Genomic DNA, 288,358 nt, shown 5'->3' on the forward strand with positions numbered 1-288,358 from the left:
GCTCCGCCCCCCAATCCCTGCCGGGACATTTAAATTTGGCTGCTCGGGGCAGAGAAACCATCTAGCAGCCGTTGCTGCTGCTCCTTTAAAACAGCCCTCGCGACCCCGATCCAGCCCGACAAGATTCCTCACTGAAGAGGCTGTCAGCCTAATTGAAACACCGACGCTGATCTTACTGCTGGGCGTGCGAGCTTGCTCCGCCCCCCAATCCCTGCCGGGACATTTAAATTTGGCTGCTCAACGGCGCACAGCCATTCGGCGCGCCGGCTAAGGCGCACGGCAAAGGCGCGTGCGCCTTAGCTCGCGCCTTTGCGAAGAGACTGAGCGAAGCATAAACAATCCACCTATAATCTAACCACAAGACCTGATCCTTCAAAACTTCACAACAAATGAGAAAACCCCCTACAAACAACAAACTTAAACCAAATTTAAATCAACACCTCAATCAATCCAAACCAACATCACTTAGGGGCGTGGCCTGACCGCCACAGAGACCACACACATGAAATAACTACTCCTCTTCACTCACACTCGAAGTTGATTAAAAAGTGCTTAACAAAAATAAATAATTAAATAATAATAATAATAATAATAATTTTTACAACTTCACCAAAATATAACTGCCTAAGTCCATATGTCACCTCCAAAATCGGCGAAAAATGAAAATGCTCCATCCGCGTCAACCGGAGGGAAAAAGCCGAAACCTGATCTGAATACGCCAGAAAAAATGGCACCGAAAAACGATGAGGCTTCACTAGACCTGCTCCTGAAAGAAATAAGATCAAATAGGGGAATAATTCAGGAGCAAGTTGAAGAAATCAAACTTTTAAGAGGTGAAATTGAGGCAATTAATTCCCAGTTTGTAGATGCCCGACACCGTTTAGACGCCCTGGAGGAAAAAACATCTGTCATATCATCACTACAAGAAACGGTAACTAAACATGATAAACTTATTATCAATTTACAAAGAAACTTTGAAGACCTTTCTAATCGCAGCAGAAGATCCAATTTAAGAATCATTGGACTACCTGAATCATCGGAGGGATCTGATATGATTTCCTTTCTTTCTACTCTTTTGCCTGCTACCCTGGGTCTTATCTTTTCACCTCCTCTGGAAATAGAGCGAGCTCACCGTGTACCGTCTCACCTTTCTTCATATGCCTCATCTCCCAGACCCATAGTGGCTAAACTGCTCAGATCTCAACAAACGCTCCAAATTCTAACAGCAGCTAAATCTAAACCTCAACTGCTACATCAAGGCAAGAAGTTCTTCATTGTTCCAGATCTAGCTAAAACTACAGCTTTAAAGAGAAAAGCATTTCTCTCACACCGACAAAAACTTAAAGATATCGGAGCCAAATACGGTCTTATGTACCCAGCCAGGATGAAAGTAACTTATAACAACCATACTACATCTTACACTGATCCTGAAGAGCTGGCCGTATTCCTAGATTCTTTGAAAATACACTGACACATTGAACTCTCATTATCTTGATTTGCCTTTATGTTCTCTTGCTATAATCTATATGACTATATAATTTATTATTTCATAAATAAGCACACCACTTTTAGGTTCCCTAAATTTTAACGAGTGTGAATTAAGTAAGTTGTTCCATACGAACTATTTCTACGTGCTCATAGAAGCACTCTTATACTGTATTATTTTAAACATGATAGTAAGGTCACATCTCTTTCTGACCTTACATTATGCTGTTACTAATAGTATATTTGCTCTTATTTTTATGTTTTCTTTCTTTCTTTCACTTCCTTCTGGCAGAAAATGTATAGATGTGAGATTTGTTAGTTGTTCACCTATGTATACCTCCGTGCTCATAGGAGCACCCTTGAACTGTTATACTATAAACATAGCAATAAGGTCCCTTTTGACTACATTGCATGCTGATATTTCTTGCTTTTACTCTTTCTTCTCGTATCTCTCTCTGTTCTTCTTCTTTCTGCTTTCTGACAGGAGTGTCCTTTATATTTTGATATATTATGTTGATTCTCCGATTTCTCTGAAAATGGGCGGATTCTACTGCATTGTAGTAATACTTATTATGACTTATGACTGACTTACACATTTTTTCTTTTAATGTGAATGGTTTGAATCACCCTATTAAAAGGAAAAAGATAGCCAACTATATCATTAATAAACATCCTGATGTGGTTTTTCTACAGGAAACTCATCTCACGCCTGCTACCACTTTGAAATTCCAACTTAAAGGATATTCCACTCACCTATATTCTCCTGCAACTCTACGTAAAAAAAATGGGGTATCAATATTGCTTAATGATAAACTTTCTCCTGTTATTCATTCCTCTAAAACGGATACAGAAGGTAGATGGTGTTTGGTACATGCTGCGTTACACTCGGTGGATTTTGTTTTTCTTAATATTTACGCTCCAATTCTAGACCATCCAGAATTTTTTCATGAGCTTCAGACGGTATTGATGGAATATGGATCTTGTCCTCTAATATTAGGTGGCGACTTCAATCAAGTTCAGGATATATATATTGATAGATCATCATCCTGTAGATATTCGAAGTCCAAGTCCTTCGCAGCCTTACATGCCCTTAAAGATGCCTTTTCACTAGTCGATCCCTGGCGGTTATTTAATCCAAAGGGTAGGGAGTACTCTCACTTTTCACCACCACACAATACATACACCAGAATAGACTTCTTTCTTTTATCCTCTTCCCTAACTCATGACCTTACAAACACCATTATTCATCCGATCTCTCTTACGGATCATGCGGCTATTTCTCTGCATCTACTTCTCTCTGAGCCTCGTAAAGAATCTCCATCTTGGAGACTGAATAATACTTTACTCTTAGATACTGAAATAGCTGAAAAAATAAGATCCTTCACCACTGAATTCTTTGAATTTAATTCCAATGACCCTGCAGTTTGCCCTTCCATTGTTTGGGAGGCTTACAAAGCTACCATTAGAGGTGAATTAATTAAGCTCGCCTCCTGGAAAAATAAACAATCCATACAAAAAGAGAAAGAATTAGAATCTTCTATCAAAATGTTAGAATTACAACACATGTCTGCTCATTTGTATGACCCGTCCATACATCAACGTATACAAAATCTTAAATACGAATATAATACTTTGGTTTCGTGCACAGCCAGGAGGGATATTTTTATTTCATCCTCTGGTCACTATATGGGTGACAACCTCATGGGCCGTCCTTTGGCTAGATACCTTAAAACTAAATCTAAACGTTTGCACATCGCAGCTGTTCAAGACCCGTCAGGACAGATGGTTAAGACTAGGTCCCTGATTTCTTCTCAATTTGAACAATTCTATACCTCCTTATATAAATCCGAACACTCAGCCTCTGACTTTGAGATAGACTCTTTTCTTGCTCCCTTGATTCCCTCATCCTTATCAGATTCTGTAAAAATGGAACTTGATTCCCCTATCACTATATCTGAAATAGAAGCTGCAATTACTTCCCTGCCCAATAGTAAAGCACCGGGTCCAGATGGCTTCACTAATGAGTTTTTCAAACAATTTCGAACTCTTTTGGCCCCTCATCTTCATACTTATTATGAATTTCTACATTCTACTCCAGATAAACAATTTAATTTTACTGAGGCTACTATTGTAGTTATTCCTAAACCTGACAGAGATCCCACCTTGGTTAAAAATTTCCGCCCCATTTCTCTTCTTAATCTAGATTATAAAATTATGGCAAAACTTCTTTCTCTGAGACTCAATAGAGTGATCCCCTCTCTAATTCACAAAGATCAAGTAGGATTTATTAAACACAGATACATAGGTGATAACTTACGCCTCTTTCATCATGTTAATGCCCATGCTAAAACTCTTTCAGATTCTGTAATCGGCCTGGCTGTTGATGCTGAAAAGGCCTTCGATCGCGTCGAATGGCTCTTTCTTTTCCGAATCCTGAAATGGTATAATTTTGGTTCGTTCTTTATAAAATGGGTTGAAACCCTGTACAAACAACCCACAGCTCGAATCTTGATCAACAATTCCCTTTCCAACAAATTTTCACTTCACAGAGGCACTCGCCAAGGCTGTCCACTCTCCCCTTTATTATTCAACCTAGCTCTAGAACCTCTCCTTTCGGCCATTCGTCAATGTCCCTCAATTAAAGGCATTTCCACTTCCTCTCGACAGATTAAATTAGCGGCATATGCTGATGATGTTCTTCTCTTTATCCGAGATCCTACTAATTCCCTTCCAGCTCTCATTAACATCGTCTCTCGATATTCCTTGCTCTCTGGATACTCAGTTAATTGGGAAAAATCGGAGATTTTCCCCCTTAATGATCATATTTCTCCCTCAGACCTCACTCAATTTTCTTTCCCATGGTCGCGTGGGGCTGTGAAATACCTAGGTGTCTTGATACATAAAGATCCAATTCACGCTCAAGATCTTAACCTGTCTAAAATCAAAAACGTAGTCCTGAACACTATATCTCGTTGGTCTCCACTATATTTATCTTGGTGGGGCAGGATTGCTTCCATCAAAATGACTCTTGCCCCCCAAATAAACTATATCCTCTCAATGCTCCCATCTTTATGTAAGAAAACATTTTTTCAGTGGCTGGATAAAAAAATTTCTGAATTTGTTTGGAATAAGAAAAAGCCTCGAATTGCTCTTACCAAATTGAAAGCCTCCAAAGTTCATGGCGGTTTAAATTTACCAGATTTCTACTTTTACTATATTGCATCATTGGCCAAATATGGAGCTTATTGGATCACGGACCCCTGTTCCCAGGACCCTCCAGCTTGGTTCGAGATGGAACGATTTATATGTACACCACTACATGTCTCTTGTATGGCAACAATTCCAATCCCTAGACATTTGAGAAGATACTCTCTGTTGAGTGCGACGCAGCATGCCCTTCATCTATTAGATGCGATAGCAGAAATTTCAATCAAAGATAGCCCATTTGTGTCTATTTGGAACAACCCCAAACTCCAACACAACGGAAAGTCACTTTCATGGAAAAGATGGCAGCAGGCTGGGCTATGGTTTCCTCATCAAATAACTACTCAGACCTCTATTGTGCCTTTCAACACACTCTGCTCTACATACTCATTACCTCCTTCCACATTTTCTCAATGGCTTTCCCTCACTGAAGCAATATCCTCTCAGTCCCTACGATTTGACTTTGAGTTATCCATTCACACTATACGCCATTGGTCTTTACTGGCTATATCGAAGGGCAAAGCAATCTCTTTATTTTACAGCATACTAAGGGACAACTCCTTTATCTTTTCTCCTCATTCCATGAAACACTGGGAATCCATACTAACAACCCCTCTTACTGATGTTGACTGGGATCTTTTTTGGTCCTCGACAAATCGTCCTCTCTTATCTTCCAGAGTTTCACAGTCAATGTTCTTCGTCATGTGGAATGCGGTATGGACTCCTTTTCGGATGTGGAAAGCCAACCTTAAACAAAACTCTATATGCTGGAATTGTATGAAGGAGGCCGGAACCCTTGATCATATGCTCTTCCACTGCACTCCAGTTCGCTCCTTCTGGTCTCGCATTTGGGACACTATAAAGCATGTTACTAACTGTTCGGATGAACTTTCTTTGGATATTATAATTCTCAGATCTCAGCACCCCTGCTTTATTCTTTCGAATTGTCCTCCTAAACTTATTGACACTATGTTTGTGACTGCCCTTATGCATATATTGAAGAATTGGAAATCCTCTTCATCATTGGATTATACTTTTTGGTGGAAATCTTTGTGCATGTATCATAAATTTGAATCATATGCTTATGAGAAGAAAAATATTGCTCGACTATCCATGAACATGACACTATGCAACTCACCTTGGAAATTCTTAGACTCCTATGTTAGATCTATTTCATAGACACTCCTGTCCTTCTCTCTTTCTCTTTCTCTCCTTCTCTTTCTTTTATCTTTTCTCTCCTTCTTTCTTTCTTTCTGTTTTCTTATAAACAGTCCAAGTACTTTGGATCTCTTAGAAGGTTTCAAACCCAATTACAATTGATTGTAGTTACTGCTGTGTTACACTAAGTGTTATTAGTTTCGAGATCCCGGTGTCGTACATGTATCTGAATGCATTTTTGGACTGTATCTTTTCATAAAGCTTAATAAAAATATTGAACTGAGCAGCCGCGCATGCGCGGCTCTCTGATAGCGTGCGGGTCGCCGAAAAAGAAAATCTACAAACTAAGGTGAGGAGAAGGGAGAGAGCTGGCTAAACACTAGAATCGATTGGGCAGGCGGTTGTGAGCTGCGGGGACCGCGCGATCCTTCATGCCTCACTGCGGGGACAAGACCATTCACCGCCCCTAGTTTTCTTCCCCGTTTTCGGCGGGTGACCCGCGGCTAAAATGCGGTGGCCGCGGGTAAACCGCCACCGTGTCATTCTCTACTCTGTACCTTAAAAGGACCCCTAAATGATTTGCCTAGGATTACAAGGAACCATAGAGGGAGTCAATCCCAGGTCCTCAGGCTCTTAGTCCACTGTGCTTGCCATTAATCTATTCCAGTCGACTAGAAGATACATTAAAATTATAAGGGCATATTGACTCCATCTCAGAGAACAAATTAGCTGATTCATTAGCGGCACCTATTTGGCATAATCCCAAACTTAAAATTGACAATTCCGTGGTACTTTGGAAATCTTGGCAACAGCAAGGTCTCTGTACTATTGCGCATCTTATCAACGCGAATAAATGGATTACCTTCTCGGACATTATGGCAAAATTCCATATCCCTCCCACCCAATATTTTAATTGGATTCAGCTGCATCATTGTCTTACTGCGAGGTTCTCATCTCCCGCATCCTTGCATACTACTCCTGACCTCCACTCAAAGATACAACTTTTCTCTGCTTCCAAAGGTCAATCTTCAAATTGGTACAAGTATATGCAGGCAAAATCATATCCTTTCCTCATCGAATCCATCTCTAAATGGGATCTGATGTTGCAATCCCCTATTACCGAGCAATTATGGTTGGCGTTATGGCCCAGATTATTTAAATCCCTTCACTCAGCCTCTCATAGACAAACAGCTCTTTTCCTCTATCATAGAGCCTTCTGGACTCCTATTAAATCAGCCAAAATAATGAAATCCTCAGTTAACTCTTGCTGGTCTTGCAAAGCATCTGAAGGCTCCTTGCGGCATATGCTCTATGATTGCCCCCATTTGCAGATTTTCTGGAATTCGATCTGGCACACGATTTCTAAAATTTTCTCTATCACTGATCCTTTCTCATTTGATATTTTGATTCTGGGTTCCTCGGCACTCACTGCCCATCTATCTGTGTATCATGACCGCCTTTTTACCCTTTTATTAATTCTAGCCATTCAACTTATTTTACATAATTGGAAAGATTTTACAAAATTAGATTATAACCAATGGTGGAATTCAATGTGCCTCCACAATAAATTTGAACGACATATGGCTGACCGCCATAAATCTAGAGCGACTTTTGATAAAACTTGGTCGATTCTGGCAAACATCAGCACTTAGACCCTTGACCATAAACCGGATCATTTACCTATAGTATTCTGGTGTGATCTTTTCTTTATTTTCTCTTTATTTTATTTCATACTATTTTGTCATTGTCTGCTGACGATATACAGTCACATGTGTACTGTTTTAGCATGGACTATATTGTATCTTATCTCTCTCGATTTACTCCCTTCACTATCCCATACGAAGCTTGTTCCTCGTTCTTATAGGCTTTTATGATGTGCATACTAACATGATTGATATACTGTTTACTGTTCATTTATCTTGTTATTGCCACTTCTTATTATGTAATTGGATATACTGGATGGGTGTCATCACCCGGTTTATAACCTGTGTTTCCTTGGAAGCTCTTCTTTTTGTACTTCAGTTTTTTTTTTATGTTTTCCAAAAACCAATAAAAAATTTTTTTTTGAACTGAAAAAAAAAAAAAATTATAAGGGCAGAGACAAGAGGAAAACCAAAACCGAAAGGAGTCCCAAGGCATTGTGTGAGCGATTTGCTAGAATGCCTTTATACTTTAACAAATGTTCAACCATCTGTTTAATACACGGGCCTAAACGATTGTGTTATCTCAATAGCGTGAGAAAAATAAACAGAACAGCGTGCTTTTAAAAGACAGTAAAATCCCCTGAAGCAGTTTGATGGAGTTTGTCTTAGTAGAATCATTGAAATGTTCTGCATTTTTCCCCACCAAATCTAGACTATCTGAGCTAGAGAGGAAGATAGTTTTAAAGTTAGCCTAACTTCCACTAAACGCGGCCAGACTATTTCGGTTCTACGTTTTCCCTTTTCCCCCCGGCATGAAAGTGGAGGGCAAAGTTGTCATTAACTGTTTATAACGAATCAATTATCTACAACAGCTGTTTTCCAGCTCAAGCTGATGGCAGGTCACAGCTGTTCCGATGTGCCACACCGGCCCAGCCGACTCTTTGCTCCTCTTTGGTACAAAGAAAAGAGCGCGCATATATCACACATTGAGGACATTATTTATTCTTAATTATATAACAATTGTTTCCTGTAAATCTGCTGCGCATAAAGTTTAGCCCTGCCTTGGGAATGTTACATAACGGACTGGGTATTTGCTCCTGCCTGCGACCGATTTGGAAAAAGGATTCCAGCTTCAGCCGCGGCATCCTTAAACAGTTTCAGGGAAAGCAGCACGCACCTCTTAATGAAATGAAAGCTATCGCCAGCTCACACTTTACTAGTCTTCAGTGGTAAGAAAAGGCCGGTGACCTAGCCAGTGATAATGCTCAAGTAACAGGTGCAGCTGTCCCATCAAGGGACATTGCTCTGTCAATTTTATTTACTGAATCAATCCACCAACGTCTAGCAAGAGAACAACAGTTAAATGGCCGTTAATTGTAAGCTGATGTGCCAATAAAATAAATTTCCACAGAGGCAGGAAGCATTTGTTCAAGGGCCTCCTCCAGCTTCCACTATGGGGCTGGTGGAAAAAAATCATTTTGGTCTGCACGCCATTACCAAACAGTAAGGCCCAGACGAGCTTTGTCCATGCAGCTCCCTTTAACTCTCTCTCCATTCCACCTGTTCTAGTTAAACGTACGATAAAGTAAAACATCGCTCAGTTTTCCAACCCAATTCCAGATCCGGGTCCTCTCAGACAGTAGCATTTTTCATTCAAGATGAATATAAATTACAGGAATATGATTTGCTTGAACATTTGAAACCACACAGGTCTCTTTCTGATGTGTAATCCCCCCAAATCCAGATTTCTCTAGAACAGGGATCTCAAAGTCCCTCCTTGAGGGCCGCAATCCAGTCGAGTTTTCAGGATTTCCCCAATGAATATGCATGAGATCTATGTGCATGCACTGCTTTCAATGCATATTCATTGGGGAAATCCTGAAAACCCGACTGGATTGCGGCCCTCAAGGAGGGACTTTGAGATCCTGCTCTAGAACTAGTATGGCAAGATGTCCAGATTTCCACGGACATGTCATCCTTTTGAGGACATGTCTGGGGGTCCGGACGGCTTTTCAAAACCCGGGTTTTGAAAGCCTCCTCTAAATCGCGTCGGGCAGGAGGAAATCCACGCATTGTGTGGGTTTCCTCCTGCCCGACAAGAGCAGGCAGCGAGGGGCGGGGCTGGGGCGGGGCTAGGATGGGATTGGGGGCGGAGCAGGATTGAGTGGAACTGGATGGGCCTGGTGGGCGGGCCTAGGGGATACGGATTTTACAGCCTACACTTCACCTTCCGGACGACTTCTATTTTCCGTAGACATAGATGGGGCAGTTTTATAAGCTAGGAGCCAGAATCTGTAATTGGTGACTAAAAAACGAAAGGCGCCTAAAGTTTAAACACCTATCGCATATCAATTACACTTACCCCCTCTTTTACTAAGGTGCGCTAACCCATTAGCGCGCTAAACGCTAATGCGTCCATAGACTAACATGCACGCGTTAGTGTTTAGCGTACGTTAAATAGATTAGCGCGCGCTAATTAGGAAAAGAGGGCCTCAGGTGCCCATTACAGAATCACGCTTAGCAGTGTCTAGCTTAGGACAGGAGCCTATCTTCCAATTCATTTTTCTTTTTTTCAACTCTAAGCTTATCAAAGCTCATAAATTAAGCCAATATATGAGGTCTGTTCAAAAACTTCCTGGACAGTTTTTTTTTTTATTGTTTTACCCACCCACCCTACTTATCTATATATATAAAATCGGATGTATGTATGAATGTGCCGCGATCACGCAAAAACGGCTTGACCGATTTGAACGAAATTTGGTATGCAGATCCCTCACTACCCGGGATGATATGTTCTGGAGGTCTCGCGGCCCACCTGCACACGTGGGCGGAGCTACAAACAGATAATCGGATTTCACCCATTCATGTCAATGGAAAAAATGTAAAGAGCTGCCAACGCAAAAACAGCTTGCCCGATTTGAACGAAACTTGGTATGCCGATCCCTCACTACCTGGGGTGATATGTTCTGGGGGTCTCACGGCCCACCTGCACATGTGGGCGGAGCTACAAACATAAAATCAGATTTCACCCATTCATGTCAATGGAAAAAATGTAAAACAGCTGCCAACGCAAAAACGGCTTGCCCGATTTGAACGAAACTTGGTATGCAGATCCCTCACTACCTGGGGTGATATGTTCTGGGGGTATTGCGGCCAACCTGCACACCTGGGCGGAGCTACAAACAGAAAATCAGATTTCACCCATTCATGTCAATGGAAAAAATGTAAAAACTGCCTCCGCAAAACCGGCTTGCCCGATTTGAACGAAACTTGGTATGCGGATCCCTCACTATCCGGGATGATATGTTCTGGGGGTCTCGCGGCCCAACTGCACACGTGGGTGGAGCTACAAACATAACTTCAGATTTCACCCATTCAAGTCAATGGGAAAAATGTAAAAAGCTGTGGGACCGATTTGAACTAAACTTGGTATGCTGATCCCTCACTACCTGGGGTGATATGTTCTGGGGGTCTCGCGGCCCACCTGCACACATGGGCGGAGCTACAAACAGAAAATCAGATTTCACCCATTCAAGTCAATGGAAAAAATGTAAAAAGCTGCGAGACCGATTTGAACGAAACTTGGTATGCAGATCCCTCACTACCTGGGGTGATATGTTCTGGGGGTCTCGCGGCCCACCTGCACACGTGGGAAGGGTGGGTTCACCCAATAATGTATATGTTCTTGCTCCTGGAGTTGAAACTAAAAATGTTGTTTATAATCAAGTTTTGTGTTAGTTGTATTGTATTCATTTTGTCAAATATTTCACATTATAATTTGAATATTGTACTTTTTATAAAGTAAAAAATTATTTTCATTCACCACTATAAAGTATCTTTATTTGAATCCATTTACAGTGTTATTGCTATAATTAAATACCCGTGCAACGCCGGGCCATCAGCTAGTCAAATAATAATAACATTCAGTAACTTATTATTATATAAATTAGAATAGTGTAATAGATGTAATATAAACAATTATTAGAAAAGTACATCAATTCATGTGTATGAAATAATAATAAAAGTTAAATATTCAAATAAAATAATTTTTGATATGCAAGTATATTTTATAAATATCTCCCACCCTCCCACCCTCCCGGATGTGAAAAAAATCACAAAATGAGGAGATTTCTTACTGAGAATCAACAAATAAAGCCAATGGACCCCATACTTTATTTAAAAAAAAAAAAATAATAATAATAACAAAAGCTTATATACCGCAATACCGTGAAGTTCTATGCGGTTTATAAAGATTAAGCAAAGGTACAAATTGATTGACTTTAAGAGGGGAGGAAGAAAGAGGGTTAAAAACACCAGGACAGTTTGAATTGCGCATCAATGGGAAGTTTCTTTGAGACACGCTAGGTGGCACTGAGTAGCTTGAAACCTCACGAGGAATCTCCTTTTTTCCGTTTGTTGCTATCTGTTTTCGTCTCTGAGCTACAACAGTTGTTGTGAAAATGTGTTTTCGGGACCGGCTATTTTTCATCATACGCGAGCTCCATGAGCAGCACTATGGCGTGAAGCTCTGTTTTAAATTGGGTAAGACCGCTACAGAAGCTTATGAAACGTTGAAAGTGGCTTCTCCACTCCTTTCTCGTTGCCATATCCCCCCCCCCCGCAAACTTTACTTTTATGACCAGGATATTGATATTTTGAAATTTACCCTTTTTTTAAAAATAACATTCCAGATTGATTCTTAGCTGAGTAAACTTAGGGGTCCTTTTACTAAGGCACAAATGTCCGGCAGATATATTTTGCTATATTTGCGACCAATATTTCAAGATAAGAGGAAAGAAGTAAAAAAACATTTCCTGATATTATGGAAATTAAAAACCATCAAAAAATACTTTGACCCATTATCGTTCAGATTACTAGTGCAATCACTAGTGCTTTCTACTCTGGACTATTGCAATATCGTTTATATGGGTATACCTAAAAAAACAGTGAGAAAACTCAAAACTATTCGGAACACAGCGGTTTGCTTGATATTTGGATTAAAAAAGTGCGACCATGTCACCCCCTACTACAAATTACTGCACTGGCTGTCAGTGGAGGCACGAATAATTTTCAAGTTCTCCTGCACATGTTTTAAACTAATTTGGGGACTAACTCCCACGTACTTGCTACCTCACTTCATATTCTACAGCCCTATCAGACAAACCAGAAACCGCTACCTTTTTGCACACCCAAGCATTACCAATTGTAAATACAAAACTTTTCTGGACAGAACTTTCGCATACCAAGCAAACAAACAACAACACTGGCTAGACAACTACCTTAATAAAGCTAGACTGACCTACAAAGCTTTTAGAAAACTCATAAAAACTGCCTTATTCGACAAATATATCACCTAAATAATTTCCTCACCGAACACTTCTCTCTTTTCTCGTTCCCAATTCCCCCCCCCCTCTCTGACATCCTAATCAAACCGTACTTTGCAATTCGAGACATATAAGAACATAAGAAGTTGCCTCCGCTGAGGCAGACCAAAGGTCCATCCTGCCCAGCGGTCCGCTCCCGCGGCGGCCCATTGCCTGAGTAGTGGTCTATACCTATCTATACCCTTCAATCCCTTTTTCTTCTAGGAATCTATCCAAACCTTCTTTGAAACCATTTAATGTTTTCTTGTCTACAACAGCCTCTGGAAGCGCGTTCCATGTATCCACCACCCTCTGAGTGAAAAAGAACTTCCTAGCGTTTGTTCTAAACCTGTCCCCTTTTAATTTCTCCGAGTGCCCCCTTGTACTTGTGGTGCCCCATAATTTGAAAAATCTGTCCCTGTCTACTTTTTCTATGCCCTTCAGGATCTTGAAGGTTTCTATCATGTCTCCTCTAAGTCTCCGCTTTTCCAGGGAGAAAAGTCCCAACTGCTTCATCTAATATGCCCCTCTGAAAATTCCTAAACTGTATATTGTAATTTTTCGATGTATGTTTGTAATTCGCGACCTTTCCCTTAAAGGTCCTCTCGAAAATATCTTAGCGTACAGTACACTTTATACTTTCGCACTCTTAAAGTTGATGTACTCTGTATTTCCTCTAACTATCTGCATACTGCATATCATCACTGACGCTGAAACCGTGGATTGAAGACAAAGTTTTATTTTATTTTTCTTTCCAGCTTATGATTTATCTTTAATCTTATCTATTGTTTTGCCTTTTGTCTTTGTTTTGTTCTATTTCTATCATTTAAATTTCTCCAGAATTCTACTGTTCAACGGCTCCCCCTTCTGCTTCTATTCCTTTCTCTCCTCTCTTCTACCTTCCAAAGTATTTAGATCAATGCTGTCTTGTTAAAATGTTTATTTTATTTTTATTTTTCCTCTAACTCTACTTTTCACTTCTCTATTACCCTCCAGGTACTTTAGTTAGATTGTGAGCCTTCGGGACAGTAAGGGAATTTTTCAAGTACCTTTCTTATTTCTAATCTTAATGTATATTTTCTGTAAACCGCTTAGAACCTAACGGATGTAGCGGTATATAAGAAATAAATTACATTACATTACATACTGTAACTCGCTGAATGTCCAGCTCTCTTGAATGTAAACCGCCTAGAAGTCGCAAGATTGTGGCGGTATAGAAAAATAAAGTTATTATTATTATTATTATAGAAGCATCTGCTAAGATGTGATGTCTACAAGGCATATTTTGGTATGCCTACTGGGGATTAAAACCTTGGGCACCTCACTTCACTGCCAAAACCCTCTGGAAGATAAGACAATTTTGTTTCTCACTAGAATGTGGCATTTTCTGTTATAAAATTTCTTAGAATTCTTAATATTAAACAAATATTTAAATTTTAAAAATGCCAATGCTATTTGAAAATATATCATATATGAAATATATTGCAAGAATATCATACACATTAATCATAGGTGAAATACATTTATTTGTTTCATTACCATAATTTCATTTTGTTCTTCTACAGGATGGTATAGGGGGAAAAGAGAGTCATGAAGTTTGCTATCCCAAGAATTTGATGGGAACCCAATGAACACTCAAGCAATTGCTATTTTTGAATGGTGGACCCTTCAAAACGTCGAACTGGCAAGCATGCTTCTGCAAGCACATATCCAACATTTCTTCATCCATAACCATGGTGCCACATTGCCGTGAGATCCCCATACCTACTCCCCCAGAGAAAGAGCAGCTGTTTTCAGAAGAAGCAGCAATTCAGAATTTGAGGGAGATGTTTTTGAACCAATTTACAATATTAATGGTGGAGCTGATGAGAGAAATCCATACTATCCCAACCAAAAACACCTCATTGACGTGATCAGAGATCCTGGTCTCACCAAGTCCAATGCTGAACTTTTGTCATCTAGGCTCAAGCAGTGGAACTTGTTGGAGGAAAGTGTGCAAGTCACAGATCAGAGGAAGCGTCTCTAAGCTTTTTCCATCTTCTTCACCCATCAAGATGGGCTCTGCTTGTGCCACAATCTGACCAGTCTGATTTAGGGAATTGGCATCATCTGTAACCTGAAAGAGTGGCATCTCTTCATTAACAGCTCATCTAGGAGCATCAAAGCCGAGCTACTCCATAATGGGAACAAGTACTTGTCTCTTCCGCTGGCTCACTCAATGCACTTGAAGACCTTACTAGGCTCTTTAACGTTATGATAAGTATGGTTGGAAGGTCATTGGAGACTTCAAAATAGTGGCATCCCTAATGGATCTCCAAGGTGATTTTAATAAGTTTCCCTGCTATTTCTGCCTTTGAGACAGCAGGGACACAAGAGGTGCACTAATAAAGGCAGGACTGGTCAGTGGACCAAGATCTCTGTGAGGAGAAACAATGTCAAATGGGAACCACTAATGGACTCCCGGAAGATGCTAATGCCACCACTGCACATCAATTGGGCCTAATGAAACAATTTGTCAGAGCTCTAGACAAGAACCTTCCGCTTTTTCCTCTATAATATTACCAAAATCCAAGCCTTCCTCTCTGAGCACACTACCAAAACACTTAGCCACACCCTCATCACCTCGCACTTGCTACTCTCAGGCCTTCCACTTAGCCATCTCGCTCCCCTACAATCCATCCAGAATTTGGCTGCATGACTCATAGTCCGGAAGAGTCACTTTACTTACGTTACCCTTCTCTCAAAGTCACTTCATTGGCTTCCCATCCATTTCTGAATTCAATTCAAACTCCTCACTCAGCTCCCCTCACTATCTCTCTTCACTTATCTCCACCTTTGATCCCCCTCATGAGCTCCGCTCTGCTGGTAAGTACCTCCTTTCTGTGACCTTCTCTTCAACTGCCAACTCCTGACTCTGATCCTTCTGCCTTGCTGTGCAATATGCTTGAAACAAGCTGCCCAAATCCCTATGGTGGGCTCCATCTCTGGCAGTGTTCAAGGTTCAGTTAAAAGCTCACCTCTTTGAGAGTGCTTTCGACTCCTAACTCCTCTGCATCCCCAATCCTATATGTCATGTCTGTCTGTCTAAGTTAGATTGTAAGCTCTTTTGAGCAGGGACCTTCTATAAATGTCAAAATGTACAGTGCTGTGTATGCCTTTCAGTGCTATATAAGTGACTAGCTGATGACCCGGCGTTGCACGGGTATTTGATTATAGCAATAACGCAGTAAATGGATTCAAATAAAGATACTTTATAGTGGTGAATGAAATTATATTTTTACAGCTTTATAAAAAGTACAATAATCAAATTATAATGCGAAATATTTGACAAAATGAATACAATACAACAAACACAAAACTTGATTATAAACAACATTTTTAGTTTCACCTCCAGGAGCAAGAACATATAAATTCTTGGGTGAAGAGACCCCCGGAACATATCACCCCAGGTCGTGAGGGATCTGCATACCAAGTTTCGATCAAATCGGTCAAGCCGTTTATTATTTACTGTGAGAATGGCAGCTGTGTACAATTTTTCCATTGACATGAATGGGTGAAAACTGATTTTCAGTTTGTAGCTCCGCCCACGTGTGCAGGTGGGCCACGAGACCCCCAGAACATATCACCCCAGGTAGTGAGGGATCTGCATACCAAGTTTCGTTCAAATCGGTCAAGCCGTTTTTGAAGTACTGTGAGAATGGCAGCTTTTTACATTTTTTCCATTGACATGAATGGGTGAAATCTGATGCTCTGTTTGTAGCTCCGCCCACGTGTGCAGGTGGGCTGAGAGACTCCCAGAACATATCACCCCAGGTAGTTGGAATTACTGTGAGAATGGCAGCTTTTTACATTTTTTCCATTGACATGAATGGGTGAAATCTGATTTTATGTATGTAGCTCCGCCCACGTGTGCAGGTGGGCCGCGAGACCCCCAGAACATATCACCCCAGGTAGTGAGGGATCTGCATACCAAGTTACGTTCAAATCGGTCAAGTCGTTTTTGAATTACTGTGAGAATGGCAGCTTTTTACATTTTTTCCATTGACATGAATGGGTGAAATCCGATTTTATGTTTGTAGCTCTGCCCACGTGAGCAGGTGGGCCGCGAGACCCCCAGAACATATCACCCCAGGTAGTGAGGGATCTGCATACCAAGTTTCGTTCAAATCGGTCAAGCCGTTTTTGCGTGATCGCGGCACATACACACACACACACATACATACACACATAAATACCTCTGATTTTATATATATAGATTAGTAGAAGTAGTAAGTCGGCAGCCTTCAAGTACCTTCAAGACATCTTCTCTAATCTATCTGAGGCAAAGGTCAAAGCTGATGTCTTCATCAGACCAAAGATAAAGAAGATCCTGGAGTAACTAGAAAGGAGAAAGCGGCTTAGAATATGGAACCGAGAAGTACTCAAAACTTCCTTTATCCTGAGTGGAGGATTAATGCAGCAGCCTGAGAACCTGGAGGATGGGGTTCAATTCCGCTTCAGCTCCTTGTGATTCTGGGCAAGTCACTTAATAACCCTTTGCCTCATCAGGTACAAATTAAGTACCTATATATAATATGTAAACCGCTTGTGTAGACAAAAGCCTTACGAAAGAAGCAAAATGGTCACCAACATAAAGTGAAGGATAAACGTTTCAAAGATCATGGTTAAATATGTCAACGGCGGCCATTTTGGAGCAGTGAGATTGTTTGAAAAAACGTTCAGTTTCAGAATGACGTGAAACGGAATTGCTTTTCAACAATAGCCCCTCTCCTGCAAGACTCTATTCAAACCAAGACTAGTGAAAGAACGCTTTTCCTCGTAGGCTTACATTTTGTTTTATTTTTTCCCCCCTGCATTTAAATGCATGCATTTAGTAGTCAATAAAGTAATTGAGTGAAGAAAGAAGAAAAAGTTGTGAATAACGATCATTGATTTTTAGTGCTCTCAGGAGAGATGTTAACAGCGGCTTTAAAAAAAAAAAAAAATCTATAAGAGTTTTAAAGAACATTGAAGTAGAGACAGTAACACACAAACACCTTGCTGAGGAGACAGCTCGGGTGAATCACCTTACTATTCAAGTTCAACGACTCCTATCTGCTTTCAAGCCACACCTGCTGTATTCAATGTGTAGTGGTGCTGCAAAACAAGAGGAGAGCGAACTGAAAACCTTAAGAAGAGGGTTGATATTGAGATCAATCTAATCTCTTAATTATCTACTACTACTCATTTCTATAGCACTGCTGTTCATTAACCATGAAGAGACAATCCCTGCTCCATAGAGCTTATAATCTAATCAAAACAGACAAACAGGACAAATAGGGGTTAGGGAATTTCTAACAAAGGGAATGGTCCAATCCAATCCAAACCTCGGTTTTATATACCGATTCATCCCTTACAAAAAGGGCTCAACTCGATTGACAACATTTCCTAAGTTCAGCTACGGCAGTGTCTCTCAAACTTTCTCGAGCCGGGGCACACTAAAGGTGGTGGCCACGGCTTGAGGCATCCAGAAGTGCACGGATGTCACCAGGATGACATCACACATATGCATGACATAATCATGTCGACGTCCGGGCATGTGCAAAGGCCCTCCAGATGGGCCCTGAGATGCCAGTAGGGGGTGCCAGCAGGGAAGAGGGCCGGAGAGAAGGAGAGGCACTGGCGCCAGCTGATTGCCTACAGCAGTGTTTCTCAACTGCTTCAAGCTAAGTACCCCCTAAGTCTAACAAATATCAACCGAGTACCCCAACCACAACCCTCCCTAGGCCCACCCAAGCTCTGCCCCAGATCCCATCCCCTTTACCAATTGTAATGCAATTTTTTCCATTCATTTTTCATATACACGCAATATACACAGCAGATATAAATTCTCAAAACTGACACATTTCAATCACTATATTGAAAATAAAATCATTTTACCTACCGATGATCCTCTGCAGGCTGCTGAAATTAGCTTTAAAGATGAGACCAGGAGGTCAGGGGGGAAGCCGAAGGATGCTAGGGAGAAGGGGGAAACATGCAGGTCTTAGGCAAATCAGGCAGCGCTGTACCATTTAGGGAAGTCAGCTGGCAGGCGCCTCTCTTCCTCCTCAGTGTGCTGCGGCACACTTGGAATCTCAGGAGGCACACAGTTTGAGATACACTGAGCTAAGGAATGAGATAATTCTACTCCAAACTACCTTAGAACAGAAGAATCAACCAGAAATTTTTGAAATAGATAAGTTTTTAACATTTTCCGACAAGTTGTTAAAAGGGGAAGTAACCTGATCTCCGAAGGAAGCTCATTCCACATTTTTGCAGATAGAAAAGTAAAAGATTTGCAAAACTTGGATATAGTTTTAATACTCTTAACTGATGGAAAGCCAAGTTTATATTTCTGGGTATTTCTTGAATGAGATGGCAAACAAGGGAGAGAGATTGAAAGAAAAAAAAATAACAGACAACGGCCAAGGAGAGAGAGACAGAAAGAAAGAAAGAAAGAAAGACAGACAGACAGACAGAAAGCGGCCAAGGAGACAGACTGCAAAAAATGAAAGACAGACAGCGGCCAAGGAGAGAGAGACAGAAAGAAAGAAAGACAGACAGAAAGAGGCCAAGGAGAGAGAGAGAAAGAAAGATAGACAGAGAGTGGCCAAGGAGAGACAGAAAGAAAGAAAGACAGACAGAAAGCAGCCAAGGAGAGAGAGAGAAAGAAAGAAAGAGAGACAGACAGTGGCCAAGGAGAGACAGAGTGAAAGACAGACAGGCAGAAAGCGGCCAAAGAGAGAGAGAGAGAGAGAGAGAGAGAGAGAGAAAGTAAGAAAGAAAGATAGCCAGAAAGCGGCCAAGGAGAGAGAGACACAGAAAAAAAGACAGACAGACAGTGGCCAAGGAGAGAGACAGCAAAAAAAGACAGACAGACATATAGCGGCCAAGGAGACAGACAGCAAAAAATGAAAGACAGACAGACAGCGGCCAAGGAGAGAGAGACAGAAAGAAAGACAGACAGACAGAAAGTGGACAAGGAGAGAGAGAGAGAAAGAAAGACAGACAGACAGAAAGCGGCCAAGGAGAGAGAGAGAAAGAAAGAAAGATAGACAGACAGTGCCCAAGGAGAGTCAGAAAGACAGACAGACAGAAAGCGGCCAAGGAGAGAGAGAAAAAGTAAGAAAGAAAGACAGACAGAAAGCAGCCAAGGAGAGAGAGAGAAAGAAAGAAAGACAGACAGACAGAAAGCGGCCAAGGAGGAGAGAGAGAGAAAGAAAGAAAGACAGGCACACACATCTATTCTAGCACCCGTTAATGTAACGGGCTCAAAGACTAGTCCATATATAAATTTAAATGCCAAGGTTAGCATATGAAGTCAATGCTGACCACGATGTTCTAAAATCAGGCGGCCATGAATGCTGTTTTTAAACTGTACTTGGCCATAGCCAACCCAGGAAACATGGGACATGACTTAGGAATTTAACGTAGTTCTGGGCATGGGAGGAGACAGCTCTGTCACTGAGTGAACAATCGTCAGATCATTATCTCAGGGGTTCTCAACCCAATCCTCAGGACAAACCTGGTTAGTCAAGTTTTCAGGATATCCCCAATGAATATGCATAAGATGGATTTGCATATAATGAAGGCAGTACATGAAAATCTCTCATATACGCTGCTGCACGGTTAATTTGTGGTGTAAGAAAGTCCGAACACATAGCACCTTGGTTGAAGAAACTCCATTGGCTACCTGTGCGCCTATGTATTATTTTCAAGTATTGGTGCTCAAAGTAATTTACCAAGGGATTCCCTGGTATTTATCGCAGGCTAGGGCAATCTACCGGCCACTTAGAACTCTGCAGTCTGAAGGTGCGATACGTTTGTCGATGAACTTCTCAAAAGTGCGCTATTTGAACATGAGATCTTCTGCTATTTCCATCATAGAAGTAACTCTGTGGAACAAATTAACTGGACCACAAAGAGCTCTTCCTGATATTCAGAAGTTCAAGAAAATGCTTAAGACCACACTTTTTGAAGAAGCATTTTGATGAATGATGATTCTGGTTTTTTGGATTGCCATATAATTGAGCGCTGTACATTAATTGTTCTTATTGAATGATTTGAAATGTTTATTGTTTGTATAATTTTTTTTTTTTTTTGGTATGCTTTTATTTTATGTACATTGCTATTTGTAAAGCCGCCTAGGAATAGGCAGTTGAGAAATATTAATATTGTGTCACAAGGCGAAAAACACACCTTAATATTCATCTTATTCAATTCAAAGAAAAAGCTATTCACTACAAAACTACTATTCAACAAACAAAAAAAGAATATTATTCAAAACTTATCTCCTCTACTCGTAACTCTTCTACTCTTTTCAATATCGCCCATTCTCTTTCAAAATATTCCAAAAATAAAAAACAAAACTCTCATACTTTAACTTCTCCTTCTGCAGACGAACTATCTCTATTCTTCGATACAAAAATTAAAGACATTAGATCTCACCTCGGATCATCTATACTTACCCCCCCCACTCAAACTATCAACCCTTCTACCCAACTTTCTTTTAGCTCTCTCAGTCATTTCAAGATGCCCTCACTATCACAACTTTTTCTTACACTACAATCTTTAAACTCTCCTAATAATCTCTTAGAGAGCATTCCCCCGTTCTTACTTAAAAAATTCTATTCCTTCTTCGGCCCTTTCATCTGGGAAATGATTTCAAAATCTCTTTCAGAAAGCATAGTACCCAACACTTGGAAATCTGCACTCGTCTTCCCAAAACTTAAACAATACAACTCAGATCCTTCTCTCCCTAAAAACTATCGCCCTATCGCTAATCTTCCCTTACTCTCCAAAATTACGGAAAAAATCATTCACTCCCAATTAACCGACTTTCTCGAAAAAACTCATGCATTACACCCTTGTCAAACAGGCTTTCGCTCTTCACATTCCACAGAACTATCTTTACTTGGCCTTATTTCAACCATACAATACTACCATGAACACCAAAAATCTGTCATTCTAATCTCTCTAGACCTCTCCTCAGCTTTTGACACTATCGATCATTCTCTTCTTATCTCAAGATTAAAAGATTGCCGCATTTCAGGTTCAGCACTTTCCTGGTTCATATCTTACTTTCAGAAACGCAGCTCTAAAGTCTGGGTAAAAAACGAAATTTCTTCAACTATATTTCAAACTTTCGGAGTGCCACAAGGTTCAATATTATCACCATTATTATTCAATGTATTCCTCTCTCCTCTCCTTACATTAGCCCAATCGATAGGATTCACCATTTTTGCCTATGCAGACGATATTCAACTTCTTCACCCTATTAATATCACTAACACCTCTGACATAAAAGACATAAATAATAAACTGGATAACATAAACGAATGGCTATACACAAATAAACTTTCACTTAACATTGACAAATCTTGTGGGCTACTACTCCCGATCAAAAAATCTGAATCACTACCAGGAACTATCTCTATCAAATCTGTCCCACTACACATGGAAACTAAAATTAAACTACTTGGCGTTATCATTGATAGAGATCTCTCTTTTCACGAACATATTAGCTCCGTAGTAAAAGTCTGCTTCTATAAACTTCGCATCATCAGATCATTAATATCCATTCTAAATACTGACTCTATTACCATATTAACCCACTCTTTAGTAATTTCTCACTTAGACTACTGCAACTCGCTCCTCAATGGCCTTCCACAAAAAGAATTACGACGCCTTCAACTGATACAAAATACCGCAATAAAACTTATCTACAAAAAAACCAAATACGATCATGTCACTCCTCTCTTAAAGGAAGCCCACTGGCTTCCAATTTCTTATCGTATCACTTACAAAATTATTCTACTCACTTTCAAAATCAGACTCTTACATCAACCTACATTCCTCGATAAACTTCTTATTCCTCAAAGTTCCACTCGTACATTACGATCATCCGACCAAAAACTTCTCTATATTCCATCTCTCAAAGATTTTTATTATACACGCAAAACAAACTTCGCTATAACAGCCCCTACCTTATGGAACTCACTTCCAAAATACCTCCGCGACGAACAACAACTAGTCAAATTCAAGATCAATCTAAAGACTTTCTTGTTTCGAGATGCTTTTAATCAAACCTAAAAGCATCTTCTCTCTCTTCCTTCGGTCAGCAAACTTCCATTATCTTAATGTTTCCCTCCCTTTTGTTCAATCCTCCCCCCCACTCTCTCCTTTTCATCTATACAATGTAACTTTTTCCCCTTCCGCTGTTACTGCCCTCACACTCCAGTTCGTCAAGTCTTTGTCATTTATGTTTAACTTAAGACATCTTTTTGCACATACTGCTACTTTTAATGCTTTTTTTTTTTTTTTTTTAATAATTTTATTGTAAACCGGCCAGACAATTGTTTGATGGTCGGGATATTAAAAACCAATAAACTTGGAAACTTGGAAAACTTGGTCAGAAATGTATCCTGCAACATTGGTCAGATGAAAATCCACCCTCTTTTTGGCAATGGAGGGCAGCATTTCATGCTCTTATGCTTATGGAAGCTAGGGCGACCTCCCCTTCAAATAAACAACAACGTAGGTTTTAGATGACCTGGGAACCCTTTATCCAGCAGCTATCGGCCAGAGCACGTAGTTTTGTTGTGAACTCATTGCATTTGTAAGAACATAAGAAGTTGCCTCCACTGGGTCAGATCAGAGGTCCATCGCGCCCAGCGGTCTGCTCCCGCGGCGGCCCATCAGGTCTGTGACCTGTGAAGTGGTTTCTGACTATATCTATAACCTACCTCTAGTTCTATCTATAAGAACATAAGAACTGCCATCTCCGGATCATACCCATGGTCCATCGAGTCCGGCGATCCGCACAAGCGGAGGCCCAGTCAGGTATACACCTGATGTAGTTTTAATCACCCATATCCCTCTATGCCTCTCGAAAGGAGATGTGCATCTAATTTGCCTTTGAATCCTAGCACAGTGGATTCCTTAATAACCTCCTCTGGAAGAGCATTCCAGGCGTCCACCACTCGCTGCGTGAAGCAGAACTTCCTGACATTTGTCCTGGACTTGTCCCCCCTTAGCTTCAAACCATGTCCTCTTGTCCGTGTCACGTTGGACAATGTAAATAATTTGTTTTTCTGCTCTATTTTATCGATGTCTTTCAGTATTTTGAACGTCTCTATCATGTCCCCTCGCAGCCTCCTCTTCTCAAGGGAGAACAGTCCCAGTTTCTTGAGTCGTTCCTCATATTCCAAGTTCTCCATACCTCTTATAAGCTTCGTTGCTCGTCTCTGCACCCTCTCCAGCAGTTTTATTTCCTTCTTTAGGTTGGGAGACCAATGTTGGACACAGTATTCCAAGTGTGGTCTGACCATTGCTCTATAAAGCGGCATTATGACTTTCTTCGATCTACTCATGATTCCTTTCTTTATCATGCCTAATATTCTGTTTGCTTTCTTTGCCGCTGCCGCTACCACTAATTCTATCTGTACCCCTCAATCCCCTTATCCTTTAGGAACCTATCCAGGAAGTGAAGCATACTTGATTAGTAGCATTTGGGAATAGAGGGGTGGGGGGATTGGAGAGATGGGATGGGGGGTGGATGTAATGGGAGGTTGTTGGTAGCTATATTAATGTTATTTAAGTCTCTTTTCTTATTTTCAAGTAGTTATTGTCTGTTATTGTTAACTTTAACATTGTACTTATCTTAATTACTGATTTTTGTTCCTATTCTGTACATAAGAGAAGCTCACACTTGAACTTTGTTTCCCCTCCAGTTAGAGGATGTAAACTTAAAAGACATCATCAACACCTTCTCTCACATCAGGCAGCATTATGGGGTAAAGATCTAGATCAATTGCTTACACTTACTACATATGGGGAATTTAGGAAACGCCTAAAAACATATCTCTTCCGGAAGTATTTAGGCAGCTGACCTGTACAATTTTTACTCCAAAATAACTGTTAATCAATAGCTGTTAATCACTAGCACTTAACTCTGTTTATTCCACTCAAGTTGTACCATCTTTTAATCATTGTAAGCTGCATAGAACTTCACGGTCCTGCGGTATATAAACTACTAGCTGATGACCCGGCGTTGCACGGGTATTTAATTATAGCAATAACACAGTAAATGGATTCAAATAAAGATACTTTATAGTGGTGAATGAAATTATATTTCTACAGCTTTATAAAAGTACAATAATCAAATTATAATGTGAAATATTTGACAAAATGAATACAATACAACAAACACAAAACTTGATTATAAACAACATTTTTAGTTTCACCTCCAGGAGCAAGAACATATAAATTCTTGGGTGAAGAGACCCCCAGAACATATCACCCCAGGTAGTGAGGGATCTGCATACCAAGTTTCGATCAAATGGGTCAAGCCGTTTATTATTTACTGTGAGAATGGCAGCTGTGTACAATTTTTCCATTGACATGAATGGGTGAAATCTGATTTTCTGTTTGTAGCTCCGCCCACGTGTGCAGGTGGGCCGCGAGACCCCAGAACATATCACCCCAGGTAGTTGGAATTACTGTGAGAATGGCAGCTTTTTACATTTTTTCCATTGACATGAATGGGTGAAATCTGATTTTATGTTTGTAGCTCCGCCCACGTGTGCAGGTGGGCCGCGAGACCCCCAGAACATATCACCCCAGGTAGTGAGGGATCTGCATACCAAGTTTCGTTCAAATCGGTCAAGCCGTTTTTGAAGTACTGTGAGAATGGCAGCTTTTTACTTTTTTTTCCATTGACATGAATGGGTGAAATCTGATGTTCTGTTTGTAGCTCCGCCCACGTGTGCAGGTGGGCCGCGAGACCCCCAGAACATATCACCCCAGGTAGTGAGGGATCTGCATACCAAGTTTCGTTCAAATCGGTAAAGCCGGTTTTGATTTACTGTGAGAATGGCAGCTGTTTACATTTTTTCCATTGACATGAATGGGTGAAATCTGATTTTCTGTTTGCAGCTCCGCCCACGTGTGCAGGTGGGCCGCGAGACCCCCAGAACATATCACCCCAGGTAGTGAGGGATATGCATACCAATTTTCATTTTTTTTTTTTTCCATTATTTTTTATTTTCAAATTTTACATAAAGTGTACAAAATATTAAAATACAATTGATAAATATATAGTATCACTTTTATATCTAATACATTATACATCTAAATTTAATTTTCCCCCTCCCCCTCCCCCCACCCTTTTATTACTTTAATATAATATTTTAAATTTTCAAATTTTACAGAAAGTATACAACATGTTAGAATACAATTGATGAATATTCAATAACATTTTATATCTAATGTATTATGTTCTAATAAATTTTATCCCCTCTCCCTCCCCCCACCCTTCTATTACTTTTCATTCATACATTACATATTGTATAATATATTATATCATATTATATAGAAATTATTTTCCTTACCCCCCCTCTATGTGTGTCATAAAAAAAAAATCCTGAAAAGAAGAAAAGAAGAAAAATCCTACTATTTATTCATTACAGTATTTTGTCAATGGCCCCCATATTTTTATAAATTTAGTATATGTCCCCTTTTGTATTGCTATTGTTCTTTCCATTTTAAATATATGACATATTGTATTCCACCAAAATGTATAATTTAGGTTGTTATAATTCTTCCAGTTGTTAGTTATATGCTGAATGGCAACCCCTGTCATAATTAATAAAAGCTTGTTATTTTCTGGTGAAATTTGACTTTTTTTTCTCATCATCATTCCAAATAATATTGTATCATATGATATTGCAATATGATTTTCCATCAATTTATTAATTTGTGGCCAAATTGAATTCCAAAAAGTTTTAATATAGGGACAATGATACAATAAATGATCTAATGTCCCTGGTTCTAGATTACAGTGCCAGCATTTATTGGACTTAGAACTGTCTAATTTTTGCAAACGTGTAGGGGTCCAAAAAGCTCTATGTAATAAAAAGAACCAAGTTTGTCTCATAGATGCTGACACTGTACATCCCATTCTCCAAGACCAAATTAGTGGCCATTGAGATGCATTAATCTGATGTCCAATCTCAATGCTCCAAATTTCTTTTAGACCATTTTTTGGTTTTTTATTCAAGTATCCAGATATTAATTTATACCATCGGTCAAGCAGTTTTTGAAGTACGGTGAGAATGGCAGCTTTTTACTATTTTTCCATTGACATGAATGGGTGAAATGTGAATTTCTGTTTGTAGCGACGCCCATGTGCGCAGGTGGGCTGCGAGACCACCAGAACATATCATCCCAGGAAGTGAGGGATCTGCATACCAAGTTTCGTTCAAATCGGTCAAGCCGTTTTTGCGTGATCGCGGCACATACACACACACACATACACACATACATACCTCCGATTTTATATATATAGATTACTAGCTGATGACCCGGCGTTGCACGGGTATTTAATTATAGCAATAACACAGTAAATGGATTCAAATAAAGATACTTTATAGTGGTGAATGAAATTATATTTTTACAGCTTTATAAAAAGTACAATAATCAAATTATAATGCGAAATATTTGACAAAATGAATACAATACAACAAACACAAAACTTGATTATAAACAACATTTTTAGTTTCACCTCCAGGAGCAAGAACATATAAATTCTTGGGTGAAGAGACCCCCAGAACATATCACCCCAGGTCGTGACGGATCTGCATACCAAGTTTCGATCAAATCGGTCAAGCCGTTTATTATTTACTGTGAGAATGGCAGCTGTGTACAATTTTTCCATTGACATGAATGGGTGAAAACTGATTTTCTGTTTGTAGCTCCGCCCACGTGTGCAGGTGGGCCACGAGACCCCCAGAACATATCACCCCAGGTAGTGAGAGATCTGCATACCAAGTTTCGTTCAAATCGGTCAAGCCATTTTTGAAGTACTGTGAGAAAGGCAGCTTTTTACTTTTTTTCCATTGACATGAATGGGTGAAATCTGATGCTCTGTTTGTAGCTCCGCCCATCTGTGCAGGTGGGCCGAGAGACTCCCAGAACATATCACCCCAGGTAGTTGGAATTACTGTGAGAATGGCAGCTTTTTACATTTTTTCCATTGACATGAATGGGTGAAATCTGAATTTATGTTTGTAGCTCCGCCCACGTGTGCAGGTGGGCCGCGAGACGCCCAGAACATATCACCCCAGGTAGTGAGGGATCTGCATACCAAGTTTCGTTCAAATCGGTGAAGCCGTTTTTGAAGTACTGTGAGAATGGCAGCTTTTTACTTTTTTTCCATTGACATGAATGGGTGAAATCTGATGTTCTGTTTGTAGCTCCGCCCACGTGTGCAGGTGGGCCGAGAGACACCCAGAACATATCACCCCAGGTAGTTGGAATTAATGTGAGAATGGCAGCTTTTTACATTTTTTCCATTGACATGAATGGGTGAAATCTGATTTTATGTTTGTAGCTCCGCCCACATGTGCAGGTGGGCCGCGAGACCCCCAGAACATATCACCCCAGGTAGTGAGGGATCTGCATACCAAGTTACGTTCAAATCGGTAAAGCCGTTTTTGATTTACTGTGAGAATGGCAGATGTTTACATTTTTTCCATTGATATGAATGGGTGAAATCTGATTTTCTGTTTGTAGCTCTGCCCACGTGTGCAGGTGGGCCGAGAGAACCCCAGAACATATCACCCCAGGTAGTGAGGGATCTGCATAACAAGTTACGTTCAAATTGGTCAAGTCGTTTTTGAATTACTGCGAGAATGGCAGCTTTTTACATTTTTTCCATTGACATGAATGGGTGAAATCCGATTTTATGTTTGTAGCTCCGCCCACGTGAGCAGGTGGGCCGCGAGACCCCCAGAACATATCACCGTAGGTAGTGAGTGATCTGCATACCAAGTTTCGTTCAAATCGGTCAAGCCGTTTTTGAATTACTGTGAGAATGGCAGATTTTTACATTTTTTCCATTGACATGAATGGGTGAAATCTGATTTTCTGTTTGTAGCTCCGCCCACGTGTGCAGGTGGGCCGCGAGACCCCCAGAACATATCATCCCAGGTAGTGAGGGATCAGCATACCAAGTTTCATTCAAATCGGTCAAGCCGCTTTTGCGTGATCGCGGCACATACACACACACACACATACATACACACATACATACCTCCGATTTTATATATATAGATTATTTATATTAATTATGTTGGCATAATATACTTTGTAAGATTTATTATATGTATGGTTTTTATTATAATTCAATAACAATTATTGAAGAAAAAAATAATAAATATACATATTCATTGGGGATATCCTGAAAACCAGATTGACCAGGTGTGTCGTAGAGATTTATTTATTTAAAAAATGTCTTACTCGCTTACATCCTGCAGTTCTGAGCGAGTCACAAGAAAACACTCATTATTTAAAACATAGAATTCTCATTAACAAACAAGTACCTGAACAGACATAATATATAGTGTTCCACTGTGAATTTGTGGTTCGCGGACTCAATCATTTGCGGTCTGCTCAGATTGCCTTTTCCTGTAGTAAAGTCGGGTTACACCAATCAGGAGCTGCAAGTCAAAGCAGCTCCTGTTGTGTGTAGCCTAACTTTACCACAGGAAGAGGCGGTCGGAGCAGACTGTGAGTGATTTTCTTCATCCGCCGGCGCTCTAGCTGCCCTCTTCTGCCTCCCCTGCCTTTTGACAGGCAAAAAAAAAACGCATTTGTGGTTTTTCAAAATTCGCCGGGGTTCCTAGAATGGAACTCCCGTGAATTTTGGGGGAGTACTGCACTGAAAAACATCAAATACTATCAAATCAGCAGATAGACCTTGCTCCCTCCCATATTAACAGCATACTATTACAGTACAACTAGATATTATATACTACCTTTATAGCTTTTGCAGCCTAATCAGAGACAGGAATTGTTGAAAATAATGTTGTGTTTTTAAAGCTGAATATTGTCCCAGGGCTGCCCCTGTTCCTAGCAAGGAAGCCTTGCCAGAAGAGGGAAATGGGGTTAAAACCCTTGAAAGTATCCCTAAACCTGCTAAGGAGAGTCCCAAAGCAGCTCCTAGGAATACTTACAAGCCAGCAATGAAACCTCCTAAAGCCCTGCCTAAAGCAGACAGTTCTGGTTTAGCTTTACCTAAGCCAGTTATAGGAAAAACAGACTACATCTCCCAGCAGGCATAGAGCCATGGAAAGGGACGAACAGGACTGGAATACAAGTCACTCACAATCAGGATCAAATTGTTTTAAGCCAGGTGAGAAGCTTTCTGAGAGCAGGCTACTCTAACACACCTGCAGGGAGGACTAATCAGCTTCCTGCAGTGAAAGAAAAGGGAGTATTTGCCTCAAAGGAGGGGAACTACTCCAGAAGTAGTTGAAGCACCAGCCTCAGAGTACATACAGGCTCCCAACCCAGCAAGCCCGAGCTAGTCAGCCAGGTGCAGCCCAGGGAATCCGGAAGCCACAGTCTACCTCCTGGCTACCAGACCAGGCAGAGGTGGGTGATATAGAAGTAACAGAGATTGGTGAGACTGGGTTTGGGCAGGACATTGAGTTGGCTGATGAAGACTTTGCATATGATTTGGAGATAGAGGAAATAAGCTAATCTTTTTCCTGTTTGGGAAGCTGGGAGGAAAACGTGGAATGTGTACTACCCTAAGAGAAGGTTGGAAGTTTTGTGTTACATTAGGAACAAGTTTTTTCTTTGCTCTTTTGAGATATTAGGCTTTGAGTTCTAAATGCTGCCAGGATACCAGGTGACACAAACCTGAAGTAAGCCTCTTACTTTGGTTGTTTTTTTTTTTCATTATTCCAATAGCAAGCTACCATTAGAACCTGGCGGAATCGCTCGGCTGAGGTTTATGAGCTCCGGGTAAGGCCGCTTGCTGAGCCCAGCTTGGCGGCGCCCGGTCGCAATATTCATTTTGCATCTTTTAGATATCGAGATTACACTTTGCTTTGTTGATCAAGTAAATCATTCTCCAAATGTATTGAAAGCTCTATATACAACTTGATAATGGAAATGCATCATTGTTCCCACAGCACGAGAAGCTTTTCTAGCTGTAACTCTGTCTCCCATGGTCTGATGTGAGATTGAAATAGTTGGGTTTCAAGCATGGAAGATGACATTTAAAAAAAAAAAAAATCATTTTCCAGTGTTCCTCCCTCCAACATGAAATCAATTTTCTTGAGATTGTGCTTGCTTATGATCAGAGCCTTGCATATGTAACACAACGTACAATACTTTCTTAAACTTATTGTCTCCATGGCTACTAAAAAAAAGAATCCAGGACACCGGAGGTGTGATTCTGCTAATTTGTTGGTCATGGAGAAAAAACTGATTAGTCATGCTAAGCCTCACATTACTTTAAGATAAAATAAAGCAATTATGCATTTAAAATTGAGTTTAAATTTAATCAGCTTAGTTTTTAAGATTGATTTATTTATTTCAATTTATATCCCCTTCTCCCAGTAGCTCAGAACGGCCTACAAGCAAACATTCACAGTGGTGTATATTTGGATAGTACAACGATTATACAGTAGTTCAAGTACGGGAATTATTCAGCAATTTAGGTACAGGTTAAGAGAGGACTATAGAGTAATTTAAGTAGAGGTTCAGGATGGAGGGGGGAGGGGAGAAGGACGGGGGAGTTTAAGGGGTAGATCGCAGTTGTCATTTTAGTTGGAGAGGAGGGTCTTTACCGCGTTCCGGAAGGTTATCAATGAGTTCTGTAATTTGATTTGCGGGGGGAGTTTGTTCCAGAGTTGGGGGATGAAGTGGTTGTAGGAGCGTTTTGCGGGCGGTTTCTGACAGGAGAGATCTTCCTGGGGGGATACATAGGCGTTTCACCATTTCCGAGCGGAGGGGGGCGGGTGGGATCTTAATGGGGTATGTTCTAAATAACTTTTCTCTCAAGTACAGATGTATACACTTCCCCCTCCCCATTCGCGGTTTCTGCACTCGCGATTTCACATAATTACGATTTTTTTTCTGGGGAGGGAAAAAATAAAAAAAAAACATTTTTTACCTCCCTGCTGCCTTCCCGGCCTTACCTGGTAGTCTAGCGGGCTTTCGGGGCAGGAACGATCTTCCTACGCTCCTGCCCTGTGCAGATCGCCATGAGGATAAAGCTGTAGGGAGTTCCCGTCGTAGTCTCGAGAGACTACGGGAACTCACAGCAGCCATTTCCTGATGGCGATCTGCACGGGGCAGGAGCGTAGGAAGATCGCTCCTGCCCCGAAAGACCTCTAGACCACCAGGTAAGGCTGGGAAGGCGGCAGGGAAGTGGAGGTGGGTCAGAGCCAGATAATCGTGTTTTTTTGCCGTTCGCGGTCCGGCTCTGCCCGTATCCCCGTGAATAACGAGGGAGAAGTGTACTTCAGATCAGGTATTGTATTGTACAAAAATGTGTCCTGCTGGTTTCAAAGTATGAATTTTGGGGCGCAGGGATCGCGGTGGAGTAGCCTAATGATTAGAGTTACCAGATTTCTGGACTTCCCCGGATGCGTCCTCCTTTTGAGGACATGTCCAGGGGTCCGGATGGCTTTTCAAAACCCAGCACTTCATCCGGGTTTTGAAAAGCTGTGTCAGGCAAGGACGTCCGCGTAACATCACCCCCTAGTGTCCATGCATGCACAGATGTTCTCCCTGCCCGATAAGAGCAGGGAGTGGGGGGCGGGGTTAAGGTGAGTTTGGGGGGACGGGATTAGGGCAGAGATGGGCGGAACTAGGCGGGCCAGGGGCGGACTAAGGGGGCGGTCCAAGTTTTCCAAAAGGAAAATCTGGCAACCCTACTAATGGTTACTGCAGCAGACTGAAATCCTAGGGAACTGAGTTCAATTCCCGCTGTGGCTCCATGTGACCCTGGGATTGTCATTTAACCTTCTATTGCCCCAGGTACCAAAGCTTAGATTGTGAGCTCACAAGGGACAGAGAAAGTATGCCTATGATGTACACACTCTAAAAATTTATAGTAGCACTATTGAAATGATTAGTGGCAACCAGGGCAGGATTAAAGCATAGGCAAACTAGGCACGGGCCTAGGGCCCAAATATTTAGGAGGGGCCCTCTCAAATCACAGGGCAGAATTTTGCCCTGGTACATTAGATGCTGCCACAGAGAAAAGACTCGGGAGGGCGCAGAGCCATTGTTCACCACAGAGGTCTATCTGTTCTTCCTCACTTCCTGTGTACTGCCTTCTAGTCAGCATGGGGAGCCAGCGAGCAAGGCCTCTTATCTGCCAGTTTTCCTCTGCAGTCAGAATCATGCAAGGCTCCATTTGTGGGAGCTTTCAGATATATTTAAATTATAATGAGGGGCCCCAACAAACCTGTTTGCCTAGGGCCCAACAAAGAGTTAATCCTGCCCTGGTGGCAACTTTGTGGAGATCTACTGCATGCTGGCTTTTTGAATTGCCTATCTTTGTATATTCATGCAGAGAGTTTTTATCTGAGGTTATGAAAGAATTGAAAAGTTGGGGATCAAATTACTGCATCTCAATGGCCACGAATTTGGGCTTGGAGTCCTGCGTCAGCATCTATGAGACAAACATGGTATTTCTTGTTACATAGAGCATTTTGGACCCCTGTATGTTTACAGAAGATAGATGGCTCTAAGTCTAATAGATGTTGGCACTGTCATCTTGCAGCTGGGACATTAGATCATCTTCTATTCTATTGTCCTTCGATACTTAATTTTTGGAAATCCATATCGGACCAAGTGGAAAATCCGGTTAATAATAAACTTTTACTCATTATGACGGGAGTTGCCATACAGCATATTACGAAAAATTGGAATCGGCCAAGTTATAGTTTTTGGTGGAATTCTTTGTGTCATATTTTTAAAATGGAGCGTGTAATGGCCATACAGCAGGGGCATTTAAAGAAATTTAGGACTCCTTTTACAAAGCCGCGCTAGCGGTTTAACGCCTGTAATAGTGCGCACTAAACCGCTAGCTGCTGCCGCCTCCTCTTGAGCAGGTGGTAGTTTATCGGCCAGCGCGGGGGTTAGCGCGTGATGAAAAGTCGCGCGCGTTAAACCCGCTAGTGCGGCTTCGTAAAAGGAGCCCTTAGGGATGTATGGGAGCCATTAACAAAATACTGTGAAGAATGAATAATATTTTTTCCTTTTGAATATACACATCCAGGGTGGGGGGAGGGGGGGTTCTTTCTGGTTTCTTATGTGGAGATAAATGTCGGATAGGGAGGGGGGTGGGGTATTTGTTTTGAATGAATCCTATAAGAATATTAAGTGATGTTAAAATGTAAAATGAATGTATATCGTATCGCACTTATTGAAAACTTTAAAATTAATAAAGATTTTTTTTTTTTTTAAAAAGAAAACTTGGGGATCAGCATTCAGCCACTAGTAGTCACCATTTCCTTAAACACTAGCTAGGAATGGCTGTTTTTCAGTACTGTACCCACATACCTAACTGGGCAAAGTTAGGACTGATATTCACCTACCGCAACCACCAAGAGCCCACAGACCCGATCCTGCCAGGAGTGTGAACTCCTCCCCCTGCAGTCCATTGGAGAGATCAATCTGCCTGCTTTTAAATATCAGCAGCAGTGGAGATCAACTGCTTTTACACCTAAGCAGCAACGAGACCAGCCACAACCACCGAGAGCACACAGACCCGATCCTACCAAGAGTGTGAACTCTTCCCCCCCATGCAATCCGCTAAGAAGATCGACTGTCGGCTCCAGGCGGCTTTCCCGCAGAGGAGAGAATCCTGCATTCACCGTGGGCCTCATCTGGGGCAGCCTCCTTGGAGCGGCTGGGGCATGGGCAGTGTGTCTGGGAGGGGATGCATGGATGGGAGAACATCGCAGGGGAGGAGACATAGGCATCCTGGGACTGTCTGCCAAGTCTCTTCCCTGAAGAAGCCCTTTCTGGAAACGGCAATCGCTCCTCCTAAACTTACTTGCTCCACTTCATCACTGACGCTGAAACCGTGGATTGAAGACAAAGTTTTATTTTATTTTTCTTTCCAGCTTATGATTTATCTTTAATCTTATCTATTGTTTTGCCTTTTGTCTTTGTTTTGTTCTATTTCTATCATTTAAATTTCTCCAGAATTCTACTGTTCAACGGCTCCCCCTTCTGCTTCTATTCCTTTCTCTCCTCTCTTCTACCTTCCAAAGTATTTAGATCAATGCTGTCTTGTTAAAATGTTTATTTTATTTTTATTTTTCCTCTAACTCTACTTTTCACTTCTCTATTACCCTCCAGGTACTTTAGTTAGATTGTGAGCCTTCGGGACAGTAAGGGAATTTTTCAAGTACCTTTCTTATTTCTAATCTTAATGTATATTTTCTGTAAACCGCTTAGAACCTAACGGATGTAGCGGTATATAAGAAATAAATTACATTACATTACATTCATGAAGTCCAACATACCTGGTTAGATATTTGGACATATACTTTAGGTACACATTGATAGAATAGGGCACAAGACAGATCTCCTGCATAAACCAAAATGCTATTGATTGCTATTGACTCATTCACTATAGGGGTAATAATTAAAAAAAAAAAACCCGTCTAAAAAGTATCCTAAATGGCTACTTGGACGATCAAAAAGCCTGATCGTCCAAGTACCCATAACCAAAGCTGTTTTTTTAGACGTATCTAAAAACAGCTTAGGCCTTTCCCCTGCCTCTAGATGCACAGAGAAAAAAGAGGTGTGTTTAGAGGAGGGGAAAGGGCGGGCAGTGAATGGGAGGTAGGCCAACCTACACCTAGGCGTACAACAGGTATAACCAAAACATTTACAGGTTGCCTAGTCGGCACTTAGACCTTTTTGACTTAGACGTAGACAAACCAGATCTAAGTGCCGAAAAAGGGACTTCTGAGCTGATGGCCGCTGGCGCTATCAGTTCAGCAGCCCAGCAACCTACCCACTGCAAGCATCGCGGCAGGAGAGATGCCTCATCTCCCCTACCGTGATGCCATCACTCCTCTACCCGAACTGCCGCGACCCGCGGCAGGAGAGATGCCCTATCTCTCCTGCCGCGGGTCGCAGAAGTTCCGGTAGAGGAGTGATGGCATCGCGGTAGGGGAGATGAGGCATCTCTCCTGCCGCGATCCATCACCCCTCCTCGCAATTAACATCGGGCCAGGAGAGAGCCCAAGCTCTCCTGGCCCACGGCGACCCCCGAATCGAGTGGGCCAGGAGAGAGCCCAGGCTCTCCTGGCCCGCGGCGACCCCCGAGTACGATCGGGCCAGGAGGGAGCCCAAACCCTCCTGGCCCCGGTGACCCCCCTATCTCCACCCTGCACTACATTATTGGCAGGAGGGATCCCAGGCCCTCCTGCCCTCGATGCAACCCCTCCTCCCCCCCAACGACCGCCCCCCAGAACCCCTGATCGCCCCCACCCCCAACCCCCCTTCCCCGTATCTTTGTTCAAGTTGGCCGGACAGATGGGTGCCAAACCCGCCTGTCCGGCAGGCAGCCAACAGCAGAATGGGGCCGGATTGGCCCAGCTGTCCCAAAGCCCCGCCCACAGGTGGGGGCCTAAGGCACCTGGGCCAATCAGAATAGGTCCGGGAGCCTTAGGCCCCTCTTGGGGGCGGGGCCTGAGGCACATGGGCCGGCTTCGTAAAAGGAGCCCTTAGGCAATTGCAAAGAGGATCAGATCAGAGCAGTGGTCTCAAACTAAAACCCTTTGTGAGGCCACATTTTGGATTTGTAGTTACTTGGAGGGCCTTGGAAAAAATAGTTGATGTCTTATTAAAGAAATGGCAATTTTGCATGAAGTAAAACTCTTTATAGTTTATAAATCTTTCCTTTTGGCTAAATCTTAATAATAATATTGTCATTTATAGCTAAAGAGACGTATGATCAAGAAACTGTTTTATTTTACTTTTGTGATTATGATAAACATACCGTGGACCTCAAAATAGTATCTTGCGGGTCACATGTGGCCCCCGGGCCACGAGTTTGAGACACCTAGATCAGAGCAATTCCTTGTTGGAGCCATTCAGCATGACAGTGTTTAATAAATATATCCAATGTTGCTCCCTGTAATTTCAAATACAGTCATAGTTCAAAAGTGAGATCTGTCTTTAATTACTAGCAAATATTGGATTTTTGCCAGGTATAGTAAACCAGAATCATAGCAGCTTCAACAAGAGAGTCAGAACATTTTTTTTTTCTCCATTATATATTCATATACTTTCAACAACCGAGGGGCTAGTATTTCTGATAGAATTTCTGATAGAACTCCACAGTAAATCCATCACTGCCTGATGCCTTCTGGGGTTTAAAAGAAGCAATAGCTTTTAAAAGTTATTTACATGATATTCTTTGATCCAGACATGAAAGGTCAAGCTCAGGAGGGACAGACCTCTTCAAAGCTCCAAGAAATGACTGCGCTTGTTCCACTGTAATAGATTTTCCAGACTGATATAGCTTTCTATAGAACTGAACAAAATGTTCATCTATCTCGGCCTCTTTCATTAAAATAGTCCTATTATTATTATTAAAAGCATGAATAATAGCTACATGTTGCGAGCCCTTAAGGTAATTAGCCAAAACTCTGCCAGCTCTATTCATTCCAGCATAATAAACTGACTGCGGAGATAACAATTGAATACTAGCTTTGAGACTTGAAGTTTTATGAAGTTTCAGTTTTTTTGAAGGCTCAACAAATCGCCCCTCTGCCCATTTGTCTCCAGCCGTGTGATATCTCAAGAAAACTGCTCCCTGCTTTTTCATTTCGAGGGCTGAGAAAACAATAATCTCGCCACATAAATATGCCATATATGCATCCCGTACAGTTTGCAAAAATCCATCATCCATCATTGTATAGAAAATATTCCCAAGTTCAATGAGTCATTTTTATCAAGAAATGTTTCATCTTGCAGCAGCAAAGCTCCGGTATGTCAAAGCGATTATGATTTTTGATGGGGGGGGGAAAAAATGTCAGGGAAATTCTAAAACCCTACCAACACCTAAGTTAATTGAAGAACATAAGAAACGCCTTCACCGGATCAGACCAAGGTCCATCTAGTCCGGCGATCCGCACATGCGGAGGCCCATTTAGGTGCTCCTTGTTGGACACCCGGATTTCCCGTATCCCTCAATATGATTTGCAAAAAGGTGTGCATCCAACTTGCGTTTGAAACCCTGAACACTAGTCTCTGCCACCACCTCCTCCGGGAGAGCATTCCAAGCGCCCACCACTCGTTGTGTGAAACAGAACTTCCTGACATTTGTCCTGAACCTGCTGCCATTCAGTTTCAGGCTATGACCTCTTGTCCGTGTCACATCTGAAAATGTCAGTAATGCTGCTTCCTGGTCAATTTGGTCAAATCCTTTTAATATTTTAAAAGTCTCTATCAGATCCCCACACAGTCTTCTCTTTTCGAGGGTGAACAGTCCCAGTTTTCCGAGGCGTTCCTTGTAGCTTAAATTCTCTATGCCTTTGACTAGTTTCGTGGCTCGCCTCTGCACCCTCTCCAACAGAATTTTATCCTTCATTAGGTATGGAGACCAGTGTTGGACACGCTGTTAAAAATGGCATGGTTGAAACACCTACTGGTGCCTAAAAAAAAGATGCCAGAATCACGCCTATGTAGGCGCCTTAGGCTGTCGCATGCCAACGTAGGCGCGATTTACGCAAAGATAGGCGCCAGAAATGTGGGCCCAGGGAGTCCTGCTGGCTCAGCTGATTGGAGATTCCCCTGCTACGATTAGCTGAACCGGGTTCGGGGGAATAGTGGCAGGATGGAGTGGGCACCTCTCCTGCTGGGCTACATTCCGTGGTGGGCGGAGGAGTGGCAGGGGTTTGGGGGGTGGCAGCAGAAGGGAGTGGTCATCCCTCCTGACAATTATGGGGGCACTTGTCAGGGGGCCTCTTCCGCATCTAAGAACATAAGAACTGCTGCTGCTGGGTCAGACCAGTAATCCATCGTGCCCAGCAGACCGCTCACGCGGCGGCCCTCTGGTCTAAGACCAGCATCCTAACTGAGACTAGCCCTACCAGCGCACGTTCTTGTTCAGCAGAAACTTGTCTAACTTTTCTTGAATCCCTGGAGGGTGTTTTCCCCTATGACAGACTCCGGAAGAGCGTTCCAGTTTTCTACCACTCTCTGGGTGAAGAAGAACTTCCTTACGTTTGTACGGAATCTATCCCCTTTCAACTTTAGAGAGTGCCCTCTCGTTCTTCCTATCTTGGAGAAGGTGAACAACCTGTCCTTATCTACTAAGTCTATTCCCTTCAGTACCTTGAATGTTTCGATCATGTCCCCTCTAAATCTCCTCTGTTCGAGGGAGAAGAGGCCCAGTTTCTCTAATCTTTCACTGTACGGCAGCTTCTCCAGCCCCTTAACAATCTTAGTCGCTCTTCTCTGGACCCTTTCAAGTAGTACCGTGTCCTTCTTCATGTACGGCGACCAGTGCTGGACGCAGTACTCCAGGTGAGGGCGTACCATGGCCCGGTACAGTGGCATGATAACCTTCTCTGATCTGTTCGTGATCCCCTTCTTTATCATTCCTAGCATTCTGTTTGCCCTTTTTGCTGCCACCACACATTGTGTGGACGGTTTCATCGACTTGTCGATCAGAACTCCCAAGTCCCTTTCCTGGGAGGTCTCTCCAAGTACCGCCCCGCACATCCTGTATTCGTGCATGAAATTTTTGTTACAGACATGCATCACTTTACACTTATCCACGTTGAACCTCATCTGCCATGTCGATGCCCATTCCTCGAGCTTGATTATGTCACGTTGCAGATCTTCGCAATCCCCCTGCGTCTTTACTACATCTGCTGAGATGATCATGGCAGGGGCATTTTCCCTCGATCAGCTGAGTCGGCAGGACTCCCTGACACCATGGCTTCGGGGAAGCCTGCCATCTCGGCTGATCGGGGAATCCCTTGCCTCGTTCAGCTGATGGCAAGGGATCCCTCAATCAGGCAGGCGCGATTCTGTAACCAGCACCGGTGACATGGGTGCTGTTTGGAGAATCGGTGGGGTTAGGCATCTGTCCGTTAGGGCAGACATGATTCTGTCTAGGATGCTGGTGTGGGATTCTCAGCCGCTTCTTAGGTATCCACTGAGACCCGCATCCTATGCAGCAGTGTTTCTCAGCTCGGTCCTGGAGTACCCCCTTTGCCAGTCAGGTTTTCAGGATATCCACAATGAATATGTAGGAAAGACATTTGCGTAGAATGGAGGCAGTCTATGCAAATCAAGTTTGTGCTTATTCGCTGTGGATATCCCAAAAACCTGATTGGCAACGGGGTACTTTAGGACCGAGCTGAGAAACACTGCTGTACAGAAACAGCCCCAAAGTGTCTTTCTGATTTTTTTATGCACCATATACAGAATTTGGGGGAACCAGGGCAGATGATTTTTGGAAGTTCCTCTCCTCCTTTTAGCCAGATGCACAGATAGCTGTTTCTTTTTCTTGCATGTGTATCAGGAACATAAATAAAGAACTGCCATGTTTTCCACAGATGAATTATCCAATGAATATTAAGTAAAACCATTTGAAAGAAAGGTATTATATTGCCCATGAGAAAACAGATTTAGGGGTATATTTAAAACAGGTTCGTACAGCTGACCTGCACACTAAATGCATTTGCCAATATTTTCATAGTGTTCTTTTTTTAAAACTATGTTCATTCTTTTGGGGAGACGGACTTTACACTCCAAAGAGAAAATGAAAAATATGCATTAGAAACCATATACGAGCAAATATGATAAGCACATTGTCATTTTAAGAGATTCTATATACAAGTTTTCCAATTATTACAAGACTATCTTCCAAACGGTGTCAGTCAAAGGCGCAAGCAGACAACTGAGCGCAGCGCGGAGGCGCGCGCCGAAGGAAAAGACTGTTTTTAGGGGCTACGACGGGGGTGTGGGGGGAGAACCCCCCCCACTTTACTTAATACAGATCGCGCCGCATTGTGGGGGCATTGTGGGGGGTTTGGAGGGTTGTAACCCCCCACATTTTACTGAAAACTTCACTTTTTCCCTGTTTTTAGGGAAAAAGTTACGTTTTCACTAAAATGTGGGGGGTTACAACCCCCCAAGCCCCCCACAACGCCGCCGCGATATGTATTAAGTAAAGTGGGGGGGGGGGCTCCCCAACAAAAACCCCCATCGCAGCCCCTAAAAACAGTCTTTTTCTTCGGCGCGCGCCTCCGTCTTACGCTCAGTTGTCGGCGCGCGCCTTTGTCTTCCGCGTTACTGTCTATGAACCCTTCCAAACAAAGCATGAGTCCCTCTCTCTTACATTGTAATATTAGCAGATCTTAGGAAACTGGAAGACTGGGCAACCAAATGGCAGATAAAATTTAATGCGGACAATTGCAAAGTGATTCGTATTGGGAAGAATAACCCAAATCATAGTTACTAGATGCTAGGGTCCACCTTGGGGGGTTTGCGCCCAAGAAAAAGATCCGAGTGTCATTATAGACAATACGACGAAACCTTCCGCCCAATGTGCGGCGGCAGCCAAAGACGGGAAACAATATGATAGGAATTATTCAAAAAGAGGGATGGTAAACAAGACTAAGGGATCCTTTTACGAAGCTGCGTTAGGGCATTAACGCACGGAATAGCCTACGCTACATTGCCGCGTGCACTAGATGCTAACGCCAGCATTGAGCTGGCGTTAGTTCTAGCCGCGTAGCGCGCGGTAATATCCTGATGCTCTAAAAACGCTAGCACACCTTAGTGAAAGGAACCCTAAGAATGGTATAATGCCTTTACATTGCTCCATGGTGCAACCTCACCTTGAGTATTGTATTCAATTCTGGTCGCCTTATCTCAAAAAAGACATAGCAAAACTAGAAAAGGTTCAAAGAAGAACGACCAAGATGGTAAAGGGGATGGAACTCCTCTCATATGAGGAAAGACTAAAGAGGTTAGGGCTCTTACATAGAAACATAGTAAATGACGGCAGAAAAGGGCCATGGCCCATCAAGTCTGCCCACTCTAATGACCCACCCCCCTGACTTTACTCCCCTAAAGATCCCACGTGAATGTCCCATTTTCTTTTAAAGTCCGACACGCTGTTGGAAAAGAGATAGGTGAGGGGAGATATGATTGTAGTCTACAAAATCCTGACTGGTATAGAAAGGGGACAAGTGGATTGATTTTTACTCCATCAAAAATTACAAAGATCAGGGGCACTCGATGAAGTTACAGGGAAATACTTTTAAAACTGATAGGAGGAAATATTATTTTAACTCGGTGAATAGTTAAGCTCTGGAATGCTTTGCTCGAGGATGTGGTATGAGCAGTTAATGTAGCTGGTTTTATAAAGTGTTTGGATGTGTTCCTGGAGGAAAAGTCCATAGCCTACTATTGAGACAAATAAGGGGGAAGCCGCTGCTTGCCCTGGATTAGTAGCATGGACTGTTGCTACTATAGATTCTGTATGAACATAAAGGAAGTTCTTCTTCACCCAGAGAGTGGTAGAAAACTGGAACGCTCTTCCGGAGTCTGTCATAGGGGAAAACACCCTCCAGGGATTCAAGACAAAGTTAGACAAGTTCCTGCTGAACAAGAACGTGTGCTGGTAGGGCTAATCTCAGGGCGCTGGTCTTTGACCAGAGGGCTGCCGCATGAGCAGAGTGCTGGGCACGATGGACCACGGGTCTGACCCAGCAGTGGCAATTCTTATGTTCTTATATGTTGGGGGATTTTTGCCAGGTACCTGTGACATGGATTGGCCACCATGAACACGGCCTACTGGGTTAGATGGACCATTGTTCTGACCCAGTAAGGCCATTGTTATGTTCCATGATATCCTGCATTGATGAGACACATGTTATATGTCTACCCTGGAGGAAAGGAGAGACAGGGGAGATATGATTCAGACGTTCAAATACTTGAAGGGTATTTAACGTACAACAAAATCTTTTCCAGAGAAAGGAAAATGGTAAAACCAGAGGACATAATTTGAGGTTGAGGGGTGGTAGATTCAGGGGCAATGTTAGGAAATTCTACTTTACGGAAAGGGTGGTGGATGCCTGGAATGCGCTCCCGAGAGAGGTGGTGGAGAGTAAAACTGTGACTGAGTTAAAAGAAGCGTGGGATGAACACAGAAGATTTAGAATCAGAAAATAATATTAAATATTGAACTAGGCCAGTTACTGGGCAGACTTGCACGGTCTGTGTCTGTGTATGGCCGTTTGGTGGAGGATGGGCAGGGGAGGGCTTCAATGGCTGGGAGGGTGTAGATGGGCTGGAGTAAATATTAACAGAGATTTTGGCAGTTGGAACCCAAGCACAGTACCGGGTAAAGCTTTGGATTCTTGCCCAGAAATAGCTAAGAAGAAAAAATTTAAAAATTTAAATTGAATCAGGTTGGGCAGACTGGATGGACCATTTGGGTCTTTATCTGCCGTCATCTACTAAACTAAACTAAACTAAGCCTTAAGTTTATATACCGCATTATCTCCACGGAAGTTACTATGTTATATTAGTTACATTTTTAATTATATGAATCTCTGATCAGTACAGTGTACAGAGACACCTTTACAGTAGATTGAATGTGTTCCGAGTTAGCCAGAGAGGAAACTAGATTAATGCCAGATATGATGGTAAAAGAGAATATTTAATTTTAGTCTTTTTTTTTTTTTTTTTTTTTTTCAATATACTGATCAGGATTTCTGAATGGTCCAGAACATCTGTGCTGGTATCATCTGTGTTGCTTCTAATTTCGTATTCATCTTGAAGGGCTCTTCGTTCTGGCAACCAAAACCTGTTCAACCATCCATTTGATACAAGAGCTCTTCTATGACACTACCTGCAAATCCATTTTCTCTCTTACAGCTCCCACTTTGAGGAATGCTTTTCCTACCAACCTTCGATTAGAAAATGCTGTAGATACTGTAAATTTAAACTCAAACGTAAAACCTTTCTCTTTAAAGACACTTATACTCTTCAACCCTTGACTTCTTTGACAATCATCCTCTTTTGCAGAACCTGTTTGATTATCAAAATGCTTCTTTCGAAGCGACCCTTACCTACATGCATTTCCCTTTCCCACTTACCTCCTTTTATTTTTTTTTCTCATCTCGATGAATTTAATAACTTCCCTCTCCCCATTCTCCCTCTCGTATCGTGTATGTTAGTGCTTTCTTTGTTTGTGCCTTGACTCTGATCCAAATGTCTAGCCTGCATTCAAACTTCTAACCATCAGATCCTATTGGCTGACTGGAATTTACTTTATTTTTTAATTCTAATTTTTTTAATTTTAATTTACTCACTGAATACTTGTTGGGATATACATCTCTTGTCTCTATCTCTATCTTTCCTATCTGAATATGTTTAATGGATTTTATTTTATTATTTGAATTATTATATCTTTACTATTTAATAATTGTTTTCTCAGGTACTTTAGCTAGATTGTGAGCCTTTGGGACAGTTAGGGAACTTCCAAGTACCTAATTTTAATTTTAATTATTTTAATTTTATTGTAACCCGTTCCGAGCTTCTGGGGAGGACGAGCTATAAAAATGAACAAATAAAGTTTCAAGTTAGTTTTTAATATCCCGATCATAAAACGAATATCTGACCGGTTAACAATAAAATTTAAAATAGGTAGAAGGGAGAATAGTTAGGTGTATAGAATATTTAGAGTAAACGTATATAACATATACAGACAAACTAGAAAGTGAGGATAAGTGGGGAGGTGAGGAGAAGTTACATAATATTAGAAGAAATGAGATAGAGGGAAAGGGGTAGAACATGAGGGATGAGGGTATATGGTAAAAGTGATATGCGCTGAAGAGACGTTAGATTTATGAATTGCAGGTAAACTGACCATAAAAGAGAGAAAAAATAAAAAAAATTAAAAAAAAATAAAAATTAATAATTGGAGATTAAAATTTGTCAAAAGCGTCTTGAAATAGGAAGGTTTTGAGATTGGTCTTGAATTTTGGTAAATGAAGTTCATCGCAGAGAAATTGAGGGAGAGAATTCCATAAGGTGGGGGCAGTTATAGCGAAATTAGTTTTCCTAGTATAGTAGGATTCTTTTAAGGATGGAATGAAAAGAAGTTTTTGGTCAGTAGATCTTAAGGAACGGGGAGAACTTTTGGGTATTAATAATTTATCAAGAAATAAGGGCAAGTGGGAGTGTTTGATTTTAAAAGAAAGCAGAATAATTTTATAAATTATACGGTGGGTGACAGGGAGCCAATGAGCTTCTTTAAGAAGAGGGGTGACGTGTTCGAATTTACCTGTTTTGTAAATGAGTTTAATTGCTGTATTTTGTATGAGTTGTAAACGTCTAAGTTCTTTTTGGGGTAGTCCATTTAAAAGAGAGTTACAGTAATCTAAGTGGGAAATGACTAAGGAGTGAATTAGGATAGTAATCGAGTCGGTATTTAAAATTGAACTGAGTGAACGGATAATACGTAATTTGAAGAAACAGGTTTTAACTACTGAACTTATGTGGTCATGAAAGCTAAGCTCTCTGTCTAAAGTAACGCCTAGTAATTTTATTTTAGTATCCATAAGTAATGGTGCAGATTTAATGTAAATTGTTCCTAGTAATGTTTCAGATTTTTTAATGGGGAGAAGAAGACCACAGGATTTATCAACGTTGAGTGAAAGTTTATTTGAAAAGAGCCAATCGCTTATAATATCTAATTTGGTGTTTAGGTCATTAATATCTGAAGGGTTTGAAGTGTTAATCGGATAAAGCAGCTGTATATCGTCAGCGTAAGCGAAAATTGAGAATCCTAATGATTGAGCAAGAGAAAGAAGAGGGGGAAAGAAAGATATTGAATAATAGCGGAGATAAAATAGAGCCTTGAGGCTCCCCTCCTTTTTAGGTTAGATGTGATTTTACTTTTTATTTTTGTTAACCATTTAGATGCCTGTATGATCAACGGCACATAAAAAATAAAGAAACTTGGAAACTTACTTCTCATTCTGCTCTTTGGCAGAAGACCTATACATCAGCATAAGGCAGATCACATAAATATCAGTTCTAAATAATGTCCTTAAGTCTTTCATTACCACCCGATTCCTGCTTTCTGCTTATAGGAAGGTAAAATGACCTTTTGTAAAAAAAAAATAATCTTTTACGAGATGTTGCTGTTCATCTGGGAAAACTCTATCAGTTAATGACATGAAGATGACACCAGGAAACTGAACAAAATGTGAAAAGCCAGGATTTTTGAAAGACATAATCATTCGTTCTAGAAAGTCAAATCAATGATAATGGCATAAAGATGAAGATAAAGGTGTCTGTGTTTAAGAAAGATGTGTACTTAGGATTCTCTTCAGACCTCAGCAATAGAGCCAAATGAAGTGAAATGGCTGAGAAAGGGGATATTGTATTGGCTTTCCATATTCGATGGGATTAATAAGAAATGCATGAACTGCCCTTAATGTATTCGCCCTCTCTGAATTTTCTCACTCAGCTTCACGGTGGAGAGCAGTCACCACGGTAAACGTATCTCTCCCTCCATGCTCTTGATTTATATAACGTAAAAGGGAGAGTATAGGAGTCATTATGGGCCTGATTTATAAAGGTATTTTTCCACATAGACACAGAAATGGGAAAAGAAATCTTAGTGAATCAAAACCTAAACCGCTTCTTTGCGGTCATACCTCGATCACCCCTTACAGAAACAGTAGCTGTTTCTGGAGATGGTGTAAGCCAAAGTCCAAGGCATAGAGGGCTTTATTTCTTTCATTAAAGCTACAGCCATTTTTAACCAGGGTTTCTCCCTTTCCTAATCACTATACGCATGCAAAAAAAAAACCTGCAGTGTTTTTAAGTTTGATATCTGTTTATTTATCTTATTTGGCAACACGTCTTACTGGTTTATTCAAACCAAGACATATGAACAGGGAGAGTCTATATGTTTCAGGTTTCAAGTTTTTATTAAAATTTTGATTTGATTTCTTATCATGTTTTACTAAGCGAAATCCAATTGATAAAAGAAGGCATAAAAAGATATACAATTTAAGAATTAAACATAAAATAAACCAGACAAACTGGAAGGGAAAGAAAAGAAAGGCCCCCCTCCCCCCACATGAAGAGCTATCTATTTAAGAGCAATTAAAGATTGAATGCATTTTTAAATTTAAAAAAAAAAAACTTTTCAGGTTATTTTTGAAGTGTGTCAAATTATCTTCCTCTCTTAAATGGGTACATGTTAAAACGTATCTTGCATGTGGAAGTGGCATCTTAACTGATATTTATATATGCAAGTGTACTCCCTGTTACTCTATAAGGTACTGCCTAAGAGCTATAGGCCCCGATTCTATAAATGGCGCCTAAAACATGGAGGGGCATAATCAAAAGACATGTCTAAGTCCCCTTTTGGCCTAAGTCCCTAGGTGCAGAAAGTAGGCAGCAGGGAAATGTCCATTCTAAAAAAAAACCCCGTCCAAAATGAGATTTTATTTTTTTCAGAATGGCTTACCTCTACGTTCAGCAATGTAATCACTCAGACTGACACTATGGGCTCCTTTTATTAAGCTGCACTAGCGGTTTTAGCGTGCGAATAGCGCGTGCAAAATTGCCGCGCACGCTAGATGCTAATGCCACCATTGAGCTGGCGTTAGTTCTTGGCGCGTAGTGCGGGGGGCAGTGCTTGCTAAAAACGCTACCGCAGCTAGTAAAAGAGTGGGTATGTCTATCCTTACCGCACATTCCTGACCAAAACATCGCCCAAGTCCCAAACGCCTGAAACAAGACCTGTTAAGCAAAGGAAGGGCCAGTCCTTCGCCTAAAAGCAGGATTCTCTAACCAGCATCTGTCACACAATGCCAATTACAGAATCCTGGAACCATCGTGTCGCTCCCCCCTCCTCCCCCCCAACGATCGCATCAGGAGAGATGCATAATCTCTCCTGCTGAAGAACACACCCCCCCGGCACTGATCATCGGCAGGAGGGGGCCCCTTCCCCTGACCGTGTACCCAACCCCCTCGGACCCCCCTCCACTCTCTGCCGGACCTCCTACCCCCCCTGGATCCCTCTCTAACCTTAATAGATGGCTAGCTGGATGTTCCTCCCTATATCTGGCTGGCAGGCCTGCCTTCCTCTGAATGGCGGGCCTGCCCCTTCCCGGTGCACTGTGGGATGCACCAGGCAGGGGCCTCTGGTCTGAATGGCCCAGTCACCTAAGGCCCCACTCATAGGAGGGGCATTAGGCAACTGGCCCAATTCTGGTGATAGCTCCATACACTTCATCCACTTTTTCTGCACTCGGGTCTCTTCTGCACCCTCCTGGCAACAGACTTGGAATGTAAAGTCCCCACTATTTTCCTGGTGAGCTAATCTGGGTCTCTCCCTTGTCCTTCAGCCCAGGGCCACCTTTTCATTCCCATCAAGCTGAGACACTCCACTGCTTGCTTTTCTGGCAAGCTCACTCGCACTCTTACCCCACAGTCTGTTAGTACTTCCAGGAGACTCCCTTAGTCCTTGGCCTCTGGTGGGAGATCAAGATAACCAAAACCCCCGCTTCTGCTCCATGCCTCCCTTTTTATTCACTACTCCCTCCTCCCTCTCAGGTCAGGGTCTTCCAAATCCACCCAGGGCTACTTAGGAATGGTCCTTGAGGTCCAGAGGCAGTCCAGGTTTTCAGGATATCCACAATGAATGTGCTTGAGAAAATTGCATACCAAGGAGGCAGTGAGTGCCGATCTCTCTCATGCATATTCATTTTAGATATCCTGAAAACCTGACCTGCCTGTGGACCTCGAGCACTGGAATTGAGCAGCCCTGCTTTACAAAATAGGTTCTTTTCACACACACTTTCTCCTATCTCCCCCCTCCTCAGCCAATCAAACTTAAGAGGCTTGTACAATTCCCACTTTCTAGACACGGCAGAGATAGAATTAATGCAGGCTAAATGAGGTGCCAAATTCATAAATTCTTCCCAATCGAGCTGAAACACTCCACTTCTTAGTCAGTTCTGCTTAGTCAATTCCCACTAGCATGTTAAGTGTGATTGAATTGTTTGGTCTCTGAAGGAGAGTAGCAAAATGTCCATCAGACCGGGATTTTGTTCACTACTGCTACGAGGGGCCACTGAAAAGTTCTCAGCCCAACCAAGAAGAGAATGATGTGGCGCCATGAAACCTATAAGTTATTCCAGACTTTTCTTGACACCTTTCAATTTTGTGATATGAAATGAAACAAAACATGGCAAGAAAAGTGTGGCATAATGTGTAGATTTCATGGCTCCACATCATTCTCTTCTTGGTTGGGCTGAGAACCTTTCAGCGGCCCCTCCTAATGTGATGTCATAATGCCGCATTCCACCAATGCCTAAGAGTCATCCTCATCGGTGATGTCACAATGGCTTGGTTTCCCCTAGACTTGTACCCATTTACTAGATGCATTTGCCTCATTGAAACAAAGTGTGAAGAAAAGTGGGGAATAACTTGCAAGTTTCATGGCTCCACATCATTCTCTTCTTGGTTGGGCTGAGGACTTTTCATCGGCCCCTGGGACTAGTATTTATCACTTTCCATAACACTACTAGATGTATGCAGCGCTATACATAGTATATTTCTGTTTAGGAGCATTTTTATGCCGGAGATGGTAAATTGAGATGCATTGTTTTATACTTAAATAAATCAACCCGAGTGGTATATATGATCAAAATCACACCTCGATATTTAAATTCCACTCATCTTGGAGAAGTACATTGGATATAGAAAAAAAAATCTATGATATTATGACTGTGCGTAGGCTCCATTTCTGAGGCCTTTTCCTGTATAAACTTGAATACCGTATTTGCCGGCGTATAAGACGACTTTTCAGTACCTTAAAATCCTCCCCAAAGTCAGGGGTCATCTTATACGCCGGGTACTGTTTACATGCCCTTACTTTACATGCCCTAACATCTCCTTCCTTACCTCCTTACGGTGCTTACGGTACTAGTAAACCTGCCGGGACATCAGCGGGGCCATGGCGGGACATCAGTGTGACAAGGGTGCCAGCTCCTTCATCCTGCGCAGCGGGAAGCAGCGGCGCTCTGGCCCCACCCCTTTTCTCTTGACTACGTCTCTCGCACATGCGGCCGTGTGTGGAGTCTAGCCCTTAAGGAAGTTGCGGGGGCGAACAGGAGACTTTTGAAGGCTTTTAAAGGGAAACTGTCATGCCAGCAAACTTGCTAGGGACTTGCCCGGCACTTGCTCTCTCCCTCTATGTGTTATCTTCCTTCTATCATTGACAGTTTCAGTTGGGTTAACAGTGTAGAAAACAAATAGCATGGCAGCTCCCATGGGTTTATTGTTCTATTCAGCTTTAGAGAATTAATTAAAATTGTTGAAATAAATTCTGATGTTCTTTTAAGTTTTATTTGTTGTGCAGAAGGTGTGCGGAAGAAGGGGTAGTCTTATATGGCGAGTATATAACAAACTCTATATTTTAACTGTAAAAGTTGGGGGGTCGTCTTATACGCCCAGTCGTCTTATACGCCGGCAAATACGGTAGATTTTTTCTATATACAATGTACTTCTCCAAGATGAGTGGAATTTAAATATCACATTGTTTTATACACCATTTAAAGACTTTTTTATATATACGTTTTTTTTTAAAAAATTTAATTCTATAGATTCATGGCCCCTTTTATCAAGCTGCACTAGCTATTTTTAACGCAGACTGGTGCAGTAAACTATGTGATGCTTATGGAATTCATGTGAGCATTGGAGCACTTACCTCATTGGCCTATGCTAAAACCTCTAGCGTTTGATTGATTAAAGGAAGGGGGGGGGATCATTGCAATGGAAAGACCTACAGCCTGGCTGCCTTGCATAGACCTGCTCTTCCTATCTGAAGTTAAGCAGAGTCGAGCCTGGCTAGTACCTGGTTGGGAGAACACATGCAAATACCAGGTGCTGTAGGCTAAGAGGCAGCAAACACAACAAAGTTGACCAATTGGTGTTCAGTCTCTTTCATTGTGATGGAGTCGACACGATCGTGTTTCGGCCCACGAAGGGCCTGCCTCAGGAGTCTTTTTTTTTTTTTTTTTTTTAAATGAAATTGTACAAAATCCACAAAATTCACCACATTCTATAGAAAACTGCAGCTGAAGCAACTAGCCCGCGGTTAATAGAAAAAGGCTGAGAGGCCCCACATTGGACAGCAGTGACAAAGTAGAGCCGCACACTGCATGGGAGAAGGCCAATGGCAAACCACTCCTGTACTCACTGTATGTGTTGCCATGAGTTGGTGGCCAGCCCAGAGGAATGATCCATCCATTGTGGTGAAATATATTTTTGATACAATTTTTTTTTTTTTTGTGCCTATTACTTAGGACATGTGTTTGCTGCAATCCAGTGTTCTGAGGATTTTCCTATTTTTGTTTTTATTTAAATTGTAGATTTAACATTTAATCATGACAAAAAGACACTAATGGCTCCCATATTTTAATAAAATTATTATAATTTCCATTTTTTCCTATTAGTCAGACATCATATAATAATAGGAGGGGGGAGGGATACAAAGATAGGTTTCGTTACATGAATGAAGGGTTTTGAGGGAGGGTGGGGAGAGGGTTACATTTATATGTTTAGATTATAATGTAAGATATGCAAGTGCCTTGTTTCATTGTGTTGATTATGAATATTGTACACTTGATGAAAGATTTTTAAAATGAATAAAGAATTAAAAAAGAAAATTGTAGATTTAAGTTTTTTCTGTGTTTATGATTTTATAAAGCAGCCACATGCTCATTGTAAAAAAAAAAAAAAAAAAAAAAGTTAATAAAATGAATGTGTGGAATGGCATAAAAAAGTCCTAAAACTGGGGTATTTGAAAATGATCCAAACAAGAAATGACAATATTTTCGTTGCGCATCCAAACTTTTCATTTGATCCAGTTTGCAATTTTTTTCAGGAAATGCTTTTTTAACAATTTACATTTATACCGTATATATTTCACAAAGATGAAATGCAAAGAAATGTATAGTCCACCTCAATGAAAGGAAACAAAACTGAAATATTATACAGGCAATAAATACAAAAAGAAAAAGAAAAAAAGACCCTTTTTCAAACCTGTTTGTTTTTAAATTTCCCTATATCCACTATCATTACCCCTCAAATGGAAATTTCTTTTTCAATAAATCATTTTTCAAGCTGAGTAGGTTCAAAGTAAATATATCTAATAGAGCCCAATGTTGTCACACATTTACAGGGACACCGGTGGAGAAAATGTTCTTTCAATTTCAGAAATTATTTTCAACGTAGTCGTGTGGTCCAAGCCACATCCGGAAAAATCTGAATAGGACAGCCATTCGGTAGAGAAGGTCACTGAAAGAGTAGCCCTTGTCGAAATTGCCTCCTAAGAGGATTCTGAAAAAATTGTCAAATTGAAAGATTCTAAATTGGGTTCCTCTTTTGTGCCCTAATCTACCTCAGTAACCCCTCCCCCCCCTTTTTTACAAAACCGTAGCATGGTTTATAGCACCGGCCATGGTAGTAACAGCTGCGACACTCATAGAAATTTAGATTAGCGTTGGAGCTGTTACCGCCGTGATCGGCAATAAAAACCTTGCAACGGTTTTGTAAAATTGGTGGGATGGGGGGAGCTTAATGATTTGAATCATTTTTTAGGATTTATCTGAAAACAAATTGGGACTCGCTGCAAAAGCTTTTACTTTTCCATACAGAATATATTATCTTTTCATCCTTTACTGTGATTCAGTAAATTTTAATGAGCCTTTCAGCTCTTAACACAGAGCATTTTTTTTTTTCCATTGAAGACTAAAGAATGCTTTCCTTTTATTTACTTGACTAGTGGGAATTTTCTCTTCATCCAGAGTAGAAAAGTCAAGAAAAATAGCTACGAATGCTTAAAGTGTGACTCTTCATTAGTATTCACAAACATCAGGCAATGTAGTCCAATACTACCATGTTCCAATGCAAAAATACTCATAAAGAATTAGCACCATTGATTGTGTACAGCTGTAAAGCTTTTAAATTTTCAATGAGGTTCCAGCTCGAAAGCCAATAATTTTCTCTAAAACATAGTAATTTAATTGTAAGGCAGCTGAGCAGGAACTACCCACCTGTCTGATTTCACTGTAATCCTTTCACAAATACAAATCCCTATACTTAGCTTTGCTTCTCTTTTGCTAGGGTTACCGGAGGTCCGGATTTTCCCGGACATGTCCGAAGGTCCGTACGGCATGCAAAACTTTGTCCGGGTTTTAAACATCTTCCCGATAAAATCACGTCGGGTAGGGAGGATACTATCTGGGGGGGGGGGGGGGGCAGAACAGGGCATGACAGAGGTGGAACTGGGCAGTCCTAGGGGCATGGCCATGGGCCCAGATGTTCCCAAAAGAAAATCTGCAGTGTTCCCTCTAAGCGGGCGGGTGTTGTGAGCAAACTTTTTTCACTGTGAGCTAAAAATATCGGGCGCCAGCAAGTTATGAGCCAAATAAATATGTTGCTTTCTACCACAGAACTTCCTTACGTTTGTATGGAATCTATCCCCTTTCAACTTTAGAGAGTGCCCTCTCGTTCTCCCTGCCTTAGCTACTAAGTCTATTCCCTTCAGTACCTTGAATGTTTCTATCATGTCCCCTCTCAATCTCCTCTGCTCAAGGGAGAAGAGGCCCAGTTTCTCTAATCTTTCGCTGTACGGCAACTCCTCCAGCCCCTTAACCATTTTAGTTGCTCTTCTCTGGATCCTTTCGAGTAGTACCGTGTCCTTCTTAAAGTACCAGTGCTGGACGCAGTACTCCAGGTGAGGGCGTACCATGGCCCGGTACAGCAGCATGATAACCTTCTCTGTCTCTTCAGTCCAGCATCTGCCCCTTCCATTCACTGTCTGTCTTTCCCTGCCATCTCTCCTCCTGCCCCCCCCCACCCCCCAATTTGGTCTAGCATCCATCATCTTCCTTCTGTTCCCCTCATGGTCTGGCATCTCTATCCTTCCCTCCCCCCTGTGGTTTTTAGCATATCTCTCTTCTCATTTCCTCCACTCAGATCTGATCATTCTCTGCTCTCTCTTCCCTTTTCTTCTCTGGTCTTCCTTCTCTATTTTCTGCCTCCATCTAAATTAAATTCTTTCTTACTATTTAGTCCCGTTTCCCTCTTTTCACTGTGTCTACACACAGCTTGTCACCCCTTTCCCTCACCCCTCCATTATCTTACTATTTTCTTCCCCCTTTATTTATCTCCTCCTTCCATCCAGTATGTGTTCTTTCCCCACTTCCATTCAGCATCTGCTCTCCCTTCTCAACTGACATCCATCTGCCTTCTGCTCTCTCTCCCTTCTTCTCACTTCCATCATCTGTCCCCTTCTCTCTCATCTCCTCCATTCCATCATCTGCCCCTTCTCTCTCTCTCTCCCCCCCCCCCAACTTCCATCATCTGCCCCCCTTCCCCTCACCTTTGTGGGTCACTTTCTTTCCCCTGAGGGTGGCTCATGTCACAGGGGAAGCTTTGGCCGAGCAGAACCGCTTGATTGACAGTGGAACTTACTTGATTGATGTCGATGCTGGGGCCCGTTGCCGTTTGAAGGAAAAAAAAAAAAGGTGGAAAAAAGGAACCTGTAAAGGCGAGAGGAAGGGAAACCTCCAGGACAGCTGCTTTTTGCCCTCCTTCAGCGGCCCAAGAGTTCAGACCAGCAGCGGCAGCTCTGTATGCTTTTAACTTCGGCACAGAGCTGCCCCTAATCAATAGTTTAGCGCGGTTTCATGAGGCAGCCTCGGGGCCTTTGATAGCCGGCCCGCTTCGATGATGCGATGTGGGCCGGCCTAGCAAAGGCCCCGAGGCTGCCTTATGAAACCGCGCTAAACTATTGATTAGGGGCAGCTCTGTGCCGAAGTTAAAAGCATACACAGCTGCCGCTGCTGGTCTGGAGGTGCGGAGACAAGGCAGGAGGCAAACGCGATGGAAGGCAGGAGTCCCGGCGAAGGCAGGAGTCCCGGCACAGCGACTGCAACAGGAAGTTGCAAGTCAGCTGACGCCGGCCTTTCGTTGCGGCGGGGACCGAATCCTTCGCGGACCGGCAAGATTTTGTTTGCGGACCGGCGGTTGAAGAACTGTGCTCTACACTGTGTGCGCTGTGACGAGAAACTTGTGCGCTGCGAGGTAATATTTTGTGCGCCAGCGCACCCCAGCGCAGCTTAGCGGGACCCTATCTTTTGTACTATACAAATATCAGTGTTTGTGAAAGCAAACTATGCTCTCGGGGGCCAGATTCTATAAATGGTATCTAAATTGGCAACCGCCTACAAAAACGGCTGTCAATCACGCAGAGCTTCTGTTTAAAGGACCACGGCTAACGGTGCCTACCAGAAAAACTTACTCTGGCTTTCACAAAGCTGCGGTAGAGGTTTCTGCTGCGGTCCGGCGAGGTAAATGCTCTGACATTCATAGAATTCCTATAAGCGTCGGAGCATTTACCTATTCTATGAGCGATAGAGCATTTAACACATTGGCCCGCTGTAGAAACCTCTCCCGCGGCTTTGCGGAAGGAGCATCTGCAACGTAGGCCAGGGTTTTACTGGCCTACATGGCAGACACCAAAGTTCTTTAGTGAATCGCGCCTCGTAGTGACTAAGTCCCACTCCGTCCCTAACCATGCCCGCTTAGGCAGAAGGTTCCGTTAGGCGATCAGCTGTTGGCACAATTTCAGCACCTATATTCAGCACCGCAGAATCCAGCTGTTCGTCTTCCCCTCCCTAAAATTATGTCAGCTCAAAAGATTCCTCAACAAAACCTTTGCTTTCCAGGTGGCTAAGCTGAACCCTTGGCTATCCCAAATGGTACTCGAGGCCCGCACCTACCTCAGCTTCAGAAAGCTACTCAAAACGTACCTTTTAACCCCTTTCCCCCCGCAATAACCCCTCTCCCACACTCACCCCGTTCCTACTGCTCTCCCCTTTCCCCCTCCCCCTACTTGGTTTCTCTCTCGCTATCTCTTACCTTCCAACCCAACCTTCGACGTTGCTTGTACTTCTGTTAAAGCGTTCCCTCTCTCCCTTCTTCATTGCTTGTAACTTTGACAAAATTTTGTAAATCCGTGTGTCATCGCGGATCTTAATTAACTGATGTGGACCACCTAGAACTTCTTGGGTATGGCGGTATACAAGAATAAATTATTATTATTACTAGTCTTTAAGCCCGTTACATTAATGGGTGCTAGAACATATGTGTGTCTGTCTTTCTTTCTCTCTCTCTCCTTAGCCGCTTTCTTTCTTTCTGCCTTTCATTTTCCTTGGCTGTCCATCACCACCCCTTGCCTGCTCCCCCTGTCCATTTTCCCTTCCTTTTACCTCCACTGTGTCCACCACCACCCCTTCACTGCTCTCCTTATGCAGCAGCAGCCCTTCTCCCTTTGTTTTACCTCCTCCCTGTCCAGTAGCACCTCTTTCCTTCTCCCTCTGTCAAACATTAGTCCTCCGTTCCTTTTTCTTTACCTCCCCTGTCCATCAGCATCTCTTTCCTTCTCCCCCTGTCCAGCAGTAGGCATCCCTTCCTTTTTTATCCTCCCTCCTCCTTCTTATCCCTATGATACTCTTACCTTGCTCTGCCCCTGATCAGAGGTTCCCAACAGCTGCCCAGTTGCACCCATTGGAAAAGTTCCCACTGCCGCATCCCGCACCCCTCCCGACGCGGCTCCCGCTGTCCTTTCTGTCTGTTTCTGTCCCGGCCCCCTTTGCCTGTCTGTCTTTCTGTGTATCTCCCTGACCCTGTGTCTTTCTTCTTTCCTTTCTGTCTCCCTTCCTCCCTCTGTCTGTCTGTCCAAAGCAGCATTCCATCCCCCTCCATTTCCCTCCCCCCACACCAGTTCCCTGTGCACCTGCCCCTATGTCTTTCTTATTTTCTTTGTGTTTCCCTTCCTCTCTCTGTCTGTCTGTCCAAAGCAGCATTCCCTTCCCCTCCATTTCCCTCCCCCCCAAAGCAGCATTCCATCCCCCTCCATTTCCCTCCCCCCACACCGGTTCCCTGTGCACCTGCCCCTGTGTCTTTCTTATTTTCTTTGTGTTTCCCTTCCTCTCTCTGTCTGTCTGTCCAAAGCAGCATTCCCTTCCCCTCCATTTCCCTCCCCCCACACCAGTTCCCTGTGCACCTGCCCCTGTGTCTTTATTATTTTCTTTGTGTTTCCCTTCCTCTCTCTGTCTGTCTGTCTGTCCAAAGCAGCATTCCCTTCCCCTCCCCCCCCCCCCCCCAGTTCCCTGTGCAGCAGCATTAGCGTTTCCTCTACCCCCTCCCCCTTTCCCTTCCCGCGGTCCGGACTACAAAGGTGGTGATTCCAGCAGCGCTTGCATCAGTCTCCACACGCTGCTTCGGGCCCTTCTACTGCCCTGATTTACTCTGGCACGTCCCTGATGACATCATCAGAGACGCGGCAGAGCAAATCAGGGCAGTAGAAGGGCCCGAAGCAGCGTGTGAAGACTGATGCACACGTTGTTGGAATCGCCATTCGGGCCCGCGGGAAGAGAAGGGGGTGGGCGGCAAAGGAGAAACGGAGATCGGCGGCAGGAGGAACGGACATCGTCATCTGGCTGCGGTCCAGCTTGTGGAGATGACGTATTAGCGCGCATGCGCACTCCTTCGGCCACAGACCTACAGCGCACAGAACACGCAAATAGGAGTGCGCATGCGCGGCTAGCTCTTTATTATATTAGATTACATTGTAGAAGCCTCCTGGTGCCTACATTTTTTTAAATGAGTTTTTAATCGGTTTCAAAGGATGTGGTTAATTACCGCACTGAATAAAGCCAATTAAAACAATTAAGTTAGGCAGCGGTAGGTTGCCATCACTGCCTAGCTTATGGCGCTGATTATAGAATATGGCTTGCACTCTACTCTTCAATATTTCATAATTAAACAGTATATGGAGAATAGTAACACTCTTTTGAGAATTGTATTGATGAATTGATAGTCCTGGTTATTCCTGATAGTACCACTGAATTCCTGGAGGCAGCCAGTAAGGGAACAATCATAAATGTCTCGTACGAAATGAGATGTTTCTGGGTGGTTGTTCTTTTTTGCAGTGTGTGTCGTCATTTTGAATGTAAAATTGATACTGGCAAAAAGACAAATCAGGAGGGTTGTTGGGCAAAATTTGCCTCTTTGCAAATGATGTCAAATTTTGCAATAGGATCGACACCCTGGAAAGTGTGCGTAAAATGAAAAGGAATCTATCAAAACCTGAAGAATGATCTAGAACAGTGGTTCCCAACCCTGTCCTGGAGGACCACTAGGCCAGTCGGGTTTTCAGGATAGCCCTAATGAATATGCATGGAGCAGATTTGCCTGCCTTGCACCTCCATTAAATGCTGATCTCTCTCATGCATATTCATTAGGGCTATCCTGAAAACCCGACTGGCCTGGTGGTCCTCCAGGACAGGGTTGGGAACCACTGATCTAGAATTTTGCAGCTAAGATGTAATTCTAACACCAAAAACAACAACAAAAAAATTGCAGGTTAATGTATTTGGGATGTAAGAACCTGAGGAATCGTTATAGTATACTGTAGTGCAGGAGTAGGCAATTCCGGTCCTCGAGAGCCACAGGCAGGTCGGGTTTTCAGGATATCCACAATGAATATGTATGAGATAGATTTGCATGCACTGCCTCCTTGAGATGCAAATCTATCTCTTATATATTTATTGTGGATATCCTGAAAACCTGACCTGCCTGTGGCTCTCGAGGACCGGAATTATCTACCCCTGGTATAGTGGATGAAGCACTTATGTGCATAAAAGAAGAACAGAGCCTGGGAGTAATTAATATGATCACATCTGATGACTTTAATGTGGCCAAGCAGGTAGAAAAGGCAGTGACAAAAGCCAGAAGGATGCTTGAGTTCAAAAGGAAGAATGGCCAGCAGGAAAAGAGGAGGGGATAATACCCCAAATATCTACTATTTAATTATTTCTAGAATTCTACCAGACGTACACAGTGCTCTACAGAGTCACAAAGAAGCTCAAAAGAGCTTACAATATAAACAGGCAAGACAGTCAAACAAGATGTCATGGATACAGTTAAGGGGAACGGTTAATCTGCTGGCTGGGTTGGAGGGCAGAGGGGAGTACAGGACAATCAAGCTATTGTGACATCACTGATGAGGTTGGCTCTTATTGGTGGAATGAGGCATTATGACATCACAGTCTCAGCTCTGCTTTCCAAAGACTGAAACAGGATGTCATGGATACAGTTAAGGGGAACGGTTAATCAGCTGGCTGGGTTTGGAGGGCAAAGGGGAGTAATCTAATCTAATCTAAGGCTTGGCTTTATATACCGAGCCATCATTCTAAGAAAGATCGACTTGGTTTACAATAGTTAACAGAAAAAACCCATAAGGAATAATGACAAAATTTCAAGAAAATTCATTTTCAAAATGTTTAGCAAATAAAGTAGTTTTTAAAAATTTACAAAAAAATTGAAGTGAACCAGAACTCCTTAAAAGAAACGGAAGATCATTCCGAAGTTGAGAAAATTTAAAAATCAAAGATTGACTAAAAATCTTGACTCGTTTAGTCCCTTTCCTGGAAGAAAGAGATAACTTAAATTGTTGGATGCCTCTTGCAAAAGAGAATCTGTAGACATTCCAAGATAAAGGAATAGGAAGAGTAAAGATACCATATAGGATCTTGAAAGCCACACAAGCACATTTAAATTGAATTCTAAAATAAACCGGGAGCCAATGAAGACTCTGGAGCAACGGAGTCACATGGTCAAATTTACGTTTCCCAAAAATCAATTTCACAGCAGTATTTTGAATCAATTGCAATCTATAAAAGGCAGAGTTTTGTAATGCTGAGGTAAATAAAGTTACAGTAATCAAGGCGAGATAGTATAATTGACTGAACTAAAATAGAAAAATGACAATGATGAAAAAGATGTCTAACCTTCCTCAGCATACTTAGATTAAAAAAAAAAAAAAAATTTCTTGACCACAGAGTTCAGAATAATCAAGCCATTGTGATATCACTGATGAAGTTAGCTCTTATTGGTGGAATGAGGCATTATGACATCACATTGTCAGCTCTGCTTCCCAAAGACTGAAACACTTCCCACTACTGCTACTACTATTATTAATTATTTCTAGAGTGCTACCTGACGTACACAGTGCTGTACAGAGTCACAAAGAAGACAGTCCCTGCTCGAATGAGCTTACAATCTAAACAATCAAGCAGGATGCCAGGATAGGGGTTACAGTCAGAGGGGATGATCAAATTGCTGGCTAGGGTGGTGAGCAGAGGGTAGAGGGGAGTAGGGGTTATGAGTTGAAAGCTGTCTCAAGAAAGGTGGGCTTTCAGCCTACTTTTGAATAAGAGAAGGGAAGAGGCATGGCAGATGGACTCCAGTAGTTTATTTCAGGCACACGGGGCAACGAGCTGAAAGGAACCATACCATACCATACACGTTCTTATATACCGCAAATTTCAACAAGGATGCAATGCAATTTATAACAAGATTTCTAATCCATGGACACGAGCAATGAGTTGCAGGATCGAAAACAGTCTTTGCATTTTAAATTATCAATGTAGAAATATCTCTACAGCTGGAGTTATAGGCCAGAAGAGAGAGGCCTTCAGCATTTTTTCTAAAGTTGCGATATGTGTCCGGTTGATGCAGATGTTGTGGGAGGCCATTCCGAATTCTCTGGTGAAATTTTATTTGGAGTTCTGTATAGAGTTCTGAAGCCAGCACCTTCATAAGAAATTGGTCAACATTCAGCCCACAGCAGAGGGTTTTTTTTTTGTTTGTTTTGTTTTTAACACTGGCTTCTCTGGGCTGATTAATCTCAGATATTCTCCATTGGGTCATACTTGTATACTAGCACTGAATATCCTGTTTATTAGCAACCACCACAGGTTTTTTAGGTACTGTCAATGTTTGGGGGGGGATTCATCGATGAATACCATATTTTTCGTTCCATAAGATGCACTCTTTTTCCACCCAAAAATGGGTGGAAATAAGGGTGCGTCTTATGGAACGAATACCCCTGTACCTTTTTTTAAAATCCTGCTGTCCATCGCTGTGTGGCAGGAGCTTTCAACGATCCTGCTCTTCGCTAAGCTGACTCCCGAGCTGAACTCCGAGCATCAGAGCGGAGCACGAGTCAGGCGCGAGCTTATTGCGTTCCTGCCTGGTCCCGCTCTGCTCTGTGAATGGCTGCAGAGAGAAATGACTACAGCCATTCACGGAGCAGAGCCGGACCAGGGAGGAACGCGATAAGCTCGCGTTTGCCTCGTGTTCCGCTCTGATGCTCGGAGTTCAGCTCACTGAAAGCTCCTGCCATACAGCACTGGTCAGGTGCGTCTGTCTTATGGAGCAAAAAATACGGTACTTCTAAAACCAATAGGAGAAAATATTTTTTCACTCGGAGAATAGTTAAGCTCTGGAACGCGTTGCCAGAGATTGTGGTAAAAGTGGATAGCGTAGCTGGTTTTAAGAAAGGTTTGGACAAATTCCTGGAGGAGAATTCCATAGTCGGTTATTGAGAAAGACATGGGGGAAGCCACTGCTTACTCTGGATCGGTAGCATGGAATGGTGCTACTGTTTGGGGTTCCAGAATCTTTTGTTACTCTTTGGGATTCCAGAATCTTGCTATTCTTTAGGATTCTGAATGGAATGTTGCTACTCTTTGGGGTTCCGGAATCTTTTGTTACTCTTTGGATTCCAGAATCTTGCTATTCTTTAGGATTCTGAATGGAATGTTGCTGCTCTTTGGGGTTCTGGAACCTTTTGTTACTCTTTGGGATTCCAGAATCTTGCTGTTCTTTAGGATTCTGAATGGAATGTTGCTACTCCTTGGGTTTTGGCCCTCGCTGCTCCTTGTGACCCTGGGCAAGTCACTTAATCCCCTCATTGCCCCAGGTACACTAGATAAAGTACCTGAATGTAAACCACTTAGGATATAAGTAGTATATAAATAATAAAATAAATTAAGTACTAGGGACCTGGATTGGCCATCGTGAGAAGGGGTTACTGGGCTTGATGGACTATTGGTCTGACCCAGGCACATATGACTTGGGGAGAAAAGCCCTATCCTAAAAACAGTAGAATAATCAAGTTATTACTCATGAAATGTTTTCATTCCTCATTAGATATTATTTACATGAGGAGAGTGATATTTTCATCCCAAATTTAAGTCTGGAGAAGTTGGCCTTGCCAACCCTATTTTGGATTATTATAATCGTGCAAGCTGTGTTGAATGGACTGACGTAGGAAACGCAAACCATTCTTATTATACAGCAACATAATTTAGGCCCAGCCTTTCACACATCATCTTTCATTCTGCCAAAAAAGAAAAACTTTCATTCAGGCCTCATTTGTGATACTTTTTTTTTTTTTTTTTTTTTTAATTCACCATCTTTCATTTTGACCTTGATGGAAAACTTTACTGCCAGACTTTGCAAAACTAAAACTCCTGTGCCTGCACTGTCAGTTCTTAGGTTAACAGCACATGTTGTACCGAAAGAGTGACATAAAATGCTCTAGCCATAAGCTAATGGCACGCTTTCCTGAATCTGGGCTGCATTCAAGCTCCTACCTTCAAAGATCACCGCCACATGCTACTGAGCTCTCCGGTCCCCCATCTACAAAAAAGCAATGCAAACGACATCATTTTGCAACTAATTTACTCGCTCACTTTTGGCCATTAGTCATTCCCAATATCCTCAATCTGCAGGTAATTTTCCACATTATTAGTTACCCACCTGTCTTATTAAGCTGGACTTTCTGAAAACCCTGCGTGTGTCTACAATTTCTGCACATTTAGATCGAGCCAATAATTGCTTGTACCTGGATGGGAGAATTTAATAGGAAGATTATAGCTGATTCCAAAACTTAATAACTCTAGCATCTGGTTTCCCCTTTTAACGCCGAAGTGATAAATTCAATGTTTGTGAAGAGAAAATAATGGGAGAACACTAGAGACGAAAACCTTTTTTTTTATCCATAGGCAGAGTTAAATATAGTTGGGCAGAAGGCAGCCTTTTACTCTCTTTCTCTAATGTAGCTCGACCTTGACCCAAAGGGACCAATCTTCATCGCATTAAGTTCTCTCTGTATACATGAAAGTTGGCTTCTTTTGCACAAAGAATGCCAAGTGTACCACGTTATGTAAAATCTTATGTATCTTTGGTTGTTCTTTATTACAGACTATAGCTGTTTGGAGATCCCCAAACTAATTTCATTTCAGACCTCTAAACAACCATCTGTAATGGTAAGAGCTAAAATATGGCTGGATAAGCTTGGGAACATTCTTTTCAACTGAGGTTCAAACTTTTCAGCTCTCTTATCGCATTAATTCCAAACTTTAACAGATGGTAGAGTTATATATAAGCACCAGTTAAATTTACTAGGTGTAAGATATAGAAAGAGACGTATTGATGAATGTGGCAGCCATTTTGATAGCTTAGCATGGGTTAAAATAGGCACTTTAGTTAAGACGTAATAGGTGCTTAAAATCATTACATAGACATGGATAGTAGGACTGACTAAATAGAATAAAATGAATACAAAATGTATGCCTTCATTATTAAATAAGCAAGTTAATCAATGCTGGATGAGTCCAAGCTCAGATCCCATTTAAGATGGCCTGTATAATTTATCAAAATATATACAAGCTGAATATCCAAAAAAATCAAAAAAATAACCAACAAATATTCAGAATAAAGCTGCTAATAGTGGAAGGAAACAAGCTGAAAGGCAAGTAACTAACATGGAGAAAAAGACCTCAGTGTTTCAAGGAAACAACCAAGAAACTATATGTTCAGTTATAAACTGCCATACAAAACACATCCCAGGTCAAAAAACTCCATGGAAAAGATTCATAAAGATACAGTTTAAAATACACAAGTTAAACTGCAAAAAAACAGCAAAAAACTGTAAAAACTTGCACTTATCTTTCATTCATCTCCCACAAGCAGTGGAAATAAATATCCGTTGCTCCAGTACGGAACCAGACACACTTTTCAAAGAATGAACTCAGTATTCCCGACAGGCCCTGTTTCGCCAAGTGGCTGCGTCAGGGGAATATCTTTAGAAAAAGAGCAACAGCTTCAAAAAATCTTCCATTATGAGGCATTACCCAAGTATAATTATTTAATTCTTTAAAAGTTCTGGCTTCTAAAGTCCTGTGCTTTGTGTACAGTACATTACACTTCTCCCTCCATATTTGTTGTGATAGGGGATTAACAGATCCGTGAATACAGAAAAACCGCAAATAACTTTTTCATGTGTCATTTGCCGTTTTCTATTTAAAAAAACATTGAATATGGTGAAACCGCGAATAACATGGTCATGGTGGGAGACCTGGCCTGTTCCTGAAGGAGAGGCAAAACATGGTGAAAGTGCCGAATCAGCCATTTTCTCTGTAAACGCTTGGAATCGGCGATTTCTCTATGCAAGCGGATGTAATTGTGGGGGAGGAGCCAGCAAGCTAAAAACAGTGAATAATCGAAACCGCGATTGCTGAAACCGCAAATACGGAGGGAGAAGTGTATGTTCTTCTTCTATCTGGGACATCTCTCAGAAATGAAGATTATACACTGGATTCAATAGAATTTTGGGACATTCTTTATTTGCAACATTTGATGAGAATTTGGAATGAGATTTGGCCTTGGGCAGGGTTTTGTTTTTTGGTTTGTTTTTTAAAAAAAAGAATAGCTGGGAAGTGTGAATTTTTCCAAATGTGACGAGAGCTACACATGGAGACAATTTGGCCCATATTCTATAAATGGTGCCATAAGTTAGACGCCATTAGGCATCCTACTGGCCCCTAACTTAAGCATCAAAGCCTTTTAAAACCCTCCTTAATATTGTTTATAGCAAAAAAAAATGTAGGCGCCTAAAAACCCAGCACCTAAATCACATTTACGGCAGTCCCTAAGGATGCCTAAGGTCGAAGTGTTAAATAAGATGCAAATGAACTTAGGTGTGCTTAGACGCCGCCGTAGACGTGATTCACCGGAAATGTAGGCCTTGAAAACCCTGGTCTACTTTTCCAGTGCCTATGTTTTGAGGCAGCTGCGATTTCACAAACAACGCTGTTGCGTGATTCGGTGGCTACCGAGACCGGCACTATTTGTAGAATCCGGTCTTCTTTGCTGCTTAAATTGAAGATCTTGTGAATTGGGGGTTAGGTATCATTTGAAGTTTCTGTGCAAATGTCGTATAGTATAATAATGCGAATTCTGTTGTTGTTGGTTTTTTGTTTTTTTTTAAAGAACTATCACAGTTAACTTTCTTATTGTCAAGATATAAACAAGAGACAGTTACTCAAATGATTTGTGGTCTTCATCATAATGCATATGATGACAGATTAAAAAAAGATTAAATATGTATATCCTATATAATAAAACCCTAAGCGCGCGTGCGCACTTAGGGTTTCGTGTTCCCTGCCGCCGTGTTATCTGATCCATGGCCGGATTCTATTTTAGAATGCGGCAGCAGGGAACACTCTGGCCACTCCCCTCCTCCTGCCCTCACTCGCAAACCGCTGGAGAAGCGCAGGCAAGCTCTCTCCCTGCATGTGTACTGGCCGCCCCGATTGCCCTCCGTGGCTGTATTCGGCGGCGGCTCTCAGTCCTTCCTGCCAGGCGTTGCCGGAGGAGCGTCTCTAATCTTCCCGCAGTGGACCCGGGGAGCCCGGGCACGAGCTGGCCATGGCTCTCGGCGCGGGCCCAAAGGCGAGTTGCTGAACACAAGAAAGCGCCCCGTGGCTGGAAGCCTTCATCAGCCCGCTGAACGAAGGTATGGTGCGCGGCCTCCTTTGCTTCTCACCTCGCTGTGAGGAGGGGGGAAGCCACAGGCCTTTAAATGCGCTGGGTTTGGAGGAGCTGGGACTGAAAATTTGGGGACATGTGAGGGAAGGAGGCTTTACTAGCACCCGTTAATGTAACAGGCTTAAACACTAGTTTTAGAAGAAAAGCCTGAAAGGGGAGATATGTTTTGCTACTTGGGATCTAGCTAGGTGCTTGGGACCTGGGTTGGCCACTGTTGCAAACAGAATACTAGGCTTGATGGACCTTTGGTCTGTCCTAGTAGGGCAATTTTTATGTTCTTATGCGAGTCAAGTATAGGACAATCATGCCATTGTGACATCACTGATGAGGCTGGCTCTTAGGCATTGGTGGAAAGAGGCATTTTGACATCACAGTCTCAGCTTTGGAATGTTGCTTCTCTTTGGGTTTCTGCCTGGTACTTGGGACCTGGGTTGGCCACTATTGGAAACAGATACTGGGCTTGATGGACCTTTGACATGTCACAATATGGCAATTCTTATGTTTTTACCTGACAGAGATGTTTAAAAACCCTCATAGTAACATAGTAACATAGTAGATGACGGCAGATAAAGACCCAAATGGTCCATCCAGTCTGCCCAACCTGATTCAATTTAAATTTTTTATTTTTTCTTCTTAGCTATTTCTGGGCAAGAATCCAAAGCTTTACCCTGTACTGTGCTTGGGTTCCAACTGCCGAAATCTCTGTTAAGACTTACACCAGCCCATCTACACCCTCCCAGCCATTGAAGCCCTCCCCAGCCCATTCTCCACCAAACGGCCATACACAGACACAGACCGTGCAAGTCTGCCCAGTACTGGCCTAGTTCAATATTTAATATTATTTTCTGTTTCTAGATCCTCTGTGTTCATTCCACGCTTCTTTAAACTCCGCCACCGTTTTCCTCTCCTCCATCTCTCTCGGGAGCGCATTCCAGGCATCCACCACCATCTCCGTAAAGTAGAATTTCCTAACATTGCCCCTGAATCTACCACCCCTCAACCTCAAATTATGTCCTCTGGTTTTACCATTTTCCTTTCTCTGAAGAAGATTTTGTTCTACGTTAATACCCTTCAAGTATTTGAATGTTTGAATCATAACTCCCCTGTCTCTCCTTTCCTCTAGAGTATACATATTCAGGGCTTCCAGTCTCTCCTCATACGTCTTCTGGCGCAAGCCTCCTATCATTTTCGTCGCCCTCCTCTAGACCGCCTCATGGCATACATAAACGTACATGAGGCAAATCTCTTTAAATTAAAAGAAAACTCTGGGATGAGGGGGTATAGGATGGAGGTAAAAGGGCATAAGACTAAGAAGTAACCTCAGTAGATATTTTATTTTTAGGGAAAGGGTGGTAAATCAGTGGAACGGTCTCCCGATGGAGATGGTGGAGCTGAAAAATGTATCTGAATTCAAGAAAGCTTGAGATAAGTACATTGGGTTGCTAAGGAAGGAGAAGGGATAGTAGATGTCGTAGGCCGATTCGATAGGCCTTTTTTGCCTTCATTTTTCTCTGTTTCTATGTCATGTAAAAGCCTCTTGGCTACCTCCTAGGTAGGGGTTATTCAGGTGTCTGCCTCAGTGGATGTCTAATTTAAATGTCTAGGTGGTATCATTAAATGTCAAATTTAAATGTCTAGGTGGTATCATTTAGCAGACTTTAAGTTCTTAATCTTTCTCCCTTATAAATTTGCTTTGCCCCAGTAGTGATGTAGAGAGTATTTAATTTCTTCTTTAGAAATAATGGAAATAATGAGGTTATAATTTAATTTTCTTAATTATACTCTCAATTTGCTTACACATTTCTATGCTTGAATGTGTAACTAAAAAAAAAAACAAACTTTCATAATATTGCTGAAAAGCTGTCTGGTAAGATTTGCCTCTTTGCAGATGATACCAAAATCTGCACTAGAGTAGACACTCCTGACTGTGTGGACAACATGAGGAAGGACCTAGTGAAGGTCGAGGAATGGTCTGAAACTTGTCAGATAAGATTTAATGCTGAGAAATGCAAGGTCATACACATTTGGGGCTGCTAAATTCACCTTTACAGAAGCTCATGTAAAATTCGGAGAGAAAAGTATAGTTTAGGGGGCAAAGAAATTTTGTGCACAAAAGAGGAGTGGGACTTGGGTGTGATGATCTTAAGGTGGCCATACTGGCTGAAAAGGTGACAGAGAAAGCTACAAGGATGCTTGGGTGCACAGGGAGAGGAATAGCCAGTAGGAAAAAGGAGGTATTGATACCCCCGTATAAGACTCTGGTGAGATCTCGTTTAGAACATTGTGTGCAATTCTGGAGACGGCACCTTCGAAAAGATAAAAACAGGATGGAGTCCAGAGAAAGGCTACTAAAATGGTCAGTGATCGACATCATAAGGCATATGGGGACAAATGTGAAGATCTCAGTATGTATACTTTGTAGGAAAGGCAGAAGAGAGCGCTACGATAGAGACGTTTAAATACCTATGTGGTATAAATATGCATGCAGTGAGTCCCATTCAATTGAAAGAAAACTCCAGAGCGAGAAGCAAAGGATTGAAGTTAAGAGGTGATAGGCTCAGGGGTAATCTAAGGAAAGGGTGGTAGATGCATGAAATAGTCTCCTGCTAGAGGTGGTGGAGACAGATTTTGAATTCAAGAACGCATGGGACAGATACATCTTTGGGAGAGGTGGAGATAGTGGATGCTACGGATGGGCAGACTGTGAACCTAAGAACAATTTTTCTCAGTGGGAAATGCTGACTGAGCACACAAATCCTCTCAGTCCATAAATTTGCATGCACAATTTTGTGACTAGCATGCAAAACGGTGTGCACATTTAAATGCCTAACTTAATTGCTAAATTAGGTCCTGATTCTACACGGTTGAGTCACATTATTATGACCACCTTCTAATATCCAGAATAACTGCCTCTGGCAGCGCGGACAGAAGCCAGATGTCATGGAAGTGACTCTATAACAGGGATCTCAAAGTCACTCCTTGAGGGCCGCAATCCAGTCGGGTTTTCATGATTTCCCTAATGAATATGCATTGAAAGCGGTGCATGCACATAGATCTCATGCATATTCATTGGGGAAATCCTGAAAATCCGACTGGATTGTGGCCTTCAAGGAGGGACTTAGAGACCCCTGATCTATAAGATGTTGGATGGTTGGCAGATGTATCTGTAGTCATGCAGGCTGCAGTGCATCCAACAGTTCCTAATGGGTACGTGGTAGTGGATCCAGTTTCAAATATGTCGATCAAGATGGTGCCAAATGTGCTTGATTGGGTTAAGGTCTGGGGAATTTAGAGGCAAGAGAGGTAGCCGGAAGTCATGGTCATGCTCTGTGAACCACTCGCAAACAATTCTAGACCAGAAATTGAGCTATCCTGATCAAATAAGTTCACTTGTTAGGAACTGTTTCTACAGGCTAAGGCTGATTAGATCATTATCCTCATTCCTGGATGAAGCATCTCTAAATCATCTTAATTCACTATTTAGTCATATCAAAAATTGACTACTGCAACGCTTTGTATAAGGCAATAAAAATAATTACTAAAAGGAAAAAATTCAACCATGTGACTTTCCTTCTGAAGGAAAAACACTGGTTACCTGTTAACCGTAGAATCACATATAAAATAGCATTACTCTCACACAAAATTTTAACGAACAAAGCTCCTGCATTTTTAGAAAGACTCTTAATCCCTTATATTCCTATAAAATCTTTAAGATTGGAAGAGAAATCGCTCCTCCTAGTCCCCTCATTAAGAGTCCTCTATTCTAGGAGAGACACTATCTTTTCCGTCATGGCCCCCCCCAAATCTGGAATTCGCTCCAACTTAATATAAGGGAAGAAAAATTACTTGGCTTTTTAAGGATGCTTTTAACTGAGTTATGCTTATTTTATATCCTCAGGATACTCATTAGAGTAATAGTAAGGTCGATAAGCGAAAATTGAGCGGGTAATCCTTTCCCCCATCCTTTTGTTTCATCACCTTGCCCTTTTTGATTTGATTTACAAATTGTATTTAATCCTTTTTTCATTTTTTTCCTTCTGTGTTTGTCTGGTACACAGGCTTAATTGTCATTTTGAGTAATGTGTGTGTTTCTTTTTTTACCCCAATTTTACTAGTACTTGTAAATCACATTGAATTAAGATTTTGCGATCAAAACCAAATTTTTATTAAACTTGGAATGACATGTCGCATTGTCCTGTTGAAAGATCCCATTAACCATAGGGAAGACCGTCAACATGTATGGGTGTACTTGATTGGCAAGGATTGAGAAATACCAATATCAATTGCCTTCCAGAGTTATCATAGGACCCAGACCATACCAAGAAAACATTTCCTAGACCACCCCAGCTTGTGTATGTTATCAGTTGTTTCATGCCTGATAAAGGGGAAGGAACTCCTCTCATATGAGGAAAGACTAAAGAGGTTAGGGCTCTTCAGCTTGGAAAAGAGATGGCTAAGGGGAGATATGATTGAAGTCTACAATATCCTGAGTGGTATAGAACGGGTACAAGTGGATCTTTTTTTTTTTACTGCATCAAGATTTACAAAGAGTAGAAATCATGTAATTTAAAAGAACATTGCTGAAGTATGCAGTTTATCATTGGGCCTTAATGAAGCAATTGTAAATTAAATGGAAGATGTTTTAACCATTATTATGTTTAATGATGAATTATTATGTTTAATAATGAATTAGGTGGTGATATGAATCCAACAAAATGGCCAGTCACTTGTAATTTAGGGAGATTCTTGGCTGATATCCTACCAGTTAGTAGGATGCCAAGAACTTGCAAGGCCTTGAATGTTTAAGCTATAAGTTTTTGTGTCTGAGAATTATTTCCTTGACCTCCTCCAGAGATGAAAGGAAGAGCTGAGGAGAATGAAACTTGTTCATGTAGTTATTCAGCCTGCAATGCTACCGTCTAGTCAGGCAATTCAAAGAGTTTACAATTTATATATTTGACTGGAAGGGCAAAAATTGTGTTTCTTATTCATAAATTGATATGTTTAAATCATATTAATAAAAGTACGGCCCTGTTGTTCCATTTTAACCTGTGTGTTCATCTTTTTCAAAGGAGAAAATGGTAGCGTTTGTGAATTGCACACGTTATGTATGTGCCTAAATGCAACACTTCAGGGAAGAACTTACACTATTCTGTAAATTGTATGTGTAAATGTTAGCCATACCCTAGAACATAAGAACATAAGAATTTCCATCCTGTTTCCAACAATGGCCAATCCAGGTCACAGGTACCTAGTATAATCCTAAGGAATAAAATAGATTTTATGCTACTTTTCCTAGGAATAAGCAGTGGATTTTCCCCAAGCCATCTCAATAACGACCTATGGACTTCTCTTTTAGGAAATTATCCAAATTTTTTATTTTTTTATTTTATTTTTTTTAAACCCTGCTAAGCTAACTGATTTTACCACATTCTCTGGCAACGAATTCCAGAGTTTAATTACACATTGAGTAAAGAAATATTTTCTCTGCCCATTATCTTCCCCCTTTGAAAGCCCTCTTGCATTTACTGTATGTGCTAAAGCAGTTTTGTGCATAAATAATAGAATACTGCAGAAGACACAGCTAGCTTATAACTGTAGTAGTCATATGTGCTAACTGCTAGTATGCTAATCTAACGGTATGCATCCAGTTATATAATGAGGGGCCTAATACAGTCGTCCCCAACCCATTTTGCACCACGGACTGGTTTAATGCAAGATAATTTTTTCCATAGACTGGGGGGGAGGGAGGGGTTCAAGCGCATAAAGTGCATAATATATAATTTAATTATTACATATATATATTGACTATTCCTTCTTTTAGGCAAATATTTTGGATGTAAACTGGGACTCTTGTTTTACGATAATGGCCCTTATTTTGTGGAATTCTCTACATTATGGTCTCCTTTTATTAAACCGTGCTAGTGGGTTTTTAGCGCAGGGAGCCACGCTGAATGCCTTGTGCTGCTCCTGACACTCAGAGTAAAAGGGGGGGAGGGCTATATTTAAGAGTTAAACCATCATTTAAAAATGTCAAGTCACAATTAAAGGCTTACAATGGCTTTTGCGTCAACATCGTCATAACTTAATTTTTACTTAATCCGGAGCAAGTTTTAGGGCTCCTTTTACTAAGGTGCACTAGTGTTTCCAGCGCACGCAAACTATGCGCTAAATGAAAAATACTAATGCAAGCTCTATGGAGGCGTTGGCATCTAGCGTGTGCTAAAACCGCTAGCGCACCTTAGTAAAAGGAGCCCTTAATCTTTCCTTTTGTTGTTTTCTTTCCCCTTCTTACCTTTAATATATTGTAAATATTTCCCTTTTCCCATTTAGATGTGTTTGCTTCATTTCTTATGTTTACTGTTTTTTTATTTTATTTTTTTAGTTCAAATGTTTTCATTAATTTTATAAGATAAATACAGCATAAAACAAACTACAAATTATGCATGTTATATATATATATATATATATATATATATATATATATATATATATATATATATATATATATATATATATATATATATATATATATACAATGCCATATACAATTTACATATACATGTCATATACAATGCCATATACAATTTATATATATATATTTTATTTTTTTTTTAATTGTTTAAATTGTTTAATTGTCTTTTAATTGTTCCCCTTTGATTTATGAATAAATTGTATATAGCATTGTGTGTGTGTAAGCATATATATATATAAATTGTATATGGCAGATATGTTTATTTTTTATTATTGTTCCCCTTTGATTTTATATTGTAAACCACATAGATGAATGTTTTTGTTAATATTTACGGTGAATATTCCGGAATTTGGCTGCAACACAAGATGCTGGGTGATTTTACTGCTCCTCCCTCATCAGCACAATTCAGCTAATTTGACAGCATAAGAGGTCAAATTCACACTCCAAAAGGAAATAATCTGATTTGTGAAATCTTCGGCAGCTGATATGGCATCAGGAAGACCGTCTAAATTGGAGTCAGCATTTGCTGCAGGAGCCTCAGCTAAAACAGCTAAACAAGACCTACCCACTCCTTCAAAAGTGCCATTACCTATGGATACATCAGAATTGTTGGAACAAGTTATATCTGAGCTGAAAGCTTTAAGAGAGATGATTCAGGTTAATATAACTGAACTAAAGACAATAAAACAAGTTCAAGAACTGGGACAGATTAAATTTTTATTTTTGCTGGGAAATGCTCTGTTTGGATTACAGATATGAAAGAATGAATGCAGAACAATTAGGTAATAATATATATATATATATATAGTCCATTAGAGACATTTGTCAAATAAAAGACTGATTGATTGATTAACCTTGATGATTTCTACACACATCCAGGGAAGGTGGGAGGGAGTAAAGTACTTTGGGCTCCTTTTATGAAGGTGCGCTAACAGTTTTAGCGTACGCACCGGATTAGCGTGCGCTAGCCGAAAATCTACCGCCTGCTCAAAAGAAGGCGGTAGCGGCAATTTAGAGCATGCTATTCCGCGCGTTAAGGCCCTAGCGTGCCTTTGTAAAAGGAGCCCTTTGTTTCATATTTGTTCAATGATAAGTGCTGTTATTTGTATTATTTGACTGTATACAGTGGTACCTCAGAATCCGAATGCCCCAGAACTTGAACGTTGTAGAATCCAAACCTTTTTTTTTGTAGTAAATTTTGCACCAGAATCCGAAGTCTACTTTGGAATCTGAACGCCCTGCACATTGTATGTGTGTGTTTCTGCCCCTAAAATCAAGTGTATTTACTGTTAAAATTTGAGTTTGTGGGACCCAGGAACGGATTAATCCAGTTTCCATTATTTTCAATGGGAAAAATTTTCTTGGAACTCAAACGTTTTGGAACTCGAACGAGGTTCTGGAACAGATTAAAGTTCGGATTCCAAGGCATCGCTGTATTTTGTTGGCACTTTGTATAGCTGGCTTACTCCCAAGAAAAGGCAGCATTAGGAACTTACGGTCCCTTATCAAAAGAGCTGACCAGGTCAGTAGCCATAGTCAGGAGTTAGCTGGCTACTCCCCAGGCAGTAAAGCTGAGCAAGTCAGGGACTGGTTACCTAGCCACACACAAAGGAGACCTTATGAAAGATTTATTGCTGAGCCAAGAAGGTTTACTGTTTTTAAAGAGAAGCCTGTTAGTTTGAGACAGTCCCTTAAAAAGCAGTATGGAGGAAGCCAGGCTCTTCAGCTTAGAGAATCAATTCCCCTCCTCCGCTCCAGGTGCAGCGGGCGTGGCTCTTCCAAGCATAAAATGCAGGGCTTGGAACAGCTAGAGGAGGAACCGGGGGAGAAGCAAAAGAAGCAGGTGAAACAGTCTCAGAAGCAGTGCTGGAGGCAGCAGAAGGAGCTGGTGGAAAGGACCAAGGGAGCAAAGCAGTACCTTGCTGAGCCATGGTAGGGACCAAGAGGTGGACATGCTTGAGGAAAGGACTGGGTTCACCCCAAACCTCCAGGGAACCACCAGATTGGGAAGCTATGGATATCTCCTGTGGGCCAGAGGAGGTCAGCTACCTTCCTGAAGTTATGGAGGTGGGTCCCTGAAAGGTTAAGCCTTTGAACCTTTGCCTGTTTGGTGTAAACTGGGGCTGGGAAGCCGAAGTTTCCATAGGAGGAGGCAGGAAGCTGACTTTGGGGGAGTTTTATCTCTTTTCCCCTGTCAGTGTTTTGGATTTTTCTTTTCCTGCATTTCTTTTTGGCTGTGAAGTTTGTTTTTTTTTCCTACTGCTTAGTTCGGCAGTAATTGCAGCCAGGTGTGGACTATTGGGAATGGGTTCCTGGGGAGAAGGCTCAAGAGCCCTGGAAGTCAGACCAAGAGGATTGGCATTGATTTTTCAGGGTGTTTAGCATTTATTTAAAAAAAAAAAAAATATATATATATTGTGAATTTCTTCTCCTTTCTGCAAGCCAGACCTCACTTACCACTCCAACCAGGAGGAAAAGGAACAACCTTCCTTTCTTTGAAGTACTTACCAGCATAAAGCCATTATAGGTCCTGATTAAACCTGTGAGACCACCTGTAGCAGAAGCCATTGCAAGCAGCTACAACTCTGTGGTGCAGTTTATGGTGTATCATCTTTCTGTTTGGCATTGCATGTTTAAGTTTTCTTTTTGAGTTTCATGAAAACTGTGGTGTGGATTGCCTTTGTGATTTACAATTGCCAGCCGGACTATTTTGCTTTAAGCCCAGTGAAAGGGCTAAATAAAGACTACTTTTTCTTTTCACTACTTGTTTTGAATGGTGGTGTTTTTGGCTAACACAGCCAGTATACCGGCTCGACCTGGGCAAGCTCCTGGGCCAGTGTTTATTCCTAAGGGTTATCCTAGTTCCAGAGGAACACGCCAGGGATCCGAATCTAGTCCTCACCAGCGCCCTCTGCTGTCCTGACTAAAAGCCTGGTGGACAACTATACATATATATATATATATATATATATATATATATATATATATATATATATATATATATATATATATATATATATATATATATATATATATGTATAGTTGTCCACCAGGCTTTTAGTCAGGACAGCAGAGGGCGCTGGTGAGGACTAGATTCGGATCGTGCGCTAAACACATGATAAACGCTAACACGTGCATGTTATCCTATGGATGCGTGCGTTGGCTTTGCACACAGTTGTAAAAGGAGCCCTAAGTGTCCTGACTAAAAGCCTGGTGGACAACTATATATATATATATATATATATATATATATATATATATATATATATATATATATATATATGTATATGTATATGTATATATATGTATATGTATATGTATATATATGTATATATATATATATATATATATATAGTATATATATATATGTATAGTTGTCCACCAGGCTTTTAGTCAGGACACTTAGGGCTCCTTTTACAACTGTGTGCAAAGCCAACGCACGCATCCATAGGATAACATGCACGTGTTAGCGTTTATCATGTGTTTAGCGCACGATAGTATCGCCAGCTAAAAAGCACAGCGCACCTTAGTAAGAGAGGGTTAGTCCCGCCATTTTCCACTTTTGTCATATCACTGGAAACATACAGAATTAAAAAAAAAGTGGAATATGGTTGGACTAACCCCCTCTTTTACTAAGGTGCGCTATGCTTTTTAGCATGTGCTAAATATTTGCGTGCACTAAACACGTAATGTAATGTAATTTATTTCTTATATACCGCTACATCCGTTAGGTTCTAAGCGGTTTACAGAAAATATACATTAAGATTAGAAATAAGAAAGGTACTTGAAAAATTCCCTTACTCTCCCGAAGGCTCACAATCTAACTAAAGTACCTGGAGGGTAATAGAGAAGTGAAAAGTAGAGTTAGAGGAAAAATAAAAATAAAATAAACATTTTAACAAGACAGCATTGATCTAAATACTTTGGAAGGTAGAAGAGAGGAGAGAAAGGAATAGAAGCAGAAGGGGGAGCCGTTGAACAGTAGAATTCTGGAGAAATTTAAATGATAGAAATTGAACAAAACAAAGGCAAAACAATAGATAAGATTAAAGATAAATCATAAGCTGGAAAGAAAAATAAAATAAAACTTTGTCTTCAATCCACGGTTTCAGCGTCAGTGATGAAGTGGAGCAAGTAAGTTTTTAGGAGGAGAGATTGACGTTTCCAGAAAGGGCTTCTTCAGGGAAGAGACTTGGCAGACAGTCCCAGGATGCCTATGTCTCCTCCCCTGCGATGTTCTCCCATCCATGCATTCCCTCCCAGACACACTGCCCATGCCCCAGCCGCTCCAAGGAGGCTGCCCCAGATGAGGCCCACGGTGAATGCAGGATTCTCTCCTCTGCGGGAAAGCCGCCCGGAGCCGACAGTCGATCTTCTTAGCGGATTGCATGGGGGGAAGAGTTCACACTCTTGGTAGGATCGGGTCTGTGTGCTCTCGGTGGTTGTGGCTGGTCTCGTTGCTGCTTAGGTGTAAAAGCAGTTGATCTCCACTGCTGCTGATATTTAAAAGCAGGCAGATTGATCTCTCCAATGGACTGCAGGGGGAGGAGTTCACACTCCTTGCAGGATCGGGTCTGTGGGCTCTTGGTGGTTGCGGTAGGTCTCGCTGCTGCTTGTATGTAAAAGCAGTTGTTTTTCTACTGCTGCTGATATTTAAAGCAGGTAGATTGATCTCTTAAACGGGATATAGGGGGAGGAGCTCACATGCCTGGTTGGATCGGGGCAAGGGCTCCTATTATAGGCAGCTGGTCTTGCTGCTACTTAGGTGTTAAAGCAGTTGATCTTCCTAGCGGACTGCAGGAGGTGTGGAGCTCACACTACTCTCATGATCTGGTCTATGGGCTCTTGGTAGTTGCGGTTGGTCCCAATGCTGCTTAGGTGTAAAAGCAGTTGTTCTCCCACTGCTGCTGATATTTAAAAGCAGGTAGATTGATCTATCCAATGGAATGCTGGGGGAAGATCTTATATATCTGGCTGGATCGTGGCAAAGGGTTCCCGGTAGTGGCGGCTGGTCCTATTGCTGCTTAGGTGTAAAAACAGTTGATCTTCTTATCGAATTGTAGGGGGGGCGGATCTCACATTCCTGGCAGGTTCGGGTCTGTGGGTTCTTGGTGGTTGCGGAAGGACCCGCTGCTGCTTAGGTGTAAAAGCAGTTGTTTTCCCAATGCTGCTGATATTTAAAAGCAGGCGAGATTGATCTCTCCAACAAATTGTATGGTGAAGAGCATACACGTCTGGCTGGATTGGGACAAAAGCTCTCGATAGTGGCGGCTGGTCTTGGTGCTGCTTAGGTGTAAAAGCAGTTGATCTCCTACTTCTGATAATATTTAAAAGCAAGCATATTGATTTTTCCAACGGAATGCTGGGGGAAGAGCTTACTTGTTTGGCTGGATCAGGGCAAAGGGCTCTCGGTAGTGGTGGCTGGTCCTGTTGCTGCTTAGGTGTAAAAAACAGTTGATCTTCCTAGTGGACTGCAGGGGGAGGTGGAGCTCACACTCTTGGCTGGATCAGGTCTGTGTGCTCTTGGTAGTTGCGGATAGTTCCGCTGCTGCTGAGGTGTAAAAGCAGTTGATTTCCCACTGTTGCTGATATTTAAAAGCAGGTAGATTGATCTCTCCAATGGACTGCAGAGGGAGGAGCTCACATGCCTGGCTGGATCGGGGCAGAGGGCTCTTGGTAGTGGTGGCTGGTCCTGCTGCTGCTTAGGTGTAAAAGCAGTTGATTTTCCTAGCGAACTGCAGGGAGGGTGGAGCTCATATTTTTGCAGGACCGGACTGTGGGTTTTTGGTGGGTTGGTCCCGTTGCTGCTGAGGTGTAAAAGCAATTGATCTCCCACTGCTGCTGATATTTAAAAGCAGGCAGATTGTCCAGGGAGAGGAGCTCTGCACTCAAACTGCCATCCTCCTCGCCTCCAAGTTCCGGAATGCTAATGTGTGCATGCTATCCTATGGACGCGCTAGTGTTTAGCACGTGCATTGATTTTAGTGCACGCTAATCACACACTAAAAACGCTTAGCGCACCTTTGTAAAAGAGGGCCTAAATGTATAGCCCTCGATGGAGACTCCCCAACTTGGTTGGTTTGAGAACTTTTCAGTGGCCCCTCATATATATATATTGAGATCTAATGATGTAGACCGCCAATCATTTTAGTAGCCTTCCTCTGGACCAACTCCATTCTGTTTAAGAACATAAGCCGTCCCTCTGCTGGGTCAGACCAGAGGTCCATCAGGCCCAGCAGTCCGCCCAAGCGGCGGCCCATCAGATCCAAGACCTGTATAGTGATCCTCTATCTATACCCTTCTATCCCCTTTTCCTTCAGGAAATCATCCAGCCCCTTCTTGAACCCCAATATCATGCTCTGTCGTATCACACCCTCTGGAAGCGCATTCCAGGTGTCCACCACCCTTTGGGTGAAGAAGAACTTCCTAGCATTGGTTCTGAATCTGTCCCCTCTTAACTTTTCCGAATGGCCTCTCGTTCTTGTAGTTTTCGAGAGTTTGAAGAATCTGTCCCTCTCCACTTTCTCTATGCCCATTCGTGATCTTGTAAGTCTCTATCATGTCCCCTCTAAGTCTCAGCTTTTCCAATGAAAAGAGCCCCAGTTTCTCCAATCTTTCTCTCTCTATTTGTCTCCCTTTCTGTTTCTCTTACTTTCTCTCTCTCTATATCTCTGTTTTTCTTTCTTTCTCTCTCTCTATATCTGTCTCTCTCCCTTTCTGTCTCTTTCTTTCTTTCTATCTCTCTCTCTCTTTCTGTCTCTTTCTTTCTTTCTTTCTTTCTATCTCTCTCTCTCTCTCTTTCTGTCTCTTTCTTTCTTTCTTTCTTTCTATCTCTCTCTCTCTCTCTTTCTGTCTCTTTCTTTCTTTCTATCTCTCTCTCTCTCTTTCTATCTCTCTCTTTCTTTCTTTCTTTCTTTCTATCTCTCTCTTTCTTTCTTTCTTTCTTTCTTTCTATCTCTCTCTTTCTTTCTTTCTTTCTTTCTTTCTATCTCTCTCTTTCTTTCTTTCTTTCTTTCTTTCTTTCTATCTCTCTCTTTCTGTCTCTTTCTTTCTTTCTTTCTTTCTTTCTGTCTCTTTCTTTCTTTCTTTCTTTCTTTCTATCTCTCTCTTTCTTTCTTTCTTTCTTTCTTTCTATCTCTCTCTTTCTGTCTCTTTCTTTCTTTCTTTCTATCTCTCTCTTTCTGTCTCTTTCTTTCTTTCTTTCTTTCTGTCTCTCTCTCTCTCTTTCTGTCTCTTTCTTTCTTTCTTTCTTTCTGTCTCTCTCTCTCTCTTTCTGTCTCTTTCTTTCTTTCTTTCTTTCTTTCTATCTCTCTCTTTCTTTCTTTCTTTCTTTCTTTCTTTCTATCTCTCTCTTTCTTTCTTTCTTTCTTTCTTTCTTTCTTTCTGTCTCTTTCTTTCTTTCTTTCTTTCTTTCTTTCTATCTCTCTCTTTCTTTCTTTCTTTCTTTCTTTCTATCTCTCTCTTTCTGTCTCTTTCTTTCTTTCTTTCTATCTCTCTCTTTCTGTCTCTTTCTTTCTTTCTTTCTTTCTGTCTCTCTCTCTCTCTTTCTGTCTCTTTCTTTCTTTCTTTCTTTCTGTCTCTCTCTCTCTCTTTCTGTCTCTTTCTTTCTTTCTTTCTTTCTTTCTATCTCTCTCTTTCTGTCTCTTTCTTTCTTTCTTTCTATCTCTCTCTTTCTGTCTCTTTCTTTCTTTCTTTCTTTCTGTCTCTCTCTCTCTCTTTCTGTCTCTTTCTTTCTTTCTTTCTTTCTGTCTCTCTCTCTCTCTTTCTGTCTCTTTCTTTCTTTCTTTCTTTCTTTCTGTCTCTCTCTCTCTCTCTCTTTCTGTCTCTTTCTTTCTTTCTTTCTTTCTTTCTGTCTCTCTCTCTCTCTCTCTTTCTGTCTCTTTCTTTCTTTCTTTCTTTCTTTCTTTCTCTCTCTCTCTTTCTGTCTCTTTCTTTCTTTCTTTCTTTCTGTCTCTCTCTCTCTCTTTCTGTCTCTTTCTTTCTTTCTTTCTTTCTTTCTGTCTCTCTCTCTCTCTCTCTTTCTGTCTCTTTCTTTCTTTCTTTCTTTCTTTCTGTCTCTCTCTCTCTCTCTCTTTCTGTCTCTTTCTTTCTTTCTTTCTTTCTTTCTGTCTCTCTCTCTCTCTCTCTTTCTGTCTCTTTCTTTCTTTCTTTCTTTCTTTCTGTCTCTCTCTCTCTCTCTCTTTCTGTCTCTTTCTTTCTTTCTTTCTTTCTTTCTTTCTTTCTGTCTCTCTCTCTCTCTCTCTTTCTGTCTCTTTCTTTCTTTCTTTCTTTCTTTCTGTCTCTCTCTCTCTCTCTCTTTCTGTCTCTTTCTTTCTTTCTTTCTGTCTCTCTCTCTCTCTCTCTTTCTGTCTCTTTCTTTCTTTCTTTCTGTCTCTCTCTCTCTCTCTCTTTCTGTCTCTTTCTTTCTTTCTTTCTGTCTCTCTGTCTCTCTCTCTTTCTGTCTCTTTCTTTCTTTCTTTCTTTCTTTCTGTCTCCGCTTTTCCAGTGAAAAGCGCCTCAGTTTCTCTAGTCTTTTTGAAGGTGCGTTTTTCCAAATTGTTAGAAAATGTCTAAAAGGAGCAGTTGCAAAGTTTAAGGGCTCCTTTTACTAAAGTGCGCTAGCATTTATAGTGCACGTGCTATAGCGCGTGCTAGCTGAAAAATTACCGCCTGCTTTAAAGGAGCTGGTAGCGGCTAGTGCGCGTGGCATTTTAGCGCACGCTAAGCGTGCGCTAAAACCCCTAGCGCACCTTTGTAAAATAAGCCCTAAGAGTTCACATCCAGCATGGACATTATTTAAAAATACCATATTGGATGCACAGCCAAATACTGTACAGTATATTTCATGCGTTTTTAAAAAAAAGGCAACATCTGCTGGCACGGTTAAAAGTAAAGTGGATTGTAGTCAATAGAACATCTTTCTAAAATGGAAATGAGGTCTAAATGAAGAAAATAGGGACAAACATAACCACTGGCAAACAAGATACAAATAATTAATAAGGCAGGCAAAAAGAGATTGGAAGCTTGCCACAGAGATCGACTCGTAATAAAGCTTTTCAGGTATATTCATAGCAAGAAGCCTGTGAGTGAGTTAAGCTAAACTAAAGCTTAACTTTATATACCTAAGGAAGCTCGACTCGGTTTACAACGATTAAATTAAAACTATATATATATAAAATTATATATATATATATATATAAAATTATATATATATAAAAAACGCTTAGCACACCTTAGTTAAAGAGGCCTTTGTTTTTACTTTCTTTAGTTTTAATTTAATCGTTGTAAACCGAGTCGAGCTTCCTTAGGTATATAAAGTTAAGCTTTAGTTTAGCTTAACTCACTCACAGGCTTCTTGCTATGAATATACCTGAAAAGCTTTATTACGAGTCGATCTCTGTGGCAAGCTTCCAATCTCTTTTTGCCTGCCTTATTAATTATTTGTATCTTGTTTGCCAGTGGTTATGTTTGTCCCTATTTTCTTCATTTAGACCTCATTTCCATTTTAGAAAGATGTTCTATTGACTACAATCCACTTTACTTTTAACCGTGCCAGCAGATGTTGCCTTTTTTTTAAAAACGCATGAAATATACTGTACAGTATTTGGCTGTGCATCCAATATGGTATTTTTAAATAATGTCCATGCTGGATGTGAACTCTTAGGGCTTATTTTACAAAGCCGCGCGCACTAGCCGCTACCAGCTCCTTTAAAGCAGGCGGTAATTTTTCAGCTAGCACGCGCTATAGCACGTGCACGTCCTTCGTCTAAAAGCTGGATTCTGTAACCGGTGTCTATTAAAAACAACACCGGTTACAGAATCCCCCCCCCCCCCACGACATCGGGGCAAGAGGGAGTCCAAGTCCTCTTACCCCGCGGCCCCCCCGAGTATGTTTGGGGCAGGAGGGAGCCCAAGCCCTCCTGCCCCGCGATCTCTAATCCCCCCCTGAGTCCGATGGGGCCAGGAGGGAGCCCAAGCCCTCCTGGCCTCTCGCCCCCCACCCCCTACAAGATCAGGCAGGAGGGAGCCCAACCTCTCCTGCCCAGATGGACCCCCTACCCCCCACCCCCCACTACAATACGGGCAGGAGGGATCCCAGGCCATCCTTCCCTTGACACAACCCCCCCCATGAACCGTGACTCCCCCACCGACCCCACGACCCCCACCACCCCCAATCCCACCCCCCATACCTGTTAAATGTTGGCCGGACGGACGGGTGCCAAGCCCGCCCGTCCGGCAGGCCAGCCGGCTCTGGAATGGGGCCAAATTGGCCCAGGCGGCTGAAACCCCGCCCACAGGTGGGGCCTAAGGTTCCTGGGCTAACCAGAATAGGCCCGGGAGCCTTAGGCCCCTCCTGTGGGCGGGGCCTTAGGCACATGGACCCTTTATACACTAGTATGTATGTGTATACTAGTAACATAGTAACATAGTAGATGACGGCAGATAAAGACCCGAATGGTCCATCCAGTCTGCCCAACCTGATTCAATTTAAATTTTTTTTTAATTTTTCTTCTTAGCTATTTCTGGGCAAGAATCCAAAGCTTTACCCGGTACTATGCTTGGGTTCCACCTGCCGAAATCTCTGTTAAGACTTACTCCAGCCCATCTACACCCTCCCAGCCATTGAAGCCCTCCCCTGCCCATCCTCTACCAAACGGCCATACACAGACACAGACCGTGCAAGTCTGCCCAGTAACTGGCCTTAGTTCAATATTTAATATTATTTTCTGATTCTAAATCTTCTGTGTTCATTCCACGCTTCTTTGAACTCAGTCACAGTTTTACTCTCCACCACCTCTCTCGGGAGCGCATTCCAGGCATCCACTACCCTCTCCGTAAAGTAGAATTTCCTAACATTGCCCCTGAATCTACCACCCCTCAACCTCAAATTATGTCCTCTGGTTTTACCATTTTCCTTTCTCTGGAAAAGATTTTGTTCTACGTTAATACCCTTTAAGTATTTGAACGTCTGAATCATATCTCCCCTGTCTCTCCTTTCCTCTAGGGCGGGGGTCGGCAACCTGCGGCTCCAGAGCCGCATGCGGCTCTTTTCCACCTTTGCTGCGGCTCCGGTAGTGTGTCACGCAGGCATGCAGTTACAAGTCCGGCGTCGCGGCGGGAAATAGCCACGCTGAGCAGTGAGCTCAGCACATACACAGATGAAAGCCTTGCTTGCTGATTGGTCCGGCGGCCCCGTCCCGCCGTGCCGCCGGACCAATCAGCAAGCAAGGCTTTCATCTGTGTACGTGCTGAGCTCACTCACCATGGCTATTTCCCGCCGCGACGCCGGACTTGTAAGATGCACGCCTGAAAAAGAAATCATCCTGGCCGGGGTCGATGTCATGCTCCGGAGATCTACAGCCTTCCTATCTCCCTCTCCCTTCTACCTGCTTCCGGCCACATCCCCTGCTCCGCGGCTCTCTTCGGCAACTCAGCAGCAGCTTCTGACGTCGGGGCCTACCCTCTGCGAGTCCCGCTTGTTTCAACTTCCTTTTTCCACAAAGGCGGGACTCGTAGAGGGAAGGCCTCGATGTCGGCAGCTTGTCTTGATCACCGCTGCTGACGAGTTGCTGAAGAGAGCCGCGGAGCAGGGGGGTGTTGCCAGGTGCAGGTAGAAGGGAGAGGGCCAGATGCAGGACTCGTGGGTGAGGGAGGAGAAGAGAGAGGGGAGGGAAACAAAAGGAAATATTTCATACTGGGCTGGGCCGGAGTGGAGGGAGGGTAGAAAGATTCTGGCTACAGGGTGCATTAACAAAGGAAAAGGGGGGAAAGCTGAAAATGGAGATAGTGACACAAAGAAGAGAAAGGGTAAGCAGGACCTACTGAATAAGGATAGAGATACAGAGGGGACATGAAGAGGAGGTGAAATAGAGACAGAAGTAATGCTGAAAAAGTGTGTGGGGGGAGATAAAGACATTGAAAGGGCAAATGGTGAACATGGCGTAAAGATAAGGACAGAGACAAATGAAGATTCTGAAAAAGTGGTGAGATAGGGATATAGGTGAGATGGACACAAAGAAGGGTGATGCTGGAAAATAGGTGGAATGGTAATTCTGACAGACACAGAAGGGAAATGCTGGATCAAGGAGAGATGGGGCTCAGGCTGGATGGAATGAGGAGAAATGCCTTGTTGGCCCGGAACTTCCTCTCCTACGTCAGAATTGACGTCAGGGAGCGGAATGCTGGTCAGCGCAACACTTCTGCAGGGAAAGCTTGGGACGGTGGTTGCTTGGGGGCTGTTCCCCGATTGCGGTGGCAGCAAACCGAGTGGCTTGGGGGAGGGCACGGAGACAGAAAGAAGGGGGAACAGGGAGACAGAAAGAAAAAGTTGGGGAGAGAATGAGGTCTGGAGGAGAGGAAACATACAGGAGGCTGAAAGAAAGGAAGAAAGATTGGATGCACAGTCAGAAGAAGAAAGTGCAACCAGAGACTCATGAAATCACCAAATAGCAAAGGTAGGAAAAATGATTTTATTTTCAATTTAGTGATCCTGTATATAGCATTAAGATAAGAAACAATATATGCAGTGTTAGATTTGTTTTATAATGGTTTTGCGGCTCCAAGTTTTTTTTTCTTTTCGAAAACGGGTCCAAGTGGCTCTTTATGTCTTAAAGGTTGCAGACCCCTGCTCTAGGGTATACATATTCAGGGCTTCCAGTCTCTCCTCATACGTCTTCTGGCGCAAGCCTCCTATCATTTTCGTTGCCCTCCTCTGGACCGCCTCAAGTCTTCTTACGTCTTTCGCCAGATACGGTCTCCAAAACTGAACACAATACTCCAAGTGGGGCCTCACCAATGACCTGTACAGGGGCATCAACACCTTCTTCCTTCTACTGACTACGCCTCTCTTTATACAGCCCAGAATCCTTCTGGCAGCAGCCACTGCCTTGTCACACTAGTTTTTTGCCTTTAGATCTTCGGACACTATCACCCCAAGGTCCCTCTCCCCGTCCGTGCATATCAGCTTCTCTCCTCCCAGCATATACGGTTCCTTCCTATTATTAATCCCCAAATGCATTACTCTGCATTTCTTTGCATTGAATTTTAGTTGCCAGGACATTAGACCATTCCTCTAACTTTTGCAGATCCTTTTTCATATTTTCCACTCCCTCTTCAGGTGTCTACTCTGTTACAAATCTTGGTATCATCTGCAAAAAGGCACACTTTTCCTTCTAACCCTTCAGCAATGTCACTCACATACATATTGAACAGGATTGGCCCCAGCACCGAACCCTGAGGGACTCCACTAGTCACCTTTCCTTCCTTCGAGCGACTTCCATTAACCACCACCCTCTGGCGTCTGTCCGACAGCCAGTTTCTGACCCAGTTCACCACTTTGGGTCCTAACTTCAGCCCTTCAAGTTTGTTCAACAGCCTCCTATGAGGAACTGTATCAAAGGCTTTGCTGAAATCCAAGTAAATTACATCTAGCATATGTCCTCGATCCAGCTCTCTGGTCACTCAATCAAAAAATTCAATCAGGTTCGTTTGGCACGATTTACCTTTTGTAAAGCCATGTTGCCTCTGATCCTGTAACCCATTAGATTCAAGGAAGTACACTATCCTTTCTTTCAGCAACACTTCCATTATTTATCCAACAACTGAAGTGAGGCTCACCGGCCTGTAGTTTCCTGCTTCATCCCTATGACCACTTTTATGAATAGGGACCACATCCGCTCTCCTCCAATCCCCAGGAATCACTCCCGTCTCCAGAGATTTGTTGAACAAGTCTTTAATAGGACTCGCCAGAACCTCTCTGAGCTCCCTTAGTATCCTGGGATGGATCCCGTCTGGTTCCATCGCTTTGTCCACCTTCAGTTTTTCAAGTTGCTCATAAACACCCTCCTCCGTGAACGGCGCAGAATCTACTCCATTTTCTCGTGTAACTCGTGTTTACTAGTATGTGTATGTATGTTTATACTAGTGTTTAAGTCCGTTACATTAACGGGTGCTAGAGTCAGTCAGTTTGTTTTTTTTCTTCGTCTCTCTCTCTTTGGACGCTGTCTGTCTGTCTGTCATTCTTTCTGTCTATCTCTCTGGCCCCCTGCCTGCCTGTAATTCTCTGTTGCGCCATGCCTGCCTAATCCGTGGCCCACTTCTGTTCCCCCCCTCCTAGAACAAAGCATGATTGCTGTCTGCCCCCCAGCACACCTCTCCCCTTGCCCCCTGTTGTGCATGCCTTTTCTTACCCTCCCTCTATCCTGGCTTACTGGTGTCTTCTGGCCCACCGGCACGAACCACTGCCGCCGTTGCTGCTCCTCTTCAAAGGAGCCTGCTGAGGTTCGCCGACCAGCTGTAGCGAACCTCGCAGGCCACTCTCTACCTCGGTAGCACGTTCCCGCTGTAGCATGTTCCATGGGTTAAAACCATAGGCTTGCACTGAGGGGAAGGGCAGGAGAGTTGGGTACAGAGCAGGAGATTGGGGCTGAGAGGAGGACAGCAAGAGCAGGAGAATCGTGGCAGAGAGCTGAGTGGCCAGAGCAGGAGAATTGGGGAAGAGAGCAGAATTTTTACACAAGCGACTGTGCCTGCATTTGTTTAGTGAATCACGTCCTTCCTACTTTGCATGCCATTTCCCCTAATTTGCATGTGCGGATCTGATCTTATTGGAGGATGATCGGCCACGAGGTTAGTGAATCAGGTTGAAGGAAAATCGGGTCGAAAAGGGGTTGCTAAGTGGCGGGACTTGATCAGTGGGCTTAGTGAATCTAGCCCTTAAAGAGAGAAGAAGGCAGATCGGAATAAGAAGGAGGGGCAGGGGAGGAGAGTCGAGATTAAAGTAGGGAGGTGATAGTGTGGGATTCTTTTAGTGTTCAAGTATCAAAGAGAAAGGTTTTCAATTTCTTCCGGAATGAGATGTAGCTGTGCTCTGTTCTATGGACCATTCTATGCTATTGATCCCAGGGCTAGCAATGGCTTCCTCCATGTCTGTCTCAGACTATGGACTTTTCCTCCAGGAACTTGCCCAAACCTTTTTTAAACTCAACTACATTGATCACTATTAGCACATCCTCTGGTAACGAGTTCCAAAACCTAACTATTCTTTGAGTGAAAAAATTAAAAAGATTTCCTCCTAGATGTTTTAAAGGTATTTCCATGAGTAAAAAAAAAAAAAAAAATAAGATTCACTTGGACACATACTATATCACTTAGGATTTTGTAGACATCAATCATATCTCAGAATCTGGAAATGGGAATAATAAATGAGGTGATGAAATTTACTGATGGCAAGAAATTCTTCAAAGTTTATAAATCTTGAGCTGATTGTAAGTAGTTGGCAGATGAAACGTAATATGGACAAATGTAAAGTGATACATGGAGGGCTAAATAATCCAAAACTAACCCCCCTCTTTTGCTAAGGTGTGTTAACCGATTAGCGTGCGCTAATCGAATTAGCGCACGCTAAACACTAACGCGTTCATAGACTAACATGCACGCGTTAGCGTTTTGCATGTGCTAATTCGATTAGTGCATGCTAATCGTTTAGTTCACCTTAGTAAAAGGGGGCCTAAAGCTGTACTATTCTAAGTACACTACAATATTAAGAGCTACCACTCAGGAAAAGAATCTAGACCAGTGGTTTTCAACTCAGTCCTCAAAGGCTACCAGGCCAGTTAATAGTAATAATAGTACATGATGGAAGATAAAGCCCTGAATGGTTCATCCAATCTGCCCAACCATATATGCTCCATAAATTAATCATTTAGGGCTCCTTTTACTAACCCCCCTTCTTTTACTAAGGTGCGCTAACTGATTAGCGCGCACTAATTGAACTAGCACGCGCTAAATGCTTATCGCGTCCATAGACTAACATGCACGCGCTAGCATTTAGTGCACGCTAAATCGATTAGCGCACCTTTGTAAAAGAGGGCCTAAAGGTGCGCTAACCGATGTAGCGCGCGTTAATCAATTTAGCGTGCACAAACGATTAGCCTGCGCTAAATCAATTAGCGCATGCTAAAAATCAGTTTGGGTGCGGTAAATTGGCTAACGCACCTTGGGGCTCCTTTTGCTAAGGTGCGCTAGGGCTTTAACGCACGGAATAACACGCGCTAAATTGCCGCGTGCGCTAGACCTTAACGCCAGCATTGAGCTGGCGTTAGTCCTAGAAGCGTAGCGTGCGGTAATGTCCTGCGTGTGCTAAAAACGCTGGCGCACCTTAGTAAAAGGAGCCCTTAGTAAAAGAGTTGCTTAATTTAAATCAGGGGTGTCAAAGTCCCTCCTCGAGGGCCGGAATCCAGTCGGGTTTTCTGGATTTCCCCAATGAATATGCATTGAAAGCAGTGCATGCAAATAGATCTCATGCAGATTCATTGGGGAAATCCTGAAAACCCGACTGGATTCCGGCCCTCGAGGACCGACTTTGACACCTGTGATTTAAATAGTCCGTTTTCGTAGATATTTCTGGGCTAGAAACCCGGTAGTTGGCTGCTTTTCTGTGCACTTAAGTACAACTGATATTTTAATATTCGCAGTGGAGGCTCCAAACACTACTCCTTGCGGTCTGCATTACGTTTTAAAATCGGAACATATAACTTTAAAACATAATGAATCAAGCATGGAAAGCGATTCTTTGTCTCTGCTTTTCTTCGCTTTGTCTCTGTTATTGCAGCCACATGCAATAAGGGGCTGCTCTGCATTATTTAAAAAAAAAAAAAAAAACAACTTGCCCTATTTGGTATGGACTTTTCCATCTCATTTATTCTGCAATTTATGTCCCCCTGCAGGTGGCGAGACTTGTTTGGACATTATCATACAGTAAATGCAACGCCATTTATCATGCTTTAGTACATAGCAGCAGAATGCCCAATCAGCTCATTAGTCTTCACTTGCTTTCCCATTATTATATTTACATAGACAACTTGGTTAAATGTTACCGTGGCCGTGATAACCTCATAAATTTTCTTATGGATGGTGAGAAATGGTTGCTATCTCGAGGCTTATCCTTTTAATGCTCTCGAGTACATCTATCCTTTATTTTTATAGGGTTTTTTTTTTTTTTAAGCCACATCATCTTTATAAGTTTTGCAAAAGCTACTTCAGTTAAAGCGCACATCATGGAAAAAAAAGGGCTTCTTTTTTACATGTCGGTTTATGTACACGATGAAGAAAAATTGCCCAGAATTATGTTTTTCTTTCTGTTAGTATTTTAAAGGGCAACAGCAACCCGCAGGTTATTTTTGACAAACCTATTTCTTTTCTTTTACTAATGTTCTTGCTTTTGCAGCCAGGGTTTTCTGTATTTCTTTCCTTCTTTTATCTAAAAAAAAGAAAACTTAACTAATGAGAATCAGCCCAAATGTCAACATTTGCAATTCCAGAACTTCATTTAAGCAATAAAATAATAATTAACAGGGTGAAACCTTAGAGAGATTTTTTCATCTTATCTGGTGCGCCAGAGATGATACACATTCAAAAAGTCAGTAAAAGAATTAATTAGAAACAGCTAAAGCCCAACAAGCTATGCAAGTTAATGAAGCAGAGCGGGAAATGTCATCTTTGAGACCCAAAGCTGCATGGTCTTGGATAATGTATACTCTGTCTTAAACTCCTAACTAAATCTCTTTTAATCTCTGCTTTAAAAAAATCAATGCCAATAGCACTTGTTTACCGAAGAAATGACAGCGGCAGAGTTGGTACGAGATGTGTTGGTTTTTTTTGTCCAATGGCAGCTTCTCACTGAGAAAAAAAGCCATATAGCCTCAGCTAAGAATTTTGGGGAAAAGAGGGAAAAAAGTACAAAAGATTGCGTTGTAATTCAGTTTGCTAGCACAGTTCAAAAAAAAAAAAAAAATAAAGATTCCTTTTTGCCTAAAATTCAACTGATCAGATCTCTTTCTAGCTTCCTGGAATCCTCTTCGTTAAATATTCTAATTCACTCGTTAGTTATCGCTCCAATTGATTATTGCAACTCCCTCTCTAAAGGAATTACACTTCCCCCCTCCCCATTTGCGGTTTCATATAATCGCGATTTTTTGCTGGGGAGGGAGAAAATAAAAAAAACAGTCTTAATATTAAAAAATCTATCTTTTTTTCCTCCCTGCCGCCTTCCCAGCCTTACCTGGTGGTCTAGAGGGCTTTCGGGGCAGGAGCGATCTTCCTACGCTCCTGCCCTGTGCAGATCACCATGAAGATATGGCTGCTGGGAGTTCCCGTAGTCTCTCGAGACTACGTCGGGAACTCCCTAAAGCCATTTCCTGATGGCGATCTGCACGGGGCAGGAGCGTAGGAAGATTGCTCCTGCCCCGAAAGCCCTCTAGACCACCAGGTAAGGCAGGGAGATGGGGGTGGGTCAGAGCCGGATAATCGCGGTTTTTCGGCATTCGCGGTCCGGCTCTGCCTGTATCCCCCGCGAATGACAAGGGAAAAGTGTATGCAATAGGAAATCGGACGGCTACAACTCATTCAAAACATCGCTATTAAAATGATTAACGCCAAAAAAAAAAATGACCATGTAACTCCGTTATTAAAAAAAAATGCAAACTGGTTTCTCATTCCACATCGTATCACTTTCAAAATTGCGCTTCTCATTTTCAAAGCGCTCAAATCCAGACTACCAGCTTTTATTGATAAGCTACTGATTCTGCACACTCCAGCTAGATTTCTAAGATCATCTTCTCGGAATTTAATTTTTATTCCCTCCCCCAAAACTTTTCATATGCGACGTACCACTTCATTTGCCGTCACAGCACCCCAAATCTAGAACTCCCTGCTCTCTTATCTAAAGGAAGAATCAAATATTGATAAATTTAAAGGGGCATTAAAAAGCTTCCTCTACAGAGATGCTTTTACTCCATAATCCAGCACTCTTTTTATGAAAAGTCAGCGCTCAACTAACTTTCCCCTTCCCCTCTGTGTTATCCTTAAGTATTTTCTTTTCTAAAATATTGTATTTCACCCTCTTGTTTTCGGTTTGTCTTTGGGTCTTGTCCGCAGTGCAGGGATTAATTTGTCGAAGGCCCCTAGGCACACAAGTACACTAGGCCCCCTGCCCCGCCCCACCCCACCATGCGCCCAGGCGGAAACAGGAAGCTGCGTCAGAGGGAAGCTTTGCGCAAGCAGCACCTCTTGCACAATTAAAATTCCCATTGCCTTTCTTACCCGCGTTGCTTGCTTGTCTTACTTTCCGTCAATGGGGGGTGTTGCAGATCGGGATGGGGCCCGTGTTGCCGTTCGGGGGGGGGGGGCCCATGTTGCCGATTGATGATGGAGGGGAATATCGCCGCTTGGAAAAAACAATGTTGATGCCCTCCTTCATCAGGCCCCCCCCCCCGACCATTTTGGGCCCTAGGCACGTGCCTACTTGGCCTATTGGTTTATCCTGCCCTGCTTGTCCATGTTTTGGTTCTCGTTAATTTTTTTTTCTTCATTTTGATCCCCTCAATTTAATTGTATTGTATATCGCCTAGAATGTTAATAAGTGAGTAATCAAATTTTAATAAACCTTGAAACCTTGAAAACATTGTAACAAAACAGTGGCACATGTTGTTGCACCACAAGGATCAAAGCTCTATCAATGTTTTGGAACCACACAGAATCAGCAACCTGGGAGTGTGTAGAAAGGGAGGTTGGCTCTTGGGGCAGTGGCGTCCAGCATCGTTGCGCAGCCCCCACTCCTCCCCGCCTGCTCCTTGCGCCCCCTGCACTTCCCCACCATACCATGAGCTCCCTCCCCCCCCCACCTACCCTTTGAAATGTTTGCTGCCGTGAGCAGCATCTTCAATCTGTTGCTTGTGCCAAGCCTCGCTACCCTTCTGACGTCACATCCTGGTCCCACCACCGTGAAGCCACATCAGAAGGGAGCTAAGGCCGGTGTGAGCAACAAGGGGAAAATGCCGCCCAAGCTGGCAAACTTTTAAAGAGTTGTGCAGTGGGGCAGAGAGAGGAGAGATGCCAGCCGCCCCTCCTTCCCCCCCCTGAAGATGGCACCTAGAATGGTCCACTTCCCTCCTTACTATGCCACTGGGGAGTGGGCAGGGAGAGAGCTTGATTTGCTTGGCTCTCCCAAGCAAAAAGATGTCCCATTGCCACTGAATAACAGACTTTCATACTTCATTCTGCCACTTAATCCCACCCACATGACAATACCAACTTAATGCAAGGTTGTGTTGAGGCTTGGCCATAGCTTTATTTAACTCATACTAATACCAAACATTTATTTATATCCCGCAGTACCTTGCAGTTCAAAGCGGTTTACATCATGAGAAGCAGAAAAAACAATGGCAAAAATACATACATTAACAACATGCCTGAAATATGTCACAAAAATAGTTTAGAAAAATTTATCATATAAGTAGGTTTTCAAAGATCTTCTGAATGATTGATATGCAGGAGAAATTATTAACAGTTCACTTATAGTTTTACCCCAAATACCAGCCTGATAAGATAAAGTTCTGTCCAGGAATCTTTTATAAACACATCCTTACAGCATAGGAATGAGAACAGAAGTTCCATAAGTATGTCGTAAATTACTGTAAAATATGTGGAGGGGAATAATTTAAAAAAATGTCTAAGTCCTCTTTTGGCCTAAGGCCTTAAACGTTGAAAGTAGAAGCAGGGAAAATGTTCATTATCAAAAAAAACGTCCAAAAGGAGGGTTTTTTTTTTTGATAATGGCCTGCCTCTACATTCAGCTGTTTAAACGCCCAGACCCCCACTACATCTACACTAACAACATATAATCAACCTAAAAAAAGCCTAAGCCCCAAACGTCCAAAACAAGGACTTTTAGGCGAAGGAGGAGCCAGTCCTTCGCCTAAAATCTGGATTCTGTAACCGGTGTCTATCAAAAACAACATCGGTTACAGAATCCACACCCCCTCCCCCCCCACAACATCGGGGCAAGTGGGAGCCCAAGCCCTCTTGCCCCGCAATCCCCAACCCCCACCGACGACATCGGGATCGGAGGGAGCCCATGCCCTCTTGCCCCGCGGCACCCCCGACCTCCCCGACACCATCGGGCAGGAGGAAGCCCAAGCCCTCTGGCCCCGCCCACAGGAGGAGCCTAAGGCTCTTGGGCCTATTCTGGTTGGCCCAGGCGCCTCAGGCCCCACCTGTGGGTGGGGTTTGAGCTGCCTGGGCCAATCTGGTCCCATTCCTGCGCTTGCTGGCCTGCTAGATGGGCGGGCTTGCACCCGTCCATCCGGCCAATGATGTCCAGGTATGGGGGGGGGATTGGGGGGTGGGGGGTCGTAGGGTGCGGTCGTGGGGGGGGTTGAGTTGCGGGCAGGAGGGCATGGGCTCCCAACTAGGCAACCTGTCAAATATTTTGGTTATACCTGTTGTACGCCTAGGTGTAGGTCGGCCCACCTCCCGCCCACTGCCCGCCCTTTCCCCTCCTCTAAAAACGCCTCTTTTCTCTCTGAGGCAGGGGAAAGGCCTAAGCTGGTTTAGATAAGTCTAAAACCAGCTTTGATTATGGGTACTTGGACGATCAGGCTTTTTGATCGTCCAAGTAGCCATTTAGGCCACGTTTTAGAAGTGGGGGTTTTTTTTTTGTTTTTTTTTTATTATGAGCCCTAAAATGTTTAGAGAGGTAAATAGGTGCAAAACCTGTCAACGTCTTATAACATGCAAACTTAAATATTATCCTGGCTTCCACTGGTAACCAGTGTAATTTTACTGCAGCCCATGCAGCATATGTTCTTCATTCCCTTCCCAACTCCAGCCTCCCAGCAGGATCGTGTGGCGTGACCTCTACCTCCAGCTCCCGACTCCCTCGCCTACCTCCTCCCTGGCCGCTGAAATTTTAAATCTTTGGGCAGTTGGCAGCGGCAATGAGATGAGCCTGCTGCCATCGGCCTGCCCTGAAAGTCTTCATTCTGCAGCGTCCCGCCTATGTTGGAACAGGAAGTCGCTGCAGAATGAAGACTTTCAGGGCAGGCTGACGGCAGCAGGCTCACCTCAATGCTGCTGCCGGCAGCTCAAAATATTTAAAATTACAGCGGCCAGGGAAGAGGCAGGTAGGGAAGTCAGGAGAGCCATAACTGACTCTTATGACCTCTGCCAATTTTTTTAATTAATTTATTTTTTTTGGGTGGGGGGAGCTATGGTTCCTGTGGTCACCCCCACTCTGACACCTATGGCTATAACTAAATGCTAAATATTAATCTATTCAACACTGGATTAAATTACCACAACAACTCCACCCTGCCCCCCAAAACAAAAATACTTAGAAAACTTGAGCATGGCAACCCAGCAACTGTCCTTTGGAACTAGGGCCCAGATTCACTAAGGGCACGGATCGGATCCGATCCATGAGCGATCCGGTCTGTGTCCGGGGGGCTGATTCATGAATCGCCCTCATGCAAATGAGGGCGATCGGAATCACACCCGCAACCGACCGCTTGGATCGCTCTATAGCGATCCCCACGCATGCGCAGACCACCAACTTTTTATTTTTATTTTTTTACTTTTTTAAACTTTTTAGAGAGCCCAGCGAGCCTGTGGTTTTAAGCCGCTTTAAACCCGCGGGTTAAAACCATGGGCTCGCACTGCGGGGGAAGGCCGGAGCAGGGCAGCGCTCGGGGCAGAGAGTAGGAGAGTCCGGGGCAGAGAGCCGGAAAGTCGGGGCAGAGAGCTGCAAAGTTGGGGCAGAGAGCAGGAGATGCAGTCGGAAACAACGTGAGCGACTGGTCCCCAGCAGTCGCTTGTTTGTTGAAGGGCCAGCCCAGTCGGCGTTGCAGTTTTGTTTTTTTTTCTGAATCGCTGCCTACCTACATTTGAATGCCCCAAGTGCAGGGAGCTTTGGGGGGGGGGGGGGGTTCTGGAGCAATCATGGGTCTGTGGTCTTCTGCCCCTCCCCCCCACTTCATCTGAGATCAAATTCCTGTACAGGGCAGGGGACCAGCTGACAACTACGCATGCATACCCTTTCTATGATAATAATCTATAACAGAATAAAAAACAAATTGGGGACACTCAATGAAGTTACAGGAAAATATATTTAAAACCAATATGAGGAAATTTTTTTCACTCAGAGAATAGTTAAGCTCTAGTCTGGAACGCATTGCCAGAGGATATGGTAAGAGCGGATAGCGTAGCTGGTTTTAAGAAAGGTTTGGACAAATTCCTGGAGGAAAAGTCCATAGCCTGTTATTAAGACATGGGGGAAGCCTCTGCTTGCCCTAGATTGGTAGTATGGAATGTTGCTACTGTCTGGGGTTCCGGAATCTTTTGTTACTCTTTGGGATTCTGGAATCTTGCTATTCTTTAGCATCCTGAATGGAATGTTGTTATTCCTTGGGTTTTGACCAGGTACTAGGGACCTGGATTGGCCACCGTGAGAACGGGCTACTGGACTTGATGGACCATTGGTCTGACCCAGTAAGGCTAGTCTTATGTTCTTATGTTAATACTGCCTAAATTATTACCAACTATTGTAATTTTTTTGTATTATTTATTAATTTATTATTTTAAGCTTATTAATGTTATTTTATAAGTGCTCAGTCTTGTATATCTTACATGGAGGAGCAACACAGCACTATTGCACTTTTAAGTTGATGACACACCTTCACCTATATCTCACTAGTCAAGAAAAATATCGATGTTGGAAAAATTAGTTCGTGGTACCAAAGTCAAGTAAAACGAGGCAAAGACCATCTTATATGATAAGTGCTTCTTTTTTTGTTTGATTGAACATTGTTGATTCATCAGCTATAGTGAATTACAGCACATATTTATAGTTATGTCAATCATACTGATACCATCAATGTATTTGACAAAGGACAAATAAGCGCAATGATGGTCCTGTAATAACTTGCTTTGGTTTCCATGGTTCATAGACAACGGCGCAAAAGACAAAAGCGCGCGCCGACAATTGAGCGCAGCGCACGCTGCCGCGTCGCTCTAAATTACAGTTTTTAGGGGCTCCGACGAGGGGTTTTGTTGGGGACCCCCCCCCCCAGTTTACTTAATAGACATCGCGCCGGCGTTATGGGGGGGGGTTTGGGGGGTTGTAACCCTCCACATTTTACTGTAAACTGAACTTTTTCCCCTAAAAACAGGGAAAAAGTGAAGTTTTCAGTAAAATGTGGGGGGTTACAACCCCTCACACCCCCTACAACGCACCCACAATGCGGCGCGATGTCTATTAAGTAAAGTGGGGGGGGTTCCCCCCCATGCCCCCCCCGTCAGACCGCTAAAAACAGTAATTTAGAGCGGCATGGCGGCGCGCGCTGCGCTCAATTGTCTGGGCACGCCTTTGTCCCGGCGCGCTTTTGACCTGACACTGGTTTCCATGTAAGATATACAAGACTGAGCACTTATAAAATAACATTAATAAGCTTCAAATAATAAATTAATAAATAATACTAAAAATTACAATAGTTGGTAATAATTTAGGTAGTAGATGTATTGAAGAACCAACATAATATATTTTGAACTCCTATAATAATAGGCTTATGTTAATACTTACAAAGGTTCCTGCAGCTCCCAAGAAACTTCCTTTAAATATGTTCCTTCCCTTTGTGGTGAATCGTAGCAGAAAGAATATCGCTTTTCTAGTTATGCTCAGGTCCAGCCATCCCTCTTGGAGATCATTGTCACCTCTATCACACTATAATACTGTATTTGAAATATTTAAGCTGTGCTCACAGACTGCACTGAATTCCAAAGGGTAATCTGAGTGTTAAAAAGAAAAGTATTTCTTTCTCTGTGATCTCTAACATAGAGCATAGGGGAATCATTCCATTATGTGTGTTTCAGCACATTCAAAATTCAAAAATAAATATTGAATAAGCAAGCCTTCCTAAAGAGCACATATAATTATAATCATGTAAGGCATACAGCGTAGCATTTGGATTCAACTACTTATATTGGATTGGATTTATTATATGTGACTAGTGTTTAAGCCTGTTACATTAACGGGTGCTAGTAAAGCCTCCTTCCCTCACATGTCCCCTATTTTCAGTCCCAGCTCCAAACCCATTTTTACCCCCCCCCCTCAGCCCCCTTCTCCCATCTTTTCCCTTTCAGCTTCCAGTCCCAGCCCCCTTTTCTCACCAGCAGCATTTCCCTCCCACCCCCACTTCCCTGTGCTGCAGCAGCATTCCCTCCCCCTCCATTTCCCTGTGCAGCAGCATCATTTCCCTCCCCCCCCACCCCACTTCCCTGTGCAGCAGCATTTCTATTTGTTTTTAGCCGGCTCCCTTACAGTCCCTTACCGAAGTTATTTTTGAGTTTAAAGCTGCCGCGGCTGCTCCTCTCACGATCCGTGCCTGTGTCAGAAGCCTTTTCTATGACGTGACGTCAGAGAGGCTTCCGACGCAGGTACGGCTCATGAGAGGAGCCACGGCGGCGGCTATGAACTTAAAAATAACTCCGGCAAGGGACTGTAAGGAAGCCGGCCAGACTGCGGGCCGCGCTGTTAGATGGAGTGAGGGTGGGAGGGGGGAGTCGCCTCTGTGCGTCCCTGCTTAAGGTGCCTCCGCATGCACAGAAGAAACCACCGCTACTGCGCATGCGAAGCCACGGAGCTACAGAGCACCGATCACGCAGGTAGGAGTGCGCATGTGCGTTTAGGGTTTTATTATATGTGATATACCACTTGTACATGAGTATTAAGCAGTTTACATATTAATGCATTATTTATTTATTTATTTAATGAATTCGTTTTCTGGCCGTTGTCCCCAAAGAGCTCAGAACTGCTTACAGGTTAAACATACATATTATATAGTTCACAGGTTACAATTTGACACAATTATAGAACAAGTTTACTATACAAGGTTGTATTCCAACTTGATACAAACTAGGGATCTAGTACAAATACACTTCTCCCTCCGTATTCGCTGTGAAAGGGGATTAATGGATCCGCGAATACAGAAAAACCGCAAATAATTTTTTTCATATGTTATTCACCATTTTCTATTAAAAACTATCATGAATATGGTGAAACCATGAATAACCTGGTGGCAGACATGGCCTGTTCCTAAAAGAGAGGCAAAACCCGGTGAAGAAAGTGCCGGGAATCGGCGATTTTCTGTGTAAACACTTGGAATCAGCAATTTCTCTATGCAAGTTGACATAATTTTTTTTATTTTTTTTTGGGGTGGGGGGGAGCCAGTAAGCTTAAAAACCGCGAATAATCAAAACCATGATTGTTGAAACCGTGAATATGGAGGGAGAATTATAGAGTTTCCAGGTTACAATTTGCATAGTTATCCTCTTTGGCAGGGCATGTTTTTAATCAACGGAAGTTTGTAACCTAATGTGACACACATTGAGATCTGGTAGCAATATACATTTCTCTGCAATCCATTTGTCATTGGCAGGTGATGGCTGTTTTTCCTTTGTGTGCTACAATGTGATAGCGTAAGGGACACATACCTGATGTAACTATTATTGTCTTTAAGCCAGGTTTTAGTAGTCAGGAATATGTCCCAGTTTTTATCTGCAAGGTCTTTTAGTATATCTTTGTTATTTACTAGTCTGGCTTTTATGAAGGTGATAGATATGGTTTTTTTTTTTTGTTGTGGGGGTGGATGAGGAAAAGGAGATTCCTCTCTGGTTGTGGGGGCTGTGTTGGGAGGGATATTTTGGGTCAGCATATCTGCCCTGGTTGGTAACTGGGATAGGAAAGCATATGATGGGTAAGTTTAAGGTTGTTGAATTATATTTTCAATTTAGTTACTTTTTATTCTGTTTTGGTTGGATTTGGTTGGGTGGAGGGTAATTGGTGGGTGGCGCTCTATATGTAATGTGAGCCTAGGGGGGGAGTGGGTGGGTGGGTGGTTCTAGGCTGAGTTTACAGTATAGCTGTGCAGACTAGTGCTGCCCGATTCACTATTCAAATTGATTCACCAATTCAAATCAGGTGAATTGATTCAAATCGATTCAATTTTTTAAAAAAATGAGCCTCCCAATTCGATGACCAACCCTTCCCCCGTACCTTCCTAAAGCAGAAGCCTCTTGCTGGCCGTCCGTTGCCGCTCCTACTTGAGGGGGAGGGTCAGTCAGAAAGGCTTGCATGTTCCCCCAGCTTCCCCGCTCTTACCTTAAGTAGCTAATACGGCAGCCTGCAGGATTGCTGGTGCTATAGCGATCCTTGCAGCTGCCCGTTGTCCTCAGCGGCACATTCTCTCTGCTACAGTCCTGCCCCTGCTCTGACGTCAGGGGCAGGATCGCGGCAGAGAGAATGTACCATTGAGGATGATGGGCAGCTGCAGGGATCGCTATAGCACAAGGGATCCTGCAGGCGGATGTATTAGCTGCTTAAAGTAAGAGCGGGGAAGCAGGCCTGTGCAGAGGGAGGAGGAGAAAGGAGTAAGAGAGGGGAGATGCCAGACCTGAGGTGAAATGAAGGGAAGAGAGAGACCAAACCAAAAAGGAGGGGGAGGAAAGCAGAGGAGAGTTGCTGAACTAATAGAGAGAGGGAAAGAGAAATGCAAGACCACAAGGGGAAGGGTACAAGAGGGACAGATACTGCTCCAAAGTAGGTGTGCAGTGTGCAGGATGGTAGGAGAGATAGTAGGAGAAAGCCTGTACCTGGGGAATGGGTTATAGGAGGTAAGGAAGAAAGAAGAAGCTGGATATGGGGAGAGATAAGATGCTGGGCATGGAGGGAGCAAAGGAACAGGGACACAAGGGGAACACTGCTGGAGACGAAAATAGGGACAGGGACACAGAAGAGAGATGCTGTATGAAAGGGCAGTTGAGAAAAGGAGGGATGGTGGGGTCCATTGCTGCAGCTGCGGGGGATGGAGATGAAGAAAAGGAAAGATGCCCAGACCTCCGGAGGAGGACAGGGAAACAGAAGGGGAGGACAAAGATAGAAGATGGATGGTTAGCATGGAGAAGAAAGAAGGAGTGCCAGATCAGAAGACAACCAGACCAGCATGGGACCAACATGATTTGAAAAATAACCAGACAACAAAAGGTAGGAAAAATAATTTTATTTTCTGTTTTGTGATTACAATATGTCAGACTTGAAATGTGTATCCTGCCAGAGCTGGTGTTAGACCGGGAACGTGAGCTAGGATTTAACAGAGAGAGGAAAAGTATTTTTTGTTTGTTTATTTTGTTTACACCACAGGACCAGTGTGGGTAGGAGAGGGCAAAGGGAGTGAAGAGGCTATAAAATAAACCTACCAGGATGTGTGGGAAAAAACCACCCAATTGGGCAGGAAAATCAAATTGAATTGAAAAATCAATTCAATAGGCTGAATCGAATTGAATTTTTTTTTTCCTGAATCGAGCAGCACTAGTGGAGGCTATCTCCTAGAGGTAATTTATACTTTAATGGACATTTTTCAGAAGTGTCCCTGAAGAGAGTCAGAAGTAGCAAGAGATGAGAGGTACAGTCCAGGTGGAAATAGCTGTGTTTATATGAGTGCAAGAAAGTTGTAAAATAGTTTGGGTTCAAAGGCTTTTAGGTTGTTTCTTACGGTGAGCAGGGAAGGAAAGGAGTCACCTAGGCTGGAGTCTGGAAAGATAAAAGATACACAGGGTTTGAGAGAGATGGTTTTGGGGGGGGGACTTGGGGTACCAGGATGGGGAAATCAGGTCGGGGGGGGGTACCAGGATCATAGATTGGGGATCCTGCCTATCAAAGTTGAGAGGATTGTTTTGAGGGTTCTGGCAGGAGAGAGTGGGAATCCCTCCTGCTGGGGGACTTTGAGGCGGGCGTGGGGTGGCAGAGGAGGAATTGTGTATCCATCCTGCTGTGGACAGTGTCAGGTGGGGTTTCGGTGGTGGCGGCAAGAGGAATTGGGCATCTCTCTTTTCGCTGTTGCTCAGTCTATCGCAGCACGGATATTCCCTTGCCATGATCAGCTCAGCGGCAATGCGATTCTCTAACCAGTGCCTGTGACATGGGTTTCGGTTAGAGAATTGGGGGGGGGGGGGGGGGGGGGAGGGAGATTAAGCATCTGTCCCTTAGGGCGGACGCAGTTCAGTGTAGGACACCAGTGTACGATTCTCAGCCGCTTCTTAGGTGGCTGCAGAATCCGGCATTATAGAGAACTTCCCCAAAAATGTCCTTCCTTTCTGTGTTGACAAAACAACTTATGTATTTCATGGAAGTTGGTGGCCCACCAAGCCAAAAGAAACTCTTTCTGTGGAAGAGCTTCAAGGTAAAATAACACTATTCGCCGATGATGCCAAACTATGTAATATAGTAATATATAACCTGCTTACATTGGAAAGTTGGTCCTCAACCTGGCAGCTAGGCTTCAATGCTAAGAAATGTAAGGTCATGCACCTCGGAAGCGGAAATCCATGCAGGACGTACTTCTTGAAAGGAGAAACTTTAACTAGGACTTCAGCAGAACGAGATTTAGGAGTAATCATCAGTGCAGACATGAAAACTGCCAATCAAGTGGAGAAGGCTTCATCTAAGGCAAGGCAGATATTGGGTTGTATTAATAGAAGTTTCGTCAGCCGAAAGCCTGAAGTCATAATGCCATTGTACAGGGCCATGGTGAGACCTCATCTGGAGTACTGTGTGCAATTCTGGAGGCCACATTACAGTAAAGATGTGCGCAGAATTGAATCGGTTCAGCGGACGGCCACCAGGATGATCTCGGGGCTCAAGGGTCTCTCGTACGAAGAGAGACTGAACAAATTGCAGCTCTACACTCTCGAGGAATGTAGGGAGAGGGGAGACATGATCGAAACATTTAAGTACCTCACGGGACGTGTCGAAGTGGAAGATGATATTTTCTTTCTCAAGGGACCCTCGGCCACAAGAGGGCACCCGCTCAAACTCAGGGGCGGAAAATTTCATGGCGACACCAGAAAGTATTTCTTCACAGAGAGAGTGGTTGATCATTGGAACAAGCTTCCAGTGCAGGTGATCGAGACAGACTTTAAGAATAAATGGGATACCCATGTGGGATCCCTACGAGGGTCAAGATAAGGAAATTGGGTCATTAGAGCATAGACAGGGGGTGGGTAAGCAGAGTGGGCAGACTTGATGGGCTGTAGCCCTTTTCTGCCGTCATCTTCTATGTTTCTATGTAATACAGGAAACCCTCATTTAAAAAAAAAAGAGAGCAACAAACAAAGCACATGTTCATGATAGAAGTAATACGACACATGGAAAACCTGCCCGCGCATATTAAGAACATAAGAATTGCCGCTGCTGGGTCAGACCAATGGTCCATCCTTCCCAGCAGTCTGCTCACACAGCGTCCCAAGGTCAAGACCAGTGCTCCAAATGAGTCCAGTCTCACCAGTTTAGCATGAACTTGTCCAACTTTGTCTTGAAACCCTGGAGGGTGTTTTCCCCTATAACAGACTCCGGAAGAGCCTTCCAGTTTTCTACCACTCTGTGGAGTCTTATCTGAAATTTCCATCTAGGGAAGTGTTTGGGTGGAGCGAGAAAGTTCTCCATTCATCAGGGGTTGATACTCTTCTAAAGGTAATATTTAGCATAGACAAGGGCAGAGAATTTTATAGTGTGAAAAACCCTCTGTGTTTCTGTGTGCTTTAGAATCGCTCATGAAGAAAATAATTTCACATTGATTTGGTTAAAAATAGGACAACTTCAGCTATGCCAGCTAATACGTAGCTGTTAAGTTTAAAATCACCTTCTTGAAGATGTCCTAACTTTTCTGCCCTTTCACCTGAATGGGAACGCTGTGCTCCCCTTACTTCCCAAACTTGATTTAATGAAAACAAATGAAGATTTTGATTAAATAAGCACCATTAATCTGACAAGTTATGATCTGAACCTGTGCTTTAATTATCTAATTAAGGCTGAGGAATTCATTAAAGGATGCTGAATCAAATTACTCATGTTTACAAACCAGTGTAATTACAGAAAGCCGTAGGCTGTAGAGGGGGTAGGAACAACCTTTAACCCTGAAATGTCCTCCAAATCTAACCTCATTATAAACTGGGGCTGTATGAGCTAGGCTTGTTTTAAAAGCTAATAAGGGCAGGAATGATAGACAGAAGGTGAATGGAATAAAACTGCGATCGCAACTCGGTCTAATGTTGATTTTGTCACTATTATTATTATTTAGTGCTGAAGTTGTGGGTTGTTGCTTGACATCCTCTAAAATAAAAAAAAAAAAATATATATTTTTTTATCTGCTAAAAGGAGGTGCTGCTCAAAATGATCAGTGGTATTCTCTGAGTAAAAAAAAAAAAAAAATCCTCCTATTGGTTTTTAAAGTAACTTCATCGAGTGTACCCCTTAGTCTTTGTAATTTTTGATGGAGTGAAAAATTGATCTACTTCTACCCATTCTTTTCCACTCAGGATTTTGTAGGCTTCAATCATATCTCCCCTCAGCTGTCCCTTTTCCAAGCCGTCCCTTTTCCTAACCTTTTTAGTCTTTCCTCATACGAGAGGAGTTCCATCCCCTTTACCATCTTGGTCGCTCTTCTTTGAACCTTTGCTAGCACCACTATATCTTTCTTGAGATAAGGAGACCAGAATTTAACGCAATACTCCATATGTGTATGCTAAAAATAGTTTGTTATGTAGTAAGGTCAGAAATCGCATGTTGACTTTCTTCTATCACATTAAAATGCAAACAGTAAAAATACCTCATACCCATATGTAGTTTGGAAGCATCATATGTGGATAAGTCTTCATCAGGCCCACAAGAAATACCTTAGCATGATATCCAGTGATTTTTTTGAAGTAAAAAAAAAAAAAAGGTGCAGGTGTTCATTGGACAACCTTAGAGATGGGTCACTATCTATGGCTCTACCCCTACAGTAACGACACCCTCTCCCTCCTTCCTTCCCTTCTGCCCCCAACTCACCTTTTGTGCTCCCTAATCTGATATCTCCCCTTCCCCATCCCCACTGACATCTCTCCCTCCTTCACTGCCTTCTTTCTTGTCCTCCCCCGAGTCCAACTTTCCTTTCTGTCTCCTGTTCTCCTTATTTACTCATACACACTCAGCCTCTTTCTTTCACACTCCTCCACTGCCAGCTGCAGTCTAGCATCTCCCCCGTCTTTCCTCAACCCCCCTTCCTTGATGCTTGCTGTTCATTCAGGAAGCACTACATTTGATTGAATGTTATAATGCTCATTCTGGATTGATAATAAGGTTTGAGTCAACTCCTGATGCAGGCTTTCTAGCTGAAACACAGTTGTGTCGAGTCTTCCTTACTTAATATCCCTGCAAATAAAGATTGCTTTTGCTTTTAACACTTACTGGTAGCCTAATCATGTTCAATACCCCACTTCCTGTGTCCTTTTATGCATACCTTCGTTGGGGACCTTTCTCCTCATGTTTGCTTCATAACTAAGCAGGAGAGAGTACATGCGAGTCTGATTATTGATTTGATTCACCAATATTCCAAGATCACTCTTTTCAAACAATTCTATATCATTGCCCTGGAAGAGCAAATTACGCAATATAGGTATATGACCGATGTCTACTGTATTACACATTGTTTTCTTCTTAGAAATACTATTGAGTCTATTCTTATTCTTATCATTGTTACTACTAAATTCGCAATATGGTTTTGTTCTAATGATTCCCAGATTATCCACTATGAAGAACTAAGGAGCTATTTTGTTGATTTTAAACAGACATAAATAAATTGGGCTTTCAGCTGACAATATGGTGGTCAGAGCTTTATGTCTCTCTCTCCTTTGATGATCTAACTCTGTGCATTTAATAATCCATTAGGAGTTGTTGGAATTTAATGTCAATCTGTTACATGTTCATACGCAATTTCAATTTATTGACTTAGTATACCCAAAACAATAAAACATTACCAATAAAGAATGACTATCTCTATTACTTTATAGCTAAGTTAATCATTTAGAAAACAACGCAAGGTATTGCCTGGCCTGATACATTTGTGAAAGGTAACAAAGAGGAACCAGGGCCTTAAAAAGTTGACTGTTCCATTTCACAAGTTTTCACTTCACTTTTCATTTGCCCATGGCCACGTTTATTTTTATTCATCACCTTACTAAACAAATTACTTTGAGGCCTTTTTTCTAAAACTTAGAACATGTTAATTGATACTACGTGCCTGATTTTATAAATAAGGGCCTTAAGTTAGGCACCATAGGGCATCTACATTGAGGATATCTTGCAATGCTTAACTTAAATCCACGGTTCATAGACAGTAACGCGGAAGACAAAGGCGCGCGCCGACAACTGAGCGCAAGACGGAGGTGCGTGCCAAAGAAAAAGACTGTTTTTAGGGGCTGCGACGGGGGGGGGTTGTTTGGGAGCCCCCCCACTTTACTTAATACAGATCGCGGCGGCGTTGTGAGGGGTTTGGGGGGTTGTAACCCCCACATTTTAGTGAAAACGTAACTTTTTCCCTAAAAACAGGGAAAAAGTGGAGTTTTCAGTAAAATGTGGGGGGTTACAACCCCCCAAACCCCCCACAACGCCGCCGCGATCTGTATTAAGTAAAGTGGGGGGGCTCCCCAACAACCCCCCCCGTCGCAGCCCCTAAAAACAGTCTTTTTCTTTGGCGCGCGCCTCCGTCTTGCGCTCAGTTGTCGGCGCGCGCCTTTGTCTTCCGCGTTACTGTCTATGAACCGTGGATTTAAGTTAAGCATTGCAAGATATCCTATTGGAGCGCTGGTCTAGGATCTGGCAACTAGGTTTCAATGCCAAGAAATGCAAGGTCATGCACCTTGGCAGCCAAAACCCATGCAGAAATTACACCCTTAATGGCGAGATCCTAGCAAGGACTGTAGCAGAACGGGACTTAGGGGTGATCATCAGTGAAGACATGAAGACTGCCAATCAAGTGGAGCAGGCTTCATCTAAGGCTAGACAAATCATAGGGTGTATACGTAGGGGTTTCGTCAATCATAAGCCTGAAGTCATTATGCCATTGTATAGATCCATGGTGAGACCCCATCTGGAATACTGTGTACAATTCTGGAGGCCTCATTACCGCAAAGATGTGCTGAGACTGGAGTCGGTCCAGCGAATGGCCACCCGGATGGTCTCAGGACTCAAGGACCTCCCATACGAGGAACGGCTGGATAAGTTGCGGCTATACTCAATCGAGGAACGCAGAGAGAGGGGAGACATGATCGAGACGTTCAAATATCTCACGGGCCGCATCAAGGTGGAAGAAGATATCTTCTTTTTCAAAGGTCTCACGGCTACAAGAGGGCATCCGTGGAAAATCAGGGGAGGGAAGCTGCACGGTGACACCAGAAAATACTTTTTCACCGAGAGAGTGGTAGATCGCTGGAATGGTCTTCCACTTCAGGTGATTGAGGCCAGCAGCGTGCCCGATTTTAAGACAAAATGGGATCGTCACGTGGGTTCTCTTCACAGAGAAAGGTAGGGGTGGGTCATTAGGGTGGGCAGACTAGATGGGCCGTGGACCTTATCTGCCGTCTATTTCTATGTTTCTATGTTTCTATGGTAATTGACCATGCCATTAAAACCCCCCATTAAAAACCAATTATTTTAATTATTAATTTAGTCTGTATGTGGATATCCATCTGTCGGGTTACCAGATTTTACAACTGTAAAATCCAGACCCATGGCCCTGCCCCCAGTCCTGCCCAGTTCTACCCAAGCCCCGCCCCATTCTACCCAAGTCATGCCCCGTTCTTCCCCAGCCTTTATCTGTTCTCGTGCTCGGAGCCGTGTCGGGAGGGTATCTGTGCATGAGCAGGTGTGTCGCGATGACATCACACGCATGCGTGCATGCACATGATATCACCGTGTTGCATCCACACGTGCGCAGATGCCCTCTTTGCGCATGCGTGCGCAGAGCTGGAGGCTTTTCAAAACCCAGACAATGTGCCAGGTTTTGAAAAGCCATCCGAACCCCCAGACATGTCCTCTAAAAAGAGGATATGTCCGGGTAAATCTGGAGGTCTGGTATCCCTATCCATATGGCGCTTAGCAACACCTAAATCAAGGTGCCCTCTCAGGCCTAATGACACCAACCTGATAAGTAGGCGTAATTAGGGGTGGACAATAGGCGCGGTAGACTTAGGCATCGTTAGGTATCTGAGGTAGGCTAGGTAAAATGTTGTCTCAAATATTTGGACAGGATGCAGGACACTGTTGAAGGGAGTGTAGCCTAGTGGGGGATAAGTACCAAATATGGTGGACTTGACCCAAGATGCAACTATTCTGCATAGAAGATTAGCAGATTACCCAGCAGATGCTTCAGCTTTCATGTCCCTCTAAATTGGAACACTGAGCCTCCTGCTTTTGGCCTGCCCTGGAAGCCTTCATTCTGCAGTGACATCCTGTTCCTCCTTAGGTGGGATGCTGCAGAGGGGGGACTTCCGGGGTGGGCTGACAGCAGGGGGCTCACCTTGTTGCCACTGCCCGCTACCCAAGGATTTGGAGTTGCTGGGGGAGGAGGTAGGTGGGGGAGTTGAGAGCTGGATCCTGCTGGCGGCTGGGATGGGAAGGGAGGGAAGGACAGATACACAGGCTGGGGCATTGGGATGGGCAGGTGCTGCATGGACTGGGGGTTTGGGAAGGGAGGAAAGGGAGATGCTGCATGGATGGGGTGGTGTGAAGGGAGGGAGATTGATTGGACATAGGTGCATGGAATGGGAGGGAAAGAGAGATGGTGCACACAGGGAAAGGAAGAATGAGGGAGAATTGTTGGATATGATAGTGGTGGAGAGGAGGATGGGAGAAATATTGGATGTTGTTGTGGAGAGGGAAGGGTGGGGTGGGACAGATGAAAATGGATTCAAGAGGGAGGAATGTAGGAAATGGTGGTGGAGGGAAGGGAGGAAGAGATGCAGCATGATGTTGGAGGGTTGATAGAAGGAGAAATGTTGGGCATGGGGCTGTGGGGAGGGGCTAAAGATGTTGTATAGGAGCCAGGGGATGAGAGAGGGAAAAATATTGGAGTTGGCATTAGAGGGGTTGGGAGAGATGTGTCCTGGATCCTCTCTCTTTCTGTCTTTTCCCACTTCCTTTGCAGCAAGGGACAGAATGAGAGAGAGAGATGGTGAACAGTGAGAGAGAGAGGGGGAGATATGTTGCACATGGGGTTGGAGAAAAGAGAGGAAGAGTTGCAGAAGATAGGAACCGACTTTATAGAAAAATAAATCTTCAGACAACAAAGGTAAAAAACAAACAAACAATACTGTACTCCCCGATATTCGCAGGGGTTCCATTCCAGGAACCCCCGTGAATCTTGAAAAACCGCGAATACAGATTTTCATGGGGGAACCTGAAGTGAGCAGCGGGAGAGGGCAGCAGGAGAGCAACTGGAGCGCTGCGATTGCAGGAAATCACTCGCGGTATGCTCCGACCGCCTCTTTCCTGCGCTAAGTTGGGCTTATCCAATCAGGAGCTGTGTGTCAAAGGGAGTGGGAGTTCTGTGCTGTGATGGGCCTGGAAGCCATGTTGTTTCGGGTGGACACAGGAATGTTGTTCAATGTATTTATTGAGTTGTTTGCAGACTAGGGTTTCAGTCAGTTTGGATAGAATGGAATTCCTGCAATGGGTCTATAGTTGGATGGTGTAGAAACGTTTGTGTCTTGGATATTGGGGTCAAAGCTACGTGACCCATTTGAGACGGTAGGTGGCCTGAGTGTCGCCCCTACACTATGGAACGCTTTGCCATCCCACCTTCGTCAGGAACAACTTATTGATAAATTTAAGACTAATCTGAAAACCTTCTTATTTCAAGACGCATTTTATTGCTCGTGAATCTTCCATCACCAATTCACCCAACCGCTTTCAAGAAGCGAACTCATTCCCTTTTGTTCCTCCCCTTCCCCTCCCTTTCACGTTCAAGCCTCTCTCTCTCTCTCTCTTCTTTTACTCTCTTTTCACCACTAATAATGTAACTTCCCCCTCCTTCCCTTGTCAACCTCACTTTCATGTTTGTCATCGTCAAATGTCCTCAATGTCCACTTCCCCATTGCTTTTTTTTTAATTTTTATTAATTTTACTATCTAAAAGCATAATTTTACTTCTATTTTATCTTTTATTGTAAACCGGCTAGATACCTGTTGATGGTCGATATATTAAAAATCAATAAACTTGGAAACTTGGATTAAGAAGTGTTATTGGTCGGTCAATATGGTGAAATCAGTGAACTTAGCTGGGTTTAAAAAAGGTTTGGATAATTTCCTAAATGAGAAGTCCATAGGCCATTATAGACCAAACCGAGCACTGCGATCTGAGGGGGGGGGGGGCATGAGATTAGTAGCACGGACAAGCTGAGGATGTAAGATATGTGGCAATGAAACTGAAAATATTCTCGCATGTGGGCAGGCCTCTTTGGAACAAGCTTACTGGTCAACTGAGACTATCCCCATCTTTGACTAAGGTGCGGCAGCTGATTTAGCACGCGCTAAATGCCAACGTGCCCATAGAATATACAGGACGCGTTAGCATTTAACGCGTGCTAAATCAGCTACCGCACCTTAATAAAATGACCCCTATGTACTGATCATTACAGCTTTAAGAAGTTGCCGATAACTAAGCTGTTTGTAGATGCTTATTTTTAATCTACTTCTTTTGAATTTGCTCTGGCTCCTCTTATGTTTTTAGGTTGCATTTTTTTCCCCCTGTGGTTTTGAATGTGTAGAACTATTGATTTAGGATAATGTGTATCTGTCAACTGTATGATCCATGTTTATTATTATGCATGTTGTTACATGGAAATTGCTGAGACTCCAGGCAGTATATAAATTAAAAAAAAAAAAAAATTAAATAAATAATTCAGATGGCTTGGGGAAATCCACTGCTTATTCCTAGGATAAGCAGCTTGAATTCTGCTATGCTACTTCGGATCTAGCCAAGTATAGAACAATCGAGCCATTGTGACATCATTGATGAGGCTGGCTCTTAGGCATTGATGGAATGAGGCATTATGATGTCACAATCTCAGCTCTGGAATGTTGCTGCTCTCTGGGTTTCTGCCAAATACTTGGGTCATGGGTTGGAAACAGGATACTGGGCTTGGTGGACCTTCGATCTGTCCCAGTATGCCAGTTCTTATGTTCTTTCAGGTGATTTGGGGGCCAAAGTTTCACTTTTGATGCTGAAAGTGAGCTTTTATTGTGTACAGATTAGGAATGCATCAATGTTACAAAAAAAAAAAAAAATTGGTTTTTTGGAGCTTTTTGGTTTTAAAAATGTTGGCCTCTTTGAATTCAAGTCTTCTTTTTTTTTTTTTTCTTTCTTCAAGAAGCAGGCACAACCCTCGTTTTCTCAGCACAATATTTCAAGAAAACAACAACAAAAAGCCCAGGGTTGAGTCTGTTATTAGTCTGAATTGGCTACTCAAATGTGCCTTTTCAATTATTATTTTCCCTATGGCACCTGGCAATACCAAATCTTCTAGGAGCCATTTTTCACAAACTGACACTAGCTCACTGTCTTCCATGCGTTCCGGGATCCCTCGGGTTGTTTCAGATGCTCCTTTTTCCAGCATCTGCTTTTTTTTCCTCTCCCGCTTTGAACATTTATTTTTAGCTCCCTTTTCTTTTCCTGGCTTTGAGCACTATTCACAAGAGGAGATTCCTGCCTCCGTTTGTAACAACCTGCCCAAATGTGATGTAAATATCTGAATAAGTTTTTTATCATTGATATAGCTTTCATCTCTGCAGTTGGGTTTCCAGTGAAATCGTTCTCTGCTGGCGTCCTCTTCCACCTTCACCTTTTTGCACAAATTTCACTTTAAGAACATAAGAATTGCCACTGCTGGGTCAGACCAGTGGTCCATCGTGCCCAGCAGTCTGCTCCCGCAGCAGCTTTTAGGTCAAAGACTAGTGCCCTAACTGAGACTAGCCTTACCTGCGTACGCAGGGCAGGATTAGCCAATAGGCCAAGTAGGCACGTGCCTAGGGCCTGAAGTTGTCAGGGGGGGCCCGATGAAACAGAGGACTTGGGTTGTTTTGTTTTTTTCCCTTGGCAACTCGGGTCCCCTGGGAAAGATCGGCAGCGCTGGGACTCCCTCCCCGGGAGATCAACAACACTGCCCTCCCCCGGCATCTCCATCAACCAACCAGAATAAGTGATGTCGAAGGGGGTGGACCGGCAGATGTAGAGTTGTTGCAAGGTCCCGCGATGACTGCGTCTGCCGGCTCTGCTCAGGGAAGAGGTAAGTGACGTCGGAGGGGTTGGAACGGCAGACACAGTCATCGCAGGACCTTGCAGCAACTCTTTGCATCTGCCGATCCACCCTTCCGACATCACTTATTCAGGTTGGTTGATAGCGATGCCGGGGGAGGGCAGTGTTGTCGATCTCCCGGGAGAGGGGGCAGCACTGCCGATCTCTCCAGGTGTGCCCAGCGCTGCCGACCTTTCCCGGGGGGAGGGGGGGCAGCGCTGCCGATCTTTCCCGGGGGGCCCTCGTTGCCAAGGAAAAAAACACCAAGTCCTCTGTTTCTTCAGTGGGCCCTCTCTGACCTAGAAGGGTGGTGGAGGAAGAGAAAGGGGAAGATGCTGATGGAATTGGGGTACAGGGGAAGGAGAGAGATATAAGGGGAAGGATATTACATTACATTACATTACATTAATGACTTCTATTCCGCCTGTACCTTGCAGTTCTAAGCGGATTACAACAAAAAGATAACTGGACATTTCCAGGAATAGGAATACAATTAACGGCGTTGGGCCTAATACATCTAAACGATAGCTGGACGTTTTCAGGAAGAGGAATACAGTTAAAGGCGTTAGGTCTAAATCACATTTTGAAGGGAGGATCCTAAGAAGGGGAGAGAGGGGAGAAGAGTGGGGTTAGGAAATTAGGATAAATTTCTTGAATAGTATGGTTTTGATTTCTTTTCGAAAAGCTTTGAGGTCAGTTGAAGCTGTCAGTAGGTTGGTGATGGAGGGGTCCAATTTAGCTGCATGTGTTGCTAGTAGGTTGTCGTACATCTTTTTGCGCTTAGTTCCTTTATAAGGGGTGTAGGAGAAAGGGGACTGGGTTCTCCTTTGTCTGGAATAGAGGTTCCTATTTAGGCGGTTGTTTAAGTGAGAGGGTGCCGTTCCGTTTAATGTTTTGAATAATATGCAATATAGCTTAAATTGGATGCGGGCTTGTATTGGAAGCCAGTGTGAATCTAGGAAGGCGTTGGTGATGTGGTCAAATTTTCGAAGGGAATAGATCAGTCTGAGGGCAGTGTTCTGGACAGTCTGTAGTTGTTTTATTAGGTAGATGGGACAAGGAAGGTAGAGGATATTGCAATAGTCCAGTAGACTTAGGACTAGGGATTGAACTATGAGTCTGTATTGTTCTTTGCCGAAGAATTTTCTAATTTTGCGAAGGTTGCGCATGGTAAAGAATGCTTTTTGTGTGATTTTGTTGATTTGCACCTGAAGGGTGCAGCATCTATCTACTGTTACTCCAAGGAGTTTGAGAGTGGTCTGTATAGGATATTTGGTGGTTTTTATTTCTAGTTCAGTTATCGAAGGGGTTTTGTCTTTTTCAAGCAGTAGAAATTTAGTTTTGTCTGGATTGAGCTTCAGTTTGTGTTCTGTCATCCAGTTTTCCACTATTTCTAGGGTTTTTACCAGGTTATCTGTTGTAGTGGGGTCTTGTGAGTCAAAGGGAAGGAGTATGGTTATATCGTCTGCATAGCTGAATGAGGTTACTTCGAGTTTGTCTAATAGGGTACCAAGGGAGGCAATGAAGACATTGAAGAGCATGGGTGAGAGTGGTGAACCTTGAGGTACTCCGCAGGGATTGGTCCAGGTCCAGGATACTGGATGGAATTGGGTTGAAGGGAAAGAAAGAGGGCAGATGCTGATGGAATTTGGGTGCAGGGAAAGGGGGAAGGATACTGTATGGAATTGGGTTGGAGGGAAAGAAAGGGGGCTGATGCTTATGGAAGTGGGGGGAAGGGAGAGGAGAGAGTGAAATTCTAGACCATGGGGGTGTGGGTGTGGGAGAGGGAAGGGAAGGAGAGGAGAGAGATGCCAGACCATTGGAAGAGGGAATAGAAAAGATGGATTCCAGACCAATGGGAATGAAGGGAAAGATGGAAGGGGGAGGCATACAGTTTCTGGAAGTGTTACAGAAAGACAGAAGATGAAAGGAAGAGAGTGACAAGAAGATGAGGAGAGCTGAAACCAGACAAGACAAAAGGTAGAAAAATTTTTTATATTTGTTTTTTTGCTTTAGGGGACATGCATTGCTGTTTCTGTGGTGTTGCATTATATGCAGAGTCGAGCTTCTTGGTGGTTTTATTTAACCTTTGTCTACGTATTTCTATTTTATCCCCTCTTTTACAAAACTGTAGAGCATTTTTTAGTGCTGGCCGTGGCTAAAAACCATACTACAGTTTTGTAAAAGGGGAAGAGGTTAGTTTGTGATTACTTATTCCATACTAGGCAAAGGTGTTTTCTATGTTCTGTTTGTATGAAAGAGATGGCTTTTTGTTAGCGTTGACTAGCCTTGTTTGGTGAAATGCATCAGGCATGGTTCTTGGGAGCACCTTGAATTAACCTGATTTGAATCTCCTTATTTTCTGCCGATCTTCTTTTGTTTCATGTTGGGTTCTTTGGTGGACTGCTTGCCTTGTTGTTTTGTTGCAAATTAACATACATGGAGTGGAACGTACTAGAGGAGTTACAGATTTGGTTGTTTATACATACATATGGGTTACAGTTGGTTGATGTAGAGCAGGGGTGTCAAACCTGCGGCCTGAGGGCCACATGTGGCCTTGTAAAGTATTTTGTGCGGCTCCAATTGAGGGCAATGCAGTGTTTTCCTCTGCTGCCCCTGGGTGTTTACCGTCTTGTCGGCTCCCTCCTCTGTCTTGTCGCAGCGTTTGTGCGGTCCCCAGAAACATTTTTTGGGTCAATGCAGCCCAGGGAAGCCAAAAGGTTGGACACTCCTGATGTACAGTGAGACAGTTGAGAGGCGTAAACTTGGTTATTAATATAGACTTATATTTCGGATAGTACTACTGCTTTACAAATATTTGAACACTTTTATATATGCATGGAAAGGGTTCAGAGTTAAATTCCTGGGTAAGTAGGTGGGAAGGGAAGGAAGGGGGATTTGTTCAGAGATGTTTGGAGGTTGCACAGAAGAAAAACTGTGCACTGGTATGCTAATCTTTGTTTGTTTTGAATTTTTTAAAAAAAGAAATACAAGTGGAAATAAAGAAGTAAAGAAGAAAACAGATAAATGGGGGAGGGACATGGGCGGGGTGGGGGGCAGGGCAGGGCCAGGGGGTCCCAGTGTACTTGTGTATCTAGGGGCCCTGGAAGAATTAATCCTGCCCTGTGCGTACGTTCTGGTTCAGCAGGAACTTGTCTAGCCTTGTCTTGAATCCCTGGAGGGTGTTTTCCCCTATAACAGACTCTGGAAGAGCGTTCCAGTTTTCTACCACTCTCTGGGTGAAGAAGAACTTCCTTACGTTCGTACGGAATCTATAATAGCAACAGTCCATGCTACCAATCCAGGGCAAGCAGTGGCTGCCCCCATATTTGTCTCAATAGTAGGCTATGGACTTTTCTTCCACGAACTTGTCCAAACCTTTCTTAAAACCAACTACGCTCTCCGCTCTTACCACATCCTCTGGCAAACGCGTTCCAGAGCTTAACTATTCTCTGAGGGAAAAAAATATTTCCTCCTATTGGTTTTAAAAGTATTTCCCTGTAACTTCGAGTGTCCCCTAGTCTTTGTAATTTTTGATGGAGTGAAAATCGATCCACTTGTACCCGTTCTACTCCACTCAGGATTTTGTAGACTTCAGTCATATCTCCCCTCAACCATCTCTTTTCCAAGCTGAAGAGCCCTAACCTTTTTAGTCTTTCCTCATTCGAGAGGAGTTCCATCCCCTTTACCATCTTGGTCGCTCTTCTTTGAACCTTTTCTAGCGCCGCTATATCTTTCTTGAGATAGGGAGACCAGAATTGAACGCAATACTCCAGAAGAGGTCGCACCATGGAGCGACACAGGGGCATTATGACATTCTTAGTCTTGTTAACCATCCTTTTTTAAAATAATTCCTAGCATCCTGTTTGCTTTTTTGGCCGCTGCCGCACATTGGGCGGAATGTTTCATCATATTGTCTACAATGACACCCAGATCTTTTTCTTGGGCGCTAACCTCCAAGGTGGACCCTAGCATCCGGTAACTGTGATTCAGGTTATTCTTCCCCAATGTGCATTACTTTGCATTTGTCCACATTAAATTTTGTCTGCCACTCTCCATGTTCTTCCCCTAATCCTGAACTCTAGCTTCCTAATATTGATTTAGGGCTGGTCGTTTTGTTAAAAATGCAGTGGATAAATGAATGGATTAGATGGAGGATGGTACCCCTGCAGAGGGAAACAGAAAATCAGGGATTAGAACATGAAGAATGTAGGAATACCCCTCTTCTTTCTTTTAACATTTGGCTGCCAAAGTTGTGAGGGAGGGAGAAAGAAGATAGTATTCATTCATTCATTCAGTTTTCTATACCATTCTCCCAGTTTACATTAAATAGTTCAGGTGTTCAAGCATTTTCCCTGTCTGTCCCGGTGGGCTCACAATCTATTTAATCAGAGGAGAATCAGGAATAAGACCTGCATGAAAATGTAGGTGGAAAATGATGCAAGCATAAGACCTGCATATATTGTAGGCGAAGACCCCTGTGATACCCCAAATAGTTATATTTCCAAGCGAGACATTATGCATATGAATTAATTCTTCTAAGCTATCATTTTCCTCTCTGTCAGCAAAAGAGAGAGAGATTCACCTTTTCTCCAGAAACCAGCAGTCCTGACTGTATCATTATTGTTTTGGGACATGATATGATGTTCTCCTAAGAAGTTCTAGCGAAGAACAGTGTAACTCAGGAAGGTGGGGGGGGGGGGGGGGGAATCTGTTCTCCAGAGTTATCAGCCTTAGTATTGGAAATGCACTTGTCAGGGAAATATAGAAAGATCAGTTTTGGCACCAGGTGGCGTCACGTTTCAGTATGGCTCCATGATAAGTGTAGACCATCCATCCAATACAAATGACATATGTGACAACCAATGAGAAGTGAGTAACTAGGAGGTACCCTAGTCCAGTGTTCTTCAACCACCGGTCCATGGACCAGTGCCGGTCCACAGCGCCAGCAAGTACATCAGGCCCAAAACAGTGTTCTTCAACCGCCAGTCCACGGTGCGATCGATGCGGCGTTATCTTCAAGCCAGCTCTCTCTTCCTCACTGATTCAGTGCACAAAGCCACGGGCAGTGGCTTCTACGGGCGCCTGAACCGGAAGCCTTCTCTCTGACGTTGCAGCGTCAGAGGGAAGGCTTCCAGATGAGGTGTGGGACGTGCAAGGTGCAATTAGTACTATTATAGGGGTGGGGTTTGGGGAGGAGATTGGGTGGAGATGGGCGGGGTCTGGCCCACGACTTAGCCCAGTGTTCTTCAACCGCCGGTCCATAGACCGATGCCGGTCCACAGAATAATTCTTTTATTTCTGCCGGTCCATAGGTGTAAAAAGGTTGAAAACACTGCCCTAGTCTACTGATATAATGTATATAAGGGACATGCTGGATGGCATAAGTAAGTAGGAGGTAGGAGAGAAGAGAGAGGAGTCAGACCCAAAAGAACATCAGATTGCTATTTCGTATGTATGCTCTACTTTGCTATTTCATGTGAGTTGCCTTTTGCTTATTACTAATAAACCTATCTTATTGTAACTGTCGCTGTCATGAGGTCTTTAATTATGGGCTGATGATAAGATCTCGCAGCAATCTTATCAGGTATTGGGGACCATGTGATCTGTCCAAGGTCACAAGGAGAAGCGCATGTCAGAACCCACAACCTCAGGGTGTCAAGGCTGCAGTTCCCAACTCCTGCGTCACACTCTCAGACCTAGTACGGTCTAATAGGGCTGACATGGCAAACATTGTCTAATAGGGCTGGAAAAACATACCCCAGAATAGCGGTTATTAGCTCAGGGAGCTGCACTAAATGCTCCGCACTGCTCACGATGCTGATAGGAACTCTATGAGAATCTGGAGCAGTGCGGCGCATTCAGCGTGGCTCCCTGCGCAAATAACTGCTATCACAGTTTAGTATAAAGAGGGAGGGGAGGGGATAGTTAACAAAGCATGGTAAAACATGACAAACATGGTATGGTGAGAAACAGTATGGCGAGCTTAGTATTACAAAGCATAGGTAACATAGAATGACGTGACTTGGCAAAATTGGTAAGGCATGTCTATTTATGTCCGGTTGCAGATGGATGAGTGTTCCGGGGGCGGTCTGATATCCCTTGGCAAGACTACCATAAACACCAACACAGTGAAGAGCGACAGTGAAGAGTGACAAAAATGATAAAAGGTATGGAAAACCTTTCATACGCATACAGGTTAGAAAGGCTGGGGCTCTTCTCCCTGGAAAAGCGGAGACTCAAGAGTAGACATGATAGAGACTTTCAAGATCATGAAAGGCATAGAGAAGGTAGAGAGAGACAGATTCTTCAGCCTATTGGGAACCACAAGAACAAGGGGGCACTCGGAGAAATTGAAAGGGGACAGGTTTAGAACCAATGCTAGGAAGTTCTTTTTCACTCAGAGGTTGGTGGGCACCTGGAATGCACTTCCGGAGGTTGTGATAGGATAAAGTACACTACGGGGTTTCAAAGAAGGATTAAATAAATTCCTGAAGGATACGGGGATTGAGGGATACAGATAGAGGTTGAGATAGGTTATGAAAGGGTATAGATAGAAGGATAAAGGGGACTAAAGGGTTTTAGAGAAGGATCACCTTACAGGTCATGGACCTGATGGGCCGCCGCGGGAGCGGACTGCTGGGCGCGATGGACCTCTGGTCTGACCCAGCGGAGGCAACTTCTTATGTTCTTATGAATGTGAAGTATTGTAAAGGTGGGGGTGGCACAAGTCATATCTTGATGGTCAGTACTAGCCTATCCTAATTGTAACTTGGATTTTAGATGTAATTATTTGCCTTCTCCAAATCTGAGCTCAAGGCCAGTTACAATCAGGTTGTTGTTAGGAAGACAAACAAATTGCAGACAGACTAAATTCCTTCTTTGTGTCCTTCTTTGTGACACCGCAACAATACCAGAAGCAGTGGAAGTGTTTAAAGGAGTAATAGAAGACAGCCTCACCATAGTAGAAGTGGACTTGGACCAGATATACTACCAGATTGACAAACTTAAAAGTGACAAATCCCCTGGACCAGATGGAATTCACCCGAGAGTCTTAAAAGAATTGAAGGTTGAAATCGGAGAGTTATTGCAAAAATTTGCCAACCTGATAATTAGAACTGGACAGATACCGACAACTGGAAGATAGCGAATTTCACGCCAATTTTCAAAAAAGGATCGAGAGGAGAACCAGGCAACTACAGACCAGTGAGCCTTACTTCTGTCCCTGGAAAAATGGTTGAAGCACTGATTAAAGATAGCATAGTCCGGCACTTGGATACAAACGACCTGATGAAAGCCAGTCAACATGGCTTCAGGAAAGGGAAATCATGTTTAACAAATTTACTTCAATTTTTTGAGACCATGAACGAACAAATTGGTAGTGGAGAACTGGTGGACATAATATACTTAGATTTCCAGAAAGCATTCAACAAAGTTCCACACAAAAGACTTATCAGGAAACTACAAAGCCATGGAATAGAGGGGGATATACAAAGATGGATAGGCAAATGGCTGGAGAACAGAAAGCAGAGAGTGGGCATAAATGGGAAGTTCTCAGACTGGGAGAAAGTGACTAGCGGTGTACCCCAGGGCTCGGTACTTGGGCCCATCTTATTTAATATTTTCATCAGTGACATAGAAGAAGGAACATCCAGTGAGATCATCAAGTTTGCAGACGACACAAAGCTATGCCGGGCAATCGGATCGCAGAAGGATAGCGAGGAACTCCAGAGCGACTTGTGTAGGTAGAGAAATGGGCGGAGAAATGGCAAATGAAGTTTAATGTGGAGAAATGCAAAGTAATGCATTTAGGCAGAAAGAACAAGGAACACGAGTATAGAATGTCAGGAGCAATTCTGGGTAAGAGCGAACAAGAAAAGGACCTGGGTGTACTGATAGATAGGACCCTGAAACCGTCAGCACAATGTGCAGTGGCGGCGAAGAAAGCAAATAGAATGTTGGGCATGATAAAGAAGGGAATCACGAGTAGATCGGAGAGGGTCATAATGCCGCTTCATAGAGCACGGTCAGACCCCACTTGGAATACTGCATCCAACATTGGTCTCCCAACCTAAAGAAGGATATAAAACTGCTGGAGAGTTTTGCAGAGACGAGCAACAAAACTAGTAAAAGGTATGGAGAAACTGGAATACAAGGATCGACTTAAGAGACTGGGATTGTTCTCCCTTGAGAAAAGGAGACTGCGAGGGGATATGATCGAAACCTTCAAAATACTGAAAAGAATCGACAAAATAGAGCAGAAAAAACTATTTACATTGTCCAATTTGACACCGACAAGAGGACACGGAATGAAGCTAAGGGGGGACAAGTTCAGGACAAATATCAGGAAGTTCTGCTTCATGCAGAGAATGGTTGACACCTGGAATGCTTTCCCAGAGGAGGTTATTGCGGAATCGACCGTCCTAGGATTCAAAAGCAAACTAGATGCACATCCCCTTACGAGAGGCATAGAAGGATATGGGTGACTAAGAATTACGCCAGGTGTACACCTGGCAGGGCCTCCGCGTGTGCGGATCGCCGGACTTGATGGACCGAAGGTCTGATCCGGAGATGGTGCTTCTTATGTTCTTATGACATCAACTCGTGTTTGAGTACTAGTGACTTGATGAGTTACAGATATAAAAAGAAATGGGTTTGATGCTAGTCCGGAAAGGTCCTCCAGTGTTATCCCCAGGTACACATGTTTGCTTGTATTTTCCCATGCCTAAGGAAGCTTAAACTGTAAGTTATACCTGAGATAATGGAGAACGAAGTTACTTGATCAAGGAACATTCTCTTCCAGCCAGCTAGAATTATTGATTATTCACCTGAAAACCTCTCCAGTTCTGATCCGCTGCAAATGTTCCCTAAGGTAATCAGTTAAATTTAACTGATTACCTTGGTCCCTCTGCAATTACTTGATAAATTTTTTTTTTAAGCGATATAGCAAATAAAAAGAACTTGAAACTTACTAACCTCCATCTTCCTCTGAGCCCATTGATCATTTCTTGTGTGTTTTATTCAGTTTTATACCTGCCGTCGTGATTTATTCATAGGATGCTGTGGAAAAGCCATATAGAAGAGCCATAATTCCCTGAAATTCACCATGGTAGGAGTGGCTAAAGAAAGATCATTTTTTTTTTAAAACAAACTGACAAAAACTGTCCCCCTCTTTTACTAAGGTCGGCTAACCGATTAGCGCGTGCTAATTGGTTAGCGCAACCTTAGTAAAAGAGGGCCTAAGGCGCACTAGCTAATTTAATGCGCGCTAATTACCAACGCGCCCATAGAATATAATGGATGTGTTTAGCTTTTAGTGCACGCTAAATCGGCTAGCGCTCCTTAGTGAAATGACCCTTGTATCTCATTAAAACATTACAAATGTATGAGAACATGAAAAAAAAAAACCCCATGATCTTTCTTCAGAATGTTTATTTCTGCTTCTGAAGAATTGTCTAGAAAATGCTCCAGCCTTAACATTTTAATTTTCCCTGCAGCTAAACCCCCAAGTTTTTCTTCCACTGTGAAACACCATAAACTTTTCTTTAATGAGCAGATATTGTTTTCTCCTCCTAGCCCTGCATAAGACAATGAACTGCTAACCTGAACACACTGAAACTCTTATCTGCAAACAGCTAAAGGAGGCGTTTTAGCGATAGGGATTTTTTCATATTGGCTTTCCTTAGTCAATGAAATGGAGAGATACAATCCTTTACTGTTTGAACAGAAGATAAAGGCTCTGTGTTTTACAGAGAAAGCAAATTCTTTAGCTCCCTTCTTTGTCTGTAGGAGAATTTAAATGTAAATGGACTCTTTCCAAACTGATCCTTCTACGTGGAAGATCGCATCTGGAATGTTCTGAGAAGGTCAAAATCGGTGAATAATGACCCCAAAATATCTAGCTGGAAAATGCCAACTAGCAACAATGCAAAGTCATCAGGGATAGGCAGAGGCCGTTTTGTATCTTAGGTATTCTGGGATTATGTTCACAGCTTTGTTAATTGATAATATAAATAAATCAAACAAAACCCAAGGACTAACTCGATGCATTTTATGATGAACCTTCAAAGGTAAATCTTCTTCAGATGAGAACTAATCTTTCTGAAGGGTTACCTTTGAAAGTTCATCATACAATGCATCAAGTTAGTCCAATAAAAAAGATATCACCTTATTTCCTTGGTGTTTTTTTAATTTCTTTATATTACCTTGGAAATTGGACTAACATGGCAACCACACCTTGTCACTTTGTGAGGTGAAAAGTAAAAATCAAAGTGATAAAAACAGAGCTGCAAACTCCAAGAATATTATGACGTAGTTCCTGCTCTTAAAGTCTGCCCTGCTGACTTGAGGTTAGCATATCTATAAATGTATTCTGTCAAGACACTAGGGACAGAGCCTTACCCCCGTCTTTTACAAAGGTGCACTAAGCTTTTTAGCATGCGTAGGGAATTACAGGCCAGTAAGTCTGACTTTTGTGGTAAGCAAATTAATGGAAACACTTTTAAAACAGAGAATGGTCAAGTTTCTGGAATCCTGTGGATTACAGGACCAGAGGCAACATGGATTCACTAGAGGTAGATCTTGTCAGACAAATCTGATCAATTTCTTTGACTGGGTGACCAGAGAATTGGATAGAGGATGTGCGTTAGATGTGATGTATTTAGATTTTAGCAAAGCCTTTAAAGACGTCTAATACATAAACTGAGCGCCCTCGGGATGGGTCCCAAAGTGACGGGCTGAGTCAAGAACTGGTTGAGTGAAAGGCGACAGAGGGTAGTGAAGGTTTTTGATTGCGAGTCAGTTTTTGTTTATTTTGGTGCACATCCAGGGAAGGGTGGGAAGATGGAAGGATTTGGCTAATAGGCTAAGGTTATTGGGGAAATCTATGTTTCTGTGTTTTATTAAATTATCATTAGGTGGGTGGGTGGGAGAAATTGGTTGATTATGTATATTTGAAAGTTAAATGCGCTTATATTGACTTATTATATATGATATATTTATGTACTGCACTATTGAAGGTTGGAAAATCAATAAAGATTAAAAAAAAAAAAGATATGCCTCTGTGCAGATGATACCAAAATCTGCAATAGAGTAAACAGGATGGTGTGAAGAACATGAAGAAAGACCTAGTGAAGCTTGAGGAATGGTCTGAAATTTGGCAGCTAAAATTTAATGCTAAGAAATGCAAGATCATGCATTTGGGCTGCAAAAACCCCAGGGAAAGGTACAGTTTAGGGGGGGGGGGTTGATAAGCTTATATGCATGACGGAAGAGTGGGACTTGGGTGTGATTATATGTGATGATCTTAAATGGCCAAACAGGTTGAGAAGGTGACAGCGAAAGCTAGAAGGATGCTAGGTTGCATAGGGTAGTAGGGCCAGTAGGGAAAAGGAGGTATTGATGCCCCTATATAATACTTTGGTGAGACCTCATTTAAAATATTGTGTACAATTCTGGAGGATACACCTTCAAAAAGATATAAAAAGGATGGAGTCAGTCCAGAGGAAGGCTACTAAAATGGTGCGTGGTCTTCGTGATAAGGCGTATGGGGACAGACTTAAAGATCTCAATCTGTATACTTTTGAGGAAAGGCGGGCAAGGGGAGATATGATAGAGACGTTTAAATATCTATATAATGTAAATGTGCATGAGTCGAGTCTCTTTCATTTGAAAGGAAAAACTCTGCAATGAGAAGGCAAAAGATGAAGTTAAGAGGTGATAGGCTCCGGAGTAATCTGAGGAAATACTTTTTTACGGAAACGTGGTAGATGCATGGAACAGTCTCCCAGAAGAGATGGTGGAGACAGAGACTATGTCTGAATTGAAAAGGGCCTGGGATAGGCATGTGGGATCTCTCGGAGAGAGACAGAGATAATGGTTACTGCGGATGGGCAGACTGGATGGGCCATTTGGCCTTTATCTGCCATCGTGTTTCTATAAAATATTTAATCTACTACTACTACTTATCATTTCTATAGCAATGAAAGGTATATTCAGCACTGTACATTTAACATGTAATGGGTGGTTCCTGCTCAGAAGAGCTTATAATTTAATTAGGACATACAGACAGATAGGAGTTGGGGAGTTTTTCGTTAGTATAATAGCGGTAACCACACAGAAAAAGTGGTATATCAAGCCCCATCCGATTCCTGCACGGAACCACCTTTATAGAATTTCAGCTTAGCATGGATCTTGTGTCTATCTTTGGGCACATCACTTATGCCTGTTAAAATCTGGTATAAATGCTGGCATGGAAACTGGGTACATAAACTGCCCTATTTGATAACATCACAACTAATTTCTGAGAATGCCCCTGACCTGCCAATGGCCATGCCTCTTTCTGAGTTGCACACTATAAAATTTTATATGAACATTTAATAGAATAAGTCCCTTCTGTCGGCAATTGTTCTTATTAGTTGCACTTCTCAATGTAAAATACTGATCAGACAATCTGGAGAAAAATTACTGATGAGTAGTTCATTCATAAAAATTCAACCAATTGGTGGCTAGAGTCTATGATGATATCACAGCTAATTTAGAAGGAAGAGAGAAGACGTTGCCGCCATCTTAAGTAGAAAGCTAACTGTTAGGACAGCGGGACATGAGAACAAAAGGTGATATTTATTAGTAATAACGTTGCCTTAGCTCTGAAGGAGAGCTGAAGAATCTCATTCAGAGTGCATGAATTAAAATTTGTTTTATTTTGCAAGGGACAACCTTGAAAAAGCCTAAGGATGAAACGTGCCGGATAGAGTCTCTGACCAACAATCTTATAGATAAGTGAAAAAACTTTAAAGTATTTAGAGTTAAATTAAATATAATCAATAATAATAATAAAACCCTTAGCGTGCTTCCGTGCCTCTACATGTGCAGTACAATATAACCACCCATCAGGGAAGCACCTCAGCGTACGATAATATCAATGTCGACGTTGGGGAAGCAGGCTTAAATTGGTGGCGGTGGCTAGAGGAATAGGGAGAGAGAAAGAAAGAAAGGCAGAAAGACAGGGGGCAGGGAGAGAGACAGAAAGAAAGAAAGACATGTAGGGGGCAGGGAGAGAGACGGAAAAAAAGACAGACAGGGGGTGAGAGACAGAAAAAAGACAGACATCCAGAAAGAAAGAAAGGCCTCAGCGCTCCATTGTGGTAAAAGTCTACATATCTATTCTAGCACCTGTTAATGTAACAGGCTAAAAAACTAGTTATCTATAATAAAAAAAATGCTAAGTTCACATGCGCACTCTCGCCGCGTGTTCCCTGAGATCTGATCTGTCGGGATGTGGCCGGTAGGAGTGCGCATGCGCGCCAGACAAGCCTCCCTGCTCTCCACCTTGCGCTGCTGCAAGGATTCCGAGGAAGGCGGCGATGGTGAGGGGAGCCACCGTGGCAAATTCAAAATTAAAAATAAACTTCAACATCACACTCGCACCAGGCGTGGATCAAACCCTCCCCAACACTGCCGCCATCGTTGGTAAGTTTTTAAAGTCCTGAAAAGCCTTCGGCCGTGAAGTATGCAGGCGGCATACTTCACGGCCGATGGCTTTTCAAACCCCCCCAGCACCGCCCCCGCTGTACCTTTTCAAACCCTCCACCCCCTCAGCACTGCCACCATCGTTAGTAAGTTTTTTTTTTTTAAACCTGGTGGTCCAGCAGTTTCCCTACCTCACTAGAAGGCTCTCACGGCTGCCAAAGCTGGAGGGAGCTTTGTTGTTAAGTCCTGGCTTCTTTGGGCAGCAGCAGCAGCGTTAAATTCGCTGCTGTTGCCGGCTTCAGGCCTTCCTCTCTGGCGGGTCCTGCCTACTTCCTGTTTTCATGAAGACAGGACCCGCCAGAGAGGAAGGCCTGAAGCCGGCAACAGCAATTAATTGTGAATGCTGCTGCCCGATGAAGTTCAAGCAGGAAAGGGAGCAGAGGGGGAGAGAATGGTAGGGCATGGAGGTAAGGAGGAAGGTATGCCAGACCAAGGGAAAAGGAAGGAGTGCATGCCATATGGAACAGAGAGAGAGAGAGAGGGCGGACACTGGATGGAAAGAGGAAGACAGGGCAGTGAATTGAAGGGGCAAGACAGAGGGTGAACAGTAGATAAAAGGGGTAGAGAGAGGGAGACAGACACTGAATGGAAGTGTGGGGGAGAGGAGGGACAGCTTCTGAATGGAAGTCTGAGGGACAGGGGGAGCAGATGTTGGAAAGAAGTGGGGAGGAGAAAGAAAAAAGGCACATGTGAGGGAAGAGGATAGAGTTAGAAATAAAGATAGACAGACAGGGAGCCAGGGAGAAACACAGAGAGAAAGAATTACAGACAGCGTCCAAGGAGAGAGAGAGACAAATTAAAAAAAAAAAACCCAGACAGACAAACATCTACTCTAGCACCCGTTAATGTAACGGGCTAACACACACAGAAAAACAAACAAACACACATACAGCAGGCAAAGAGACAAACACCAAAACAAACACAGACAGAGAGACCACAGGGAAGTGTGTGTGTGTGGGGGGGGGGAGAAAAATGCTGCACAGGGTAGTGGGGTGGGAGGGAAATGCTACAGCAAAGGGAAATGGAGGGGGAGGGAATGCTAATGTAGCTACTGCACAGGGAAGTGGAGGGGGGAGAGAAATGCTGCTGCATAGGGGGCAGGGAGAGAGACAGATAGAAAGAAAGACAGATAGTGGGAGGGAGGGAGGGAGACAGAAAGAAAAGAAGAAAGAGACAGGGGCAGGGAGAGAGAGAGAGAAAGAAAAAGACAGCGGCAGAAAGAGACAGAAATAAATAAAGACAGACAAACATATATTCTAGCACCCGTTAATGTAATAGGCTTAAAGACTAGTACAAAAGAAAAAAAAAGTAAAAAAAAATGCAATGGATCAATGACAAATCTAGTACAATCTATCAAACATGGTGAATGACCAGTTTGAAGCACTTCCGAAGATCCAGCTGTATAGAAAAAGAATTATTAGATATAGTTTGTCATCAAGTCTAAATATAAAAGGTAAACTATAGATTGCATGGCTGTAATTGTAAGATACATTTTATAGAATAAGGCACAAGGCTCAAATATTGTCCAATATTTACTTAGGGCCCCTTTTATCAAGCTAAGCTAGATGTTTTTCACGCAAGCCGGCATGGTAATAGCTCTAATGCTCATAGAATTCCTATGAGCGTCAGAGCACTTACCGTGCCAGTCCATGCTACAAACCTCTAGTTTAGCTTGATAAAAGGGGGGGAGGGGGGATTTATTTTTGTATTTATGTTCCATACAATCTAGGTGGATAACAACAATACATACATAATTAAAACTAATTAACACCAATTATTGATTGTTAACTCACGTAGCTCTGGGATCCATGCCCAAATTTGGGTGACCTATAATATCAAAATCTTTTTGCTATGATATATTGTGTGTAAATATTTTCCATTAGGAAAAAAAGATGAAGGTTAAAATCTTTTTGTTTTCGGCTAACAGGTTGTGGCATTTCTTTTAGAAAGTTGCTTCCCATGGTTTCCATTAATTTAAATGCAAATTGCAAATTATTTCTTCAGAAATATGGTCCCAGCACACTGGCAAAATGAACAATGCAAGAAGTTCAGTCTTTTTTCTTTTGAGAGATATGACTAAACCTAAAATTAAACCAACTATGTGAAATATATTAATCATGTGAGATGTAGGTAAAAAAGTTATTTTGGATTATTTCAATAATAGGTTTGATCTTTGCCAATAAAACGAAAAAAAAAAATACGTTTTTTACTCTAATAAAATAGCTCTAGAAGACAATCATTATTATTAATGCTCTGTGAAATGAATTGTTCGTAGCGTTATTTTATCATTTTACTCAAGATGTCAATACATAATGAATTCAATTCAGCAACTTTCCAAACTTTGAAAACTTTCAAGTGAGATACTTATTCGCTGCCTTGAAGAAATACATTTAATCAGATCACTTTTTTCCCTTGGAAAAAAAAAAATGTGAATAGAATCTCTGTGCAGTGGGAAAACCCAAATTAAAGCCTTTCTTCTTTTTAGGTTAGCTGTCACATTTCAGCATGTGAGAGGCTATCGGCTCCGTTTATGTTATGCTTGAGGTTCATTCTCCTTTGCAGACATACAAAGAAAGCCATTTTAAATGGGCTTTCTTTGTGTACAGTCTCTTTTACCACATAGAAAAGGAGATTTGATAAATGTTCATAGCTGAACAAGGGGGGGGGGGGGTGCTGAAAAGTTCTCAGTCCAGCCAAGAAGAGGATGATGTGGATATGGTTCTATCAATTATCTGAAACAATGTCAAAACATAGAATTTTGTTTTTGCAAATTGATATGTAACGAAATAAGATAACACTCTTTTTTTCAGCGACAGTGGCAAAATAACGCTTAGAATTTAGGAAGTTGATTGGTTGGGCTGAGAACTTTTCAGCACCCCCTGGAATGTAATAAAAGTGAGCCAAGTATAGAACAATCAAGCCATTGTGTCATCACTGATGAGGTTGACTCTTATTGGTGGAATGAGGCATTATGACATCACAATCTCAGCTCTGGTTACCAGAGACTGAAACTCTTCACACTAGAAGGGGGTGCTGAAAAGCTCTCCGCCCAACCAAAAAGAGAATGACGTGGATATGATTCAATCAGTGATGAGGGGAGCCAGGCCATGAGCAGCGGCCTGGAAATGTTGTTCTTGCAGGCGAACATTGAAAGAGATGGGGGGGGAGAGAAGGGAGGGCATGAGCATGATGTGGGGGGAGGGGGGAAGAGAGGTGCTAACGCCCCCACCAAGATGGCGCCTGGGATGGTCCCCCCCCCCTTTTACTACTCCACTGCTCGTGAAGGAACTACTGGTGCCTAAGGGCTGAGAAGAGCAGCGGCAGTCCTCTAGAAAAAAATGACAACAAATAACCCGACAGGACGCTGGTTTGAAAGAGCAAGCAGCCTACAAAATTGGAGGATAGTGAATGTTAATAAGCCCTGAAGAAACGGTCCTTTGACCGTGAAACGTTGGCTAACATCTAAATATCACTTTTTCCCTCACAATTTGGAGCGATAGCTATTTCAGTCCTGCAGTAAGAGTTAAATGTGGTAATTTGCACATTCTCTCCGGAAGCTTTTTAGCCGATGATGTTGGTGGAGGAGGAGGTTTGAGCGTTTATGCTCTACCCTAAGAAAACCTGAGGCTTTTTCTTCCGTTGAGAATGGCTCCCTAAATTAAAAGTGGAGTAATTACTGAATATAACTACATCACTCCCTCTTACAAATATTTAAAATACAAGAATTTCACAGAAATATTTCACTCTAAAAGAAATGTTTCAGTAACATTTTGCTCTTTAAAAAAACTCCAAAAAGTAATGAAGTGTGGAAAAGCTTCCCAGTGGAGGCGGTGGAAATTAAAACTGCCTCTGACTTCAAGAAATTACTAATATATAATCTCTTATTGATGCAACGGTACTTAAAAGATGCCAAAAACCGGGCGAGCGCCACGCTCCACATGCACTAGATTGCCCTCAGACTGCAAAACTCCAAACAATAATAAATAATAATGGTGTTGAAGATGATCCTCAGTGTGACGACGCAAACATAAGGAGTGGTATACAATGTTCCAACCTTTGACTGGAGGTTCCAAGTAAAGACATTAGCCTTGCTTGAACCCGCACACCATCATAGGATCGTCTCGTGGGCTAGCAGTGTACATAAGTGCACTAAAGAAATATAATAATGTCACGCAGTACAAATGAGGGCAAACAGTGGCACACTGGCCGCAAATGATCCAAACAATATGGAGTTTGACATGCCCGTGCCTCCTCCGTGACGTAAAAACCAATTAACAAAAACACTTCGCTGGATATGTGTAGAACTGAAGCCGACCAGCGGTTCCCAACCCTGTTCTGGAGGACCACCAGGCCAGTCAGTTTTTCAGGATAGCCCTAATGAATATGCATAAGAGCGATCTCCATATAATGGAGGTGTCAGGCATGCAAATCTGCTCCATGCATATTCATTAGGGCCATCCTGAAACCCAACTGGCCTAGTGGTCCTCCAGAACAGAGTTGGGAACCACTGCTCTAGATGATTGAGGTAACTTGAAAAGTAAAAAAAAAAAATCCTCATAGCGGTTCGACCGAGCTGGTTTCAGGACTAGAAGAACAGCCCTTTCCCTCAGAAACCAACGCTGACCATGCAGTACATCAGGAAGCCGCTAGGTTTGAATGGTAACCCGGAATGAAACGGAGGCAAGTGGGAGGGCTTCATGAAAGCCTAAGACAAGCACATGAATATCTTAAAATGGAAAAGAAGGGATAGTAGATGGCATGGATGGACAGAATGGACATATGGTCCTTAACTTCCACCCGATTTTCAATGTTTCGATGTCTCTACAAAAGGGTTGGAACCCCGTCCATCTTGAATGATCTGTACACATTGCAAGTCCGTGGCTTTGTAAAAAAAGGGGGTGGGGTTTAGGGTATGCAATAAGTACACTTCTCCCTCCATATTCGCGGTTTCAGCAATCACGGTTTCGATTATTCGCAGTTTTTAGCTTGCTGGCTCCCTCCCCCCCCCCCCATGCGTTTACAGATAAAATTGCTGATTCCCGGCACTTTTTTCGCCGTGTTTTGCCTCTCCTTCAGGAACAGGCCAGGTCTCCCACCATGTTGCTCGTGGTTTCACCATATTCACGATGGTTTTTAATAGAAAACCGCAAATAACATATGAGGGAGAATTGTATAAGCACCCACATGTCTCTGTTCAAGGGGAAGGGCTGTGGCCCTCTAGCCGAGCTGCTACTTCTGCACCCAGAGGTTTCAAGATCAAATCCCAGCGCTGCTCCTTGTGACCCCGGATAAGTCGCTTAATCCTTCAGTGCCAACCATTTTGAATGCAAGTTTTGAAATGCCAAAGCCACAAAAAGGCAGCATACAAGTCCCCAACAAAAGTACCCTATAAAAGAGTAAATTTGTAAAGCTTTTTAGTTGGTATCATGGTTTGTTATAAAATACATACTAGCACATGGAACCCTTTGTGACTCCCTCAGAGCAGTTGTAAATATCAGTGCCTTCTTTTCATGGGGTTATTTTATAAATGCACATTTTGCCTATATGCAGTATTTCTCCCTTCACAGCCTAGACATTCTATTATAAAATTACCCTCCATAATGGAATAGCCTAGTGAATGTCTCTCAAACTGTGTGCCATGGCACAGTGGTGTGCCCCAAAGAGATTCCAGAATTGTACTTGATTTTTTTTTTAATTCCCTTCATAAGAAATAATAATAATAATCAACTTACATACTGCAGGGCCGTAAAGTTCTATGCGGTTTATAAAAAATTATAAAGATTACAATTAAGAGATGAAATTAGATAACCAAATAATTAAAAATCCTATATAATAAAACCCTAGCCGTGCATGCGCACTCCTACTTGCGTGTTCCATGTTCCCTGTTCTGTAGGTCCGTGGCCGCAGGAATGCACATGCGGAAGTCCCCAGCCCCCACCTACACTCGCAGGACTGGCCGCCAGCGCTGGACTCCCTGCTCTCCACAGGATCGGTAAGTCAGTTCTCCCGACGTCTTGCCACCCTCCCCCTTCCTGCGGTCCCGACTCAAAACCTACCGACTCCAGCAGCCTGCAGCACTCTGCACACGCTGCTTCGGGGCCTTCTACTGCCCTGATTTACTCTGGCACGTCCCTGATGACATCATCAGAGACGCGGCAGAGCAAATCAGGGCAATAGAAGGCCCCGAAGCAGCGTGTGTACAGTGCTGCAGACGCTGCTGGAGTCGGCAGGTTTGTCGGGACCGCGGGAAGGGAAGGGAAGGGGGGGCGGCGGCAATGGACTAAAGAAGCTAGCTAGACCGTGAGAAGGGAAAGGGAAGTGGGGGGGGGAGAGAAATTCTGCTGCATAGGAGGCAGGGAGAAAGACAGACAGCGGGAGGAAGGGAGATAGAAAGAAAAAAAGAAAGACACAGGGACAGGGAGAGACAGAAAGACAGACAGACAAAGGGGGCCAGGGAGAGAGACGGACAGAAAGAAAGACAGCGGGAGGGAGAGAGAGACAGAAATAAAGAAACACAGGCAGACATATATTCTAGCACCCATTAATGTAACGGGCTAAAATACTAGTAATACTATAATGATCTTGGTAGTTCATTACAATATCCATACCAATTAGTTGCCTAAATGTTTCAGGAACAAATATGTCTTTAAATGTCTCCTAAATTCATATAGCGCTAGAATTGATAACATGTACATTGCATACGCAAGAGTCTGTCAATGTTATGAGTGTGTGTGTGCATAAGGAATCAACCGCTCAGACAAAGCATCATTCTTTCATCTGCCCCAACGCACACCAGCCCTCCTGCTGCAGGGAAGAGACTTTGGGCCGTGTGGGAGACCAGTTACGCCTCCTGAAGTCCCCTGCGGCTCACAGCAGCGTCGGATACTTTCTTCAGGGCAGCTCCATTGATACTGGGAGCTGCCCCAACGCACACCAGCCCTCCTGCTGCAGGGAAGAGACTTCGGGCCGCGTGGAAGACCAGCTCCGCCTCCCGAAGCCCCCTATGGCTCTAACTTTTTGAAAAGATCAAACAGGATCTTTCTCCCACACAACACTGGGATCTATCTCCCACACCGAAACCAGCAGGACAGACGACACTCCGAACCAATCCAAACCCCTACCCCCTATCTCAAAATGAAGCTAACTCCACAAACACACACTCAAGCCACCCTCCTGCTAATCCTCCTCATTACCAGTTGGAAAGTAGTAGCAAATAACTTATCCAACACACCCAAAGGCCCAACTACAATCAATATACAACACCACAACAGGAGAACCCAAATAACAAGAAGCTCAAACCAACAAACCAGCACTCAACATTCCATTACCTTAACCTGGAGAAGAAGACCAACACTCCCCAAGACCAAACCTCAACCTCCTCCCAAAACACTCATCTACCCTGAAACGTCTCACAATCATCAAACTGATATCACTACCCTAACATGTGCCTACGTAAATATCAGAGCCTTGGGACCTAAAACCTTGGGACCTAAAAATAAAAAACTGGATAAAAACCGAAAACCTAGACTGCCTTTTCCTCACAGAAACCTGGTTAACCTCAGACAAAGACCCTATAATAACAGAGGTATAATAATAATATTAACAGCTTATATACCTCAATACCATGAAGTTCTATGCGGTTTACAAAGATTAAGCAAAGGTACAAATTGATTGACTTTAAGAGGGGAGGAAGAAAGAGGGTTAATAGGACAGGAAATCCATTTTTGAGGAGAGAGTGAGGTATGCCCTCAGGGGTACAAAATAAGTGACCTGCAGAGAAAAAAAAAGAGGAGGGGGACTAGCAATTATACTCAAAGACTCCCTATCCCTAAATATACTAGAAAAAACATTCACCACATAAATTGACTTCCTTGCCTGTCATCTCACAAGCACCACACTAAAAAACTCACTAAACTGCATGCTCTGCTACATAATACCAGGAAACTGGACCACAGTAAGACCTGAATTTGAAAACTTCATTTTCCAAAACTCTTTAACAGCTGAATACAACCTTATCCTAGGAGACCTAAACCTGCACCTTGAAGACCAAACATCCAACCAAGCAAAAAACTATCATTCCTCATTGCCTTATCCTTTCAAATCCTAAACCCTCAAACAACTCATGAATAAGGACATCAACTCGACATCGCAGCCTTCATGACCTATCAACCACCCACCCCAGTAATTCAAATACCCAATGGAACCTGGTCCCCATCCCTCTGGTCAGATCACTACACATACACCTTCAACATCAACTGAATCAAGAACAAAACCACACCAAAATAAAAAAAAATAACATACACCTCACGCAAACACATCGAACCATCAATTTTCTGGACTAAAATAGACAAAACAATCCAGGACTGTGACCCCCAAAGACTTCATCTCTCACTGGAATAAAATGACCAACAACATCCTTGATGAACTAGCCCCACTACAAACCAAAACTAGAACCAGCAGAAGATCAGACCAATGGTTTGACAATGAACTACTCCAACTTAAAAGACAATGCAGAAGACTAGAAAGAAAATGGAGAAAAACAAACCTAGATCAAACAAAAACTGATTGGAAAAAAATTAACAAACAATACAAACTTCTACTAAAAGACAAGAGGAAAACTCACTATACCAATCTTATAGGCACAGAAACCCAAGATAGCAAAAAACTATTCCAAATATTAAAAGACCTAACAGACACCAAACCCTACATGACCACTAACAATACCCCACTCCCTCAGCCAACCTCTTAGCAGATCACTTCAAGAACAAAATTACAAACGCCAGAACCACCCTCAATTTTACCCCATCCCAACTAAACAAACTCACAATTCATCCCACAGAAAAAGAATCAACTGCAGCAGACAGAACATGGTCTCAATTCCCCAACATACAATGGTCCGAACTCAATAAACTCTACAAAAAATACAGCCACGCCTCCTGTGACCTCAACCACTGCCCATTATATCTCCTTACTACCTCCAGTATAAAATTCCGCACTCAACTTTTGCAATGGATATAAACCATGCTCACAGCCAGCATTTTCCCTACTGACCTCAGCGAAATAATCATCACCCCAATCCTAAAAGACCCAAAAGGACCGACAGACCAACCATCCAACTACAGACCCATTGCCTCAATTCTGCTATACATCAAACTTACTGAAGGCCTAGTAGCCAAACTCCTCAACAACTATCTAGATGATCATAACTTACTTCACCCCATGCAATCTGGCTTCAGAACCAACTTCAGCATGGAGACTTTAACCCTTATCGACACAGCCAGACAAAACCTCAGCACTGGGGAAAAAATGCTTCTCATACAACTGGACCTTACAGCAGCATTTGACCTAGTAGACCATAACATCCTCCTGCAAATCTTGGATGCAGTAGGTATCTCAGATAAAGTATACTCCTGGTTTGAAGGATTCCTAAAATCTAGATCATGCAGAGTTAAATCAGACAAAAAAAAATCTGAATCTTGGACAAACCCCTGCGGCGTACCACAGGGATCCCCACTATCCGCCCCCCCCCCCCCCACTCTCTTCAACCTATACACTGCCTCTCTCGGAACTTATTTGGATTGCCTAGGAATAACCACCTATAGTTACGCGGATGACATTACCATTCTCATACCTTTTGATCAGCCAAAGTCCACCTTGACAAATATACTACCTCAAACACTAGAATCAGTCAAGACTTGGATGAAAGATCAAACTGAAACTCAACCCAGACAAAACTAAATTCATCCTCCTCGAAAATGACAAAGTTCCAACCATAACCAATATAGAACTCAACTCAATAATCTATCCCATACAAACCACTATAAAACTACCATGCAACCACAAATAAATAAAACAATACAGAATTCCTTCGCAGTCATGAGAAACCTGAGACAAGTCTGGAAATTCTTTGAAAGAACACAATTCCAGCTCATAGTGCAATCCCTAATCCTAGGAATGCTAGACTACTGCAACATCCTCTAATTCCCATGCCCCGCTACTATGACCAAGCAACTACAAACAATCCAAAACACAGCTCTGAGACTCATCTACTCACTGAGGAAACATGACCATATCACAGAAGCTTACATCAACTCACACTGGCTACCAATCCAGGAAAGAATACTATTTAAATTCTACTGCATGTTATTTAAAACTCTAAATGGAGACAGCCCATCCTACCTGAACAACCGACTCATCCAAGCATCCTCAACCAGACATAGAAAAACACACTCCCCTTTCACACACCCCCAATCAAAGAAGTAAAACGGACAAAATTATACGATGGCCTCCTAGCCACTCAAGCCGCAAAACTAGATAACCAGATCTCCAATCTTCTGATAACCACCCCAAACTATAAGATATTCAGAAAAGAAATAAAAACTATACTCTTCAAGAAATTCCTGAAACAGCCCTAACTTCACTTACTCTGCCACTCGCCCCTCCCAGCACACTGAAACTACCCGACCTTCTCTATACAACCTGAGAAATGACAAATGATCTTCCTTTGTTACCCTTCATTCATATATATCTACCTACTCTACACTACTTTTTACCACTTGACAAATGACCTTATTGCTTACAACTCTAGAAATGACAAATGATCTACTCTTCACAACTCTAGAAATGACAATTGTTCTTCCATTGTAACCCCCATTAATAAATCTTATGTAATCCGCCTTGAACTGAAAGGTAATGACGGAATAGAAATCTCTAATGTAATGTAATGATTGGTCCTTGGAAACTAACATCAAGTAATTTTATTGTTTATGCAGTAGCTAGCCTAACTTGACGAGCAAAGCAATCAAGGCTTTGTTACTGTTTGGATCTTCTTATCTTTGCAAACTTTCAGCACTGACAAATTAAATAGAAAAAAAAAATAAAATAGAAAAACTGCAGATGGTGGATGATGAAATGTGTGTTTGCTTGTCGACTATCGAGCTGCATGTCTACTTTAGTTTCACCGTTGTTACGATTACCCATACATAGCTTAAAGAACTTTAAATAAATAACTCAAATTTAATTGTTTGTCGGTTTTGCAATTCTATAATTTCAGTTATAATGTGCCATGAAAAACATTCGCTTCGTTTAGTGTGCCGGAGCTAAAAAAAACAACCAAAATGTTCGAGAGACACTGGCCTAGTGGTTAATGCAGTGGTCTGAGAACCCTGGGAAATGCATTTCGTTCCCACTGCATCTCCTTATGACTCTGGGCAAGTCACTTAAGCCTTCATTACCCCAGGAACAAAATACTGTAAGTACCTGCAAATGATATGTAAAGTGCCTTCTGACCACAGACAGGTGGTATATTGAGTGCCATCCCCTTCCTTGTTCACATTCTTTTGGTGTGATTGTATCTGCAGGGAAGATATTTAAAACATTCATATTTGTTATATTCCATGCCAGCAGTGCTTACTAAATTGCGCTCTTTGTTATGAAAAATGTGGCTTTCACATAGTAACATAGTAGATGACGGCAGATAAAGACCCGAATGGTCCATCCAGTCTGCCCAACCTGATTCGATTTAAATTTTTTCTTCTTACCTATTTCTGGGCAAGAATCCAAAGTTTTACCCGGTACTGTACTTGGATTCCAACTGCCGAAATCTCTGTCAAAACCTACTTCAGCCCATCTACACCCTCCCAGCCATTGAAGCCCTCCCCAGCCCATCCTCCACCAAACAGCCATATACAGACACAGACCGTGCAAGTCTGCCCAGTACTGGCCTTAGTTCAATATTTAATATTATTTTCTGATTCTAGATCCTCTGTGTTCATCCCATGCTTCTTTGAACTCGGTCACCGTTTTCCTCTCCACCACCTTTCTTGGGAGCGCATTCCAGGCATCCACCACTGTGATTTGTATTCCTCTTTGCCTTTTACCCTAGATTTGGTAGCATAATCAAAATTCAAAACACTTTTTGAAAAATTAAGCACAGGAGGCGAGTGTGAATCATAAAGTTTATTTGCATGTTTGCCCCGTCGATTCATTAGGTTTTCAGCAAATGCAAGGGAAAGCTGTCTCATTTGCATATTATTACAGGAATGTGTTGAGCATTACTAGAAAGTACAATTTATATAATGCATTACAAGCCCTTGGGCTGCTACGTAGCAGTTGCAATTCTTGAATAATAGAGACCTTGTTTCCGAGAGGTTTCTTCCTTATCATGACTATAGAAAATCTCTTTTGAGAATGAAAAATAAAGGCACAGGGATAATTTGCAAATCTGGCAAGCTTATGTGTTTGATAATCTATGGAATTCATGACTCCCTATCTGCTATCGCATACAGTTCAAGGTCCTATTGCTGACCTACAAGTGTGTTCATTCTGCTGCCCCTCAATATCTCTCCTCTCTTCTTTCTCCTTATACACCTCCCAGAGAACTCCGTTCTTCAGATAAGCCACTTTGAGCTGTACCTTTCTCCATCGCTGCTAATTCCAGACTTCATTCCTTTCTTCTAGCTGCCCCGTATGGCTGGAATAAATTACCCAAGTTAGTCCGCCAAGCCCTTTCCCTTCCCTTGTTTAAAAGCAGACTGAAAACCCACCTTTTTGATATAGCTTTCAATCCATAACCCTACTCTCCACTGCCCACCAATCCAGCCAGCTGATTAACCGTTCCCCTTAACTGTATCCATGACATCCTGTTTGTCTGTCTTGTCTGTTTAGATTGTAAGCTCTTTTGAGCAGGGACTGTCTTCTTTGCGACTCTGTACATCACTGTGTATGTCTGGTAGCACTATAGAAATAATTAATAGTAGTAGTGTGAAGAGTTTCAGTCTTTGGGAAGCAAAGTTGAGATTGTGATGTCATAATGCCTCATTCCACCAAAAAGAGCCAACCTCATCAGCAATGTCACAATGGCTTGATTGTCCTGTACTCCCCTCTGCCCTCCAACCCATCCAGCTGGTTAACCGTTCCCCTTAATTGTATCCATGACATCCTCTTTGTCTCTCTTGCCTCTTAAGATTGTAAGCTCTTTCGAGCAGGGACTGTCTTCTTTGTGACTCTTTATAGCACTGCATATGCATGGTAGCAATATAGAAATAATTCATAGTAGTAGCAGTGTGAAGAGTTTCAGTCTTTGGGAAGCAGAGCTGAGATTGTGATGTCATAATGCCTCATTCCACCAATAAGAGCCAACCTCATCAGTGATGTCACAATGGCTTGATTGTCCTGTACTCCCCTCTGCCCTCCAACCCAGCCAGCTGATTAACCCTTCCCCTTAACTGTATCCATGACATCCTATTTCTCTGTCTTGGCTGTTTAGATTGTAAGCTCTTTCAAGCAGGGACTGTCTTTTTCTTTGTGATTCTGTACAGTGCTGTGTATATTTGGTAACGCTATAGAAATAATTAATAGTAGTAGTAGTAGTAGTAGTAGAATTTCATATTTAGAGAAGTGGACTGATATATACCGTGTTTGTCCGAAAATAAGACAGTGCCATATTAATTTTGGGTCCAAAAAACACATTAGGGCTAATTTTCAGGGGATGTTTTATATTTTTAATGCCCAACCTACGCAAGCCTAATTGAGAAAAAGAATAATATTTAAACCACACTCTCAGAAAAGTTCACAGCACAGTAATCATATAAATCAGGGATCTCAAAGTCCCTCCTCGAGGGCCGAATCCAGTCAGGTTTTTGGGATTTCCCCAATGAATAGGCATTGAAAGCAGTGCATGCACATAGATCTCATGCATATTCATTGAGGAAATCCTGAAAACCCGACTGGATTGCGGCCCTCAAGGAGGGACTTTTAGATCCCTGATATACAGTGGTGCCTCACACAACGAACTTAATTGGTTCCAGGAGCAAGTTTGTTATGCGAAAAGTTCATTATGTGAAACGCGTTTTCCCATAACAATACATGTTAAAAAAAACAATTCGTTCTGTAGCATAAAATATGCTAAGATGACATAAAAAAAGATAAATTTTTTGTTACTATTTTTATTTAGATACATCTAAAAACATAATTGTTTTTTAAAACAACACACATTTTTTAAATTTAAAGACAGACTAAGTAGAGTCTAATTTTACAGTGAGAGAGGGCAGAGTCTCAGCGGCAAAAACTGGGACTTAACTGTTCATTTTTTTTTTTTTCTAGCATCGGGGAAGCGGCGAGAGTAGCTCCGCCCCCCCCAACGCATCAGCAGTAGGCGCCGGGCCCCTGCGAGCCGACGGTCCGCCACTGCACAGGGAGCCAGGTGGAGAGAGGGCAGTTAAGCGCAGTGCCTGCGCGGAAGGATGCAGCTCGGGCGACTTCGAAGTTCGTTGTAGGAAGCAAGACATGAAGTTCGTTGTGCGCAGCGTTCGCTGTGCGAGGCGTTCGTTATGCGAGGCACCACTGTATATCATGCAAAACAAATGGAGCTACGTAGAAAGTATCTATATTTTCTCAGGAAATGTAATCAGATACCTCTGGTTGAACACCTTAAAGCAGGGGTGTCAATGTCCCTCCTCGAGGGCCGCAACTCAGTCAAGTTTTCAGGATTTCCCCCATGAATATGCATGAGATCTATTTGCATGCAATGCTTTCATTGTATGCTAATAGATTTCATGCATATTCATGGAGGAAATCTTGAAAACCCGACTGGATTATGGCCCTCGAGGAGGGATTTTGACACCCCTGCTTTAAGGTGTTCAACCAGAGGTATCTGATTACATTTCCTGTGAAAATATAGATATTTCTGGAAAGAGAAAGTATGGCCATGTTTCCCCATTGCTGAGAAAACTCCATTGGGTTCCAGTCCATCATAGGATACAGTTCACAAGTGTGCATGTGTGGTTTTCAAATTCCTTTATGGAATATTTGACTCTTTGATTCCCCTTATTGGGAATTCTTTTAGACCCTTCTATTCAAGAATTGCAACAATTCACAAATTAGCATTTCCTTCTCTGAAAGGTATTAAATGCACTGGGAAGCTTAGTAAATCTTTTACTTTTAAATTGGTGAGAATTTGGAATGGACTTCCAGATTCTCTAAGACCGGTAGATCAATTATTTCAATTTCGAAAAAGTTTAAAAACCTGGTTGTTTTCACAATAGTTAATCTGATTTTAGCTGTCGTATAGTAATTTTAAGCAATTCAACATACTTTTTTCTAACTCTTTCCATCCATCTAATCTAACCAATTTCTGTTTTTATCCCACAGTTTTTACTTGTTATGTTTCATTTTTTAACGAACTGTAAACCGAGTCGAGCTCCTTAGGGAGTAGATTCAGTATATAAAATGAAGATTAGATTAGATTATTTATATGATTCCTGTGCTGTGAACTTTTCCGAGAGTGTGGTTATTTTTTTCATGTACAACAATCATCTTTCCCTTCCTCTCCTCCACCCCAATTCTTCCTCTTTCCTCTCTCCCCACCCCCCTCATGTGCAGCATCTTTCCTTCCCTGTCACCCATCCCCTTGTGCAGCATCTCTTTATCCCTCCCTCCCATCCCCTTGTACAGCAGAACCCCACTGACCCTCCCACCGTGAGACTGACATACCTCCGCTCCAAGGCCTCCAAAAACAGCACCGATGGCAGCTGTTTTTGGAGGACTCAGAGCGGAGATATGTCAGATCTCACCCGGGGTGGGGATCGCTGAATTCACGAGTTCAATTTTTGCATTGAATAGGGCAGCACTAGTGTCATGGATGGAGGCGGAGAGTGTAAGGGACATTTGGGGGGGGGGGAGAGGGAGGGGCTTCGAGGGTCAATTTTTAACTAGGGCTTATTTTTGGGGTAGGGCTTATATTAGGAGCATCTTTAAAAATCATGCTAGGGCTTATTTTTGGAGAAACACATGCATAGACATATTTATTCATGAACATTTGAAGATGACAGTCTTTAAATCCGTAAAAGCATGCAGTTTCTATGTTAAAGAGTGCTACATTTTTCTTGGAATCATGCAGGCTGTTTAATATAAATGTTATAGATCATTTTAATTTGATTCTTTGTGGAATCATAAAGGACTCGGTTCTTTAATTCTCTGCCCTCAAGTCAGCTACTTTGATTAAAAAATAATAAAACATGAGAGCTGTGGGGTCCTTGCAGGTTCAACTAGCTATCGTGGATCTCTGATCTTTGGTGCTAATTCTTCTCATTAATATTAATTTTAAAAAAATATATCCAGACAGGCTATCTCAAAGAATGGTACCCAATGCACGGAATTAATTGCTTCTTCTGCATTTTATACTTTAGTTGGTATGAATAAAGCATGGTGCCCGAGGGAAAAGAATCAGTTAATCAAAATATATCAAATCAACTGTAAATGAGCCCTTCCAATTCAACATTCATAAATCATTCACTGATTTTTTTATATGGTTTATATAATTGAGAATAGAGCTATCTGAATATTCAGCATGGGATAACTGGTATCTGAATCTTTATCAAGGGTTATGATTTGTTTAGGCCCAGGATTCAGAAGTTCTGGTCTCAAGTGTGGCAAACAGGGTCAAGTTTTGACAATATCCCTAATAAATATGAATAAAACATACAACATTTTGTTAAACTGCTGCTTAGAAAACCTGGAACTAACATGTACGGATCAATTTATAGATTATCTAACCCACACTTAAGTATATACCAACTAACCAAATAGGGGGTTTAAAGGATAACTTATAAATACTTATATTCAACAATTTTTCTTTTTGCACAGAAAGTGCTTTGAATTATTAATAATTCAGTTTTTAATCATTATTTTTTTTGTATTTACCATCATTTGATTTAAAGATAGAACTCGTCCCTATAATTAATAAAACGTTAGCGGCGCATGCACTTTTAAAAAAAGCGTGATTCCTGCTGCTGTGGTGTGTGATCCGTGGCCGTGTTCCATTTTAGAACCCGGCCAGGGATCACTTTGGCCACTCCCCTCCTCCCGCCCTCACCAACCCAAAGCAAGCTCAACATACCTCCCGCCCTCGCTCACCGCTGCCGCTTATCCTCTTCGCCGGCTTTGGCGGGCCTCGCGGGCCGCTTTCCGGCCTTGGTGGCACGTTCCCTCTGACGCACGGGATCGCGTTGGGGGGAGCGTGCTTCCGGGTTGGGGAGCGGCCTGCGAAGTTCGCTGGGGCCGGCTACCACGATCGCGGCCTGCTTTGAAGAGGAGCAGGCCAGAAGACGCCGGGATGGAGGGAGAGTAAACAGGGGGATTAATTCAGGGGGCCAGAGGGAGAGGGAAAGGGGGCTGCTTTGGGGGGAGGGGTGTGCTGAGGGGAGACAGAAGGGGCCATGGAGAGATAGGGAGAGGGAAAGGGGGCTGCTTTGGGGGGGGAGGTGTGCTGGGGACAGACAGTTTTGCTCTGGGGGGAAGACAAGGGGCCATGGAGAGACAGGGAGAGGGAAAGGGGGCTGCTTTGGGGGAGGGATGTGCGGGGGGGGAGACAGAAGGGGCCATGGAGAGATAGGGAGAGGGAAAAGGGGCTGCTTTGGGGGGGAGGTGTGCTGGGGACAGACAGTTTTGCTCTGGGGGAAGACAGAAGGGGCCATGGACAGACAGGGAAAGGGGGCTGCTTTGGGGGAAGGGTGTGCGTAGGGCAAACAGCTTTGCTCTGGGGGGAAGACAGAAGAGGGCCATGGAGAGACAGTTAGGGAGAGGGAAAGGGGGCTGCTTTGGGGGGAGGTGTGTGCTGGGGGCAGACAGCTTTGTTCGGGGGGGGGGGGGGACAGACAGAAGGACACAGACAGCGGCCAAGGAGAGAGAGAGAAAGAAACACAGACAGACAGACACATGTATTCTAGCACCCGTTAATGTAACGGGCTTAAAGACTAGTAATTAATAATGAGGTTGAAGTATTATAAGTATGCATGATTCTCAGTAAAGAGACCTTGACAGAACCCTTTCTTTCCAAGCTGGCAAATGGATTGACTGCTTGACCATTCTCATCTCTCTTGCCCCATCCTACCTATCCTTCAGGAAATCTCTCAAATCATAACTCTTTGATAAATTTCTCTAACTCCCTCCCTCCCTCCCAAACTACTAAACTCGACCCCGCCTCCCTTCTTTCCCTTTCCTCTCCCTACTTACTTTTGTACCTCTTCTTCCACGGTTTTTCCTATCCCCTTTCTGCACTCCCTCATAATTGTTATTGGATTATTTTGTAATTGCTACTGGTTATATTATACACTTGACAACTAACTCTGTATCTTCACTGTATATGTACAGTCTCTTCTCCTGTAAACCGCTCTGAACTGTTTTGTGGTGTTGCGGTATACAAAAATAAAGTTATTGTTATAATTTGGATGTTATTTAAAGTCTTCATTCTGAATACATGTGATATAATCATGTACTTCACAACCTCCTACCTACCCTAAAGTTTTTATTATTAACTTATTAATTAATTTATTGAAATATTTATTAAAAAATATAACTAACAGAAGGAGAGTAAACATTTTTCCTTGTCAATTACGAGTTATCTAAACCATGTACTTGATACAAAAGCAACAACACTTATCTTATTGGCTTCTCAGCCAGAGCCAACATTGGGAGACCATTGAACTGGTTATTAATAATTCAAAGCACTTTCTGTGCAAAAAGAAAAATTGTTGAATATAAGTATTTATAAGTTATCCTTTAAACCCCCTATTTGGTTAGTTGCTTAGAAAACCTGGACTATCAGTCCCTCAATGTCCAATCTTTCCAAGTCCATAATAATAATAATAATAATAATAATAACTTTTATTTTGTATACCGCCATACCCAGAGAGTTCTAGGCGGTTCACAGCAATTAATAATGTTACAAAAGAAGATACCATTGGGAATTAACATTTGTCAATGTCCAATCTTTCCAAGTCCAGTCTTTAAAAGTATCGCTGTTAATCTCGTACTACGTGGACTTAACTCCTGTGAAGATCATAAAATCGTGTCATCTGATGATAAAATAATATTCAGCCAGCCCAGCACAATCTTGCGTTTCACCATATTGGCGTCCTTAGGAGCTGAAGCCCCTCCAGGTTTTCATACACCGCAAGATTGTGTTGGGCTGGCTGAATATTATTTTATCATCAAAGATGACACGATTTTATGATCTTCACATGACTTAAGTCCACGTAGTACGAGATTAACAGCGATACTTTTAAAAACTGGACTTGGAAAGATTGGACATTGAGGGACTGATGGTCCAGGTTTTCTAAGCAGCAGCATAACAAAATGTTCTATGTTTTAGGTTTTGTAAGAGTGGGGAATAAGCATATTTATAAAATATTTTTATGGTAATAGTGGGAAAAATTCAATAAAAAGATTTGATAAATTAATTAATTAATTATAGGAGTTAGCTTCTTCTGTTTTTATGGTGAGTTACAACTTAAGTATTGTGGAAGCTTTTTATATATAACTAGTCTTTAAGCTTGTTACATTAACGGGTGCTAGAATACATGTGTGTGTCTTTCTTTCTTTCTCTCTCACTCCTAGGCCACTTTCTGTCTGTCTGTCTTTCTTTCTGTCTCTCTTTCCTCGGCTGTCCACCACCACCACTTGCCTGCTCACCCAGTTCAGCAGCAGCCCTGCTTCCTTCCGTTAACCTCCCCCGTGTCCAGCAGCACCCCTTCCCTGCTCCCCCTGTCCAGCAGTAGCCCTTCTACTTTCCTTTTACCTCCCCCCTGTCCAGCAGCACCCCTTCACTGCTCCCCCTGTCCAGCAGCAGCCCTTCTCCCTTCATTTTATCTCCCCCCTATCCAGCAGCATCTTTTCCCTGCGCCCTAATACCTGCTCCCAAACCGCCGTTCCTACCCTCCCTCCATCCCGGCTTCCTGGTCTCTTCTGGCTTCTGGCTGCTCTTCATTCACGTCTGCCCTCCTCTTCAAAGCTCTAATCTATTTCTGTCTGTCTGTCAATGTCCCTGCCCGCTGCCTGTCTGTTTATCGTGCTCCTTCTCCCACCTACCTTTTTTAAAAAATCACATTTATACAGTGAAGGACAACATTTAACTGTGTGGTTAAATGTTTTGGTAGTGTGCTCAGAGAGGAAGGGTCAGATTTTGGTAATATTATAGAGGAAGGCGTGGCAGGTTTTAGCGATATGTTGTATCTGAGCAGTGAAGGAGAGACAGGAGTCAAAGATAATCCCGAGATTATGAGCAGACAAAAAAGGAAGGATGAGAGTGTTGTCAACAGAGACGGAGAACAAGGGAAGCGGAGAGGTGGGTTTAGGCGGGAAGATGAGCAGCTCTGTTTTAGCCATATTCAATTTTAGATGGTGGTGAGACATCCAGGCAGCAATATTGGACAGGTATGCTGAGACTCTGGTCTGGGTTTCAGGAAAGAAGCCGTGGGAGGAGATCAGCGCTCCAAGTGAGCAGGTGTAGATTGAGAAAAGGGCGGGTGGGGATGGTGGGGAATACATTATTATTCTTTCAAATAGGGAAAGGTTATTGAAAGAATCTATGTATTAGTGGTTTACTGATTAGTCATTGGGTGGGGGGGATAAAGTGATTGCTCATATATGTTTGTAAGATAAATATGCTTTTCTTGAATTATTATATGTTTATATACTTGTGTACTGCACTGTTGACAGTTGAAAAACCAATAGAGATTTAAAAACTCAAAAAAAAAAAAAAAGGAGTGGACCCAGGAAAGAGCCTTGCGGTGCACCAATCGAAAGCGGGAAGGTTGTGGAGGAGGAGCCACCACTGCATACATTGAAGGTGCGATGGGAGAAATAGGAAGAAAACCAGAAGAGGGCAGAACCCTGGAATTTACACACACGCATACACACTCTCTCTCTCTCTCTCTCTTTCTCATAGGGAAGTTAGAAAGAATTCCATGAGCCATACTCTGCATGTTTTCTCTATGTATTTGCCTCTAGTTTATCACTAGTCAGAGTAAAATTCAGATACTATGAGGGGCATAATCGAAAGGAACGTCCATATCGCAAGTTGTCCAAAGTCAAAAAAGAGCCTAAGACACATTTTCGAAAGATACGTCCAACTTTTTTTTACTTTCGAAAATCGTCTAATTATACGTCCTGCCGATCTGATCGTCCAAGCCACTAAATCGTCCATCTTTATACCACATTCCCGTCCAACTTTCCGTCCAAGTCCAAAATGCCTAGAACAAGCCCTGTTGGACGTGGGAGGGGTCTGCAAAGTGATGGACTGCACACCCAGACATGGCACCTAAATAGTGGGGTACCTTACAGGGCACCGCTATGAACTTCACAAAAAGGATGCCATGGCGTCTCCTCACTACAGCTCCCTTATAGGTGACGGTGAGCCCCCCAAACCATCTCCAGAATCCCCTAGACCCACTTATCTACCACCCCAATAGCCCTTATGGCTGCAGGAGCCACTTATATGCCAGTAAAAAGGGTTGTGGGGATGTATAGGGCAGTGCACCTGTTTCAGTATCAATGCAGTGATTACAGGGGCTTATGGGCATGGGTCCTCCTCTCTATGGGTCCCTAACCCACCCCCAAGACAACTTAAGCTGCCTCTGGGCTTGACGACTAGGCTTTCCTATGCCTGGCTGCCAGGTGATGATGGTCTAGAGGCTGACATTTAAAGTTGTGAATAAAATTTTTATTGGGGGGGTGGTTGGTGATCACTGGGGTAGTGTGTGGGGGTCTGTGTTATGTGTTTGCAGTGCTTATCTGGTGAATTTAGGTGGGTTTTTGTGACTTAGACCATGTATTATACTTGTGTGCCTAGGGGCCCTCAACCAATTAATCCTGCCCTGCCTGTATAAGTGTACGCAGCGTTGTACATTTTAACATACAATAGACTGTCTCTGCTCAAAAGAGTTTACAATCTAATTTAGACAGGTAGAGGAAATAATACAGTGGGTATAGATATCTGATAGCAGTGAGTGGGAGTTAAGAGTTGAAAACAGATTCAAAAAAGTGGGCCTTGCTTTCATTTGTGTATTTTGACATATGTTTATTGGTAGTCATTAATAGATTGGAAAGTATAAGTCAAGCAGCTAAGACTCGAGTGCTTGGTAGATTTTAACTTCTGTTGACCTTTTTTTTTTACTTCCTGAATATCCACATTTAGAACGGATGCCATTTACAGTTTTCCTCTGATTTGTTCTCCCAAGGACAAACATAATTGAGTGAAATAAGCCTTTGAAATTTCAATTTATTTCAATTAATTGCGATGTTTTGTTTGCGATTGTTTAAGAGCTAAAAAAAGAAACAAAGCTAGCGTGTTAATGCCAGCAATTTTATGCCGTTTTATTGAAACCCATTCATGTCTTTTCTGGTTCAAGGAAGCTTATATCCTATAAATTAGATTTTGGAAACCATATCTGTAACAGGGGTTTTTGTGGGGTGTTTTTGTTTTTTTTTTAGCACAATATAAATAAATTATGGCTTGGTATTAACAGAATGTGTTTTATGATGCCATTACTTCAAATAATACCAAACATTCTTTGGAATAGTCATGGAACATTTACAATTCAAGGATATGCTATTATCACTAGACTAGTCTTTAAGCCCGTTACATTAACGGGTGCTAGAATATGTGTGTGTGTCTGTATTTATTTATTTCTCTCTCTCTCTCCTTAGCCTGTTTCTGTATTTCTTTCTTTCTGTCTTTAATTTTCCTCGGCTGTCCCTTGCCTGCTCCCCCTGTCCATTCTCCCTTCCTTTTTCTTCCCCTGTGTCCACCACCACCCCTTCATTGGTCCCCTTATCCAGCAGCAGCCCTTCTCCCTTTGTTTTAACTCCCCCCTGTCCAGCTGCACCTCTTTCCTGCTCCCCCTGTCCAGCAGGAGGCCTCTCTTCCTTTTTCTGACCCCCCTCCGTCCAGCTGCACCTCTTTCCTGCTCCCCCTGTCCAGCAGTAGGCCTCCCTTCCTTTTTCTGCCCCCCTGTCCCTCAGCACCTCTTCCCCTGTCCAGCAGAACCTCTTTTCTGTTCCCCCTGTCCAGCAGAAGGCTTCCCTTCCTTTTTTTGCCCCCTGTCCATCAGCACCTCTTCCCCTGTCCATCAGCACCTATTTTTTGCTCACCCTATTATTTTGCTCCCTTCCTTTTTTTGCCCCCCCCGTCCATCATCACCTTTTCCCATGTCCAGCAGTACCTCTTTTCTGCCCCCCCATCCATCAGCACCTCTTGTCCTGTCCAGCAGCAACCCTTACCTCCTTTATTTTTTATCTGCCCTCCACCAACATCTGCCTAAAGACGCTGCGGCCTGCAGGCACCGACAGCCTCTGCGGCCTGCTCCCACTCCCTCCTCGCCGTCGCTTGTGGTGGCTCCGTGCTCCGTGCTTAGCCACGGTGGCCTGCAGCTTGGCTTCCGATTAACCAACAAATAACTTATAAAATATTACTTCTAACATTTAAAACATTATCCAATAATGAACCACAATTCATAGACCGACTTCTAATTCCATATAACTCGACCCGTTCCCTACGATCCACAACACAAGGGCTGCTTACGGTTCCTTCGTTGAAGACCATCGGAACCAGACGTCATGACATATTTTCAGTTATGGCCCCTCTTACCTGGAATACTCTCCCCTTATATATAAGAGAAGTTAAAGATCTTAATTTATTTAAAACCAACCTAAAAACATTCCTTTTCAAAGTTTCTTTTAATTTTTAAAACATATTCGTTTTGTAAACCAGTTTAATCTAATCCTAAAATATTTCATTTTAAAGTTCTTATTACTTTTTAAAACAATTTTTTAAATCCCAATCCTAATGTTTTTCCCTTACTTGGTTTTCGCTTTCTTTTCTCCAGAGAAATAGTAATTTTGTAACTTTTACCCACCTTTGCTCCTCCCTCTTGTACCGCATTTCGTCTGTTTTGTCTGTTAGTGATTTCTTATCCCCCTTCTTAAGGTTGTACATACCGTATTTGCCGGCGTATAAGACGACTTTTCATTACCTTAAAATCCTCCCCAAAGTCGGGGGTCGTCTTATACGCCGGGTACTGTTTACATGCCCTTACTTTACATGCCCTAACATCTCCTTCCTTACCTCCTTACGGTGCTTACGGTACTAGTAAACCTGCCGGGACATCAGCGGGGCCATGGCGGGACATCAGTGTGACAAGGGTGCCAGCTCCTTCATCCTGTGCAGCGGGAAGCAGCGGCGCTCTGGCCCCACCCCTTTTCTCTTTACTACGTCTCTCGCACATGCGGCCGTGTGTGGAGTCTAGCCCTTAAGGAAGTTGCGGGGGCGAACAGGAGGCTTTTGAAGGCTTTTAAAGGGAAACTGTCATGCCAGCAAACTTGCTAGGGACTTGCCCGGCACTTGCTCTCTCCCTCTATGTGTTATCTTCCTTCTATCATTGACAGTTTCAGTTTGGTTAACAGTTTAGAAAACAAATAGCATGGCAGCTCCCATGGGTTTATTGTTCTATTCAGCTTTAGTGAATTAATTAAAATTGTTGAAATAAATTCTGATGTTCTTTTAAGTTTTATTTGTTGTGCAGAAGGTGTGCGGAAGAAGGGGTAGTCTTATATGGCGAGTATATAACAAACTCTATATTTTAACTGTAAAAGTTGGGGGGTCGTCTTATACGCCCAGTCGTCTTATACGCCGGCAAATACGGTAATATTTTTTTTTTTCGTCTTATACGCCGGCAAATACGGTAATATATTTTTTTTTTATTGTTACTCGCTTAGTATGTATTAAGCGATTTATCAAATTTAATAAAACTTGAAACTTGAACTTGAAACTTGTATGGCAACTCCTGTCATTATAAAGAGACGTTTGTTATTCCTAGCAGATATTGGCTTTTAGCCCTCGTTAACGTACCAAATAGGATGATATCGAACGTCAATGCCACTGGATTTTCTAATATATTGTTCACTTGATCCTAAATAGATCTCCAAAATTTAATTATCAAAGGACAATAGTATAGTAAGTAATCCAAAGTCCCAGCTTCAAGGTGACAGTGCCAGCATCTAGTAGACTTGGAACTATCTAATTTCTGTAAACGAACTGGGGTTCAAAATGCTCTATGTAATAAGCAAAACCAAGTTTGTCTCATAGATGCAGACACCATACATCTCATCCTCCAAGTCCAAATTCGTGGCATTTGAGACGCAGTAATCTAATGCTTTATCTCAGGGGTATCAAAGCCCCTCCTCGAGGGCCGCAATCCAATCGGGTTTTCAGGATTTCCCCAATGACTATGCCTGAGATCTATTAGCATACAATAAAAGCAGAGCATGCAAATAGATCTCATGCATATTCATTGGGGAAATCCTGAAAACCCAACTGGATTGCGGCCCTCGATGAGGGACTTTGACACCCCTGATTTATCTCAATGCTCCAAATGTCACTTTTTGATTTCTGAGTATGACGTCTTAGCGATACTTCCAAAGTGGTAATTTTGGGAGGAGCTACCTAGTTTTAGGAGCTAGGAAGGTATTTAAATGGTGGTATTCTAGTCATTTACCCACTTGGCATGGAGGAGTAGGCCTAATGGTTAGTGCAGTGAGGTGAGATCCTGGGGAACTAGGTTCAATACTCACTAGAGCACCTTCTGACCAAGGGCAAATCACTTAACCCTACCTTGCCTCAGAAATACCTTAGATCAGTGGTCCCCAACCCTGTCCTGGAGGACTACCAGGCCAATCAGGTTTTCTGCATAGCCCTAATGAATATGCAAGGAGCAGATTTGCATGCCTGTCGCTTCCATTATATGCAAATTTTTCTCATGCATATTCATTAGGGCAAGCCTGAAAACCCGATTGGCCTGGTGGTCCTCCAGGACAGGGTTGGGAACCACTGCCTTAGATTATGAGTCCATAGGGACAGCGAAAGTACCTGCATATAGGACTAGGGGCTCCTTTTACGAAGGCGCGCTAGCGTTTTTAGCACACGCACCAGAATAGCGCGCGGTAGCTGAAAAACTACCACCTGCTCAAGAGGAGGCGGTAGCGGCTAGCACGTGCGGCATTTTAGCACGCACTATTCCGCGCGTTAAGGCCCTAACGCACCTTTGTAAAAGAAGCCCTAGATTCTACTGTGCATATGGTGCCAAAAAATGCTTAGTGCTATTCTATTAATGCTGCTCAAACCTCTTTTACAAATGCATAGTGCAGATTTTAGCACTGGCAGCGGCGGTAACTGCTCCGACACTCATAGAATTCCTATGAGCATCAGAGCAGTTACCACCGCTGCTCGCTCTAAAACCCACACTATAAGACCATAAGAACTTAAGAATAGCCTTACTGGGTCAGACCAATGGTCCATCAAGCCCATTAGCCTGTTCTCATGATGGCCCATCCAGGTCACTAGTACCTGTCCAAAACTCAAGGAGTAGCACCATTCCAGAATCTCAGAGTAGCAAGATTCCGGAACCCCAGAGAGTAGCAAGATTCTAGAATCCCAAAGAGCAGCAACATTCCATGCTACCAATACAGGGCAAGCAGTGGCTTCCCATGTATTCCTCAATAACAGACTATGGACTTTTCCTCCAGGAACCTGTCCAAACCTTTCTTAAAACCAGCTACGCTATCCGCTCTTACCACATCCTCTGGCAACATGTTCCAGAGTTTAATTATTATCTGAGTTTTAAAAGTATTGGTTTTAAAAGTATTTCCCTGTAACTTCGTCGAATGACGCTTAGGGGTCCTTTTACAAAGCTGCGCTAGCGGTTTTATCTCACGTACCAGATTAGCGCACGCTAGCCGGAAATCTACCACCTGCTCAAAAGGAGGTGGTAGCGACTAGTGCATGCAGCAATCTAGCACACGCTATTCTGCGCGTTAAGGCCCTAGCGCGGCTTTGTAAAAGGAGCCCTTAGTCTTAGTAATTTTTGTTGAAGTGAAAAATCGATTCCCTTGTACCGTTCTGCTCCACGCAGGATTTTCTAGACTTCCATCCTGTCTCCCCTCAGCCATCTCTTTTCTAAGCTGAAGAGCCCTAACCGTTTTAGTCTTTCCTCATTCGAGAGGAGTTCCATCCCCTTTACCGTCTTGGTCGCTCTTCTTTGAACCTTTTCTAGCGCCACTATATCTTTCTTGAGATAAGGAGACCAGAATTGAACGCAATACTCCAGATGAGGTCGCACCATGGAGCGATACAGGGGCATTATAAAATTCGTAGTCTTGTTAACCATCCCTTTTTTAAAATAATTCCTAGCATCCTGTTTGCTTTTTTGGCTGACGCCGCACATTGGGCGGAAGATTTCATCGTATTGTCTATGATGATACCCAGAGCGTGACCATATCTGATTACGGTGGTCAAAGAGCTTGCTAAGGATCCTAGAGATTATTAGAAGATGAATGACCAGCAAGAAAAACAAGTTGATAGTGTCTCTTTTAAAGTCACGGGTGAAATTTTGTGGAATTTTGGATATTATACATCAAAAAGATATAAATTAGATGGGGCTGGTCTGGGAAGGGGGCTACTGATGTAATGATAATCCCCCCTTTTTTTTTTTTTTTTTACAAAAGCATAGTGCCAGCTACACTTTTGTAAAAGTGTGTGTGTGTTTGGGGGGGGGGGGGGGAGCGTATAAGGATATCCTGGTTGAGAGATGAGAAAGGGAAGATGCATTTATAACCCTGAGATATTCTATCAGTTAGTGCTTTATCAGTGTAAAAGGGGGGTCTGAAATGAGGGGTTATAGAGTAAAAAGGGGGTCTGGAATGAGGGGTTAGAGTGTAAAGGGGTCTGGAATGAGGGGTTAGAGAGTAAAAGGGGAGTCTGGAATGAAGGTTTAGAGAGTAAAAGGTGTCTAGAATGAATGGTTAGAGAGTAAAAGGGGTCTAGAATGAGAGGTTAGAGAGTAAAAGGGGTCTCTAGAATGAAGGGTTAAAGAGTAAAAGGGGGGTCTGGAATGAGGGGTTAGAGAGTAAAAGGGGGGTCTAGAATGAGGGGTTAGAGAGTAAAAGGGGGGTCTGGTATGAGGGATTATAGAGTAAAAGGGGTCTCTAGAATGAGGAGTTAGAGAGTAAAAAGGGGGTCTGGAATGAGGGGTTAGAGTGTAAAGGGGTCTGGAATGAGGGGTTAGAGAGTAAAAGGGGAGTCTGGAATGAAGGTTTAGAGAGTAAAAGGTGTCTAGAATGAATGGTTAGAGAGTAAAAGGGGTCTAGAATGAGAGGTTAGAGAGTAAAAGGGGTCTCTAGAATGAAGGGTTAAAGAGTAAAAGGGGGGTCTGGAATGAGGGGTTAGAGAGTAAAAGGGGGGTCTGGAATGAGGGGTTAGAGTAAAAGGGGTCTAGAATGAGGGGTTAGAGAGTAAAAGGGGGGTCTGGAATGAGGGGTTAGAGTAAAAGGGGTCTAGAATGAGGGGTTAGAGAGTAAAAGGATCTCTAGAATGAGGGGTTAGAGAGTAAAAGGGGTCTCTATAATGAGGGGTTAGAGAGTAAAAGGGGGGTCTGGAATGAGGGGTTAGAGAATAAAAGGTGTCTGGAATAAGGGTTAGGGACTAAAAGGGGTCTGAAATGAGGGGTTAGATACTAAATGGGGGGTCTGGAATGAGGGGTTAGATACTAAATGGGGGGTCTGGAATGAGGGGTTAGAGTGTAAAAGGGGGGGTCTGGAATGAGGAGTTATAGAGTAAAAGGGGTCTGGAATGAGGGGTTAGAGACTAAAAGGGGGTTTTGGAATGAGGGATTATCGAGTAAAAGGTCTCTAGAATGAGGGGTTAGAGAGTAAAGGGGGGTCTTTAATGAGGGGTTAGAGAGTAAAAGGGGTCTGGAATGAGGGGTTAGAGTGTAAAAGGGGGGGGGGTCTGGAATGAGGGGTTAGAGAGCAAAAGAGACTCTTTCTGTATAGAAAAGGTTGTGGGTACTTGAAATGGCCTCCCAGGGGAGGTGGCAGAAATGAATGATATCAGATACCAAGAAACCATTGGAGAAGCCCTGGAGTATCTCTTATGCAAAAGAGATTTCAGAGACTGAACTCTTGGTTTGGATGGATCGAACGGTCTTCTTTTCTCCCATCATTTTTCTGTTTCTATGCTATCATCAAAAATAGGCACATCAAAAATGAAATGAAATGAAATAAATAAAAAAAAAAAAAAAAATAAATAAATATAGCAGTATGACTTCTGTGCCTTTAAAAGTCTTTTATCAAGACTATTCAAGGCTGAAAAACAATAAAAAAAAAGCCCATATGCTTGAAGTTCAGTCAAACGATTTAGAATTTTTTTTTTTCTTTTTCCTTGCCTATTCTGAAGGAATTTCATTTCCTCGTGTAGGTCAGGGTGATTGGAAACAGATATTCTATTATACATTTACATTTCTTTCTTGACAAATCCAAAGAGACAGATTCATTCTATTTTGTTGATTCTAGCTGAAATTCATACCTCTCAGCTGTCCCAGGCTGTCATGGGGACATCAGTGATTTTGCATCAACGATTCTCAATGGCCCCTTTAAAAAAAAAAAAAAAAAATCTGCTATTATTTTCCCATAAAGACAGAGAATTGAAGCCATACTTTAAAGAAGCACTTTAACAACTGAACTTTCTTCTGCAATACTTTTTTTTCCCATACAAGATCCCCTCTCCCTCCCCCCCTCCCCCTTGGTTAAAGTATTGTTCCAACCAAGGAAGCTATTCACTGAAGACTCCTGCTTCTGATTCACAGATCCCTGAGACTTCTAAATATAATATCTATTTGTGGCTTCTTTGTGAACTTGGGACATGCGTGCAGGGCGTGCGCTTTTCCCAACAACCGTATCGGTGTAGGCCGGGTTAGAAGTACAGATATGCATAGCTTAGGGCTCCGTTTATAAAGCTGCACTGCAGTAACTGCCCCAAAGGTTTTAGGGATTTAAAGGATTTGGAGGCTTTTGCTGTGGGGCAGCTAATACCACTGCTTTGTAAAAAGAGAGGGGGGGGGGGGGGTGTTAATGTCCAAAAATGAATGCTGAAATACAAAGTCAGATTTTCTGAGAATTGCTAGGCACCATGATCTTTTTATTGGGGGGTGGAGAGGGTGTTAATTAATTAATTCAATTTTCTATATTATTCTCCCAGGAGAGTTCAGATTTGTTTATATGAGTTTATTCAGGTACTCAACCATTTTCCCTTGTCGGTCCTTGTGGGCTCACAATCTATCTAATGGAACTGGGGCAATGGGGGGATTAAGTGACTTGCCCAGGGTCACAAGGAGCAGCGTGGGTGCTGAGGCTGTAGCTTTAACCACTGCGCCACACTCTCCCCTAATCTGTGGTAAAAGTTTGCTCAAAACCCTTGTCCGTCAAGGTGATCAATGATGCGGTCCTTTATCAGCTACTCTATCATCTTTCCTGGTACCGAAGTCGGCCTCGCCAGTCTGTAGTTTCCCGGATCTCCCCTCGAACCTTTCTTGAAGATCGGCGTAACATTCGCCACCTTCCAGGCTTCCGGAATCTTTCACAATTTGATAGACAGATTGGCTATTAGTTGAAGCAGTTCAGCTATAGTTCCCTTCAGTTCCTTGATGACCGTCGGATGGATGCCATCCGGTCCCGGGGATTTATCGCTCTTAAGCCTATCAATTGCCTACACACCTCCTCTAGACTGACCATCAATCTTGTCAGCTCTTCGTCTTCATTTCCAGCATATAGCCTGATGTGTATGCTATGTAGATCTTCTTCGGTAAATACAGATGCAAAAAATGTTTTCAGTTTGTCGGTGATTGCTTTGTCCTCCTTTAGCGCTCCCTTTATTCCATGGTCATCCAACGGTCCCACTGCTTCCTTCACGGGTCTTTTCCCCTTAATATATCAAAAGAACGGCTTGAAGGTCTTCACCTACTTGGCTATTTTTTCCTTGTAGTCTCTTTTGGCCCCTTTTACCGCCTTATGGCACCTGCATTGATATTGTTTGTGTTTGTTCCAGTTTTCATCCGTTTTTGACCTTTTTCATTCCTTAAATGAAGTTTTCTTGTCTCTGATCACTTCCTTCATCTCTACAGTCAGCCATGCCGGTTCTTTGTTCTTTTTCCTCTTTGATCCCTTGTTGATACATGGTATAAATAGATTTTGCGCCTCGGTGACTGTGTCCTTAAAAAGGGACCAAGCTTGCTCTAGTGTTTTTACAGTGCTTATCCTCTTCTTAATCTTCTTCCATATCATGAGTCTCATCCCTTCGTAATTCCCTTTTTGGAAGTTCAGTGCTGTGGCTGTCGTTTTGGACTGATGTTTCTCCCCTGCGTCCAGATAGAAGCGGATCATATTGTGATCGCTGTTTTCCAGCATCTCTTCTACTTCTTCATCTTGTGCCTGTCCTTGTAGGCCACTTAGAATTAAGTCCAGTATTGCATTTCCTCTAGTGTTTTCCTTGACAAGTTGTTCCAGGAAGCAATCGCCTACAGCATCCAAGAACTTGGTCTCTCTAATGCAGCCGGAGGTGCCTAGGTTCCAGTCTATTCCCGGATAGTTAAACTCACCCATGATAACTGCATTGCCTCCCTTGCAGTTGTGTTTAATCTCGTCCGTCATTTCTCTGTCAATTTCTTTGGACTGCCCTGGGGGTCGGTAGTAGATGCCGATCTTTGTTTCCAGGCCATTTGTTCCTGGAATTTTGACCCATAGAGACTCTAACTTATCTGTCAGTTGTGGCGTGTTCTCTCCAGTAAATTCAATTCCCTCTTAGACGTATATGGCAATGGCCCCACCTTTTTGAGTCACTCTGTCTCTGCGGTATAGTTTGTATCCCAGTAGCAAAGTGTCCCAGATGTTTTCCTCAGTCCACCATGTTTCCATAATGTCGACGTTATCTTTTTGTGCCATAGCTTCTAATTCACCCATCTTATTTCTAAGGCTCCTTGCGTTCGTGTACATACACTTGAGTTTGCAGCCTGTTCCTTTCTTGCATTTCCTTCCCTCTTGTGTTCTCTAAGAAGGCGAATAGAATGCTGGGCACTATCAAGAAAGGTATTAAAACCAGAATGAAAGAAGTTATCCTGCTGTTGTATCGGGCGATGGTGCGCCCGCATCTAGAGTACTGCATCCAATATTGGTCACCGTACCTTAAGAAAGATCTGGCGATACTCGAGAGGGTTCAGAAAAGAGCGACATGATTGATAAAAGGTATGGAAACCCTTTCATATGCTGAAAGATTAGAGAAACTGGGGCTCTTTTCCTTGGAGAAGCAGAGACTTAGAGGAGACATGATAGAGACTTACAAGATAGGGGTGAGTAACCTTGAAAGGGATCTGGGGGTGATGGTTGACACATCACTGAAACCATCGGCGCAATGTGCGACAGCCTCAAAGAAAGCAAACAGAATGCTGGGCATCATCAAAAAGGGTATCACAACCAGGACGAAGGAAGTCATCATGCCGCTGTATCGCGCAATGGTGCGCCCGCACCTGGAGTACTGTGTTCAATACTGGTCGCCGTACCTCAAAAAGGACATGGCGGTACTCGAGGGAGTGCAGAGGAGGGCGACTAAACTGATAAAAGGTATGGAAAATTTCTCTTACGCTGACAGGTTAAAAACGCTGGGGCTGTTCTCTCTGGAGAAGAGGAGACTTAGAGGGGACATGATAGAAACCTTCAAAATCCTAAAGGGCATAGAGAAAGTGAATAAGAACAGATTCTTCAAACTGTGGGGAGCCACAAGCACTAGGGGTCACTCGGAGAAATTGAAAGGAGAAAGGTTTAGAACAAATGCTAGGAAGTTCTTTTTTACCCAGAGGGTGGTGGACACATGGAACAAGCTTCCGGAGGATGTGATAAGCCAGAACTCTGTACAGGGTTCAAGAAAAGTTTGGATAGGTTCCTGGAGGATAAGGGGATAGAGGGGTACAGATAGAACTTGAGGTAGTTTATAGAAGTGGTCAGTAACCACTTCACAAGTCGCAGACCTGACGGGCCGCCACGAGAGCGGACCGCTGGGCAGGATGGACCTCTGGTCTGACCCAGTGGAGGCAACTTCTTATGTTCTTATGTTCTAAGATCATGAAGGGCATGGAGAATGTGGAGAGGGACAGATTCTTCAAATGTTGGAAAACTACAAGAATGAGAGGGCATTTGGAAAAATTAAGAGGGGACAGATTCAGAACCAATGCTAGGAAGTTCTTCTTCACCCAAAGGGTGGTGGACACCTGGAATGCGCTTCCAGAGGGTGTGATAGGACAGAGTACGGTTTTGGGGTTCAAGAAGGGATTGGATAATTTCCTGAAGGAGCGGACTGCTGGGCATGATGGACCTCTGATCTGACCCAGCAGAGGCACTGCTTATGTTCTTATGTTCTTAATCTGTCTTGCCTGTGATCTGGTGAGTCTTTCCCTCTGTCTTCTTGCATGGTATCCTCCGGGTATACCAATTCCCCGAACCATCGACTCTCTCTCTTGGTTGACTGTCAGCTTTCCCCTTCTTCCTAGTTTAAAAACTCCTCAACTTTTCTCTTGATGTTGCTTGCAAGTAGCCTCATTCTGTCTCTGCTGAGGTAGAGTCTATCCTTCCTGTATAGCTTGCTCTTCTCCCAGAACATCATTCAGTTGCGCACGAAGTGGAATCCTTCTTCTTCACACCAGCACTGCATCCACACATTGACTGCTTGCAGCTCCATCTGCCTCTTCTCATCAGCCCTGGGTACCAGCAGGATCTCTGAGAATGCTATCCTCTGTGTCCTGGTCTTCAGCTTCCTTCCCAGGATCCGGTACTTCCCTGTTGTAATTCCTGTTGCTCACATTGTTCGTCCCCACATGGATCACCACCGCCATATCTTCTTCTTCCACACTGTCGATGATCCTGTCGATGCAGCTTACTATGTCTTCTACCTTGGCTCACGGTAGGCAGGTCACCAGCCAATCCAGTCTTCCTCCTGTTATGTGGCTGTCGACTTGTCTGATGATGGAGTCCCCCACAATGATTGCTGTCCTCTCTATCTTCTCTTGATTCTCTAGCCGCAGGTCCGTGTGCCTGGTGTATGTCCATCTCTCTTGCCGCAGGTCCATATCCTTCGTTCTTGCTGCTGTGTCAAATTGTATTGCACTTTTTGTTGGCATTAAAAACTAAATAAAGTTAAAAAATAAATAAATATTGTGCAAGCTAAGTGATAATGGCTTCAGCTCCTATGCTTCTATGTGCTTTAGCATTATATTCAGACTAAAACTTGAAAGAAAGTTACTTTATTTATGGACTCCTACAATTCTGCATACTGTACCTACAATTAAAGAGTTAGGCCTTTAATTATTATGCAATAGGCAGTTTACCTGTGAAGTAACAAGCAGTTTGTGTTAGTTTACAGCAGTGGTAACTGTTACCGTGCCAACATAGTGCATACTAATTTGCATGCTAATTGCATAACCTGCTATGATCCAGGAAATAGATGGATTATGGATATGCAAATGTACAGAATACTGACACTTTCACAGATACTTTTGCACAAAAGGGACAGCAAATCAGCTACTGGTATTCACTATTCTATGAGGACACAAATAAGTGAAACGAAAGGACATTTTCAAAAGAATGACCACATTGAGAAAGACACTGGGGAAGGCACTGCTTGCCCTGGGTCGGTTGCATGGAATGTTGCTACTCTTTGGCGTTCCGGAATCTTTTGTTACGCTTTGGGATTCCAGAATCTTGCTGTTCTTTAGGATTCTGAATGGAATGTTGCTACTATTTGGGTTTTGGCCAGGCACTAGGGGCCTGGATTGGCCACTATGAGAATGAGCTACTGGGCTTGATGGACGTTTGGTCTGACCCCGTAAGGCTATTCTTATGTTCAGAATTGGGATGTTCTGCTCATAATCTAAAAAAAAAAAAAAAAATCCATCTCGCAGCTATTTTCAAATAGGAAAATGTTGAGATTTACTTTTTGCCTTGAACATTTCTTCCCATTCTATTATTGCTAAAGGAAGTCCTAATTTGGGGCCCTCCTTAGTCCTGGGTAAAACATACCTCCAAAATGCCCCCCGTGCTAATTGGACAAACTGCAGTGTAAAACATCCAAAGCGAAGACATGAAAACAGCCAATCAAGTGGAGAAGGCTTCATCAAAGGCAAGACAAATGATGGGTTGCATCCGTAGGAGTTTCATCAGCCGGAAGCCCGAAGTCAGATCCATGGTGAGACCTCATCTGGAATATTGTGTACAATTCTGGAGACCACATTACCAAAAAGATGTACTGAGAGTTGAGTTGGTTCAACAGATGGCCACCAGGATGGTCTCGGGGCTCAAAGATCTCCCGTATGAGGAACGGCTGAAAAGATTAAAGCTATACTCACTCGAGGAACGTAGAGAGAGAGGAGACATGATTGAAACGTTTAAATATATCACGGGCCGTATCGAGGTAGAAGAGGATATCTTCTTTCTTAAAGGTCCCTCGGCCACAAGAGGGCATCCGCTGAAAATCAGGGGTGGAAAATTTCATGGCGACACCAGGAAGTATTTCTTCACTGAAAGGGTGATTGATCATTGGAATGAACTTCCACTTCAGGTGATTGAGGCCAGCAGCGTGCCAGACTTTAAAAGGAAATGGGATATACATGTGGGAACTCTAGGGGGGGTAATGTCATGGGGAGTGGATCATTAGAGTGGGCAGACTTGATGGGCCATGGCCCCTTTCTGTTTCTATGTTTCTACCTTTTGAAATTTGTGATTTGGATGTTTTTAACAAATGAATTTTTTTGATGTTGTTGACATTTTGAGACATCTATCTACTTCAAATATGAATGCCAAAGTAAGTTAAAGCAAGGGGATATTCCCATGGCTAGAATATGGTCACTGCTGCCTCTAAACTGAGTGGAAGGTCTCCAGTAAGGGGTGCTGTTTCTCTCTCACATTTTCAATCGTGAGAGACAGGAGTGCTCTGCGGGCCTTTAGGGAACCTGACTCTCCTTAGTGATGGAAGACACAGTATCGCGGCACCGCCCTCTACTGGCAGCAGAGTAGTGGGAGGACTCTTGCTCAATTTAGAAGGAACAGTGAATATGGGAAGGGCATGAGTGGTTCTGCGGGAGAGTGTGGCGCAGTGATTAAAGCTACAGCCTCAACACCCTGGGCAGACGGGGGAGTGGGGTGGGGTGGGGGTAGAGGAGAGGTACCACCATGCCCTTAGGAAGACCGACCCCCCTCACTATGCCACTGGAGGCCCTTAAAAGTAGGCAGCCACTGATAAAATTTCTGCCTCAATATGTCTGCACTGTTCACTTACCACTTACCACATTTTACTAAACTAAACTAAACCTTAGATTTATAGGCCGGGCCTTCTTCATAAAATAAAGCTCGACTCGGTTTACATTAATAATAATTTAAAAAAAGAATATAAAGAACATACCTTTATAATTTAGAGCTTGGCGTGTGGTAATTGTATGGCAGCATACTGGGAACACCCTCAGCAGTTACTGCTTGGCAATAAACGCACAGCTTCACCACATTACTAAAAGGGTCCGTTAGTGTAGCGATCAGTGGCGCAGCGAGGGTAATGGACACCCGGGGTGGGAGTGGGACAAGGCGGGGGGCAGAGAGGAGGAGGGGTGCTGGCAACGCCACCAACACGACACCAGGGACAGATCGCCCCTCTTGCCCCTCCCCCTTTTACTACGCTACTGGTAGAGATGCTCAAAAAATATTGAAAACATAAGTTTTTATTCCATAGCTCATTGTGTTAGCAGCAATGGAAAAAAAAAAAAAAAAAAGCAAAACATGTCTTCTTAAATGTTCTCTGCCCTCTACTTCCATCTCAATAACTCATTAACCTTTGGGAGTACGTACACCGTATTCTGCAAAGCAGAGCGATAAAGAAAAGTCCATAATGTGTAATAATATTGAAAGCAATAAAAAGTTAAGTAAATGTTCCTATAAAAAAAGAAAGAGTTTCTAACAGGATTAATAATTCTAGTTTGTTACAGAATTACTTTTTCCCCCACTTGGAAAGCTTGGTTGCCTGGTGGGTTTATATAGGTTTGCTCGTTATTAGGTATGTAGCATTTTTACTGTTTTACATTTTTATGTGTTTGTAAAAAAAAAAAAAAAAAGGACGCCGGATGAATAAAACATTTTTGCTTCAGGCTTTCTAAAGTTGGCCCAAAAAGTCGTTTCTCTCACTTAAAAGGAAGAACAGCAAGATAAGCCTAAATCTGCCTTGAGAAATTCAAAGATGGCGAGATACGGAACGCTCATATCTTGATAGGCCGCTCGGCTATGCCACAAACTGACCTGTACTGGAGAGCAGATTTCAGTCCTTCATCCTTCATGTCTGTCAGGACTCTGCGCTGATACTATCCACTCAGTAAAAAAAAAAAAAAAAAATTTGCTTCTGTCTAATCTAAAACGGAATGGCTCTTATCCAAATGTCACCTTATAACACTAGAAATGATGGAGAATCCAAAGCTGCAGCCAATGTGCTGTTACAGATGACTGGTGAAAATATGATAGATAATAGAGGCATTCCTGGTTTTCTTCATCACTGTGGACATGGCAGGAAAATGATATGAAAAAGATGCTACGGGTAGTTTCAAAATGTACAATTTCGCAATTATTAACCGATTCATTGTGGCCTCCTTTCGTGAAACTGCGATAGCAGTTTCTAGTACGGGAGAGCCGCGCTGAATGGCCCGCGCGGCTCCTGACGTTACAAACTGCTATTGCAGTTTCGTTAAAGAGGGGGGGGGGCTTAATGCACTTTTAAAATACTTACTCTCCTTTTACGAAGCCGCGTTAGGCTTTTTTAAAAATCTCCGGCCACAATAGTATTAGCTCCGACGCTCATAGGAATCCTATGAGCGTCGGAGTTAATACCGTTGCGGCTGGCAATAGAGAGAAGTAGATGTACGAGATACCAGTGATCTAGATATAATTTGCCTTTGCTAATCAGATTTAATGAAAGCTGAAAAATACCTAACATTTTACTCTGAAGGGACTGTATTTATCCAAATGCGTGTGCAAGCACATATCCTTGTAACTATTAAGAGCGAGAAGAAACTGAGAGATGTGATGATAATGAAAATAAGAGTCTTGCTTCAATAGTAGCATATGAGTTTTCATCAGCTCCTTTGACCAGAAATCTGATCAATTTTAGCCCGAAACTATGAGGTCTCGGCCTATGTGCCGCCATGAAGAGACAACACAGAAATACTGCTTGCGCTTTCTTCAAAATTGCGGTCATTAAGGCAGTAGGGGAATTTCAAACCGTAATCAGTGCAACTGTAGCACCGATTTTTGGACTATTGCAATGCACTGTACTTGGGGGAACTACCAAAATCTGTAGTTCGTGCCTCGCAATGAGTTCAAAACGCGGTGGCACGATCGACTGTCAATGCTGCCCAATTTGAACAGGTTACACCGATTTTGGTCCGGTTGCAACGGTTGCCTGTGCAAGCCCGAATTGAATTCAAGGTGCTTTGTTCAATCTATAAATCCGTTCATTTACAATGTCTATCAACAGTAAGTGGCATCTTTACTGAATATCAACCGGTGAGGAAGCACAGCAGCTGAAAAACTCTATAATACCTGTGTGTGATACACAATAGAGCAGTGTTTTTCAATCTTTTTACACCTATGGACAGGCAGAAATAAAATAATTATTCTGTGGACCGGCATCGGTCCGTGGACCGGCGGTTGAGGAACACGGGGCTAAGTCGTGGGCCAGACCCCGCCCATCTCTACCCAATTTCCACCCCAGCCCCCGCCCCTATAATAGTACTAATTGCACCTTGCACGTCCCGTGCCTCATCTTCAAGCCTTCCCTCTGACGTTGCAATGTCAGAGAGAAGGCTTCCGGTTCAGATGCAGGATGCCCGTAGGAACCACTGCCCATGGCTTTGTGCACTGAATCAGTTAGGAAGAGGTAGCTGGCTCGAAGATAACGCCACATCGATTGCACCGTGGACCAGCGGTTGAGGAACACGGGGCTAAGTCGTGGACCAGACTCCGCCCATCTCTACCCAATCTCCACCCCAGACCCTGCCCCCATAATAGTACTAATTGCACCTTGCACGTCCCGTGCCTCATCTTCAAGCCTTCCCTCTGACGTTGCAATGTCAGAGAGAAGGCTTCCGGTTCAGGCGCAGGATGCCCGTAGGAGCCACTGCCCATGGCTTTGTGCACTGAATCAGTTAGGAAGAGGGAGCTGGCTCGAAGATAACGCCGCATCGATCGGACCGTGGACTGGCGGTTGAAGAACACTGTTTTGGGCCTGATGCACGTTGGAGCTAAATTTTGAAATAAATTTAATTGATAACAGAAACTTTAAATACTTATCCAATAAATAGTTCTTGAAATTGAAAATCCTAAAATAGTTCTGAAACAATAAAATAAATCTGTTACTATTGTATACAACATCATTTTAAAACGAATGTTTTCAAAATTAAGTGCATAGTCAAATTAAAATTTATTGCACTTATCAGGTGTGTTGATAGCTTTCTTTAACTTACCTATTTTATCCTGACACTAGCTGATGACCCGGCGTTGCACGGGTATTTAATTATAGCAATAACACTGTAAATGGATTCAAATAAAGATACTTTATAGTGGTGAATGAAATTATTGTTTTACAGCTTAATAAAAAGTACAATATTCAAATTATAATGTGAAATATTTGACAAAATGAATACAATACAACTAACGCAAAACGTGATAATAAACAAAATTTTTAGTTTCACCTCCAGGAGCAAGAACATATAAATTGTTGGGTGAACCCACCCTTGAGCAAGCAACATAGAGTTGTGGGCCGAGAGACCCCCAGAACATATCACCCCAGGTAGTGAGGGATCTGCATACCAAGTTTCGTCCAAATTGGTCACAGTGAGAATGGCAGCTTTTTACATTTTTTCCATTGACATGAATGGGTGAAATCTGATTTTCTGTTTGTAGTTCCGCCCACGTGTGCAGGAGGGCCGCGAGACCCCCAGAACATATCACCCCAGGTAGTGAGGGATCTGCATACCAAGTTTCGTTCAAATCGGGCAAGCCATTTTTGCGTTGGCAGCTCTTTACATTTTTTCCATTGACATGAATGGGTGAAATCCGATTATCTGTTTGTAGCTCCGCCCACGTGTGCAGGTGGGCTGCGAGACCCCCAGAACATATCATCCCGGGTAGTGAGGGATCTGCATACCAAGTTTCGTTTAAATCGGTCAAGCCGTTTTTGCGTGATCGCGGCACATACATACATACATCCGATTTTATATACTGTATATAGATTGAAATTTTGGGATGAGGAAATTTATAATGTAAATCTGTTACTTCCCTAAGGAAATTAAATTATACTCTCTTCTAACGCGACTACATGGTTGAGAATTTCACCTTGGGGCTACATTTTGATACTATTGAGGCTACCTTTCTGGCTTCCGCATTACGCTTTCAGAGGATTCTACTCCATATCAGTGGTTTGAATTTCTGTGTAATTGTCTTCAAATCAATTTGTGTTACCATTGAGACTCTTAAGACTCCTGAAGCAGGCCATCTTGGCCGAAAACATGTACATGTCGAGCCATTGAGTTTGTTTGAATGGTTAAAATGGACATTGATCAAATAAATCGAGTCCACCAGTCTACTTAGGACATTTCCACTCCTTACTTGGTGTCTTTGAGTTTGGGGATTTGGTTCTCCTGTTTGATACTCTGATAGATCCTCATGGCACAGGAGGTTATTTACTTCACTTGATCCCCAGATAATGGCATCAATGACCCTACAAACTCAAGCATACCAGTGGCTAGAAATATTTATTCATTCAGGGAGCTCAGAATTGTTTAAATGAATTTATTCAGGTACTCAAACATTTTTCCTTGTCTGTCCCTGCAGGCTCACAATCTATTATCTAATGTACCTGGTCAATGGGGTGGACTGCCCAGGGTCTAAAGGAGCAGTGTGGGTTTGAACCCACAACCTCAGGGTGCAGAGGCTATAGCTTTAACCACTACACCACTATGGAATGTGTATAGCAAGATGAATTGATGTAAAATGTCAAATACCTGCAATATAATGTGATGGGGGGTATTGGCTTCATGGGGCCTGTACCAGAGACAGCAGACCATGTGAAAAGCCAATTAACGCATATTATATTTGGTCCAACACTTTCAAGCTTATCTCTTCCTAAATAGAGATGTAGGATGTATCCCATATAGCTCAGGCTTCAGGAATTGACATCTAATGACATCTGTGAAGACAAGTAGCTCTGCCCTCGCTCCCTTTGGATGGTTCACCATGAGGCCTAGAGCTTGTTGCACGCCTCCAGTTAGGGGCATAGCCATCAGCGGGAGGTGTGGCTCACGGGCACAGCCACTGTCTCTATATCCAGAGGTCATGAGATCAAACCCCAGCATTGCTCTCTGTGACCCCAGGCAAGTCACCCAATCCCCCAGTACCCACCATCTAGAATTTCAGCTTTGAATACCAGAATCACAAAAAGGCCGTATACAAGCCCCTAATCCTCTCCTACAGAGGCCCCTTTATTAACCCCCCTGATCCCCTTCCTTTTGCAAGAGCAGTTTTTAGCATGGTGAAAGGCCGGCACGGTGAATGCTTTCAACACTCATAGAGTTCCTATGAATGACAGTGTGCCAGCTTGCACCAAAAACTGCTTCTGAAGTTTTATAAAAAGCGTGGGGGGGGGGGGAGAGGGGAGAGGGAGGGGAGTTTGTGTTAGGTGCCAACAACTACCTAATACAGAAAAAAAGAACTACCATTGGACATGGTACAGCATCACATGGTAGCTTTTTGAATATGTGCACACCAACCATATGCTAACTAATTTTTTATTTTCTTAGAGGGGGGCATGCAAAAGGTATAGAACTGGCATTCCTGTGCCATGCAGTTAGTGCATCTGTGTCACCACACACTAACTGGTTAGCACATGGTTAATGTAGGAGCCCTTTCCGCCTGCAAAATAGGTATTGATACGTGTTCCCGTGGCAATTTTTAAACATGGCTGCACACTATGGGCAATGTTAGCACATAGTCATTAATGCAGAAAATTGAAACAAAGGCATTAGCACAGGAGAAAGACTTATGTAAGGCCAATTTTACTGCTTCTTAGTAAAAGGACCCCTAAGGTTGTAAAATCAAGATAACCACAGATAAATGTCGGTGCTTATTCTTTTTTTTTTGCATGTGATTTTTGATAAAATACTGTTTTCACTGACTGAGCTACAAAATAAATATGTACTGCAATACATCGGTACTGTATTTTACAAAAAGCTCAATGTTCGCTCAAGAGCCCTTTTACTAAAGCTTAGCATGCACTAATAGACATTAGCACATGCTAAATGCTGCACATCATATTTCATACCTTTGGGACATGTGACACTTAGATCTCTTAATGTGCATTAAGCTTTAGTAAAAGGACCCCTGAGTCTTTTGTAAAATAACAAGGACATTTTGAATTTTCCAGCATGAACATCCTAGACATCCAATAACATGCCTTTAGATGTAGTTTAAAAAAATGCCAAAATAACATTGCCTGAACTAATAATAACGTGTTTTGTCTAAGAGAGCCTCTTAAAAAACAAAGTTAAGCCCAAAAGTATCATAAATAATCTCTCGAATAAGCAATTAAAATGTTAAATCAGGGGTGCCCACACTTTTTGGGCTTGCGAAAATGACCAAGTCAAAATGATCTACCAACAATAAAATTTAAAAAAACCACACTGTACGCATAGAATTGTTAATTATCATTCCTATTCCGGGGTTTTTTCAAAGAGGTCAAAGCAGATGACTCTATGCACTGTCACCTCAGTAACAACCATACAAAAATAGACAAATACCCACCCCCTCCCTTTTTACTAAACCACGATAGCAGTTTTTAGCGCAGGGAGCTGCGCTGAATGCCCAGTGCTGCTCTCGACGCTCATAGGCTCCCTGCGCTAAAAACCTCTATTGCGGTTTAGTAAAAGGGGACCATATTGTAAAATATAGAGAGCAGATATAAATTCAGACACATTTTGATCACTAAATTTAAAATAAAATCATTTTTCCTACCTTGTCTGGTGATTTCATGAGTCTCTGGTTGCACTTTCTTCTTCTGACTGTGCATCCAATCTTTCTTCCCTTCTTTTAGCCTGTATGCTTCCTCTCCTCCACACCTCATTCCCTCCCCCAACTTTTTCTTCCTCTCTCCCTGCCCTCTTTCTTTTTTTCTGTTTCTCTTCTTTCCTTCTGTCTCCCTGCCTGCCCTCTTTCTCCCTCCCTGCCCTCCCCCAAGCCACTGCCACTGCTGCTGCCATCGGATAACAGGCCCCCAAAGCCGCCTGCCGGCCAAGCTCTCCCTGCTTCAGGCCGACCAGCATTCCTCTCCCCGACGTCAATTCTGCCGTCGGAGAGGAAGTTCCGCTGGCCAGAACTTCCTCTCCGACGGCAGAATTGACCTCGGGGAAAGGAAGGCTGATTGGCCCAAGATCGACCTATTGAGAGAAATGCTTCCGGGTCCTGCCTTTGAGGAAACAGAAAGTAGGCAGGACCTGGCAGCAAGAAGAGCAAATCGCACGCTTCACTGACCTGTCTCCCGCTTTAGCCCGCGAATGGGGCTCTAACATGTGCGTGCCGGCTTCCCTTCTTTCCCCCCCCGGACATAACTTCCGGTTTCAGAGGGAAGAGAAGGGAAGCCGGTACAAGCACACGTTAGCTCCCGGAGCATAAATTCTCCAAGCCGGTTTGTTTGTTTTTTAATGTTGAGCAGCGAAGGCAGCAGCAGAATTCAGGAGCAGGCCAGTCAGGAGGGGAAAAAAGAGAAGGGAAGAAGGGAACCCGCTCTGCGATCGACTGGGGTCGCCTGAGCGAGCGACCTGTCGATCGCGATCGACGTGTTGGGCACCCCTGTGTTAAATGAAGACAGCACAGGATGTTATTGGACAGAAAATCATTATCCAATTAGTCAACGATGAAGTGTTCTCAAATGGTAAGAACATGCCACAACAGACGGATAAGTTAGAATCTCTATGGGTCAAAATTCCAGGAACAAATGGACCAGAAACGAGGATAGGCATCTACTACCGACCCCCAGGGCAGTCCGAAGAAATTGATGGAGAAATGATGGATGAGATTAAATGCAACTGCAAGGGAGTCAACGCAGTTATCATGGGTGACGTCAACTATCCGGGGATAGAATGGAACCTCGGCACCACTGGCTGTGCCAGAGAGACCAATTTCCTGGAAACAGTTGGCGATTGCTTCCTTGAACAACTAGTCAAGGAAAACACAAGAGGAATCGCAATTCTGGACTTCATTCTAGACAGGCTGCGAGGACCGGCACAGGATGTAGAAGTAGAGGGGACGCTGGGAAACAGCGATCACAATATGATCCGCTTCAACCTGGAAACAGGGGCGAAACATCAGTCCAGAACGACGGCCACGGCACTAAACTAAAAGGGAATTACGAAGGGATGAGACAGATGGTGGGGAAAAAGATTAAAAAGAGGATAAACACTTTAAGGACGCTATAGCAAGCTTGGTCTCTTTTTAAAGATACAGTAACCGAGGCACAAAATCTATATATGCCACGTATTAACAAGGGATCAAAGAGGAAAAAGAATAAAGAACCGACGTGGAAGCAATCAGAGACAAAACCTCATTTAAGGAATGGAAAAGATCAAAAACAGACAAAAATTGGAATAAGCACAAACAACAACAACGCAGGTGCCATAAAGACTACGAGGAAAAAATAGCCAAGGAGGCGAAAAACTTCAAGCCGTTCTTCCGATATATTACAGGGAAACGACCTGCGAAGGAAGCGGTGGGACCGTTGGATGACCAAGGAACAAAGGGAGCGCTAAAAGAGGACAAAGCAATCACAGACATTTTTGTGTCTGTATTTACCGAAGAGGATATACACAGCATACCAGAACCCATCAGGTTATATGCTGGAAGTGAAAACGGGAAACTGACAGGATTAACGGTCAGTTTAGAAGAGGTATGCAGGCAGATTGATAGGTTCAAAAGCGATAAATACCCGGGATCGGATGGCATCCATCCGAAGGTCATCAAGGAACTGAAAGGGGCCATAGCTGAAATGCTTCAACTAATAGACAATCTGTCGATCAAAACGGGAAAGATTGCGGAGGACTGGAAGGTGGCAAATGTTACGCCGATCTTCAAAAAAGGTTCGAGGGGAGACCCGGGAAACTACAGATTGGTAAATCTTACCTCAGTACCGGGAAAGATGATAGAAGTGCTGATAAAGGACATAGAAACATAGAAGATGACGGCAGATAAGGGCCATAGCCCATCAAGTCTGACCACTCTACTGACCCACCCCCAAGTCTACTATCCTAGGACCGCATCATTGATCACCTTGACGGACACAGTCTGATGAGGACCAGCCAGCACAGTTTCAGCAAAGGCAGATCTTGTCTGACAAACTTGCTGCACTTCTTTGAGGGAGTGAACAGGCAGATAGACAAGGGCGACCCGGTCGACATTGTATATCTGGATTTTCAGAAGGCATTCGACAAGGTTCCGCATGAATGACTACTTCGGAAAATTGCGAGCCATGGAATCGAGGGTGAAATACTCACGTGGATTAGAAACTGGCTGGAGCATAGGAAACAGAGAGTGGGGGTAAATGGACAATACTCGGACTGGAAGAGCATTACCAGAGGGGTGCCACAGGGCTTGGTGCTTAGACCCATGCCCTTCAACATCTTTATAAACGATCTGGACATAGGAACGACGAGCGAGGTGATTAAATTTGTGGACGATACAAAGTTATTTAGAGTAGTGAAGATGCAGGGGGACTGCAAAGATCTGCAACGTAACATAATCAGGCTCGAGGAATGGGCATCGATATGGCAAATGAGGTTTAACATGGATAAATGTAAGATGATGCATGTCGGTAACAAAAATCTCATGCATGAATACAGGATGTCTGGGGCGGTACTTGGAGAGACCTCCCAGGAAAGGGACTTGGGAGTTCTGATTGACAAATCGATGAAGCCATTCACGCAATATGCGGTGGTGGCGAAAAGGGCGAGCAGAATGCTAGGAATGATAAAAAAGGAAATCAAACAGGTTATCATGCCACTGTACCGAGCAGTGGTGCGCTCTCATCTGGAGTACTGCGTCCAGCTGTACATGAAAAAGGACATGGTACTACTCGAAAGGGTCCAGAGAAGAGTGACTACAATGGTTAAGGTGTCTGAGGAACTGCCATACAGCGAAAGATTAGAGAAACTGGGCCTCTACTCCTTCGAACAGAGGAGATTGAGAGGGGACATGATCGAAACAATCAAGATACTGAAGGAAATAGACCTGGCAGAAAAGGACAGGTTGTTCACCCTCTCCAAGGTAGGGAGAACGAGAGGACACTCTCTAAAGTTGAAAGGGGATAGATTCCTTACAAACGTAAGGAAGTTCTTCTTCACCAAGAGAGTGGTAGAATACTGGAACAATCATCCGGAGTCTGTCATAGGGGAAAACACCCTCCAGGGATTCAAGACAAAGCTAGAAAAGTTCCTGCAGAACAAGAACATACGCTGATAGGGCTAGTCTCGGCTATGGAGCTAGTCTTAGACCAGAGGGCCGCCACGTGAGCAGACTGCTGGGCATGATGGACCACTGGTCTGACCCAGCAGCGGCAATTCTTATGTTCTTCTCTTAATGATATTGCAAAGAAATAGGTATTGTATTTAGACTCACTGTATTGTACTGTACTGTATTGTATTTAGACTCATTGTATTGTATTGTATGTAGACTTATTGTTTTGTATTAAGACCTTTTGTTATTCGCTGAATGTCCAGCCTTCTTACAATGTAAACCGCCTAGAAGTCGCCTGACTATGGCGGTATAGAAAAATAAAGTTATTATTATTATTAGTATGTTTCCAGTCTATACAGATCCCGAGGCATTGAGGTCAAAAGTCTATGGCCCAGTAAATGAAATGACTCATTGTCTTGGTCTCTTCAGTTTACAAACTTTCATTAAAGATGATTAAAGGAGGGTGGCCAAACATGTTGAAAAGGTGACGGTGAAGGCTAGAAAGATTCTAGGTTGCATAGGGAGAGGTATGGCTAGTAGGAAAAGGAGGTATTTTTGCCCCTGTATAAGACTTTGGTGAGACCTCATTTAGAATATTGTGTACAATTCTAGAGGTCACACCTTCAAAAAGATATAAAAAGAATGGAGTCGGTCCAGAGGAAGGCTACTAAAATGGTGCATGGTCTTCGTCATAAGATGTATGGGGACAGACTTAAAGATCTCAATCTTTATACGCATTGTATACTTTGGAGGAAAGGTGGGAGAGGGGAGATATGATAGAGATGTTTAAATACCTACATGATGTAAATGTGCATGAGTTGAGTCTCTCAGTTGAAAGGAAGCTCTGGAATGAGAGGGCATAGGATGAAGTTAAGAGGTGATGGGCTCAGGAGTAATCTAATGAAATACTTTTTACAGAAAGGGTGATAGATGTGTGGAACTGTCTCCCGGTAGAGGTGGTAGAGATGGAGACTGTGTCTGAATTCAAGAAAGTGTGGGTCAGGCACATGGGATCTCTTAGAGAGAGGAATAGATAAAGGTTACTGTGGATAGGCAGACTGGATGGGCTAGAGCAGGGGTCTTCAAAGTCCCTCCTTGAGGGCCGAATCCAGTCGGGTTTTCAGGATTTCCCCAATGAATATGCATTGAAAGCAGTGCATGTACATAGATCTCATGCATATTCATTGGGGGAAATCCTGAAAACCCGACTGGATTCAGCCCTCAAGGAGGGACTTTGGGGACCCCCTGGGCTAGAGTGTGGTGCAATGGTTAAAGCTACAGCCTCAGCACCGTGAGGTTGTGGGTTCAAATTCACACTGCTCCTTGTGACCCTGGGCCAGGACAGACAGGGAAAAATGCTTGAGTACCTGAATAAATTAATGTAAATTGTTCTGAGCTCCCCTGGGAGAACAGCATAGAAAATTGAATAAATAAATAAATTTGGCCTTTATCTGCTATCATGTTTCTATGTTTTCTAGGTTGACCATAATGTACAGCAAGGAACAAAGTTGGTCAAATGGTCTACAAAGAAACATGGACCGTTCAGTTAAAACAGGGGTGTCCAATGTCGGTCCTCGAGGGCCGCAATCCAGTCGGGTTTTCAGGATTTCCCCAATGAATATGCATGAGATCTATTAGCATACAATGAAAGCAGTGCATGCAAATAGACCTCATGTATATTCATTGGGGAAATCCTGAAAATCCGACTGGACTGCGGCCCTCGAGGACCGACATTGGACACCCCTGAGTTAAAATGTTCTTTAGGACAAGATCGTAAATTGAACTTCGTTTTGTCATGGGTAGAATGCATAATTCTTATATGATAGAATTAATTTGATAAACTGGAGCCAGGCGTCCATAAGAACAGCATTATTTGGAGAATCTGACCAAATGAACTTCCCCACTTTAGCCCCAAAGATAAAGTATCTACTATGCCCTAAGATCATCACAAATCTTTCTACCTCCTGAACCCGGTAAGAGGTTTCTATATGTTCCTATGTCCTAAAACCACCACCTTACCTGCTCAGATATCTAACACTATGTTTCACCTGTGCTAATATCAGTGATGATCAGGATGATCAGGGAAGGAACAAAAATGATGTTCCTGAGATGGACTTTATTAATATTAAAATAATATTAAAACTTGGCAAACCACATAAAAACCTCTAGGATGCAGTCCGCTGAAAAGCTTTGGACCCTGGACCCAACACCGTCCGTGTTTCGACAGAATGTCTTCTTCAGGAGTCCCTATGAAGTCCTACTGTAAAGATATGTGGATAAAAATGCCAGTCGGAAATAAACTGTTCCGTAGAAGCTGTGTGTAGGACACGGGCTTTTTGAACCCTGAAGAAGACATTCTGTTGAAACATGGACCGTGTTGGGTCCAGGGTCCAAAGCTTTTCAACGGACTGTGTCCTAGAGGTTTTTATGTGGTTTGCCAAGTTTTAATAATATTTTAATATTAATAAGGTCCATCTCAGAAACATCATTTCTCCACATTGGTTTTTGTTTCTTCTTCGATTTGTCTGTGGAGATCATTGGGTCAATTCTCTTGTTTTTGATCAGGGAAAGAAACAGCATGATTTCTACCAACCTGCCACCGTCAGTTTAGGAAATGGTATCAGATGAATTTGCAAGCTACTTTTTCCAGTGGCGTACCTAGCATATGTGACACCCGGGGCCCATCATTTTTTGACACCCCCCTCCCATCTATATGAAAAATATGATTTTTAGTAACAATCCACATATCGCACAAGAGTGTACCTAGGAAAAGGCAGCATCTTAAATACTGCAGTGAGCACTAGAACACCAACACATACATTGTAAAACTAAACAAGCAAGATCCTGCACAGTCAATTGATCCTGTACAGTCGGTGCTATCAGTAAGTCATGTCCCTTTCATACACACAGACAGATACACCCTCGCCCAATATGGAATAATCACAAACTAAAAATAGAAATATGTAGACAAAAGTTAAACTGAACCGCCAAGAAACTAGACTCTGCATACAATGCAACACAACACCACCACAAAAACAGTAATACGTGTCCTCTAATACTGTGCATAATATGAAGACAATAGATATAATTTTGAAAAAACTGATACATAACAATCACCACTTTACAAATTAACAAATAAAAATAAAACAAATAATGAGAAATAAGAAAATACCAATTTATTGGACTAATCCCCGTAAGCTCGGTCCCCATCCCCGCTAACCACCTAATTTCATCCACACAAGCCTTGAATTGTTTTATATTGAGCTTATATTAAAGTATAAAAAGAAACAATATTCTGTACAATTGTCAATTTATAAATGAGCGTCTTCTCCCTACTCTCTCTTCCCCATTTCCCTTCAGCGTCCTCAGCTCACTCTCTCTCCACTTTCCTTCAGCGCATGCACATAAAAACAAACAAGTAATTTTATATCATTTTCATTCTATTCATTCATAGAAATTAAAGTCTAAATAATGCCAGTCACATAACAAAACTTGATTTTACAAAAATAATTCCCTGCACAGTCAAGCCTGCAAGGATTACTAGATGTCTTTCAGTAGCTCCCCTCCCTCCCCCTTACCTTCATGGCCAAGTCAAAATGATCTACGAACAATAAAATTTTTAAAAAACAAAAAGCACACTGTACGCAGAGAAAATGTTAATTATCATTTATATTCCGCGGGTTTTCAAAGAGGTCAAGGCAGATGACTTTATGCAATGTCACCTCAGTAACAACTATACAAAAATAGACAAATATATCCCCTCCCTTTTTAGTAAACCGCGATAGCGGTTTTTAGCGCAGGGAGCTGCGCTAAATGACCCACGCTGCTCTCAACACTCATAGTCTCCCTGTGCTAAAAACCGCTATTGCGGTTTAGTAAAAGGGGGCCATAGTGCAAAATATAGACAGCATATATAAATTCTCAAAACGGACACATTTTGATCACTAAATTGAAAGTAAAATCTTTTTTTCTACCTTTGTTTGGTAATTTCATCAGTCTCTGGTTGCACTTTATTCTTCTGACTGTTAATCCAATATTTCTTCCCTTCTTTCAGCCTCCTGTATGCTTCCTCTCCTCCAGACCTCATTCCCTCCCCAAACTTTTTCTTTATTTCACCCTGCCCCCTTCTTTCTTTCTCTGTCTGTCTTTCTCTCTCTCTCCGTGCCCCATTTCTTTCTTTCTCTCTCCATGCCCCCTTTATTTCTCTATGTCTGTCTTTCTCTCTCGCTCTCTCCGTGCCCCATTTCTTTCTTTCTTTCACCCTGCCCCCTTCTTTCTTTCTCTCTCCATGCCCTCTTTCTCTCTGCCTGTCTTTCTCTCTCTCTCTCTCTCTCTCCATGCTCCATTTCTTTCTTTCTTTCACCCTGCCCCCTTCTTTCTTTCTCTCTCCGTGCCCCATTTCTTTCTATGTCTCTTTCTCTCTCTCTCCATGCTCCATTTCTTTCTTTCTTTCACCCTGCCCCCTTCCTTCTTTCTTTCTCTCTTCATGCCCCCTTTCTTTCTCTCTGTCTGTCTTTCTCTCTCTCTCCATGCCCCATTTTTTTCTTTTTCTTTGTTTCACCCTGCCCCCTTTCTTTCTGGCTCCCTGTCATCCCCCCCATTTCTTTCTTTCTCCCTGCCCTCCCCCATACCACCGCCTTTGGGAAAATGCTACCACCGCCACTGGGAATAGGCTGCCACTGCCGCCATCGGGAACAGGCTGGCTCCGAGTTCGCCTTGCTTCTCCTCCCTGTGGGGCCGACCAACTCTCGCCGCCCGACGTCAATTCTAACGTCGGAGAAGACGTTCCGGACCAGCCAGGCAACGATTGGCTGGCCCAGAACGTCCTCTCCGACGTCAGAATTGACGTCGGGCAGCGAGAGTTGGTCGGCCCTGCAGGGAAGAAAAGAAGGGAGAACTCGGCTGGCTTGTTCCCGATGATGGCAGTGGAAGCCCTTCCCCGGAAGCAGCCTATTCCCTGGTGGGTGGCCAGCTGTGCATCCCCTTGGGGCGTGCACCTGGGGTGCTCCACCCCCCCCCCTTGGTACGCCACTGACTTATTCCCCAGACATGTAAGAACATACGTGTTGTTTTACCGGGACATACAGAGCCATGCAAAAGTTTTGCATCACCTCCAAGTACTACATTGTTCCGTCTTTCCTGCTGGATCACAGCAATATTTCTGATGCCTACTGCTGCATATTATATACTGACATGTTCAGAATTTTATGCTCTATCACCCTGCACATTTTAAATTGATTTAGGACTTCAGATTTAAGACTTGTAACGCGTAATCTACAGAATGTCGAAAAATGCTGATATTTTGAAAATGGATTACATTAGCTATTTCAAAACGAACTAAGTTTATTTGTATTTTAACTGTTACCCCCTTCAAGAGGAGGTAGCCCTGAAAAAGGCTGGTTGTTTTCTGCTATTCTAGTAATGTATGGGCTAGCCTTTGTTCTTGATAATCTTTCAGCGTTGAGACATGGAGTGAGCCAATTTTTGAAGTTCATCTGGTTGTACAACATGTGCCAAGCATTAATCAGTGCTTCAGTCAACTCGACCCTTGTTTTTGGGTGTTTCTGACCACCTTGACAGTAAGATTATTCCACAAATTCTCAATTGGATCGAGATCTGGTGACTGCCCTAGCCATTCCAGTCGCTCAATATGGCTCGATATCATCTACTTGGTCACCATCTTTGCCCGATGACAGGGTGCATTGTCATCCTGGAAGTGGAAGTCACCCTGGAAGAGACTCCTTGCAGACAGAACCATTGCGATATGCAAAGTGGAGAGAGACTTGGCAGCATTCATCATGCCATCAATCACCTGAAAGCGTCCAATGCCATTGGCTGACAACCAGCCCCAGACCATGATTTTTGTCGGATGCTTTACAGTCAAGTCCAGGCACTGTGGTTTGAAAGCCTCATCCTTAAATTGACTTACAAACGTCTTGCACTGGCCGCCTAACACACAGAAAGTATTCTCATCACTGAAGAGAACATTTTCCCAAACCTCTGGCCCACTCAACCCGTCGCTTTCTTTGCATTGCCATTACCAATGGCTTCTTTCTTGCTCTACAGCCACGTAGGCCAAACTCCAGACGCCACCCACGTACCGTTGAGGCAGATATGTTCACTGAACACATTTGCTGCCACTTGGCTGACAATTCTAGTGATGTAAGTTTGTGATCTGCCACTGAGATCCAGCAAACAACCCTGTCCTCTCGCACAGTGGATTGGTATGGTCTTCCACTTCGAGCCCTGTCAGTCACATTTCCTGTCTCTTTTTTCTTACTGAGCAAGCGTATGACTGTACTTTGATTGCACTTCACCCTGGCTGCAATTTGCCGGCTTGAATAGCTTTCTTCATTAAGTACATCCACCGTCACACCTTCTTCTTTTGAAAGATTTCTAACTTTTTCCATGTTGCGATTATGCTGTCACTGGAGGAGCAGACAGTTATGAAAACTGATTTTCCCGCTTCGCCATATATGTGCGTGAATGCTGCGCTGTGATTGGTTCCTCAAAATAAACCATTGGTTGAAAATGGAATGATCTGATTGGACCGTTTTGATCCGGTTTTGGCACATAATATCAACATTTTTCAACATTCCACAGTTTATGCATTACAAGTCTTAAATCTGAAGTCCTAAATCAATTTAAAATGTTCAGGGTGATAGAGCATAAAATTTTGAACACATCGGTATATAATATGCAGCAGTAGGCATCAGAAATATTGCTATGATCCAGCAAGAGACAGAACAATGTTATTACTCGGAGGTTATGCAAAACTTTTGCACGGCTTTGTAAAAAAGATCCATCAAGCCCAGTATCCTGTTTTTAACAGTGGCCAATCCAGATCACAAGTACCCGGCAAGGTATCAAAAAATTAAAACAGATTTCATGCTGCTTATCCTAGAAGTAAGTAGTGGATTTTCACAAATCTATCTTATTAATGGCCTATGGCCATGTCCCACAAAATTTCTCGAGCTGTGGCACACTAACGGTATTGACCGCAGCTTGAGGCACCCAGAAGTGCGCAGGCATCACATCGATGCCCGCTCATGCGTGAAGGCCTTTCAGATGGGCCCTGAGACACCAGTGGGGAGTGCCAGTAGGGAAGATGGTCAGAGAGAAGAAGAGGCACTGGTGCCAGCTGATTACCTAGAAGACGTGCCTCTCACGGTGAGAGGCACGTCTTGTAGGCAGTCAGCAAGCGCCAGTGCCTCTCCTTCTCACCAGTGTGACACAGCATACCTGAAATCTCAGGAGGCACACTAGTGTGCCATGGCACAGTTTGCAATACACTGGTCTATGGACTTTTTTTTTTTAGGAAATTATCTATAGCTTTTTTAAACCCTGCTAAGCTAACTGCTTTTTTCCTCTAAAATATTTTATTGAATTTAAATAAATTATTACAATTGAATATTAATACAATTTAACTAATTAAAAATATAAAAAACAAAACAAAATTATTAGATAAGATATGGTCAACAGTGTCAAATTTATTAGCCATAATAGAACCACTAACTTATCAGATAATTATCTGGGAGAATATGGCCTTACATCTACGGTACATTAAACACGTATTAAAAAAACCAGGTTGCTTAAGAACTTAATAGTGATTGCAATCAAAACATTTTTAATTAATTGGAAAGACTCCTTTAAACTGGAATATGACATGGTGTAACATGGTCTGTTTATATAGCAAATATGAGAAAATACTGTATATGCAATTAAGTGGGGCAAAATAAAGAAATTTAAAAAGGTTTGGAACTGCATATTGAATATGAAGGAGTAAGATTTGTAATGTTTCTGTTTTCAAGTTAACTGCTTTTACCACATTCTGTGGCAACAAATTCTAGAGTTTAATTACAGATTGCATGAAGAAATATTTTCTCTGGTATGTTTTAAATTTACAACTTAGTAGATTCATTGTGTACCCCTCCCCCAGTCCTATTTTTTTTCCCCCATCTACTCAGTATTTTAGAGACCTCTGTCATATCTAATTTAATCTAATCGAATGCATTTATTCCACATAAGAACATAAGAATTGTCGCTGCTGGGTCAGACCAGTGGTCCATCGTGCCCAGCAATCCGCTCACCTGGCGGCCCTTAGGCCAAAGACCAGTGCCCTAACTGAGACTAGCCCTATCTGCGTACGTTCTGGTTCAGCAGGAACTTGTCTAACTTTGTCTTGAATCCCTGGAGGGTGTTTTCCCCTATGACAGACTCCGGAAGAGCGTTACAGTTTTCTACCACTCTCTGGGTGAAGAACTTCCTTACGTTTGTACGGAATCTATCCCCTTTGAACTTTAGAGAGTGCCCTCTTGTTCTCTCTACCTTGGAGAGGGTGAACAACCTATCTTTATCCACAAAGTCTATTCCCTTCATTATCTTGAATGTTTCCATCATGTCCCCTCTCAGTCTCCTCTTTTCAAGTGAGAAGAGGTCCAGTTTCTCCAATCTCTCACTGTACGGCAACTCCTCCAGCCCCTTAACCATTTTAGTCGCTCTTCTCTGGACCCTCTCCACAATTACAATGCAGATCTGAGAAAACACACATTTGACCTTTTCATAATTTAGAGGTGCCTTAAAATTTTTCAATATAACCCGACCTTTACTGAAGCAAATCTTTTTTTCAAATAAACAAAGGCTCCTTTTGAAAAACAGCAGTAGTGGTTGCTGCTGTAATAATCGCTCTTGTGCCCTTAGGGATTTAATGGGTGTCGGAGCATTTAGCTGTGCAGCGGCTGCTCCCGCAGCTTTGTAAACAGGTTTTTTTTAAAAAAAAATTCTCTACAACAAATTAAAATATCTAAATTCTACTGGTAAGTCGTTCCTTATTTTTGTTGCTGCAAAGAGAAAAGAAGACTGAATTTTTTTTTTTTTTTTTTTTAATCTGACTCCCTTAAACGACTACCCCCAACCTCCCTTTAGGGTGACGCTTATAAAAAACTGCGTGAGACAATCGCGTGCAGACAAAGCCAATATGACAATCGCGCGCAGGACATCAGCGTGCCGAATTTAAACTCAATTTGAAAGCGCTCCGAGGAGGGTTGTGGTGGGGAGAACCCCCCTCCATACACACACATTACAGAGGAAACCGAACTTTTTCCCTAAAAAATAAGGAAAAAGCCTGTTTTCTCTATAATGGGGGTTCCCCCCCCAAAAAAAACACCAAATCTATGGCAGCGGCAACACTACTAAGTTAAGTGAGGTGGCTCCCCCCACAACCCCCCTTGGAGTGCTTTCAAATTGAGTTTAAATCTGGTGCGCTAATGTCCTGCGCGTGATTGTTGGCCCGGCTTGGTCTGCGTGCGATTGTCTCGCTCGGTTTTAATGATGCGTCCTCTTTTCCAGGCTGAAGAGCCCTAGCTGCTCTATCTTTTTCATTGCCCATCTCAGATGCGGCGTAATGAGGGCGAGAGGTGCCCTTCCCCTGCCCTCATCTCTCCGCTCCTTCCCCAACCCTCGTCCCCACCCCTGCTCCTTTCCCATCCCCCATGACGTGCGCGGGTCCCCTTCCCTTTCCTCTAGTCATTCACCGCCATGAGTAACAACTGCTACATTCTCCTCATGACCCCATTGGCTCTGCCTCTGGGGTCGGTACACCGTCGAAAGCACGCCGGATTTTGGCACGCCGTCAATCCCGTCGCGACATTTGCGCATGGGACATATTTGCACCGCTGCTTCCTCAGCTTTTAAACCTTTCTTTTAGCGCTGTGAGGGGGTGTGGGGGGAACCCCCTCCCTACATTTACAAGTCCTCGCGCTCCTGTTGAGGGGGGAGGCTTGGGGGGAACCCTGCCAAGTACACTGAAAACTCCTATTTTCCTTTTCGTTTTCACTGTTCGGGAGTTTTCAGTGTTCACAGCGGTAACAGAAAGTCTTAAAAGCGGCAGAAGCGGTGGTGAGCATAAGTTGCCGCGGGATTGTCGGCCTACACCCGAGCCCGGCGTCACCCTGGCATCACTTCCCATGCATGGCACCCAGAGGCGACATCTGCGGGAGAGCTGACACAGTCATGAGGAACACGTTGAAGTCATTGCTTGTGGTGGCGAACTACTAGAGGTACAGGAGGGAAGGGGACGCGCTTGGGGCGATAGGGGGAATGGTATGAGGTGGAGAGGAAGAGGGGTACAGGTGCCCCCACCAACATTGCACCCGGGTCTGACCCACTTTTTTGAAACTGCTTTCAACTCTTAAACTCCCCCCTCACTGCTGTCAGATACCTAGACCCGCTATAAGCCCCCCCAACCCTGAAATGTCCCATCTAAATTAGATTGTAAGCTCTTCTGAGCAGGGACTGTCTATTGTCTACAGCGCTGCGTATACCTTTCAGTGCAATAGAAATAAGAAATAGTAGTACCGCCCCCTTCACCCTCCCCCTCCCCATTATTACAGCACTGTTTCTTGGCGCCTTTTATAATTCTGCTAAATCTTTTTTTGACACGCAGTGAGCAGAATTGTGCACAGTATTGAAGATGAGCGATTCAAAGGCAGTATAATAGTTTAATTTTTTGTTTTTCATTCCTTTCATAATGATATCTGGGCACATTGTTTCCTTGATCATTGACTTCAAGAGGCGATGGGGCATGGAGGTTCCAGCCAAAGACTTGGCGTAACTATGAGCCCCTAAAGGCAGCGGTACATAGATGAAAGCGCACGGGGGACAATCACGCACGGACAAAGGTGCTGAGACAAATGTGTGCAGGTCATCAGCGTGCCAGATTAAAAGTTAAATTTAAAATGCTCCGAGGGGGTGTGGGGGGGAACCCCTTAAGTTTACTTGGAAGTGTTGGCGCTGTCATTGGGGATTCGGGGGGGGAAATCCCCCCCAGTACAGAAGAAAGTGTAATTTTTCCCTGTTTTAGGAAAAAAATAGTTTCCTTTCTAAGTGGGGGGTTCCCCCCCCCCTAATGGCAGCACCAACACTTCTAAGTAAAGTGGGAGAGTTCCCCCACCCACCCTCCCACTCGGAATGCTTTAAATGTAACTTTTAATCTGGCATGCTCACATTTGTCTCAGCTCCTTTGTCCACGCGCGATTGTCTGGCGTGCTTTAGTCCCGTCGCTGATAAGATTGCTGCGAGATCTGATCATCAGCCCATAATAAAAGACCTCGTGACAGCGACAGTTACAATAAAATAGGTTTATTTGTAATAAGCAAAAGGCAACTCACATGAAATAGCAAAGTAGAGCATACATACGAAATAGCAATCTGATGTTCTTTTGGGTCTGACTCCTCTCTCTTCTCTCCTACCTCCTACCTACTTATGCCATCCAGCATGTCCCTTATATACATTATATCAGTAGACTAGGGCAGTGTTTTTCAACCTTTTTACACCTATGGATTGGCAGAAATAAAATAATTATTCTGTGGACCGACATCGGTCTGTGGACCGGCGGTTGAAGAACACTGGGCTAAGTCGTGGGCCAGACCCCGCCTATCTCTACCCAATCTCCACCCCAGACCCCGCCCCCATAATAGTACTAATTGCACCTTGCACGTCCCACACCTCATCTGAAAGCCTTCCCTCTGACGTTGCAACGTCAGAGAGAAGGCTTCCGGTTCAGGTGCAGGATGCCCATAGGAGCCGTTGCCCGTGGCTTTGTGCACTGGATCAGTGAGGAAGAGGGAGCTGGCTCGAACATAACGCCGCATCGATCGCACCGTGGACGGTGGTTGAAGAACACTGGACTAGAGTACCTCCTAGTTACTCACTTCTCATTGGTTGTCACATATATAATTTGTATTGGATGGATGGTTTACACTTATCATGGAGCCATATTGAAACGTGACGCCACCTGGTGCCAAAACTGATCTTTCTATATTTCCCTGCCAAGTGCATTTCCAATACTAAGGCTAATAACTCTGGAGAACAGACCCCCCCCCCCCACCTTCCTGAGTTACACTGTCCTTCGCTAGAACTTCTTAGGAAAACATCATATCATGTCCCAAAACAATAATGGCACAGTCAGGACTGCTGGTTTCTGGAGCAAAGGTGGATCTCTCTCTCTTTTGCTGACAGAGAGGAAAATGATAGCTTAGAAGAATTAATTCATATGCATAATGTCTCTCTTGGAAATATAACTATTTGGGGTATCACAGGGGTCTTTGCCTACAATATATGCAGGTCTTATGCTTGCATCATTTTCCGCCTACATTTTCATGCAGGTCTTATTCCTGATTCTCCTCTGATTCATCCTCAGTCAACAAATGCAGCAGGGATAGAAGCAACTTACAGAATGATGTAAGTTACGCACATCCCTGGCACATGTAGGTACCCACAGCTAAGCCAGGTCTATGTCTGGTACAACTGCAGACATAAGTGGGAACCCTGCCCCTTGCCTACCCACGTTTCACCCATATTTATGCCTCCCTGCCTGGCACCACTGTTTCCTCTAAAGCTGAGTGGGAATCTTCCACCTTCAGGCCTGCCAGCAGGGGGTGCTGTTTCACTTTCAGTCGTGAAAGACAGGCAAGCTCTCCCAGACTCCAGGGAACCAACCCGCTTGTCCCTAGCAACTGAAAGCACAATATTGAAGCATCACCCCCCTGCTGGTGGGAATGCGGTGAGTGGACACCCACTCAGCTTATAGGGGAGAGTCAGTCTTCACTTAAACCGCAAAAGTGCTAGTAATTTTGTACATTTGTGACACACATGCAGTCCCCCAGTTACAGAATTGCCCTTGTAGTCCTGCAAGCCAGCAATCGCAGAGCTGTAGTTAGAAGTAGTGGGAAGAACGCACACGGGAGCTGCTTGTCCAGGAACCGAAGGTCGGGAGGAGAAAGGAGAGGGAGGCAATGTGTAGCTACATCGCTGGACTTAAAAATAGCAAATAAATACTTTATAAGCAGTACACAAGAGAAGACTAACGACAATCCTCACTGAAATAAAAAAGAATGAAAAGTTTTCCTAACATGTATTGTATCTGTCTAGCTCTATTTCCCCCCCCCCCCCCATCCCCAAGATTTAATTTAAGATACATCGGAAGAGAAGCGATTGCATGAGGGAGAATTCATGCTCCGTTGGACTTTCAATTCTAATGAATCCCACTATTTGCTTCCTTAAAGCAAATCTTGCTTTTGCGCCAAATGGAAAAGTAACAAAATTTACCTGCGACATGATAACCAACCTCCTTTTTATTTTCCTTGCTTCAGTAAGGACTACACATTTTAACCCTCGTTTGCCCTTAGAATGCAAGCGGTGTCGTTCATTCCGTGGCCTCCTATTTCCACCGCAAATTGCATCGTCTTCCCCGGCGGCTGAGATAGTTAGTGATGCCAGTTGTAATAAAAATTAATCCCCTGTCTTTAAAGACTGCTCATCTGTCATTGTTCCAGAAATGTCAGATTGATTTTGTCCTTCTTGCAATAAATGAAAACAAATAAAACAAACAGACAAGCAAAAAAAAAAACAACAACCAAGAAACAAATAATGGTCTGACACTTTAAAATTAGCTGTCAGTATCTGGCACATCAAAAGCAAATAAAAAGGCAATTTTGTTGGAACAGAAAAAAAAAAAAAATCCTTTTATCTACGGAAGCTGGTAGTACTGACAGTACTCAAAGAGCCTGAAATTGTTGCTGTGTTGTCTGAGTATTACAAAATATCAAATAGAGGGGCATGTTTTGCTCACCTGCAATAATTCAACAGGCATTAAAACAGCATTCAGACGCATTATTGGCTGCACTCAAGTAAGCGCTGCAGATTTTGTAAACAAAACAGAACCTGGACTAGAATAAAGAAAATGCCATCAAGCTGTGGTATAGAGGCGGTGTTCTTCAACCACCGGTCCAGCACGTGCATCAGGCCCAAAACAGTGTTCTTCACCCACTGGTCCACGGTGCGATCAATGTGGCGTTATTTTCGAGCCAGCTCCCTCCTCCTAACTGATTCAGTGCACAAAGCCACGGGCAGCGGCTCCTACGGGCATCCTGCGCCTGAACCGGAAGCCTTCTCTCTGATGGCCAAGGTAGATGCTGGGAAGAAGGCTGGGGACTCGCGCATGCGTACTCCTGCGGCCACAGACCTACTGATCACGGAACACGCAGATAGGAGTGCGCATGCGCGGCTAGCGTTTTATTATATAGGATATATATAAAATGCATACTAAACCTTCTATTTTGGGGGCTAAAGAGGACTCCAGTTTGATATAAAGGTCAAAATATGTTTAATAATGTATTACTCAAGCAAAGCACATGAAATATATATATATATTGATTGCATACTAAACTTCATTTCCAAAAGGTTAAGAAAATAAAGAGATACACTACTCACAATGACTGTGCTTCAGAGCAAATAAATGTGCCTGATGCACAATCTTGACATCATTGTGACATCATAAATATGCTTCTAGGTGGTACAATGCCACTAAAAATTATGAAGATGTGCTGGGGTATCTGACTATACTTGGGATTTGAACCCCTAACTGTTGGAAGATAGAAGCATTACCACTGAGCCACAGGTGCTTTTATTTATTTAATCTTTATTGATTTTTAATCTAAAACAGCGTCATACAAATGAACAAACAGTAGGTATACATACATTACAGTAATATCTGATATATATCATCCAAGATTTTCAGTTTTCCTACATATAACCAGTGGCGTACCAAGGGGGGGGGGTGGGGGTGGGCGGTGTGCCCCGGGTGCCAGCCCTAAGGGGGTGCTCCCGGCCTTGCCGTTCAGTCCCCCCCCACCCCCGAAAGACCGCACGCCCCGCTGACCTTCCTGCACCACCTGTGAAGCAGCCGCAGCAGGATCGCGAAGTCAGCGTCAGCGATCCCTGCGCTGCTTAGGCGCTGCTTCCTGCGCCTCGATCCCACCCCTCCTCTGACGTCAGAGGAGGGGCGGGACCGTGGCGCAGGAAGCAGCGCAGGGATCGCTGACGCTGACTTCGCGATCCTGCTGCGGCTGCTTCATAGGTGGTGCGGGGAGGCCAGGGGGGCGAGCGGTCCTTCGGGGTGGGTCGGGGCATCAGGCCTTCAGGGTGGGGCGGGCGGGCAGGCAGGCAGGCTTTCAAGGGGGAGGGGGTGACAGGCAGGCAGGCAGGCCTTCAAGGGGGGACAGGCCTTCGGGGGGGGTGCAGGCCTTCGGGGGGGGTGTAGGCCTTTGGGGGGGTGCAGACCTTCAAGGGGGTGCAGGCCTTCAAGGGGGGGGACAGGCCTTCAAGGGGGGAAAGGCAGGCAGGCCTTCAAGGGGGGGACAGGCCTACAAGGGGGGACAGGCCTACAAGGGGGTGGGACAGGCCTTCAAGGGGGGGACAGGCCTTCGGGGGGGGGGGGTGCAGACCTTCAAGGGAGTGCAGGCCTTCAAGGGGGGGTGCAGGCCTTCAAGGGGAAGACAGGCCTTCAAGGGGGAGACAGGCCTTCAAGGGGGGGAAAGGCAGGCAGGCAGGCAGGCCTTCAAGGGGGGACAGGCCTACAAGGGGGGGACAGGCCTTCGGGGGGGTTGCAGACCTTCAAGGGAGTGCAGGCCTTCGGGGGGGGTGCAGGCCTTCAAGGGGGGACAGGCCTTCAAGGGGGGGAAAGGCAGGCAGGCAGGCCTTCAAGGGGGGACAGGCCTACAAGGGGGGGGGGAGAAGCTACAAGGGGGTGAGACAGGCCTTCTAGGGGGTGCAGGCCTTCGGGGGGTGCAGGCCTTCAAGGGGGGGCAGGCCTTCGGGGGGGGGGGCAGACCTTCAAGGGGTGCGGGCCTTCAAGGGGGGGCAGGCAGGCCTTCAGGGGGGGTGCAGGCCTTCGGGGGGGGTGTAGGCCTTTGGGGGGGTGCAGGCCTTCAAGGGGGGGACAGGCCTTCAAGGGGGGAAAGGCAGGCAGGCCTTCAAGGGGGGGACAGGCCTTCAAGGGGGGGACAGGCCTTCAAGGGGGGGACAGGCCTACAAGGGGGTGGGACAGGCCTTCAAGGGGGGGACAGGCCTTCGGGGGGGGTGCAGACCTTCAAGGGAGTGCAGGCCTTCAAGGGGGGTGCAGGCCTTCAAGGGGGGGTGCAGGCCTTCAAGGGGGAGACAGGCCTTCAAGGGGGCGAAAGGCAGGCAGGCAGGCCTTCAAGGGGGTACAGGCCTACAAGGGGGTGGGACAGGCCTTCAAGGGGGGGACAGGCCTTCGGGGGGGTGCAGACCTTCAAGGGAGTGCAGGCCTTCAAGGGGGTGCAGGCCTTCAAGGGGGGACAGGCCTTCAAGGGGGGGAAAGGTAGGCAGGCAGGTCTTCAAGGGGGGACAGGCCTACAAGGAGGGGGAGAAGCTACAAAGGGGTGGGACAGGCCTTCAAGGGGGGAACAGGCCTTCAAGGGGGGTGCAGGCCTTCGGGGGGGGTGCAGGCCTTCGGGGGGTGCAGGCCTTCAAGGGGGGACAGGCCTACAAGGGGGAGGGACAGGCCTTCAAGGGGGGGGACAGGCCTTCGGGGGGGGGGTGCAGACCTTAAAGGGAGTGCAGGCCTTCAAGGGGGGGGTGCAGGCCTTCAAGGGGGAGACAGGCCTTCAAGGGGGGGAAAGGCAGGCAGGCAGGCCTTCAAGGGGGGACAGGCCTACAAGGGGGGGACAGGCCTACAAGGGGGTGGGACAGGCCTTCAAGGGGGGGGACAGGCCTTCGGGGGGGTGCAGACCTTCAAGGGAGTGCAGGCCTTCGGGGGGGGGGGGGTGCAGGCCTTCAAGGGGGGACAGGCCTTCAAGGGGGGGAAAGGCAGGCAGGCAGGCCTTCAAGGGGGGACAGGCCTACAAGGGGGGGGAGAAGCTACAAGGGGGTGAGACAGGCCTTCTAGGGGGTGCAGGCCTTCGGGGGGTGCAGGCCTTCAAGGGGGGACAGGCTTTCGGGGGGGGGTGCAGACCTTCAAGGGGTGCAGGCCTTCAAGGGGGGGCAGGCAGGCCTTCAGGGGGGGTGCAGGCCTTCGGGGGGGTGTAGGCCTTTGGGGGGGTGCAGGCCTTCAAGGGGGGGACAGGCCTTCAAGGGGGGAAAGGCAGGCAGGCCTTCAAGGGGGGGACAGGTCTTCAAGGGGGGGACAGGCCTACAAGGGGGTGGGACAGGCCTTCAAGGGGGGGACAGGCCTTCAAGGGGGGGACAGGCCTTCGGTGGGGGTGCAGACCTTCAAGGGAGTGCAGGCCTTCAAGGGGGGGTGCAGGCCTTCAAGGGGGGGTGCAGGCCTTCAAGGGGGAGACAGGCCTTCAAGGGGGCGAAAGGCAGGCAGGCAGGCCTTCAAGGGGGACAGGCCTACAAGGGGGTGAGACAGGCCTTCAAGGGGGGACAGGCCTTCGGGGGGGGTGCAGACCTTCAAGGGAGTGCAGGCCTTCAAGGGGGTGCAGGCCTTCAAGGGGGTCAGGCCTTCAAGGGGGGGAAAGGCAGGCAGGCAGGTCTTCAAGGGGGGACAGGCCTACAAGGGGGGGAGAAGCTACAAAGGGGTGGGACAGGCCTTCAAGGGGGGGACAGGCCTTCGGGGGGGGGTGCAGGCCTTCGGGGGGTGCAGGTTTTCAAGGGGGGGACAGGCAGACCTTTAAGGGGGGACAGGCCTTTGGGGGGGACCATGATTTAGAAGTACACGGAGGGAAGGAGGTGTTCAAAGAGACGTGCATATGCCAAACTTTGGGGGGGGAAGAAATAATGGGTCTGAAAATAGAGGAGAGGGAGAGAGATGATGGACCATGGGATTTAGGGAGGGAATGAACAGAAAGGGAGAGAAATTGGACACAAGGGATGGTGTGGAGGAGGGATAGAGATACTGGATAGGAGGGTAATTAGGAAAAGAAAGGGAGAGATGGTGGACTCTGGGGTGGTGGGGAAGGAGGGAGAGATGCCGGATGAAAGGGTATTTAAGAAAAGGTGGATCTGTGGAGGGAGATGAAAAAAAGGAAAGATACCAGACTTCCTGGGAAGGGAAGGGAAATGGAAAGGGAGGACAGAGTTGGCAGATGGATGGTTAGCATGCAGAAAGAAGGAGACCCTGGCAAGCAAGTTATCAGAAGAAAACCAGAGCCTTGGACTAACAAGATTTGAAATATAACCAGACAACAAAAGGTAGAAAAATTAATTTTATTTTCTGTTTTGTGATTATAATATGTCAGATTTGAAATGTGTATCCTGCCAGAGCTGGTGTTGGACTGCAAACGTGAGCTAGGATTTAACAGAGAGAGGAAAAGTCCTTTTTGTTTCTTTATTTTATTTACACCACAGCACCAGTGTGGTTAGGAGAAGCCAAAGGGGGTGAAAAAGCTATAAAACCCACCAAGAGTTTTGAAAAAAATCACCCAACTGGGCAGGAAAATCGAATTGAAAAACCAATTCAAAAGGGCTGAATCGAATCAAAAATTTTTTTCCTGTATCTGGCAGCATTAGTTTGCGCTACTGTCTTAGACTTTAGGACCTGGGATTGGGGAGAGATGGCATCCTCAGTACTTTATAATGCAAGTGAAACGAGGATTTGGTCAGACTTTTGAAGGGTCTGCAGAAAAAAAATATTGTATAGGCCGGGGACATGAGACAACAGGAAATGGGAACTATTCTTCCTTCTATTTTTGTGAATGGAAAGGCTGAGGATGTCAGAGAGTTCAGTTAAAATATGTGCTTTATAAGAAAATATAATAATGTGTTTTATAAAGTTTATAGCATAGCTGGCCTACCCAGTGAGGTGTTCCTAGTGGTGATGGTGGCAGCATGTCAATGTGTTGAGAGGAAGAGGTGGTCTGGGAAATTCTGCTGAGCAAACTCCGGGCCCATTTCCACCCCCCAGTTAGTCCACTCCACTCAACTGGTTCACACACTGAGTGGGTCTTTGGGTGTTGTTTTGGGATCTCTTCCAGTGGTTTATCTCCTTCTGGTCCAAGGAAGGAAACTTTGTTATCCTTAGCATTGACCTACAGAATATGTTTATAACAGCGCTGCTTGTGTGGCATTAGGCTATGTAGTGATCGAAAGAAAAAAACAGACCTTTGCACATTTTTGCACTATATGGTGGGTGTATGAGGAGATTCACATTAAAGAATGACACGGGGAGCGATCCCCGCAGCGAACCACTGCGTGGCTGCGGTTTGGCTGCGGGTTATGGTGACCTCATTAGCAAATCGCCGCAGACGCGGGGACAAATCCTTTCACCGACCGCAAAAACGGTGAATAGATTTGTCCCCGCAGGCCAATGTCCCCCCCTCTAGGAACCGCAATTTACCTGTGTTTTCACCGTGCTCCTCATTTGTCAGATCAACCCTTCCTGCCAATAGAACCCGCCCCCCCCCCCCGACGATCGCCCTCACTGGTAGGAGGGTGCCCAACCCCTTCTGCCGGCACCCCCAACGGCCCCCTATATCGCCAATAGGAGGGTGCCCAACCCCTCCTGCCGGTCCCTCCCCCAACAAACCCCGCCATCCCGAAACACCACCCTTAGTCTTACTTTCCAAGTTGGACCGGACAGCTCCTCGCTCGTCTGGCCAGCAGGCCTGCCTCCGTCCAAATGAGGCGGGCCCGCCCCTCCCCTCCCCTGCCTAACCCACAGGATCCTAGGGCCTGATTGGCCCAAGCACCTAAGGCCCCTCCTATAGCGGGAGTGGCTTTAGGTGCCTAGACCAATCAGGCCCTAGGATCCTGTGGGTTGGGCAGGGTAGGGGCGGGCCCGCCTCATTTGGACGGAGGCAAGCCTGCTGGCCATACGTGTGAGGAGCCGTCCGGTCCAACTTGGAAAGTAAGACTAAGGGGGTTCCGGGGTGGGAGGGTTCGTTGGGGGGGGGGACCAGCAGGAGGGGTTGGGTACCCTCCTGCCGGCGATCTTAGGGGAGGCCATTGGGAGGACCGGCAGGAGGGGTTGGGTACCCTTCTGCTGCGATTGTCGGGAGGGCCGTTGGGGGGGTCTACAGGAGGGGTTGGGTGCCCTCCTGCCGTGATCGCTGGGGGGAGGGGAGACTTGCAGCCGTAAGCATTTAAAGTACATGTCGTGTTTGTTTTTGCATTGCTAGCCCCAGGGGTGGTGAAAGATTAGTGATTGAAAAACTGTATGAAAAATAACTATTTTAAATTTAGTGATCAAAATGTGTCAGTTTTGAGAATTTATATTAATTAATTTTTTCTCTGCGTGTTTTGTTTTTGTATAGTTATTAACTAATATTTAACTAAGTTTTAAAGTTTTAAAGAATGTTTCCTTTATACGTAAATAAAGAAAAGTGAATGGGATTGCAGTGGCGGTGACGGGGCGGTGAATGGGGTGGCAGTGGCGGTGACGGTGACGGGGCGGTGAAGAGGATGGTGAGACGGGGACGGGGCGGTGACGGGGATGGTGAGACGGGGACGGGGCGGTGACGGGGACCAATTTTTTCACCGTGTCATTCTCTAATTCACATTTCCTGCACAGCTAAGTCCATGTGAAGTTACCTTGTTCTGTATTTGACATCTAGCAAGGTCTCTGTTTGAAAGGAAAGATCTAAACTTAAAAATGAAGTGACCAGAAGTTATGGTAAAAGCAGATAGTGTAGCTGGTTTTAAGAAAGATTTGGACAAATTCCTGGAGGAAAAGTCCATAATCTGTTATTAAGACATGGGGGAAGTGTCTGCTTGCCCTGGATCGGTAGCATGGAATGTTGCTACTCTTTGGGTTTTGACCAGGTATTAGTGTCCTGGATTGGCTACCATGAGAATGGGCTACTGGGCATGATGGACCATTGGTCTGACCCAGTTAGGCTATTCTTATGTTATGTTCTCATCTGTAGGGGCCTTTGTTTTCACTTCTTATTTTAATGTATTTTTTTCTGGGAACTTATCAGTGTTTTTTATAATGGGAACAAAAATGGAAGAGAATTAATGTTTGTGGGATGAGGGGGTAACTAATTTCTTCAGCTAAATAATTCAATCCACTTCAAACAGACATAGGAGAACTCACGCACCATTCACACACCCTCCAACCAAAAACGTCAAAAGAAAAAACTGTTCGACAACCTCCTAGCCATTCGAGCTGCAACACTCGACCCCCAACTCTACAACCAATTGACATCGACCACAGACTGCAAAACCTTCAAAAAGAAATAAAAACCCTTCTATTCAAAAAACACATAAAACCGAACTAACACAATCGGAACTGTCCCAAGCATCACCTGCAACTACTCCATATGTACTTCTGATGTCATGACAATTCAGACATAATTTATGTTATGTTATGTTTGGAATATAAGAAAATTTTCACTGCCTGTTTCTATTCTGACCATTTATTCTGTTTCATGGTCATTACAAAAAATATTTTTTTACATAGGGGTGGGGGTGTCAAAAAATGATGGGCCCCGGGTGCCACATACCCTAGGTACGCCACTGCTGGAAAGATCCAGCAATGTGGCCAGATGCCATTCAGGACAAAGACAGAGAAAGAATTGTGCAATTTGGATTAATGATGGAAGATGATTTAAAGCAAATGGCACAGTCTATGAGTAAAGATCTTGACGGACGTTCTTTTTATGAATATCTCCTCTATGCCAAATCACCCAATGGACGTGAGAAGATTTTACGGGACTAGCTTAGGTGGAGCATTAGCAGAAAAGTATGTGTATTCGGCCCATGGAAGAAGGGGGGGCGTCAGGGGGGGGGGAAAGGGGTGCGTGGGGGGCCCAATAGGATTGCTCAGTAAGGGGCCCAGAAATTTCTGATGGCGGCCCTGTGTTAAGGTACTTGGAGGGAAGGTTGTGGGGATTTGAACCCCTGACCTGTGGAAGAAGTACCTTTAACCACTGAGTCCCAGGACTGCCCCCACCCCCCTCCCCGTACTATGCCACTGCCCTCATTAGATATCCCTCTGATCCCCTAACCCCCCCAATGAGTCACCTTTCTGATCTTCATTACACCTTAATGACCCTTTCTGATTTCCACACCTAGCTTCTCCCACATAGTAGAAATCACTCCTACCTGTCCAGAACCCATTCCTTCCCCCACACTGTGGGCAATTTGTCTTTATGAGGAAGACTGACCCCTAATGGTCAGTGATACCATTTTGAACCCAGCATCATCTGGAATAGCAGCAGAGGGAAACCATTCCTGCTCCGTATCATTTAAACTTGAGGCCTTGTCTCCAGATAAGTCTAAGAATTAGAAAGGGAGGGGAGGGTTGGGTTTGGGACAGGTGAGAGTAATGTAGTTCATACTATGTGGGAGGGGCTTATAGGTACATCAGTAGGGGTCTTTGATCAGGTGGAATCAGAAATATTCCTGATTGGGGGAAACAAATGAAGGAGTCTAGCATATGTGACATCCAGGGCCCATCATTTTTGATACCCCCTCATCTATATGAAAAACGAGATTATTAGTTAACAATCCACACATCGCAAAACAAGAGTGTACCTAGGAATAGACAACATCTTACATACTACTGAATGGCTGTCAGGTAAGATCTGCCTCTTTGCGCATGATACCAAAATCTGCCATAGAGTAGGCACCCCGGATGGTGTGAATAACATGAAGAAAGACCTAGCAAAGCTTGAAGAATAGTCTGAAATTTGGCAACTAAAATGGAATGCTAAGAAATGCAAGGTCATGCATTTGGGCTTCAAAAACCCGAGGGAACAGTACAAATTAGGAGGGGGGGGGGGAGAGTGAAGAACTTATGAGCACAACAGAAGAGCGGGGCTTGGGTGAGATTGTGTGTGATGATCTTAGAGTGGCCAACAGGTTAAAAATGTGAGGGCGAAAGCTTGAAGGTGCATAGGGAGAGGTAACAGAGAAACATAAACATAGAAACATGATGGCAGATAAAGGCCAAATGGCCCATCTAGTCTGCCCAACCGCAGTAACCATTATCTCTTTGTCTCTCTAAGACAGGGGTGTCCAATGTCGGTCCTCGAGGGCCGCAGTCCAGTCGGGTTTTCAGGATTTCCTCAATGAATATGTATGAGATCTATTTGCATGCACTGCTTTCAATGCATATTCATTGGGGAAATCCTGAAAACCCGACTGGACTGCGGCCCTCGAGGACCGACATTGGACACCCCTGCTCTAAGAGATCCCACTTGCCTATCCCACACCTTCTTGAATTCAATTGCATTCTCAATCTCCACCACTTCTTCCAGGAGACTGTTCCACGCATCTACCACCCTTTCTGTATAGCAGTATTTGCTTAGATTACTCCGGAACCTCTTAACTTCATCCAATTCCCTCTCATTCCAGCCTTTCCTTTCAATTGAAAGAGACTTCACTCCTGCGCATTTACGCCACGTAGGTATTTAAACATCTCTCGCAAGAAAAAAACAAGAGTAATCAACTAACTCAAAAATACAAAACCACACAATATTACTCACCAGGGATGGGCTAAACACCCCTGATAACCATTTCGTACAAAAAGGTGGAGAAAAAGCCTCAAACTTTCATAAACATCAGCAGTCAACTATCATAAAAGATATACGTTCAAATCTGCTTAATTTCATATCATTGGCAAAAATCTCCACCACCAAAGAAATTAAAATATCAAAAGGGTGCTAAACTCATCACTGTGCTCAGGAAAAGCAAAAACAAAATGTTTTACTTAGCTTGGGATTCATGGTCCTTTACGCCCTTTTGTACGAAATGGTTATCGGGGGTGTTTAGCCCATCCCTGGTGAGTAATATTGTGTAGTTTTTGTATTTTTGATTTAAACATCTCTATCATATCTCTCCTCTCTCACCTCTCTTCCAATGTATACTGTCCATATTGAGATCTTTAAGTCTGTCCTCATACGCCTTATGATGAAGACCACACACCATTTTAGTTGCCTTCCTCTGGACCGACTCCATCCTTTTTATATCTTTTTGAAGATGCGGTCTCCAGAATTGTACACAATATTCTAAATGAGGTCTTACCAGAGTCTTGTACAGGGGCATCAATAGCTCCTTTTTTCCTACTAGAATATTGTGTACATTTCTGGAGACCAAACCTTCAAAAAGATATAAAAAGGATGAATTTGTGATCCTTTCGTAAAGCTCTGTCTGTGTTTTGTGTGACTTTGTGGTTTACCTACACTGCTCATCACGCTTCCTGGCACTCCATTTTCAACACAGATTTCCGTATGCATTGTGGCATGGCCAAGCTTTGTGGTAAATTAGATAAGACCCTGGAAGAAGGTTATCAATAACTAAATCACGGATGGTGTTGGGTCCATACCATATTTTTTTCTGTGTGTTATACAGATTTACAAATTGATTAGCATCATTTATACTTGCGAAGGCTGTCTAGATTAAATTATTTCTAACTATCCAGTCCACAATTTCCCTTTTTTCATTGCCACTTCTTTCCCTCACCCCTTCCAGTATCTAACTCTATCCTCTTCCCCAATGCAGCATTTGCCCTTTTATCTCTCTCACTCTTCACTTCCATTCATTGTCTGCTCCCCTCTCTGTCCTCCCACTTCCATCCAGCATCTGTCCCCCTATTTCTTTACACAATAAACTTAAAGTACTACTCAACCTCTTCCTCTTGTCGGGCCATCATCCTCCCTTCACTCACCTTCAGGGATGTTTTTCCAAATAAAAGTTTTCTTTCTCAGAGGGGACCTGACGCAGCAGCCATTCTCACTAGTTGCACGCGGCTGCCCTGAAGCTTCTCTGATGTGATCCAGTGGAAACAGAAAGTTGTATCAGAGGAGAAGTTTCGGGGCAGTCACGTGCAACTAGAGAAAATGGCAACCACATCAGGGCCCCTTTGAGAGAGAAAACTTTGATTTAGAAAAGCACTGTGAAGGTGAGGGGAAGGGAGGGAGATGACCCGACAAAGGGAAGAGATGTCCAGACCGCGGGGCCCCCTGGAGCTGTGGGGCCTCCCCTAATGCCGGTCCTGCACATAGCGCCCATCAATCTTCAGTTAAGCACTGTTTATAGAATCACACCTAGCAGTACCTAAAGTGGACTTGGATGCCAGTAGGCCCCAGAATCTTAGGCACCCCTTATTTACGCCAGGGTTTTCTTGGTCTACATACTGGTGCCTGGGTGGCTATTAATATTTGCAGAAAACAAGGCTATTCAAAGTTTGGGAGTGGGGGTGGAAATGGGTTAAGGCTATTAAAGGGGGGAGGAGAAGGTAGGAAGAAAGCTTAATTAAATAGGGTTGGCTAGAGGAGAGGATGGTAGTTGGGTGGTAGCAAGGATAGGATGGGATTGGAGGAGTAAAGGCAGGCATGTGATTGGATGGACAGGGTTTGAGTGCAAATGTTAGCAGTATAGTTGGCAAAAAAATGATATACAAAGTTACATCTCAATTATAAACATCAAAAATTTTTCAAAATTATAAAATTCCCGGCATAGTTCTGACCTCTAAAAGTAAATCATTCCAGAGATATTCACCTTTGATTGAAAACAGAGTGGGGGAAATTCTGTATAGGACACCGGTTTCTTCAGCTGTCTAAGAAGCGGATGAGAATTGCATACCAACATCCTGTACAGAACTGCATCTTCTCTAAGGGACAGACACCTAACTCCACCTAACCCCCAAATTCTCTAAGTGGTGCCCATGTCATAGACCCATGTCCTAGGCGCTGGTTAGAGAATTATGTTGCCGCTGAGCTGACCATGGCAAGGGAATATCACGATCAACTGAGTGGCAGCGGCGGTGACCCCCCCTCTCCCCCGATACTGTCCGCAGCAGGAGGGATGCCCAATTCCTCCTTCCACCACCCCAAAACCTCTCCTGGCAGGAGGGATGCTCACTCTTTCCTGCCAGCATGCCCCCCCTGAACTCATGACCCCCGATCTATGACCCAACCCAACCCACCCATGTATATTTTATAGTACAGTGTGCCAGAGGGATGCCTACTCCCACCGGCGGCCAGGACTGCCTCTTTACAACTGTGGCCTTCCCCTTCCCGGTGCATCCTGGGATGCACCAGGGAGGTGCCTAGCCTAATCAAGTCTTAGACCTCTTTCCCAGTGCATTATGGAATGCACTGGGAGTAGCCTAAGACTTCAATTGGCCAAATACCAAAGGCCACGCTCATGGCCTTTGGTATCTGGCCAGAGTTTTAAGCCACTCTCCAGTGCATCCCAGGGAAGGGGAAGGCCCACCATTGTGAAGAGGTGTGCCTGGCTGCTGGAGGGAGTAGGCATCTCTCTGGTATGCTGCACTACAAAAGGTACAGGGGGCTGAGGTGGGTTTTGGGTTGCCAGGGTGCACGGTTCGGGTCTGGGGGCCACTTAAACTTGCCTAAGGCCACTTCCGGGTAAAGCCACGCCCATGCCCAGCCTTGGATGAGCTTAGGTATTCCTACTCCTCTCCCTAGACCCGCAAAAATACCTCCAGTGTAGGCTGTCTGCCTTGGGTAGCTTTTTCCTAAAAACGTGCATACCGATTGTCTGGTTAGACAGCAGTAGGATGACTACCACTGCCTATAATCGGGATACCGTTTATCGAATTTGCCTCAGTGTGTCTGTTAATAAGGAGTTTAGCAAATGTAAAAGATCTAATCTCCAACAATAATCTATCTTCTGAAGACTGAAAATGAATGTAACCACTGGGCTCACTGGATGGACCGTGCAGGCCTCTATCTGTTTTCATTTACTTCATTGCTTTGTGACTTGTTTTATCTGTTTCTAAATTCTAAGGGAAAAAAATGAGCTTTTCATCCTCCGTGCTCCCTCTCCGAGAGGTTTTGCAACAATGGCGTTTGTGGTAGCCTTCTGTTTCAATTTCATTTTGAGACAAACTGGGTTTGGACGATTAGCAAACAGCAAGCAAGGCGATGGTCCTGCTCCTTTCCTCATCCTCAACTGGATCCAGTATGTCTAGGTTGAAAAAGTTAACAGGTGTGTGTGTGTGTGTGTGTGGGGGGGGGGGGGTTCTCTTTCTCCATCGACTTTAATGACTTATTGATTTGAATGGCAGATGAAATAAATTAAATCACATCATTTTCTTGTCTCCTTTATTTCATTTAGCTTGAAAAGAAACCAAAATGAAACCACATTCTTCATTTGTCGTGGTTTTCATTCCGTTTTCAAATGAATGCACAAACCTAGTATTGACTGTGATTTATCCTAATTGGGAGGACTATTTGGTCTCTGCCAGCTACCATTTATTGGGGCATTTCTTAACTTCAATGTGATTTATTACATTTTGTATGAGAAAAGAGTCTATAGAAATCATTGAAAGTGTAGCAAGGGCAGAAATTAAGACCAGATTCTATCAATGCTGTAAGTTAGGCACCAAAGTACTGCCTTATTTAATTGTTTTTAATCAGCTCAGTAATTGATATGCCGTTAAAAAAAAATGATTAAAATCTCATTTAAAAAAGTAGACACCAGTAGACGCCTATGAAGGTAGGCTTCATAACCCTGGAAAACCAATTTTTCCAAAAGTTTTGCTTCCTTAGAGCAAACTGGTACTTACGACAGACCCCCTTCAAAATAAACACAAATGGAATTTCCCACTGACTGGATCACCTTGGAATTTTGAGAAACGCAATGGTGTCTTTAATTGACTATAACATGTTTTAATGCACAAAGGTTCTGATACGCTTTGATTGTTCGCCATGGCTAAAAGTGTCTTCTTGCTGATTTTCATTTGTTCTCAGTGTCCGGTGCATCTCATTGCAGTGTCCAACAATAACCAGCACTGATGGATTCCAGTGTAACATAGTAACATAGTAGATGACGTCAGATAAAGACCCGAATGGACCATCCAGTCTACCCAACCTGATTCAATTTAAATTTTTTTCTTAGCTATTTCTGGGCAAGAATCCAAAGCTCTACCCAGTACTGTGCTTGGGTTCCAAATGCCGAAATCTCTGTTAAAACCTACTCCAGGCCATCTACACCCTCCCAGCCACTGAAGCCCTCCCCAGCCCATCCCCCACCAAACGGCCATACACAGACACAGACCATGCAAGTCTGCCCAGTACTGGCCTTAGTTCAATACAGAAAAGAAAACATATATGGGGAAAAAAAAGGACTAAGGGGTTCAATAAGAAAAGAATAGTAGCATAATTAGCCAAAAGCCCATCCGCCACCAAACAGCCATATGCAGATACAGACATAGAAACATAGAAACATAGAAGATGACGGCAGAAAAGGGCTACAGCCCATCAAGTCTGCCCACTCTGCTTACCCACCCCCTGTCTATGCCCTAATGACCCAATTTCCTTATCTTGACCCTCGTAGGGATCCCACATGGGTATCCCATTTATTCTTAAAGTCTGGCATGCTGTCTGCCTCGATCACCTGCACTGGAAGCTTGTTCCAATGATCAACCACTCTCTCTGTGAAGAAATACTTTCTGGTGTCTGCAGCAGCCACTCTCTCCTCCTCTCCCTATTGGCTAAGGCTCTTAACATTTGCATCTCCTCTTCCTATAGGCTAAGGCTCTTTACACCTGCATTGTGATGTCATAGAACTTTCTGATTATAGAAACATGATGGCAGATAAAGGCCAAATGACCCATCATAGAAACATAGAAGATGACGGCAGAAAAGGGCTACAGCCCATCAAGTCTGCCCACTCTGCTTACCCACCCCCTGTCTATGCCCTAATGACCCAATTTCCTTATCTTGACCCTCGTAGGGATCCCACATGGGTATCCCATTTATTCTTAAAGTCTGGCACGCTGTCTGTCTCGATCACCTGCACTGGAAGCTTGTTCCAATGATCAACCACTCTCTCTGTGAAGAAATACTTTCTGGTGTCGCCATGAAATTTTCCGCCCCTGAGTTTGAGCGGGTGCCCTCTTGTGGCCGAGGGTCCCTTGAGAAAGAAAATATCATCTTCCACTTCGACACGTCCCGTGAGGTACTTAAATGTTTCCATCATGTCTCCCCTCTCCCTACGTTCCTCAAGAGTGTAGAGCTGCAATTTGTTCAGTCTCTCTTCATACGAGAGACCCTTGAGCCCCAAGATCATCCTGGTGGCCGTCCGCTGAACCGATTCAATTCTGCGCACATCTTTACTGTAATGTGGCCTCCAGAATTGCACACAGTACTCCAGATGAGGTCTCACCATGGCCCTGTACAACGGCATTATGACTTCAGGCTTTCGGCTGACGAAACTTCTATTGATACAACCCAATATCTGCCTTGCCTTAGATGAAGCCTTCTCCACTTGATTGGCAGTTTTCATGTCTGCACTGATGATTACTCCTAAATCTCGTTCTGCTGAAGTCCTAGTTAAAGTTTCTCCGTTCAAGAAGTACGTCCTGCATGGATTTCCGCTTCCGAGGTGCATGACCTTACATTTCTTAGCATTGAAGCCTAGCTGCCAGGTTGAGGACCAACTTTCCAATGTAAGCAGGTCCTGCGCCAGTCCTGGCCTTATCCTTCAATATTTACTATTATTTTCTGATTCTAGATCCTCTGTGTTCATCTCACGCTTTTTTTATTTTTTTTAGCTCCGTCACCGTTTTCCTCTCTACCACCTCTCTCGGGAGCGCATTCCAGGCATCCACCGCCCTCTCCGTAAAGTAGAATTTCCTAACATTGCCCTTGATTCTGCCACCCCTCAACCTCAAATTATGTCCTCTGGTTTTACCATTTTCCTTTCTCTGGAAAATATTTTGTTCTACGATTTAGCGCATGCGAAATGCTAACGCGCCCATTATGTTCTACAGAAGCTTAATCAGCTAGCGCACCTTAGTAAAAGAGCCCCAAAGTGTCTATAGCACTTCAATATAAGCAACATTCGTGGGTCGATTTAGTTCAAACAATTTTTTATTGATGCAAACAACATCAAATAAAGTATATGGTCACTCCAAGGTGCATAATACAATAACAATGCATCAGAGAATGGTTAGTGGGTACGTGGAAAGATTATAAACTTCATAATGCTCACGCAGAAGGGGATCCTATTTTATTTTGGGAAGCAGCTAAGGCAGTATTGAGGGGGGGGGACACTCTAAGTCAGGGGTGCCCAATACGTCGATCGCGATCGACCGGTAGCTCAGGAAGGCAACGTGAGTCGATCACGAAGCCCATCCCGGGCGCAGAGAGAGGGGAGACATGATCGAGACGTTCAAGTATCTTACGGGCCGCATCGAGGTGGAGGAAGATATCTTCTTTTTCAGGGGTCCAACGACAACAAGAGGGCATCCGTGGAAAATCAGGGGCGGGAAACTACGAGGTGACACCAGGAAATTCTTTTTCACGGAAAGAGTGGTTGATCGCTGGAATAGTCTCCCACTACAGGTGATTGAGGCCAGCAGCGTGCCTGATTTTAAGGCCAAATGGGATCGGCACATGGGATCTATTCACAGGGCAAAGGTAGGGGAGGGACATTAAGGTGGGCAGACTAGATGGGCCGTGGCCCTTATCTGCCGTCTATTTCTATGTTTCTATGTTTCTACCGGGCCGATAAGCCTTCCTCTCCAATGTTCTCCCTAGGGCCTATTAGCTGGGTGGTCCGCCCAGCTGTCATCTGCTGCTGTTGCTGCCGCTGAACATTAAAAAAAAACAAAAAAAAAACCCGGCTTGGAGATTTCAGCCCGCAGCGAAGTTATGCTCCGGGCTCTAACGTGTGCGTGCCGGCTTCCCTTCTCGACCCTCCGAAACCGGAAGTTATGTCCAGAGGGGGGGGGGGGGGAGAGAAGGGAAGCCGGCGCGCACATGTCGAGAGCCCTGAAGCAAGCGTTCGCTACGGGCTAAGGCGGGAGACAGGTTAGTGAAGCATTTGATCTTCTTGCTGCCGGGTCCTGCCTACTTTCTGTTTCCGCGAAGGCAGGACCCGGCAGCATTTCCCCCAATAGGTCGATCGCGATCTTGAGCCGATCAGCCTTCCTCTCCCCGATGGCAGAATTGACGTCAGGGAGAGAAGTGCTGGTCGGCCGAAGCAGGGAGAGCTTGGGGTGGCGTCGGCTTTCGGGCCTGTTATTGGTGGTGGTTTGGAGCCTGTTATTGGTGGCTGTTTGGGTCCTGGTCCCCGATGGCAGTGGCAGTGGCTTGGGGGAGGGCAGGGAGAAAGAAAGAAAAAGGAGGGAGGGAGACAGAAGGAAAGAAGAGAAACAGAAAAAAAAAAGAAAGGGAGGCAGAGAGAAAGAAAGGGCAGGGAGAGAGGAAGGAAAAGTTGGGAGAGGGAATGAGGTCTGGAGGAGAGGAAGCATACAGGCTAAAAGAAGGGAAGAAAGATTGGATGCACAGTCAGAAGAAGAAAGTGCAACCAGAGACTCATGAAATCACCAGACAAGGTAGGAAAAATGATTTTATTTTCAATTTAGTGATCAAAATGTGTCTGAATTTATATCTGCTGCCTATATTTTACACTAAGGTCCCCTTTTACTAAACCGCAATAGAGGTTTTTAGCGCAGGGAGCCTATGAGCGTTGAGAGCAGCGCTGGGCATTCAGCGCAGCTCCCTGTGCTTAAAACTGCTATTGTGGTTTAGTAAAAAGGGAGGGGGGTGGGTATTTGTCTATTTTTGTACGGTTGTTACTGAGGTGACAGTGCATAGAGTCATCTGCTTTGACCTCTTTGAAAAACCCCCGGAATAGGAATGATAATTAACAATTCTATGCATACAGTGTGCTTTGTGTTTTTTTAAATTTTATTGTTGGTAGATCATTTTGACTTGGTCATTTTAAAAGTAGCTCGCAAGCCCAAAAAGTGTGGGCACCCCTGCTCTAAGTTATAGTAGTCATGTTAAAAAAGTAAGGGATAGAAAAATTTTGCGTTTAGAGAGAGATTGTAAGGGCCAGGAGGAAATTTGGTCAATCTGTCGATTCTATGCATAGACAGGAGCTGATGGAATTTCAAGTAACTCTCAATTCTCTCCTACTTCAATGGGCGCGTAAATCCCTTGCATACTATAAGTATCAGCTTTATAGATATGGAAATAAGGGGGAGGGGGAAAATTTTTGGCAAGATTGGTTTCGTGGATAGATTTAAAGATGTTGTTCCTGAAGGAAGAAATCTGGTAGGGGGCACTGAAGCCTGTCAAAGGTTCATGCCATCTTCAGTTTGAGAATGCTTGGGGCTGTCTACATAGGGTTACCATATTTTTCTGTGGGGAAACCCCGGATACATGACCTTGCCCAACCCCGTTCCACCCCCATCCCCGTTCCAACCCACCTCCGCCCGGTTCCGCCTCCAGCCCCGCCCACTTCTGCCCTAAGCTCCACCCCCACAAAGCCTCCTCTCTTCTTCTGGATGAGCTCCAGATGCGTCAGGAGGGCCTGGAGCACACGTGGATGTGTGTGACGTTATCTGCACATGCTCAGAGGCCCATCAGATGCGGTCTGAGCTCGTTGGGGCCTTGCAAAACCCGTTCAGTCCATCCAGAAGCCTGGCCAGTCCTCTAAAAAGAGGACATGTCCGAGTTTTCCAAGACATCTGTTAACTTTAGCTGTACAGCATGTGAGTCAAGGTAATGGCCCAACAGTGGCCCTTTCATCATTAGACTAAATTTTTCAGCTACAGTATCCTAAAATTATATGCAGTCCAACTCCTGGGATACCAAACTTAGGGCTCCTTTTAGAAAGTTACAGTGGTAAGAAAGCTACAGTGCTAGGAATTAAATGGGCTTTACTGCGTTTACTGCAGCATTGTTACTGTGGCTTTGTAAACGGGGCCCCCTGTCCCTCAAAAATATACTTCAGCTGTGTTATGAGAGGGTCAACCATACAGCCAGTCCCACTTACATAATAATTCTATTAAAACCCAGCAGGACTCTAGTCAATGAGGGTCAAATTCTCCAAAATGTTCCTGAAAGTATCCTTGATGGTACTTACTGGCACCCAGCTTAAATGTTGCAATTGCTTTTAAGTAGCACAATAATTGCCTGTGCCATTTCATTTAAGAAAAAAAAGATAGGTGCCGATAGGCCGTCTTCGGGACTGGTGCTGAAGCCCAGAAGGGGGCATTATTAGGGGCAGTGCCAGTCTTTGACATCGTTAGGCATTGTTGGGTGCAATTCTGCAAGGGTGCTAGGTGCCAAAAATGTAGGCCTTTAAAGCCCTGGCCTATATTTCCAATGTCTAGGGTCCTTGTTACCCGTGATTCTGATACGCAGCATGTATCCATTTTCAGGGTGCCTACCATGGCAGGCACAGGGCAGGATTAATTCATCAAGGGCCCCTAGGCACACAAGCACACTGGGCCCCCCTGCCCCGCCCCACCATGCGCCCAGGCGGAAACAGGAAGCTGCGTCCAAGTTTCCAAGTTTCCAAGTTTATTGGTTTTTGATATACCGATTATAAAACAAATATCTGACCGGTTAACAATTTAAAAACAATTTGTTTAAAATAGAAAAATAAGAATTAGATATTGGTGTGTTAAGAAAGTTAGTGAAAACATATTAGACATATACAGACAGACATGACTGTGAAGGAAAAAAAGGGAAGGTAGGGAAAAAGTTACATAATATAAGAGGAAATGAGATAGAAGGGGAGGATATGACATAAAGGGAAAGGGTGCTTGGTATAAGAGTTATGCGCAGGAAAATAGGAGAAATTTAGGCTAGAGTGGGTATATAAGAGGTTAGAAAAGATTAGGATTTATTAAAAGCATCTTGGAATAGAAAAGTTTTAAGATTGGTTTTGAATTTAGTTAAATGATTTTCATCCCGAAGAGATTGAGGGAGAGAATTCCATAGTGTAGGTGCTGTTATGGCGAAATTAGTTTTTCTTGTATAGTAGGATTCTTTTAGGGAGGGGATGAAAAGGAGTTTTTGGTCTGTAGATCGTAAGATACGGGGAGAACTTTGAGGAATTAGCAATTTGTCTAAAAATAGGGGCAGATGAGAAAGTTTGATTTTGAAGGTGAGTAGTAGAATTTTATAAATTATACGGTGTGTGACTGGGAGCCAATGAGCCTCTTTAAGAAGTGGAGTAACGTGCTCGAATTTACCTGTTTTGTGAATGAGTTTAATAGCGGTGTTTTGTATTATCTGCAAACGGCGTAGTTCTTTTTGGGGAAGTCCATTTAGTAATGAATTGCAGTAATCTAAATTGGAGATAACTAATGAGTGAATAAGGGTATTGATCGAATCGGTATTTAGGATAGAGGTAAGTGAACGAATAATACGGAGTTTAAAGAAACAAGTTCTTACTATTGTACTTATGTGATCATGGAAGGTGAGGTCTCTGTCTAGAGTGACGCCCAGTAATTTAATTTTAGTATCCATATGTAAGGGAGTGGATTTGATGAAGATAGTTCCAGGCAAAGTTTCGGATTTTTTAATAGGAAGGAGTAAACCACAAGATTTAGAAACATTAAGTGAAAGTTTATTGGAAAACAGCCAATCACTTAAGACGTCTAACTTAGAGTTGAGATCATTAATATCCGATGAATTGGAAGTATTAATGGGGTACAGTAGCTGGATATCGTCAGCATAAGCGAAGATCGAGAATCCTAGTGATTGAGCCAAAGAAAGGAGAGGGGAAAGAAAAATGTTGAATAGAAGTGGGGATAAGATGGAACCTTGAGGGACACCAAAGGTTTGTGTTACTGAAGAAGAAGTTTGGTTTTTTACATGAACTTTGAAGTTGCGTTGGTGAAAATAAGAAACAAACCAATTGAGAGCAGGACCTGTAATGTTGCAGTCTGCTAGTCTAGATAGAAGTAAAGAATGGTCAATGGTATCGAAAGCTGAAGATAGGTCAAGTGAGATTAATATAACTGATTTTAGATGATCATGAGAATATTGTATGGTGGAGATGAGACCTAATAATGATAATTCAGTAGAATGAGAGGTTCGAAAGCCAGTCTGATAGGGATGTAGTGCATGTGTTTGATCAAAGAAGTCTGATAGTTGAGAATGAATCACTTTTTCAGTAAGTTTGGAAATGAAGGGCAAATTAGCAATAGGACGATAATTATTAGGTGAAGAAGGATCAGAATTATATTGTTTCAGTTTCGGAAATACCAGTGCTGATTTCCATACTGTAGGAACACAACAATCAGAAAAGGATGTAGAAATCATTTCCCTTATATAGGGTCCGAAAAAAGAAAAAAATTTTTTGATAAGATGAGGAGGAAAACTTTCAGTAATGTTGTTAGGTAAGTTGATAGATTGTAGAATAGTGGATAGTTGTGTTAATGAAGGTATTTTGAAGTTTGAGAGAGAACTGAGAGGTAGAAAAGTTGAATCATTATTATTAGAAACCTTAAAAGCAGGAGGGGAAGGTCCAAGATGGGTGCGAATAGTAGTGACTTTGTTGTCAAAGAATAAGGAGAGTTCATCGGCAGATGGTATATCTGAGGCGGGAGGAGGAAGTTTTTTTTTAGAATACTTGGAGAGAGATTGGGCAATACTAAAAAGAATGGATGAATTGCTAGTAGTAGAGATGAGTTTTGAGTAGTAGTCCTTTTTTGTCTGCTGAATGATCTTTTTATAGTGAGAGGATTTTTCTTTAAAAGAAAGAAGGTGTATGTTAGAACGAGATTTGCGCCATTTATTTTCTGCATTCCGGACTTGTCGTCGGAGAAGAATCAGGTTTTCATTGAACCAGGGTTGATGTTTTCTTGAGGAAGTGTTGAGAGTGGGTTTATTCTGTTTGTCAGATGAAGGGGCTAAAGTGTCTAAGAGGGATTTCGTAGCTGTTTCCCAATTAGAAAATTGTTCCGTAACTGGAAGAGAAGAGAAATCTGTGAGATTTAAAGCAAAAGAGGATTGTATAGCAGAGAGAGTGATGTTGTTTAGATTACGAGAAAGTGAGGAATTATTTGTATGATTAATGGAATTTGAATGTTTTGGAAAATTTGATTGCCATATTATTAGTCTGTGGTCTGACCATGGTACCGAGATAAAATTGAAAGTGTGGAAAAAATGGGTCATGGTGATAGGACAAAGAATCATGTCTAAAGTATTTCCTGCTGAATGAGTGGGTGTATGAATAAGAGGAGATAAAGATAGATCAGCTATCAAGGTTAAGAGTTCGGAAGTATTAAAGTGAGTAGGACAGTTGAAGTGGATATTAAAGTCTCCGAGGACGATAGATTCAGGATAAGCAATATTAAAGTCAGTTAGAGTGGAGATAAGAGATGATAGTGAGTCTTTAGTTATTGGAGGAGGTAAATAGATAAGAAGAAAGTTAAGGGGAGAATGGAGTTTAATAGAAAATTGGAGAGATTCAATAGGAGTGTGAGAAAAGAGGTTAGCGGTATTTATCTGAATAGGGATTGAGGTATGATATATAATTGCTAGTCCACCTCCCTTTTTGTTTGGGCGGGGTAGAAAATATGCTGTATAATTGGGTGGGCAAGCCTGAGTGATATAAGCATCATCTCCCTGAGTTAACCATATTTCTGTAAGGAATAAGATTTGAAGGTTATGTTGAGTAATAATGTCATGAATTAGATGATGTTTATTTTTTATAGAACGGACATTTATTAAGCCTGAATTTAATGTAAGGGAGTGTTGTGGTTGATTATGACAGGAAGTGGAGGAAAGTTGTATCGGAATGGAAATGAGATGTCTAGATTGAAGTTTGATTTGATTCTTGCAAGCTGTAGGGCTGATATAGCGACGGCCCCAAATAGTAGGAATGGAAGACATTATATTAGGGGTTGTGAGTGAGAAAGAGCAAAAGATTTCAGAGCTGTGCAGTATTAGAAGAAATGTGATGAAAAAGATGTATGGTTTGAGAAGACGGTTTAAGAGGGTGAGGAAAGAAGAGAGAGTAAACAGGAGTAATATGGATAAGAAAGAATAAAGGAGCTGCATGAAGGAGCGCATAAAGGAGCAGGACCTGCTCCTTAGGTGCGCTCCTTTGGCGCGCGCCAAAGGCGCGCGCCTTTGCGGCGTGCGCCGCAAAGCAGAGAAATATATAGGGGAGGTTACCAGCGAGGAAATGTGGGCGGGGTCGGCGGCGGCGGTCTTTCAAAGGAGCAAGAGGGCCTGTAGAGAGTGGAAAGGACAAACATTAGAAAGGTGAATGGAAAAACAATACAGACAGTTGGTAAAACGGATAAAATTAACAGCAAATCAAATTAAATAGATAAAACAAAATGACTGAATAGTTAAAATATAAAAATATAATTACCTCAGGTAAGATTTAGGTATAATGCAGATCAAACAAACTTGAAGAAAATTAAAATTGAACAAATAAAGTTGTTAAAATCAGTCAGGTAAAGTTTTAGCATTAAAAGAGTAAGTCAGAGGTATAACAATCAGCCAAGCAGTGCGGCGTGCGCCGCAAAGCAGAGAAATATATAGGGGAGGTTACCAGCGAGGAAATGTGGGCGGGGTCGGCGTCGCCGCCGCTTCGCTTTGCGTCAGAGGGAAGCTTTGGGCAAGCCATTGTGCATGACTTACTTGACCCCATTTGATCGTGATTGGCGCGTGTTTGTTATTTTTATGCAGTTTGCTTTATACCTTAAGCACCATGGACCCCTGAGGAAGGCGTGTTATCCGAAACACGGACCGTGTCGGGTCCCTTGGTTGGCTATAAGGTTGTATATGTTACTGCATTTACTAATAAACAACGCCTGCATCTTTGTACATTATCTGCAGTCTGTTCATTGGAGAGGAAGTAGCCATGGAGGTACTGTTAGCCAAGCAAAATGGTTGGGAACAGCAGAAACTGTAAATGCTTTTCTTTCAACTTTAAAAGTGAACTGTTTGTGTACTGTGAAGACCTGCTGTAGCTGTTACCTAGAGTGGGGGAGGGGATAGAAGCACAGCTATTCCTGAGGGAAAATGTCCCGGCTGTGTGATTACAGCTATCTCCGTTTGCTCTAACCTGAATCCTTATCTGATAAAGCCATTAAGGACTAGTGCCCTGCACTGAGCCTAAGAAATAATTAGGCAGTGAAGCTTTTATTTTGTTTGTTTTGAGTGATAAGCACTAATGCCTGTCCAGACCTGGGAGAGAGATTTGTAAAACCCTGCTTTCAACAGAGAGAAGGGAGAGACCTCTGCTAATCTGTTCCAGTTTACCCTAGAGACAAGGGTTGTTGTTTTTTTCCCCACAAATGGTTTGCATTTCAAAGTGATTATTTTGTCCTGTTTGGAGCTGAAGTTGCTTATTTGAATTGTAAAGGATTACAGGCATTCTCCACAGCACTGTTTGTGGTCAAGTTCTGGGTTTTTTTTTTTGGCAAGAGAAATAAAGAAATTGCTGAATTTAAGCCTTGAACCGTTCTGACTATTATTTGGAGGCTCGTGGGAATGAGTAACCACGTGTCTGTCCAGCCGTCCAGAAGTGTGCGCAATGGCTGGCGGCACAGTTTAAACAACTTTGAACAGTTTAGTATCATCTGCAAATTTAATCACCTCATTCATCATTCCAATTTCCAGATCATTTATAAATAAGTTAAATAGCAACGGTTCCAGTACAGATCCCTGTGGCACTCCACTGTTTACTATTCTCCATTGAGAAAAAAATGACCTTTTAACCTTACCCTCTATTTTCTATCCGATAACCAATTCCTAAACCACAACTGAACTTTGCCACCTACCCCATGACTCTTTCATTTTCTCAGGACCCTCTCATGAGTAATTTTGTGAAAAGCTTTTTGAAAATGCAGATACACTACATTAACTAGCTCACCTTTATCCACACCTTCAAAGAAGTTAAGCAAATTGGTGAGGCAAGATCTCCCTCGGCTGAACCCATACTGAGTCTGTCTGATTAAATCATGTTTGTCTACGTGTTCCATAATTTTATTTTTTATAATTATTTCCACCATTTTGCCCAGCACTTAAGTCAGGCTTACCAGTCTGTAATTTCTCTGATCGCCCCTGGAACCCTTTTTAAAAATCAGCGTAACATTGGCCACCCTCCAATCTTCAGGTACTACAGATGATTTTAGTGACAGGTTACAGATCACTAACAGCAGGTCAGCTATTTCGTGTTTGAGTTCTTTTAGAACCCTGGGTTGTATACCATTCAGTCCAGTTGATTTGTCACTTTTTTAACTTGTCAATTTGGCTCAGTACATCTTCCAGATTCATCGACATTTCTTTCAGTTCCTCCACATCATCACCCTTGAAAACCATTTCTGGTTCAGGTAGATCTTTAGACACTTTTAATGTGGAGAGAAATCTATAAAATATCCTGTGATAATGTGTACTAGCATGAGATTCGTGAGTTATAATAAATTTATTTTGATATTGAAGGAATTTGCATTCATGATTAGGCTAACACAGAATCCCGTATATAATAGTAAGAATTTAAAAATTTTTTTTCGATACATTTGATTTGTTTTTCCTGTTTTTCCAGTATACTTGTTCTCACAGAGTCCTTCCCTGAAGAAGGAAGTTATTCAAAACTCGAGTCGGAGGGACAAGCATATATTATGAAGGAATTGCAACGATTGTTTTTAACAAGTCACAAGCACTAGTATCATTCAATCACCGATGAGGCTCATTACCGATATCATACCATCCTATTCACAGATAAGTTTTGTTTAATTTGCTTGTTTATTTTGTTTTCTATATAATTTTTACTTGGATGGTTGTGGGGACGGTGAAAATCTATGATGGTCCCCTAAATGAACCTCATTATGGTGATATCACCATTCACGGGTTTTTGGGTCTGAGATTTCCACAATATATAATTATAATTATAAGTGTAACTGTGATTATAGAAGGCATTGTTCAGGTAGATCTTTAACATCTTCTTCCATAAAGACCGAAGCAAAGAATTCATTCAGTCTCTCTGTTATGGCCTTATCGTCCCTGAGCCCTCCTGTTGTTCCATTATCATCCAATGGTCCCATAGATTCTCTCACAGGTTTTCTGTTTCTGATGTACCTAAAAAAATTGTTATGAGTTTTTACCTCTTTTGCAAGTTTCTCTTCATATTCTTTCTTAGCTTTCTTTATCAATGCTTTGCATCTAACATATGTCGAGTATACCTGAAATCCTTTTATTTTTAAATCTGGCCACGTGGGTAATATTTTTCAGAAAGTGTTTCTGCATTTGGAGCTGCATTAGGTGTCAGTGGACGCATTCGTTGGGAGAAGAATAGGGAGGGGTTTAACCCTTTCAGGACCAAGGGACATATTTGTCCCATAACTTTAAAATCCTATAAATTTTGATTGGGATAGTCTACAGTTCTAAATTTGATATGTACGGATTCCATATGATACTGCCTTTATGTAAACAAACTGGTTCCGACATTCATTCATTAGCGTCGTTGCCAGATTGACGAGAAGATTCACTTGCCACACTGTCCATAAGCCAGAAGTGTGATTTTTTTTAAATAAAAATAATGATATTTCACAAAAAAAATCAATATTTTGGCATCTGCAAGCCCTTTTTACCATAAAAATGTCATCAAAACCACAAAAATTGGCCTACGATCCTTATGGTCCTGAAAGGGTTAAGAGTAAGCAAACTTTTGAAGTTATGCAAATATATATCTATTTGAACAGCTAACAAAATGGAGATAACCTTGCGGTGCTATGAGTCTAATACAAACATGAAAACAGGACTCGACACAGTCATGTTTCAGCCTCTCGGCCTGCGTGAAGAGTTTACATAAAACAAAATAAAAATGAACAATTAATAAATAAATAACAAATTACCCCCCTCCCCCCCTTTTTACAAAGCCATAGTGTGGTTTTTAGCGCTGGCAGAAACAGGAATTCGATGAGCCATTACTGCTGCAGCCAGCGCTAAAAACTGCACTACAGTTTTGTAAAAGGGGGATAAATCATAACAAAATGAAGGCACATGCATATCTGTATATTTAACATTTTCAACTTCTATTGGAATTCACACCTATATTTATATCAAAAAATAAATATAGTGATATAATAATACCATTAAATATATGTGAATATGCTCAGTCATATAACAAATATCCCACACCGGCAGCGATGAATACCAGTTGAGCTTGGCGGGGACGGAAAAGCTCATACCCATGCTTTCTACACTTCTCCCTCCGTATTTGCGGTTTCAGCAATCGTGGTTTTGATTATTCATGGTTTTTAGCTTGCTGGCTCCTCCCCCAAATTACATCAGCTTGCATAGAGACATCGTTGATTCCAAGCGTTTTCAGAGAAAATCGCAGATTCCCGGCACTTTCTTCACTGTGTTTTGCCTCTCCTTCAGGAACAGGCCAGTTCTCCCACCATGCTATTCATGGTTTCACCATATTCACGATGGTTTTTAATAGAAAACAGCGAATAGCATATGAAAAAGTTATTTGCGGTTTTTCTGTATTTGCGGTTTTGTTAATCCCCTATCACAGCGAATACGGAGGGAGAAGTGTATTTCAATCCAGTCTAAGTCCTGAAGATATCAAGTCTTCCCCATGATGAAGTGTCAGCAGTGAAACACGATCGGTGTAGAGGAAGAACATATTGCGGATTGAATATGAACTTTTATGGTTAAAATATTTTTTTAATTTTTCTCTTTCCACTGTTTGTATCACATTTTTGGTGAATTGAGTTGTGGGCACTTGATTTGGTAATGTGCACTTCTCGGCAGCGGTAAATCAGGGCGAGCACATCGGAACGACCAACTTCCTGGATACATACCAATTGATTATCACTAAGATAAGTGCTACAGTTCTTATACTGATTTGATTCTTGTGGTTATTACGATATTGGCAGGTGGGAGGGTGCTATGATATTCTAATTAACATCTACATAACCACATCGCTGCTGGTATGGGATAGGTGTTATATGACTGAGCACATTCACTTATATTTAATGACATTATTATATCGCTATATATTTTTTAAAATATAAATATACAGTAGTTGTGAAGTCCAATAGAAGTTGAAAATATTTCATTTAGGGAATTCAGTATTAAGCTGAATATACTTCCAATCAGTTTTCTATTTTAAACATACTATTAACTTTTACGAATAGAAAAGAAAACAATCGACAAAAAATTGGCCATAGTTTTCATTCTCGTAACAGTGGGGTGCAATTATTCTGACAGGGGTCCATACTGTTTAAATATTGTTTTGAGTTCCTGATTTATATACAGTATAGTTCTTGTGATTTTCACTGAATTTTGAGCACCATTTGTCCAGGGGTGTCAAAGTCCCTCCTTGAGAGCCGCAATCCAGTCGGGTTTTCAGGATTTCCCCAATGAATATGCATGAGATCTATGTGCATACACTGCTTTCAATGCATATGCATTGGGGAAATCCTGAAAACCCAGCTGGATGGCAGCCCTCAAGGAGGGACGTTGAGATCCCTGAATACAGTTCCTCCCCTCAAGAAAGATATAGCAGTATTAGAAAAGGTTCAGAGAAGAGTGACCAAGATGATAAAGGGGATGGCACTCCACTCGTATGAGGAAAGACTAAAAAGGTTAGGGCTCTTCAGCTTAAAAAAGAGATGGCTTAGGAGAGATATGATTGAAGTCTACAAAATCCTGAGTGGAGTAGAATGGGTATAAGTGGATTGATTTTTTCACTCCGTCAAAAATTACAGACTAGGGGACACTCGATGAAGTTATAGGGAAATACTTTTAAAACCAATTGGAGGAAATTTTTCTTCACTCAGAGAATAGTTAAGCTCTGGAACGTGTTGCCAGAGGTAAAAGCGGATACCGTAGCTGGTTTTAAGAAAGGTTGGACAAATTCCTGGAGGAAAAGTCCATAGTCTTATTGAGAAAGACATGGGGGAAGCCACTGTTTGCCCTGTATCGATAGCATGGAATATTGCTGCACTTTGGGTTTTTGCCAGGTACTGGTGACCTGGATTGGCCAACGTGGGAATGGGCTACTGGGCTTGATGGACCATTGGTCTGACCCAGTGAGGCTATTCTTATGTTCTTATGTAAGGCTACCTGACTAATGCCTTTTAATGGATTTTTCCTCCAGGAATTTCTCCAAACTAATTTTGATCCCCATTCTGTTAGTGACCTTCACCGTATTGTCTGAATAACAGATTCCACAGCTTAATTACATGCTACATTAAAAAAAAAAAAAAAAAAAATTCTACAATTTATGTTCAATCTGCCGGTTATTAGTTTAATGGAGTGTCCTGTTGTTTTATTGTTTTTTTAAAGGTTAAACAACTGTTCACTAATTAACCATTCTACCCATCTCATGAATTTACAAACTTCCATCATATCCACGCTCCCTTTCCTCTCGCAGTTGTCTCTTTTCTCAGTGAAAACAAACCCCTAACTTCTTTAGCCTGTCTTGTAAAGGAGGCGTTCCATCCTCTTTCTAATTTTTCTTGCCATTCTCTGAATCTTTTCTAGTTCTGCTATGTCCTTTCTGAGATGATGTAAACAGAAATGCACTTAGGGCGCCAAAAATAGCATTTAGTGCTGTTCTATGAACCGTGATTACAGTTAGGTCTGGTTTATAGAATGGCGCTTAGATCTGAGAACCACGACTACATTTACACACCAATGAGAAAAGACTAAAAAGGTTAGGGCTCTTCAGCTTGGAAGAGAGACGGCTGAGGGGAGATAGGATTGAAGTCTACAAAATCCTGAGTGGAGTAGAAGGGGACAAGTGGATCGATTTTTCACTCCGTCAAAAATGACAAAGACTAGGGGACACTTGATGAAGATACAGGGAAATACCTTTAAAACCAATAGGAGGAAATATTTTTTCACTCAGAGAATATAGTTAAGCTCTGGAACGCATTGCCAGAGGTTGTGGTAAGAGCGCATAGCGTAGCTGGTTTTAAGAAGGCTTTGGACATTTTATTGGAGGAAAACTCCATAGTCTGTTATTGAGAGGGACAGGGGGGAAGCCACTACTTGCCCTGGATCGGTAACATAGAATGTTGCTACTCTTTGGGTTCTGGAATTTTTTGTTACTCTTTAGGATTCTGAATGGAATGTTGCTACTCTTTGGGTTTTGGCCAGGTACTAGTGACCTGGATTGGCCACCGTGAGAATGGGCTAATGGGCTTGACGGACCTTTGGTCTGACCCATTAAGGCTATTCTTAACATAGAAACATAGAAACATAGAAATTGATGGCAGAAAAGGGCCATAGCCCATCGAGTCTGCCCATACCAGTGACCCTCTCCCTGATTCTTACTCTCCTAGAGATCCCACATGAATATCCCATTTCCTCTTGAAATCTAACACGCTGCTGGCCTCAATCACCCGCTGAGGCAGCTCGTTCCAATGATCGACCACCCTCTCGGTGAAGAAGTACTTCCTAGCATCACCCTGAAATTTCCCTCCTCTGATTTTCAGCGAATGTCCTCTGGTTACCGAGGGCCCCGTAAGACTGAAGATATCATCTTTCACCACTATACGCCCAGTAATATACTTGAAGGTTTCAATCATGTCTCCTCTCTGTCTTCGCTCCTCCAATGAGTACATCCGCAGTTTTTTTAACCTTTCTTCATACGTGAGATCCCTGAGCCCCAAAACCATCCTGGTAGCCATTCGCTGAACCGACTCAATTCTCAACACATCTTTTCGGTAGTGTGGTCTCCAGAATTGAACACAATACTCGAGATGAGGTCTCACCATGGATCTGTACAGTGGCATTATTACTTCAGGTTTTCTGCTGACAAAACCCCTACGGATACAGCCCATCATTTGTCTTGCCTTGGACGAAGCCTTCTCTACTTGATTGGCAGCCTTCATATCGTCGCTAATGATCACTCCTAAATCACGTTCCATCGTGGTCCTGGACAAGGTTTCACCATTTAGTGTGTAAGTTCTGTGTGGATTTTTTTTGCCTAGATGCATTATTTTACATTTTTTAGCATTGAAGCCTAGCTGCCAAGTTGATGACCACTGCTCGAGCTGTCTTAGGTCCTGCGTCATAAAGTCAGGCACACTGCTTTTGCCAACTATGTTGCATAGTTTGGCATCGTCGGCAAACAGTGATACTTTTCCTCTAAGTCCTTGGGTTAAATCTCCTATGAATAAATTAAATAGAATCGGCCCTAAGACGGAGCCCTGAGGTACTCCACTCATCACTGCTGACGTTTTGGAGGGGGTACCGTTTACCATCACCCTTTGAAGCCTACCATCTAGCCAATCCTTTACCCATGTAGTGAATGTATCCCCTAATCCCATTGATTTTAGTTTGTTCAACAGCCTGCGGTGTGGGACGCTATCAAAAGCTTTGCTGAAGTCCAAATATATCACGTCAAGGGACTCACCGGCATCCAGATGTCTGGTCACCCAATCAAAGAAGTCAATCAGATTAGATTGGCAGGACCTTCCCCTGGTAAATCCGTGTTGATGTGGATCACGTAAACTTTCTTCGTCTAGAATTTTGTCAAGTTCCTGTTTGATCAGTGTTTCCATGAGTTTGCACACTATGGATGTAAGACTCACCGGTCTGTAATTTCCTGTCTCTGTTCTGCATCCCTTTTTGTGGAGTGGAATTACGTTAGCTGTTTTCCAGTCTAGGGGTACTTTTCCCGTGCGCATGGAAAGATTGAAGATTGAAGAGTACAGATAGTGGTTCAGCCAGAACTTCACTCAGCTCTCTGAGTACCCTGGGGTGTAGATTGTCTGGCCCCATGGCTTTGTCAACTTTGAGTCTTGAAAGTTCGTGGTAGACGCTACTAGGTGTAAATTCGTAATCGCGAAACAGGTCATTTTGGCTGTCTCTTATTTGTAGTTGTGGACCATCTCCTGGCGCTTATGTTCTTATGGTATAAATCCCTGTTGGTAAATTAGATGTGGATCCCCTTAATTTTATAACTGTTTCATTGCAATGAGATTCACACTCGCCTCGTCATTAGCTTTTCTAATTTATCTTCGTAACTTAAATCTCAGGTGGGTCCACCACCAATATGTAAAGACATTTTTATATTTAAAAATAACTTATCTTTAAAGCATATTGGCCATCAGCCAGGGGGGAGTGTGTCCAACATGTTTCACCAAAACAGAAGGGTTTTTTTCAAGGGCTTCCCCTTCTTCCGTATTCTACTGTATGCCCCGCATTTTCGGACATACCAAACATGTTGGCCACACTCCCCCTAGCCGACGGACAATATGCTTTAAAGATAACTTATATTTATGACCCTCTTTTACAAAGCACGTGCTAAATCAACGCATGCACTAACCGCTAATGTGTCCATTGGATAACATAAGAACATAAGAACATAAGAAGTTGCCTCCGCTGAGGCAGACCAGAGGTCCATCTCGCCCAGCGGTCCGCTCCCGCGGCGGCCCATCAGGCCTATTGCCCGAGCAGTGGTCCCTGACTATTTCTAGAACCTATCTCTACTCCTATTCCTATAACCTACCTCTACTCCTATCTGTACCCCTCAATCCCTTTGTCCTCTAGGAACCTATCCAAACCTACTTTGAAGCCCTGTAACGTGCTCCTGCCTACCACAGCCTCCGGAAGCGCGTTCCATGTATCCACCACCCTCTGGGTGAAAAAGAACTTCCTAGCGTTTGTTCTAAACCTGTCCCCTTTCAATTTTTCCGAGTGCCCCCTTGTACTTGTGGTTCCCCATAATTTGAAAAATCTGTCCCTGTCTACTTTTTCTTTGCCCTTCAGGATCTTGAAGGTTTCTATCATGTCTCCTCTAAGTCTCCGCTTCTCCAGGGAGAACAGTCCAAACTTTTTTAGTCTGTCAGTATATGAGAGATTTTCCATACCCTTTATCAGCTTAGTTGCTTTTCTCTGGACTCCCTCAAGTACTGCCATGTCCTTCTTGAGGTACGGTGACCAGTACTGGACACAGTATTCCAGATGCGGGCGCACCATTGCACGATACAGTGGCAGGATGACTTCCTTCATCCTGGTCGTGATACCCTTTTTAATGATACCCAACATTTTGTTTGCTTTCCTTGAGGCTGTGGCGCACTGTGCCGACGCCTTCAATGTTGTGTCTACCATCACTCCCAGGTCTCTTTCAAGGTTACTTACCCCTAGCAGTGATCCCCCCATTTTGTAAGTGAACATCGGGTTCTTTTTCCCTACATGCATGACCTTGCATTTCCCTATGTTGAAGCTCATTTGCCACTTTTTGGCCCACTCTTCCAGTGTCGTCAGATCCTTTTGGAGATCTTCGCAGTCTGCCATGGTTTTAACCCTGCTGTATAGTTTGGTGTCATCCGCAAATTTAATGACCTCACATTTTGCTCCCGCCTCCAGGTCGTTAATGAATATATTGATCAGGAGCGGTCCCAGCACCGACCCCTGCGGAACTCCGCTCGTGACCCATTGCCAGTCTGAGTAATGGCCCTTTACTCCAACCCTCTGTTTCCTGACTGCCAGCCAGTTTTTGATCCATCGGTGGACCTCCCCTTGCACCCCATGGTTCCATAGCTTCTTAAGCAGTCTTTCGTGTGGTACCTTGTTGAAGGCTTTTTGGAAGTCAAGGTAAATGATGTCTATGGATTCCCCTTTATCCACCTGGCTGCTTACCCCCTCAAAGAAGTACAATAAGTTTGTGAGGCATGACTTACCCTTGCAGAAGCCATGCTGACTCGACTTTAGCTGTCCATTGTTTTCGATGTGTTCACAGATGCTGTCCTTAATCAGGGCTTCCATCATCTTTCCCGGGACCGAGGTCAAGCTCACCGGCCTGTAGTTTCCTGGGTCACCCCTTGAACCTTTCTTGAACATGGGCGTGACATTTGCTATTTTCCAGTCCTCCGGGATCTCTCCAGTTTTTAACGATAGGTTGCATATTTGTCGAAGTGGCTCTGCTATTTCGTTCCTTAGTTCCTTGAGTACCCTTGGGTGAATGCTGTCTGGACCTGCCGATTTGTCGCTCTATAGCCTGTCTATCTGCCTGTCTATCTGCACGTGTATTTAGTGCAAAAAGCTTAGCGCACTTTTGTAAAAGAGGGGGTATATATAAAATTATCTTTAAGTATAGGGGGTAGAGCCACTTGAGGTTTTAAGTTAAGAATAAAAGTGACACCGCTGAAGTCTGAGTATCTTAAAAGTATGAAAAAAAAAGTAAAAAATAATTTTATTACATTTTGAGAACTGATATTGGTATTATGACAATCTTGGGATAGAAAATTGAAGTGCACTTTATTTTGTGGTTACAAAGACACTGATGATTTTACATTTGGACTCTGAAGTATTTTATCTTTTGGGTGGCGTTTTTTTTGTGGGAACATAAGAACATAAGAATTGTCGCTGCTGGGTCAGACCAGTGGTCCATCATGCCCAGCAGTCCGCTCACGCGGCGGCCCTCTGATCAAAGACCAGCACCCTAACTGAGACTAGCCCTACCAGCGTATGCTCTTGTTCACCAGGAACTTGTCTAACTTTGTCTTGAATCCCTGGAGGGTGTTTTCCCCTATAACAGACTCCGGAAGAGCGTTCCAGTTTTCTACCACTCTCTGGGTGAAGAAGAACTTCCTTACGTTTGTACAGAATCTATCCCCTTTCAACTTTAGAGAGTGCCCTCTCGTTCTCCCTACCTTGGAGAGGGTGAACAACCTAATCTAATCTAATCCTTAGGTTTGTATACCGCATCATCTCCACATTCGTAGAGCTCGACGCGGTTTACAGTAGGAGAAATAGGAAGGAACTACAACAGAGGGTTAGAGGTAGAAATGTGAAGAAAATTTAGAGTCAGTACCTTGAATATTTCGATCATGTCCTCTCTCAATCTCGTCTGGGGGTGACCTATCCTAGGAACATGGTGTTCCTTCCTATATCATCAATTTTATATTGCCTGATATCCGTATCCTGCAGTTTTCTATGATTGAATTTGCGCTCTATCCCTATTATAACAGGGACGATTAATGATGTTGTTTAGACATGTCTATGTTATTTGTGATAATTGGAGGGAAACAAGATTTTATGTATGTGGTATGGAAACCGCATTGTTGTATGCGGTATATAAATTTTTAAATAAATAAAATAAATATTGTACTGTACACCGCTATATTTGCTATGAGTGATTAAATCTGTAAACTTGTAAATGCACAATGCATACTTGTTCCCCAGCCATAACGGGCTCCATGAATTAACGCATGCTGTCATGGCCGTGTGACAACAGTGCTTGCTAATTCATTCGCTAGATTTTTAGCACACATCGGTATGTAAGCGAGTGCAAATTGATGCACGTGGGAAAGAGAAACCCTAACTGTCCAGGAAAAGGATCTAGGTGTCATCATTGGGGATGCGTCGAAACCTTCATCTCAATATCCAGTAGCAGCTAAGAAAGCAAATAGAATGTTCGGAATTATCAGGAAAGGAATGGAAAACAAAGACGAACATAAGAACATAAGCAGTGCCTCCGCCGGGTCAGACCATAGGTCCATCCCGCCCAGCAGTCCGCTCCCGCGGCGGCCCGAACAGGTCACGGCCTGTCTGAGTCACCAGAAGGGGCCCCCTTGCCACCTTGGTTTCCCATTGAGTCCTATCTTCCCATCGAAGTCCTAACCCTCCGGTCTTGCACATCCACGACCTGGTTGGATTTCTATACTTATTTCCTGGTTAGCTTTCTATACCTGTGTTACATCCCAGAACCTCTCTCAGTATCCCACGATCCCCCTATCCCTCAGGAATCCGTCCAATCCCTGTTTGAACCCTTGTACCGTACTCTGCCTTATCACTTCCTCTGGTAGCGCATTCCAAGTGTCCATGACCCTTTGGGTGAAAAAAAACTTCCTTGCATTTGTTCTGAACCTATCTCCCTTCAGTTTCTCAGAAATGCCCCCTCGTACCTGTTGTCCCCTTCAGCCTGAAGAATCTGTCCCTATCCACCCTCTCTATGCCCCTCATGATCTTGAAGGTCTCTATCATATCTCCCCTGAGCCTCCTCTTTTCCAGAGAGAAGAGCCCCAGCCTATCCAACCTCTCGGCGTATGGGCAGTGTTCCAGCCCTCTTACCAGTTTCGTTGCTCTCCTTTGGACTCTCTCAAGTACCGCCATGTCCTTCTTGAGGTACGGCGACCAATATTGAATGCAGTATTCCAGATGCGGACGCACCATCGCTCGATACAATGGCATGATGACTTCCCGCGTCCTGGTTGTTATGCCCCTCTTTATGATGCCCAGCATCCTGTTGGCTTTTTTCGAGGCTGCTGCGCACTGTGCAGATGGCTTCAGTGATGCATCCACCAGCACACCCAAGTCTCTCTCAAGACTGCTGTCTCCCAACGATGCCCCCCCCCAATTTGTAGTCGAACAACGGGTTCTTTTTCCATTCTCTATGGTACGGCCCGCAACTTGAATGCTGGGCGCAGTTCTGGTCACCGTATCTCAAAAAAAGATAATAGCGGAATTAGAAAAGGTACAGAGGAGGGTGACGAAAATGATAAAAGGTTTGGGACGACTTCTCTCTGAGGAGAGGCTAAAGCAGCTAGGGATCTTCAGCTTGGAGAAAAGACTGCTCGGGGGGGATACGACAGAGGCCTATAAAATACTGAGTGAGATGGAAAGGGTAGATGTGAAACCGCTTGTTCACTCTTTCCACAAGTACTAGAACTAGAGGGCATGCAAAGAAGCTACTAAGTACAGTGGTGCCTCGCATAACGGCCGCCTCGCACAGCGAACGCTGCGCACAACGAACTTTATGTCTTGATTCGTACAACGTACTTCGTTTCACACAACGAAGTCGCCCGAGCTGCATCCTTCCGGGGTTCCTGCGGGGTTGGATCGCAGCGGGGTTGGTCGAGCCGCGAGGGTAGTCTCCTTCTCCTTACCTGCCCTGTCGCAGCACACAGCCGAACGGAAATCTTCCCGATGTCAGCGCTGACGTCGGAGGGAGGGCTTAAGCAAAGCCCTCCCTTCCTCCGACGTCAGCGCTGACATCAGGAAGACTTCCGGTCGGCTGTGTGCGGCTGCGGCAGGGCAGGTAGGAAGAAGGCAATGGCGAACGAAAGAGGGGGGAGGGGGCGGTCCGCCCCGAAGAATGTGCACAGCTGGTCAGGTCCCCCGATCGACCGACAACAGGCCCGGCCGACAAACCTCCCTGCCCTGTAGCCGCAAATCTAAATTACCTCTTACAGCAGCTTCAATAATCCAGCTGCTGTAAGAAGGTAATTTAGATTCGCGGCTACAGGACAGGGAGATTTGTCCGACCGGGCCTGTTCTGTTGTCGGTCGGGTGCAAAAGCGCCACAAAGGTGGAGGCAGGGAGGGAGGAAAGGTGGAGTGGAGAAGAAAAGACGCTTAAGGGGGGAGAAGGCCGCTGAAAGCACATGTTGGAGCAGGGGATGAGAGGGAGGGAGAGAAGGGGAAATATTGGACAAGGGCAGAAGGGATGCTAAATCATAGGGTGACAGGCAGAGAGAACAACAGGAAAAAGAGTGGAAGCAATCTTGAACCCTGAGGGTGAGGGAAGAGAGAGGTGGTGAGATGATTGATCATGGGGAGAGGGACAAAAGGGAATAGAGATGGGATAGGAAGATAGTGGAAGTAAAAGGACAGGGAGATGTATGTTTTTAGATGTATCTAAATAAAAATAATAACAAAAAATTTATCTTTTTTTATGTCATCTTAGCATATTTTATGCTACAGAACGAATTATTTTTTTTAACATGTATTGTTATGGGAAAACGCGTTTCACATAACGAACTTTTCGCATAACAAACTTGCTCCTGGAACCAATTAAGTTCGTTGTGTGAGGCACCACTGTAGTAGATTTAAAACAAACTGGAGAAAATATTTATTCACACAACGCGCAATTAAACTCTGGACTGCATTGCCGGAAAATGCAGTGAAATCTGTTAGCTTAGTGGGGTTTAGAAGAGTCATCTATTTATGATCCTAACAGGAATAGCCATTCAATTGATCACGAGTAACTGTAAAAACCATGACAGAATAAGTTACACTTTTTGGTGGGTGAATGTGTGCACAGCACACAGGTATGAAAGAATATAAAAGAATTAATGCGGAGTGTAGGGGATTTAGTAGTGTATTTAATAAGTTTGGAGCCCATTGACTAAATTTGTGAAAATATCATAATGTACAGTGGTGCCTCGCAAAACGAACGCCTCGCACAGTGAACGCTGCGCACAACGAACTTCATGTCTTGCTTCCTACAACGAACTTCGTTTCACACAACGAAGTCGCCCGAGCTGCATCCTTCCGCGCAGGCACCGCGCTTCACTGCCCTCTCTCCGCCTGGCTCCCTGTGCAGTGGCGGACCGTCGGCTCGCAGGGGCCCGGCGCCTACTGCTGATGCGTTGGGGGGGGGGCGGAGCTACTCTCGCCGCTTCCCCGATGCTAGAAAAAAAAAAAAAAAAATGAACAGTTAAGTCCCAGTTTTTGCCGCTGAGACTCTGCCCTCTCTCACTGTAAAATTAGACTCTACTTAGTCTGTCTTTAAATTTAAAAAATGTGTGTTGTTTTAAAAAACAATTATGTTGTTAGATGTATCTAAATAAAAATAATAACCAAAAATTTATCTTTTTTTATGTCATCTTAGCATATTTTATGCTACAGAACAAATTATTTTTTTTAACATGTATTGTTATGGGAAAACGTGTTTCACATAACGAACTTTTCGCAGAACAAACTTGCTCCTGGAACCAATTAAGTTCGTTGTGTGAGGCACCACTGTATATTTATTTTATCTTTCCTTAGGTTCATTTACCTTTACACATCCACGGGGGATGGGGGGTTGGGGGAGGGGAGTAAATATTGATTGTGACATTTGGGTAACTTTATTCTTCATTTATCTAATATAATAAAACGGTAAGCCGCGCATGCGCACTTCCTATGCGTGCGTCCGTTTTCCGTGAGCTGTAGCGACCCATAGGAAGTGTGCATGCGCGGCTTACGGTCTGGCCTCACGCGAGGCAAGACAAGTGGCATGCGCGCCCTTCCCTACTCTCCACCTGCGGAGCGGCGGCTGCCGGCCGCTAGCACCCCCTGCCCTCTCCATTGCCTCCCGGCTCCAGCGGCATAGGCAGCACTATGAACATGCTGCTTCGCGCCCTTCTTTGCCGATTTCCTCTGCCGCGTCTCTGATGACATCATCGGAGACAGACGCGGCAGAGGAAATCGCCAGTAGAAGGCTGCGAAGCAGCGTGTTTAAAGTGCTGCCTACGCGGCTGGAGCCCCGAGGTTTGTCGGCGGTGGGAGGGTCAGGAGCAGGCCGGATCGACAACAGCAGTAAAAGAAGGGGGAGGGGCCGAACGGAGCAGGGAAGAAAAGGGAAGAGAAGGGAAAGGGGGAGTGGGGGAAAATGCTGCTTCTGCTTCTACACAGGAAAGGGGGGGGGATAGGAGGTAAATGCTATTGCTGCTGCAGAGGGAAGTGGGATGGAAATGCTGCTGCACAGGGAAATGGGCAAAAAATGACAGACAGACAACGGGAGGGAGGGAGACAGAAAGAAAGAAAGACACAGGGCAGGGAGAGGGACAGAAAGACAGACAGAGAAAGGGGGCCAGAGAGAGAGTCAGCGGGAGAGGGAAAGGGGGCTGCTTTGGGGGGAGGGGTGTGCTTGGGGCAAACAGCTTTGCTCTGGGGAGAAGACAGAAGGGGCCATGGAGAGACAGAGAGAGGGATAGGGGGCTGCTTTGGGGGGAGGTGTGCTGGGGACAGACAGCTTTGCTCGGGGGGGGGGGAAGACAGAAGAAGGCCATGGAGAGACATTTGGGGGGGAGGTGGGTGCTGGGGGCAGACATCTTTGCTCGGGGGGGAGGGGGAGACAGAAGGATACAGACAGCGGGAAGTGGGATGGAAATGCTGCTGCACAGGGAAATGGGCAAAAAATGACAGACAGACAGCGGGAGGGAGGGAGACAGAAAGAAAGAAAGACACAGGGGCAGGGAGAGGGACAGAAAGACAGACAGAGAAAGGGGGCCAGAGAGAGAGTCAGCGGGAGAGGGAAAGGGGGCTGCTTTGGGGGGAGGGGTGTGCTTGGGGCAAACAGCTTTGCTCTGGGGAGAAGACAGAAGGGGCCATGGAGAGACAGGGAGAGGGATAGGGGGCTGCTTTGGGGGGAGGTGTGCTGGGGACAGACAGCTTTGCTCGGGGGGGAAGACAGAAGAGGGCCATGGAGAGACATTTGGGGGGGAGGTGGGTGCTGGGGGCAGACATCTTTGCTCGGGGGGGGGGGGGAGGGGGAGACAGAAGGATACAGACAGCGGCCAAGGAGAGAGAGATAAAGAAACACAGACAGACAGACACATCTATTCTAGCACCCGTTAATGTAACGGGCTTAAAGACTAGTATTATATATTATGTTACTATTATATGTAAGAAACTGAAAATCTTGAATGATGTATATGTTACCTATACAAGTATTAGAGTAATGTATGTATTACCTACTGTTCTTTCAATTGTATGACACTGTTTTAGATTAAAAATAAATTAAGATTTAAAAAAAAAAAAAGATTTTCCATAATATATCTTGTCTCTTTCCAGGTTACGTGATTGTTCCTAATGGAGATGCCTTATCTGTTTACATTTCCTTGTACTGTCTCATTATACCTTGGATTTGTTTTCTCAAATGTCATGTATTCATATATTGACCTCTACCGTATGTGTTTCTGCTTGTTATGCTCTCTTTAAAAAATATATTTTTCAATAAAAATGTTATGAAATTGAAAAGGCTTGGATAATTTCCTAAAATTGAGAAGGCTTGGGGAAATCCACTGCTTTTTCCTAGGATAAGCAGCATATAATCTGTTTTACTACTTGGGATCTAGCTAGGTACTTGGGACCTGGGTCGGACACGATTGGAAACAGGATACTGGGCTTGATGGAACCTTTGGTCTGTCTCAGAACGGCAATTCTTATGCTCTTAAGTGAGCCAAGTATAGGATAATCAAGCCATTGTGACATCACTGATAATGTTGGCTCTTAGGCATTGATGGAATGAAGCATTATGACATCACAATCTCAGCTTTGGAATGTTGCTACTCTTTGCGTTTCTGCCAGGTATTTGGGACCTGGGTGGACCACTGTTGGAAACAGGATACTAGGCTTGTCCCAGTATAGCAATTCTTATGTTCTTAACAGCCCCCAGGAATTTTTGTTTTTGTTTTGAGGGGTGGTGAATCATAACTCTGCACCCAGCATTTGGGGGCCGAGTCTATAAGTGGTGCCTCAAACGGAAGGCACCTAGAAAAATGGCATCTTCTGTGTGTCAATCGCATTCAGACGCCACTTAGAGAATCAAAGCTACCAGCGCCTAAGGACAAACTTAGGCGTTGGCCTACATTTCCAGCACCTAGTCCAACTCTGCCCCTAAACACACCTACTTGGGCATGCGGTATCACTAAGCAATGCTAAGCGCCCAGGTGTTATCAAGAAAAGTATTACAGCCAGCATGAAGGACATTATCCTGCCGTTGTATCGGGCGATGGTGCGCCTGCATCTGGAGTACTGCGTCCAATATTGGTTGCTGTACCTTAAGAAGGATATGACGAGGCTCGAGAGGGTTCAGAAAAGAGCAACACGCTTGATAAAAGGTATGGAAAACCTTTCATACGCTGAAAGATTGGAGAAGCTAGGGCTCTTTTCCCTAGAAAAACGGAGACTTAGAGGGGACATGATAGAGACTTACAAGATCATGAGGGGGGTGGGGAGGGACAGATTCTTCAAACTTTCGAAAACTACAAGAACAAGAGGGCATTCGGAAAAATTGAGAGGGGACAGATTCAGAACCAATGCTAGGACGTTCTTCTTCACCCAAAGGGTGGTGGACACCTAGAATGCGCTTCCAGAGGATGTGATAGGACAGAGTTCGCTATTGGGTTTCAAGAAGGGATTAGATGATTTCCTGAAGGAAAAGGGAATAGAAGGGTATAGCTAGAGGATTAACATACAGGTCCTGAACCTGATGGGCCGCCGCGTGAGCGGACTGCTGGGCGCGATGGACCTCTGGTCTGATCTAGCAGAGGCACTGCTTATGTTCTTATGTAGGTGTTAGTCGCCAGTCCCAAGAGGTGCCTAGATTTTTTTAAAAAATTGTTTTAAATCGATTTTTTAATGGCTTGATCAATTATCGTACCACTTAACGCCAATTAGAACAATTAAGGGCCCCTTTGACAAAGCCGCGGTACCAATGCTGCCGTGGTAATTGTACTGAAGCCCATTAAATTGCTATGGGCTTCAGCTTTGTAAAAAGGCCCTAAGTTAGGCACCAGGAGGGGGCGATATAAGTGCCTTCTGGCACCTAACTTCAGGTGACCCTTATAGAATTTCCCTCTTTCTAACCATGTTTGGGATTAGTTTTCTCTGTGTGTGTACCACTAGGAAGAGCCTCTTTTCTACTGGCTGCCCATATCCCAGCTGACAGTTATCAAAACTTCAGGACTAGTTTAAACTCTCTCTCTCTCTCTAAAAACTGGGTCATCTAAGCTGAGCCTTAGCAAAATAGGAAGGGATATAGCTAGATGTTTATATATCAACTTCATTGCTGAAAGTTTCATAGAAACTCCAGATCACTTGAGCTTTTTTTAAAATAATTGTCCAAATCGAATCAGCAAATGATAGGATTTGGAGTGTAATCTTAGCTGTAACCTCCAACAGAAGAAAAACAATCCCTTTGAAGGGAATAATAATTGCTATCTGGTCAACAGGAAGGTTCCAAAGAAGGGAATTTCTTATTCGGTTTGGGAGCTGAAATTTTACGCGAGGGCTGTGAAAAATTAAAGAAGAGCTCACGCAGAGAAAGCCAAGCGGGAGGCTGATTCTGAACAAAGATTGGGGGGGGGGGGGGCTCTCATAAAAAAGTGAGCAAACACGGGACTTACCCCAGGAGGGGAAGGTGCTACATTATAGATTGAGTGACATTTCTGAAAAGCACAGTTTGATTACTAAGTTTGATGATCGAGTCAGGCAGTGCAGCTGCAGTCAATTAGATACGAATTAGGTGGGGTGGAAGTGCAACCACCTTGGATCAAATGAGCACCTGAGGAGCCATCTGCACTAATGCCTTGACAATCAGCGATACGGATGTCAGTGCAGCCAATAATCTTAACAAATCTATCTTGACTCTTGCACTTTTCCTTCTGTGCAGCCGCTGTGCTTTAATTGCTCACATACAACCAGGGCTTATTTTTATGTGAATTATTGCAAAAAAAAAAAAATAAATTAAAAAGTATGTGTTCTTTTACAGTTTACGAACATAGCCCATGAGAATTATCTATGGGTGAAATTAAGAACATTTTTTTTTTTTAAAAGATCTTAAAATATCAGTACACCTTATAAATCCCTGACAAGCACTCAGCGCAAAAAGATGTTTGATAACCTTCTGGCGACGCAAGCAGCAAAACTTAACCACTGGAGTGTGTGGCGCAGTGGTTGGATCTACAGCCTCAGCACCCTGGGGTTGTGGGTTCAAACCCCGCGCTGCTCCTTGTGACCCTGGGCAAGTCACTCAGTCCTCCATAGCCCCAGGTACATTAGATAGATTGTGAGCCTGCCGGGGACAGATGGGGAAAATGCTTGAGTACCTGATTGTAAAAACCGCTTAGATAACCTTGATAGGCGGTATACAAAATCCTAATAAACTTGAACTTGAACTCCATCTCCAACCTGTTGACGGCAACGGGCGACTTCTAAACTTTTCGAAAAGAAATCAAAACCCTACTTTTCAAAAAATTTATCCAGATATCTTAACCCAACCCTTCCCCCTCCTCCTAGATAAATTCTCCCCCAAAACCTCCACTTAAATAATCTCTTCCTCCCCAAAACACCAACCAAGTATTCAAATCCCTGAAATGTAACGTACTTGTACTCTAACTGTAATCTATTTGTTATATCACACAGTAACGTACAGTCAATTTAATATCCAATTTGCAAGTTCTTCCAGAATTAATCCAGGTACCTCTCCTCCCTTGTAAACAAAACCCCCGCCCCCCAAAACTGTTGTAACTTCACTGGAAATGTCCAGTTAGCTCTTTTGTAATCCGCCTTGAACTGCAAGGTATAGGCGGAATAGAAGTCCCTAATGTAATGTAATGTATTTTGTCATAAATCTCTGATCATTAGGTACCACAAAGCCGCTTTATTGTTATCTGTTTTCAAATTTAAAAAAAAGGTGCAATATCAAAATATTTTGAGACAACTCACAAAACAAAATAGAATAATAAAATCAATATATATAAGCCTGACTTTCATATGCCTGATCAAATTTTATTGCAATTTTCATTGTAATGATCACAAAAACAAATCGGGGTGGAGGGGGGGGAGAAGAAGGAATGATCTAGAAGAAGGAACATTCAGTGAGATCATCAAGTTTGCAGACGACACAAAGCTATGCCGGGCAATCGGATCGCAGAAGGATAGCGAGGAACTCCAGAGCGACTTGTGTCAGTTAGAGAAATGGGCGGAGAAATGGCAGATGAAGTTTAATGTGGAGAAATGCAAAGTAATGCATTTAGGCAGAAAGAACAAGGAACACGAGTATAGAATGTCAGGTGCAACTCTGGGTAAGAGCGAACAAGAAAAGGATCTGGTACTGGTGTACTGATAGATAGGACTCTGAAACCGTTGGCACAATGCGCGGCAGCGGCAAAGAAAGCAAATAGAATGTTAGACATGATAAAGAAAGGAATCACGAGTAGATCGGAGAAAGTTATAATGCCGCTTTATAGAGCAATAGTCAGACCACACTTGGAATACTGTGTCCAACATTGGTCTCCCAACCTAAAGAAGGATCTAAAACTGCTGGAGAGGGTGCAGAGACAAGCAACGAAGCTAATAAAAGGTATGGAGAACCTGGAATATGAGGAACGACTTAAGAGACTGGGATTGTTCTCCCTTGAGAAAAGGAGATTGCGAGGGGATATGATTGAGACCTTCAAAATACTGAAAGGAATCGACAAAATAGAGCAGGAAAAAAATAATTTACAATGTCCAATGTGACACGGACAAGAGGACATGGACTGAAGCTAAGGAGGGACAAATATCAGGAAGTTCTGCTTCATGCAACGAGTGGTGGACACCTGGAATGCTCTCCCAGAGGAAGTTATTGCGGAATCCACAGTCCTAGGATTCAAAAGCAAATTAGATGCACATCTCCTTACGAGAAGCATAGAGGGATATGGGTGACTAAAATTACGCCAGGTGTACACCTGGCTGTGCCTCCGCATGTGCGGATCATCGGACTTGATGGACCGAAGGTCTGATCCGGAGATGGCAGTTCTTATGTTCTTAAGCATAGTTGCAAAGCAATTCACTATGTAGGAAATAAAAACTCAATATATTAATCACCTCCTTATAGCCGTATTATGGAGAAAGATCAAACCAAGACATTTCAATTAATCCAACAAATAAAAGCATCATAAAAAGATTTGAGCTTATCAAACCCTACTTAAGCTCTTCTAATTTCAGATTAACACCCCGTTTTTTTTTAAACACAGGCCAGTGCACTGTATGCTCTATGCTTCTCCCGATGCTCATAGGAACTCTGGGGTCCTTTTACAAAGGCGCGCTATACGTTTTAGTGCACGCTAAATATTAGTGTGCGCTAAACGCTAACATGGCCGTTATAGTCTATGGACGTGCTAGCATTTATTGCATGCTAATATTTAGCATGCACTAACCCTCTCTTTTACAAAGGTGCGCTATGGGGTTCATAATCGAAAGAGAAAAACGTCCAAAAACCGGCCTAAGTCTGTATTTGGACGAACATTTCTCAAAAACGTCCAAGCGTCGAAAATAAAAATGGATTTTGGATGTATTTCTAAACGACCTAGGCCTTCATAGTGCCGCTCAATGTCCAAAGCTAAACGGGGCGTTTCGGGAGGCATGTCGAGGGCGGGAGTTGGGCGGGATGTGGGCCGGCTTAGACTTAGTCGTACAGAATGTATAACCGAAAGTTATACAGTCCAGGATCGACGGAACTTGGACGTTGTGACTTAGGCCATTTAAAACATGGTCTAAGTCACAAAAACCCACCTAAAGTCACCAGATAAGCACTGCAAACACATCATACAGACCCCCACACACTACCCCAGTGATCACTGACCTCCATCCCATCCCCATAAAAATTTTATTCACACCTTTAAATTTCAGCCCCCAGACCATCATCACCTGGCCGCCTGGCATAGGCAAGCCTAGTCGTCCAGCCCAGAGGCAGCTTAAGCCACCTTGGGGGTGGGTTAGGGACTTATGGAGAGGAGGACCCATGCCCACCCATGTAATTACTGCATTGATACTTAAACATGTGCACTTCTCTATACTCTCCAAAAACCCTTTTTTACTGGCATATAAGTGGCTCCTGCAACCATAAGGGCTATTAGGGTGGTAGATAAGTGGGTCTAGGGGATTCTGGAGGTGGTTTGGGGGGCTCATCGTCACCTATAAGGGAGCTGTAGTGAGGAGAAGCCATGGCACCCTTTTTGTGAAGTTCACAGCAGTGCCCTGTAAGGTACACCACTATTTAGGTGGCATGTCTGGATGTGCGGTCCAGACCGCTTAGAAGTCAGTTTGACTATGGCGGTATAGAAAAATAAAGTTATTATTATTATTATCACTTTGCAGACCCCTCCCACGTCCAACAGGGCTTGTTCTAGGCGTTTTGGACTTGGACGGAATGTTGGACGAAAATGTGGTATAAAGATGGACGATTTAGTGGCTTGGACGATCAGATCGGCAGGACGTATAATTAGACGATTTTCGAAAGTAAAAAAAAGTTGGACGTCTCTTTCAAAAATGTGTCTTAGGCTCTTTTTAACTTTGGATGGCTTGCGAGATGGACGTAAACAGACTTAGACGTCCCTTTCGATTATGCCCCTCCACGCTTTTTAGCGTGCAATTTTATTGCGCACTTAACACTAACGCGTGCATTTTATCCTATGGACGTGTTAGCGGTTAGCGCGTGCGTTGATTTAGCACATGCTAAACATGCGTGCCTTTGTGAAAGAGGGCCTAAAACAGCTAGCGCCTTAGTGAAAGGACCCCTGTATAAGCATCAGGAGCAGCACGGAACATTCAGTGCGCCATCCTGCACTAAAAAAAAAAAAAACACGCTTTGAGGTTTTCTAAAAACGGGGGAGGGGATAAATTCATTATTAAGAGCCCACCCGGACAGAGAGGGAAAATGCTTGAGTACCTTATTGTAAAAACCGCTTAGATAACCTTGATAGGCGGTATATAAAATCCTAATAAACTTGAACTTGAACTTGAATCTTCAAACAGCTTTAGCATTTTTCCGTTTCTCCGTTCGCAAGTCCTGGTGGTAGAATCTTTAAATGTCAGAATCTCAGCTATAACACGGACTCCGGTGTTTTTAATTAATGCGTTATGTTCGCATGATGGTTATTTTGCATTTGCCCAAAACCTAAGAGCAATACATTTCACTTTACGGGAACTTCTGCGATGAACTTTAACAAAACAGCTATAAAGAGGTAATTTGAAGGAACAGTAGATCACAAGCGAAAAGAAAGAGTGAAGAAAGGTAAGGAGGTTTTGCAGACAGATTAAAAGGTTTTGTCTTTGTCGGGAACAAATTGTACATAAAGGTTCTTGCAAATGTTCTATTTCTGTTTGCATTATGATTAAATACATATGTCTTGCTTTTCTGGTTTGCAAACTTTTTTTTTGACTGGCATCACATTTGTTTCTCAGACAATTCTTTACTGTGTTGCCAAGAAACTAAGTTCATTTTTTGTCCTACTCCAGACATAACAGGTACATTAAGTGTGATGCAGTATATCACAAACCCAAATGAAATGATTTGATCCTGGTTTTTGCTAGCATTTCTGAGAAGTACAGTACATCATTCTTGGTGGAGTCTTTTTTTAAAGTCACAAGCGGTGGATAGTATAATCCATTTTTAAGTGGAAGTGACAGTAATGGACAGAAAGGATCAAAGTTTCAGAAGAAGCCGTTTAGAAAGGTTAATGTGATGGTGGCAATACACTGCAGCGGTTTGGGATTTTTAGACGTCCTACAGAGACGCTTGTCACTCCCTTTCTGATGTACCGTACTTCACCATGTATATCATAGAAACATAGAAACATAGAAAAATGACGGCAGATAAGGGCCATATAGCCCATCAAGTCTGCCCACACTATTTACCCACCTTCTTAGGTCTTCTGACCTCTTAAGTATAATTGTAATTATACTGTCACTCTACTGACCTGCTCATTGTAATTATACCGTCACTCTACTGACCCGCTCATTCAAGTCCTAGTGACCCTATCCCTTGGCATGACCTCGTAGGGATCCCACGTGGGTATCCCATTTGTTCTTGAAGTCTGGGATGCTGCGTGCCTCGACCACCTGCACTGGAAGCTTGTTCCAATGCTCGATCACTCTCTCCGTGAAGAAGTACTTCCTGACGTCTCCACGAAACTTCCCTCCCCTGAGCTTGAGTGGATGTCCTCTTGTGGTCGAGGGTCCCCTGAGAAGAAAGATATCGTCTTCCACCTCGACCCGTCCTGTGATGTACTTAAATGTCTCAATCATGTCTCCCCTCTCCCTACGCTCTTCAAGAGTGTAGAGCTGCAATTTGCTCAGTCTTTCCTCGTACGGGAGACCCTTTAGCCCCGAGACCATCCTGGTGGCCGTCCGCTGAACCGATTCAATTCTGAGCACATCCTTACGGTAATGTGGCCTCCAGAATTGCACACAGTACTCCAGATGAGGTCTCACCATGGCTCTATACAATGGCATCATGACTTCAGGTTTCCTGTTGATGAAGCTTCTCTTGATACAACCTATCATCTGCCGTGCTTTAGATGAAGCCTTCTCCACTTGAGTGGCTGCTTTCATGTCAGCACTGATGATTACTCCCAAGTCTCGTTCTGCCGTAGTTCTGGTTAAAGTTTCTCCATTCAAGGTGTAAGTTTTACAAGGATTTCCGTTACCGAGATGCATTTGTTATAATACAGGACCCATAGCCTGTGTTGGGTCTGCAGTTTGACGGGTGTATTATATGTACAATAAAGACCTGCCTGCTGCGATTCTGGAGTAGTGGAACATTTGTGGGGTCATTCCCGCTCCTTGTGTCCTGTCTGATATTTCTGTGGGGGGTGCCTTGTAGGTTTTTGTGAGGTTTTTTTTTTCTATAGCCTTACTGGGTCAGACCAATGGTCCTTCAAGCCCAGTAGCCCGTTCTCACGGTGGCCAATCCAGGTCCCTAGTACCTGGCCAAAACACAAAGAGTATCAACATTCCATTCAGGATCCTAAAAAAAATGTAAGATTCCAGAACCCCAAAGAGTAACAAAAGATTCCGGAATCTGAAGTAGTAACAACATTCCATGCTACCAACCCAGGGCAAGCAGCGGCTTCCCCCGTGTCTTTCTCAATGACAGACTATGGACTTTTCTTCCAGGAACTTGTCCAAACCTTTCTTAAAACCAGCTACGCAATCCGCTCTGACTTAGTAGAGTTGTATCTTGTGTTTGTGAGATGATCAATAATTTAAAAAAGCTCTGAAATCCTTTCCTGAGCAGTAGGGATAGGCAGCCAGAAAAAAAAAATTCATTTCATGTTGTTCCCTGTGTCATTAATGGAGATTTTCATTTTAGTTTGTCAGTTTTGATAATAGTGCAAACTATGTGGATAGAGGGTGCACTGTTTCAGAAAGAGGATACACTTTTGTTTTATGTTCACATATTTGTACTAGTTTGTCCCGGTGCCTAAGTTAACTGGGAAATGCTTGTTTGAAACAGCAAGCCACGCTAAGGGCTCCTTTTACGAAGCCGTGTTAGCGCCTTTATCGCACGCAACTTTTGAGCGCGCGCTAACCCCTGCGCTAGCCGAAAAACTACCGCCTGCTCAAGAGGAGGCGGTAGCGGCTAACGCGGCCGCCAAATTAGCACGCACTATTACGCGCGTTAAAACCGCTAACGCGGCTTCGTAAAAGGAGTCCTAAATTTAAAGTGCATACCGAATCTAAGACAGTTAATCCCAGACACTTAAACCTGCATCACTTAATCCCATAGACGCTTAAATCCGCGTCTCTTATCCCCTCTACAAAGGCGCGCTAAGCGTTTTAGCGTGCGCTAACTGATTTAACACGTGCTAATCGATTTAGCATGGCGCTAAATGCTAACGCGCCCATTATAGTCTATGGACGCGTTAGCATTGAGCGCGCTCTAAATCGGCTATCGCACCTTGTAAAAGGACCCGATAATCTCATGTCTGTTATTTGACTAATTTATTTTCTGCCCATATATTCTGTGATTTATTCTTTAACCCCCTCTCTGTTACTAAGGCGCGCTAACCAATTTAACGCACGCTAAATGCTAATGCATCCATAGACTATAATGGATGCATTAGCACACCCTATTAAAAGGACCCCTAAGTTTTTGTATGCTTTTTAAAGTAGGTACTCATAAACATAATTTATATGCAGCATGTATGTAAATCTATATATATAAAATCGGATGTATGTATGTATGTGCCGCGATCACGCAAAAACGGCTTGCCCAATTTGAACGAAACTTGGTATGCAGATCCCTCACTACGTGGGGTGATATGTTCTGGGGGTCTCACGGCCCACAACTCTATGTTGCTTGCTCAAGGGTGGGTTCACCCAAGAATTTATTTGTTCTTGCTCCAGGAGGTGAAACTAAAATTGTTGTTTATAATCACGTTTTGCGTTAGTTGTATTGTATTCATTTTGTCAAATATTTCACATTATAATTTGAATATTGTACTTTTTATTAAGCTGTAAAACAATAATTTCATTCACCACTATAAAGTATCTTTATTTCAATCCGTTTACTGTGTTATTGCTATTATTAAATACCCATGCAACGCCTGGGCATCAGCTAGTCAGTATATAATATGGGACAAAATTTGGCGCAAGACCCCAGTGCGCCACCTAAAAAGTTACTTTTAAACAGCTAAGACGGGGGTGTGGGGGGAACCCCCCCACACACTTTACTTCACACTCTTCGCGCTGCCGTTGGGGGTGTGTGTGGGGGTGCAACCCCCCAAATTATAGAGAAAACGTAACTTTTCCTAAAAAAATCAGGAAAAAGTTAAGTTTACTCTATAATGGAGGGTTCCAAACCCCCAACCCCCTCCACGGCAGCTCGAAGAGTATGAAGTAAACTGGGGGGGGGGGGGTTCCCCACTCACACCCCGCGTCGGAGCTCTTTAAAAGTCACTTTTTAGGCAGCGTGCTGGGGTCTTGTGCCGATTTGTCTGCGTTGCAATGTCGGCGCGCCAAAGTCCCGCGCGCGAATGACTATGAACCGAGAAATGCAGTATATGTCATATGAAAGGTGCAGGTACACATACTGTACTTGAACATATAAAAATTTATTGATAAGAGTTACATCAACTATCGACACGTTCTATATAATGTCTGACATTATAAATGCAACACATGTGCCATTGCGCTGAGAAACAAAAGACTCAATTTTTCCAAAGTTTCCAACCGCCTTAGCAACTCGATCTTTCAGCATCTGGTATTTTTGTCGACGGATGTATTAATCCACTTGCTCCTTGAAGCAGAAGCGCCATCTGACAGCTCACGTCTTGCTTGACCCCTTGCAGAAAAGTCCAGACGGTAGGGTGATGACAGCGAAAGAGAGACTGCAATCCGTGATGCCAATCTTCCACTGCATTCGTTGTTTGCACATTGTAACATTGTGGGTAACGGCAGTCTGTCCGACAGCATGAGGCAAGACCTGGTTTTATTGGAACATTGGTCCTCGACCTGGCAGCTTAGCTTCAACGCTAACAAATGCAAGGTCATGCACCTGGGCAACAATAATCCGTGCAGAACGTACACATTAAATGGTAAAACCTTAGCAAGGACTACAGCAGAACGGGATTTGGGGGTGATCATCAGTGAAGACATGAAAACGGCCAATCAAGTGGAGAAGGCCTCATCCAGGGCTAGGCAAATGCTGGGTTGTATCCGGAGAAGCTTTGTTAGTCGGAAGCCCGACGTCCTAATGCCCTTGTACAGAACCATGGTGAGGCCTCATCTGGAGTACTGCGTACAATTCTGGAGGCCACATTACCGTAAAGATGTACTGAGAGTCGAGTCGGTACAGCGGATGGCCACCAGGATGGTCTCGGGGCTTAAAGATCTATCATACGAAGAAAGACTGAACGAATTGCAGCTATACTCTCTCGAAGAACGCAGGGAGAGAGGAGACATGATTGAGACGTTTAAGTATGTCACTGGTCGTATCGAGGGAGAAGATGATATTTTCCTTCTTAAAGGACCCTCCGCCACAAGAGGACACCCGCTGAAAATAAAGGGCGGGAAGTTTCATGGCGACACCAGGAAATACTTCTTCACCGAAAGAGTGGTTGACAGCTGGAATAAGCTCCCAGTGCAGGTGATCGAGGCCAGCAGCGTGCCGGATTTTAAGAACAGATGGGATGCTCATGTCGGATCTCTAGGAGGGAAAGGTCATCAGAGAGTGATTAAATAGGGGGGGGGGGGTCAGCGGTGTGGGCAGACTCGATGGGCCTCGGCCTTTTTCTGCCGTCACTTTCTATGTTTCTATGTAACTCCGTCTGCAGCTGCCTCATTCTTATTCCATAGTGCTGGTCTGAACATTGCAGAACGGCCGTGCAATCAACGCCCTCTGCTATAGGAGTGCTCAAAGAAACTTACAAGTTCATCCATATGGTCATGCTGCGGCATGTTGTCTGCCGGCATCTCGAATGCCTCGGTAACTTCGGTGACAGGAAAAAAAGCTAAGGCAGACAAGCAATGGACGCTTTCATGAATGCTGTCGTTATTTTGATACTCCGCTTTCATGCCAATTCCGTTCACTTTCCTCAGGAAATCGCTGCACTAAGTGAAAACAACATCCGGTTGTTTCATAAGTACCATTAAAACTGTATTGCTGAGTGTTGCACCAATTTCTGCCATCTTGTCTTTCATTTCTGCCACAGCAGTCTTTGCTTGAGACGTCGCTACGTGTGTATTGCAGATTCAACACTTTCAAAATTATGTCTTCCATTATAGTCACCCGTGCTTTGCAATATTTTACCCCATTTAGTGCAACGCCAAGAGACAGTACCTTTAACATTTTCTCGGTGTTGCCAATACGCGTGGCCTTTAAGCAGTAACAATCTTATGACCTTTCGTGCTTTTCCCAAACACCACATAACGCAACTGATATTTGCAACAGAAGCAACAAATGAATGCTCTATGCAAACGCAACACCCAACGCACGCACTGTGGTGGACAACAAGAATAAACTAATCCTTTTAGCGTTCCTTTTTATAGAAACTTAGAGTATGATGGCAGAAATGGGCCGGCGGCCCAACAAGTCTGCCCACTCCAGATCCCTTCCTCCCTCAAGCCTACCCACTTAAACAATACAAACCCTCCTCCATGGGGTATCCAGCTTTAGGCATAACTCTGTGGTACCCCAAACATCCCTGCAAACATCCGGGCCATGTTGACTGACTGGAGCCGACGGCCTAGACACTTCTGACATCCCATCATGCAACACTCTAACACTCTCCTTAAATTAATGAAGACTTTTCTGATTAAGTGACGAGGGTAGAAGTGTCCGTGATTAACATGCCGGATTAACTGTTTTAATTATGAGAGCTGAACTGTTGCAAGATTAAGCCCCTGTTTTACTAAGGTGCGCTAAATATACGTGCACGCTAACGCGTCCAGAGACTAAAATGCATGCGTTGGCGTTTAGCTGGTGGTTAGCGCGCGCTAATGTTTAGCATGCTAAAACGCTTAGCGCACCTTTTGTAAAAGGAGCCCTACATAGTGACGAGGGATTAAGTGACGAAGGTTGACGTGCCTGTGATTAACTGTCGCCGGACTAAGTGATTAACCGTCATGGGATTAACTGTCTGAAGGTTGACGTGTCTGTGATTAACTATTGCAGGTCTATCCCCCTGTTTTACTAAGGTGCGCTAAGCGTTTTAGCGCACGTTTAGCGCATGCTAAATCTGTGTGCACTAAATGCTAACGCATCCATAGACCAACATGTTAGCGTTTAGTGCATGCTAATATTTAGCGCACGCTAAATTGCATAGCGCTCCTTCGTAAAAGGAGCCCTAAGTGTTGCGGGATAACTATCTGAATGCCCACCTACTGGCACCTAAATGAAAGACATTGGAACTGTGTCTCCACGGTTGGTGTGGCTAACACTAGAAGTTGGGTTAGGTGCTGGTAGGCTCCTACATGAGTGTGATTCATGGCAAAGATAGGTCCCAGAAATGTAGGCCTTGTAAACCCTTGCTTACACTTCTGGAGCCTCTTTCCCGGATGCACGATTCTCTAAACAGTGCTGTCACTTGATTGAACTCTGTCACCATTTTCCTCTCCACCACCTCTCTCGGGAGCGCATTCCAGGCATCCACCACCCTCTCTGTAAAGTAGTACAGTACTCCCCCGATACGGAACCCCCGCAAATCTTGAATACGGTTTTTCATGGGTGAGACTGAAGAGGGCAGCAGGAGAGCAGCCGGAGCGCCGCGAGTGCAGGAAATCACTCGCGGTATGCTCCGACCGCCTCTTCCTGCACTAAGTCGGGCCTTATCCAATCAGGAGCTGTGTGTCAAAGCAGCTCCTGATTGAATAAGGCCTGACTTAGTGCAGGAAGAGGCGGTCGGAGCGTACCGCAAGTGATTTCCTGCACTCGCGGCGCTCCGGCTGCTTTCTCCCGCCTCTCCCGCTGCCCTCTCCTTGTTGGCGGTTTGTGGTCAGAAAATACCACGAATGACCGGGACCGCAAACTGCCGACCACGAACGACCGGGAGAATACTGTATTTCCTTACATTGCTCTTGAGTCTACCACCCCTCAACCTCAAATTATGTCCTTTGGTTTTACCATTTTCCTTTCTCTGGAAAAGATTTTGTTCTACATTAATATCTCAGGCTGCAGAAAATATCCCGCATATACACGTATACTACGGCGACAGGTTGGAGTCTTGAGGCTTTCCTCCTACCTTTATGAATACCCTTCTTTACATATTTCATATAAGGGACCAGAAGAGTAAATAGATTTTTACAGACTGGAATTCTTACTTAAGGTTTTAAACAATTGGGAAGTATCTATGGTTGATGGTTCAAATTTGACTCTTTTTTTCTGTTATTTTTGTGGATTTACAAGTCACTTAACCCCCCATTGCTCTAGGTACAAATTTTTTTTTTTCATTGTAAGCCCACTAGGGACAGATAGTACCTGAATATAACAGGAAGGCAGTATATCAGATTCATGACTCTTTATTCTTCAACAAAGCTTTCAGGTTGAGAGAGAAAGAGAGAGGGGGGGAAGAGAGAGAGAGAGAGGGGAGAAGAGAGAGAGAGAGAGGAGAGAGGGGAGAGAGAGAGGGGAGAGGGGAGAGAGAGAGAGGAGAGAGGGGAGAGAGAGAGGGGAGAGGTACAGTAGGCGCTAGAAAGGTAGACCATGGTTTTAAAGGCCTACATGTGCAGTGCCTATCTTTCACGAGAATACAACGCCTAATGCCGCTTCCAGTGTTAACCTTAGATGGTGTTAGGCATCGAACGGTACCTCCATAGGTAGTATAACAGCAGCCTTTTAGAAGGCACTCTTAAGTGCCACCTATTTTTTTATTATTGCAGTTATTTGGTTTTTAATCAACCCAGCCAATTAATGTGCCATTTAAGTCAATTGAGTTAGGTGGTGGTAGGGCACCTTCCACTACCTAACTTCGGGCATTATTTACAGAATATGGGCCAAAGTGTTTAGAGCAGGGGTGTCCAACCCATGGCCCGCGAGCAGCATGTGGCCCCGTGAAGAATTCTGTGCAGCCCCGCTCACGATACAGAGTGTTTCTTGTGAAAAATTCTGTGCGGCCCCGCTCACGATGCGGTGTTTTTCTCTGCTGGCTCCCTCCTCCGTCTTGCTGCAGCGTTTGCTTAAAGCCGCGAGCAACGGATCCTATGTGCCTCTTGCGGCTGACCCGGAAGTGTTCCCTCTGACGTTGCGAGATCAGAGGGAATGATTCCAGATAAGCCACAGGAGGTGCATGGAAAACGCTGCCCGCGGCTTTGAGCAAATGTTGCAGGCAGGGCTTTTGCTCCAAGAGCCGAGTTCAGTGCCGCCTGTAATTTCAGCCAGATCCTGGGGAGAAGGAAAAGGGAGAGGAATGAGAAATGTCAAGTCCATGGAAGGGAGAGATGCCAGGGCATGGGAGGGGAGGGGAAGGGAGGGGAGGGAAGGAGACAGATGCCAGGCCAGGGGAAAGGAAGGAAGGAAGTAGAGAAAGGAATGAGAGGGGATGCCAGATAATGGAGGGACAAGCCCAAAATTAGAGGATGGGCACCAAAGTTTCTCCCTGCCTGAGTGTAATTTATAAATACTTGAGCTAGTGGGGACTCCCAAGCCCTGCCAACTGAAGTTATCTTCCTCCAGTCTGGCAACTCAAAATCTCCAAGCTTTGCAGCCAATGGCAATAACCTCAAGCTGCCCCTGCTTTCATGCATGCATGAAAGCCAAAGGGGGGGCGGGGGGCAGGGAGGAGGGAAGGCAGCAGCTCTACAATATTGCTGCCAGCTGCAGAACTTGGGAAGTTGGAGGGGGAGGAGGTGGCTGTCAGTTGGTGAGACTTGGGGATCCCTACTAGCTACAACAGGAGAGATGTTCATTTTGAGGGAGTCTAAGCTCAAAGTGGGAGGCCCAAAAAAGCAGTAATATTTACCCTGATTAAACGATCCTCTACATGCGCTCCTGACAGCTGATTCAGCATCCCAGCTCTGATGAGGCTCACCGTAGCTGTAATAGAAGTGAATGGGAAAACCAGGAGCGTGCATCCCTGCTCATCAGTGGGGATGCAGAAGCCTGTGGCTTCTCCCACTGTCAGGGGTGCACGTGGAGGATCACTCGGTCAGGGTAAGTATTACTGCTTTTTTGGGTTCCTCTCCACAGTGTCCCTTTAATGAAGGTTTATTATTAGATACGTACATCTTCTGTATTAGTGATTGCAAATTTGGGACCTGCTCAAAGTTTTTTTGGCTCTTCGGCTAGTGTTAGTGTTTGTGCGGCCCCAGAAAAAAAATTTTTTTCAGCCAATGCGGCCCAGGGAAGCCAAAAGGTTGGACACCCTTGGTTTACAGCTTACTTGGCTGATATGTTTTGTATTTTCGGCCAGCAAGCAAACAGCAGTCCTGGCTGGGTAACTACATCAATGGAGCCAGGTTGATCTACGGTGCCTTTTGGAGATTAATTAAAACCGTACTGTTTGACAGATTCATCTCCTAAACAGAAGCCACACTACATTTATAAATTTGTATTTTACTTCTGTCTATTTCTTGTGTAATATGTTGTACCCTCACTTTTTGCATTCTGTAATTCGCCGATTGTCCAGCCCTCTTCAATGTGAACCGTCTAGAAGTCATCTGACTATGGCGGTATAGCAGAATAAAGTTATAATAATAATAATTTATTTCTTATATACCGCTATACCGTGAAGTTCGAAGTGGTTTACAATAAAGATACATTTGACAGTACATGGGATAGAAACGGTTTACAATAAAGATACGTTTAATCAGTACATGGGATGCAAGTGGTTTACATTAAAGATTCATTTTGTCAGTACATGGAGGAGTGTATGGCGCAGTGGTTGGATCTACAGCCTCAGCACCCTGGGGTTGTGGGTTCAAACCCCGCGCTGCTCCTTGTGACCCTGGGCAAGTCACTTAATCCTCCATAGCTCCAGGTACGTTAGATAGATTGTGAGCCCACTGGGACAGAGAGGGAAAATGCTTGAGTACCTGATTGTAAAAACCGCTTAGATAACTTTGATAGGCGGTATATAAAATCCTAATAAACTTGAAACTAATAAACTTGATTCAAGGTGGAAAATATAATTAGTTTCGGGCCTTGGAATTAGGGGGCGAGGTGGAAGGGTCATGGCGAGGAAGAGTTGGGTATGGGAATTTAGAATATAGTAATCGGAATGTCAGTCATTTATTAAACTGGAGAAAAACCTTTTTCACATTTCCATTAAAAAAACCAAAAAAAAAAAACCAACCAACTGTACTGATGCTCAAAGCACAGTTCTAATATATGGTAAGAGCGGTTAATGTAGCTAGTTTTAAAAAAGTTTTGGACAAGTTCCTAGAGGAAAAGTCCATAGTCTGCTGTTGGGATAAGCCACTTCTTGCCCTAGATTGGTGGCATGGAATGCTGCTACTATCTGGGGTTCCGGAATCTTGCTACTCTTTGGGGTTCCGGAATGCTGTTATTTAGATTTTTGCCAAGTATTTGTGACTTGGATTGCCCCCCCCCCCCCCTGAAGACGGGACAATAGGCTGGATGGACCATTGTTCTGACTCAGTAAGGCTATTCTTAAGTTCTTATCAGCATCTCTGACTTATTCATGTTTCACATTTCACATGATTACATTACTGAGGCATTCATCAATTCTCATTGGCTTCCAATCCAGGAAAGAATACAATTTAAATTCTACTGTATACTATTTAAAACTATAAATGGAGACAGCCCAACCTACCTAAACGACCGCCTCATCCAAACCACCTCTACCAGGCATAGAAAAACACACACCCCATTCACTTACCCCCCAATCAAAGAAGTAAAACGGTAAAAACTATACAACGGACTATTGGCCACTCAGGCAGCGAAGATAGAAAACCAAGTCTCCAACCTATTGACAACAACCCCAGACTATAAGATGTTCAGAAAGGAAATAAAAACTATACTCTTCAAGAAATCCCTTAATAAAGCTTAATACCATGATAAAGCTTAATCCCCCTCTTACCATCCCCTCCCTAACCCCAGATCCTACTTTTCTCTCTCTTGGAAACCTTCTCTGATCTAACGTTGTAACCCTTTTTCCATAACTCTTTTTGTAATCCGCTTTGAACCGAAAGGTAATGGCGGAATAGAAATCTGTAATGTAATAAGAACATAAGAAATGCCTCCGCTGGGTCAGACCTGAGGTCCATCGCACCCAGCAGTTCACTCACGCGGCGGCCCACCAGGTCCAGGACCTGTGCAGTAATCCTCTATCTATACCCCTCTATCCCCTTTTCCAGCAGGAAATTGTCCAATCCTTTCTTAAACCCCAGTACCGTATGCTGCCCTATAACGTCCTCTGGAAGCGCATTCCAAGTGTAATATAATGTTTCAGGATGTCTTTAGAATAATGACTTAACATCTACTTCCTATCGAACAGAAAATGCCATCGCTTAGCCATGCTCTTTACAAAACTGAACTGAGGATTTTTTCAATTAAAACTGTTTCAATTTCAAACAATTAGAACTGTTTGCCATTCCACAATTAAAATAAGCAACTTGCTGATTCCAATCTCCTGTCAGTCTGAGGGCATTAGTTGATTCAACTTTGTCTTTGAAACCAGAGATTAATCAGGCAGTTCATTCTAAGTTTGTTAACATGCAATTATTGAACAGGTTTTTAAAACATCTTCTCGCTAATGATTTTAGATCAGTCTTACAAGCTCTAATATTAATACTATTAAAGTCTTACAAGTTGCCTAAAATGCAGCTGTATGATTGTTTCCAGGGAAGGACTTCACGCTTTGATCATACTCCCTACATTACATTGATTGCCATAGTTTTACAGAATATAATTTATTATAGGCCCCACTTGGAGTATTGTGTTCAGTTTTGGAGACCGTATCTGGCGAAAGACGTAAGAAGACTTGAGGCGGTCCAGAGGAGGGCAACGAAAATGATAGGAGGCTTCTGCCAGAAGACGTATGAGGAGAGACTGGAAGCCTTGAATATGTATACCCTAGAGGAAAGGAGAGACAGGGGAGATATGATTCAGACGTTCAAATACTTGAAGGGTATTAACGTAGAACAAAATCTTTTCCAGAGAACGGAAAATGGTAAAACCAGAGGACATAATTTGAGGTTGAGGGGTGGTAGATTCAGGGGCAATGTTAGGAAATTCTACTTTACGGAGAGGGTAGTGGATGCCTGGAATGCGCTCCCGAGAGAGGTGGTGGAGAGTAAAACGGTGACTGAGTTCAAAGAAGCGTGGGATGAACACAGAAGATTTAGAATCAGAAAATAAGATTAAATATTGAACTAAGGCCAGTTAAGGGGTTAGCGCATGATTAAAAGTCACACGCGTTAAAACCCGCTAGCGCAGCTTTGTAAAAGGAGCCCTATGTTTCAAGAGGCCAAACCGTTAATTTAAAATACTACTGCATGTTGGGAAAAAGAACCCGATGTTCACTTACAAGATGGGGGGGATCACCGCTAGGGGTGAGCAACCTTGAAAGAGACCTGGGAGTGATGGTGGACACAACATTGAAGGCGTCGGCGCAGTGCGCCACAGCCTCAAGGAAAGCGAACAGAATGTTGGGTATCATTAAGAAAGGTATCACGACCAGGACGAAGGAAGTCATCCTGCCACTGTATCGTGCAATGGTGCGCCCGCACCTGGAGTACTGTGTCCAGTACTGGTCGCCGTACCTCAAGAAGGACATGGCGGTACTTGAGAGAGTCCAGAGAAGAGCAACTAAGCTAATAAAGGGTATGGGGGACCTCTCATATACTGACAGACTGAAAAAGCTGGGGCTTTTCTCACTGGAAAAGCGACGACTTAGAGGAGACATGATAGAAACCTTCAAGATCATGAAGGGCATAGAAAAAGTGGACAGGGACAGATTTTTCAAACTATGGGGAATCACAAGTACGAGGGGGCACTCAGTGAAATGGAGAGGGGAAAGGTTTAGAACAAATGCCAGGAAGTTCTTTTTCACCCAGAGGGTGGTGGATACATGGAACGCGCTACCGGAGGATGTGATAAGCAGAAGCACGCTACAGGGCTTCAAAGAAGGTCTGGACAGGTACCTGGAGGACAAAGGGATTGAGGGGTACAGGTAAGAGTAGAAGGATAGGATTAGAGGTAAATTGCAAAATTAGTCAGAGACCACTGTTCAGGCAGTGGGCCTGATGGGCCGCCGCGGGAGCGGACCGCTGGGCGAGATGGACCTCTGGTCTGCCTCAGCGGAGGCAACTTCTTATGTTCTTAACTTGCTAGGCTGATTAAAGAAGATATTGAAAGAAAAAAGGAGAGTGAAGCTGTGGAAAGGAGTTCTCTTTTGGCAAGATGATACAGCTGCTCACAAGGCTGGCAAAAGGACGGATGCTTTGACGCAATTGCATAGGCCATCCACCCTACTCACCAGATGTTGCTCCATCTGACTATTTTCCATTTTTAAACATTAAAAAAGAGTTTGAAAGGGTGACAATTTTTGAACGATTCAGGGAAAATTGCAGCAGCTGAGCAGTAGTTCTGTGACCAGACATCAGAGTAAATTTTGGAAGGATTACAGAAACTTCAGACACGATGTGCCAAGTGTATTGAACTTAGGAGTTGATATGTGAAATCACTTGTAAAAACTTCATGGCTCCACGTCATTCCCTTCTTAGTTGGACTGGGAACTTTTCAGCACCCCCTTGTGTTGCTCCCATAACAAAAGATTTGAAGAAACAAACGAAAGTTCCTCTAAATGACAGAAAAAGTCCCTAATAAGCAATATGGAATCATGTCAAGTTCTTGTGTCTTAGGTTGGCCACTGTAATATCATATACCTAGGAACTTATAAAAAGAACCTCAACAAGCTGAGATTAATTCAGAACACCGTGATCCGACTAATCTACGGTTTAAAAAAAAATGGGAACACATTACCCCTTACTATCAGAAACTCCACTGGTTACTCGTAGAATCCAGAGTCCTCTTCAAGTTTGCTTGTACTTGTTACAAAGCTCTCTTTGGGATTCTTCCAGCTTACATAGTCTTCCAGTTCTGTCTCAACGGTTCCTACAAGAGCACTCGCAGAACAAACCTACTTAATTACCCCTCCCTGAAATCTTACCAATACAAAATGTTATCATTCCAGGCAGCTAGGCTGAATACATGGCTTGGAAAACCCATACTTAAGGCCACTACATACGTTGACTTTAGAAAATCCCTGAAAACTCGATTGTTTAACAAATTCTAAATTCCCAACCCACCTCATCCTCTCTGCGGCCCTCTTCTCTACCTCGCCAACATCCCAATTCAAGATTTGAGACTAACTTATACTCTCTTTCCACCGTGTATCCCATGTACTGACAAAATGCATCTTTACTGTAAAACGCTTTGAACTTCACGGTATAGCGGTATCTAAGAAATTAATTATCTAGTATGCTGAAGGTGATGGAAGATATGCCATAGTAATTTATAGAAGTATAAACTCTGATATAGCCAGTGCTATTTCTAAGGCTGTGGGTCGTATGTAGGTAAGACTAAATGAATGATATGAACACACATTATTGAACAATCTGCTCCTTTAGTGGGACATTGACATATACTGTAGCTGGACATTCAGTTGAATACTAACCCTTCCCCCGATACAGTCAGACCACAGAAGATAGCCAATGATCTCCTGGGGTCCAGTGCAATACTGGAAATTCAATGCTTGTGCAGCATCTGGTGACCAGCATTGAATTTCCAGTCTAATTTTGACTAGCTGACACATATCCAGCTAGACAAATATTCAGCAATTTGCCAATTAGTCTTAGCGGCCAAAAATATACAACCCTTTTAGGTGACTCTGTCTGGCTGTTGAACTTAGAAAATGAGCCGCTTAATATTGGTGGGGACTGGTTATATCACACAACATAGCTGGTTAGCGGTCAATCATCTAAGCTGGATATTCAGTGGAAGATAACTGCCTACCTCTCACTGAATATCACTTGATTGCCAGCTATATGCTATTTACTCAGCTGGGAACTATTCCAGGCCTGCTAAATAGTGCCGAATATCAGACCCTTAAAAGTTTTTTTTGTTGTTGTTGGGGATGGTATCTATTTGAGGGAAGATATAGATGTTATACTACTGCGAGAAGAACATAATTTTTTTTCCAGTTAAATACCATGTACCCATATGGTCTTGCTTTGGAAGGAGATTAACAATGATTAGATGTATTTAATTTATTTATTTATTTGCTTCATTTTCTATCCCTTCCTCCCAGGAGCTCAGAACGCGGTACAAAAGGACTTTTACAATAAATTACAATACATTGCAAAGACATTTTCGAGATCATCATAAGCACATGGATGATGTAGAAGGAAAACCACAGAAAAATGAAGGAAGTCATAGTAGATTAAGAGAAGGCAGGTTGAAGAACAAGTGTTCACAGGAAGAAGGGAATAAGGAGGAGTCTGTTTGTTGGTGGCTGTTCAGTTGAAGAGAAGGGTCTTCACTACCTTTTGGAAGGTCATCAACAAGTCCTGAGATCTTATCTGTGCAGGCGGTTGGTTCCAAAGCTGAGGGATGAAGTGGCTGTACAAGCGCTTACATTCAATTTCCATTTGGAGAGATCTTCCTGGAGGGATACATAGTTGCCTTTCTGCTTTAGAGTGGAGGGGGTGGGTGGGGATGTACTGGTGTTACTTGGATGTGATGAAAGAGGGGATGATGATGCTGGAATCTTTTGTACGGATCGCCAAGTTTTGGACTCATTGGAGGAGTTTGAGTTCTTTAGTGGTAATTCCATTAAATGCGGAGTTACAGTAGTCCATCCTAGAGAGTACATAGGCATAGGGGAGCTGGGCCAGGTTGGGTTTAGAGATGTAAAGCTTGATTCTTTTTAGCTGGCACAGATAGTAGAAGGAAGTGGAGACCACCTGCGAGATGTGGTCTGATAAGGAGAGGTGGCTATCCAGTATCACTATCCCCATTATTAGAATCTTTTTCCATAAACATTTTGATTCATTCTTTTATCACTTCTCATTTAGACTACTGTAATGCTTTATATCAGGGAATAACTCAAAAGGAGTTACAAAGACTACACATTTTACAAAGTACTGCAGCCAAACTCCTTTTCACGGTAGGAAAATATGACCATGCAATGTTTTTATTATACAAGGCATATTGGCTTCCAATTAAACATAGTGACATTCAAAATCTACTTTTTACATTTAAAGTTAAGCAAAATAATTCTTCTGGATTCATAGACCAACTAATCATTTCGTACATCCCAACGAGGACACTCAACAAAATCTTTTAACCATTCCCTCACCGAAGCATATAACGTATGACACCATGTAAAAAAACATTTTCTCAGTAATAGCTCCCACTCTCTGGAATGCCCTTCCATCATACTTTTGTCATGAAACATCATTGACCAAATTTAAAACCAATTTTTTTTTAAATTAAATGATGCCTATGATATTATATCATAAGGCACTACAATATTGTAGTTCTACCCTCTTCCCTATAACTATCTTACCCTATTGTAATATATCCCCCTTTCTTGATATCCCCCTCATTTTTATTGTACACTGCTCAGTATTATAATGAGCGGTATATCAAAACTTAAATAAACTTGAAATAAATCTAATCTAATATTTATGAGTCGCTCTATACCTGTCTAGGTTCAAGGTGACATACAATCAACAAACGAACATGGAGATAGAGTTGGTGGGCAGTAAGAAGGGAGGAAGGAGAAGAAAGAAGGGAAGAGCACGGGGCTAGAGAACATCTTTGGGGGAACTTGAAATTACAGTGTCTTTCTACAAACACCCTTTGTGCTGTTTATCACATTCATGTTTTTTTTGCTCCAACCCTGTACCCTCCAATATCCATAACCACAGGAGAGAAAAGCCCTAAGCTGATAGACACCAAAAATCTTTCAGATTAGAGATGAACCATAGGCCTTCATGAGTCTAAGGATACTAGAGAGGCCAGATGGTGTGCATTCAAGGGTAATGAAGGAACTTAGGGAAGTTCTGATAACTCCATTGTCTGACCTATTCAATGCTTGGGAATGGTACTGGGAGGACTGGAGAAGGGCAGACGTGGTCTCTCTCTACAAAAGTGGAAGTAAGAAATAAGTAGGGAACTACAGACCAGTAAGTCTGACTTCTGTGGCGAATAAACGAATGAAACTCTTTTAAAACAGAAAACAGTGAAGCTTCTGGAATCTAGTGGATTACAGGACATGAGGCAACATGGATTCACTAGAAGTAGATCTGGTCAATATATTTGACTGGGTGACCAGAGAATTGGATAGAGGGAGTGCGCTAGATGTGGTGTATTTAGATTTTAGCAAAGCCTTTGACTGTGTTCCACACAGGTGTCTAATAAATAAACTGAGTGTCCTCAGGATGGGCCCTAAAGTAATGGACTGGATGAGGAACTGATTGAGTGGAAGGTGACAAAGCATAGTGGTCAATGGAGATAGCTCTGAGGAAAGGAATGTTACCAATGGTATGTCTCAAGTACAGTTCTTGGGCCTTTAAAAAAAAAAAAAAAAAATTTGTAAGCAATATTGTTAAATAACTGTCAGGTAAGATTTGCCTCTTTATAGATGAAAAAAAAAGTTTCACAAATTGTGGAAAATTAAAAAATGACGTAAAAATTAACTTTTTTTGCCTAATTAACATGGTATTTAACAGTAATACTAATTAGTACAAGATCCATTAATGAGCATAATAATTATCTGGAAGAAAGAAAAAAAAAAGAGTAAGGGGAGCAAGATATGAACATTTGCGTGGCTGATAATGAGATGTAAGACAGTAAGAACCACTTGGCCCCTTTTATCAATGCTCCGACTCTCTTCCAATGAGCATTGGAGCACTTGCCTCACCTGCCCACTCTAAAAACTTCTAGCGTAGCTTGATAAAAAAATTAAAAAAAAAGGTTGGGGGGAGGAGGACTCTGTTAGATTTTGGTATGGTAATACATTCCTTTTTTTCTCTTGAGCCCTTAGCTTGTGATTGCATTAGAAGAACATTGGGCATCCCTATTTCTCTTTGGCCCTCTTTTTACTAAGGTGCACTAAGCATTTTAGCGTACGTTTAGCGCGTGCTAAATCAACACGTTCGCTAACCGCTAACACGTCCATAGCGGTAGCGTGTAGCATGTGTGTAGCGTTCGCTAATATTTACCGCACGCTATAAAGCATAGCGCGCCTTAGTAAAAGAGGTTGGTTTGTGTTTTGGTCTGTGTTTTCCATTTCCTTTTTTTTAATGGGGGAGGGGCTAAATTTAGGCACTACTTTTCAGAATTGCCCTCATAATTTTAGTATATCAAATCTTAAGGTGTGTGTGTGGGGGGAGGTCCCTTTTGGTTCGACAATGAAAACTCCAAATTAGAATTTTGATTTTTTTTTTTTAATTTATTCTCTGTATTTCTTAATCTAGCTGATGACCTGCAATATATTGATTATGTCGTTGCATAAGAAACCATAACTCTGTTTCTTGTCCCTCTCAGCCCTGCAGTTCTATCAACTCATTATCACCTAAACATTTCTAGAAACATCAGAAATTCAGACTGCCCATGGAACAATAATTTATTTTCCCAATTTGTCCATTCATGGTTTTATTCAGCCATACCTTACCTGAAAAAGCTTTCTTCTGGAAATTACTTTTATGCAGTTGTATGCTATGTGTGTTATTACCTTCCTGATAAGGATCTCCACATTATCTGTCTCATATTGCCTTGCCACTGAGCCAATGATAAACTCCATATACTTTGAGAACAGTGATAAAAATATGAAAGATCCCCCACCTCCTGAACCCCCCTCTCTCCCCCCAAAAACCCCCAAACACACACACATATAAACTTAGGGATGAATTTCACTTTGTACAAGGGGGGTGCTGGAAAGTTCTCAGCGCAACCAACCAACTTCCTTAATTCTGAGCGTTATTGTGTCACTGCAGCTGAAAAGAGTGCTATTTCTTTAAGTGCCAAAATTCTATGCTTTGACATGGTTTCGGATCATTAATTGAGTCGTATCCACGTCATTATCTTCTTGGTTGGGCTGAGAACTTTTCAGCAATCCCTCGTAGTGTAAAGACTTTCAGTCTCTGGTAACCAGAGCTGAGATTGTGATGTCATAATGCCTCATTCCACCAATAAGAGCCAGCCTCAGTGATATCACAATGGCTTGACTGTCGTATGCTTGGCTCACTTTATTACATACAGGGGGTGCTGAAAAGTTCCCAGCCCAACCAACTTCCTAAATTCTGAGTGTTATTTTGCTAGTGTCGCTTTAAAAGAGCATTATCTTATTTTGTTAAGTGCCAATTTGCAGAAATAAAAATCTTTACTTTGACATTATTTCAGATTATTGATTGAACCATATTCTTGTCATTTTCTGCTTGGTTGGGCTAGGAACTTATCAGCATCCGTTGTACTATAGTACGATTTGTGTATCCATTGGAAAGTTATGGCTGCCAGTATTTTTTCCATCCTCTTTCCAGAAATATTCTGTTGATTGATCCAGCAATAGTCTCTTGAATTACAGACTAGTTAATCGATTTGATAATTTACATAGTAGATAAAAGACTATCTGTTCTATCCAGTCGACCTCATTTTTTCTGCTTCTACTGCTAAGGAGGAAAGAAAATAAGAAGCAGACCTTGTGAAGAATAATAGCTTTAATTAGCATATTCACAGGAGGTGGTGCCCTCAGATAAGAAAATCATCAATGTGATATCTCCATAAGACAATGTTATGAGTCCAAGATAGTCCATTAAAAAAAAAAAAAAAAAAACTTTTCAAAATCTTCTACACTTCCCCCTCCGTATTTGCGAATTCTGTATCTACGGATTCACTTATTCGCGATTTTAAATGAAAAACATCACTTTCATTTTTTCGGGCTATTCTAAGCCTTTAGGTCTCCCTTAAGCCTTACCTGGTGGTCTAGCAGGTTTTCGGGGCAGGAGCGATCTTCCCACGCTCCTGCCCCATATAGATCGCTCACAGGAAATGGCCCGAGAGACTACAGGAGCTCAAGGCAGCCATTTCCTGTGAGCGATCTGCACGGGGCAGGAGTATGGGAAAATCACTCCTGCCTGAAAACCCGCTAGACCACCAGGTAAGGCTTAAGGGGGGGCTTTCAGGGCTTAAAATAGGCGGGGGTTGGGGGGCAGAACCGGCCCAAATATTATTCGCGTTTTTTTCATATTCACGGGCTGGCTCTGCCCCGAACCCCCGTGAATGCGGAGGGAGAAGTGTACATTTAAATTAGCAACAGAAGGTGGCGTTGTAGCACCCATTGTGGTTCCCTTGATTTGGTGATAAAAAGTACCCTCACAAACAGAAAAGGTTCCTCTTAAGAGCAATGGATGCTAGTTTAACCGCATATTCAACTGGAATACGAGGGCAAAGATGTTCTCTTGCCAGTGCTTCTCATACCACTTTTATAGCCTTGTCATGTGAGATATCAGTATACTGTATAGTGACTATGGGCTCCTTTTACGAAGGCACGGTAGTGGTTTAACACACATAATAGCACATGCTAAACCGCCGGCTGCGCTAGTCGCTACCGTCTCCTTTTGAGAAGGCGGTAGTTTTGCGGCTAGCGTGGGGGTTAGCACATGATTAAAAGTCGCACGCATTAAAGCCGCTACCGCAGCTTCGTAAAAGGAGCCCTATATATCCAATATTATGAGAAGAATGACACCTTTAACCTTCAAATCTTGAAATATTGTAAACTAGCTGATGCCCCGGCGTTGCACGGGTATTTAATTATAGCAATAACACTGTAAATGGATTCAAATAAAGATACTTTATAGTGGTGAATGAAAGTATTTTTTTACAGCTTAATAAAAAGTACAATATTCAAATTATAAAGTGAAATATTTGACAAAATGAATACAATACAACTAACGCAAAACGTGATTATAAACAACAATTTTAGTTTCACCTCCTGGAGCAAGAACATATAAATTCTTGGGTGAACCCACCCTTGAGCAAGCAAAATAGAGTTGTGGGCCGTGAGACCCCCCCAGAACATATCACCCCAGGTAGTGAGGGATCTGCATACCAAGTTTCGTCCAAATTGGTCACAGTGAGAATGGCAGCTTTTTACATTTTTTCCATTGACATGAATGGGTGAAATCTGATTTTCTGTTTGTAACTCCGCCCAGGTGTGCAGGAGGGCCGCGAGACCCCCAGAACATATCACCCCAGGTAGTGAGGGATCTGCATACCAAGTTTCGTTCAAATTGGTCAAGCCGTTTGTGAATTACTGTGAGAATGGCAGCTTTTTACATTTTTTCCATTGACATGAATGGGTGAAATCCGATTTTCTGTTTGTAGCTCCGCCCACGTGTGCAGGTGGGCCACGAGACCCCCAGAACATATCATCCCAGGTAGTGAGGGATCTGCATACCAAGTTTCGTTCAAATCGGTCAAGCCGTTTTTGCGTGATCGCGGCACATACACACACACATACATACCTCCGATTTTATATATATAGAAGATATATCCACAGAATCTCTAGTATAAGGAATACTTTTAGGAATTAGGGATTTGAGAAACTTGCCCATAAAGACAGAGGTTCCAGAAGCAAGTTGATTGATGCCACAATAGGTTTGCCGGCAGAGGGAGGGAGGGTTGCTTAATGACTTGCGAATCTTTGATAACACATCTTGTCACCATGCATCACCAGGCCCGGGCCGTGCCCAAGGGGGAACGGCCGAAAGAGCCCGGGGCACACGGCGCTGGCCGAGCGGATTATCGGTTCTTAATTGGAGTTGGTGGATCAAGTATAATAAAACACCCAGTTTTCTTCCAACTCAAAATAGTTTATTCCATTAGGAGCTTCATTTTCCAAAAACTCAAATTGCACTCGCAAGTTCAAAAGAAAACTTGTATTTCAAAGATACAGTCCAAAATGACTCTTTGCTCTTTGCAATGGATCTCAAAATACTTTCATACAGTTTGATTCCGTCTCTAGTTCACAATGATTTCTGGAAGCTTCAGACTGGATCTTGCCGCTGAGCTCCTTGGATACAGAGCTCAGGGGAGAAGGGACCTCCACCCACAATGACCGCTGGTTGTGGTCCCTCCCAACATAGGACCCACAATCCAGTCTTATGAGAAAACCCAAAAAGGAAAAATATCTCCAAAACTACTGCCAGTGCTGTGCATTGCTAACTGCCACAGCCTAGAAAACTCTGGTTCTTGCACAAGAAGGATGCAGGAACCTTCACAAGCCACCAAGGCTTTGCAGTAAACTTTCTTTAACTTAAGTTTACTGGAGACAGCCAGCCCCTTAACTAGTGCAACAAACTAGCAAGTCCTTTTAAATTTCTCAGTTTTGCTATTTGTCAAAGACCCAGCATAACCTCAATTAAACCCCCTCTGTTTCCATGTCCCACTGGTCAGTGTCCACATTTCCTTCCTTAAAGTCCATGACTTCCTCAGGATCTAAAGCTTCATTCATGAAATCTTCTAACATCTCAGATTCCATATAACTAGATCTGACCTGGATGTTAGGCTGAGGTATGCTGCTGCGGGTCTTTGGAACTGGTCTTCCTTCACCATTCTGTTTTTGCTCCAGTGTGGGTTGGTTCAGTGGTTGCTTCCTTTCTGAGCACTGCTGCTGGTCCTTATAAGTCTCAGGATAATGAGCTACAGGTGTGGCTTGTTCCTGGCTAAAATGAGGGCTAGAATGTTCCTGGTGTTGCCTGGAATTGAGTCCCCCATGAATGCACCTTCCCCCTAGGAACACTATCCTGAGTACTTTTAGTTCCACCTGCCCATTGTTCTCCCTTCTTTAATTCAGGCGAAAACAAATAGGTGCTTTCTTGCTCCGGACTAAACCTTCCCTGTCTGGCTTTAGTTCTGGGTTGAGGTGTTGGTGTAGGTAGCGTTCTTTCCTTTTGGGATAGTATTTTCCCTTGCCTAGCTCCAAGCGACGGCGTCTTTTCACTACCCGACTCAGTCACAGGGCCTACCCTGTGACAATATATAGCAGAAATGATAGGGTTCTTTACTTTCAAAAAGTCCAACTCCCTTGCTGTGAGAAAGCCACCATCTTTACCAATATTGCCCAGGGAATTGATCTCCTCTTGGATTGCCTAGATTGGATCATGTTTAAGCTTGGAATAGAATGTTTGGTCTTCAAGTTGTCTAAAAATCTTGCATTTGTAGTCTTGCATGCCCATCGTGACCACTGCTCCCCCTTTGTATGCTAGCTTAATTATAATTGAGATGTCTGTGCTTGGTTTCTTTATTGCTTCATTCTATGCTTTAGTTGTATTGAACAAAATCCTTTTCTTATTCTCTTCCAATAGTGAGATTTATCTATTTAAAAAAAAAAAAAATTCTATCCCGCTTATATCCTAAACGTGTAACAAAAGATACAAACTCTACAAATTTATCAAAACATCTACAAGGTTATGTCATAAAATTCATTATCTGATATACAATACACATGGGAGTATATAAATAAAGATAGTAATGTATTTTCAATCTTTGTGTAAATTTCTGTTGTGCTTCACTAAACAGATGTAAACCTGCCCCAAGAGAGAAAAAAGTTTCAAGTCAGGAGGGTCCAAGTCTGGCCATTGTTAGAGAAAAGAACCTGCAGTGCATCAGATGAGGTTTACTCTGCCTCACTATACCCCACTCCATCTCCATGAGTCAATGTGCACCAACAGGCTTTTCAGATAAGCCAGTTATGAAAATGAAGTCATAGTTCACAGGACTTTTATCAAGATAGGCAGAGGGAACAACACAACTTTCAATAGTGAGGTTGTGGATGAGGAAGACAGAGAGCCAATATGTCAAGAATATATTACAACTGATCATAAAATCTTCAGTATCAACGCAAGAGGATAAACTCAGAAAGGAATTACGTCTAGTATATAATTTATCAAAAGGAAGTCTGAATCAAGATAATAATAATAATAATAATAACAGCTTATATACCGCAATACCGTGAAGTTCTATGCGGTTTACAAAAGATTAAGCAAAGGTACAATTTGACTGACTTCAAGAGGGGAAGAAGAAAGAGAAGTAATTAGACAGGAAATTCATTGTTGAGGAGAAAAGTGATCAAAAGGACAGTAGGTCCTATTGAGAGGAAAGAGATAAGTGGATCAGTTGGCAAGATGTTTTAGGAACAGGTGTGTTTTTTAGACGTTTCCTAAATTCCTCATAAGTAGAGGGCGAAAGTAATTGTTCTAGGTCTTTACCCCATGATGCTGCTTGGTGTGAGAGAAGGAATTCATGGTGTTTTTTCAGTTTGCAACCTCTCACTGGGGGGGGAACGAAGTTGGAATGTGAACTTTTCTTGTGTCTGTTGGTTGAGAAGGAGAAAAGGTCAGTAATGTATTTGGGGGCAAGTCCGTGGGGGCAAGTCCGTGTAATGCTCAATGTGCTTAACAATGGACTATCATTTGTTCCTACCCCATCATATAATGCATTTAATGTCAGTGAACCTATATAAATTTACTTAAATATTTAAAATTATTGACCTTTTTTTGCCAATAACACCACTAATAGCACTTATTTTTCCATTGTGAGATACAAGAGCAAATAGAATCCACCAGGTCATGTAGGAGAACATCTTTGCTCTCATATTCCAGTTGAATTTGTGGTTAATCGGAAGACCACTAGAATGCAAAATTATGAAATAATTGATCATTCAATGACAATGTATGAATGGCTTACAATCGAATAACAGACCAATACGCTATTAGGCAGGGACAGTGGTATATCATATAAGATGATGACTCAAATTGAGATCACGTGATAACCACTGGGGACCTTTGTCAGCAGAAAATTTGGAGATGTTTTCTGGAAATCAAATAGACGCAATGAACCAATGAATTCATAGATTGTGTTAATCAAAACTGAGTATTAATTCAACATAGAAACATAGAAAGTGACGGCAGATAAGGGCCAAGGCCCATCAAGTCTGCCCACACCAATGACCCTCCCCTACCTCTCTTTGCGAAGAGATCCCACCTTTCGATCCCATTTAGCTTTAAAATCAGGCACACTGCTGGCCTCAATCACCTGTATCGGAAGACCATTCCATCGATCCACCACCCTCTTGGTGAAGAAGTATTTCCTGGTGTCGCCATGCAATGTCCCTCCCCTGATTTTCCATGGATGCCCTCGTGTTGACGTGGGTTCCTTGAAGAAGAAGATATCCTCCCCCACCTCGATACGGCACGTGAGGTATTTGAATGTTTCGATCATGTCCCCCCTCTCCCTGCGTTCCTCTAGGAAGTAGAGCTGCAATTTATTCAGCCTTTCCTCATACGGGAGATCCCTGAGCCCTGTGACCATAGACATCCAAAGAGCATCTTAAATCGGCACTTGGATGTCCTAATTGCCAGAACGTCCAAGTGCTGATAATCAAAGCTGTCTTTCTGTACATCTAGCGAGGTGTTACAGCTTCTGTACGTCCAGAGCATGAGATGGGCATGGTGGAGGCATGCTATGGGCAGGCTTTGGGTGTTCCCAAGGGTGGATTAGACATGGACATCTTGCAGCGAAATCAAACATTTTGCAAGACAAACTGGATGAAACTTGTACATTTGGAACCAGACCTATTTTAGAAGGGTCTAAGTGCCACAAAGTGTCCAAACTGACAAGATGACCACTGCATGAATCAAGATAAGACACATACACACTATCCCAGTGCTCATTGACCTCCTTCCACCACACATAAATGAGAACACAAAGGTACATACCTGTCTCTAACACAGCGGCATCTGGTATGGGGAAGCATAGTAGAGCTGTACACAGGTGTCTTAAGTAGCTTGATGGGTGGGCTAATGAAATCTAGAGAGAAGAACCTAGTATAGGCCCATAAGCTACTCTAACATTTATGGTAGAGCATGTGAGCCCAGCCAAAACCTACTATACAGCCATATAGGTGCCACCTGCAGCCATAGGTGCTATCGGGGTGGTACACAGGAGGGTATAGTTGGTTGGGGGTGGGGAACTCACCCTAAATTATAAGGGAGTTATGGTACAGTTGGCACCCTTTATGTGATATTCAAAGCAGTGCCCTGTAAGGTGCCCCATTGTTCTGTCTGGATGCCTATGTGGCCAGCCCATTACTATGCTGGCCCCACCCAAGTCCAAATGGTCAAGATTAGGACGTTTTCAACATGAATGTTTTTCTGATTGAAATGGGGTATAAAGATAGACGTCCCGGTGGCCATGGTACGCTCCCACCTGGAATACTGCATCCAGCACTGGTCGCCGTACATGAAGAAGGACATTGTACTACTCGAAAGGGTGCAGAGAAGAGCGACTAAAATGGTTAAGGGGCTGGAGGAGTTGCCGTACAGTGAGAGATTAGACAAACTGGGCCTCTTCTCCCTTGAAAAGAGGAGACTGAGAGGGGACATGATCGAAACATTCAAGATACTGAAGGGAATAGACTTAGTAGATAATGACAGGTTGTTCACCCTCTCCAAAGTAGAGAGACCGAGAGGGCACTCTCTAAAGTTAAAAGGGGATAGATTCCTTACAAACGTAAGGAAGTTCTTCTTCACCCAGAGAGTGGTGGAAATCTGGAATGCCCTTCTGGAGGTTGTTATAGGGGAAAACACCCTCCAGGGATTCAAGACAAAGTTAGACAAGTTCCTGTTGAACCAGAACATACGCAGGTAAGCTAGACTCAATCAGGGCACTGGTCTTTGACCTAAGGGCTGCCGTGTGAGCGGACTGCTGGGCATGATGGACCACTGGTCTGATCCAGCAGCATCAATTCTTATGTTCTTAAGACATCTAAGTAGCCTATTTTCAAATATATATATTTGAACATCCAGCAGTTTGCCATTCGAAAATGGCCATTTTTGTTCCTCCAGCTTCGGATGTTAATCTGGAAACGTCCAAGTTGGACTTAAAGACATTTTTTTTCGAAAATGTCTCTCTGTGACTTCAAAAATAAACCCATTGCTTTGAAATGAACAGCCTCTAAACCTCTTTCCCATTTTCAATACATACCAACATTTTCATTAGGGAGACTACATCAGAACAATTAATATTTTCGGGTTCTATCACCTAGTAAACAGGGACTGCTAGTCCGATCACATGTAATTCTGGTAAAAAGCCCTTTTCGTGTTGTCCAGAATATGGCTTTGGTTCCTAACGCAGTATGGCTCTTTGTGAAGAAAGTGAACAAAGAAAAATGTTGACCAGGCTCTTACAGAAATAAACAATACTGTCACATTTATATGCAGGAATACAATGTTGTGCTCAATTAACCTGATTGATTTTCTCTAATACACTTTTCCTACTTTGCAAGTCTCCTATATTTATGCAGCGCTTGTCTGACAAGAGCAACACGATGGGGGAACAAGTTGTAACTATACAACAGTCTTCTTTGTAACCTCTGATGCAATCCGATGGTCCACCGGTCCACCGCATGTCAACTTTCTCAATGCGTGCATCCTGTACCATATTTCTCCAGGTTCACTGCACCTTCATTCCTTTTGATCAGCCGAATACAAATCGCTGATGTCGCCTTTTAATTACAGTGTAGAAATGGCATTCATGTCAAACGAGACTATTCTGTAATTATTGCTGTGCTCTAATTTCAGTGATACTCTGTCCATTCTATTATTATCTACCTGACGCCCCTCTTCACATACAAGATTTTAAAGCATCCATGCATATTTGTCTGCCTATCCTGGTTTTCACCTTTGGCATTAGAATGGAAAGGGGAGGACGAAATCCGAAGCTGTAATTGGCCTGCTCAAGAATCGCATTTCTCTCTCCCTAGCTAAGCATACATCCAGACTTCCATGAAAGGATACAAGCAGGTTTGATTTTCAGGCTCTGTCTTGGGCCTGATACTATTCAATATCTTTATAAGGGACTTGGCAGAAGGGCTCCGAGGTAAGATAACATTATTTGCCGATGACGCCAAACTAAGCAATGTAGTGGGCAAAAGCACAATAGATAAAATTTCAATGCCCGACAATATGATGCACGATCTACTCTTACTAGAGAACTGGTCTAAGACATGGCAGCTCAGCTTCAATGCCAAAAAATGCAAAGTTATGCACCTGGGTACCCAAAATCCATGCAGGACTTATACCCTTAATGGCGAGATCCTAACAAGAATGGTAGAAGAACGGGACTTAGGGGTGATCGTCAGTGAGGACATGAAGGCTGCCAATCAAGTGGAGCAAGCTTCTTCCAAGGCAAGACAAATCATAGGTTGCATACGCAGGGGTGTCGTCAGCCATAAGCCTGAAGTCATTATGCCTCTGTATAGATCCATGGTGAGACCCCACCTGGAATACTGTGTGCAATTCTGGAGGCCGCATTACCGTAATGATGTGATGAGGCTGGAATCGGTCCAGAGAATGGCCACCCAGATGGTCTCGGGACTGAAGGATCTCCCGTACGAAGAACGGTTAGATAAATTACAGCTATACTCGCTCGAGGAGCGCAGAGAGAGGGGAGACATGATCGAGACGTTTAAGTATCTCACGGGCCACATCAATGCAGAGGAGGAAATCTTCTTTTTCAAGGGTCCCACGGCAACAAGAGGATATCCGTGGAAAATCAGAGGCGGGAAACTGCGCCAAAATGATCTTAATAGTGAAATAGAATGGTCTCAGCTGTAGGAGTGGGTTATTCAGGTTGGTCGTCCTGGTTCTCCTTGCTTGTCTTGCATAGGGTGGCTTTTGACCTATCAGTGACTTAGATGGTTCTGACGATTAAGGCTTAGGTATATTAAACTGGTGTGTGACGGTGCTAGCTGATTTTGTTGGTGTAGCGTGAGCCGTTTGGCTCCGGCTGGTACTTCTCCAATACACAGAAGCTGTAATAATAATAACTTAATTTTTCTATACCGCCATAGTCAGGCAACTTCTAGGCGGTTTACATTGAAAGAAGGCTGGACATTCAGCGAATAACAAAAAGTCTTAATACAATACAATGGGTCTAAATACAATACAATAAGTCTAAATGGGAAACTTAAGTACTAATTGGAGTTCTATGGGTAAAGAATACCTGAATACATGAAAGGAGCTTCTTGAGAGAAGAAAAGGCGTTTACAGAGGGGGAAGTCCTAGTGAGGGGGGGGGACAGTTTTAGTCAATGAATTTGGCGAATAGGGCGGTTTTGATTGATTTTCGGAATGCACTGTAAGTCAGATTGGGTTCATTTATGTATTTTTTCAGCCAAACTAGCTGTCTGTTCGCTTGGAACTTAAAGGTTCTATCCAGGAATGATTTGTATCTACAGCCTGTGATCTTTGGGAATGCAAAGATGTTTTTGTTTCTGGTTGCTCGTGTGGGGTTGTGTAGGATGAAGTGAGTTTGCAGGTAGGAAGGTGCTAGTCCCCAGACTTGTTTGAAACAGGTGTAGGCAAATTTGAATAGTATTCGCGCTTCAATTGGTAGCCAATGCAGTTTTTTATAGTAGGGGCTAATGTGGTCCGAAGATTAGGCGAACGGCGGTGTTTTGTATTAATCTCAGTTTTTTTTATTGTTTTTTGTGGGATACCCAGGTAGATGATGTTGCAGTAATCAAGAATGGATAGGAACAGCGCCTGCACCAGCAACCTGAAGGCTGTTGGGTCGAAGTATTTTTTTATGGTCCTTAGAGGTGATGATAGGAATTAGTGTGAATGACGGTTATCATTTTGTGACTTTATGTGGCTAGTGCGTATAATGAATTTCATTCAGGTTTTAGTTTCCCCTCCTGAGGAAACAGTAAGCAGTGAAACTCGAGTCGGGGGTTGAGGGAACCTTGATGACTTCAGCTTCAGGAGTTCTGTTTTATTCCCTCGAGGTTTAGAGCAGTTGCCTTTGTTTGTGACCTGCACCTGACCACCGAGACCATTCAGATAAGTTCCTTATATTATCATTTTATATATTGAGAAGTTTGACAGTATATACTGGCCGTTGGACTAACAGGTGCTATGATGGTCCCACTGGGAAGCCACTTACATTGACATTCAGTTGGACACCTTAGTTGGTTGCGGGTCTGAGCACTGTTATCTATATATATAAAATCGGAGGTATGTATGTGTGTGTGTATGTGCCGCGATCACGCAAAAACGGCTTGACCGATTTGAACGAAACTTGGTATGCAGATCCCTCACTACCTGGGATGATATGTTCTGGGGGTCTCGCGGCCCACAACTCTATGTTGCTTGCTCAAGGGTGGGTTCACCCAAGAATTTATATGTTCTTGCTCCAGGAGGTGAAACTAAAAATGTTGTTTATAATCAAGTTTTGTATTAGTTGTATTGTATTCATTTTGTCAAATATTTCACATTATAATTTGAATATTGTACTTTTTATTAAGCTGTAAAAAAATACTTTCATTCACCACTATAAAGTATCTTTATTTGAATCCATTTACAGTGTTATTGCTATAATTAAATACCCGTGCAACGCCGGGACATCAGCTAGTAATTTTATATAAAACTAGCTGATGCCCCGGCGTTGCACGGGTATTTAATTATAGCAATAACACTGTAAATGGATTCAAATAAAGATACTTTATAGTGGTGAATGAAAGTATTTTTTTACAGCTTAATAAAAAGTACAATATTCAAATTATAAAGTGAAATATTTGACAAAATGAATACAATACAACTAACGCAAAACGTGATTATAAACAACAATTTTAGTTTCACCTCCTGGAGCAAGAACATATAAATTGTTGGGTGAACCCACCCTTGAGCAAGCAACATAGAGTTGTGGGCCGAGAGACCCCCAGAACATATCACCCCAGGTAGTGAGGGATCTGCATGCCAAGTTTCGTTCAAATCGGTCAAGCCGTTTTTGAATTACTGTGAGAATGGCAGCTTTTTACATTTTTTCCATTGACATGAATGGGTGAAATCTGATTTTCTGTTTGTAGCTCCGCCCACGTGTGCAGGTGGGCCGCGAGACCCCCAGAACATATCACCCCAGGTAGTGAGGGATCTGCATACCAAGTTTCGTTCAAATCGGTCAAGCCGTTTTTGCGTGATCGCGGCACATGCACACACACATACATACACACATACATACCTCCGATTTTATATATATATAGATTATTCTAAATCATTAAACCATGATATAGATATTGTGCCATGTTATAGTATGCCTGTACTTCTCCCTGGGTCATGAATGCTGCACTAGCTGCCAGTAGAAGCACGATTAATATTTACGTTCTCCTGTATTTGCATTAAGCTGGTTTGGGGATTGGCCCCTACCTACCTTCTATCTTATTTCATGCTATACAGCCCTACGAGGAAAACCAAGAATTGCAATTTCTTTGCCTACCCTGTGGATACAGGTCTTTTTTTTTATAGGATGCTTGCATTTCAAGCAAGTAAACAGTCCTGGTTGGGTAATTATATTAGTGGCGCCATGCTGTCTTATGGCGCATTGTGAAAAGAAATTAAGATTGTACTATTTGATAAATTCATTTCTTAACTGAAGTTTTACTCATAACAAAAATTTTACATTCTCTATACTCTAGGTAACATGTTGTACTTTTACTACTAGTATTTTGTATTTCACTGATTGTCCAGTTCTCTTCTGTGTAAACCGCCTAGAAATCTGATTGTGGCGGTATAGAAGAATAAAGTTATGTTATGTTATGAGCCTGGTTTTATTGTTTATCATTTATTTATATTCTGCCTTATCCAAGACATAGTACAATCATACATTCATGAGATCTAACACTTTACTCCTAGTAGAATTCTGTACGTGAAAGACTGCCACATGAGCAGGAAGTGACCCGCTGTGCAGAGCAGTTCACTTCCTTATCTACTGCCCATGCTCGCACTGAATTCTGCACAGCATGTGCTGAATTCTATGTGTCCTGGGGGGGGGGGGGGGAATTCTGCACTCGCAGAATTCTGCCATAAACAAAATACACTATGAGCTCCTTTTACGAAGGTGCGCTAGTGGTTTTAGCTCGCACGCTACACGCTAACACCTCCATAGAACTTGCGTTAGTATTTTTCGTGTAGCGCGGGGGCTAATTGACCGAGACATCTGTTACAGGAACTGAATGGGTCCGTCCTAGTACTGGGAGGTCGTACAAATTACATTCTGTTACTTCTTGTATTTCTGCTCATGTAATTTATGTAATCTCTTGCCCATGTAAGCTGATATATGTAGGCTGTACGTCTCGGGCTATTAAGACAAGATTGATTGAACACCGTAGCTACCTAAAAACAGCCAAGCAAACAGCTCCTATGGCCTCGCACAATATTCAGTACCATCATGGCTTCGCGGACCTTAGATGGTGTGTTTTAGAACAAATACCTTCTTCCTTCAATGGTGATAAAATCTCCCATCTTTTGAAGAGAGAAAATTTCTGGATTTTTCACCTTAAAGTTTATTCTGCTTTTGGTCTTAATGAAAATGTGGATAAGTGTTTTTCTACCTAGTAATTGGTTTTTCTTTTTACATTTTTACAGTTCCATATTTATTTTTTTGGCATTTGCCTTGTCGACATCATCACATCTCTCGGTGCGCTGCTCTCGCGGGATTTTTCAGAGCGTCTCTAAAAGCCTCGGCCTCCATGTTCCAGTAACAAAGTTCGGCGTTATTTTGCCGGAGGGTTGGGGCCCTTGCTAAGTTTTGAAGATGTTCTTCCCAAGATATGTTTCCCACTGGTATTTAACTGTACGTTTCAGCTCCTGAAGTTTACGAAACGGAGCTCTGTTGAGACAACTACTCGCTGGGACTCAGATAAGTTCATTGTACAGCCCGAATGAATTGTGGTTTGATGGACTTAATGAACTGTGATTTGATCTGAAATCTAACTATCATCGTTGGGACATTAAATTATACTGAATTCCATTGAATGAATGGTGATTTGAATCAGGACAACCACCCGTTGGGATTTACATGAATCTATTGAATGAATTATATGTGATTTGGGTTTTTTTTAGTATTGCTAGTTACACATGAATTTTTTTATAGATTAATTTTTGAATGATAAATAATTTTTCATATATATACTCATACTTATTATGGATTTTTTTCATTTTTGCACTTCGCACTTGTAATGACGAAAGCACTTTATGGGTGGGGCTTTGTGAGCCGCTTTTTTCGCCCCTTTATTTCTTTCTCAGAATTTCTTCACTGACCGTTTATGCACATTCATTATCTATGATAATTGAGACCAAATGATGTACAGGGCTGAGCTTATTTAGGTTTAAAACTCGTTTTAAAACCTGGTGCTGGTCACCTATGAGTTTCTGCCTGGGGCCAAAGAAGTCACTCGTTATATACCTAGGCCCGTACTGAGGTGTCTCATATTTACTAATGATTTAGTAATTTATTTATTGTAAGTTTTTCAGTTCTGTGAACGTTTTCTGAGAATCAAATATTGGGTATTGTCAATGTTTTTTGCTTTGTTATATGATATTTTGACAGTTTTTTTCTTAGAGTTTTTTGTTCAACAGAGTAGTGGGACACCTTACAAGGCACCGCTGCAAAACCTCACAAAAAGGGAGCCACATAAACATCTCACCAAAACTCCCTTATAGATGATGGTGAGCCCCCCAAAACACCCCCCCCCCGAACCTACTATACCTTCCTGTCTACAACACCAATAGCCCTTATAGCTGCAGGTGGCACCTATATGGCAGGACAGTAGGGTTTGGTGGGGTTTTGGGGGGTGCAGATGTTCCACCATAAATGCAGTGGTTAGAGTGGCTTATGGGCCTGGGACCTCCTCTCCATGGTTCACTAGCCCATCCCCAAGACTACTTAAGCCACCTCTGTGCAGCTCTACTAGGCTTTCCTCATCCAGGTGCTGATATTCTGGAGGAAGGTATGTACGTTTTTCTTACAATTTTTATGGTGTGTGTGTGTGTGGGGGGGGGGGGTGTCAGTGATCATTGGGGCAGTGTGTGTGGTTCTGTACTTTGTGTCTGCAGTGCTTATCTGGTAACTTTGGATACCTTTTTATCACTTAGACCTGTTTTTACATGGCCTAAGTCACAACGTACAAGTTCCAACCAGGCAGCCTCGTTAAACTTTCGGTTATACTTGCATTATGACTAAGTCTAGGTTGGCCCATGTCCTGCCCAAATCCCGCCCTCACCACTCCTCCTAAAATGCCCCTTTTAGCTCTGGGTGTACAGCAGTACTGTAAAGGCCTAAGCTGTTTTTAGGTACGTCTAAAACCCGTTTCAATTATCGGCACTTGGACGACTTGTCTTTTGCATCGTCCAAATGTCGATTTGGGCGGGTTTTTAGATGGTTTTTTTTAAATTATTATTATGAGCCCCTACTATGTTATTATGTTCTGTGTCATGGGATAGATGGCAAAGTTCAGTTGTGGATTAGGAATTGGTTGTCGGATAAAAAACAAAGGGTAGGGTTCAATGGTCATTTTTCTCAATGGAGGAGAGTAAACAGTGGAGTGCCACAGGGGTCTGTACTGAGACCGGTGCTATTTAACTTATTTATAAATGATCTGGAAATTGGAATGAGTGAGGTGATTAAATTTGCAGATGACACTAAACTGTTCAAAGTTGTTAAAACGCATGCGGATTGTGAAAAATTGCAGGCGAACCTTAGGAAATTGGAAGAATGGGCGTCCAAGTGGCAGATGAAATTTAATGTGGACAAATGCAAAGTGATGCACATTGGGAAGAATAACCTGAATCACAGTTACCGGATGCTAGGGTCCACCTTGGGGATTAGCGCCCAAGAAAAGGATCTGGGTGTCATCGTGGACAATAAGATGAAATCTTCCAATGTGTGGCGGCGGCCAAAAAAAGCAAATAGGATGCTAGGAATTATTGATAAAGGGATGGTTAACAGGACTAACAATGTTATAATGTCCCTGTTTCGCTCCATGGTGCAACCTCATCTGGAGTAGTGCGTTCAATTCTGGTCTCCTTATCTCAAGAAAGATATAGTGGCGCTAGAAAAGGTTCAAAGAAGAGTCAAAAAGATGGTAAAGGGGATGGAACTCCTCTCGTATGAGGAAAGACTAAAACGGTTAGGGCTCTTCAGCTTAGAAAAGAGACGTCTGAGAGGAGATATGATTGAAGTCTACAAAATCCTGAGTGGAGTAGAACGGGTTCAAGTGGATCGATTTTTCACTCTGTCAAAAATTACAAAGACTAGGGGACACTCGATGAAGTTACAGGGAAATACTTTTAAAAATTGGAGGACATTTTTTTCACTCAGAGAATAGTTAAGCTCTGGAACACGTTGCCAGAGGATGTGGTAAGAGCGGATAGAAAGGTTTGGACAAGTTCCTGGAGGAAAAGTCCATAGTCTGTTATTGAGAAAGACAAGGGGGAAGCTGCAGCTTGCCCTGTATTGGTAGCATGGAACATTGCTACACCTTGGGTTTTGACCAGGTACTAGTGACCTGGATTGGCCACCGTGAGAATGGGCTACTGGGCTTGATGGACCAGTAAGGCTATTCTTATGTTCTTAAGTCTTGTACAGTGAAAACTGTGATCACAGCTCTACTCTGAGTTTTTGGGGGGGTTTATTTTTCTTTATAATGCTAAATATAATTAGAGCATACTGATGTTCTAGTTTGAGAAGAACTAATATCATGACTGCCGAGCTTCACGAGGTGGATTATGAAACTGGCAGCGAACCAAAGTATTAAAGGAACCCCCATGGCGATTTCAAGCAATGAAACCAAAATAAAAAAAAGGTGTTTGATTTATCTGAGCATGGAATTTTGCATGCTGGAGAATGCATACAATTTGCAAACTCTGACACTATTCCAAAAAAACCTGTTTGGCTTTTTGTTCAAGAGCGTGAGGCATGAAAATAAATAATAATAATAATTCTTTCCATCTACTGTAAAACACCTCACCTGAGCACACACAATCCCTGAAATATCTAAATGCCATGAGATGTCGCTATCAGCCGGTGAAGATTTCATTGCCGTTCCCCAAGCTGTTACTTTGATTTAAGCCAACAGTTGTTAGGAACAGAAGGCACTGCTGGCAAGAAAAAGCAACCTCTATCAGCAAATCATTCATTTCAGTGGTCCTGGTTAAAATAAAAAAAATAATATTAATAATTAAAAAAAAAAAAAAAAAGCACGCTCCCTTCAAAGCAAAGCCTGCAACTTCCACTGAGGAATTCCATTAAATGAACTAATCTATCATCTTGCCCTTTTATCGATGAGTGGCACGGTGTGGTGGCAAGCCTTGCAGAAGACAGCCCGAGCCCGAGCCGCTGGCTCTGTCATCCCCCTGCAAACCTCACCAAAATAATAAGAAGTCATTACTTATTACCTTCATTATTAACTCAGCACTGGCTCATTAGGTATAGAAATTCAGGAAGAAAAAAAATAAAAGCTTAAATAACACTAAGAACCGACGCATTTAAAACAGGGGAATGGAAGGAGAGATAGGGCATGTGAAAGGAGAAAGGGCAGTTGAAACGAGCAGTTCAGTGCTGGCAACAGCTTCAGATCCTTCGAGTCACAGCTAGTTGGTTGTATGATTTTTCTGTCCTGACATGGTTGCATAGAAAACAAAATGAAAGGCTGAGGCAGAAAAACATTTGAAGGAAATCATTTGTTCCCTATAGGGGCCTTTTTACTAAAGGACATTATGCCCTAACACTTATGAACATAAGGACATAAGAATAACCTTACTGGGTCAGACCAATGGTCCATCAAGCCCAGTAGCCCGTTCTCACGGTGGCCAATCCAGGTCTCTAGTACCTGGCCAAAACCCAAGGAGTAGCAATATTCTCTGCTACCAATAACGGACAAGAAGTGGCTTCCCCCCTATCTTTTCTCAATAGCAGACTATGGACTTTTCCTCCAGGAACTTGTCCAAACTTTATTTAAAATCAGCTCCTTTAACTACTCTTACCACATAAGAATAGTCTTACTAGGTCAGACTAATGGTCCATTAAGCCCAGTAGCCCATTCTCACAGTGGCTAATCCAGGTCACTAGTACCTGGCCAAAACCCAAGGAGTAGCAATATTCTCTGCTACCAATAACGGGCAAGAAGTGGCTTCCCCATGTCTTTCTCAATAACAGACTATGGACTTTTCCTCCAGGAACTTGTCCAAACCTTCCTTAAAACCAGCTATGCTATCTACTCTTACTACATCATCTGACAACGCGTTCTTGAGCTTAACTATTCTCTGACTGAAAAAAAAACCTCCTCCCATTGGTTTTAAAAGTATTTCCCTGTAAATTCATTGAGTGTCCCATAGTCTTTGTAATTTTTGACGGAGTGAAAAAATCGATTCACTTGTACCCGTTTTACTTCACTCAGGATTTTGTAGACTTCAATCATATGTCCCTTCAGACGTCTCTTTTCCAAGCTGAAGAGCCCTAACCGTTTTAGTCTTTCCTTATATGAGAGGAGTTCCATCCCCTTTTTCCATCTTGGTCGCTCTTCTTTGAACCTTTTCTAGCGCCACTATATCTTTCTTGAGATAAGGAGACCAGAATTGAACGTAATACTCCAGATGTGGTCGCACCATGGAGCGATACAGGGGCATTATAACATTCTTAGCCTTGTTAACCATCCCTTTTTAAATAATTCCTAGCATCCTGTTTGCTTTCTTGGCCGTCGCCACACATTGGGCGGAAGGTTTCATCATATGTCTACTATAATACCCAAATCAGCTGGCCGGCAATGGCATAGCAGCTGAAGTTAGATCTGATTTGTAGGCAGATCTATCTGGCCTCTAGACTTAGTCAGTCAGCCAATGAATATTGGTGGTGACCGGATATGAATATCAGTGCATAAATCTGGGCAGCCTGGCCCGACTGGAGCTTGTGTGTGTTCGGCCTATATTCAGCCTTGAAAGGTTGCTGCAGACATTTTGAAGAGCCACTGCAAGGAACAGGAGCAAGGAGGGCTGTGCTCCAGCCTCCTCTGACCCCACTGGACCACCAGGGCAAAGATAGGCCTGGGGGGGACCTACCTTAATGCTGGGGGGCTTTCAGGGGTGAGTTGTTTTCGTGGGCTAGGGAGAGTGCAAAGGAGATCATGGTTGGGGTAGGGGGTTGGGAATAGTTGTTTTTTATTTTTTTTTAGTTAAGTAGTTACTGGCCTGATATTCATTGTCAGCACCTGCAGCTAAGTGACCTGATTTAGAACAACATTTGAATATTGCTAGCACCTGTATAACCTAGTGCTCTGCGGTTGCTCCCCAGGGTTGCCCCAGTGCTACCCTTGACCTGCCCACTTTATAATTGGTCTGTCTGAAGGGATATTCAGAGGTCTTCTCCAGTTAAGTCCGCTAAATATCCCCATTTAGGCAGTGTGAAGAAATTTAAGCAGGCAGAAGAGCTTTCTGCCTGCTTAAATCACTTTGAATTGGCCTCTCGGCTGTCTTGGGAGACAATTTGTACTGGACCAAAACTTATTTCCCATGCACAGTACATAATAGTAATTGGAAAATACAGTACCATTGCAAAATACTTTCCAAAATATGCATTTTAGAGAAAATAGAACTTTTTCAGGTTTTAGATTTACTTAGTTGGAATTCTGGAAACATCCTAACTTCCACACTGAGAATAGTACACAATTTATCTTCATCAGGTTTTGAAGTTTCCACTCAGCAAGCTACTGGCACTGACTATAATTAAATAGAACAGGATTTTCGAATCATTAGGAACAGTTTGATCTCTGTTTGTTGTAAATTTCAGCTTTCAGTTTTGCTGTATTCCCACGTTGCATCTTCATTGCGATGCTGTACTTTTAAAGAGCTCCCAAAGGTTTGATTGGAATAGTCGAGCCGAGCCAGCCTCAAGCAGAGTGAGAAGCTGGCAGGGCACATTGCTGCCAGCTGGACTACTGTGATGAGAGGCAAAGCTTCATAAATTGTCTCCTTTTTCTGTGTTCTATTATTTTACCAGTTTATATTTCTGAAAGAGAAAAAAAATGGTTCTCTAGTTTGAATTTAAATGCAGAGGATGAAACAAGAGAGCACGTTTTTAGTCAAATTGGAGACTTTTTTTTCTTAAAAAAAAAAAGAAGTTTAGAATGCTTGCTAGAGATATTTAACATGTTCTTAGATTAGAATACAATACAAAACCAAAAACAGGCAGAAAAATATATTAAAGGAAATACGCCCCCACGGACCAATCTCAAATAAAGGCACATACTTTAAAAAAACCGTCAAGATATAAAATCGATTTGAAGAGACTTCAGTACTAGGGGACTGTTCTAGGTAACAAAGGCAGTTTGAACCCAAGATAGTATCTCAAACGTAGCACTGGTAATACTAGTAATAGGAATTCATTTCCAGAGAATGTGATGAAATCAGTTAGCTTAGCGGGGTTTAAAAATAGTTTGGATAAATTCCTAGAAGAGAAGTCCATAGACCATTATTGAGATGGCTTGGGTAAATCCACTGCTTATTGTTAGGATACACACTGCATAGTCTGTTAGAATCTACTGCATAAATCCACTGCTTATTGTTAGGATACACTGCATAGTCTGTTTTACTACTTGGGATCTGTCTAGGTTCTTGGGACCTGGGTTGGCCACTGTTGGAAACAGGGCTTGATGGACCTTCAGTCTATCCCAGTATGGCAATTTTTATGTTCTTATGTGCCTTAGTTAAAGGACCCCTAAGATTACTCAGCTTGGAATCAATCTGGAATGTTCGGCAAAAAAGTTAAATGTCAAAATATCAATATCCTGGTCACAAAAGCAAAGTTTAAGGGAAATGATAGCCATTTTTCTATATTTTTATGGCATAGGCAATTAAGAAATAACACTTTTTACCCAAGAACAAAAAAAAAAATTGTTTCTCAGAGGGGTATTTTTAATAGGACGTCTGAATCCACAACACATTTATGGTTTTTTTGTGTGTGGGGGGGGGGGGGGGGGAGGGGAGGGTAATGGCCCAACTAGAAGTTTTGTCCTAGGATGTCTAAAGTTTTTTATTTTTGTGTTTTTTTGCCTTTATCGAAAAAAGTCAACATTAAAAACATCCAAACAAACCATTTGCATGTAGGAGAGGCCAGCATTTTTAATTGACTGGCCACACAAACATGCCAACAGAACAGTGGGGCACCTTGGCTGGCACGACTGTGAACTTCACATTAAGGCTGTAGACACATATCTCACCATAACCCCGGTACATTATATGGTGAGCCCTCCAAAACTCCCTCAAAACCTCCTATATGGCAGTTAAGGGGGGGGGGGGCTCAAATTTCCACCACAAGTATACTGGTTAACATAGGGGTCTGGGTCCCCTTCTCTCCAGAGACCTGCTTACAGCTGTACTAGGGACTTGCCTTAGTATCTGCAGTTCTCAGAGACAGATATGTGCTGTTTCACGCAGATTTTTTTTTTGGGGGGGAGGGGGTCAGTGACCTCTGAGGGAGTGTGTAGGGGTCATATTTTCTTCCCTCCAGTGGCCATCTGGTCAGTTTGGCTATCTTTTTGCCCCTTACTCATTTTAAAAACAGGTCTAGCCCATAATGTCCAAATTGAATCCTGGACGCTTTGTAAAATGTTTGATCATTGCTGTAAAAACATTCCAAGTGCTAAGACCACCCTAATCCCACCCAAAACACTCCTCTAGCATGCCCTCTTAAGATTTAGACACATTGTCGGATACAGATTGGTTTTACAGTGCCCGATAGACGAAGTCTCCCATATGTTTAAAGTCTGTGCCCCGAAAGTTGAGTACTTTTGTTGTCGTGCTTGTTTTAGGGAATCCTTTTCTGAGGTTTTCTGTGGTCGCTGGAGGCTAGCTTATCGCCTACGGAGACCCCCGAGATGCTTTCTCCGTTGGTGAGTACCAGATTCAATATCGCCTGGGCCCTAGTGGGCTCTAATACCAATTGCTTGAGTCGTGCTCCCCTTAGTGAGGATAAAAGCCTTCAGCTGCCGCTCTAATTACTATCCAGCATGAGGCACAAGGAGTTAGGTGCTCGGAAGTAAAATCGCTCTATCCAACATCAACAAGAAGATCGGCAACAGTAACCGGTGCTCAGCCCAAAGCTCCCCCGGCTCTGATGCAGCTTCCTGATTTCACCTGAGCGGTTCGCGTCAGAGCAGAGAGAAGCTTTGGCCAAGCAGCATTCAGTGTTCATACTATTACTGATGTTTCCACTGCCGTGACATGCACTTACAAGTAGGACAACGGTTGTACTATAGCCTAGATCTACTACAGATAAGTACTTTGCCTTCACTGCTGCTATTCGTCTGAATTTCTTTATGTATATTGTGGCTGGGCCAGGCCCCAAGCAAGTGGAAAACCCGGCTCGGACCGCAGGTAAGATTTATTTGCGCCTTTTATGTGGTTGGTTGAAGGAAAAACCCGGACACTGGATTTCTTACAAAACTTCACAGGTTTTATTAAGGCCAAAGAGAAAAAAAAATTCCAAAAATAAACAATTGTTTCTCCTAGGCATCAACCATGCGTTTTCTTTCTCTTAAGTCCAGTGCACTTTATCCTTGCTCTAGTTCAGGGACTGGATAGTCCTTGTTAACAAAAAGGATAACTCCAAAATCAATTAAACTTTTCAGTCTTTCATATGCCTAATATTTTCCTTTCTCAGGGTCACTGGCTTCTCTAAGCCACAGTTCATTACAGCATAGCTGAGCACTGCAGGAGTCAGCTCTCTTTTCACATATCTTTTCAGAAAGAGCAAAAACAACAAAAAAAAGATGTCATGTCTTTCACTATTTTCCCCCTTTAACACTCTGTCCCCTTGAAGGACGTTCACAGCCCGGCCTTACAGGCTGTGTGGGGCAAGCCTCCCTTTACCTATGGTCTTCAAACCCAGCCGATTATGCCCCTAACATCCTTTATCTTCAGTTCTTAGGGAGACTTGGAAAAATGAGGTTTCTTAATTAGGCACTGCTGCCTTATCATTGCTTGTAGCCTCCCTCTGGCTCAGGTTTCCATGGCAGTGACTGGACTCCTTACAGGAAGGACAGAAACACTCACACACTGCTCACTGCTATGTCCATGTCCTCCCCAAAGCCACTTTCTTCCGGGTCACCTTCACTATACATTTCCCATTCTGTGTCCAGGGAACTGGGGCTTTCCATCAAATCATCCACCTCTGGCTTTACCTCCCCTCCCCCTCTCTGAATGCTTGCCAGCTTTCCTAAACTGTTTTCTTCATTAGGATACACTTCCAGCCCTTCACCCCAAGGCTTAATGGGAAAGTTACTGTGCCTCCAAAAGATCTGCTATACAGGAATGAGAAAGAAAATCAAATCCAACTCTTATAACTTTCCCACATAAGTTCAAAAAATGATGATTTACTTGAGCCACACTTTCATTGAAAGTTTCATGCACATCAATTCTTAAATAATGAATAAGGGGAGAGCCTCAGAACCCCTTGCGTAATGATGTCAGTTACTGCACTGGAAAGGGAACAGATCTTCACCGGCTCTTGACCCCCCTCCTACCTACAACAGACACAGTAAATATTTAAAAATGGTGTCGATAAGTCAAAACTACTTAGCTTGTAGGTAGAATGTTCAATAGTATTGTAAATGTGTTTTTGCCTCTGCCAGTCCTAGCCGACGGAAGTTAAGCTAGACAAGCTGCGTCAGGGCTCCGGACAGCGTCTGTAGAAAGATCAACATATAAGTTAGCAGAGATGCATTATAAGTGCAAAAAGACTAAGCAATGATGTTGCAGCTTACAGCAGCATACTGATTCACACACTTGCTCAGACAGAGACCGCCCCAGATGAAACTACTGTTCTTAAATGAGTCTGACGTCATGACATCACAAATGTTCACAACTGAAAATCAAAAATGAAAATCAAAAACAAGCCACACTCTCATGGCCTGAAGTGGAGAACCTCTGTGAAACAAAACAGTCCATAAAGTTGTTTGAAACATGAAGTATGTTTGAGACTAAATAAATATTTGAAACTAAAAAAATAGTTGCCACTCAATCTTCTGATTCAGTCCTTCGGGATCCTCAGTATGTAAACGGAAGATCCACTCCTGTTCTCTTTTCAATAATGCCAATCTCCTGTCTCCTCCTCTCGGTATCGTGGCACGTGATCAAGAATGAAACATTTAAAGTCCCTGGAATCATGGCACATTATGTCAAAATGTTCCACCAATGGTCCTTCTAACCTGTGACACTGTAAATTACCGCGGTGTTCATTAATTTTGACCCTAAGAATTGATGTGCATGAAACTTTCAATGAAAGTGTGGCTCAAGTAATCATCATTTTTTGAACTTATGTGGGAAAGTTATAGGAGTTGAAAGTTACTGTACCTCCCTGGAGTTAGCCTTTCTTTCCTTGTGGGGTGGCCTCCTGAAAACCTTCCTTGCTGGGGAGTAGAAGTGTGGAAACTGGTTCATAGACAATGGCGCGAAAGTCAAAGGCGCGCCCGGACAATTGAGCGCAGCGCGGAGGCGCGCACCGCTCTAAATTGCTATTTTTAGGACTCTGACGGGGGTGTGTGGGGGGGGAATCCCCCACTTTACTTAATAGACATCGCGCCGGCGTTATGGGGGGTTTGTAACCCTCCACATTTTACTGTAAACTTAACTTTTTCCCTAAAAACAGGGAAAAAGTGAAGCTTTCAGTAAAATGTGGGGGGTTACAACCCCCCCACAACGCCCCCACAACGCGGTGCGATGTCTATTAAGTAAAGTGGGGGGAGTTCCCCCCACGCCCCCCCGTCGGAGCCCTAAAAACAGTAATTTAGAGTGGCGCACGCCTCCGCGCTGCGCTCAATTGTCTGGACGTGCCTTTGTCCCGGCGCGCTTTTGACCTGACACCGTGGAAACTGCTATCCCCGTGTGCTGCTTGGCTCCCCCAATCAGGGCCAGCTGAGACTACTTGACTTCCCTGCAGTCTTCTTCCTTGAAGCTTATGTGACTGCAGAGCTCATGGCTAACTCCACCCCCTTCTGTATTGATCTCATGTTTCTCCCTAGCTCTGGGAAAGGAGTAATAGGGGATAGGCTCTGTTTTCTGTGCCCTCCCTGCCTGCATTTCTAGCTGTGACCTCACCTGCCTTTTCTCCCATCTCTCTGGCTGTACTGAACTAGTGTTTTTAGCAGGGTGTTCAGGCTTTATTCTAGGGATTACAGGCTTAAGGGCTGCACTTTTGACTGGGCTAGCAGTCTTTTTAACCGTGACAGGAGCTTCCCTGTCACAATATTTAAATCAGTTTTTTTGTTTGAACATGACCCCGTTTTTTGGCCAGAGACCTTTTTCTCTATTAGTAGAGGGTTTTTTTTTTCCTCCCTCTGGCTGTTTTCGGGGTGGGCCAATGATTAGAAAAAGTACTCCTTATAGATAGGAGGGGGTTTATTGCACCTGGAGTTGTAGTCTGGCTTTGAGGCCTCTTTCTGTATATAATAGCTTTAATCTGTCACTCTACACAGATAGTGTGAGATGAATGTTTGCATTTGGCTTGTTGATTTAGTTGTTTTATACTTTTGCATCTCTTCTTTAAGTATTGATGGTGTACTATAGCTTTGCCAGATGCCATACTGGAGTCCTGGGACTAATGTTTTTTGTGAAGTTGCACTGCTGTTTCTTTTGGGTTAAGTGACCATTTATCTTTTCCATACACACAGCTCCACATATGGCTCATATGAATCTTCCAATGTCCATCACACTCACAGCCTTGAGGGCTGGATTACTGAGAATGAACACTAATGACTGTTTGAGTAACTGGGTATTAAAGAATCTGTGATGAAAACAAGCCAGCATGGTTTCTGTAATGGAAGATCATGCCAAACGAACCTACTGCACTTCTTTGAGAGGATAAGCGAACAATTGGACAAAGGTGACCCCATAGACATAGTATACCTGGACTTCCAGAAAGCCTTTGACAAGGTACCTCACAAGCATCTACTAAGGAAACTGTGGAACCAAAGGGTAGAAGGGGACATACACAGATGGATCAGAAACTGGCTGCCGGACAGGAAACAGAGGGTAGGAGTAAAGGGACACTATTCTGACTGGAAAGGGGTCACGAGTGGCGTCCCGCAAGGGTCAGTGCTGGGTCCACTGCTATTCAATATATTTATTAATGACCTGGAAACAGGGACGAGGTGCGAAGTTATAAAATTTGCGGACGACACAAAACTCTCCGGTAAGGTTAGATCTATTGAGGAATGTAAACAACTTCAAAGGACCTGAACAAACTGAGTGAGTGGGCAAATAAATGATAGATGAGCTTCAATGTAGAGAAATTAAAGTCATGCACATAGGGAAAGGAAACCCGATATACAACTACACGATGGGGAGGGGGGATGATATTGGGGGAAGGCAACCTAGAAAAGGACTTGGGGGTTTTGGTGGACAGGGCCGCCATCAGGGCAGTACTACCAGTCCTGCATTCAGGGGCCCGGAGCTGACAGGGGTCCCGGGCTCCCCCAGGATCATAGGCCACAGTTCTTCAACCTCCCGGTCCCAGTGGCGTACGCGCGGGGGAGGGGGGGAGGCGGTCCGCCCCAGGTGCACAGGATAGAGCTGGACGGGGGACCGGCGGAGTTAAATACATCTCGAGCTGCGAGGCTCGTCTTCTGTTCCTACCTGCCCTGCCGCTCACATATAGCCGATCGAAAGTGTTCCCCGATGTCAGGGCTTAAGCAAAGCCTGCCCTCCGACGTCAGCGCTGACATCGGGGAACACTTCCGATCAGCTATATGTGAGTGGCAGGGCAGGCAGGAAACAGGAGACAAGCCTCTCGGCTCGAGCTCCGTTTTGCTGAGAAAGTTGCAAAGATGGGCTGGGAAGCAAATGCGGAACACAAAAGGGGGGAGGGAGTGCATTTTGGACACAAGGCATGAACTTGGGAGAGAGGAAGGGAGGGAAAGAAAGAGATGCTGAGGTGGGGGAGGGAATGGGTTTTTGGACACAGAAGGCATGGACTTGGGAGAGAAGAAAGGAGGGAAAGAGATGCTGAGGTCGGGGATGGAATGGGTTTTTGGACACAGAAGGCATGGACTTGGGAGAGAGAAAGGGAGGGAAAGAGATACTGAGGTGGGGGAGGGAATGGGTTTTTGGACACAGAAGGCATGGACTTGGGAGAGAGGAAGGGAGGGAAAGAGATGCTGAGGTGGGGGAGGGAATGGGTTTTTGGACACAGAAGGCATGGACTTGGGAGAGAGGAAGGGAGGGAAAGAGATACTGAGGTGAGGGAGGGAATGGGTTTTTGGACACAGAAGGCATGGACTTGGGAGAGAGGAAGGGAGGGAAAGAGATGCTGAGGTGGGGGATGGAATGGGTTTTTGGACACAGAAGGCATGGACTTGGGAGAGAGGAAGGAAGGGAAAGAGATGTTGAGGTGGGGGAGGGAATGTGTTTTTGGACACAGAAGGTATGGACTTGGGAGAGAGGAAGGGAGGGAAAGAGATGGTTGTGTACACGGGGAATAGAAGAAAGGAGAATTTTTGGTCATAGGGAGGGAGTGAGGTACAGATAGTGGCATACCAAGGTGGGGGAGGGTGGGGGGCGGTCCGCCGCGCCCCGGGTTTACGTCCCAAGGGGGTGCACAGCTGGCCACCCTCCAGTGTTCTCCCTAGGCCGGCAAACTGCGGCTCTTTAGCCACTTGAGTGGGGCCGACCAACTCTCGCCACTCGCGTCAATTCTGACATCGGAGAGGATGTTCTGGGCCAGCCAATCGCTGCCTGGCTGGCCTAGAACGTCCTCTCCGACGTTAGAATTGACGTCGGGTGGCGAGAGTTGGTCGGCCCCGCGGGGAAGAGAAGCAGGGTGAACTCGGCACCAGCCTGTTCCCGATGGTGGCAGTGGCAGCCTATTCCCCAGTGGCAGTGGCAGCATTTTCCCAATGGTGGTGGCATAGGGGAGGGCAGGGAGAAAGAAAGAAAGGGGGGACAGGAAGCCAGAAAGAAAGAAAGGGGGCAGGGTGAAACAAAGAAAAATGGGGCACGGAGAGAGAGAGAAAAACAGACATACAGAATGAAAGAGGGTGTGGAGAGAGAAAGAAAGAAGGGGGCAGGGTAAGAGAGAGAGAAAAACAGACATACAGAAAGAAAGGGGGTATGGAGAGAGAGAAAAGAAAGAAGGGGCAGGGTGAAACAAAGAAAAAGTTTGGGGAGGGAATGAGGTCTGGAGGAGAGGAAGCATACAGGAGGCTGAAAGAAGGGAAGAAATATTGGATACACAGTCAGAAGAATAAAGTGCAACCAGAGACTGATTTAATTACCAAAGGTAGGAAAAATGATTTTATTTTCAATTTAGTGATCAAAATGTGTCTGCTTTGAGAATTTATATATGCTGTCTGTATTTTGCACTATGGCCCCCTTTTACTAAACCACAATAGCGTTTTTTAGCACAGGGAGCCTATGAGCGTTGAGAGCAGCGTGGGGCATTCAGCGCAGCTCCCTGCGCTAAAAACCGCTATCGCGTTTTAGTAAAAAGGGAGGGGGAATATTTGTCTATTTTTGTATAGTTGTTACTGAGGTGACATTGCATAAAGTCATCTGCCTTGACCTCTTTGAAAACCCGTGGAATATAAATGATAATTAACATTTTCTCTGCATACAGTGTGCTTTGTGTTTTTTAAATTTTATTGTTGGTAGATCATTTTGACTTGGCCACAAAGGTAAGGGGGAGGGAGGGAGGGGACCTGCTGAAAGACATCTAGTAATCCTTGCAGGCTTGACTGTGCAGGGAATTATTTTTGTAAAATCATGTTTTGTTATGTGACTGGCATTATTTAAACTTTAATGTCTATCAATGAATAGAATGAAAATGATATAAATTACTTGCTTGTTTTTATGTGCGTGCGCTGAAGGAAAGTGGAGAGAGAGTGGGCTGAGGACGCTGAAGGGAAATGGGGAAGAGAGAGTGGGGAGAAGACGCTGATTTATAAATTGACAATTGTAGAGAATATTGTTTCTTTTTTATATTCATCCATAGCTGCATGTTAATGATGTGCTCATATGCACTTATTTATCATCATAACATATACATCATCATTAACATGCAGCTGTGGATGTGTAAGGATAGGCTGAGGAGGATGGATGGGAAGGAAGAAAGGTGCACATATCAACATATCGTACATTTTTAACATGCATGATGCAGCTATAGGCAAGCTGAGGAGGATGGGATCATACAGATGTGTATGTTCAGATATGCGCTCAGATGTGTAGTTTTTCTGATATATTTATTAAGCTTACAGTATTTATAAAAACACATTTAATAGTTGTTACAAAAAATATTGTGCAATTGTGATCTACTTCTGGCCTACAAAGGTCAAAAGAAATCCTTAACTGAGATTTTACATTCAAAAGTGAATTATAGCTACTAGCACTATTATTTATTAGTTATTTATTATGCAGATGTTTGTTAGTTTGTTATTAGTTCAGTATTAGACATATGTTAGTTTAGAATAGATAGGTATAGATTAGTTTAGTTTAGGTTAGGTTAGGGCCCTGCTGAAAGAGTCTACCTTGACGTGGTTACAGGCTTACAAATCTTTTGGTCAAAGAGTGCGGCGACAGAGAAAAGTATGTGTGTATTTGGCCCATGGAAGAAGGGGGTCGGGGGTCGGAGGGGAAGGGGTTGTGGGGGGCCCAATAGGATTGCTCAGTAAGGGGCCCAGAAATTTCTGATGGCGGCCTTGTTGGTGGATAAAACAATGAAACCGGCGGCACAATGCGCAGCGACCTCAAAAAAGGCGAACAGAATGTTGGTCATTATCAAAAAAGGTATCACTACCACTATCCTCCCGCTGTATAGAGCGATGGTGCGGCCACATCTGGAGTACTGCGTTCAATACTGGTCACCGTACCTTAAGAAGGATATGGCAATACTCGAGAGGGTCCAGAGAAGAGCAACAAAAATGATAAAGGGCATGGAAAACCTTTCATATGCTGAGAGGCTGGAGCAGCTGGGGCTCTTTTCCCTGGAAAAGCAGAGACTTAGAGGGGATATGATAGAAACTTACAAGATCATGAAGGGTATAGAGAAGGTAGAGAGGGACAGATTCTTCAGACTGGCGGGGGCAACAAAAACTAGAGGGCACTTTAAAAAATTGAAGGGAGACAGATTCAGAACAAATGCTAGGAAGTTCTTCTTCACTCAGAGGGTGGTGGACACCTGGAATGTGCTTCCAGAAGAGGTGGTAGAGCAGAGTACGATTTTGGGTTTCAAAATGGGATTGGACGAGTTCCTGAAGGAAAAGGGGATTGAAGGGTACAATTAGAGGGTTACTATACAGTACAAAATGCTTTAGAGTAATAGATCACTTACAGGTCATTGACCTGGGGGGCCACCGCGGGAGCGGACTGCTGGGCATGATGGACCTATGGTCTGACTCGGCAGAGGCGATGCTTATGTTTTTATGTTCTGTGTCAGAGATAGATAAGGGCTATGGAGATCCTTACTACTAGAGATTTGGTCCTCCTACATAACACAGGGCTCTCACATACATTGAATATTGCTTGTAAGTTCCTTTTCCTGTCAGCATCACTGGAAAACTTTGTAGAGGAAGTGGAGCCAGGAAGGGATACAGAGGGAAGTAAATCATTTGGCCTAAGGCCCAAGTTCATAGTTTGTGATATGTTACAAAAGACAGACCGAAGATCCATCAAGCCCAGTATCCTGTTTCCAGCAGTGACCAACTCAGATCATACCTGGCAAGATCCCAAGGAGAAAGTCAGATTGTATGCTTCTTATCCTAAGAATAAGTAGTGAATTTCCCCAAGTCATCCTATGTAATAATGGCTTATGGACTTCTCTTTTAGAAAATTACAGCAAAGTCAGCTTAGGGGGAGTAGGGGGAGGGAAGGGGAGGAGGAGAGAAATGCTGCTGCACCCAATTGGGGGGTTACGGCTGATGAAACCCCTGCGTATGCAACCTATGATTTGCCTTGCCTTGGATGAAGCTTGCTCCACTTGATTGGCAGTCTTCATGTCCTCACTGACGATCACCCCCAAGTCTCGTTCTGCTTCAGTTCTTGCTAGGATCTCCCATTAAGTTAGGTGCCTAACTTCCAATTAAGTCCAATTAACACCACTTATGAGATATTAATTGCCAATTATTTGTGCCAGTTTAGCAAATTATTCAATTAAGTTAGGCAGCTACATTGGCTAAGTGCACCGTTGTAGGTGCCTATCTTTAGGTGGAATTTCTAGAATTTGGGGAAAGTCCTTGGGTATTTTGTATTGGACTTCAAATTGCTGCTAAATAATCTATGAGGGTTCGTGAAAAAAAGTTTCCACACTGTCATATTTTCAAAGAAAATGGTTGGGTCGAGAGAAGTGATAAGAGGGCGTGTCATAGAAACATGTGACTAGTCAGTCAGGCAAGCCAGCTCCACCTTGCAGGAAGTGATGTTATTTGCTTTTGACATATTTGAAAAAAAATAATTTCATGTCAGGTTAATCACCTTTCAAATAAATTTTTTTCAGAAATGATAAATTAGAGTCCAATATTATTCCCAGAGCTCTACACGAAAATTCTATTTTCACAGATTCTCCAGAATTCAAAGTTACCCAGAGAGATAACTATTCAATTCAACCATAATCATTTTGTCTTGGCTGCATTAAGTTGCATTTGAACAGAGGTCGCCTACATTTGACGTCTGGAAATACAAGAATTTATATTTAGATCAAAGTTGCTTTTGGATCTACTTCTAATAGAATAAAAATCTCATCCACATATCTAATATAATAAAACGGTAAGCCGCGCATGCGCACTTCCTATGCGTGCGTCCGTGTAAGTGCGCATGCGCGGCTTACAGTCTGGCCTCACGCGAGGCAAGACAAGTGGCATGCGCGCCCTTCCCTGCTCTCCACCGCTACCGGCCGCTAGCACCCCCTGCCCTCTCCGTCGCCTTCCGGCTCCAGCGGCATAGGCAGCACTATAAACACGCTGCTTCGCGCCCTTCTCTGCCGCGTCTCTGATGACATCATCGGAGACAGACGCGGCAGAGGAAATCGCCAGTAGAAGGCTGCGAAGCAGCGTGTTTAAAGTGCTGCCTACGCGGCTGGAGTCCCGAGGTTTGTCCGCGGTGGGAGGGTCAGGAGCAAGCCGGATCGACAACGGCAGTCAAAGAAGGGGTAGGGGCCGAACGGAGCAGGGAAGATAAGGTAAGAAAAGGGAAAGGGGGAGTGGGGGAAAATGCTGCTACTGCTTCTACACAGGAAAGGGGGGGATAGGAGGGAAATGCTGTTGCTGCTGCATAGGGAAGTGGGATGAAATACTGCTGCACAGGGAAATGGGGAAAAATGATAGACAGACAGCGGGAGGGAGGGAGACAGAAAGAAAGAAAGACACAGGGCCAGGGAGAGGGACAGAAAGACAGACAGAGAAAGGGGGCCAGAGAGAGAGTCAGCGGGAGAGGGAAAGGGGGCTGCTTTGGGTGGAGGGGTGTGCTTGGGGCAAACAGCTTTGCCCTGGGGGGAAGTCAGAAGGGGCCATGGAGAGAAAGGGAGAGGGATAGGGGGCTGCTTTGGGGGGAAGGGTGTGCTGGGGGGAGACAGAAGGGGCCATGGAGAGATAGGGAAAGGGGACAGACAGCTTTGCTCTGGGGGGAAGACAGAAGAGGGCCATGGAGAGATATTTGGGGGGGAGGTGGGTGCTGGGGGCAGACAGCTTTGCTCGGGGGGGGGGGGGGAGGGGGAGACAGAAGAATACAGACAGCGGCCAAGGAGAGTGAGATAAAGAAACACAGACAGACAGACACATCTATTCTAGCACCCGTTAATGTAACGGGCTTAAAGACTAGTGTAAAATAAATAAATAGAAGTTCAGAAACTTTTTGAATATCCCTCGTACTTATTACACAGAAGTTCACATACAAAGTATTGTCATAAATATGAGCAAATTTCTGTGCATAGATGGATGTTAGACATTGCAAAATATTCACATGTGGATTTTATTATAATATCACCTACTACACAGAGTAGCTAGAACAGGATATTTGAATGCACATTTCAGTACCAGGCCAATAAATTGGCCTATGAATTTGCATGGATTCCCTGGAAAGAAAATAAATAAGCCTCTTGGTACTTAAAAGTACCACCCAATGCATCATTTGTCACATGCCGAGGCTTGCATTAGGCTGGTTTGAAATCATTTCCAGTGAATAGACTATCAAGTGAGTGCACATTTGGTGGAAAGATGATGATGGGTGTATGTATTGGGGGAGGGAGTTATGTTTATAGAAAGCAACATTCAATCCTGGTGAGGTTGAAGAATATATACTCATTAAAATAAATTCAAAACAGGAAAAAAAAATTCAAGAACCCATGATAAATACAGTATATTTCTTTCTTAAACTCAGCAGCAGCAGACTACACAAACCCTCCTAAAGCTTGCAGTCAGCATTAATTTTAAGTGTTTCCGAGGACAAAGATAAACCAAAGTTACCCTGCTCTCTTTCAATAATTGAATAAAATGGGTTTGTTATGGCCATTGTTTTTGTAGTAACAGAGAATGCTACTGGCACCATGAATGCAATTTATCTTAATTGGGATAATGCATATTCCAGTGACTGGGATTTTTTAATACATGACAGAGTGTTATGTTGCTATTTATTTAATGATCTCATGTAGTGTGGCAGACAGAATATACCGGGGCATCAGATATACCGTTTCTATACTCTTCCTAACTAGTTGACATCTAATCTCTCAATTTCTGGTTCTCTCTTCCTCTTACACGAACCTTTATATCTCACTTTCAATCATCCCTTGATTCTGTAGCAATTGGTCCACGATTATCCAATTTCCATTAGTTTTTAATACTTTGTATTACAAAAAACAAAACAAAACCCTCATCATTGCATTAGGAAAATAGGCTAGATAAATTGTGATCCACCATTTCCCTGGCTGTCATGGTAATTGAATCAATTTGGAAGCTGTCAAGTCCCAGTAATTAGTACTTCTGAAAAGCTTTTAATTAAATTGGCTAAGCTTTGCCCAGAACCCTACTGTAGATTGACCAGCTTCGCTACCAAGTTGATCACAGGGTAGTTTGTCAACATATCTTACGAATCCCCCATTTCCAAAGTCTCAAAGGCATATCGAAAGACTATCTCACTCACCCCCTCTTTTACTAAGGTGCGCTAACCGATTAACATGCGATAATTGATTTAGTGCGCACTAAGGGCTCCTTTTACGAAGGTGTGCTAGCATTTTTAGCGCACGCACAAGATTAGCGCATGCGAGCCAAAAAACTATCGTCTGCTTAAAAGGAGGCAGTAGCGGCTAGCGTGCGTGGCATTTTAGCGTGCGCTAAAACTGCTAGCGCACCTTTGCAAAAGGAGCCCTAAATGCTAACGCATGCATGTTAGTCTATGGACGTGTTAGCATTTAGCATGCGCTAATTCGATTAGCACGCGCTAATTGGTTAGCGCACCTTAGTAAAAGAGGGCCTCAGTGACAGTAAGGGGGGAAGCGGGAAGGGAGGGGGCGGTCCTCCTCGGGTGCCATGTTGGTGAGTGCACCGGCACTCCTCCTCCTCTTCCCTCGCCCCTTTTCCCTTCCCCCATACCTCTAGGGTTTCACTGCCGCGAGCAACAACTTTAATGCGCTCCTCGCAACTGCATCATCTCTCCCGCTGACGCCACTCCCAATGACGTCAGCGGGAGAGATGACAGCGGGGGGTCACGAGGAGCATGTTGAAGTTCTTGATGCTCACAGCGGTGAACATCTAGAGGAACGGGGAAGAGAAAAGGCGCACCCATGCAGGGGAGTGGAAATGAGGGAAAGGGCACCACTGCCGCAGGCACCTCTCGCCCTTGCTACGCCACTGATCTCACTGTTGTACCACCATGCGCAATGGGTAGTCTGAGGGATTCACCTAACGTCTACCTCTTTTGGTATTATGTTGATCTTTAGGGGTGTCGGTTCATGCGGAATACAGGCGTTTGAATCTTTTTTTAGGTTCTTCAGAAGGCAGCATGAATAGAGCATTCAGAGTGATAGGATCTTTTTTCTATAATAAGCATAACATAAGAATATAACCTAATCCTTGCCTTGAACAAAGCAAACCCAGTATCCTGTCTCAAACAGTGCTCAGTCCAGGTCATAAGTACCTGGAATATATCTACTACTACTACTATTTATCACTTATATAGCACTGAAAGGCATATGCAACACTGTACATTTTGACATTTAATAGATGGTTCCTGCTCCGAAGAGCTTACAACCTAATTTGGACAGATAGACATGACACTGGTTGCCAACAGAAGCTAGAATACTTGCATTTGTTATAAATTGCTTTCTGGATTATCTCCATTTTACCTTTTTTCTCATTTTGAATTGTATAATCTGACTAAGTCTACTCGGCGCACTGGTTTATTTACTTTTCCTGATCCCAAAAATTGCCGTTATAAAAATTTTTTGATAGAACCTTGGCCTATCAAGCAGGTAAAGTTCAAATCTGGTTAGGTGATATGATTCGACTGACTGCATCTTATTGCACTTTCAGGAAATTAGTTAAGACTTATTTGTTCAAACAATTTGTTACTTGATCGATGATTATAACATAGTATTCATACTATAGTTTTATAAAACGGTATATGGTGTTCTGTTTCATCACTGAATTGTTCAGTCCTCTTACTTTGTCAACCGCCTAGAACTCTTTGGGTGTTGGCGGTATAGAAAAATAATGTTATTATTATTATTATATAGGGCTGGGGATGGGTGAGGTGAGATGAGTTAGGAGTTGAAAGCACTCTCGAAGAAGTGGGCCTTGAACACTGCCGGAGACGGAGCCCGCTGTAGGGATTCGGCCAGCTTGTTCCAAGCATATGGCGCAGCAAGGCAGAAGGGACGGAGTCTGGAATTGGCGGAGGAAGAGAAGGGCACAGATAGGGGAGGACTTACCAGCTGAGTGGAGATTGCGAGGGAGTACATAGGGGGACATAAGTTTAGAGAGATAGTGCGGGGCAGCCGAGTGCGTGCATTTGTAGATCAGTAAGAGGAGTTTGAATTGTATTTGGAAACGGATGGGAAGCCATTGAAGTGTTTTTTTGGAGAGGGGTAACGTGAATATAGTGGCTCTCACGGAATACGAGTTGTGCAGCCGAATTCTGGACGGATTGGAGGGGGAGTGAGATGGCTAACTGGAAGGACTGATTGCGGCGAGTTGCAGTCATCTAAGCGCAAGGCGATGAGGGCGTGGATAAGGGTTTTGGTAGTGTGCTCAGATTTTAGGCTGCTTATCCTAGAAGAAACATTGGGGTCCTTTTACTAAGGCACGTTAACCGATTTTAGCGCACGCTAATCAATTTGGCGCGTGCTAAATGCTAACACGTCCACAGAACATAATGGGTGAATTAGCATTTAGCGTGCGCTAATCAGCACCCATTAAATCAATTAGCGTACGCTAAATTGTCTAGCGCGCCTTTGAAAAAGAGGGAGATTGTGAATTTTCCCAAGTCCATCTTATAATAATGGGTTAAGGACTTATCTTTTAGGAAATCATCCAAACCTTTTTCAAACCCTGCTAAGCTGTGTTTTTGTTGTTGTTTTTTTTTTGTACCACATTCTCTGACAACAAATTCCAGAGTCTAATTACAAGTTGAGTAAAGAAATATTTCTCTAATTTGTTCAAAATGTATTATTTTGCAGCTTCATTGTGTGCTTCCTAGTCCTTCTATTTTTATAACGAGTAAACGAGTGATTCATGTCTACAATTCCAATTCTGCTGAGTATTTGATAGACTATCATATCCCGCCCAGCCATTTCTTCCCCAAATTTAACAGCCCTAGATCGGTAACAAAAATCTTATGCACGAATACGGGATGTCAGGGGCAGTACTTGGAGAGACCCCCCCCAGGAAAGAGACTTGGGAGTACTGGTCGACAAGATGATGAAGCCGTCCGGGCAATGCGCGGTAGCGGTGAAAAGGGCAAACAGAATGCTGGGAATGATAAAGAAGGGGATCACGAACAGATCAGAGAGAGTTGTCATGCCGCTGTACCGGGCCATGGTGCGCCCTCACCTGGAGTACTGCATCCAGCACTGGTCGCCGTACATGAAGAAGGACACGGTATTACTCGAAAGGGTCCAAAGAAGAGCGACTAAAATGGTAAAGGGGCTGGAGGAGTTGCCGTACAGTGAGAGATTAGAGAAACTGGGCCTCTTCTTCCTTGAAAAGAGGAGACTGAGAGGGGACATGATTGAAACATTCAAGGTACTGAAGGGAATAGACTTAGTAGATAGAGACAGGTTGTTCACCTTCTCCAAGGTAGGGAAAACGAGAGGGCACTCTATAAAGTTGAAAGGGGATAGATTCCGTACAAACGTAAGGAAGTTCTTCTTCACTCAGAGAATAGTGGAAAACTGGAACGCTCTTCCGGAGGCGGTTATAGGGGAAAACACCCTCCAGGGATTTAAGACAAAGTTGGACGGGTTCCTATTAAACCAGTACGTAAGCAGGTAGGGCTTATCTCAGGGCATTGGTCTTTGACCTGGGGGCCACCGCGGGAGCGGACTGCTGGGCTCGATGGACCACTGGTCTGACCCAGCAGTGGCAAATT

At 43.3% G+C, this 288,358-nt stretch overlaps 1 long non-coding RNA gene across 1 annotated transcript; it reads left to right on the plus strand.

The window, feature by feature from the left end:
* The first annotated feature begins 30,144 nt into the window (after positions 1 to 30,144).
* Positions 30,145 to 224,881, plus strand: LOC117352655. Its single transcript, XR_004537750.1, has 3 exons — positions 30,145 to 30,310; positions 117,037 to 117,138; positions 224,748 to 224,881. It is a non-coding gene; the product is annotated as an uncharacterized LOC117352655 (long non-coding RNA).
* The last annotated feature ends 63,477 nt before the right edge of the window (positions 224,882 to 288,358 follow it).

This window comes from Geotrypetes seraphini, chromosome 1 (assembly GCF_902459505.1).
Source record: "Geotrypetes seraphini chromosome 1, aGeoSer1.1, whole genome shotgun sequence".
In the NCBI taxonomy this organism is placed as follows: domain Eukaryota; kingdom Metazoa; phylum Chordata; class Amphibia; order Gymnophiona; family Dermophiidae; genus Geotrypetes; species Geotrypetes seraphini.